This window comes from Ranitomeya variabilis, chromosome 4 (assembly GCF_051348905.1).
Source record: "Ranitomeya variabilis isolate aRanVar5 chromosome 4, aRanVar5.hap1, whole genome shotgun sequence".
NCBI classification, from domain to species: domain Eukaryota; kingdom Metazoa; phylum Chordata; class Amphibia; order Anura; family Dendrobatidae; genus Ranitomeya; species Ranitomeya variabilis.
Window position 1 is genome coordinate 449960960 of NC_135235.1, and position 288358 is coordinate 450249317.

General features: G+C 45.2%; 1 protein-coding gene across 5 annotated transcripts; it reads left to right on the top strand.

The window, feature by feature from the left end:
• Positions 1-29110: 29110 nt before the first annotated feature.
• ARHGAP40 (Rho GTPase activating protein 40) lies at positions 29111-211141 on the top strand. 5 transcript variants are annotated; one of them, XM_077251531.1, is made up of 16 exons: positions 76757-76965; positions 89133-89201; positions 170298-170467; positions 179135-179355; positions 181896-181977; positions 182173-182297; positions 186888-187053; positions 187230-187321; positions 195805-195882; positions 197271-197430; positions 199272-199354; positions 199936-200142; positions 201470-201604; positions 202212-202372; positions 205586-205641; positions 210523-211141. In XM_077251531.1, exons 1-16 carry the CDS (start codon positions 76958-76960, stop codon positions 210627-210629), a joined length of 1920 nt encoding a protein of 639 aa, XP_077107646.1. In that variant the 5' UTR covers positions 76757-76957; the 3' UTR covers positions 210630-211141. The 5 variants fall into 5 exon arrangements, with proteins under 5 accessions (XP_077107648.1, XP_077107646.1, XP_077107647.1 ...); XM_077251533.1 differs by lacking the exons at positions 76757-76965; positions 89133-89201 and adding an exon at positions 29111-29150; XM_077251532.1 differs by lacking the exon at positions 89133-89201 and having other exon boundaries at positions 76836-76965.
• The last annotated feature ends 77217 nt before the right edge of the window (positions 211142-288358 follow it).

A 288358-nucleotide genomic window follows, 5' to 3' on the forward strand; every position in this document is an offset into this window, starting at 1 on the left:
TTGAAGTATCCAATGAGTAGCTCTGCCATATATACCACTTTTCTGACTGCATGAATTCTTTTGTGAAACATTGTCTCCCTCTTGTGGACCACCGAATTTTAAATGTGGTGTATTATATGTATTTAAAAAAAAGGAAAAATGGTGTCTGTGCTGATCTTGACTATGCTTGTCTTGTCCATCTACACCTGTGTGAGTATTGTAATGCTTTGGACCAATCAGGTGCGCTGCCTGCAGTAGATAGAATCTGAGCACGGAACCTTCACGTGCAGTCACAATGAGCCTTTGGCCATTGTCTCCGGAACTCTCACGTGTCACAATGGGCTCTTGGCCTATAACAGGCAGTGAAAAATGGCCGCCGTCTTCAGTCTGCTGCTGGTGCAGCAGCAGACCACATGGCAGGGGGGGTCTGTGCCCAGCTTCAGGAGAGTTGGGAAGACAACTGCTCGCCTGTCTGTTTTTTGAATTTCCCACTCAGTTACTGCACACTTTAGAGCAAAAGGGGGATGGAGGGTGTGTTAAAATAGGTGGAGATATGCAGATTCAAAACGCGTTGTGCACAGCTTGAACACACACACATACACAGTAGAGCTGTCATTGAGAAGGCCTCCAGAGCTTCTAGAAAGGCCTTCCCCTTGGCAATTTTTGCTCTCTCTCCACAATGGGTGTCGGTTTTAGGCCTTGGTGCGGCAGAAGTGGCAAACCATTTCTGGTTATCTCTTCTCAGCCTTTCGCATCCGTCGTCGTCGCCGCCGCTCAAGATCAAGTGTAGTATCTGATACGTCCCCTATTTGGGGACCATTTGGGGGCTTTGCTTTCACCTATGTATGTCAAACATTGTATTGCATTCAATATGCAATCCATCAATCAATCAATCAATGTGTCTTTACTGGTTGCAACAGGTGTGTTAAGATGTAGGCCTGTATTAGGCCTTTGTTACAGTGTTGCAAATATACTGTGCCATCTACAAAATTAGGCCCCGGCTGTCAGTATTGTTTAAATTGAAGTATCCAATGAGTAGCTCTGCCATATACGTATGCCACTTTTCTGACCGCATGAATTCTTTTGTGAAACATTGTCTCCCTCTTGTGGACCACCAAATTTTAAATGTGGTGTATTATATGTATTTAAAAAAAAGGAAATATGGTGTCTGTGCTGATCTTGACTATGCTTGTCTTGTCCATCTACACCTGTGTGAGTATTGTAATGCTTTGGACCAATCAGGTGCGCTGCCTGCAGTAGATAGAATCTGAGCACGGAACCTTCACGTGCAGTCACAGTGAGCCTTTGGCCATTGCCTCCGGAACTCTCACGTGTCACAATGGGCTCTTGGCCTATAACAGGCAGTGAAAAATGGCCGCCGTCTTCAGTCTGCTGCTGGTGCAGCAGCAGACCACATGGCAGGGGGGGTCTGTGCCCAGCTTCAGGAGAGTTGAGAAGACAACTGCTTGCCTGTCTGTTTTTTGAATTTCCCACTCAGTTACTGCACACTTTAGAGCAAAAGGGGGATGGAGGGTGTGTTAAAATAGGTGGAGATATGCAGATTCAAAACGCGTTGTGCACAGCTTGAACACATACACATACACAGTAGAACTGTCATTGAGAAGGCCTCCAGAGCTTCTAGAAATGCCTTCCTCTTGGCAATTTTTGCTCTCTCCACAATGGGTGTCGGTTTTAGGCCTTGGTGCGGCAGAAGTGGCAAACCATTTCTGGTTATCTCTCCTCTGCCTTTCGCATCCGTCGTCGTCGCCGCCGCTCAAGATCAAGTGTAGTATCTGATACGTCTCCTATTTGGGGACCAGTTGGGGGCTTTGCTTTCACCTATGTATGTCAAACATTGTATTGCATTCAATATGCAATCAATCAATGTGTCTTTACTGGTTGCAACAGGTGTGTTAAGATGTAGGCCTGTATTAGGCCTTTGTTACAGTGTTGCAAATATACTGTGCCATCTACAAAATTAGGCCCCGGCTGTCAGTACTGTTTAAATTGAAGTATCCAATGAGTAGCTCTGCCATATATACCACTTTTCTGACTGCATGAATTCTTTTGTGAAACATTGTCTCCCTCTTGTGGACCACCGAATTTTAAATGTGGTGTATTATATGTATTTAAAAAAAAGGAAAAATGGTGTCTGTGCTGATCTTGACTATGCTTGTCTTGTCCATCTACACCTGTGTGAGTATTGTAATGCTTTGGACCAATCAGGTGCGCTGCCTGCAGTAGATAGAATCTGAGCACGGAACCTTCACGTGCAGTCACAATGAGCCTTTGGCCATTGTCTCCGGAACTCTCACGTGTCACAATGGGCTCTTGGCCTATAACAGGCAGTGAAAAATGGCCGCCGTCTTCAGTCTGCTGCTGGTGCAGCAGCAGACCACATGGCAGGGGGGGTCTGTGCCCAGCTTCAGGAGAGTTGGGAAGACAACTGCTCGCCTGTCTGTTTTTTGAATTTCCCACTCAGTTACTGCACACTTTAGAGCAAAAGGGGGATGGAGGGTGTGTTAAAATAGGTGGAGATATGCAGATTCAAAACGCGTTGTGCACAGCTTGAACACACACACATACACAGTAGAGCTGTCATTGAGAAGGCCTCCAGAGCTTCTAGAAAGGCCTTCCCCTTGGCAATTTTTGCTCTCTCTCCACAATGGGTGTCGGTTTTAGGCCTTGGTGCGGCAGAAGTGGCAAACCATTTCTGGTTATCTCTTCTCAGCCTTTCGCATCCGTCGTCGTCGCCGCCGCTCAAGATCAAGTGTAGTATCTGATACGTCCCCTATTTGGGGACCATTTGGGGGCTTTGCTTTCACCTATGTATGTCAAACATTGTATTGCATTCAATATGCAATCAATCAATGTGTCTTTACTGGTTGCAACAGGTGTGTTAAGATGTAGGCCTGTATTAGGCCTTTGTTACAGTGTTGCAAATATACTGTGCCATCTACAAAATTAGGCCCCGGCTGTCAGTACTGTTTAAATTGAAGTATCCAATGAGTAGCTCTGCCATATATACCACTTTTCTGACTGCATGAATTCTTTTGTGAAACATTGTCTCCCTCTTGTGGACCACCGAATTTTAAATGTGGTGTATTATATGTATTTAAAAAAAAGGAAAAATGGTGTCTGTGCTGATCTTGACTATGCTTGTCTTGTCCATCTACACCTGTGTGAGTATTGTAATGCTTTGGACCAATCAGGTGCGCTGCCTGCAGTAGATAGAATCTGAGCACGGAACCTTCACGTGCAGTCACAATGAGCCTTTGGCCATTGTCTCCGGAACTCTCACGTGTCACAATGGGCTCTTGGCCTATAACAGGCAGTGAAAAATGGCCGCCGTCTTCAGTCTGCTGCTGGTGCAGCAGCAGACCACATGGCAGGGGGGGTCTGTGCCCAGCTTCAGGAGAGTTGGGAAGACAACTGCTCGCCTGTCTGTTTTTTGAATTTCCCACTCAGTTACTGCACACTTTAGAGCAAAAGGGGGATGGAGGGTGTGTTAAAATAGGTGGAGATATGCAGATTCAAAACGCGTTGTGCACAGCTTGAACACACACACATACACAGTAGAGCTGTCATTGAGAAGGCCTCCAGAGCTTCTAGAAAGGCCTTCCCCTTGGCAATTTTTGCTCTCTCTCCACAATGGGTGTCGGTTTTAGGCCTTGGTGCGGCACAAGTGGCAAACCATTTCTGGTTATCTCTCCTCTGCCTTTCGCATCCGTCGTCGTCGCCGCCGCCGCTCAAGATCAAGTGTAGTATCTGATACGTCCCCTATTTGGGGACCAGTTGGGGGCTTTGCTTTCACCTATGTATGTCAAACATTGTATTGCATTCAATATGCAATCAATCAATGTGTCTTTACTGGTTGCAACAGGTGTGTTAAGATGTAGGCCTGTATTAGGCCTTTGTTACAGTGTTGCAAATATACTGTGCCATCTACAAAATTAGGCCCCGGCTGTCAGTACTGTTTAAATTGAAGTATCCAATGAGTAGCTCTGCCATATATACCACTTTTCTGACTGCATGAATTCTTTTGTGAAACATTGTCTCCCTCTTGTGGACCACCGAATTTTAAATGTGGTGTATTATATGTATTTAAAAAAAAGGAAAAATGGTGTCTGTGCTGATCTTGACTATGCTTGTCTTGTCCATCTACACCTGTGTGAGTATTGTAATGCTTTGGACCAATCAGGTGCGCTGCCTGCAGTAGATAGAATCTGAGCACGGAACCTTCACGTGCAGTCACAATGAGCCTTTGGCCATTGTCTCCGGAACTCTCACGTGTCACAATGGGCTCTTGGCCTATAACAGGCAGTGAAAAATGGCCGCCGTCTTCAGTCTGCTGCTGGTGCAGCAGCAGACCACATGGCAGGGGGGGTCTGTGCCCAGCTTCAGGAGAGTTGGGAAGACAACTGCTCGCCTGTCTGTTTTTTGAATTTCCCACTCAGTTACTGCACACTTTAGAGCAAAAGGGGGATGGAGGGTGTGTTAAAATAGGTGGAGATATGCAGATTCAAAACGCGTTGTGCACAGCTTGAACACACACACATACACAGTAGAGCTGCCATTGAGAAGGCCTCCAGAGCTTCTAGAAAGGCCTTCCCCTTGGCAATTTTTGCTCTCTCTCCACAATGGGTGTCGGTTTTAGGCCTTGGTGCGGCAGAAGTGGCAAACCATTTCTGGTTATCTCTCCTCTGCCTTTCGCATCCGTCGTCGTCGCCGCCGCTCAAGATCAAGTGTAGTATCTGATACGTCCTCTATTTGGGGACCAGTTGGGGGCTTTGCTTTCACCCAGGGCCGTTTCTTCAACAGGGCGGGCAGGGCGGCCACACGGGGCGCCGTGGGGCCGGGGGGTGCAGGAGAGGCCTCGGGCCCCGGTGGTCCCCTGCCCGCTGCTGCTGCTGTTTAAGGGCTGTCAGGGGCGCGGATGCCGCGCTCAGTGCTGAGCGCGGGCGCGCCCTGCCCGAACTCAGCTGCAAATCTGACAGCTGAGCGGTCAGATCATCGCCTCGCGTCGCCGCGCCCCCCCCCCGCACCGCACATAATGGTTGCGGCCACCTCGGCGCCGCCACTCACCCATACCTCCCAACCGTCCCGATTTCAGCGGGACAGTCCCGCTTTGGCACCGGGGTCCCGCTGTCCCGCTTCGGGCATTTAAAATCCCGAATTTGCGGCCGCCGGTGAAGCCCCGCCCACTTCCGGGACGTAGAGAGAGCCTGTTTTTTTTTTTTTTTATATAAAAGCTGCCTCCTGACCGCCCGCGCAACACCCCCCCCCCTCCCGCCCCCTGTGCGGCGCTGCCACGCTGAAGGAGAGAGCCTGCAGCAATCAAGAAGAAAGGTCAGCGATTCACTACCTCTGGCTGTGTGTGCACGGAGCTCCGGCTTCTGCTCTTAGCTGCTATCCCGGCAGAGAAGGAGAGACGGGGGAGGTGCCGGGATAGTGCAGAGCTGTGAGCAGGAGACTGAAGACTTCAGCAGAGAGCTGCACATGGACATCAGCCGCCCCTGCATCACAGAGGAGATTGTGTGTGTGTGATGTGTGTGATGGCTGCGTGTGTGTGTGTGTGATGGCTGGGTGTGTGTGTGTGATGGCTGTGTGTGTGTGATGGCTGCGTGTGTGTGTGTGTGATGGCTGCGTGTGTGTGATGGCTGCGTGTGTGTGTGTGATGGCTGTGTGTGTGTGATGGCTGCGTGTGTGTGTGTGTGATGGCTGCGTGTGTGTGTGTGTGATGGCTGCGTGTGTGTGTGTGATGGCTGCGTGTGTGTGTGATGGCTGCGTGTGTGTGTGTGATGGCTGCGTGTGTGTGTGTGATGGCTGCGTGTGTGTGTGATGGCTGCATGTGTGATGGCTGCGCGTGTGTGTGTGTGTGTGATGGCTGCGTGTGTGTGTGTGATGGCTGTGTGTGTGATGGCTGCGTGTGTGTGTGATGGCTGCGTGTGTGTGTGTGATGGCTGCGTGTGTGTGATGGCTGCGTGTGTGTGATGGCTGCGTGTGTGTGATGGCTGCGTGTGTGTGATGGCTGCGTGTGTGTGTGATGGCTGTGTGTGTGTGATGGCTGCGTGTGTGTGATGGCTGCGTGTGTGTGATGGCTGTGTGTGTGTGATGGCTGTGTGTGTGTGATGGCTGTGTGTGTGTGATGGCTGTGTGTGTGTGATGGCTGTGTGTGTGTGATGGCTGCGTGTGTGTGATGGCTGCGTGTGTGTGTGATGGCTGCGTGTGTGTGTGTGTGTGATGGCTGCGTGTGTGATGTCTGCGTGTGTGTGTGATGGCTGCATGTGTGTGATGGCTGCGTGTGTGTGTGTGATGGCTGCGTGTGTGTGTGTGATGGCTGCGTGTGTGTGTGTGTGATGGCTGCGTGTGTGTGTGTGTGATGGCTGCGTGTGTGTGTGATGGCTGCGTGTGTGATGCATTTGTGTCAAAGCTGCATGTGTTTGTGAGCTGCGTGCGTGTGAGCTGCGTGCCTGTGTGTGAGCTGCGTGCCTGTATGTCATTATACAGTATGGAGCATCATGTGTGGTCATTATACAATATGGAGCATCATGTGCGGTCATTATACAGTATGGAGCATCATGTGCGGTCATTATACAGTATGGAGCATTATGTGTGGCCATTATACAGTATGGAGCATCATGTGCGGTCATTATACAGTATGGAGCATCATGTGCGGTCATTATACAATATGGAGCATCATGTGCGGTCATTGTACAGTATGGAGCATCATGTGCGGTCATTATACAGTATGGAGCATCATGTGCGGTCATTATACAGTATGGAGCATCATGTGCGGCCATTATACAGTATGGAGCATCATGTGCGGTCATTATACAGTCTGGAGCATCATGTGCGGTCATTATACAGTCTGGAGCATCATGTGCGGTCATTATACAGTCTGGAGCATCATGTGCGGTCATTATACAGTCTGGAGCATCATGTGCGGTCATTATACAGTCTGGAGCATCATGTGCGGTCATTATACAGTCTGGAGCATCATGTGCGGTCATTATACAGTATGGAGCATCATTTGCGGTCATACAGTATGGAGCATCATGTGTGTTCATTATACAGTATGGAGCATCATGTGCGGCCATTATACAGTATGGAGCATCATGTGGGGTCATTATACAGTATGGAGCATCATGTGCGGTCATTATACAGTATGGAGCATCATGTGCGGTCATACAGTATGGAGCATCATGTGTGTTCATTATACAGTATGGAGCATCATGTGTGGCCTGTTGTGAATTTGGATTCTGGGCTCCCCCGGTGGCCGCTTGTGGAATTGGACTTGTCATCCTCTTTCCTGTTTCACCTGGTTCCATCAGTAGTGGGTGTCGCTATTTAAGCTCATTTCTCTGGTGGTTTCTTGCCGGTCAACAATGTTATCTGATGCCTCTCAGTGCTTGTTCCTGCTTCTAGACTACTACTAGATAAGTTGGACTTTTGTCCATGTTTTGTTTTGCCTATTTGTTCCAGTTCACAGCTGAAGTTTTGTTACTGTGTCTGGAAAGCTCTCGTTGATCAGGGATTGCTACTCTGGCGTTATGAGTTAATGCCAGAGTTTAAGGTAATCTCTGGATGGTGTTTTGTTAGTGTTTTTCTGCTGACCATGAAAGTATACTATCTGTCTTCTGCTATCTAGTAAGCGTACCTCAAATTTGCTAAGACTATTTTCCTGCTGCGTTTGTTGTTTCATCTGAACTCACCGTCATTATATGTGGGGGGCTACTGTCTTCTTTGGAATATTTCTCTAGAGGTGAGCCAGGTCTTATATTTCCCTCTGCTAGCTATTTAGGTCTTAGGCCAGAGCTGGGCATCTAGCGATAAATAGGAAATGCTACCTGGCTATTTCTAGTTGCGCGGCAGGCTTAGTTCATGGTCAGTATAGTTCCATCTTCCGAGAGCTTGTCCCTCTATAGGCTTGCTATGATCTCTGCCTGCAGAGATCATGACAGTGTAGAGGCCTTTCAGGAGCTTAAGCGCCGTTTTGCCTCTGCCCCTGTGTTGCGTCAGCCTGATGTGAATCTGCCTTTTCAGGTTGAGGTTGACGCTTCGGAGATCGGAGCTGGGGCAGTGTTGTCGCAGAAAGGTTCCGACTGCTCCGTCATTAGGCCTTGTGCCTTCTTTTCTCGCAAATTTTCGCCCGCAGAGCGGAATTATGATGTTGGGAATCGGGAGCTTTTGGCCATGAAGTGGGCGTTTGAGGAGTGGCGCCATTGGCTCGAGGGGGCTAGGCATCAGGTGGTGGTATTGACTGACCACAAAAATTTGATTTATCTTGAGACTGCCAGACGCCTGAATCCTAGACAGGCGCGCTGGTCTTTATTTTTTTCTCGCTTTAATTTTGTGGTGTCATACCTACCGGGTTCTAAGAATGTTAAGGCAGATGCCCTTTCTAGGAGTTTTGACCCGGACTCTCCTGGTAATTCTGAACCCACAGGTATCCTTAGGGAGGGAGTAATTTTGTCGGCCGTTTCTCCTGATCTGCGGCGGTCCTTGCAAGAGTTTCAGGCGGATAGACCGGATCGTTGTCCGCCTGATAGACTGTTTGTTCCGGATGATTGGACCAGCAGAGTCATCTCTGAGGTACATTCTTCTGCATTGGCAGGTCATCCCGGAATTTTTGGTACCAGGGATTTGGTGGCAAGATCCTTCTGGTGGCCTTCCCTGTCACGAGATGTGCGAGTCTTTGTGCAGTCATGTGACGTTTGTGCTCGGGCCAAGTCTTGTAGTTCTCGGGCTAGCGGACTGCTGTTGCCCTTGCCTATTCCTAAGAGGCCTTGGACACACATCTCGATGGATTTTATTTCAGATCTGCCTGTTTCCCAGAAGATGTCTGTCATCTGGGTGGTCTGTGACCGTTTCTCTAAAATGGTCCATTTGGTTCCTCTGCCCAAGTTGCCTTCTTCTTCTGAGTTGGTTCCTCTGTTTTTTCAGAATGTTGTCCGATTGCACGGTATTCCTGAGAATATTGTTTCTGACAGAGGTACCCAATTTGTGTCTAGATTTTGGCGGGCATTCTGTGCTAGGATGGGCATAGATTTGTCTTTTTCATCTGCTTTTCACCCTCAGACTAATGGCCAGACCGAGCGGACTAATCAGACCCTGGAGACATATCTGAGGTGTTTTGTCTCTGCTGACCAGGATGATTGGGTTGCTTTTTTGCCATTGGCAGAGTTCGCCCTCAATAATCGGGCCAGCTCTTCCACCTTAGTGTCCCCGTTTTTCTGTAATTCGGGGTTTCACCCTCGATTTTCCTCCGGTCAGGTGGAATCCTCGGATTGTCCTGGAGTGGATGCGGTGGTGGAGAGATTGCATCACATCTGGGGGCAGGTTATGGACAATTTGAAGTTGTCCCAGGAGAAGACTCAGCGTTTTGCCAACCGTCATCGTCGTGCTGGTTCTCGGCTTTGTGTTGGAGATTTAGTGTGGTTGTCTTCTCGTTTTGTCCCTATGAGGGTCTCTTCTCCTAAGTTTAAACCTCGGTTCATCGGCCCTTATAGAATATTGGAGATTCTTAATCCTGTTTCTTTCCGTTTGGACCTCCCTGCGTCCTTTTCCATTCATAACGTTTTTCATCGGTCGTTATTGCGCAGGTATGAGGTACCTGTGGTACCTTCAGTTGAGCCTCCTGCTCCGGTGTTGGTTGAGGGTGAGTTGGAGTACGTTGTGGAGAAAATTTTGGACTCTCGTGTTTCCAGACGGAGACTCCAGTATCTGGTCAACTGGAAGGGTTACGGCCAGGAGGATAATTCGTGGGTCAATGCATCTGATGTTCATGCTTCTGATCTTGTTCGTGCCTTCCATAGGGCTCATCCTGGTCGCCCTGGTGGATCTGGTGAGGGTTCGGTGCCCCCTCCTTGAGGGGGGGGTACTGTTGTGAATTTGGATTCTGGGCTCCCCCGGTGGCCGCTTGTGGAATTGGACTTGTCATCCTCTTTCCTGTTTCACCTGGTTCCATCAGTAGTGGGTGTCGCTATTTAAGCTCATTTCTCTGGTGGTTTCTTGCCGGTCAACAATGTTATCTGATGCCTCTCAGTGCTTGTTCCTGCTTCTAGACTACTACTAGATAAGTTGGACTTTTGTCCATGTTTTGTTTTGCCTATTTGTTCCAGTTCACAGCTGAAGTTTTGTTACTGTGTCTGGAAAGCTCTCGTTGATCAGGGATTGCTACTCTGGCGTTATGAGTTAATGCCAGAGTTTAAGGTAATCTCTGGATGGTGTTTTGTTAGTGTTTTTCTGCTGACCATGAAAGTATACTATCTGTCTTCTGCTATCTAGTAAGCGTACCTCAAATTTGCTAAGACTATTTTCCTGCTGCGTTTGTTGTTTCATCTGAACTCACCGTCATTATATGTGGGGGGCTACTGTCTTCTTTGGAATATTTCTCTAGAGGTGAGCCAGGTCTTATATTTCCCTCTGCTAGCTATTTAGGTCTTAGGCCAGAGCTGGGCATCTAGCGATAAATAGGAAATGCTACCTGGCTATTTCTAGTTGCGCGGCAGGCTTAGTTCATGGTCAGTATAGTTCCATCTTCCGAGAGCTTGTCCCTCTATAGGCTTGCTATGATCTCTGCCTGCAGAGATCATGACAGTGGCCATTATACAGTATGGAGCGTCATGTGTGTTCATTATACAGTATGGAGCATCATGTGTGGCCATTATACAGTATGGGGCACTGTGTGGCCATATTTTTTTGTTTATAATTATTGTATATGAAACAGTGTGATCGGCAGTGCTAAATGGGTGTGGTTGGGATGTGGATATGGGTGTGACTAATTATGAATGGGTGTGGTCAGAGGCGTGGCCTAAAATTTGCCGCGGCGCGCAAAGCGCGCCGCAAACTTTGTCCCTCTTTCCCATCTTCAAAAGTTGGGAGGTATGACTCACCTCCGCTCCGCGCTGGATGAACAGCGAGAATGAACAGCCAGGATGAGGCAGCTCGGCCACTCCCACACTGATAGCAGGGGCGCCGCGCTCTCGGCTGAGCACGGGCGCTCCCTGAGACAGTGATCAAAGAGCTAAGCACACACACTATCACTGTCAGACTAGGCTGCCTGGCTGTTGCCAATTTCAATGCTGGACAGGACAGGCTGCAGTCTAGTCTGACAGTGGTAGCAGTATAGCAAAAATGCCCACCCCCTGCCTATGGATTAGTCCTTCCCTTCCCAGCAGCCCCATTTAGCAGTCTGAGCGCGCTCAGACTCAGAGGGCAGAGGGCACTGACACACTGAACAGGTGAGGGGGTCTGAGGGATGGGATGGGTTGGGCTAGCCTTTTTTTTTGGATGGGGACCCCCACACCTGCCCCCCCCCCAACCACCCTTGGGGCATGCTGATTTGGCATGCCCCACAGCATGAAACCCGGGAGGGGGCCCAGCTGACTTACCTCATCTTTGGCAGTCTGGTGGCATCCTCACCCAGGCGAGAAGTGTTGGAAAGAGTTATGGCAGTAACTGTATACCTGGCAACCAATAATTTAGCTTTTCGAGGATCGTCAAATACATTGTTTACACCAAATAATGGACATTTCCTTGGGCTTATAGAGCTTCTTGGAAAATTTGAACCAGTAATGAGAGATCATTTAAAACGAATTACTTCCCAGGAAATCCATACACATTACTGTGGAAATTTAATTCAAAATGAAATTATCTGCTTGATGGCCTCTCAGGTGAAGAAATGTATTCTAGAAAAAGCCAAAAGATCTAAGTATTTTTCAATAATGTTGGACTGCACACAAGATGCAGGTCACACTGAACAGTTGTCATACACCTTAAGATTTGTTGATATAGATGATGATCACGTAGCAATAAAGGAACATTTTATTGGCTATCGTCCTGCTACTGATACATCTGGGGAAAGTCTCGCCAATCTCCTTTTAGAAGAGATTAGTAAATGTGACCTGGAATTAGAAAATGAACTGGCAGAAAAGCTGAATTATTCGGAAGCTATTAATGCTTTTGCAGCGGCTAAATCTAGAAGAGTCAGTTTCTCATAAATCTGCAACCTACAATTTTTAGGATCTGTTTCCAAAATAATTAATAGATATTATTTACCTACAACTTTGTTCTCACCGTTAATAATTAGCATACTTGTCCCTTTTCCCCAAGTTCTATATAAGTTAAAGGCAAATTATAATTTATTAAAAAAAGGGAAGATACAAGCCTGCTCTCTATTTATTACTCAAGCCCACAAAAATAATGTTTATTATTTTCGGTGCCGGGGGGGGGGGGGGGGGGGGAGAAATTTCCTACTCTCGCCCTGTGTCATTTTTGGGCTAGAAACTGCCCTGCTTTCACCTATGTATGTCAAACATTGTATTGCATTCAATATGCAATCAATCAATGTGTCTTTACTGGTTGCAACAGGTGTGTTAAGATGTAGGCCTGTATTAGGCCTGTCAGTATTGTTTAAATTGAAGTATCCAATGAGTAGCTCTGCCATATACGTATACCACTTTTCTGACCGCATGAATTCTTTTGTGAAACATTGTCTCCCTCTTGTGGACCACCAAATTTTAAATGTGGTGTATTATATGTATTTAAAAAAAAAGGAAATATGGTGTCTGTGCTGATCTTGACTATGCTTGTCTTGTCCATCTACACCTGTGTGAGTATTGTAATGCTTTGGACCAATCAGGTGCGCTGCCTGCAGTAGATAGAATCTGAGCACGGAACCTTCACGTGCAGTCACAGTGAGCCTTTGGCCATTGCCTCCGGAACTCTCACGTGTCACAATGGGCTCTTGGCCTATAACAGGCAGTGAAAAATGGCCGCCGTCTTCAGTCTGCTGCTGGTGCAGCAGCAGACCACATGGCAGGGGGGGTCTGTGCCCAGCTTCAGGAGAGTTGGGAAAACAACTGCTCGCCTGTCTGTTTTTTGAATTTCCCACTCCGTTACTGCACACTTTAGAGCAAAAGGGGGATGGAGGGTGTGTTAAAATAGGTGGAGATATGCAGATTCAAAACGCGTTGTTCACAGCTTGAACACACACACATACACAGTAGAACTGTCATTGAGAAGGCCTCCAGAGCTTCTAGAAATGCCTTCCCCTTGGCAATTTTTGCTCTCTCTCCACAATGGGTGTCGGTTTTAGGCCTTGGTGCGGCAGAAGTGGCAAACCATTTCTGGTTATCTCTCCTCTGCCTTTCGCATCCGTCGTCGTCGCCGCCGCTCAAGATCAAGTGTAGTATCTGATACGTCCCCTATTTGGGGACCATTTGGGGGCTTTGCTTTCACCTATGTATGTCAAACATTGTATTGCATTCAATATGCAATCCATCAATCAATCAATCAATGTGTCTTTACTGGTTGCAACAGGTGTGTTAAGATGTAGGCCTGTATTAGGCCTTTGTTACAGTGTTGCAAATATACTGTGCCATCTACAAAATTAGGCCCCGGCTGTCAGTATTGTTTAAATTGAAGTATCCAATGAGTAGCTCTGCCATATACGTATGCCACTTTTCTGACCGCATGAATTCTTTTGTGAAACATTGTCTCCCTCTTGTGGACCACCAAATTTTAAATGTGGTGTATTATATGTATTTAAAAAAAAGGAAATATGGTGTCTGTGCTGATCTTGACTATGCTTGTCTTGTCCATCTACACCTGTGTGAGTATTGTAATGCTTTGGACCAATCAGGTGCGCTGCCTGCAGTAGATAGAATCTGAGCACGGAACCTTCACGTGCAGTCACAGTGAGCCTTTGGCCATTGCCTCCGGAACTCTCACGTGTCACAATGGGCTCTTGGCCTATAACAGGCAGTGAAAAATGGCCGCCGTCTTCAGTCTGCTGCTGGTGCAGCAGCAGACCACATGGCAGGGGGGGTCTGTGCCCAGCTTCAGGAGAGTTGAGAAGACAACTGCTTGCCTGTCTGTTTTTTGAATTTCCCACTCAGTTACTGCACACTTTAGAGCAAAAGGGGGATGGAGGGTGTGTTAAAATAGGTGGAGATATGCAGATTCAAAACGCGTTGTGCACAGCTTGAACACATACACATACACAGTAGAACTGTCATTGAGAAGGCCTCCAGAGCTTCTAGAAATGCCTTCCTCTTGGCAATTTTTGCTCTCTCCACAATGGGTGTCGGTTTTAGGCCTTGGTGCGGCAGAAGTGGCAAACCATTTCTGGTTATCTCTCCTCTGCCTTTCGCATCCGTCGTCGTCGCCGCCGCTCAAGATCAAGTGTAGTATCTGATACGTCTCCTATTTGGGGACCAGTTGGGGGCTTTGCTTTCACCTATGTATGTCAAACATTGTATTGCATTCAATATGCAATCAATCAATGTGTCTTTACTGGTTGCAACAGGTGTGTTAAGATGTAGGCCTGTATTAGGCCTTTGTTACAGTGTTGCAAATATACTGTGCCATCTACAAAATTAGGCCCCGGCTGTCAGTACTGTTTAAATTGAAGTATCCAATGAGTAGCTCTGCCATATATACCACTTTTCTGACTGCATGAATTCTTTTGTGAAACATTGTCTCCCTCTTGTGGACCACCGAATTTTAAATGTGGTGTATTATATGTATTTAAAAAAAAGGAAAAATGGTGTCTGTGCTGATCTTGACTATGCTTGTCTTGTCCATCTACACCTGTGTGAGTATTGTAATGCTTTGGACCAATCAGGTGCGCTGCCTGCAGTAGATAGAATCTGAGCACGGAACCTTCACGTGCAGTCACAATGAGCCTTTGGCCATTGTCTCCGGAACTCTCACGTGTCACAATGGGCTCTTGGCCTATAACAGGCAGTGAAAAATGGCCGCCGTCTTCAGTCTGCTGCTGGTGCAGCAGCAGACCACATGGCAGGGGGGGTCTGTGCCCAGCTTCAGGAGAGTTGGGAAGACAACTGCTCGCCTGTCTGTTTTTTGAATTTCCCACTCAGTTACTGCACACTTTAGAGCAAAAGGGGGATGGAGGGTGTGTTAAAATAGGTGGAGATATGCAGATTCAAAACGCGTTGTGCACAGCTTGAACACACACACATACACAGTAGAGCTGTCATTGAGAAGGCCTCCAGAGCTTCTAGAAAGGCCTTCCCCTTGGCAATTTTTGCTCTCTCTCCACAATGGGTGTCGGTTTTAGGCCTTGGTGCGGCAGAAGTGGCAAACCATTTCTGGTTATCTCTTCTCAGCCTTTCGCATCCGTCGTCGTCGCCGCCGCTCAAGATCAAGTGTAGTATCTGATACGTCCCCTATTTGGGGACCATTTGGGGGCTTTGCTTTCACCTATGTATGTCAAACATTGTATTGCATTCAATATGCAATCAATCAATGTGTCTTTACTGGTTGCAACAGGTGTGTTAAGATGTAGGCCTGTATTAGGCCTTTGTTACAGTGTTGCAAATATACTGTGCCATCTACAAAATTAGGCCCCGGCTGTCAGTACTGTTTAAATTGAAGTATCCAATGAGTAGCTCTGCCATATATACCACTTTTCTGACTGCATGAATTCTTTTGTGAAACATTGTCTCCCTCTTGTGGACCACCGAATTTTAAATGTGGTGTATTATATGTATTTAAAAAAAAGGAAAAATGGTGTCTGTGCTGATCTTGACTATGCTTGTCTTGTCCATCTACACCTGTGTGAGTATTGTAATGCTTTGGACCAATCAGGTGCGCTGCCTGCAGTAGATAGAATCTGAGCACGGAACCTTCACGTGCAGTCACAATGAGCCTTTGGCCATTGTCTCCGGAACTCTCACGTGTCACAATGGGCTCTTGGCCTATAACAGGCAGTGAAAAATGGCCGCCGTCTTCAGTCTGCTGCTGGTGCAGCAGCAGACCACATGGCAGGGGGGGTCTGTGCCCAGCTTCAGGAGAGTTGGGAAGACAACTGCTCGCCTGTCTGTTTTTTGAATTTCCCACTCAGTTACTGCACACTTTAGAGCAAAAGGGGGATGGAGGGTGTGTTAAAATAGGTGGAGATATGCAGATTCAAAACGCGTTGTGCACAGCTTGAACACACACACATACACAGTAGAGCTGTCATTGAGAAGGCCTCCAGAGCTTCTAGAAAGGCCTTCCCCTTGGCAATTTTTGCTCTCTCTCCACAATGGGTGTCGGTTTTAGGCCTTGGTGCGGCACAAGTGGCAAACCATTTCTGGTTATCTCTCCTCTGCCTTTCGCATCCGTCGTCGTCGCCGCCGCCGCTCAAGATCAAGTGTAGTATCTGATACGTCCCCTATTTGGGGACCAGTTGGGGGCTTTGCTTTCACCTATGTATGTCAAACATTGTATTGCATTCAATATGCAATCAATCAATGTGTCTTTACTGGTTGCAACAGGTGTGTTAAGATGTAGGCCTGTATTAGGCCTTTGTTACAGTGTTGCAAATATACTGTGCCATCTACAAAATTAGGCCCCGGCTGTCAGTACTGTTTAAATTGAAGTATCCAATGAGTAGCTCTGCCATATATACCACTTTTCTGACTGCATGAATTCTTTTGTGAAACATTGTCTCCCTCTTGTGGACCACCGAATTTTAAATGTGGTGTATTATATGTATTTAAAAAAAAGGAAAAATGGTGTCTGTGCTGATCTTGACTATGCTTGTCTTGTCCATCTACACCTGTGTGAGTATTGTAATGCTTTGGACCAATCAGGTGCGCTGCCTGCAGTAGATAGAATCTGAGCACGGAACCTTCACGTGCAGTCACAATGAGCCTTTGGCCATTGTCTCCGGAACTCTCACGTGTCACAATGGGCTCTTGGCCTATAACAGGCAGTGAAAAATGGCCGCCGTCTTCAGTCTGCTGCTGGTGCAGCAGCAGACCACATGGCAGGGGGGGTCTGTGCCCAGCTTCAGGAGAGTTGGGAAGACAACTGCTCGCCTGTCTGTTTTTTGAATTTCCCACTCAGTTACTGCACACTTTAGAGCAAAAGGGGGATGGAGGGTGTGTTAAAATAGGTGGAGATATGCAGATTCAAAACGCGTTGTGCACAGCTTGAACACACACACATACACAGTAGAGCTGCCATTGAGAAGGCCTCCAGAGCTTCTAGAAAGGCCTTCCCCTTGGCAATTTTTGCTCTCTCTCCACAATGGGTGTCGGTTTTAGGCCTTGGTGCGGCAGAAGTGGCAAACCATTTCTGGTTATCTCTCCTCTGCCTTTCGCATCCGTCGTCGTCGCCGCCGCTCAAGATCAAGTGTAGTATCTGATACGTCCTCTATTTGGGGACCAGTTGGGGGCTTTGCTTTCACCTATGTATGTCAAACATTGTATTGCATTCAATATGCAATCAATCAATGTGTCTTTACTGGTTGCAACAGGTGTGTTAAGATGTAGGCCTGTATTAGGCCTTTGTTACAGTGTTGCAAATATACTGTGCCATCTACAAAATTAGGCCCCGGCTGTCAGTATTGTTTAAATTGAAGTATCCAATGAGTAGCTCTGCCATATACGTATACCACTTTTCTGACCGCATGAATTCTTTTGTGAAACATTGTCTCCCTCTTGTGGACCACCAAATTTTAAATGTGGTGTATTATATGTATTTAAAAAAAAAGGAAATATGGTGTCTGTGCTGATCTTGACTATGCTTGTCTTGTCCATCTACACCTGTGTGAGTATTGTAATGCTTTGGACCAATCAGGTGCGCTGCCTGCAGTAGATAGAATCTGAGCACGGAACCTTCACGTGCAGTCACAGTGAGCCTTTGGCCATTGCCTCCGGAACTCTCACGTGTCACAATGGGCTCTTGGCCTATAACAGGCAGTGAAAAATGGCCGCCGTCTTCAGTCTGCTGCTGGTGCAGCAGCAGACCACATGGCAGGGGGGGTCTGTGCCCAGCTTCAGGAGAGTTGGGAAAACAACTGCTCGCCTGTCTGTTTTTTGAATTTCCCACTCCGTTACTGCACACTTTAGAGCAAAAGGGGGATGGAGGGTGTGTTAAAATAGGTGGAGATATGCAGATTCAAAACGCGTTGTTCACAGCTTGAACACACACACATACACAGTAGAACTGTCATTGAGAAGGCCTCCAGAGCTTCTAGAAATGCCTTCCCCTTGGCAATTTTTGCTCTCTCTCCACAATGGGTGTCGGTTTTAGGCCTTGGTGCGGCAGAAGTGGCAAACCATTTCTGGTTATCTCTCCTCTGCCTTTCGCATCCGTCGTCGTCGCCGCCGCTCAAGATCAAGTGTAGTATCTGATACGTCCCCTATTTGGGGACCAGTTGGGGGCTTTGCTTTCACCTATGTATGTCAAACATTGTATTGCATTCAATATGCAATCAATCAATGTGTCTTTACTGGTTGCAACAGGTGTGTTAAGATGTAGGCCTGTATTAGGCCTTTGTTACAGTGTTGCAAATATACTGTGCCATCTACAAAATTAGGCCCCGGCTGTCAGTATTGTTTAAATTGAAGTATCCAATGAGTAGCTCTGCCATATATACCACTTTTCTGACTGCATGAATTCTTTTGTGAAACATTGTCTCCCTCTTGTGGACCACCGAATTTTAAATGTGGTGTATTATATGTATTTAAAAAAAAGGAAAAATGGTGTCTGTGCTGATCTTGACTATGCTTGTCTTGTCCATCTACACCTGTGTGAGTATTGTAATGCTTTGGACCAATCAGGTGCGCTGCCTGCAGTAGATAGAATCTGAGCACGGAACCTTCACGTGCAGTCACAGTGAGCCTTTGGCCATTGCCTCCGGAACTCTCACGTGTCACAATGGGCTCTTGGCCTATAACAGGCAGTGAAAAATGGCCGCCGTCTTCAGTCTGCTGCTGGTGCAGCAGCAGACCACATGGCAGGGGGGGTCTGTGCCCAGCTTCAGGAGAGTTGGGAAAACAACTGCTCGCCTGTCTGTTTTTTGAATTTCCCACTCCGTTACTGCACACTTTAGAGCAAAAGGGGGATGGAGGGTGTGTTAAAATAGGTGGAGATATGCAGATTCAAAACGCGTTGTTCACAGCTTGAACACACACACATACACAGTAGAACTGTCATTGAGAAGGCCTCCAGAGCTTCTAGAAATGCCTTCCCCTTGGCAATTTTTGCTCTCTCTCCACAATGGGTGTCGGTTTTAGGCCTTGGTGCGGCAGAAGTGGCAAACCATTTCTGGTTATCTCTCCTCTGCCTTTCGCATCCGTCGTCGTCGCCGCCGCTCAAGATCAAGTGTAGTATCTGATACGTCCCCTATTTGGGGACCAGTTGGGGGCTTTGCTTTCACCTATGTATGTCAAACATTGTATTGCATTCAATATGCAATCAATCAATGTGTCTTTACTGGTTGCAACAGGTGTGTTAAGATGTAGGCCTGTATTAGGCCTTTGTTACAGTGTTGCAAATATACTGTGCCATCTACAAAATTAGGCCCCGGCTGTCAGTATTGTTTAAATTGAAGTATCCAATGAGTAGCTCTGCCATATATACCACTTTTCTGACTGCATGAATTCTTTTGTGAAACATTGTCTCCCTCTTGTGGACCACCGAATTTTAAATGTGGTGTATTATATGTATTTAAAAAAAAGGAAAAATGGTGTCTGTGCTGATCTTGACTATGCTTGTCTTGTCCATCTACACCTGTGTGAGTATTGTAATGCTTTGGACCAATCAGGTGCGCTGCCTGCAGTAGATAGAATCTGAGCACGGAACCTTCACGTGCAGTCACAGTGAGCCTTTGGCCATTGCCTCCGGAACTCTCACGTGTCACAATGGGCTCTTGGCCTATAACAGGCAGTGAAAAATGGCCGCCGTCTTCAGTCTGCTGCTGGTGCAGCAGCAGACCACATGGCAGGGGGGGTCTGTGCCCAGCTTCAGGAGAGTTGGGAAAACAACTGCTCGCCTGTCTGTTTTTTGAATTTCCCACTCCGTTACTGCACACTTTAGAGCAAAAGGGGGATGGAGGGTGTGTTAAAATAGGTGGAGATATGCAGATTCAAAACGCGTTGTTCACAGCTTGAACACACACACATACACAGTAGAACTGTCATTGAGAAGGCCTCCAGAGCTTCTAGAAATGCCTTCCCCTTGGCAATTTTTGCTCTCTCTCCACAATGGGTGTCGGTTTTAGGCCTTGGTGCGGCAGAAGTGGCAAACCATTTCTGGTTATCTCTCCTCTGCCTTTTGCATCCGTCGTCGTCGCCGCCGCCGCCGCCGCTGCTCAAGATCAAGTGTAGTATCTGATACGTCCCCTATTTGGGGACCAGTTGGGGGCTTTGCTTTCACCTATGTATGTCAAACATTGTATTGCATTCAATATGCAATCAATCAATGTGTCTTTACTGGTTGCAACAGGTGTGTTAAGATGTAGGCCTGTATTAGGCCTTTGTTACAGTGTTGCAAATATACTGTGCCATCTACAAAATTAGGCCCCGGCTGTCAGTACTGTTTAAATTGAAGTATCCAATGAGTAGCTCTGCCATATATACCACTTTTCTGACTGCATGAATTCTTTTGTGAAACATTGTCTCCCTCTTGTGGACCACCGAATTTTAAATGTGGTGTATTATATGTATTTAAAAAAAAGGAAAAATGGTGTCTGTGCTGATCTTGACTATGCTTGTCTTGTCCATCTACACCTGTGTGAGTATTGTAATGCTTTGGACCAATCAGGTGCGCTGCCTGCAGTAGATAGAATCTGAGCACGGAACCTTCACGTGCAGTCACAATGAGCCTTTGGCCATTGTCTCCGGAACTCTCACGTGTCACAATGGGCTCTTGGCCTATAACAGGCAGTGAAAAATGGCCGCCGTCTTCAGTCTGCTGCTGGTGCAGCAGCAGACCACATGGCAGGGGGGGTCTGTGCCCAGCTTCAGGAGAGTTGGGAAGACAACTGCTCGCCTGTCTGTTTTTTGAATTTCCCACTCAGTTACTGCACACTTTAGAGCAAAAGGGGGATGGAGGGTGTGTTAAAATAGGTGGAGATATGCAGATTCAAAACGCGTTGTGCACAGCTTGAACACACACACATACACAGTAGAGCTGTCATTGAGAAGGCCTCCAGAGCTTCTAGAAAGGCCTTCCCCTTGGCAATTTTTGCTCTCTCTCCACAATGGGTGTCGGTTTTAGGCCTTGGTGCGGCACAAGTGGCAAACCATTTCTGGTTATCTCTCCTCTGCCTTTCGCATCCGTCGTCGTCGCCGCCGCCGCTCAAGATCAAGTGTAGTATCTGATACGTCCCCTATTTGGGGACCAGTTGGGGGCTTTGCTTTCACCTATGTATGTCAAACATTGTATTGCATTCAATATGCAATCAATCAATGTGTCTTTACTGGTTGCAACAGGTGTGTTAAGATGTAGGCCTGTATTAGGCCTTTGTTACAGTGTTGCAAATATACTGTGCCATCTACAAAATTAGGCCCCGGCTGTCAGTACTGTTTAAATTGAAGTATCCAATGAGTAGCTCTGCCATATATACCACTTTTCTGACCGCATGAATTCTTTTGTGAAACATTGTCTCCCTCTTGTGGACCACCAAATTTTAAATGTGGTGTATTATATGTATTTAAAAAAAAGGAAAAATGGTGTCTGTGCTGATCTTGACTATGCTTGTCTTGTCCATCTACACCTGTGTGAGTATTGTAATGCTTTGGACCAATCAGGTGCGCTGCCTGCAGTAGATAGAATCTGAGCACGGAACCTTCACGTGCAGTCACAATGAGCCTTTGGCCATTGTCTCCGGAACTCTCACGTGTCACAATGGGCTCTTGGCCTATAACAGGCAGTGAAAAATGGCTGCCGTCTTCAGTCTGCTGCTGGTGCAGCAGCAGACCACATGGCAGGGGGGGTCTGTGCCCAGCTTCAGGAGAGTTGGGAAGACAACTGCTCGCCTGTCTGTTTTTTGAATTTCCCACTCAGTTACTGCACACTTGAGAGCAAAAGGGGGATGGAGGGTGTGTTAAAATAGGTGGAGATATGCAGATTCAAAACGCGTTGTGCACAGCTTGAACACACACACATACACAGTAGAACTGTCATTGAGAAGGCCTCCAGAGCTTCTAGAAATGCCTTCCCCTTGGCAATTTTTGCTCTCTCTCCACAATGGGTGTCGGTTTTAGGCCTTGGTGTGGCAGAAGTGGCAAACCATTTCTGGTTATTTCTTCTCTGCCTTTCGCATCCGTCGTCGTCGCCGCTCAAGATCAAGTGTAGTATCTGATACGTCCCCTATTTGGGGACCATTTGAGGGCTTTGCTTTCACCTATGTATGTCAAACATTGTATTGCATTCAATATGCAATCAATCAATCAATGTGTCTTTACTGGTTGCAACAGGTGTGTTAAGATGTAGGCCTGTATTAGGCCTTTGTTACAGTGTTGCAAATATACTGTGCCATCTACAAAATTAGGCCCCGGCTGTCAGTACTGTTTAAATTGAAGTATCCAATGAGTAGCTCTGCCATATATACCACTTTTCTGACTGCATGAATTCTTTTGTGAAACATTGTCTCCCTCTTGTGGACCACCGAATTTTAAATGTGGTGTATTATATGTATTTAAAAAAAAGGAAAAATGGTGTCTGTGCTGATCTTGACTATGCTTGTCTTGTCCATCTACACCTGTGTGAGTATTGTAATGCTTTGGACCAATCAGGTGCGCTGCCTGCAGTAGATAGAATCTGAGCACGGAACCTTCACGTGCAGTCACAATGAGCCTTTGGCCATTGTCTCCGGAACTCTCACGTGTCACAATGGGCTCTTGGCCTATAACAGGCAGTGAAAAATGGCCGCCGTCTTCAGTCTGCTGCTGGTGCAGCAGCAGACCACATGGCAGGGGGGGTCTGTGCCCAGCTTCAGGAGAGTTGGGAAGACAACTGCTCGCCTGTCTGTTTTTTGAATTTCCCACTCAGTTACTGCACACTTTAGAGCAAAAGGGGGATGGAGGGTGTGTTAAAATAGGTGGAGATATGCAGATTCAAAACGCGTTGTGCACAGCTTGAACACACACACATACACAGTAGAGCTGTCATTGAGAAGGCCTCCAGAGCTTCTAGAAAGGCCTTCCCCTTGGCAATTTTTGCTCTCTCTCCACAATGGGTGTCGGTTTTAGGCCTTGGTGCGGCAGAAGTGGCAAACCATTTCTGGTTATCTCTTCTCAGCCTTTCGCATCCGTCGTCGTCGCCGCCGCTCAAGATCAAGTGTAGTATCTGATACGTCCCCTATTTGGGGACCAGTTGGGGGCTTTGCTTTCACCTATGTATGTCAAACATTGTATTGCATTCAATATGCAATCAATCAATGTGTCTTTACTGGTTGCAACAGGTGTGTTAAGATGTAGGCCTGTATTAGGCCTTTGTTACAGTGTTGCAAATATACTGTGCCATCTACAAAATTAGGCCCCGGCTGTCAGTATTGTTTAAATTGAAGTATCCAATGAGTAGCTCTGCCATATATACCACTTTTCTGACTGCATGAATTCTTTTGTGAAACATTGTCTCCCTCTTGTGGACCACCGAATTTTAAATGTGGTGTATTATATGTATTTAAAAAAAAGGAAAAATGGTGTCTGTGCTGATCTTGACTATGCTTGTCTTGTCCATCTACACCTGTGTGAGTATTGTAATGCTTTGGACCAATCAGGTGCGCTGCCTGCAGTAGATAGAATCTGAGCACGGAACCTTCACGTGCAGTCACAGTGAGCCTTTGGCCATTGCCTCCGGAACTCTCACGTGTCACAATGGGCTCTTGGCCTATAACAGGCAGTGAAAAATGGCCGCCGTCTTCAGTCTGCTGCTGGTGCAGCAGCAGACCACATGGCAGGGGGGGTCTGTGCCCAGCTTCAGGAGAGTTGGGAAAACAACTGCTCGCCTGTCTGTTTTTTGAATTTCCCACTCCGTTACTGCACACTTTAGAGCAAAAGGGGGATGGAGGGTGTGTTAAAATAGGTGGAGATATGCAGATTCAAAACGCGTTGTTCACAGCTTGAACACACACACATACACAGTAGAACTGTCATTGAGAAGGCCTCCAGAGCTTCTAGAAATGCCTTCCCCTTGGCAATTTTTGCTCTCTCTCCACAATGGGTGTCGGTTTTAGGCCTTGGTGCGGCAGAAGTGGCAAACCATTTCTGGTTATCTCTCCTCTGCCTTTTGCATCCGTCGTCGTCGCCGCCGCCGCCGCCGCTCAAGATCAAGTGTAGTATCTGATACGTCCCCTATTTGGGGACCAGTTGGGGGCTTTGCTTTCACCTATGTATGTCAAACATTGTATTGCATTCAATATGCAATCAATCAATGTGTCTTTACTGGTTGCAACAGGTGTGTTAAGATGTAGGCCTGTATTAGGCCTTTGTTACAGTGTTGCAAATATACTGTGCCATCTACAAAATTAGGCCCCGGCTGTCAGTACTGTTTACATTGAAGTATCCAATGAGTAGCTCTGCCATATATACCACTTTTCTGACCGCATGAATACTTTTGTGAAACATTGTCTCCCTCTTGTGGACCACCAAATTTTAAATGTGGTGTATTATATGTATTTAAAAAAAAGGAAAAATGGTGTCTGTGCTGATCTTGACTATGCTTGTCTTGTCCATCTACACCTGTGTGAGTATTGTAATGCTTTGGACCAATCAGGTGCGCTGCCTGCAGTAGATAGAATCTGAGCACGGAACCTTCACGTGCAGTCACAATGAGCCTTTGGCCATTGTCTCCGGAACTCTCACGTGTCACAATGGGCTCTTGGCCTATAACAGGCAGTGAAAAATGGCTGCCGTCTTCAGTCTGCTGCTGGTGCAGCAGCAGACCACATGGCAGGGGGGGTCTGTGCCCAGCTTCAGGAGAGTTGGGAAGACAACTGCTCGCCTGTCTGTTTTTTGAATTTCCCACTCAGTTACTGCACACTTGAGAGCAAAAGGGGGATGGAGGGTGTGTTAAAATAGGTGGAGATATGCAGATTCAAAACGCGTTGTGCACAGCTTGAACACACACACATACACAGTAGAACTGTCATTGAGAAGGCCTCCAGAGCTTCTAGAAATGCCTTCCCCTTGGCAATTTTTGCTCTCTCTCCACAATGGGTGTCGGTTTTAGGCCTTGGTGTGGCAGAAGTGGCAAACCATTTCTGGTTATTTCTTCTCTGCCTTTCGCATCCGTCGTCGTCGCCGCTCAAGATCAAGTGTAGTATCTGATACGTCCCCTATTTGGGGACCATTTGAGGGCTTTGCTTTCACCTATGTATGTCAAACATTGTATTGCATTCAATATGCAATCAATCAATCAATGTGTCTTTACTGGTTGCAACAGGTGTGTTAAGATGTAGGCCTGTATTAGGCCTTTGTTACAGTGTTGCAAATATACTGTGCCATCTACAAAATTAGGCCCCGGCTGTCAGTACTGTTTAAATTGAAGTATCCAATGAGTAGCTCTGCCATATATACCACTTTTCTGACCGCATGAATTCTTTTGTGAAACATTGTCTCCCTCTTGTGGACCACCGAATTGTAAATGTGGTGTATTATATGTATTTAAAAAAAATGGAAAAATGGTGTCTGTGCTGATCTTGACTATGCTTGTCTTGTCCATCTACACCTGTGTGAGTATTGTAATGCTTTGGACCAATCAGGTGCGCTGCCTGCAGTAGATAGAATCTGAGCACGGAACCTTCACGTGCAGTCACAATGAGCCTTTGGCCATTGTCTCCAGAACTCTCACGTGTCACAATGGGCTCTTGGCCTATAACAGGCAGTGAAAAATGGCCACCGTCTTCAGTCTGCTGCTGGTGCAGCAGCAGACCACATGGCAGGGGGGGTCTGTGCCCAGCTTCAGGAGAGTTGGGAAGACAACTGCTCGCCTGTCTGTTTTTTGAATTTCCCACTCAGTTACTGCACACTTTAGAGCAAAAGGGGGATGGAGGGTGTGTTAAAATAGGTGGAGATATGCAGATTCAAAACGCGTTGTGCACAGCTTGAACACACACACATACACAGTAGAACTGTCATTGACAAGGCCTCCAGAGCTTCTAGAAATGCCTTCCCCTTAGCAATTTTTGCTCTCTCTCCACAATGGGTGTCGGTTTAAGGCCTTGGTGTGGCAGAAGTGGCAAACCATTTCTGGTTATTTCTTCTCTGCCTTTCGCATCCGTCGTCGTCGCCGCTCAAGATCAAGTGTAGTATCTGATACGTCCCCTATTTGGGGACCATTTGAGGGCTTTGCTTTCACCTATGTATGTCAAACATTGTATTGCATTCAATATGCAATCAATCAATCAATGTGTCTTTACTGGTTGCAACAGGTGTGTTAAGATGTAGGCCTGTATTAGGCCTTTGTTACAGTGTTGCAAATATACTGTGCCATCTACAAAATTAGGCCCCGGCTGTCAGTACTGTTTAAATTGAAGTATCCAATGAGTAGCTCTGCCATATATACCACTTTTCTGACCGCATGAATTCTTTTGTGAAACATTGTCTCCCTCTTGTGGACCACCGAATTGTAAATGTGGTGTATTATATGTTTTTAAAAAACAGGAAAAATGGTCTCTGTGCTGATCTTGACTATGCTTGTCTTGTCCATCTACACTTGTGTGAGTATTGTAATGATTTGGACCAATCAGGTGCGCTGCCTGCAGTAGATAGAATCTGAGCACGGAACCTTCACGTGCAGTCACAATGAGCCTTTGGCCATTGTCTCCAGAACTCTCACGTGTCACAATGGGCTCTTGGCCTATAACAGGCAGTGAAAAATGGCCGCCGTCTTCAGTCTGCTGCTGGTGCAGCAGCAGACCACATGGCAGGGGGGGTCTGTGCCCAGCTTCAGGAGAGTTGGGAAGACATCTGCTCGCCTGTCTGTTTTTTGAATTTCCCACTCACTTACTGCACACTTTAGAGCAAAAGGGGGATGGAGGGTGTGTTAAAATAGGTGGAGATATGCAGATTCAAAACGCGTTGTGCACAGCTTGAACACACACACATACACAGTAGAACTGTCATTGAGAAGGCCTCCAGAGCTTCTAGAAATGCCTTCCCCTTAGCAATTGTTGCTCTCTCTCCACAATGGGTGTCGGTTTTAGGCCTTGGTGTGGCAGAAGTGGCAAACCATTTCTGGTTATTTCTTCTCTGCCTTTCGCATCCGTCGTCGTCGCCGCTCAAGATCAAGTGTAGTATCTGATACGTCCCCTATGTGGGGACCATTTGAGGGCTTTGCTTTCACCTATGTATGTCAAACATTGTATTGCATTCAATATGCAATCAATCAATCAATCAATGTGTCTTTACTGGTTGCAACAGGTGTGTTAAGATGTAGGCCTGTATTAGGCCTTTGTTACAGTGTTGCAAATATACTGTGCCATCTACAAAATTAGGCCCCGGCTGTCAGTACTGTTTAAATTGAAGTATCCAATGAGTAGCTCTGCCATATATACCACTTTTCTGACCGCATGAATTCTTTTGTGAAACATTGTCTCCCTCTTGTGGACCACCAAATTTTAAATGTGGTGTATTATATGTATTTAAAAAAAAGGAAAAATGGTGTCTGTGCTGATCTTGACTATGCTTGTCTTGTCCATCTACACCTGTGTGAGTATTGTAATGCTTTGGACCAATCAGGTGCGCTGCTTGCAGTAGATAGAATCTGAGCACGGAACCTTCACGTACAGTCACAATGAGCCTTTGGCCATTGTCTCCGGAACTCTCAGTGTCACAATGGGCTCTTGGCCTATAACAGGCAGTGAAAAATGGCCGCCGTCTTCAGTCTGCTGCTGGTGCAGCAGCAGACCACATGGCAGGGGGGGTCTGTGCCCAGCTTCAGGAGAGTTGGGAAGACAACTGCTCGCCTGTCTGTTTTTTGAATTTCCCACTCAGTTACTGCACACTTTAGAGCAAAAGGGGGATGGAGGGTGTGTTAAAATAGTTGGAGATATGCAGATTCAAAACGCGTTGTGCACAGCTTGAACACACACACATACACAGTAGAATTGTCATTGAGAAGGCCTCCAGAGTTTCTAGAAATGCCTTCCCCTTGGCAATTTTTGCTCTCTCTCCACAATGGGTGTCGGTTTTAGGCCTTGGTGCGGCAGAAGTGGCAAACCATTTCTGGTTATCTCTTCTCTGCCTTTTGCATCCGTCGTCGCCGCTCAAGATCAAGTGTAGTATCTGATACGTCCCCTATTTGGGGACCATTTGGGGGCTTTGCTTTCACCTATGTATGTCAAACATTGTATTGCATTCAATATGCAATCAATCGATCAATCAATGTGTCTTTACTGGGTGCAACAGGTGTGTTAAGATGTAGGCCTGTATTAGGCCTTTGTAACAGTGTTGCAAATATACTGTGCCATCTACAAAATTAGGCACCAGCTGTCAGTACTAAGTGTTTAAATTGAAGTATCCAATGAGTAGTTCTGCCATACTTACCACATTTCTGACCGCATGAATTCTTTTGTAAAACATTGTCTCCCTCTTGTGGACCACCAACTTTTAAATGTGGTGTATTATATGTATTTAAAAAAAAAAGGAAAAATTGTGTCTGTGATGATCTTGACTATCCTTGTCTTGTCCATCTACACCTGTGTGAGTATTGTAATGCTTTGGACCAATCAGGCGCGCTGCCTGCAGTAGATAGAATCTGAGCACGGAACCTTCACGTGCAGTCACAATGCCGCTCTGCCACCCCCTGGCTTTCAGTGAAGACTGCCGCCTGAAGCAAAGGGCTCAACTTGCCTCATGATAGCGGCACCCCTGAGTGCTGGTAAAGGCCCTGGGAGGCTGTCTATGCATAGCTAGAGTTATGGAAATAGCAGGATAGGCAGCGCTACCCTTTGTCCACAGCTCCCATAGAAATTAATACAAGTTAAGAAAACAGCAAAATATAGACCGTTCACCTATTTCTGGAGGCGACTTGACCTAGTGCAATGCAAAACTATTAGTCTCTGAGCCATCTAGTCTCTTTTTAAGGATTGGTTTTTTTTTTGCCTCTCAGATTACTAAACTATTTGTACGCATGTCAGATATTATTTCAGAAGAGGTTCACAAAATGTAGTTGGACTACTCAGAGGGACTTTAACCTAAAAATTAGATACAATGCTTTTTCCATGTGGGCCTCACTTGGTAATGAGTTAGAGGAGGTATGTAACTCTATGTTTGTAAAAATAGAAATACCATTGCGTGGGCGATGGATTATTTTATTTTCATAGTCACTTGAAGGACCAGATTTTTTTTTTCAGAAGACTGAACTGATCAGACCGGAACTGCAGCACAACGGAGAAATCCCAGCTTTTATTACACACAGTAAGTCATTGTACCCAGTTTTGTTCATTAGTTGGGGGCTCTATGTATAATAATGTGATTGTTGTCGACTTACACAAGAGATCTATTATTATAAAGAAAGGAAAGGGGAGATTTCTGGGACATATTGATCCATGCACCATACAAGGAGGTACCCAAAAACAGAGAATTACTTATTTAAATTGTTTTTACTTAGGATAACATCTCGAAAACATTAACCCCCTTCAAAGTTCTGTCCACTAGATGATATGCACTTGTCCCAATGGTTTTTTCACTGTTTGAAACATATTTTTTATATTCTTCTGAACTTATGCTGTTAAGTGCCTCCAGCTATTTTTTCTTAACCTCTTCTATGTCCTAAAAACGCTTTTCCTTTAGGTTTTTCTTCAGTCTTGGGGACTAGGATGGGTGAATAAGGGGGTTGAGAAACCATTGTCATGCCGTTTTCTGCCAAAAAATTGGTTGATTTTCAATGCTGTGTGGCAAGACGCATTGTCATAATGAAGTAGCTAGTCCCCTGATCGTCACAATTCAGGCCGTTTTTTTCTCACTGCCTCACGCAATCACTTCAGCACTTGTAGATAGTAATGTTGGTTCACTGTGGAGCTCTGAGGAACAAATTCAACGTAGACGACTCCTTTGATGTAAAAAAACCCAAACCATCATTGACTTCAAATTTGATTTACCTTACCATGCTTTCTTTGGTGTGGGCGATGAAGCCGTCTGCTACTGGCTGGACTGCTGTTTTGTTTCAAGATCATAGGCATACTACCAAGATTCATCCCCTGTGATGAAAAAAATCAGGGTCACCCCCGCCTTACTTGCCCGACCAAACCCCCTGCGATTTCGTTTTATTCCCAAGAATGAAGAAAAGCCTAAAGGGTAAGCGTTTTCAGAACATAGATTAAGAAAAAATAACTGCAGACTCCTAACAGCATTAGTTCAGAAGAATATAAAAAATGTTTCAAACAGTGGAAAAAACGTTGGGACAAGTGTGCATCATCTTCTGAACAGTGTTTTGAAGGGTATGAATCTTTTCAAGATGTTATCATGAATAAAAAGAAATGTAAATAAGTAATTCTTGTTTTTTTTAGGTAACCCCTCGTATATAATCTTACACAGAAGTATTACAGCTCCATACAACCTCTGAGTTGAAAGAGTCAAAATACAGCACCCACCTAAGTCTATGGGATCCTAATGTACATATGATGGCCTGCAGTAAGAGGCAACGCTAGATTTGGTGTATGCTCTGGCGATAAGCCTCCACCTTTTCCGGCACATGACAGCTGATCTGCATGGCTCCTCATCCCCATCCTGGTATGCTTGGCTCCTCATCCCCATCCTGGTATGCATGGCTCTTCATCCCTATCCTGGTATGCATGGTTCCTCATCCCTATCCAGGTATGCATGGCTCCTAAACCCTCTCCTGGTATGCATGGCTACTCATCCCTATCCTGGAATGCATGGCTCTTCATCCCTATCCTGGATGGAATGGCTCCTCATCCCCATCCTCTTCTGCATGGCTCCTCATTCCCATCCTCATCTGCACAGCCTCCTCATCGGCCTCCTCATCCCCATCCTGGTCTGCACGGCCCCCTCATCCCTATCCTGGTCGGCATGGCTCCTCATCACCATCCTGGTCTGCATGGTTCCCTCATCCCTATCAAGGTTGGCATGGCCCCCTCATCCCTATCCTGGTCGGCATGGCTCCTCATCCCCATCCTGGTATGAATCGACTCCTCATCCCCATCCTCGTCTGCACAGCCGCCTCATCCCCATCCTGGTCAGCATGGCACCCTCATCCCTATCCTGGTCGGCATGGCTCCTCATCCCCATCCTGGTCTGCATGGTTCCCTCATCCGTATCCTGGTCGGCATGGCTCCTCATCCCTATTCTGGTTAGCATGGCTCCTCATCCCCATCCTAGTCTGCATGGCTCCTCATCCCCATCCTTGTATGCATAGCTGGTCCCCATCCGTGTATGCATGGCTTTTAATCCCTAGCCTGGTATGCATGACCCCCATCAGAAAAGCATTAAAAAACCCATCCTACTTAAGGGATTGAATATTCATTACCCTCTATGCCTATGGGAGTTGAGAGAAGTGAATATTAATTTCTTTTAAGTAGAGGGCACCCTTAATCGCCTGGCTACTGCAGGATCTCGGTGGCTGCGGCTGACACTGTGCGCTATTACAGAGAAATGTGCATCGCAGTGAATATTCATTTCTCTTTAGCAGCGGGCACAGCTTTAGCCGCAGCAGCCGGCTCCTGTCTCCTGTGACCTGCTGCTCCGCAGCTACTGTTCCCCCTCCATCTTCTGGGACCCTCACTCGAGTATAAGCCGAGGAGGACTTTTTCAGCACAAAGATACTTGCTGAAAAACTCGGCTTAGGCTACTTTCACACTAGTGTCATACAATGCACGTCGCAATGCGACGTGCCAACGCATACTGTGAAAAAAAAACACAACGGGGGCAGCGGATGCAGTTTTACAACGCATCCGCTGCCCCATTGTGATGTCCGGGGAGGTGGAGGCGGAGTTCCGGCCGCGCATGCACTGTTGGAAATGGCGGACACGACGCACAAAAAAACGTTACATGTAACTTTTTTTGTGCCGACGGTCCGACGCAACACGACGCAACTGTCGCACGACGGATGCAACGTGTGGCAATCCGTTGCAATGCGTCGCTAATGCAAGTGTATGGAGGAAAAACGCATCCTGCAGGCAATTTTGCAGGATGCGTTTTTTCTCCAAAACTACGCATTGCGACGTGCGTCGTACGCCGCTAGTGTGAAAGCACCCTCATACTCGAGTAAATACGGTATTTGTTATCACTACGTTAATAATCTCCCGCTCTATCAATATATAGAAAGAATTAATCTCATTGGTAAATGGTGTAACGAGAAAAAAAAAATCAAAAAGGCAGCCCCAGATCACGAAAAATGGAGACGCTACGGGTCTCGGAAAATGGTGATTTTTTTTTTGTTACAAAGTTTGGATTTTTTTTTCACCACTTAAATAAAAAAGAACGTATACATGTGTGGTATCTACAAACTCGTAATGACCTGGAGAATCATAATTACCGGTCAGTTTTAGCATTTAGTGAACAAGGTAAAAAAACCCCCAAAAAACTATTTTTGAATTCCACTTTTTTGCAATTTCACCGCACTTTGATTTTTTTCCCCATTTTCCAGTACATGATATGCTAAAATGCCGTTCAAAAGTACATCTCATCCCTCAAAAAACAAGCCTTCATATGGCCATATTGACAGAAAAATAAAAAAGGTATGGCTCTGGGAAGGAGGGGAGCAAAAACGGAAATACACCTGTTCCCTATGCCTTGCAGCTATTACATCATCTGTTCTAGCGCGGCCAGTCAGGTGGGATTATCAAAGGGACAATAATAGATGACTTATTTTTAATTTTTTGACTTGTACTACACTTCCACTAAGCATATTTTATTTTCCCACCTTACTCGTCCTCACTCTTGTATTAAGTATAATTATTGTTATTATTACTATTATTTATTTATATAGCACCATTAATTCCATGGTGCTGTACATGAGAAGGGGTTACATCAAAATACAGATATCACTTACAGTAAGCAAACTAACAATTACAGACTGATACAGAGGGGCGAGGACCCTGCCCTTGCAGGCTTACATCCATACTTTCATCTACTTTCACTTTTTATTTTTTTGTGATTAATACTTAAGTTAATTTATTTTGTTTTATTTTTCTCCTTTTTATATTATGTCTTACTTGTCCATCCACTCTCCTGTTTTAAATTGCATACACGCCCTTTCTAAACACTGCCACGGCTACAGCGGACATAGTACTCTATTCATGTCATTGGTAGGTGGTGCACTTCCCTACTCAGAGTCTGCACTGACATCTGGGCCAGCGCACTAGGCACAACATGCGTTCCACAGCATGCGATCCAGCGCGGTCACCAGATGTCACTTTTACGTCCGGGCTAGACTACTAGCAGCGGAAAAGTGCCAGCACTCCGTCCAATAAATGATTCCATCCAATCATCTTGATGCCACAGGTATTTAAGACACTTCCTCAGACCATGTACGTTGCAGATTTCTTGCGGATCCTCAGCGTTTTTTCTGCGCAGAAACGCTGCAGATCCGCAAGTGATTTACAGTACAATGTAAATCAATGGCCAAAAAAAATGCTGTGCTAATGGTGTGGAAAAATCCGCACGGAAAACGCAGCAGATTCATAAAAGGACCATGTCAACTCTTTTCGCTGATCTGCTGCTTTTCTGCACCCATTCCATAATAGAAATCCGCAGGGGTAAAGAAGGAAGAAGGAAGAAGTCCGCACAAAATCCGCAAAAAAAATGCACAAAAACCGTTAAAAAAAAGCTAAGATTCTGACCTGCATTTTCTGCCAAGAAATGTAGGATCTGCACAGAAAATTCCACAGTCAAATCCGCAACGTGTGCATATACCCTTACACACACCCCCATGGAAAAAGCATTCTGCGAAACGGCACTGTTAGGGTGAGAGTGCGTGGCAGCTGGGACCCGCACACACAGCACTTTGTAGGTACTTTTCACATTCAATCCTTATATATTTAGTTCATTCCTCATTTGCACTGATTGGCATCGGATTTTGGGGCAACTTTTTGCATTATCTATAATATAATGCTAGGAGCACTCTGTCCGAAGCCTTTATAGACTGCTCAAGCACGACGCACCTGCGCAGTCTGGACCCCACAGAGTTACGCATCCGGCAGTAGCGTAGCTACCGAGGGGCAGAGGGGGCCATTGCCCCGGGCCCGGTGCTCAGAGGGGGGTCTACCCACAGCTACGCTACTGTAACTGTATCGGCATGTGCACAACACGCCGATTGTCAGTTACATTCTGCAGCAGAGCAGGAAGAATGGATCTCCCTGCTCTGCCGCCTGGTGCTATGGGCCCATGAGCAGGCGGGGGGGGGCCGTGTGCCCCCCGCCTGTCATCGCAGGGTCAGCTGTATCGGCTTCTAGCCGATGCAGTTGACCGCATTGATGAGGGAAGGAGCTCTACGCTCCCCCTGTCAGCGTCTGATGTCACCGACACCGTCCCTGACAGGGGGCGCGATGACGTCACTGCCCGATGCCGCGGTCCGAAGGTGAGCTGAAGCAGGGAGCAGCGCAGGAACCAGGAAGAAGAGAGGTGAGTATTTATTTATTGATTTTATTTATGGGTGCTGCCTAATACTATAGGGTCTGCCTGTGGGGGGGTGCTGCCTCATACTACAGGGTATGCCTATGGTGGGGTGCTGCCTTATACTACAGAGTCTGCCTGTGGGGGGTGATGCCTTATAATACAGGGTCTGCCTGTGGGAGGGTGCTGCCTTATACAACAGAGTCTGCCTGTGGGGGGTGCTGCCTTATACTACAGGGTCTGCCTGTGGGGGGGTGCTGCCTTATACTACAGGGACTGCCTGTGGGGGGTTCTGCCTTATACTACAGTGTCTGCCTGTGGGGGGTGCTGCATTATACTACAGTGTCTGCCTGTGGAGGGGTGCTTCCTTATACTACAGAGTCTGCCTGTGGGGGGTGCTGCCTTATACTACAGGGTCTGCCTGTGGGGGGTGCTGCCTTATACTGCAGAGTCTGCCTGGGGGGGTGCTGCCTTACACTACAGAGTCTGCGTATGGGGTGCTGCCTTATACTACAGGGTATGCCTATGGGGTGCGGCATTATACTATAGAGTTTGCCTATGGGGTGCTGCCTTATACTACAGGGTCTGCCTATGGGGTGCAGTCTTATACTACAGAGTCTGCCTATGGGGGTGCTGCATTATACTACAGAGTTTGCCTATGGGGTGCTGCCTTATACTATAGAGTCTGCCTGTGGGGGCTGCCTTATACTACAGAGTCTTCCTACGGGGGCTGCCTTATGCTATAGAGTTGACAGAATGGGGCATAGAATGGGTGCAGCACATGACAGAATGGGGGCACAGGGTGGGAGCAACACATGACAGAATGGGGGCGCAGGATGGGTGTAGCATAACAGGATGGGGACGCAGGATGAGAGCACCACATGACAGGATGGGGAGGCAGGATGAGAGCACCACATGACAGGATGGGGCGCAGAATTGGAGTAGCACATATCAGAATTGGGGTGCAGGATGGATGCACATGACAGGATGAGGGCACAGGAAGAGAGTAGCACAAGACAAGATGGAGGCGCACAAAACAGGATGAGGGTGCAGGATGGGGGCTGCACGTGACAAGATTAAGGTGCAGGATGGAAGCAGCACATACCAGGATGGAGACCATATACCAATATAAATGCTCGCCACCTGGGCATAGAACGGGTTCAATAGCTAGTATGTCATATATTGCCCTTTCCTTTTTGCAAATGCACTTGTCACTTTCTCATTGAGATTTGGCTGTATACATTTAATACTTTACTGATTCATAATAAATGTTAATATTATGCACTGTGCACTTTACATGTTGTTTATGAATTGGCATTGATAAAACAGTCCATTTTCACAATTGAAGGTCCTCCTTTTCCCTTGTTGATTTTGCTCCTGGATTATATTATGAACACCTATGTGCAAAAATACTCACCTTGTGTCCTTGTGCTCACATACTCTTTTTTATTCCAGAAGCTTGATTTATCATTAGTTCATTAAATATATATTTTTTATTAAAAACTAATAAAGATTTATGTTTAATCTTCTATATTTTGCATTTTAACATCATACCTCTATACATACAATTGAGGTTGTGTACATAGATAGTATACAGTTAGTATGGAAAGTATTCATACCACTTTACATTTTTCACTCTTTGTTTCATTGCAGCCATTTGGTAAATTCAAAAAAGTAAAAAAAAATTTCTCATTAATGCACCCCATCTTGACTGGAAAAAAGCAGAAATGTAGTAATTTTTGCAAATTTATTAAGAAAGAAAAACTGAAATATCACATGGTCATAAGTATTCAGACCCTTTGCTCAGTATTGAGTAGAAGCACCCTTTTGAGCTAGTACAGCCATGAGTCTTCTTGGGAATGATGCAACAAGTTTTTCACACCTGGATTTGGGGATCCTCTGCCATTCTTCCTTGCAGATCCTCTCCAGTTCCATCAGGTTGGTTGGTGAACGTTGGTGGACAGCCATTTTCAGGTCTCTCCAGAGATGCTCAATTGGGTTTTGGTCAAGGCTCTGGATGGGCAGTCAAGAATGGTCACAGAGTTGTTCTGAAGCCACTCCTTTGTTATTTTAGATGTGTGCTAAGGGTCATTGTCTTGTTGGAAGGTGAACCTTTGGCCAAGTCTGAGGTCCAGAGCACTCTGGAAGAGGTTTTCATCCAGGATATCTCTGTACTTGGCTGCATTCATGTTTCCTTCAATGACAACCAGTCATCCTGTCCCTGCAGCTGAAAAACACCCCCATAGTATGATGCTGCCACCACCATGTTTCACTGTTGGGATTGTATTGGGCAGGTGATGAGCAGGTCCTGGTTTTCTCCACACATACTGTTTAGAATTATCACCAAAAAGGTCTAGCTTAGTCTCATCAGACCAGGGAATCTTATATCTCATAGTCTGGGAGTCCTTCATGTGTTTTTTTTAATCAAACTCTATGTGGGCTTTCATATGTCTTACACTGAGGAGAGGCTTCTGTCGGGCCACTTTACCATAAAGGCTCAACTGGTGGAGGGCTGCAGTGATAGTTGAGTTTGTGGAACTTTCTCCCATCTCCCTAATGCATCTCTGGAGCTCAGCCACAGTGATCTTGTGGTTCTTCTTTACGTCTCTCAGCAAGGCTCTTCTCCCATGATTGCTCAGTTTGGCTGGACGGCCACGTCTAAGGGTACTTTCACACTAGCGTTGTTTGCTGTACGTCGCAATGCGTTGTTTAGGAGAAAAAATGCATCCTGCAAAGTCTAAGGGTACTTTCACACTAGCGTTGTTTGCTGTACGTCGCAATGCATCGTTTAGGAGAAAAAATGCATCCTGCAAAGTTGTCCGCAGGATGCGTTTTTCCCCCATCGATTTACATTAGCAACGCATTGCGGTGTATGGCCACACGTCGCAACCGTCGTGCGACGGTTGCGTCGTGTTTTGGCGGACCGTCGGCACAAAAAAAGTTACATGTAACTTTTTTTGCGTGTCATGTCCGCCATTTTCGACCGCGCACGCGTGGCTGAAACTCCGCCCCCTCCTCCCCGGACCTTACAATGGGGCAGCAGAAGCATCGTAAGACTGCTTCCGCTGCCCACGTCGGGCATCACTTTCACAACGCGCATCGGCACGTCGGGCCGACGCATAGCGACGGCCCCGTGCCGACGCTAGTGTGAAAGAAGCCTTAGAAGACTTCTGGTGGTCCCAAACTTCTTCCATTTAAGAATTATGGAGGCCACTGTGCTCTTAGAAATCTTAAGTACTGCAGAAATTCTGTTGTAACCTTGGCCAGATCTGTGCCTTGCCACATTCTGTCTCGGAGCTCCTTGGCCAGTTCCTTTAACCTCATGATTCTCATTTGGTCTGACATGCACTATGAGCTGTGAGGTCTTATATAGAAAGGTGTGTGCCTTTCCAAATCAAGTCCTATCAGTTTAATTAAACACAGCTGGACTCCAATGAAGGAATAGAACCATGTCAAAGAGGATCCCAAGGAAATGGACAGCATGTGACTTAAATATGGGTGTATGAACAAAGGGTATGAATACTTATGACCATGTGATATCACAGTTTTTCTTTTTAATAAAATAAATATGCAAACATTTCTACATTTCTGTTTCTTTAGTCAAGATGGGGTGGAGTGTACATTAATGTGAAAAAAATGAACTTTTTTGAATTTACCAAATGGCTGCATGAAAAATTTAAATGGGTATGAATACTTTCCGTACACACTGTACATAGATATAAAGATATCAGTAACATGTATAATTAGTCCAGTGCATGTGTAGCTTACTGTACATGTATTTAATTAATAAGTACATTTCTGAAAAAATGGTGTGGGACCCACTGACATTTTATTAACCAGCAAAGGGAAAGCGGACAGCTGGGGGTTAATGTTTATAGTCTGGGAAGTGGGTAATACACAGGCTATTAATATCAGCTCACAGCTGTATACTTAGCCTTTATTGGTTATTAAAATGGGAGACCTCCCCAAAAAATGATGTGAGGTCCCCCCTATAATTAATAAACAGCAAAGACTATTCAGACCCTTGTGGGCTTTTATTAATAGGCTAGGAAGGGGCCATGGATATTGCCCCTCTACAAGATTAAAAACCATCCGGTCTCAGCCACCCTAGAAAAGACGCATCCAGAAGATATGCCAATTCTTGTGCTTAGCCTCGCTCTTCCCACTTGCCCTGGTGCGGTGACAAGTGGGCTAATAGGGTTGTGGTTGACATCAAGCCAGGGGTTTAGTAATGGAGAGGTGTCTATAATATGCCCCATTACAAACCCATAGTCATATTGTAAATAAAAAACACCCTGAATAAAGTCCTTTAATTGAAATAAAGACAATGATGTCTTTTTTTAATTAAAAATAAAAAACAAAGTTTTAACACCTAATTCACTGAAGGCCATGTCCCCTGTGAAAAAAAGAAAATAATAAACAACCATGTGCCTCACCTATCCGACATGAAGATAATACTTGTCCACTGTAAAAGAGTAAAAATACATAAATAAACAACCATATTCCTCATCTCCAACGCAAAGATAATTCAATTGTTTCTTTGTTCCTTGACGAGACTAGCTCTGTTACATCTAGTTTCCAGGCTGAATGCTGGCATCGTGCAAGCGTTCAACTTGCAAGCCAGAGAGACACTGAGCTGCGAGTCATAAAGCAGCAGCAACTCATATTCTAGTGGGAAAGGTGAGCAAAGTTCATAGTCAATGAACTCCTTTCACCTCAGTGACGTCACTGCTTGCCTAAGCGATGACATCAATGAGGTGAACGGAGTTCATCGGCTATGAACTCCACTCACCTTTCTCCATACACCACGAGGCAGGTGGTCGGTGACTATCCAGATATCGGTGCAGCTACGAGACTTGGGTAAGCCCACCACAAAGTCCATCCTGACCATTTCCCAGGGCCTGTCTGCCACTACAGGGGGTAAAGTGTTGTGAATTCCGTCTGGGCTCCCTCTGGTGGCCTTTAGCGATACTGCGGGTCTGTAGCAGGGCTCAGCTGCCTCATTTCCTGCTATGACTGGTCCCTATTTAATTCCACTTGGACCTTCACTTGTTGCCTGCTGTCGGTGTATTCAGTCCTGATTCTGTGCTCTCCTGGATATTCCTTGTGACCTGTCTCCTGCCGGAGAAGCTAAGTTTGTTTGTTACTCCTGCTCATTATTTCCTTGAAAACGTTTCTCAGTATATAATGAGTTCAGTCCAGCTTGCTATTATGTGATTTTTCGCTTGCTGGTTAGTTCTGGGGTGCAGAGTCACTAATTTTTCTAGTGTGGTTAAGCCTTTGACGGATTTGACCAAGAAGGGTTCTGATGTGACTAATTGGTCTCCTGCGGCTGTGGAGGCCTTTCAGGAGCTGAAACGTCGTTTTTCTTCGGCTCCTGTCTTGCGCCAGCCCGATGTCTCTCTTCCTTTCCAGGTCGAGGTTGATGCTTCTGAGATTGGAGCAGGGGCTGTCTTGTCGCAGAAAAGCTCTGATGGCTCTGTGATGAGACCATGTGCTTTCTTTTCAAGAAAGTTTTCGCCTGCCGAGCGGAATTATGATGTTGGCAATCGAGAGTTGTTGGCAATGAAGTGGGCATTTGAGGAGTGGCGACATTGGCTTGAGGGAGCCAAGCATCGTGTGGTGGTCTTGACGGATCACAAGAATTTGACTTATCTCGAGTCTGCCAAACGGTTGAATCCGAGACAGGCTCGATGGTCGCTATTTTTCTCTCGTTTCAATTTCGTGGTTTCATATCTTCCAGGTTCGAAAAATGTGAAGGCTGATGCCCTTTCTAGGAGTTTTGTACCTGACTCCCCGGAAGTTTCTGAACCAACTGGTGTCCTCAAAGAGGGGGTGATTTTGTCTGCCATCTCTCCTGATCTGCGACGAGTGTTGCAGGAGTTTCAGGCCAATAGACCTGACCGTTGTCCACCGGAGAGACTGTTTGTCCCGGACAGATGGACCAGTAGAGTTATTTCCGAGGTTCATTCTTCGGTGTTGGCGGGTCATCCTGGGGTTTTTGGTACCAGGGATTTGGTGGCGAGGTCCTTTTGGTGGCCTTCCTTGTCACGGGATGTGCGTTCCTTTGTGCAGTCCTGTGGGATTTGTGCTCGGGCCAACCTTGCTGTTCTCGTGCCAGTGGATTGCTTTTGCCTTTGCCTGTCCCGAAGAGGCCTTGGACGCATATTTCCATGGATTTTATTTCAGATCTTCCTGTCTCTCAGAGAATGTCTGTCATCTGGGTGGTTTGTGATCGTTTTTCTAAGATGGTCCATTTGGTACCCTTGCCTAAGCTGCCTTCCTCCTCCGATTTGGTACCACTGTTTTTTCAGAATGTGGTTCGTTTACATGGTATTCCGGAGAACATTGTGTCTGACAGAGGATCCCAGTTTGTGTCCAGATTTTGGCTGTCCTTTTGTGCCAAAATGGGCATTGAATTGTCTTTTTCATCGGCCTTCCATCCTCAGACGAATGGCCAAACCGAACAAACTAATCAGACCTTGGAAACTTATTTGAGATGTTTTGTTTCGGCTGATCAGGATGATTGGGTGACTTTTTTGCCATTGGCTGAGTACGCCCTCAATAATCGGGCTAGTTCTGCTACTTTGGTTTCACCTTTCTTTTGCAATTCTGATTTTCATCCTCGTTTCTCCTCGGGTCAGGTTGAGCCCTCTGACTGTCCTGGGGTGGATTCTGTGGTGGATAGGTTGCAGCAGATTTGGAACCATGTGGTGGACAATTTGACGTTGTCACAAGAGAAGGCTCAACGCTTTACTAACCGCCGTCGCTGTGTAGGTCCCCGACTTCGTGTGGGGGATTTGGTATGGTTGTCTTCTCATTATGTTCCGATGAAGGTTTCCTCTCCTAAGTTCAAGCCTCGTTTCATCGGTCCTTATAAGATTTTGGAAATTCTCAACCCTGTGTCATTTTGTTTGGCCCTCCCAGCTTCGTTTGCCATTCACAATGTGTTCCATAGGTCATTGTTGCGGAGATATGTGGTGCCTGTGGTTCCTTCTGTTGATCCTCCTGCTCCTGTCTTGGTCGAGGGAGAATTGGAGTATGTGGTGGAGAAGATCTTGGATTCTCATGTTTCGAGATGGAAGCTTCAGTACTTGGTTAAGTGGAAGGGCTATGGTCAGGAGGATAATTCCTGGGTTGTCGCCTCTGATGTCCATGCGGCCGATTTGGTTTGTGCCTTTCATTCAGCTCGTCCTGATCAGCCGGGGGGCTCTGGTGAGGGTTCGGTGACCCCTCCTCAAGGGGGGGGGTACTGTTGTGAATTCCGTCTGGGCTCCCTCTGGTGGCCTTTAGCGATACTGTGGGTCTGTAGCAGGGCTCAGCTGCCTCATTTCCTGCTATGACTGGTCCCTATTTAATTCCACCTGGACCTTCACTTGTTGCCTGCTGTCGGTGTATTCAGTCCTGATTCTGTGCTCTCCTGGATATTCCTTGTGACCTGTCTCCTGCCGGAGAAGCTAAGTTTGTTTGTTACTCTTGCTCATTATTTCCTTGAAAACGTTTCTCAGTATATAATGAGTTCAGTCCAGCTTGCTATTATGTGATTTTTCGCTTGCTGGTTAGTTCTGGGGTGCAGAGTGCGCCCCTCACATCGTGAGTCGGTGTGAGGGTTCTTGTATTCTCTGCGTGGTTTATTTTTGATAGTTTTTGTACTGACCGCACAGACTCCTATCTATTTTCTGTCTATCTAGTGTTAGCGGGCCTCATTTGCTAAACCTGTTTCATTTCTACGTTTGTATTTTCCCCTTAACTCACCGTTATTATTTGTGGGGGGCTGTCTAAATACTTTGGGGTTATCTCTCTGAGGCAAGTGAGGTCTTTGCTTTCGCTCTAGGGGTAGTCAGTTTGTCAGACTGTGAAAGAGGCGTCTAGGTTTTTAGGAATGCTCCACGGCTACCTTTAGTGTGTGTGGATAGGATCAGGATTGCGGTCAGTATAGTTTCCACATCCCCAGAACTTGTCCTATATTCTGGTCATATGTGTCAGGTCAGTTTTGAGATCCTACCACCGGATCATAACAGTAAAGTAGCCCAGCAGGCTGTTGCCAAGGAGACTGATTCTTGACGCAGGAGACACACGCCAGAATATAGTCTCTGACATCACGGGCCATATGCGGCCACCAGTATGTCCTCAGCAGCAGCTCAGATTTCCTCTTGGTCCCAAAATGTTCACCCACCCTGGATGAGTGAGCCCAAGAGAGAATCTCCAGTCACAAATTAGGTGGAACAAAAGTCTTGACCGGAGGCACAGACTCTAGCGAAACCGGGGCCACAGTTCTCAGGCTCTCTGAAGGTACAATAAGCCGAGGCTTCTCCTCCTCTGACGACACTAAGGAGCGGGAGAGAGCGTCGGCATGAGTGTTCTTCTCCCCAGAGAGAAAATGGAGGGTGAAGTTGAACCGGAGAAGAACAGGGACCATCTGGCCTGGCAAGAGTTAAGCCGCTGGGCGGTTTGTAAATATACCAAATTTTGTGGTCGGTGAATACTTGGAAGGGATAGCGAGCCCCCTCTAGGAGGTGTCTCCACTCCGTAAAGGCCAACTTCATGGCTAGCAACTCCCTGTTCCAGATGGAATAATTCCTCTCTGCCAGTGTGAAGGTCTTGGAGAAGAAGCAAGGATGTTTCCGACCTTAAGCATCCTTCTGGAAGAGGACTGCTCCATCACCGACAGAAGAGGCATCCACCTCCATGATAAATGGTTCATCAACATCGGGGCTATGCAAAATGGGAGCACTAGCGAAGTGTGACTTGATAGAGAGGAAGGCCTTGGAGACTTCCTCCGTCCACAATTTGGGATTAGCTCCCTTCTTGGTGAGGGCAACCAAGGGACCTACCAAAGTTGAGAAGTGAGGAATGAACTGGCGATTATAGTTGATGAACCCCATAAAGCGCTGTACCGCTTTGAGAAAATAGGGTTCCTGCCAGTCCATCACAGCCTGTAGCTTGGCAGGATCCATGGCCAATCCCCGGGCAGAGATGATATAGCCCAGGAAAGTCAAGGACTCCTGCTCAAACACACACTTCTCCAACTTGGCATAGAGGGAGCTTCACCGTAAGAGGTTGAAGACTTTGCAAACATCTCTCCGGTGGGAGTCTATATCTGGAGAGTAGTTGAGAATATCATACAGAAAGACTACGACCAAGGTGGTGACCGTATCCCGGAAGATATTGTTCACAAAGTCTTGGAAAACGGCGGGGGCATTACAGAGCCCGAAGGGCATCACCAGGTATTCATAGTGCTCGTCCCTGGTGTTAAATGGCGTCTTCCATTCGTCCCCCTCACGGATGCGAATCAGCCCCTGCGGGTGACACTGACTTCCTAATGAATCCTCTTGCCAGATTCTCCTGGATGTACTGAGACATTGCCTCTGTCTCCGGGAGAGATGGGGGGTAGGGGTAGACTCGCCCCCGGGGAGGCTCAGCACCAGGCAAGAGGTCAATAGTACAGTCATAGGGGCGGTGAAGTGGAAGGGTCTCCGCAGCCCTCTTGGAGAACTCGTCCGCATAGGGCCAATAGTGCTTGGGGAGAGAGGAAAGATCTGCGGGTACATCAGTAGTAGCAACCTGAACGCACTCCCTCTGACATCTACCCTCACAAGATTCACTCCATCCCTAAATTCCCTCTATGGACCACTCTATGAGAGGAGTGGTACCGTAGCCAAGGTATCCCTAACAGGACCTCATCAATTCTCTCAGGAATGACAAGTAAAGAGATAATCTCCTGATGGGATGGCGACATAGAAAGTGTAAATGGGATGGTCTGGCGTATTATCTGTGAGGGCAGTGTCGACCCATTCACCACTTGTGCAGTCACTGGTTAGGTGAGCATCACCAAGGGTATTGCGTGCCGTTGGGCAAAGGCAGAAAACATGAAGTTGCCCTCCACCCCGGAATCCACGCAAAGCTCTACCATAAGAGTGGATGGGCCTATGGTAATTATCCTCTTGAAGGACAATTTGGAGGAAAACGTCGCCATGTCTAGTGTACCTCCTCCTGCAACCACTAGACGCTGACGTTTTCCCGACCGCTGGGGACATTTCCTGGCATAATGTCCCGACTCCTGGCAGACAGGACAGACCTTGAGTGAACAAGCGGTCCGGAACTTAGATCCCGCTCGTGACACCTCCATGGCTTCATGTGGCTCGGACGCCTGGATGGGAGATTCCAGAGGTTTGGTGAAGGTGGGAGCCAGCCGATACTTCTGCCTATACTGGGCTCGCTCCAACCTTCGCTAGTTAAAACGAAGGTCGATGCCGGTAAATATTGCTATTAGCTCCTCCAGTGTGGCGGGAATCTCCCTAGTGACCAAGGTGTCCTTCACATGGTCAGCTAGTCCCCTCCAGACTACAGGGATGAGGAATTTATCTGGCCACTCCAGCTAAGATGTCAAAGTCTGGAAGTGGATAGCGAAATGGCTGACCATGGATGAATCCTGTGTCAATGCCAGCAGTTGGAGCGCCGTATCGTGGCTGACACGAGGTCCCAAAAAGACCTGTTTCAGAGTGCTCAAGAACCACGGAGCACTCTGCACCACATGATCGTCGTGCTCCCACAGCGGCGTAGCCCACTCCAATGCCCTGTCCGACAGGAGGGATATAGTAAATCCCACCTTAGCCCGCTCCGTGTTAAAATGTGCAGCCAGGAGCTTAAGATGTATAGCACACTGGCTCATGAATGCCTGACACAGCTTACTGTCACCAGCAAACTTGTCTCGCAACAGGAGACAGGATAATGTCGGAGCAGGGGTGGCAGTGGACAAACTAGCTGCAGCCACGCTAACAGCCTGAACAGCAACTGCGGTAACATCCATGGCCGAGGTTGTGCGCTCGAGAGCTGCCAACCTTCTCTCCAGCTCCTGGATTTACCGCTGTAGTTGCTGTTCGTCCGCCATTACTAGCCAGACCCTGGTGCTAGTATAATGTTAGGGCTGGTGGAACGCACCAAATAATAAGGAAGACATAAGGTGCGTTCGCAGCCCGGGATCCACTGTGCAGAGATGACAGCTGCTGCTTGGTAATGGTGGACAGTATATGGCAGTATAATGTGAACACACAAAGGTTAGCTTCACTTGGTATGTAAGGAGGCGAACCCTGTTGCGTCACAGGGCCGCAATACCGCAGAGTGAACACTAGTATTAGGTCACAGAACTCTGCCCCAAGGACACGGGGTTAGAGTCCCTCTAGACCACTAGCGCTCGGTGCCGCAACTGCTGTGCCAGGGAAACGCTAAATATTTACCGCACTAAGTGCATACAACGCCGCTCTGGCAGATGCCACTAACCACCCTAACTAGGGCCTGGAAAGCGCACTAGTTGCGCACGGTACCGCACTGGCGGTCGCTGCTAATAGACGCAGTATTCTCGTGCCTAGTGCTGGATGGCACAGTCTGGTGCTAGATAGTTCAATCACCTAAGTACATGCAACAACCTTAGGGATGGGTAGGATTAAGGAGCTTTCACCAGATTCACAGATTCAATCACACATCCGAGTACACACACACACACATATATACTGTATATATATATATATATATATATATATATATATATATATATATATATATATATATACACACACGTTTAGTTTTATAGTAGTGCATGGCTGAGCGGCCATGTGATGTGAGCCTTTTATAGATGTACCCTTCTGGGACCTTCCTAGTGGTCCAATCGGAGCCGCTACAGGACCTGAGCATGTGACCTCCAATGAGAGTTAATGCTAGTTACAAAGGCTGCACCTGGGGCTGCAGCTGTAACCAGGTGCACAGTATCAGCTTGAGCCAGATGCTGGGACCGATGTCTCTGCTGAGCAGACTCCACTGTGGCTGGGGATTAATGGGAGACCGCAGAGGACATGGTTCGAGATTCCCCCTGTGCAGCGGTGGGAACTCGACACCTAACAGCAGAGCTATACTTGTCAAGGGACAAATGGATTATGATGAATAAATAGTTCTCAGTACATTCTGACATCACCCCTTGAATGAAGTTGCACACGAAATGCACATCAGGGGTGCTCCTTGGCTGCCACACAGGTTTATGTTTACCTTCACATATTGTCTACTATGGGAATTTAATTCATACAGTGGGGCAAAAAAGTATTTAGTCAGTCAGCAATAGTGCAAGTTCCACCACTTAAAAAGATGAGAGGCGTCTGTAATTTACATCATAGGTAGACCTCAACTATGGGAGACAAACTGAGAAAAAAAAATCCAGAAAATCACATTGTCTGTTTTTTTTATCATTTTATTTGCATATTCTGGTGGAAAATAAGTATTTGGTCAGAAACAAAATTTCATCTCAATACTTTGTAATATATCCTTTGTTGGCAATGACAGAGGTCAAACGTTTTCTGTAAGTCTTCACAAGGTTGCCACACACTGTTGTTGGTATGTTGGCCCATTCCTCCATGCAGATCTCCTCTAGAGCAGTGATGTTTTTGGCTTTTCACTTGGCAACACGGACTTTCAACTCCCTCCAAAGGTTTTCTATAGGGTTGAGATCTGGAGACTGGCTAGGCCACTCCAGGACCTTGAAATGCTTCTTACGAAGCCACTCCTTCGTTGCCCTGGCGGTGTGCTTTGGATCATTGTCATGTTGAAAGACCCAGCCACGTTTCATCTTCAATGCCCTTGCTGATGGAAGGAGGTTTGCACTCAAAATCTCACGATACATGGCCCCATTCATTCTTTCATGTACCCGGATCAGTCGTCCTGGCCCCTTTGCAGAGAAACAGCCCCAAAGCATGATGTTTCCACCACCATGCTTTACAGTAGGTATGGTGTTTGATGGATGCAACTCAGTATTCTTTTTCCTCCAAACACGACAAGTTGTGTTTCTACCAAACAGTTCCAGTTTGGTTTCATCAGACCATAGGACATTCTCCCAAAACTCCTCTGGATCATCCAAATGCTCTCTAGCAAACTTCAGACGGGCCCGGACATGTACTGGCTTAAGCAGTGGGACACGTCTGGCACTGCAGGATCTGAGTCCATGGTGGCGTAGTGTGTTACTTATGGTAGGCCTTGTTACATTGGTCCCAGCTCTCTGCAGTTCATTCACTAGGTCCCCCCGCGTGGTTCTGGGATTTTTGCTCACCGTTCTTGTGATCATTCTGACCTCACGGGGTGGGATTTTGCGTGGAGCCCCAGATCGAGGGAGATTATCAGTGGTCTTGAATGTCTTCCATTTTCTAATTATTGCTCCCACTGTTGATTTCTTCACTCCAAGCTGGTAGGCTATTGCAGATTCAGTCTTCCCAGCCTGGTGCAGGGCTACAATTTTGTTTCTGGTGTCCTTTGACAGCTCTTTGGTCTTCACCATAGTGGAGTTTGGAGTCAGACTGTTTGAGGGTGTGCACAGGTGTCTTTTTATACTGATAACAAGTTTAAACAGGTGCCATTACTACAGGTAATGAGTGGAGGAAAGAGGAGACTCTTAAAGAAGAAGTTACAGGTCTGTGAGAGCCAGAAATCTTGATTGTTTGTTTCTGACCAAATACTTATTTTCCACCAGAATATGCCAATAAAATGATAAAAAAACAGACAATGTGATTTTCCGGATTTTTTTTCCCCAGTTTGTCTCCCATAGTTGAGGTCTACCTATGATGTAATTTACAGACGCCTCTCATCTTTTTAAGTGGTGGAACTTGCACTATTGCTGACTGACTAAATACTTTTTTGCCCCACTGTATGTATTTCAGTCCAGGAATGTGTTATCACTCCTGGGTATTGCTGCAGCAGGGAGAGCTGTGCGACAGAGCAAGGGAGCTGAGAGCAGAGCGGCGGGGAACTCAACGGGTAGCAAACAGGACCTGAACCACGTGACAGGGTAGGAGGTGGTTGAGGGTGACGCCGGGGTGCAGAGGAGATGAGATGATATACACTAGAGAGTAGTTAAATGTGCCAAGATAAAACCAGGAGATAAAGAGGTAACTGAGGGGTGAGTCGGTGGGATAGTCAGAAAGGGAGCCAAAGGTCAGAAAGCCAAAAGAACAAACAAGCAGACTAAAGCCGGAGAGCAAAACAAGCAAATGCAAACCGAGCACATACTCAAAGGGTGAGACACACAGACTTAGGGCTCATACTCATTTGTGAGACACTCTGCTGAGTCTCGCATGGCAGGCAATACCCAGCACTCAGGAGCGGAGTGTGCGGCTGCATGTATTGCTATGCGGCCACACGCTCCGCTCCTGAGTGCCGGCAGCAGCGCCGGGTATTAACATGCGAGACTCATCCGAGTTTCTCGCAAGTGAGTATGAGTCCTAAACAAAAGTATAGCTGACAGGGAATCCTAGTCTGGAGTGTGTATAAATACCCCTCCCAGATCCAGAGAGAGGCCAGCAATATTAGCCCTGAGAGAGCAGGACATGAACCATGTCCTATACCATGACAGAATGCTCTGTCTCCATTTTTGGATCTCATCTTTATAGGACGTTCTATTTTGATTTGTCTGGCATTATGAAATTAGTTGGTATTTTTTATTAGCCTATATCTACTCTTAGCAGACATCTCCTTTTGGGATACCTATTCTTGCAAATTTGGATCCTTATTGCCTCACTGTGGTATATTGCTTGGTGCATTTAGATATTTTCTTGGTGCCACTCAAAAAATTTTGCTACGAAAAACTATGGATCTGGAGGCTTTTACTTCATTGCTGTGCAGTCCTAACAACAAAAATATATGGAGTCTAAATAGCCTCTATAGGTGCTTTGCCAAAGACAGCAATTCTAAAAATGTATACATGAAAAGATGGTAGGCTGATATCAATAAGGAATTTACAGCTGAACAATAGGATGGCGCTATAGCCAATACATATAGGTCTAATACCTCCATGGTCTTGCATGAGTCTTTTTTTAAAGTCATGACGAGGTGGTATCTGACACCTGTAAGAATGTCTCACATGAATCACGAACACTCTTCTCTTTGTTGGAGAGGATGTGGGTTCCCGGGTAGCATATATCATTTGTTTTGGGTTTGTCCAAAAATTAAGAAACTATGGCTACATGTAGCGGAACATATTGCCTCTTTTGTTGATAATTTCACAATTACTCCACAGAGCGCATTGTTACAGAATCTCTTGACTTAGAACAATTTGACGTTTCAGTGAGATTGGTTATCATACCTATTTTCTTAGTGGTTAAAAATGCAATAGCCTTTTACTGGAAAAAAAAACAATCCTCCCACGTTGGCGGACATTATCGATCAGGTACATTTACACCGCACCCTAGAATGAAGATTTGCTCTGAATAATAACAATGTCTCCAGGTATTCCAAAAAATGGAAAATTTGGAGCGACAAATTCTGCACTACTTAGTTTACTGGTGTCTTACGATTCAGCGGTGCAGTCTATGTCTCCTTCCACAAAACTATTGTTTTCTGTGTTTCAGGTTTGAAATATTTATAATATTATGGATCGCCCCCACGTTAAGGGCAATGGGGTACTCGGTACCAGGTCTACCTCTCTCTCGGTTCTGGGGATGTCACGGTGGCCCGACCCGGTCCGTAGCCCTTCTGAGGGGCGTCCAATTAAAGGTGTAAAGTTTGTCTGGTGTTCGTGACGCCACCTGTGGTATTCGGTCAGAGTGACCGACGCTACTGAGGGGTCCAGTTTGGTGATGTTATGGCAGCTAGATGGTATACCTTCCCACAGGTGAAGTGTACCCCCAGGGCTTCCCAGAAGTGTAGATGGTGATGGTGTAAGGCGCGGTGAATAACGAGGACCCAAGTTGCAGTCTCTTTACCTTTTACTGAAGGCTTCAGCATCCGCAGTCCGGAGCACTGACCACAGGGCAGGCAGAATCCGGCCGGTCCGAAGGCACATCCAGAGTTCCCTTATCCAGGTGGAAATCAGTAGCCTTCCTACTAGCGCCTGTGTGTTTTAGTACCTCCCTGCTGAGCACCGCAGGATAGTCCTTACAACTTTCGTGGATATTTCTGATGTTCTCTCTCTCTCTGTCCCTCAGATGGTATGGATAGGACAACCCGTATGACTGGGATAGCCTGGGGCTTGTTTGTAGGGACCCTAGAGACGCCCCGACCCCCACAATTTGCCACCGTGTCTTCTTAGGTATTAAGGTCGGGCAGCCAACTTGGAATTGACTGTCCTGCCGGTCTCTGAAGTAATGCGTAAAGTCAATTACTCCCTCGGTGTTCCGGCCACTGGCTACGCACCTCAGAAGGAGGCTGCCGATCTTGGGGCAGGACTCCTCCCGGTATTATCTCCTTGTGCTGTGACTTCGTTTCTCACTCTCCACAATACAATTCCTTTCTTGTCCTTTCTTAGGATGCTGCCGCACGTGGGGCAGGCGCAGCTCCGTGTCTTTCTGTCTTATGCTAGACCTCTGTCAGGATCCCACCCCTGACAGGGACCCTCTGTCTGCAGCTCAGATGTTCCTCCTTTCCCCCTGTCTGCCTGACAGGTCCTCTCTGGTTCAAACCCAGGCAGCTTCTGACTTTCTATCCAACCCACCAGTTTTACCCGTATGTGAGGAGTGCCCTAATAGATAGAAGCAAGGCTCCCCCTGGTGGACTGGAGTGTGAAGTGTAGTGTGTAGTGTTGAGCATTCCGATACTGCAAATATCGGGTATCGGCCGATATTCGCTGTATCGGAATTCCGATACCGAGTTCCGATATTTTTGTGATATCGGAAATCGGAATCGGAAGTTCCTATAAGTTCCCAGGCATGTGCGGTGCGTATGGTTCCCAGGGTCTGGAGGAGAGGAGACTCTCCTTCAGGCCCTGGGATCCATATTCATGTAAAAAATAAAGAATAAAAATAAAAAATATGGATATACTCACCCCTCCGACAGACCCTGGACATCAGCGGTGCAACCGGCCGCCTCCGTTCCTAAGAATGCAGTGAGTGTAGGACCTGCGATGACGTCGCGGCTTGTGATTGGTCACGTGAGCGGTCACATGAGCGGTCACGTGACCAATCACAAGCCGCAATGTCATCGAAGGTCCTTCACTCTGAATTCTTAGGAACGGAGGCAGACGCTTGTGGAGCGCCCCCACTGCCGCAGGGCCGAGGGGCACCTGGTACCGGGCCTCTGTGTCTCAGTTCTGGGGTTGTCACGGTGGCTAGGCCCGGTCCGTGACCCTGCTGAGGGGCGTCCAGTGAAAGTTGAGAATGTGATGATGTCGTGGTGCGGTGTAAGTCGCGGTGAATAACGAGGACACCAGGTTGCAGTCTCTTTACCTCTTTACTGAAGGCTTCAGGATCCTCAGTCCGGAACACGGTTAACCGGGCTACCTGAGTCCGGCCGGTCCGATGGCACCTCCAGAGTTCCCTTTGCAGGTGGAAATCTGTGCCTACCTTCTAGTGCTTGTGTGTTGTAGTCCTTCCCTGCTGTGCTTATGGGATAGTCCTCACAACTGTTGTGTCTGTTTCTGAAGTTCCCTCACAACTCGATTATGATGTTCTTCTACGTCCCCCAGATGATATGGCTAGGACGCACCCGTATGACGGGTAGGCTTGGAGTTCTTCCGGGACCCTAGAGTCGCCCCTCTCCCAATGTTGCCCCCTGTGTCTGCTTAGGTGATTTTGGGTGAGACAGCCTGCCTATAACTGACTGTCCTACCGTAGGTTTGAAGTAAGGCCTGGAGCTCAATACTTCCTCGGCGTTTCCAGCCACCGGCTGCGCGCCTCAGTAGGATGTTGCCTCGTCTTACAGTACGACTCCTACTGGTGTTTCTCCTTGTTGCATTGATCTCGTTTCTCACTCAGCACAATAAACCTCGCTTCTTGTCCTTTGTTGGGGTACCGCCGCAATGAAGTGCAGGCGCGGTCCCGTAACGTTCTTTCTGTTCGCTAGGCCTCTGTCAGGATCCCACCCCCGACAGGGACCCCCCTGAATCTTCCCCTGCAACACCCTCTGCCACAGGATGTTGCCTGGTTCCAACCCAGTCAGCTTCTGACTAACTTCCTATCTAACCCCCAGTTTTACCAGATTGTGAGGAGTGGCCTAATACATAGCACCCTTAGCTCCCCCTGGAGGCCAGACTGTGAAGTGTATTGGTGTCTGTGATACCTGGTCAGGTGAACTCCTTCAGTGCCATCAGACGTACCATAGCCCCCCTTAGCGGCGGAGCATCAGTACTGCAACGACCAGGACTCTGGGGCGCTGCACTTGCAGCGGTGACAGCCAGGGCTCGTCCGAGGGTGAGTATATCCATATTTTTTATTTGTATTCTTTATTTTTTACATGAATATGGATCCAAGGGCCTGAAGGAGAGTTTCCTCTCCTTCAGACCCTGGGAACCATCCACGATCACTTCCGATATTTGAGTCCCATTGACTTGTATTGGTACCAGGTATCGGTATCGGCGATATCCGATATTTTTTGGATATCGGCCGATCCAATCCGATACCGATACTTTCAAATATCGGAAGGTATCGCTCAACACTAGTAGTGTGTGACTTGTGATACCTGGCAAGATGAACTCCTTTAGTACCATCAGACGTAATATCACTCCCCCTGGTGGAAGAGCGACATTACTGCAATGACCAGGACTCTGGGGCGCTGCACTTACTTAATATATAAATATTGTTAAAGCTATATGTTTGAACAGTGCAATGTGAGTTCTCTAAATTTTAAATATCCTTCTGCTTCATATCCCACCTTTCCCTTCCCCTCCCCCCCTTATCCTCCCTTCTCCTTAATACAAAAATTTCAGTAAAAACATGTTAAAACGATATTTTCTTGGTAGGACTTTTTTTGTTCCACCCTGCACTGTATTTTATTTTTAGGTTTACATATTTACTTCCTTGTTGCATATGAATGTACAGATTACCATTACTATTTGGCTGCCGTCACACTAGCAGTATTTGGTCAGTATTTTACATCAGTATTTGCAAGCCAAAACCAGGAGTGGGTGATAAATGCAGAAGTGGTGCATATGTTTCTATTATACTTTTCCTCTAAGGGCTCCTTCTCACTTGCTAGAAATATGTCCGAGTCTCGCAGGTTAACACCCTGCTCTGGCGCCGGCACTCCAGAGCGGAGCGTGCAGCCGCACAGCCAGGGGTGGATTAAGGGTAGCCAGGGCCCCGGGCTGTTCAGACACTGTGGCCCCCCCCCGGTCATGTGAGGGGGTCATGTGACGGGGGTCATGTGACGGGGGTCATGTGATACCTGAACCAGATAATTCCAGAAAAATGGCCGGGCCCTACTCTACTGTAACCTATTAAATATTTGTTAAAATATCCAATACAATTTAGGTATATTTGGATTTATTTTTCAATTTTTAAAATGACCAATATCACATACAAGGAACAAATACCACCGCACCATGACCAGACCACAAACTACAACCACAGTGATCGAATAATATCACATACAAGGAACAAATACCACCGCACCATGTCAAGACCACATATTACCACCACTTGGTGACCAAATAGCACATACAAGGGACAAATACCGCAACACCATTTCCAGACCACATATTACCACCACATAGTGAATGAATACTACAATACTGATCAGTAATAAAAAACAACAACACAATACTATCACCATAAGTGCCAGTATTCACAGGAGATCGGTACTTAGTATGCAGTGTCTGTGTAGAGGTAATACAGAGATCACTGGTGGTATTATACACAGGAGCTCTGTATATAATGTACAGATAATACAGTGATCACTGGTGACATTGTACACAGGACCTCTGTATATAGTATACAGTGTATAGTGTCAGTGTATAGGTAACACTGACTCACCAGTGACGTCTCGAGGTAAAGTCCTTCATCTTTCATCCAGCACAGACCGCCATCATTTCTTCCAGCCAGGACTCGTTTCTGCAGTAAATAATACAGTTATCTCGAGCTCCGCTTGCAGAACACATTACTTAATTTTTCCCAACTTCTACATTACACCACATGAAGAAAAAAAGGCGACATAGTGTCACTCTGCACAGTAACAGGACCGCCCCCCCATTTAAAACAGTATACTAAAAAAATGAAATAAATACATCACTGCAGTAATAATATCCCTTAATTAGCCCCTTTGTCCAGCATTGCCCCCAGACAGTGTGTTCAACAATCTGCCCCAGCATGTCCAGCATTGCCCCCAGTGTGTCCAGCAATCTGCCCCAGTGTGTCCAGTGTTGTGTATCCGCTTTTTGGGCTCCCCTGGTGGTTGCTGGTGGTACTGGTGACTTGTTTGCACTTTGCTTCTTCTGTTCACCTGCTTCCATCAGTGTTTGGGAGTTTCCTATTTAGCCTTGCTCTCCAGTCATTTCCTTGCCGGTCATCATTGTAACCAGAGCCTTCGGTTGCATGTTCCTGCTACTAGTCTGCTGATCAGCTAAGTGGACTTTGTCCTTTTGTTTGGTACCTTTTGTCCAGTTTGCAGTTTTTGTAATTCTCTGTAGCTGGAAGCTCTTGCGGGCTGAAATTGCCACTCCTGTGTCATGAGTTGACACAGGAGTCTTAGGGTACCGTCACACATTGAAATTTCCATCGCTACGACGTTACGATTCGTGGCGTTCTAGCGATATCGTTACGATATCGCTGTGTCTGACACGCTATTGCGATCAGACACCCTGCTGAGAATCGTACGTCGTAGCAGATCGTTTGGAACTTTCTTTCGTCGCTTGATCACCCGCTGACATCGCTGGATCGTTGTGTGTGACAGCGATCCAGCGATGTCTTCGCTTGTAACCAGGGTAAACATCGGGTAACTAAGCGCAGGGCCGCGCTTAGTAACCCGATGTTTACCCTGGTTACAAGCGTAAACGTAAAAAAACAAACCGTACATACTCACCCGTCGGTGTCCTTCAGGTCCCTTGCCGTCTCCTTCCTGCTCTGACTGCCGGCCGGAAAGTGAGAGCAGAGCGCAGCGGTGCTGCACTCTGCTCTCACTGTACGGCTGCACTCAGAGCAGGAAGCAGACGGCAAGGGACCTGAAGGACACCGACGGGTGAGTATGTACTGTTTGTTTTTTTACGTTTACGCTGGTAACCAGGGTAAACATCGGGTTACTAAGCGCGGCCCTGCGCTTAGTTACCCGATGTTTACTCTGGTTACCTGGGGACTTCGGCATCGCTCCAGCGCCGTGATTGCAACGTGTGACCGCAGTCTACGACGCTGGAGCGATGATTATACGACGCTGCGACGTCGCGAATCGTGCCGTCGCAGCGATGAAAATTTCAATGTGTGACGGTACCCTTAAAGTAATTTCAGGATGGTTTTTGAAAGGGTTTTCAGTTGACTGTGAAGTCCTCTTTTGTATCCTTCTGCTATCTAGTAAGTGGACCTCTCTTTGCTAAATCTACTTTCATACTGTGTATGTCTTTTCCTCTTAATTCACCGTTATTACATGTGGGGGGCTGCTATCATCTTTTGGGGTATTTCCCTAGAGGTAAGCCAGGTCTGTTTCTTCCTCTACCAGGCGTAGTTAGTCCTCCGGCTGGCGCGTGGCATATAGGAAGCCGTAGGTATGCTCCCTGTTGTGAAATTGGATTTTGGGCTCCCCCGGTGGCCACTGGTGGAATTGAACTGGTGTGCATCATCCCCTCTGTTCACCTGTTTCCATCAGGATGTGGGAGTCGCTATTTAACCTTGCTCCTCTGTCACTTCCATGCCGGTCAACATTGTAATCAGAAGCCTTTCTGTGCATGTTCCTGCTGCTAGACAACTCCCAGCTAAGTTGGACTTTAGTCCTCGTTTGTTTTTGCATTTTGTTCCAGTTCACAGCTGTAGTTTCGTTTCTGTGTCTGGAAAGCTCTTGTGATCTGAAATTGCCACTCTGATGTTATGAGTTAATACTAGAGTCTTAAAGTAATTTCAGGATGGTATTTTGATAGGGTTTTCAGCTGACCATGAAAGTGCCCTTTCTGTCTTCCTGCTATCTAGTAAGCGGACCTCAATTTTGCTAAACCTATTTTCATACTACGTTTGTCATTTCATCTAAAATCACCGCCAATATATGTGGGGGCCTCTGTCTGCCTATCGGGGAAATTTCTCTAGAGGTGAGCCAGGACTATATTTTCCTCTGCCAGGATTAGTTAGTCCTCCGGCCGGCGCTGGGCGTCTAGGGATAAAAACGTAGGCAACGCTACCCGGCTACTGTTAGTTGTGCGGCAGGTTTAGTTCATGGTCAGTTTAGTTTCCATCCTTCCAAGAGCTAGTACTTATGTTTGCTGGGCTATGTTCTCTTGCCATTGAGAACCATAATAGTTTGACCGGCCCAAAAAGGGTTAAATTAATTGACAGAGAAAGGAGAGAAAAGAGAAGTCTGCTGAAGATTTTTTTTTTTTTGTCCCTTCCCTTCAGTTCTGAGTGTGCTTGTAATTGAATCTCTTGCAAGTCTGCCTATATTGCAGCCTTTCTCTCTCTCTCTCTCCTTCTAATCCTGGAATGGCTCTGTGTTCACCTGTTTAAAATGGATATTCAGAGTTTAGCTGCAGGTTTGAATAATCTCACCACGAAAGTTCAAAATTTACAAGATTTTGTTGTTCATGTTCCTATATCTGAACCTAGAATTCCTTTGCCTGAATTTTTCTCGGGGAACAGATCTTGCTTTCAAAATTTCAAAAATAATTGCAAGTTGTTTTTGTCCCTGAAATCTCGCTCTGCTGGAGATCCTGCTCAGCAGGTCAGGATTGTGATTTCCTTGCTCCGGGGCGACCCTCAGGATTGGGCTTTTGCATTGGCTCCAGGGGATCCTGCGTTGCTCAATGTGGATGCGTTTTTTCTGGCCTTGGGGTTGCTTTATGAGGAACCTCAGTTAGAGCTTCAGGCGGAAAAGGCCTTGATGTCCCTATCTCAGGGGCAAGACGAAGCTGAAATATACTGCCAGAAATTCCGTAAATGGGCTGTGCTTACTCAGTGGAATGAGTGCGCCCTGGCGGCGAATTTCAGAGAGGGTCTCTCTGATGCCATTAAGGATGTTATGGTGGGGTTCCCTGTGCCTGCGGGTCTGAATGAGTCCATGACAATGGCTATCCAGATCGATAGGCGTCTGCGGGAGCGCAAACCTGTGCACCATTTGGCGGTGTCTACTGAGAAGACGCCAGAGAATATGCAATGTGATAGAATTCTGTCCAGAAGTGAATGGCAGAATTTAAGACGAAAAAATGGGTTGTGCTTCTATTGCGGTGATTCAACTCATGTTATATCAGCATGCTCTAAGCGTACTAAGAAGCTTGATAAGTCTGTTTCAATTGGCACTTTACAGTCTAAGTTTATTCTATCTGTGACCCTGATTTGTTCTTTATCATCTATTACCGCGGATGCCTATGTCGACTCTGGCGCCGCTTTGAGTCTTATGGATTGGTCCTTTGCCAAACGCTGTGGGTATGATTTGGAGCCTCTTGAAACTCCTATACCCCTGAAGGGGATTGACTCCACCCCATTGGCTAGTAATAAACCACAATACTGGACACAAGTAACTATGCGGATTAATCCGGATCATCAGGAGATTATTCGCTTTCTTGTGCTGTATAACCTACATGATGTGTTGGTGCTTGGATTGCCATGGCTGCAATCTCATAACCCAGTCCTTGACTGGAAAGCTATGTCTGTGTTAAGCTGGGGATGTAAGGGGACGCATGGGGACGTACCTGTGGTTTCCATTTCATCATCTATTCCCTCTGAGATTCCTGAATTCTTGACTGAATATCGTGACGTTTTTGAAGAACCTAAGCTTGGTTCATTACCTCCGCACCGGGAGTGCGATTGTGCCATAGATTTGATTCCGGGTAGTAAATACCCTAAGGGTCGTTTATTTAATCTGTCTGTGCCTGAACATGCTGCTATGCGAGAATATATAAAGGAGTCCTTGGAAAAGGGACATATTCGTCCTTCGTCATCTCCCTTAGGAGCCGGTTTTTTCTTTGTGGCTAAGAAAGATGGCTCTTTGAGACCGTGTATTGATTATCGGCTTTTGAATAAAATCACGGTTAAATATCAATATCCGTTGCCACTGCTGACTGATTTGTTTGCTCGCATAAAGGGGGCCAAGTGGTTCTCTAAGATAGATCTCCGTGGGGCGTATAATTTGGTGCGAATTAAGCAGGGGGATGAGTGGAAGACCGCATTTAATACGCCCGAGGGCCACTTTGAGTATTTGGTGATGCCTTTTGGTCTTTCAAATGCCCCTTCAGTCTTTCAGTCCTTTATGCATGACATTTTCCGTGATTATTTGGATAAATTTATGATTGTGTATCTGGATGATATTTTGATTTTTTCGGATGACTGGGACTCTCATGTCCAGCAGGTCAGGAGGGTTTTTCAGGTTTTGCGGTCTAATTCCTTGTGTGTGAAGGGTTCTAAGTGCGTTTTTGGGGTTCAAAAGATTTCCTTTTTGGGATATATTTTTTCCCCCTCTTCCATCGAGATGGATCCTGTCAAGGTTCAGGCTATTTGTGATTGGACGCAACCCTCTTCTCTTAAGAGTCTTCAGAAATTTTTGGGCTTTGCTAACTTTTATCGTCGATTTATTGCTGGTTTTTCTGATGTTGTTAAACCATTGACTGATTTGACTAAGAAGGGTGCTGATGTTGCTGATTGGTCCCCTGCTGCTGTGGAGGCCTTTCGGGAGCTTAAGCGCCGCTTTTCTTCCGCCCCTGTGTTGCGTCAGCCTGATGTTGCTCTTCCTTTTCAGGTTGAGGTCGACGCTTCTGAAATCGGAGCTGGGGCAGTTTTGTCGCAGAGAAGTTCCGATTGTTCCGTGATGAGACCTTGTGCCTTTTTCTCGCGTAAATTTTCGCCCGCCGAGCGGAATTATGATGTTGGGAATCGGGAGCTTTTGGCCATGAAGTGGGCTTTTGAGGAGTGGCGTCATTGGCTTGAGGGGGCTAGACATCAGGTGGTGGTATTGACTGACCACAAAAATCTAATTTATCTTGAGTCCGCCAGACGCCTGAATCCTAGACAGGCGCGCTGGTCGTTGTTTTTCTCTCGGTTTAACTTTGTGGTGTCCTACCTGCCGGGTTCTAAGAATGTTAAGGCGGATGCCCTTTCTAGGAGTTTTGAGCCTGACTCCCCTGGTAACTCTGAACCTACAGGTATCCTTAAGGATGGAGTGATATTGTCTGCCGTTTCTCCAGACCTGCGGCGGGCCTTGCAGGAGTTTCAGGCGGATAGACCTGATCGTTGCCCACCTGGTAGACTGTTTGTTCCTGATGATTGGACCAGTAAAGTCATTTCTGAGGTTCATTCTTCTGCGTTGACAGGTCATCCTGGAATCTTTGGTACCAGGGATTTGGTGGCAAGGTCCTTCTGGTGGCCTTCCCTGTCTCGAGATGTGCGAGGCTTTGTGCAGTCTTGTGACGTTTGTGCTCGGGCCAAGCCTTGTTGTTCTCGGGCTAGTGGATTGTTGTTGCCCTTGCCTATCCCGAAGAGGCCCTGGACGCACATCTCGATGGATTTTATTTCGGATCTTCCTGTTTCTCAGAAGATGTCTGTCATCTGGGTGGTGTGTGACCGTTTCTCTAAGATGGTCCATTTGGTTCCCCTGCCTAAGTTGCCTTCTTCTTCTGAGTTGGTTCCTCTGTTTTTTCAAAATGTGGTCCGTTTGCATGGTATTCCGGAGAATATCGTTTCTGACAGAGGAACCCAATTCGTGTCTAGATTTTGGCGAGCATTCTGTGCTAGGATGGGCATAGATTTGTCTTTCTCGTCTGCTTTCCATCCTCAGACAAATGGCCAGACCGAGCGGACGAATCAGACCTTGGAGACATATTTGAGGTGTTTTGTGTCTGCAGATCAGGATGATTGGGTTGCTTTTTTGCCTTTAGCGGAGTTTGCCCTCAATAATCGGGCCAGCTCTGCCACCTTGGTGTCTCCTTTTTTCTGTAATTCGGGGTTTCATCCTCGATTTTCTTCTGGTCAGGTGGAATCTTCGGATTGTCCTGGAGTGGATGCTGTGGTGGAGAGGTTGCATCAGATTTGGGGGCAGGTAGTGGACAATTTGAAGTTGTCCCAGGAGAAGACTCAGCTTTTTGCCAACCGCCGGCGTCGGGTTGGTCCTCGGCTTTGTGTTGGGGACTTGGTGTGGTTGTCTTCTCGTTTTGTCCCTATGAGGGTTTCTTCTCCTAAGTTTAAGCCTCGGTTCATCGGCCCGTACAAGATATTGGAGATTCTTAACCCTGTGTCCTTCCGTTTGGACCTCCCTGCATCTTTTTCTATTCATAATGTTTTTCATCGGTCATTGTTGCGCAGGTATGAGGTACCGGTTGTGCCTTCCGTTGAGCCTCCTGCTCCGGTGTTGGTTGAGGGCGAGTTGGAGTACGTTGTGGAAAAAATCTTGGACTCCCGTGTTTCCAGACGGAAACTCCAGTATCTGGTCAAATGGAAGGGATACGGTCAGGAGGATAATTCTTGGGTGACTGCCTCTGATGTTCATGCCTCCGATCTGGTCCGTGCCTTTCATAGGGCTCATCCTGATCACCCTGGTGGTTCTGGTGAGGGTTCGGTGCCCCCTCCTTGAGGGGGGGGTACTGTTGTGAAATTGGATTTTGGGCTCCCCCGGTGGCCACTGGTGGAATTGAACTGGTGTGCATCATCCCCTCTGTTCACCTGTTTCCATCAGGATGTGGGAGTCGCTATTTAACCTTGCTCCTCTGTCACTTCCATGCCGGTCAACATTGTAATCAGAAGCCTTTCTGTGCATGTTCCTGCTGCTAGACAACTCCCAGCTAAGTTGGACTTTAGTCCTCGTTTGTTTTTGCATTTTGTTCTAGTTCACAGCTGTAGTTTCGTTTCTGTGTCTGGAAAGCTCTTGTGATCTGAAATTGCCACTCTGATGTTATGAGTTAATACTAGAGTCTTAAAGTAATTTCAGGATGGTATTTTGATAGGGTTTTCAGCTGACCATGAAAGTGCCCTTTCTGTCTTCCTGCTATCTAGTGTCATGATCTCTGCAGGCAGAGATCATAGCAAGCCTATAGAGGGACAAGCTCTCGGAAGATGGAACTATACTGACCATGAACTAAGCCTGCCGCGCAACTAGAAATAGCCAGGTAGCATTTCCTATTTATCGCTAGATGCCCAGCTCTGGCCTAAGACCTAAATAGCTAGCAGAGGGAAATATAAGACCTGGCTCACCTCTAGAGAAATATTCCAAAGAAGACAGTAGCCCCCCACATATAATGACGGTGAGTTCAGATGAAACAACAAACGCAGCAGGAAAATAGTCTTAGCAAATTTGAGGTCCGCTTACTAGATAGCAGAAGACAGATAGTATACTTTCATGGTCAGCAGAAAAACACTAACAAAACACCATCCAGAGATTACCTTAAACTCTGGCATTAACTCATAACGCCAGAGTAGCAATCCCTGATCAACGAGAGCTTTCCAGACACAGTAACAAAACTTCAGCTGTGAACTGGAACAAATAGGCAAAACAAAACATGGACAAAAGTCCAACTTATCTAGTAGTTGTCTAGAAGCAGGAACAAGCACTGAGAGGCATCAGATAACATTGTTGACCGGCAAGAAACCACCAGAGAAATGAGCTAAAATAGCGACACCCACTACTGATGGAACCAGGTGAAACAGGAAAGAGGATGACAAGTCCAATTCCACAAGCGGCCACCGGGGGAGCCCAGAATCCAAATTCACAACAGTACCCCCCCCTCAAGGAGGGGGCACCGAACCCTCACCAGATCCACCAGGGCGACCAGGATGAGCCCTATGGAAGGCACGAACAAGATCAGAAGCATGAACATCAGATGCATTGACCCAAGAATTATCCTCCTGGCCGTAACCCTTCCAGTTGACCAGATACTGGAGTTTCCGTCTGGAAACACGAGAGTCCAAAATTTTCTCCACAACGTACTCCAACTCACCCTCAACCAACACCGGAGCAGGAGGCTCAACTGAAGGTACAACAGGTACCTCATACCTGCGCAATAACGACCGATGAAAAACGTTATGAATGGAAAAGGACGCAGGGAGGTCCAAACGGAAAGAAACAGGATTAAGAATCTCCAATATTCTATAAGGGCCGATGAACCGAGGTTTAAACTTAGGAGAAGAGACCCTCATAGGGACAAAACGAGAAGACAACCACACTAAATCTCCAACACAAAGCCGAGAACCAACACGACGATGACGGTTGGCAAAACGCTGAGTCTTCTCCTGGGACAACTTCAAATTGTCCATAACCTGCCCCCAGATGTGATGCAATCTCTCCACCACCGCATCCACTCCAGGACAATCCGAGGATTCCACCTGACCGGAGGAAAATCGAGGGTGAAACCCCGAATTACAGAAAAACGGGGACACCAAGGTGGAAGAACTGGCCCGATTATTGAGGGCGAACTCTGCCAATGGCAAAAAAGCAACCCAATCATCCTGGTCAGCAGAGACAAAACACCTCAGATATGTCTCAAGGGTCTGATTAGTCCGCTCGGTCTGGCCATTAGTCTGAGGGTGAAAAGCAGATGAAAAAGACAAATCTATGCCCATCCTAGCACAGAATGCCCGCCAAAATCTAGACACAAATTGGGTACCTCTGTCAGAAACAATATTCTCAGGAATACCGTGCAATCGGACAACATTCTGAAAAAACAGAGGAACCAACTCAGAAGAAGAAGGCAACTTGGGCAGAGGAACCAAATGGACCATTTTAGAGAAACGGTCACAGACCACCCAGATGACAGACATCTTCTGGGAAACAGGCAGATCTGAAATAAAATCCATCGAGATGTGTGTCCAAGGCCTCTTAGGAATAGGCAAGGGCAACAGCAGTCCGCTAGCCCGAGAACTACAAGACTTGGCCCGAGCACAAACGTCACATGACTGCACAAAGACTCGCACATCTCGTGACAGGGAAGGCCACCAGAAGGATCTTGCCACCAAATCCCTGGTACCAAAAATTCCGGGATGACCTGCTAATGCAGAAGAATGTACCTCAGAGATGACTCTGCTGGTCCAATCATCCGGAACAAACAGTCTATCAGGCGGACAACGATCCGGTCTATCCGCCTGAAACTCTTGCAAGGACCGCCGCAGATCAGGAGAAACGGCCGACAAAATTACTCCCTCCCTAAGGATACCTGTGGGTTCAGAATTACCAGGAGAGTCCGGGTCAAAACTCCTAGAAAGGGCATCTGCCTTAACATTCTTAGAACCCGGTAGGTATGACACCACAAAATTAAAGCGAGAAAAAAATAAAGACCAGCGCGCCTGTCTAGGATTCAGGCGTCTGGCAGTCTCAAGATAAATCAAATTTTTGTGGTCAGTCAATACCACCACCTGATGCCTAGCCCCCTCGAGCCAATGGCGCCACTCCTCAAACGCCCACTTCATGGCCAAAAGCTCCCGATTCCCAACATCATAATTCCGCTCTGCGGGCGAAAATTTGCGAGAAAAGAAGGCACAAGGCCTAATGACGGAGCAGTCGGAACCTTTCTGCGACAACACTGCCCCAGCTCCGATCTCCGAAGCGTCAACCTCAACCTGAAAAGGCAGATTCACATCAGGCTGACGCAACACAGGGGCAGAGGCAAAACGGCGCTTAAGCTCCTGAAAGGCCTCTACAGCATGAGGGGACCAATTAGCAACATCAGCGCCTTGTCTGGTCAAATCAGTCAGTGGTTTAACGACATCCGAAAAACCAGCAATAAATCGGCGGTAAAAGTTGGCAAAGCCCAAAAATCTCTGAAGACCCTTAAGAGAGGAGGGCTGAGTCCAGTCACAAATAGCTTGCACCTTGACGGGATCCATCTCAATGGAAGAGGGAGAAAAAATATACCCCAAAAAGGAAATTTTCTGGACCCCAAAAACGCACTTAGACCCCTTCACACATAAAGAATTAGACCGCAGAACCTGAAAAACTCTCCTGACCTGCTGGACATGAGAGTCCCAGTCATCAGAAAAAATCAGAATATCATCCAGATATATTATCATAAATTTATCCAGAAAATCGCGGAAAATATCATGCATAAAAGACTGGAAAACTGAAGGGGCATTAGAAAGACCAAAAGGCATGACCAAATACTCAAAGTGGCCCTCGGGCGTATTAAATGCGGTCTTCCACTCATCCCCCTGCCTGATCCGCACCAAATTATACGCCCCACGAAGATCAATTTTAGAGAACCACTTAGCACCCTCTATACGAGCAAACAAATCAGTAAGCAATGGCAATGGGTATTGATACTTAACAGTGATCTTATTCAGAAGCCGATAATCAATACATGGTCTCAAAGAGCCGTCTTTTTTTGAGACAAAGAAAAACCCAGCTCCCAAGGGAGAAGAAGATGGACGAATATGTCCCTTTTCCAAAGACTCCTTTATATATTCCCGCATAGCAGCATGTTCCGGCACAGACAAATTAAACAAACGACCCTTTGGATATTTACAACCCGGTATCAAATCTATGGCACAATCGCACTCACGGTGCGGAGGTAACGACCCAAGCTTGGGTTCGTCAAAGACGTCTTGATAATCAGAGAGGAACTCAGGGACTTCAGAGGGAATGGACGACGAAATAGAAACCAAAGGTACGTCCCCATGAATACCCTTACATCCCCAGCTCAACACAGACATTGCTCTCCAGTCCAAGACTGGGTTGTGAGACTGCAACCATGGCAATCCCAGTACCAAATCGTCATGTAAATTATACAGCACCAGGAAACGAATAATCTCCTGGTGATCCGGATTGATACGCATGGTTACTTGTGTCCAGTATTGTGGTTTATTATTAGCCAATGGGGTGGAGTCAATCCCCTTCAGAGGAATAAGAGTCTCCAAAGGCTCTAAATCAAAACCACAACGATTGGCAAAGGACCAATCCATAAGACTCAGAGCGGCGCCAGAGTCAACATAGGCGTCCGTGGCAATGGATGACAAAGAACAAATCAGGGTTACAGACAAAATAAACTTAGACTGAATGGTGCCAATGGAAACAGACTTATCAAGCTTCTTTGTACGCCTAGAGCATGCTGATATAACATGAGTAGAATCCCCACAATAGAAACACAATCCATTCTTCCATCTAAAATTCTGTCGCTCGCTCCTGGACAGAATTCTATCACACTGCATACTTTCTGGCGTCTTTTCCATAGACACCGCCAGATGGTGCACCGGTTTGCGCTCCCGCAGACGCCTATCAATCTGAATAGCCATTGTCATGGACTCATTCAGACCTGCAGGCAAAGGGAACCCCACCATAACATCCTTAACGGCATCAGAGAGACCTTCTCTGAAAGTTGCCGCCAAGGCGCACTCATTCCACTGAGTAAGCACAGACCATTTACGGAATTTTTGGCAGAAAACTTCAGCTTCGTCTTGCCCCTGAGATAGTGCCATCAAAGTTTTTTCTGCCTGAAGTTCCAAATGAGGTTCCTCATAAAGCAAGCCCAAGGCCAGAAAAAACGCATCCACATCGCGTAACGCAGGATCCCCTGCTGGCAATGAGAAGGCCCAATCTTGAGGGTCACCCCTGAGCAAGGAAATCACAATCCTAACCTGCTGAGCAGGGTCTCCAGCTGAACGAGACTTCAGGGACAAATAAAGCTTACAATTATTTCGGAAATTCTGGAAGCTAGCTCTATTCCCTGTGAAGAACTCCGGCAAAGGAATTCTCGGCTCAGATACCGGAGCATGTACCACAAAATCTTGTAAATTTTGTACTTTCGTGATGAGATTATTCAAACCCGCAGTTACACTCTGGAGATCCATTATTGTCAGGTGCACACAGAGCATACAGAGATTAGGAGGAGAGAGAGAAAAAAGACTGCAGCAAGGCAGACTGGAGGAAAAAAAAAAAAAAAAATTCCAGCAGACTTCTTATAACTCTCCTTTCTCAACCTGGGTCTTTAACACTTTATTGGCCGGTCAAACTGTCATGATCTCTGCAGGCAGAGATCATAGCAAGCCTATAGACTAGGAAGGTTGACAAGTCCATTTCAATTGGCACTTTACAGTCCAAATTTATTTTGTCTGTAACCTTGATTTGTTCATTATCAGTTATTACCGTGGATGCCTATGTGGACTCTGGCGCCGCTCTGAGTCTTATGGACTGGTCCTTTGCCAGGCGCTGTGGGTTTGATTTAGAGCCTCTGGAAGTCCCTATACCTCTGAAGGGTATTGATTCTACACCTTTGGCTTGTAATAAACCACAGTTCTGGACGCAAGTGACTATGCGTATGACTCCAGACCATCAGGAGGTGATTCGCTTCCTTGTGTTGTACAATTTACATGATGTTTTGGTGCTTGGATTACCATGGTTACAGTCTCATAACCCAGTCCTTGACTGGAAGGCTATGTCTGTGTTAAGCTGGGGATGTCGGGGGGCTCATGGGGACACTCCTATGGTGTCCATTTCGTCATCTATTCCATCTGAGATTCCGGCATTTTTGTCTGATTATCGTGATATTTTTGAAGAGCCTAAGATTGGTTCACTCCCTCCTCACAGGGATTGTGATTGCGCCATAGATCTGATTCCTGGCAGTAAATTTCCAAAGGGTCGTTTGTTTAACCTATCTGTACCTGAACATGCTGCTATGCGCGAGTATATTAAGGAGTCCCTGGAAAAGGGACATATTCGTCCTTCTTCATCACCTTTAGGAGCCGTTTTTTTCTTTGTCTCTAAAAAGGATGGCTCTCTGAGGCCTTGTATTGATTATCGTCTCCTGAATAAAATTACAGTCAAATATCAGTATCCGTTGCCTTTGCTGACTGATTTGTTTGCTCGCATAAGGGGGGCTAAGTGGTTCTCTAAGATTGATCTTCGTGGGGCGTATAATTTGGTGCGAATTAAGCAGGGGGATGAGTGGAAGACCGCATTTAATATGCCTGAGGCCATTTTGAGTATTTGGTAATGCCTTTCGGCCTTTCTAATGCACCTTCTGTCTTTCAGTCCTTAATGCATGATATTTTCCGTGAATATTTGGATAAATTTATGATTGTGTACTTGGATGATATTTTGATTTTTTCTGATGACTGGGAGTCTCATGTTCAGCAGGTCAGGAGGGTTTTTCAGGTTTTGCGGGAGAATTCTTTGTGTGTAAAGGGGTCAAAGTGTGTTTTTGGGGTTCAAAAAATTTCATTTTTGGGGTATATTTTTTCCCCTTCTTCTATTGAGATGGACCCTATCAAGGTTCAGGCTATTTACGACTGGACGCAGCCTACTTCTCTGAAGAGTCTCCAGAAATTCTTGGGCTTTGCTAATTTTTATCGTCGATTTATAGCTGGTTTTTCTGGCGTTGCTAAACCTCTGACGGATTTGACTAAAAAGGGTGCTGATGTTGCCAATTGGTCCCCTGCTGCCGTGGAGGCCTTTCTGGAGCTTAAGCGCCGCTTTTTGTCTGCCCCTGTGTTGCGCCAGCCTGATGTTTCTCTTCCCTTTCAGGTTGAGGTCGATGCTTCCGAGATCGGAGCGGGGGCGGTTTTGTCGCAGAAAACTTCTGACTGCTCAGTGATGAGACCTTGTGCGTTCTTTTCGCGAAAATTTTCGGCCGCCGAGCGAAACTATGATGTTGGTAATCGGGAGCTTTTGGCCATGAAGTGGGCATTTGAGGAGTGGCGTCATTGGCTTGAGGGTGCCAGACATCAGGTGGTAGTTTTGACTGATCACAAGAAATTAATTTATTTGGAGTCTGCCAGGCGCCTGAATCCTAGACAGGCACGTTGGTCGTTGTTCTTTTCCCGGTTTAATTTTGTGGTCTCGTACTTACCGGGTTCTAGGAATGTGAAGGCAGATGCTCTTTCTAGGAGTTTTGAGCCTGACTCTCCTGGGAATTCTGAACCTGCTGGTGTCCTTAAGGATGGAGTGGTTTTGTCTGCTGTCTCTCCAGATTTGCGACGTGCTTTGCAAGAATTTCAGGTGGATAGACCTGATCGTTGTCCGTCTGGTAGACTGTTTGTTCCTGACGAGTGGACCACTAGAGTCATCTCGGAAGTTCATTCTTCTACTCTGGCAGGTCATCCAGGAATTTTTGGCACCAGAGATTTGGTGGCTAGATCCTTCTGGTGGCCTTCCCTGTCTCGAGATGTGCGTGTTTTTGTGCAGTCTTGCGATGTGTGTGCTCGGGCCAAGCCTTGTTGTTCTAGGGCTAGTGGGTTGTTGTTGCCCTTGCCTATTCCGAAGAGGCCTTGGACGCACATCTCTATGGACTTTATCTCGGATCTCCCTGTTTCTCAGAAGATGTCTGTCATCTGGGTGGTGTGTGACCGTTTTTCTAAAATGGTTCATTTGGTGCCATTGCCTAAGTTGCCTTCCTCATCTGAGTTGGTCCCTCTGTTTTTTCAAAATGTGGTTCGCTTGCATGGTATTCCGGAAAACATCGTTTCTGACAGGGGTACCCAGTTCGTGTCTAGATTTTGGCGGGCAGTCTGTGCCAGGTTGGGCATTGATTTGTCCTTTTCGTCTGCATTCCATCCTCAGACCAATGGCCAGACGGAGCGAACTAATCAAACTTTGGAGACTTATTTGAGGTGTTTTGTGTCTGCGGATCAGGATGATTGGGTTGCCTTTCTGACGTTGGCGGAGTTTGCTCTTAATAATCGGGCTAGTTCTGCCACTTTGGTTTCTCCTTTCTTTTGCAATTCAGGGTTTCATCCGCGTTTTTCATCTGGTCAGGTTGAATCTTCGGATTGTCCTGGAGTGGATGCGGTGGTGGATCGGTTGCATCGGATTTGGGGACAAGTGGTGGATAATTTGGAATTGTCCCAGGAGAGGACTCAGCAGTTTGCTAACCGTCGTCGTCGTGTTGGTCCCCACCTTCGCGTTGGGGACTTGGTGTGGTTGTCTTCCCGTTTTGTCCCTATGAGGGTTTCTTCTCCCAAATTTAAGCCTCGGTTCATCGGTCCTTATAGGATTTTAGAGATTCTTAACCCTGTTTCCTTTCGTTTGGACCTCCCGGCATCTTTCGCTATCCATAATGTGTTCCATCGGTCGTTGTTGCGGAGATATGAGGTACCGGTGGTTCCTTCTACTGAACCTCCTGCTCCTGTGCTGGTGGAGGGTGAATTGGAGTACGTCGTAGAGAAGATCTTGGACTCCCGTATTTCCAGACGGAGACTTCAATATCTGGTTAAATGGAAAGGCTATGGTCAGGAAGATAATTCTTGGGTAACTGCCTCTGATGTTCATGCCTCGGATTTGGTTCAAGCCTTTCATAGGGCTCATCCAGATCGCCCTGGCGGTTCTTGTGAGGGTTCGGTGCCCCCTCCTTAAGGGGAGGGTACTGTTGTGTATCCGCTTTTTGGGCTCCCCTGGTGGTTGCTGGTGGTACTGGTGACTTGTTTGCACTTTGCTTCTTCTGTTCACCTGCTTCCATCAGTGTTTGGGAGTTTCCTATTTAGCCTTGCTCTCCAGTCATTTCCTTGCCGGTCATCATTGTAACCAGAGCCTTCGGTTGCATGTTCCTGCTACTAGTCTGCTGATCAGCTAAGTGGACTTTGTCCTTTTGTTTGGTACCTTTTGTCCAGTTTGCAGTTTTTGTAATTCTCTGTAGCTGGAAGCTCTTGCGGGCTGAAATTGCCACTCCTGTGTCATGAGTTGACACAGGAGTCTTAAAGTAATTTCAGGATGGTTTTTGAAAGGGTTTTCAGTTGACCGTGAAGTCCTCTTTTGTATCCTTCTGCTATCTAGTAAGTGGACCTCTCTTTGCTAAATCTACTTTCATACTGTGTATGTCTTTTCCTCTTAATTCACCGTTATTACATGTGGGGGGCTGCTATCATCTTTTGGGGTATTTCCCTAGAGGTAAGCCAGGTCTGTTTCTTCCTCTACCAGGCGTAGTTAGTCCTCCGGCTGGCGCGTGGCATATAGGAAGCCGTAGGTATGCTCCCTGGCTACTGTTAGTTGTGTGGTAGATTTAGCTCACGGTCAACTCGAGTTTCCATCACCCGAGAGCTCGTTCGTTACTTATATGTTTCTTACATTCCCTTGCCATTGGGAACCATGACAATCCAGCATATTACCCCCAGTGTGTCCAGCATATTACCCCCAGTGTGTCCAGCATGTTACCCCCAGTGTGTCCAGCAATCTGCCCCAGTGTCTCCAGCATTGCCCCAGTGTGTCCAGTGTTATGATCCCAGTGGCTTAGGATCACAAATCTAACCAGCTAAGTAGAAAATAAAGTACAAGCTCGGGGGATGTGGTAACTGGACTGACCGCAAACCTGATCCTAACCGCACACACTAAAGGTAGCCGTGGAACGTTTCCTGAAATCCTAGACGTCTCTTCACGGCCTGAGAAACTGACTACCCCTAGAGATAAAGTAAGACCTCACTTGCCTGAGAGAAATAACCCCAAAGATATAGAACAGCCCCCCACAAATAATAACGGTGAGTTAAGAGGAAAAGACAAACGCAGAAATGAAACAGGTTAAGCAAATGAGGCCCGCTAACACTAGATAGCAGAAAATAGCAAGGGATCTGTGCGGTCAGTAAAAAACCCTATAAAAAATATCCACGCAGAGAATGCGAGAACCCCCACACCAACTAACGATGTGGGGGGAGCAACTCAGCACCCCAGAGCTACCAGCAAGCAGAAATATCACATGTTAGCAAGCTGGACAAAACTCATAATATTCTAGGAAACATATTGAACACAGATGAGCAAGAATAAGCAAACAGAACTTAGCTTCTCTTGGAGTGACTGATAACGGATGTAGAATCGGAGGAATCAGAATAGCACTGAATAACAACGACAGCCGGCAACCACTGAAGGGCCAGGTGAGCTAAATAGGAAACCAGCTAACGAGACATCTGATCAGCCTCAGACCTGCAGAATGACACAAAGAGCCACCAGAGGGAGCCCAAAGACAGCACTCACACAGTACCACTCGTGACCACAAGAGGGAGCCCAAAAACAGAGTTCACAACAGTCCAGCAATCATCTGCCCCAGTGTGTCCTCCAGAATTGCCCCCAGTGTGTCCAGGAATCTGCCCCAGTGTCTCCAGCATTGCCCCAGTGTCTCTAGCATTGCCCCAGTATGTCCAGCAATCTGCCCCAGTGTCTCCAGCATTGCCCCCAGTGTCCAGCAATCTTCCCCAGTGTCTCCAGCAATCATCTGCCCCAGTGTGTCCTCCAGCATTGCCCCAGTGTCTCCAGCATTGCCCCGTGTCTCCAGCATTGCCCCCAGTGTCTCCAGCATTGCCCCAGTGTGTCCAGCAATCATCTGCCCCAGTGTGTCCAGCAATCTGCCCCAGTGTCTCCAGCATTGCCCCTAGTGTCTCCAGCATATTGCCCCCGGCCCCCCGGATTGCCGTTCGCAAAAAAAATGAGTTCTCCTCACCTGACCAGCGCTCCAGGCGGCGAACTCCCTCCAGCAGCGTGGACTCGCCGGCGACTGACAATGACGTCAGACGCCGGCGACGTGTGCGCTGCGCCTGCGGCCGACTTCAGCTGCCAGCCTCGAATTGGCTGTCGGCTGTTGTTAACTATTGACGTGCGGGCGTGAGCCCGCACGTCAGTTGGAAACCGCCGCAGCACCCATAGGGGCCCGGTGAACAGATGAGACAGGGCCCGATGCGGGCCCCCTCTCTCTGCCCACCGGGTCCGGGCCCATAAATGATATGCCAGTCTGACAGGGGCACATGCAGTAATGCCCTGATGGCGGCGGCCGGCGGGCAATCTGTGCGGTAGCCCAGGGCCCCCCCACACCACTGGGCCCTGGGCTAACGCCCAGATTGACCCTCTTATAATCCGCCCCTGCGCACAGCAATACATGGAGCTGCCCGCTCCGCTCTGGAGTGCCGGCGTCAGAGCAGGGTTTTAACCTGCGAGACTCGGACGTATTTCTCGCAAGTGAGAAGGAGCCCTAATTGTTCCACTCCTGGTTTTGGCTTACAAATACTGATGTAAAATAGTGACCAAATACTGCTAGTGTGACGGCAGCCTTTAAGTGATTACAGTTAGCATTGTTCATAGGCCTTGTGTGGGCTTTGCCTAAGTCTGATACTCCCCTTCTTAATGTTTTATATGTGTTGTGATTATTTAATAAAGATTGTATTTTTATACATGGTTTATACTCCCATGTGTTTACAGTATTTTGTTGTTCTTTATCATACAGCTGGTAAGGAGGGTACATATTCATGCTCATTTTAGTAGCCAGCACCATGGCTCCCATTGATTAAGATTGATGTTTTGTTCACTAGACACTAGATATTAATAGTGCAATGGAGTCAGGGCCGGACTGGGACTAAAATTCAGCCCTGGCATTTGAAGTCACACAGGCCCACTTGTCGCATGGTGACTGTATAATATCTTTGTACACTTGTAGGCTACAAGAAGTGAGGGGAGTGTAACACGACTATATAACATATAATTACAGCTGTATCCAGCATTACAGCTCAGTCCCCATAGAATGTAATACAGCACAGCCCCCATAGACTATAATACAGCACAGCCCCCATAGACTATAATACAGCACAGCCCCCATAGAATGTAATACAGCACAGCCCCCATAGAATGTAATACAGCACAGCCTCCATAGAATGTAATACAGCACAGCCCCCATAGAATGTAATACAGCACAGCCCCCATAGAATGTAATGCAGCCAGCCCCATAGAATGTAATACAGCACAGTCCCCATAGAATGTAATGCAGCACAGCCCCCATAGAATGTAATGCAGCCAGCCCCATAGAATGTAATACAGCACAGCCCCCATAGAATGTAATGCAGCCAGCCCCATAGAATTAAATGCAGCACAGCCCCATAGAATGTAATACAGCACAGCCCCATAGAATATAATGCAGCACAGCCCCATAGAATATAATGCAGCACAGCCCCATACAATATAATGCAGCACAGCCACCAATGTAATGCAGCCAGCCCCATAGAATATAATGCAGCACAGGCCCATAGAATGGAATGCAGCCAGCCCCATAGAATATAATGCAGCACAGGCCCATGGAATGGAATGCAGCCAGCCCCATAGAATATAATGCAGCACAGGCCCATGGAATGGAATGCAGCCAGCCCCCATAGAATGTAATGCAGGCAGGCAGCCCCCATAGAATGTAATGCAGGCAGGCAGCCCCCATAGAAAGTAATGCAGGCAGGCAGCCCCCATAGAATGTAATGCAGGCAGGCAGCCCCCATAGAAAGTAATGCAGGCAGGCAGCCCCTATAGAATGTAATGCAGGCAGGCAGCCCCCATAGAATGTAATGCAGGCAGGCAGCCCCCATAGAATGTAATGCAGGCAGGCAGCCCCATAGAATGTAATGCAGGCAGGCAGCCCCCATAGAATGTAATGCAGGCAGGCAGCCCCCATAGAATGTAATGCAGGCAGGCAGCCCCCATAGAATGTAATGCAGGCAGGCAGCCCCCATAGAATGTAATGCAGGCAGGCAGCCCCCATAGAATGTAATGCAGGCAGGCAGCCCCCATAGAATGTAATGCAGGCAGGCAGCCCCCATAGAAAGTAATGCAGGCAGGCAGCCCCCATAGAAAGTAATGCAGGCAGGCAGCCCCCATAGAAAGTAATGCAGGCAGGCAGCCCCCATAGAAAGTAATGCAGGCAGGCAGCCCCCATAGAAAGTAATGCAGGCAGGCAGCCCCCATAGAAAGTAATGCAGGCAGGCAGCCCCCATAGAAAGTAATGCAGGCAGGCAGCCCCCATAGAATGTAATGCAGGCAGGCAGCCCCCATAGAATGTAATGCAGGCAGGCAGCCCCCATAGAATGTAATGCAGGCAGGCAGCCCCCATAGAATGTAATGCAGGCAGGCAGCCCCCATAGAATGTAAAGCAGGCAGGCAGCCCCCATAGAATGTAATGCAGGCAGGCAGCCCCCATAGAAAGTAATGCAGGCAGGCAGTCCCCATAGAAAGTAATGCAGGCAGGCAGCCCCCATAGAAAGTAATGCAGGCAGGCAGCCCCCATAGAAAGTAATGCAGGCAGGCAGCCCCCATAGAAAGTAATGCAGGCAGGCAGCCCCCATAGAAAGTAATGCAGGCAGGCAGCCCCCCCCCCAATAGCTCCACAATCCAGTCATCACTCATTGATAAAAAAACCAAACACTCTACTCACCTCTCTCCTCGTGTCCCGCGCTGCTCTGGCTCTGGTCTCAGCAGTCGCAGTCTGCCCGCCCGGTTACACTGCAGGTGCGCGATGATATGACGTTATCGCGCACCCGCAGTGTCAGCGGCAGGCAGAGCGGGGAATGATGGGAGAGGGGGCGTCAGCAGACGCTCTCTCCTCCATCATTGCATTCAACTGTACCGGTGTCTATGACGCCGGTATAGTTGAATGCGGGGCCGGGAGTGTGCCGCGACAGCGTGGGGAGTGTGCCGACAGCGGCACACTCGAGCGGCCCACTACTGCCACCGGCCCTTCTGGCATTTGCCAGAACTGCCCTATGGCCAGTCCGGCCCTGAATGGAGTAATATTTGTCAAATTCATTAAGAGCATCTTTCAGGTGCTGAGTGACACCACAACAAATGTACTTCAGACATGGACTGGAGTCCACTTCTATTGTAATTGATGCCACTTTTATTGAGTAAGCTATGATACATTTGTCGGTCACAATCGACCATGTCACTTCCGGCTAAGCTCTGTTGCGAGAGCTGGCCAAGGTTGGTTATAAACACCAAAAGCCACAAACTTTTTGTGCAAATATAAGTTGTGACATGTCAAACAGTTTTTTGCCAGAAAACTGCCTGATGAATATGGGTCCGTGTCATTCTCTTGTCTCTATTTTGAGGCTACATGATGATAATTGGATCATATCCTTACAGGATGGTTATAAGACTGGTACAAAGAAGACACTGCATTGATTGTACTTTCACTGCAAATCTTGTCTGTCTCATAATTCCTCATTCAAAAAGGGGAAGTCTTAAACCTAAAGCATGTTTTGTTCACGTGGGGGAGGGGCAGCTTTTTACAGATAACTAGTATTGCCTGTAGAATATACACACTGCACTCCAATAAAGGGCTAGAGGAAAACAAATCTAAAATAATTAGATCTCTATGGGACAATTTATTAAGACTGGAGTTGTGCATGTCAGTCTTAATGAAGGCAGAGCTGGAGCAAGACATCCCTATTTCTTTAAGAGGCATATAACACTTAATACGTTTGGCACCTCTTATACCTGGTATGAGCCTTCACCAGAAATGCTACTCTAGTTAGGGACTTTAGAACAAGGAGTACAAAATGAGTCTTCTGGTACTATAAAAGATAATATTTTATTATATAGTAATTACAAGCCAATAAAGTGCATACAGTGTACGAAAGATAAATAAACTCTAAAGTGCATAAGGATGGAACCTGTGGATAGCCACCCGTGCGAGCTGCCCCTATACAGTATATATTATTTACAGGGTGCAAGGCTGCCAAATAGTCAATTAATAGCCAAGCGCGTGGGTAAAGCATATCCCACAGTATTTAGGTAGACATAAAGCAGCAGCGCTTACCAGGGTGGGGCAGAGGGCACCGGGTAGGATCCAATGTGCAAAGCCCCCGACGAGCGTTTCGCCTCTTCCGGTGGTCTTGCTTTTTCAAGGGGAAGTGCTATTTACCGTGACCTTAAAATAGGATTGGCTGATGTGCACGTGATTAATCACATGTCAACACCCAGCCAATCGCAGCGGTGCCAGCGGCGCATGCTGGTCACCGAGCGCCGCGTCAGAGAGGACGTCACGAATGCCCGAGGAAAAGGGATTCCCCAGGCGCACGCGCGAGGCAATGAAGACGCCGTTCGGGCTGGGAGCAAGTTAAGCGAACACAGCTCATGCGCACGACCAGAGATACCATAGTCTAAGGCCAATTTTACACGTCCAATATGCATGGTCCAAGCATGGATTGCAACGTCTGTACCAGTCATGGATCTCCTGACCCAAACTCATAGGCACATAAGAGACTGTTGAATTCTGGTTGAGAGGCCCGTGGTTGGGCCATACTTACCATGATTGACGATTTCAACTACATGTCCCAGCATGAAAAACAAGCATTCTTAGGGCTCATACTCACTTGCGTGAAATACGGCCGAGTCTCGCATGGCAACACCCGACTCTGCCGCCGGCACTTGGGAGCGGAACGTGCGGCTCCATTAATTGCTATACGGCCGCACGCTCCGCTCTGGAGTGACGGTGGCAGAGCTGGGTTTTAACCTGTGAGAGTCGGACGTATTTCACGCAAGTGAGTATGAGCCTTTAGACTCTTTTCTTCCATGCTTTTCCTTCCTTAGAGAATATCCTTTTTCAAATTCCCTGTACCCATGTTCATATCTTTTTATCTGCAATGTGGAAGACAAAACACAGACAGCTATGAATAACATACTGACAGAAGAGTCCACTCTGGCATTTCAGTCCGCATTTCCATATCCTAGGGCTAATATGTCCTCATCATACATACTAAAGCCCTAAAAATGCTCCAAAGAGTTATATATTCCATTTAGCTCTGCTACTTTCATGTACATTTTCTCTATTTCCTATGTGCTGTGCACTAGTGGTAGGATCTTAGAGTAACATTCCGGGCATGTCACTACAAACTGAGGGCTCAGAGGAAACAGAAGCATGAAAAAGAGCAATTATTTATGGGAACAGTGCATTGTCCAAGGCCATGTGTATTGTCCATGGGAGCAGCTGCAGCTGAGCCGCCTTGATATCCCTCAGTAGTCATGTTCTTCTCCTTCCCCTCCTGTTAGTGGCAGCTGCTGTAATCAGTAGGAGGAACAGGAGGCAGCTTCAGGGGCTCACAGGACACAACTGCTGGACTTGTAGCTTTGTGACTACTCCGTGTCTTCTTATGCGCAGGTACTGTACACTCACCTGGATATTCCCATGTTGTTTTTTACCTTTTATTTGCATGTTTAATGTCCTCAGTTGTAAGCGTCCTTGGGACTCTGTTTTATTTTTCCTCTATCTGTATTCCACTTAGGCTGCCGTCACACTAGCAGTATTTGGTCAGTTTTTTACTTCAGTATTCGTATCGTAAGCCAAAACCAGGAGTGGGTGATAAATGCTGAAGTGGTGCATATGTTTCTATTATACTTTTCCTCTATTTGTCCCACTCCTGGTTTTGGCTTACAGATACTGAGGTAAAATACTGACCAAATACTGCTAGTGTGACAGCAGCCTTATAGGGCAGATTTTTAAGGCTTGCATTTTGGAAAGTCTTAAATTGATGAGTCCAAGAGGTGCCAAATTTATTAAAAGCCAAAAGCGCACACCTTGGACTTTTCTGAAGCGAGATCTTGAAATTGCGCTATAATTTTGTTGTAATTAATAAAAAATCTGATGGTTGCCCTGCTCTTTCCTGGCTAATGGTGCACATTTTTGTTAGCATATTTCAGAAGGCAGGACACATGAAGAGTGGCAAATATGGGGTGTGCAAATCTTGCTATTTATTTACTTCGCAAGCCTTATGATATCCCAAAACTATTAAAGTTAGCTGAAGGCAAATTCAATTTCTGGAAGAAAGGGGTTAATATAAAACATACAGTTCTCGGACAAGTCGTGCGAAAAAAATAACGTGATACTTGTGACTTGCTGTTGCATGACTATTTCAGGGTATTTTTTTCTGTTAAAAAACAGACATATTACTGACAAGTCGAATGGAACGTGCACTGGTGTCTGCGCTAAGTGAGTCGTGTACTACTTGCAACCAGATCTATGACATTTGAAAACATTTTGGTCACAATACAATAGGAAATCATTAGATGCGCTATCGCAGTGCAGCACTACGATCTCCGGGTCACACGACACATGTCACTGTGTAGCCCTTGCCTAAGAAACTAGTTCAAAAATCTTACCCAGGTGAAGATTTTGGGATTTTAGCTTGGTATAGTGTTCATTTGCCGCCACTGGCAGCTGGAAGGATGAGCCCCAGTGCGGATTTTGGCTTGGCATAGTATTCACTTCACTTCACTGCACTGGCAACTGGAAGGATGAGCCCAGAATATTGATGCCTATGCACTTGCCAATAGAACAGCAATTTATTTTGTTCAAATATTGTCTTGATCCCATAATGTATTTTTGGGAAAGAGTTTCCTGATTTCATACAGTATGACTCGTAGCACTACAGTATATGGCTCTCTCACAGAATGGTATTACAGCTTTTCCTGATGCCTGACTACACATATTTGTAACCAAACTCTGCCTCTGTTGTCCTCCTATTTCATTGTGGCAACTATTTAAAATAGAATTATAAATTTTAACCCCATATTGGTATATGGCAAATTCAGAAAGAAAAAATTTACGCAAGAACCAATGATAATAAAGTACAACATTTTATTAATAAAAAAAAAAAACACACAAAAGGACAGACGAGGCTATTAAAAAGTGGGAAACCAAAGAATTGGCACCATACACTCACCGCATGCTATATAGAGGTTGTACATGGAAGTTGATAAATTGTAACACTTCACAGAATAATGCATACAAAGGACAAAAAAAATCCAAGTGGAAAAGCTGTCCTACAAAGATGTGCCGGACTGTAAAGATAAGTAATCAAATAATACAAAGGTTACCTCTTGTGGGTGATGGTGCCTGCCCATCTGGGGGTCTGGTATATGGTGTAACTTTAGCTTGGCATATCAACATGGCAGAAGCTGTTTGTTTGGTATTTGTAACAGAATCACAGTTTTATTAGTAAATGAACAGCATTTAACTTGTAAGTCGGGAATCTTCTTCTCTAAGGCCACATGCGCACGTTCCGTATTTGGTCAGTAATTTACCTCAGTATCTGTAAGCCAAAACTACAAGTGGGTGATAAATTCAGAAGTGGTGATGTGTGTCTATTATACTTTCCTCCGATTGTTCCATGCCTGATTTTATCTTACAGATACTGAGGTAGAATACTGACCAAATACTGAATGTGTGAACATGGACTAAGGCTAGCTTCACACTAGCGTTTTGAGGGGCTGCGGACTTCCTCTGTGAAGCCCCACCCTCGGATGCTAGCTCCGCCTATTTCTGCATGCGGCCTGCGCACCTATCTTTAACATTAGGTATGCAGGTCATGTGGCTGTATGCGGATGCTTCCGCATGCTTCGTTTTGACGATGCGGAGAGAAAAAATAGCTACCAGCTGCGTCCTACGCTGGTCACCGCATCGTCAAAACGACGCATGCGGAAGCATCCGCATACAGCCGCACGACCTGCGTACCTAATGTTAAAGATAGGTACACAGGCCGCATGCAGAAGTAGGCGGAGCTAGCGGCGGAGGTGCGGCCGAGGGCGGGGCTTCACGGAGGAAGTCCGCTGCCGTCCGCAGCTCCTCAAAACGCTAATGTGAAACCGGCCTAAGACGTCAGTGATTTTTCACATGTGCAGAAGAAAAATAAATCCCAGATTCATCAGCGTTTTTTGATTGGAATATCATAAGAGTTTGGTCAGTGTCAGTTCTTACCATCAACGTTTAATCACTTCTTCTCCGATGGGGGGGAAAAACTGATGGAGGTTTCTGAAGCTTCTCATGTCAAACAGTCTGTGGAAGAAAACTTAAACGTTTAAAAAAAAAAAAAAAAAAAAGAAAAACTTGTGTAAAACTGTTTTGGTTTTTTTAAATTATTTCCGGGCAGCTCCATCCCTTTTTTTTTTTTAAAGGAGTTATAGCTTAATAGCTAGGATAACAGGCATCAAATTCATCATTATTTGCAGCACAAGAATGGTGTAAATTATGACGGATGGATGGAGTACACTTCTTGCGATGGCTCAAGGCTACAAAAAAGATGTGCCAAATTCATTGAGACGCATGGCTTTTAATACATCTGGAACACTTTACATAATACCAGCTTTAATGATTTGGAGGGATGGTGTAAAAAATGTGCTGATGGGGTCAGATAAATAAGGGCCTCAGGTTATTCAGCTTTGTGTTTTGTATGCCAGTCTTGACGAAGTGTGCACTTGCTTAAGATGCGTGCTCCCCTTGATGAATTTGGCGCATCTTCTAGTCGTGTGCAATTATGATGAATTTGTCGGCCACACTCAATTACTCCTCCTTGCTGGGAAGCTTTCTTGCTTTTCAAAAAGCCGATGTAGCTAGTCGGGGCTGGCATAAAAACTTAGTTTCCAAATTTTTGTACATCTATGATATCTACAAAATTTTGCGTAAGTCTAAAGAAATAGTTTGAATTAGGATGATGGTGTTTAGCCCAGTTGTCATAATCTGGAATGCAGATTGTGCTGTAACAATTTCTGAAAGTATCAGCGTTTAGACACAATTTCTGCAGAAAGGTAATTTTTTTTTTTTTCTATAGTAGCTTCACTGTTTCATTCTTCATAGTGGGTTTTAACATGGTACTGTTTCGCTTTGCTTACTTGAAGCTCATGGGCCTCAATGCAAAAGCCCCAGCGGGGTCCCCAATTATTGCAGGTTTTTAGTAGTAGTGGTCTTTTCTAATGTGACAAGGGGACTTTTTGGACCCCCTAGGCTCCAAGACCCATATGTGACTGAAATTCCTGCACCTATTATAGTTTGCCCCTACCTATTTTGTTTCTTTATAGTATATATTTGGGGAAGTGACTACCTGCCTAGTTGGACAAGCACTCCTCCCATCTGTTTAAGGCCTCATTCAGACCTCTGTTTTTCTATTCTTGGGTTTTCACAGATAAAACAAGTACCCAATACAGTCTATGGGGCTGTTCACAAGACTGTGTTTTTGTTATTTTTTTTGCAGATCTTCTCCTGAAAAAATGTTTGGGAGAGACGGTTGTTGAATACTGAATTTCATCTCCTGATCTTTTGCTTCTTGCAGGAGATAAGCTGCCGCCAGCGAAAATGCGCTAATGTTTAGCACATGATGGGGAGGGCAGGTATTAGAGATATTTGTTGGCCGGACATATGGTCAAAAGCTAAGGCGTATAGAGCATGTTTATACTTATAAGAAAATATGCTCCTGATTTATTTCATGAAGAATATGAGCATTTACTTAATATAAATGTCTGCAGTATTGGCAGCTCCTCTCTAAGATCTCCTTGACATGACAGTATTACGCCTGATATTTTATAAGCCAAAATCAGAAGAAGGTCTAAAACGCAAAGGGATGCAAATCTGATAATTAGATTTTTCCTTCTGTAGGTTCCACTTTTGTTTTTTGTTTTTCTAATAAATGTTTCAAAATACAGAAAAAAATACTGTCACTTTGAAGTTGCTTAAACCAAGCAATATTAATAATCTTAGGTCTACGTGTATTCCATGGCAGCCAATCTCCCCTTCTGAAGGAGGGAATAATCGTAATTCTTTCTACTCTGTAAAAGTTCATTTACACAGATGTGATAAATGATGGCCTCTGACTAATTTGTAATGGGTGCACTTTTCTGGACAGCGTCTTTCCTTTTTGCATAAAACGATGTGCTGCACAAAATGGAATTTCACCAGATCAACAAGTAGAAATGATCTGTAGCACTGAAAGATTATCGGGGAAATCCGCATTGTTAAAACAGCTTGTCACGATAATTTTTCAGTGTAAATGCAGCTTTAAGGGTACCTTATGTCACCAAAAAACGCTGATTACCTGCAGTTATAGGGTTAATCTGGAGGAAAATGGCGTTAAAAGCCTGTGAAGCTGGCTGGCTGCAAGTGCAGCTACATAGAGAAAATAAAGTTATAATCATAGTGAAATAACAGTGTAACTGCTCTTTGAGTCACCTGGGCGGTGCTGGGGAGAAATAACAGGGCCGCTTAGCATACTGGGAGAGCGGCTGTAATTGCGCCTAGGCAGTTTGCACACACACACACACTACAGGCAGGCTGTCACTCAAAGAAAGCTGCCACTGAAAGTGTCGGGCCGTGATGACAACTGACGTCACAGTATACTGAGTGGTACCATAATCACTCATCAGCACCTCCCTGGTAACTCGTAGAGCGCCATTTCACGGTGATTAAAACATCATTTTTGCGGCTTAGCTGCACTTCTTCACGTATACACAAAGTTTTAAAGCAGAATAGCCCAACCTTTGCATCTATATTTGGTCATGTCCGATTCCCTTTGTCATTCTCCAACCCATTAAATAGCACTTTGCTCTAAACATCCCTCTCCCGACATTACATCTTGGAAAACTAGTTGTTTACAGATTGACCTGGATTGCAACCCTATATTGGTACACCTTTGATGGAACAGCACTCTCTTGTGGGATCAACATATTGTGCTCTGCAGTATATGTCATATATGTTGTTCATTTTCTTATTTATGTCTTTTTTTTTTTTTTATTCTAATCACGATAATAATGTAATAATAGTATTTTGATATACAAAACATATTTACGATTAATACTAGATGGAGGCCCAATGCTATTGCATCGGGAGGGCAGTAATATCACGATGGGGGCAGGCTTCGCAGCGTTGAGAATCTCTCCCCCATGTGCTCACCCACCTATCCACTCTCTCTTTCCCCATGTGCTGACTTCTCCCATCTGTGCTCTCTTCTTTGACCTGTCTACCCCATGTTAAATCCCACCTGGTCTCTCTCTCTCCTTCCTGTGTTCTCCCCTCATGTGCTTTCCTGTTTGAGCTGTCTCCCCCCTGTGTTCTGTCTCTCTCCCCATCTGCTGTCTTCTCCTCTCATGTCATCTCTTCTTTGACCTGTGTACCCCATGTGCCCCTTGTCTGCTCTCTCTCTCTACCACTGTGCTGTACCACAGCTCCTGGGCAGGGGAGGAAGCAAAAGACAATACTGACATTGCAGCAGAAGATTGCAGAGGATACATTTTGTGAGGTAAAATATTGTTTAAAAACAGTCGGTGAAATATTTTACCTGACAAAAGAAATCCTCTGTGATCCCCTGCTGTAATGTCAGTATTGTCTTTTGCTTCCTCCCCTGCCCAGGAGATGTGGTATGCTCCGTACACAGTCAAAGACCATTTTTAAAATGAACTTTCGTTCGTGGGAAAACCCCTTTAATGTGATCGGCTTCCTCTGCCTGTAGACACATCGCGCATCTGCTGTGGGATCAGCTGAATGACTCTCAGTGCCTACGCGGAATTCGTGCAGGCACAGTAAATCAGACCGATATCATCTTTGTGCAGACAGATGGCGGCGATCACATTAAAACTGCCAATGCGCTCCTCCTGTATAAAGATGGCGGCGGTCAGTGAATCATTTGGCTGATCCCGGCGGCGGCGTGGTACGGCGCAAGAGGCTGTGTGTGTGTGTGTGTGTGTGTGTGTGTGTTGTGCATACAGCGTATACAGTGTGTGGTGTGACGGTGTTCCGCTGGTGGTACTGCGCAAGAGGCTGGTACCACCAGCAGTTTCCATATTTAGGCAGTAGCACCCATCACTTCGGTGTCCCAATATGGAGTTCAGTGAACTTCTGCCACTAGGAATTCTGGGATCCAGATACATCTGGACGTAACAGGATTTGAAAACATTACAAGGTATTTATTAAGAGATACATAGAGATATATTTATTTTATATTTTTTCTGACCGGTATGTAATCCTTTAATTCTGTGGGCTCTGGTGCTGGTGGATGGTTCATTGGTGATGTACAGCTACCTGTGGGCTATGCTGCTGGCACTGTTGCCCACAGATAAGATGACCGATATGCATAGAATGTGCTTTTCACTCATAGGATAGAGGCACCGGACAAACAGAATTACTAGTGCGCATGTCTCCGATGCGAGTCTTAGCTGCCACGGCATCACTTCTGGTGCATGCTAGTGATGTGTGCGCGTTACTGACGTCACTGGGGATTTCCACGTGACCCGCACCGCCATGATGGCGCCGGGGATGAAGCAACACTTGTTTGTTCGGCCACACGCGCCACCTCCAGTGAAATCTGTATGAGAGGGGTATATAAGAAGGACACTGGGGACACCTACATCATCTTGGCCCCCTGACAAAGCCGATGCGAAATGCACGTAGGGGCACGTGTTACAATCACAGCCATGAGTATGGGTAAGAACCAGCAATCACGTTGCTTGCTTTACCACTGTTAGGGTTTGAAAACTTGGATGTTCACTGACCTTAGAAAATTATAAAATAAATAATATATATTATATATTCTTCCCTATGTGGCAGAGGCGTAGCTAGGGTTTTGGTTCAGGGGGGTGAAGCTTCTCAGTCTGCCCCTAACCAGGTAACCTTGATTACAAGTGGGTGACACCCCCTAATAGTGGAGGAGAACCTCAGCAGACTCAGCAAAGAGTCTCCGTGTTTGCGTGGGTTTCCTCCGGGTAATCCCTTTTTCCTCCCACATTCCAAAGACATACTGATAGGGAATTTAGATTGAGAGCCCCAAAGCGGACAGTGATGATGTGTGCAACTACAGCGCCCCAGAGTCCAGGTCGTTGCAGTACTGACGCTCCGCCACTAAGGGGAGTGATGTTACGTCTGATGGCACTTAAGGAGTTCACCTGACCAGGTATCACAGTCACACATTACACTTCACACTCTGGCCTCCAGGGGGAGCAAAGGGTTCTATGTATTAGGCCACTCCTCACAATCTGGTAAAACTGGGGGTTGGATAGGAAGTCAGGGAGAAGCTTACTGGGCTTTGCCCAGGCAACATCCTGTGGCAGAGGGTGTTGCGGGGAAGATTCAGGGGGGTCTGTCAGGGGTGGGATCCTGGCAGTGGCCTAGCGAAAAGGACAGAACGTTACGGAGCCACGCCTGCACCCGTTGCGGTGGCATCCTAAGAAAGGACACGAAGTGAGGTTTCTTGTGGAGAAGTGAGAAACGAGATCACAGCACAAAGGAGAATAGAACCAGTAGGAGTCGTGCCTTAAGATCGTGGCAACATCCTACTGAGGCACGTAGCCGGTGGCCGGAACGCCGAGGAAGTATTGGGCTCCAAGCATTACTTCAAACAGCGGCAGGGCAGTTGACTTTAGGTTGGCTGTCTCACCTAAATCACCTAAGCAGACATAGGAGGCAATTGTGGGAGAGGGGCGACTCTAGGGTCCCGGAAGAACTCCAGGCCTACCCGTCATACGGGTGCGTCCTAGCCAAATCATCTGGGGGACGGAGAAGAACATCAGAATAGATACGAGAGTTGTGAGGAAGAACATCAGAAACAGACACAACAGTTGTGAGGACTATCCCGTGGTGCTCAGCAGGGAGGTACTACAACACACAGGCGCTAGAAGGTAGGCACTGATTTCCACCTGCAAAGGGAACTCTGGATGTGCCTTCGGACCGGCCGGTGTCAGCCAGCCCTGTTAGCAGTGCTCTGGATTGCGGATCCTGAAGCCTTCAGTAAAGAGGTAAAGAGACTGCAACCCTGTGTCCTCGTTATTCATCGCGACTTGCACCACGCATCATTATCACACCTTTCATTGGACGCCCCTTAGCAGGGTCACGGACCCGGTATAGCCACCGTGACAACCCCAGAACCGAGACAGAGAGGCCCGGTACCGAGTACCCCGCGGCCCTGCGTTTGGGGGCGCTCCACAACCTGTAAAGCGCTGCGGAATATGTTAGCGCTATATAAAAATAAAGATTATTATTAAGATTATTAGATGACTGCGCTGTTACTGAAAATAATCTCTATGTAAAGACCAACATGGATATTACCGCCATATGGACAGTGGTAGATACCAGCCCTACAGAACATATAAGAGATCACAGCACAGTTACAGATAGTGACTTACCTCTGACGTTCTTTATTATGCAATCGTTCATTTTTCCCATCTTTTCCATCTGGCCCAGACCGACATGACAACTTCTTCCAGCCAGGATTTGGCTGCAGAGAATACAACAGACACGTTTCACTTCTCATATTCCAGCCCCATCACCATCTATTCCCAACCTGCACAAACTCCTCATCCTGCTGATACCCCAATACTGAGCCGCTGCTGCCGTATGTGTCCTACAGCACCTGATACCCCAAAACTGAGCCGCTGCTGCCGTATGTGTCCCTATTACTACACCTGATGCCCCAATGCTGAGCCGGTGCTTCCGTATGTGTCCCTATTACTGTTCCTGATACCCCAATGCTGAGCCGCTGCTGCCGTATGTGTCCCTATTACTACACCTGATGCCCCAATGCTGAGCCGCTGCTTCCGGATGTGTCCCTATTACTGCACCTGATACCCCAATGCTGAGCCGCTGCTGCCGTATGTGTCGCTATTACTGCACCTGCTGTGTGGTTCACTGTGCCCTCTAAATTCTAAAGGACCCCTCTATAATATAGTAATACCGGGTGCAAATGCCCTAGAAAACAGTGCCCATATTTTGCCCCCCTAGAAAGTAATAATGTCCTGTGTGCCCCTTTGATAGTCCACAGTAACCTGAGTTCCCCTATAACAATAAGTGCCCACTTTACATTTAATAATCTCTCGAGACATCCCCCCTGTACAGCTCCCCTATACACAGTATGATGCTCTTATACACAGTATAATGCCCCCTCACTGTATAGTACCACCCACACAGTATACTGACCCCTTAGTAGCCTCCAAACTGTTTGATGGCTCCAACACTGTATGATGGCCCTTTCACTGTAATCCCCACACTGTATGATGGCCCTTTCACTGTAATCCCCACACTGTATGATGCCCCTCTAGATAGCCTCCATATAGTATAATGCACCAGATCATCCTCCATATAGTATAATGCACCAGATCATCCTCCATATAGTATAATGCACCAGATAGACCTCACTATAGTGTATAATGCACCAGATAGTCCTCAATATAGTATAATGCACTCCCCATAGGCCTATTCTATATTGTATAATGCACCCCCCATAGGCAGACTCTTTAATAATAATAATAATAATAATAATAATAATATTATTATTATTATTTCTTATTTATTTATATAGCACCATTAATTCCATGGTGCTGTACATATGAAAAGAGGTTACATACAGGGTTATAGATATCGTTAACAGTAAACAAATTTACAATGACAGACTGGTACAGAGGAGAGAGGACCCTGTTCTTGCAGACTTGCATTCTTCGGGATAATGGGGAAGAGACAGGAGGTCGGTGTGCTGCAGCACTGGTGGTTGGTGAGGCAGCAGCTCGGGTGGTTGGTGAGGCGGCAGCTCTTTCAGTGGCGACGCGGCAGCTCGGGTGGTTGGTCACGTGGCAGCAGCTTGGGTGGTTGGTGAGGCAGCAGCTCGGGTGGTTGGTGAGGCGGCAGATTGGTTACTGCAGGCTGTAGGCTTTCCTGAAGAGATGAGTTTTCAGGTTCCGTCTGAAGGATCCGAGGGTGGTGGATAAGGCTACTTTCACACTAGCGTCGTACTACGCACGTCGCAATGCGTCGTTATGTAGAAAAAACGCATCCTGCAAAGTTGCCCACAGGATGCGTTTTTTCTCCATAGACTTATACATAGCGACGGAGTGCCACACATCGCAACCGTCGTGCGACGGTTGCATCGTGTTTTGGCGGACCGTCGGCACAAAAAAAGTTACATGTAATGTTTTTTTTGTGTGCGTCATGTCCGCCATTTCCGACCGCGTGTGCGCGGCTGCAACTCCACCCCTTCCTCCCCGGACCTTACATTGGGGCAGCGGATGCTTTGAAAAACTGCATCTGCTGCCCCCGTTGTGCATAATTAACACACTGTCCGTCGGTACGTCGGCCGACGGTTTGCGACGGCCTGTACCGACGGACTAGTGTGAAAGTGGCCTAATCAGACCTGCTGAGGCTTGGAATTCCAGGGGGTGGGGGATATTCGGGAGAGATCTTGGAGGCGGTTGTGTGAGGAACGAATAAGTGTGGAGGAGAGTAGGTAGTCTTGGGAGGTTCGAAGATTACATGAGGGAAGATAGTGGGAGATTAGTTCAGAGATATAGGGAGGGGACAGGTTGTGGATGGCTTTGTAGATCAGTGTTAGTAGTTTGAACTGGATTCGTTGGGTAATTGGGAGCCAGTGGATGGATTTGCAGAGGGGAGAGAGGTGGATTAGCTGAGCAGCAAAGTTGAGGATAGACTGGAGTGGTGCAAGGGAGTTAGCGGGGAGACCACAGAGGAGGGTGTTGCAGTAATCGAGATGGGAGATGAAGAGGTATAGTATGACAGCACCCTCATAGGCAGACCCTGTAGTATAAGACAGCACCCCATAGGCAGACCCTGTAGTATAAGGTAGCACCCTGCAGGCAGACCCTGTAGTATAAAGCAGCACCCCTATAGGCAGACCCTGTAGTATAAGACAGACTCCCATAGGCAGACCCTGTAGTATTAGGCAAACCCCCCCATAGGCAGACCCTGTAGTATTAGACAGCCCCCAATAAAAAATAAATAAATACCTCTATTGTTCCTGCGCTGCTCTGAACGCCTGCTCATCTCCTGACAGGGCGTCGCGCAGTGACGTCATCAAGCCTGCTGTCAGCGTCGCCGACGTCAGATGCTGACAAGGGGGATGATGGGGGAAGGAGTGCAGCGCTCCTTCCCTCATCATTGCGGTCAGCTGTATCGGCTAAATGCCGGTACAGCTGACCTTGCAATGACAGGCGGGGGGCCCACTGCTGGCACCGGGCCCCGCCTGCTCAGGGGCCCCATAGCGGCAGAGCAGGGAGATTGATTCTCCCTGCTCTGCCGCAGAATATAACAATCGGCACGCTGCGCACGCCATTACAGTAGCTTGGCTCCGGGTGGGCCCCCTCTGAGCACTGGGTTCGGGGCGCCCGCACCCTCTGCCCCCCCCCCCGGTAGCTACGCTACTGCTATGTGGTAATAGTGAGCCTGTCCTTTCTTAACTGCTTTTTGTATAATTAGTTGCACTTTATGTACTGTATGCACCTGATTGAAGATTATAGTTCTGTGCCCCCCCCCCCCCTCTCATTTTTTTTTTTTTCCGTATTCATGCCTGTGGAGTGTCACCATATTTTTGGTGCACCTTTGACTGGATTTGAACAGCTTTTCTTATTGATAAAAATGTTTGGAGATATTTGTTCTGTAATGTTTTTCATTATCTACTTTGTCATTAAAAATTATACCTACAAGATACTACGTAATCTTTGGTGGTTGATATGCTCCACGTTTCCATGTTCTACCATTAAATAGCTTTGAAATATTTCTATGTATTACAGTCAAATCAGAGAAAACTGCCTGCAGACAGATGCTCCAGAACACTTGCCCTTCATCAGTGCTACTGCTGGGTGAGATGCCTTTCACTATACATGGAGTTAGTATTCTCAGAACAAAGATCCATCTTGTGTAGGCTGTCCAACAGGCAATGTTACATACAAGAGCTAGATCTTCTCATGGAAAACTAGCATTCCTGTAGGTATCTCTATTAGTTGACCATTACCCTGCACTAAACTGATGTGTACAAGTACCTAGAAATAGCTGTCTTCAGATGTTATCTCCGGTTTGGTTGAAATTACTAGTCTCTAATGTTTTGCAGTTTGTCAGTATCAGATTGATAGTTCACGTTAAATACAAAACACTTACTGATGTGGAAATGGAAAAAACACCTGGCAAGGAAGTTTTCTCTATTCACACATTTCCACTAAGTCTTTGTCCTTATGTTTTGATTATTGAGCTTATTGGCAACAGAATGAGGAAATCCACTGATACAAAAATAACATTGAGTTTGTAAGGCAAGTTCCTCATTCTTTACATGTAAAGCATTAGAAGGTGAGGGCATGTTTTTCTTCTTGCCAACATCTTTTTGTTCTAAATAAGGGCTCACGCACATTGGTGTGCTGCAGCTTGGAGTTGTTAAAGCTTTCCCCTAGATCAGGGATGTCAAACTGAAGGACAAAATTAAAACTTGGACAAAGTCGCTGACCAACCTTAATATTTATAAAAAAAATAAATACAAAAAAAGTGTCTACAATTGAGTTTTTTTTCCTTACCAAATATAATGAACATTTTCATATGGAAACAAATTTAAAGGGAGTTGTCCCATGAACAATCCTTCACATGAACGGTACGATGACCCTACTAAAATCCCCATCCCATCTCTTCCCCGACAAAGTATTATTCCCCAACTGTAACCCCACTTAGTGATCCATACAGTATAATGAGCCCCACATAAAAACCTCGTCTTTAATCGTTCCCCCACTGTTTCGGTCGCTGCAGTGCATCTTCTGATCCTCCACACTGCTCAACACACCGGGTGCGTTGTAATATCATTGCACTCGCTGTGCTGAGACGTCAAGCGTGGAGGAAGGGGGCCAAGGCCCGTGTCCCTGAGTGGAGAATATGGGTAGGGGAGATGCTGATGCATTTATAACTTTTTTTGCTCCCTTAGGGCCCCTTCACACTGTGCAATCAAAGTCTGAACGAGCGTTCGATTTGTGACGTTTATCCGTCCTCGTTCCGAGGTTGCAAAGTGTGACATGGCGTTACGATTTGCGACGCAGCCCAGCATCGTACGATGTGAAAGAAAGAGCAGAACTTTCTTTCGTCGTAAATGTCTCGCTGTGGCGGTCGAAATCGTAGTATGTGACGGCGGTCATACGAGCTCGTAATGCGACTACGTGGGTTGGGCTTCCGCATACCTGTCTCCTGATTGGGCGTGACGTTTTAGCACGCCCATGCTGGTAATACGTCACGCTCGGAGTCGTAGGACTATGGCGGTGTGAAGGGTAGCGTACGATTGCGACGCGTGACGTTCACATCGCAACTACGTCAGAAAAAGCGTTAACATCGTAGAGTGTGACCGCTGGCTACGAGCTCGTACTGCGATGTCGAATATGACGCAAATGCGTCGTAATCGTAGCAGAATCGACCAGTGTGAAGGGGCCCTTAAGGTGGTATACACCCTTTTACTTACTGTTTACACACGACTTTCTGGTGTTGACTCTGTCACCCATAGGGTCTTTTTGCTCAATACTGTTACATACTTCATCATTTAGTGGTTGTTACTTTATACTAATTGAGCATTAGACTGTGTGTGTGTTTTTGTCTCCAGTCAGACTCGTATAGGAACACCCATGCTTGGGTTGCACGTGAATTTTACCTTATATGCTGCTATTTTCTGCCCTCCCTTCCACTATATTACAGGTGGACCCTGTGCTTTACGCCTGCTAGAATCGTTATTTGGCTTTGTTTCCAATTTGATTACTATTTTCTTATGTTCTATATATGTGTTTTGTTTTTTTTTAATAAATTTGGTACGATTTTATTCTGGGACTTTTGTGCTTTTTTTTTCTTTTTGTGTTGTTATGCTCCATGAGAGCGTCCTGGACTACTGTAGCCCTCCTTATCACTTGGTATAGGGTATGATGGAATGAAACTATGGTTTCTGATCTGAGGATTGTTTATATTTCTAGTTTTGAGAACTTCAGTTTTTATTTTCTGTCATATAGGTCCCCCAAAGTCACTTCAAATGTGATGTAGTCACTAAATTTTTTTTTTTCTTTTTATTAATTTTGTTTGAAAAATGAGAAATTGCTGATCATCTTTTAATCCTTACAAAAAAAAGGGTTTAAAAAAATTATGCTGCTTTAAAGAGTGGACATGGTAAATGTTGCCAACCTTTTCTTTTTTTTTTTTTTTTTTATGTGTACTGTATATATAAACCAGTGAGCAATTTCCAAATGGAAGAAACTTGAGGTGACTTCTTCTCAAATAGAATGAACATATGCACAGCATGTTGTTTGACAATGCATTGCATTCTTTTTAGCATTTCATTTTTAAAGCACTTTTTCAGATGGGTTCCTGTGCAGACCTGCCTGAAAGGGACGTCGTGTGCACATGCCCTTAGGGCCAGAATATTTTCTCTCTACAGTAACCAACATGCAGACCTTATATTGGGCATAAGAACAGGAGTGGATGGTAGTACCTAAAGGCTAGATAGTCTTGACCCAACACATTAGAGTCACGCACACTTCAGCGTAGTGCAGTGATGTTTGCATTGGAAACCTCATGCCTTTTTATTGAAATCCTTGCATTAAAATGACTGTAAGATCTGCCTCGTTACTGTTGTGTTTAGCCTAGCTTGGATTAACACTAATACCACCTTAGGCCGGTTTCACACGTCCTGATATTTCCGGTACCGGAAAAAACGGTCCCCGAGATGTCCGTGTGTACGTTTGTCACATCCGTGTGCTATCTGTATGTACCATCCGGTTTTAACGGTAGCTGGAATATCAGGACGTGTGAAACCGGCCTTAGACATAGCTCCCAACCATCCTGGATTCCGTGGGACTTTCCCAATTTGAGGGCTCAGTCCCACCATGTCAGAGCTTTGTCTCTGCTTCTGATACTTACCCCTTTCTCCAACATCATCATCACTCCGTAGTTCCTCCTCCTCAGGGGGTTAGAGGCTTCACTCTGCTCATTGCATAAATTAAATTATATTGTTCACTTTTTCTCCATCCTGTGATTAGGTCTCCCCGGGACTCAAACGTGCATCTCTATGTTCACAATCTATTGCTCTACCTGTGAGCACAGCCCACAATGATGCAGATAGGAGAATTGGCTAATCTTTACTTCTTTTGCAGGCAGGGACCCTAGACGCAGGTTGTACATGATCATAGCGATACATTGTTATAGACAATTTATTTCTCTGGTCCCTGTATACTGAGATTATTTTGTGTTCCTATAAAAGTAGTAAAAAGAACCCTCGGCTCCTGCTCTGCTGAGAGCGTGAATCGAGTGTCATGCTACTGTGCTCCGATTTTCTCGCATGAGAGGATCGGAGCACAGCTGAGGAGGAGACTAAGTAATTTCTCCATTTCCTCCATCTGTCTCAGTGTATATAAGACTGTACTGGGATGACATCAGAGTGCAGTCCGATGTGTGTGTGTGTGTGTGATATATATATACACAGACACAGACACAGACACAGACACAGACACAGACACAGACACAGACACAGACACACACACACACCCTGCAGCATTTCCGGGTCCGTCGCCGCTTTTGACAAGTGTGACCAACTTTTTGCTATTGAAGCTGCTTATGCAGTATCAATAGTAAAAAGATATAATGTTAAAAATAATAATTAAAAAAAAAAAAAAATCGTTATATTCTCACCTTCCGGCGTCCCCGGCAGCTTTTCCCACTCCTTGCGATGCTTCGGTCCCAGCAGTGCTTTGCGGTAATGACCCCAGATGACGTAGCGGTCTCGCGAGACCGCTACATCATCACGGGTTATTGCCGCAAAGCATCACTGGGAACGGACCTGGCGGGAGCACCGCTAAAGGCCTGGGCTGGATCTGGGGGCTGCCGGAAGGTGAGTATATAACTATTTTTTATTTTAATTCTTTTTTTTTTTAACAGGGATATGGTGCCCACACTGCTATATACTGCGCGGGCCGTGCTATATACTGCGCGGGCCGTGCTATATACTGCGCGGGCCGTGCTATATACTGCGCGGGCCGTGCTATATACTGCGCGGGCCGTGCTATATACTGCGCGGGCCGTGCTATATACTGCGCGGGCCGTGCTATATACTGCGCGGGCCGTGCTATATACTGCGCGGGCCGTGCTATATACTGCGCGGGCCGTGCTATATACTGCGCGGGCCGTGCTATATACTGCGCGGGCCGTGCTATATACTGCGCGGGCCGTGCTATATACTGCGCGGGCCGTGCTATATACTGCGCGGGCCGTGCTATATACTGCGCGGGCCGTGCTATATACTGCGCGGGCCGTGCTATATACTGCGCGGGCCGTGCTATATACTGCGCGGGCCGTGCTATATACTGCGCGGGCCGTGCTATATACTGCGCGGGCCGTGCTATATACTGCGCGGGCCGTGCTATATACTGCGCGGGCCGTGCTATATACTGCGCGGGCCGTGCTATATACTGCGCGGGCCGTGCTATATACTGCGCGGGCCGTGCTATATACTGCGCGGGCCGTGCTATATACTGCGCGGGCCGTGCTATATACTGCGCGGGCCGTGCTATATACTGCGCGGGCCGTGCTATATACTGCGCGATATGCGTTAGAATTGGGCCACCATCTAGTAGACTTATTTGGGTGCGAGTGAGCAGAGTCTCGCTGCCAATCGCAGCATGCCGAATCAACATGAGAAACTAATCGCAGCTCTCAGCTGCCCCATAGTATAACATTGGGCCGAGTGCTATGTGATGTTTTATCGGGTAGCACTCGGCCATGTCGTATGGTAGTGTGACTCCGGCCTAAGGGTATGTTCACATTGGGCGTTTTTTTAATACTACACTGTGTTCCAAATTATTATGCAAAAAGAGTTTAGGAGTGATAAGGTTAGAATTTTTTTGTTTGCCATTTAAACTCATTGATGGTGATGTGTGTCAGGGCTCTTCATATCACTGAAAGCAATTGCAGATACCTGTGCAAATTAGTTTGGCAGGTGTGTCCAAATAAAGGCAAGACTGCTTAAGAAGGCTGTTCCACATTATTAAGCAGCCTACATTTTTTGTCAAAATGGGAAAGAAAAAGGATGTGTCGGCTGCTGAGAAGCAACAAATTGTGGAGTATTTAGGTCAAGGCATGACTACAATCAACATTGCCAAGACACTTCATCATGATCATCGCACAATCAAGAAGTATGTAGCTGATTCCCAGCACACACGTGTGCGTGCTGATAAGGAAAAATTGAGGACTCTTTCCAACAGGCAATTGCATAAGGTTAAAAGAGCAGCTGCAAAAATGCCCTGTCATAGCAGCAGACAAGTTTTTGAAGCTGCTGGTGCCTCCAACATCCCCAGAACAACAAGATGCAGGGTCCTTCAGAGGTTTGCAGCTGTGCGTAAGCCATCCTGTCGACCACCTCTATCCACTGCACACAAGCAGAAACTGCTCCAGTGGGCCAAACGATACATGAAGACTGACTTCCAAACTGTTTTGTTCACCGATGAGTGCCGTGCAACGCTCGATGGTCCAGATGGATGGAGTGGAGGATGGCTGGTTGATGGACAAGCCAATAAAACACGGCTAAGCCACCAACAAGGAGGAGGAGGAGTAATGTTTTGGGCTGGAATCATGGGGAGAGAGATTGTCGGCCCCTTTATGATCCCTGAAGGGGTAAAGATGAACTCCATAATCTATGTGGAGTTTCTAAAACAACACTTCCTGCCATGGTTCAAGAGGAAGCGTGCTTTACGCAGCAAGATCATTTTCATGCATGATAATGCACCGTCTCATGCTGCAAAAAACACATCTGCATCTCTGGCTGCTATGGGCATAAAAGAGGACAAACTTATGGGGTGGCCACCATCTTCCCCTGACCTCAACCCCATTGAGAACCTCTGGAGCATCATCAAAAGGAGTGTCTATGATGGCGGGAGGCAGTTCACATCTAAGTAACAGCTCTGGGAGGGGATTCTGTCCACATGCAAAACAATTGAAGCAGAAACCATCCAAAACTGACAAATTCAATGGACGAGAGAGTTCAGAAGCTTCTTTCGAACAAGGGGTCCTATGTGCAAATGTAACATCACGTAGAATAAAGTTTTCACTTGAAAACTGTTTGATTTCATTTTGTAATAAGCTGAAATGCTTATAACTTCACAATTGACCATTTTTTTGTTCAAAATAAAAAAAAAAGGTTGAAAACTCTGCTGTGCATAATAATTTGGAACATGCATTTTGAGTGTTTATTTTTTTTTTTTTAAAGATACTGTTTTCATAGGCAGTTTGTTCCAAAACATTGCAATTATACTAGAATAGTAGATGACTGGAAAATAACAATGACTGCAATTCAGATAGGTAATTTAGAGAAAATATGAGGAAATATTATTTGCATAATAATTTGGAACACAGTGTAATATTCAGCTGCTTTTTCCAGTACCAGCAAAGCCTATGAGATTTCAGAAATCTCATGCACACACTTTTTTATCATCATGATTTTGTGCTTTGCAGCGTTTTTCACCCATTGACTTGAATGGATGGTGAAAAAACGCTGCAAATACGCAGGATGACTTTTTTGCAGCGTATTTGCTGCATAAAGGCTCATGCCCACTTGCGATGAAATCGGATGACTGCAATTCGATAAAAAATCGGATTGAATTCAGATCAATGTTATTCTATGATTCTGTCTTCATCTGCGTGTTTTTTTTGTTTGTTTTTTCCAGATCAGATGACGATCGGACTAGAAAAAAAATCGCAGCGTGCTGCGATTGTAATCAGAAATTGGATCACATCCCATAATAGAAGTCAATGGGTGCGAGAAAAAAATCGCACTCGCACCATGCGAGTGCAGTCTGATTTTTTTGCACCGGTGTCCTTTGAAAAGCTGGCACTTCATATGCGACTACTGTACAATCACACTGACAGGTTAGAATATATAATATATATCTCTTTTAGATTTCATAGAGAGATAGAAGAATAGCTGGTAATTCATTTGTCGGCTTCTGTATAATCACTGCAGGAGCCGACAGGATAAAAGATGGTTTACATAAGGTAAATAGATGCAGAATAGGTAGATATATAATGTCAGTGACCAATCCAATTAGTAGTGTGTGTGTGTGTGTGTGTGCAAATTAGGGGACATGTATGTAATTAATAAAAGATTATTTTTTTGTGAAAAAAAATGGTGTGGGCTCCTGCGCAATTTTCAGAACCATCAGAGGGAAAGCCAGCACCTGGGGGCTGATATTATTAGCCTAGGAAGGGACCATGGTTATTGGGGCCCCCTCCCGCTAAAAACATCAGCTCCCAGCCGCCTCAGAAAAGGCGCGTCTCTAAGATTCTGGCACTTAGCCTTTCTCATCCCACTTGGCCTGGGTTGATGTCACATTTGTATTGTAAGGGGACATCAAGCTCACGGCTTAGTAATGGCGAAGTCTCAATAAGACACCTATCCATTACTAATCCTATATTTGTTACATGTTAAATAAAGACACAACCAGAATAAAGTCTTTTAATGAAATAAAACACAACACAGTTTTCCCATTTTATTGTTACTTCTAATCCATGTGAATCCCTCAATCTCCTGTAATAAAAATAACAAAACCAACAATATGCCATACCTGTCCGTAATCCATATCTGGGGTATATACAGTTTTCAACCAGAACAGTGCCAAGATGAAACCAGCGCAGCTTCATTGACTTGCGGTGCCGTCACTGTGCATGACAGCGCAGCAAACACCCCTTCTGATCTGCGGTGAAACCATCCCCGCAAGTCAGAGAGCCGCAGGTCCCACGCTGTCAAAAGACCATGTGAGCCAGCAGCTGTAATTGAAGATATAAAGTTTACCTCCAGTCACTGGTGTCAGCAGATAGGACTACTGCTCCCATCATCCGACACCTGATGCCGCTAATAACAGTGAGAGAAGGAGTGGCTGATGGGAGTATTCATCAGCAGCTCATGCATTGTAAATAAATAATAATAAATAAAAAGCTGCGTAGGTTCCCCCGTATTTTTGATAACCAGCCAGGCAAAACTCACAGCTGTCAGCATTAGCAAGGCTGGTTATCAAGAATAGAGGGGTCCCCATGCTGTTTTTTTTTAAATATGTAAATATATATGTTGATGTATGTGTGTGTATATATATATGTGTGTGTATATATATATATATGTGTGTATATATATATATATATATATATATATATATATATGTGTGTGTATATATATATGTGTGTGTGTGTGTGTATGTGTATATATATATATATATATATATATATATATATATATATATATATATATATATATATATATATATATATATATATATATATATTTTTTTTTTTTAGAAGTTGGCCAGGCATCAGCCAAAACTGCTCAGATTGGCGCGATCGACGATCAATCGATCGAACCAATCCCATGGCACAGCCACAGTGTTACCGCTCTGTTCCCTGCTGGTACCTGCCTGGATCGGTGCTGTAATAGCACCGATCCTAGGCCAGTGCCTAGAACAGGCCTATCAAGGCCTGCAGCTGCTGATTGGCATGATCGACGATTACATCGATCACCGGGCACAGCAGTGGTGTGACCACTCTGTGCCCTGCTGGTGACCTGCCAGTGCCCTGCCAAGGATTGGAGCTGTGAGCTCCGATCCTAGGCCGGTGCCTAGCAACACCAGCATCACCAGGGCCACCTCTGATTGGTTGAATCAATGTGATCATCGATCCCACCAATTACAGGTCACAGCAGCGGTGTGACCGCACTGCAGGAATCCTCACACTAGCTAAGGATTCCTGCAGAGCTGTCATATTGCCAGATCTCCTCCTGTGCTGGGCCTTGTGGTGCCACAGAAGCCTGTGACACGACAATTCCTGCAGATGAAAGAAGGCGGAAGAGAGACTACAAGTGTTGATCCCTGCCCGATCTCTCTTCATCCACCCCAATCCCCCCTTGCGCTGCCTCTGTGTGCACATTTAGCAGCTGCCGAGCGTTGATTGGTGACGCAGTTCACCGATCAACACTCATGCTCGCTTTTCTTTTTCACTCCCCTCTGTGCGCACATCCAGCAGCCGCCGAACTTTGCTAAGTGACGCAGTTCACTTATCAGAGCTCGTGCCTGCCGTTTTACACTTTTCTTTTCACAGGCATTTGTTTTCTTCCTATTTACTTTACTTTTAGCTTTTTCTTTTCAGACAAGTTAGCACCAATCACTATCCCCCCCACACACACATAGTTATAAATCAAGTACACACAAAGCACCATATTCGCAAAAAAAAGTCCCGCCTGTTTGTCCCAACAGCGCTATTCAGTGGAGGAGGCATATGCTTTCCTTGCCTCCGACACTGATAGCGAGGGAGAGGATCCCACATTTCGGATGCATTTTGAGGCCATCCACAAATTCCTGCATTATACCGATAATTCAGTGTCCCGCCCGAGATGACCCCAACTTTGGCCGAACTTTGAACAGTCAGTCATCGAACACTTCAACAAAAAGTTTGCTGAAGTGTACTTTCCGCAAAGGGACATCTGCGTGGATGAGTCCTTAGTTCATTTTAAGGGAAGGCTCCGATTCCATCAGTACCTGCTCAGCAAGAGAGCCAGGTACGGAATCAAACTCTATAAGCTGTTTTAGAGTACCTTAGGGTACACCCACAGCTTTAGAGCTTACGAAGGAAAGGACACCAGGATTGAACCCCCTGAGTGTCCCCCTGTCCTGGGAGTGAGTGGGAAAATTGTGTGGGATTTGGTGCACCCACTGCTGGATAAAGGTTATCACCTCTACACTGATAACTTTTATTCCAGCATTCCACTCTTCAAATCCCTCTCTGCGCGAGGTACCGCAGCTTGCGGTACTATCATCAAAAATCAGAGAGGCCTCCCGAAAACACTACTTGGGCAGATGCTTAGAAGGGGTGACAGCAGAGCCCAATGTAGTGACCACCTGTTGGTGGTCAAGTAGAAGGACAAAAGGGAAGTCCTTCTTTTGACCACCATACACGGTGATGTCAGCACTGTACGAGGTACCTCTACACAGGTCTGCAAACCGGGCTGTGTACTGGGGTACAACAAAAACATGGGGGGCGTTGATCTCTCCGATCAAATTCTCCAACTGTACAGTGCTTTGAGAAAGGCCAAGGTGTGGTACAAAAAGCTGTCCATGCACATCATACAAATGACAGTGCTCAACGCTTTCCTGCTGTCACAATGTGCATGCCACACCAATACGTTGTATCTTCATTTCCAGGAGGTAGTGGTTAAGCCCCTGATATTTGGCACTCTGGAAGGAGCGGGCTCCAGTATTTCCAGTACTGAAGGTGCTCGTATCGTACCAGGTCAGCATTTCCAGGGGGTGGTCCCTCCAACTGACAGAAAAGATAAGCCGCAAAAAAGGTGCCGAGTGTTTTACAAAAGGGGAATACGCAAGGACACCATTTATCAATGCGACACCTGGCTTGTGTATGAAAGATTGCTTCAAATTGTACCACACCTCCATGCACTAATAATTTACCGTATATACTCGAGTATAAGCCAAGACCCCTAATTTTGCCACAAAACACTGGGAAAACTTAATGACTCAAGTATAAGCCTAGGGTGGGAAATGCAGAAGCTACTGGTAAATTTCAAAAATAAAAATAGATGCCAATAAAAGTAAAATTAATTGAGACATCAGTAGGTTAAATGTTTTTGAATATCCATATTGAATCAGGAGCCCCATATAATGCTCCATAAAGTTCATGATGGGGCCCCATAAGATGCTACATAATAAAATATGCCCCATATAATGCTCCACAAAGGTTGATTGGCTCCATAAGATGCCTCATACAAAAATATGTCCCATATAATGCTGCACAAAGGTTGATTATGGCCCCATAAGATGCTCCATAGAAACATTTGCCCCATATAATGCTGCATAAAGGTTGATTATGGCCCCCAGATGCTCCATAGAAACATTTGTCCCATTTGCTGCTTTTGCGATAAAAAAAATGACATACTCACCTCTTGTCCTGAGCAGGCGGGGACACCGACACTTGCTATATTCACCTGTCCCTGTTCCACCACTGCGCGCCGCTCCGTCTTCCGCGTCCTCTGCAGTGACTGTTCTGGAAGAGGGCGAAACGCACTAAATACGTCATTGCACCCTCTGACCTGAACGTCACAGCCAGAGAACGCGGAAGACAGAGCGGCGCGCAGCGGTGGACCGGGGACATGTGAATATCAGAATGCTCACCCTCCCCCGTCATACTCGCCTTCTCCCGGCGCGGTCCCTGGCAGCTTCTCAATGACAGATGGTCTCCGGGTGCCTGCAGCTTCTTCCTATGTTCAGCGGTCACATCGTACCGCTCATTAAAGTAATGAATATGCGCTCCACCCCTATGGGAGTGGAGTCGCGTCCATATTTATTACTTTAATTAGCGGTACCACGTGTCCGCTTAACACAGGAAGAGCTGCGGGCGCCGGAGAAGCAGGGACATGCAGAGACGCGCCGAGAGCAGGTAAGTATGATTTGACAGCTGCCGCTCCCCCTCCCCCACCGACCCCCTGGGACAATGACTCGAGTATAAGCTGAGCCGGGCACTTTCAGCCTAAAAAATGGGCTGAAAATCTCAGCTTATACTCGAGTATATACGGTACTTAGATTTACAGAAAACATTAGATTAGATAGTTCTAAAAAGGGGACACATGTAGATAAGTTCCTTGGGGGTCTAGTTTCCAAAATGATGTCACTTGTGTGTTTGTTTTTTTTTGTGTGTGTTTTTTTTTTTTTTTACTGTTTAGGCACATCAGGGGCTCTGCAAATAGAACATGATGCCCACAGACCATTCCATCAAAATCTGAATTTCAAAATGTTACTACTTCTCTTCCGAGCCCCGACGTGCCCAAACAGTAGTTTTCTCCCACATATGGGGTACCAGCGTACTCAGGACAAATTGGACAACAACGTTTGGGGTCCAATTTCTCCTGTTACCCTTGGGAAAATTAAAACATTGGGGACTAAAAGATCATTTTTGTGGGCAAAAAATAGGATTTTTATTTTCACACCCGGGCATTATAAACTTTATAGAAACTTGATTCAAGCTCACGCAGTTGCTCTATGCTCATCCACCTGTGGCTCAGACACCGGCCTCGCATCAAAGAAATTAGAAAAAATTGGAGTCCGGCTCAACAGGGCTGGATTTTCCTTTTCTTTTTATTTTTCAAAAGAAAATATAGTGCATACAAAAAAAAAATTTACATGGTCGACATGACCCAGTCGACACGTTTTGACTTCACTAGGCAGTCTTACTCATGACTCCATGACCATGTAAATTTTTTTTTTGTATTTCCTATATTTTCTGTTGAAAAAGAAAAGGAAAATTCAGTCCTGTTGAGCCGGACTCCAATTTTTTTCTATTATAAACTTTAGTGAAACACTTGGGGGTTCAAAGTTCTCACCACACATCTAGATAAGTTCCTTAGGGAGTCTAGTTTCCAAAATGGAGTCACTACTGTTTAGGCACATCAGGGGCTCTGCAAATGGAACAGGACGCCTGCAGACCATTCCATCAAAGTCTGCATTTCAAAACGGCACTCCTTCCCTTCCGTGCCCTGCCGTGCGCCCAAACAGTGGTTCCTCCCCACATATGGGGTATTGTATCGGCGTACTCAGGACAAATTGGAAAACAACTATTGGGGTCTAATTTCTCCTGTTATCCTTGGTAAAATAAATTGGGGACTAAATGATCTTGTTTGTGGAAAGTAATTTTTTTTATTTTCACGCCTGGGCGTTTATAAACTTTAGTGATACATTTGGGGGTTCAAAGTGCTCACCGTCACCACACATCTAAGTTCCTTATGGGGTCTAGTTTCCAAAATGGGGTCATTAGTGGGGGGTTTCCACAGTTTAGGCACATCAGGGGCTCGCCAAACGCAACATGGCATCCGATCTCAATTCCCTTCCGAGCCCTGCTGTGCACCCAAACTGTGGTTTTTCCACACATATGGGGTATCGGCATACTCAGAAGAAATTGTACAACAACTTTATCTGTACATTTTCTCCTTTTACCCTTGTGAAAATAAAAAAATTATTGCTAAAAAAGTTGTGTTCATTTTTTCTTTCCACGTTGCTTCTGCTCCTGTGAAACACCTGAAGTGTTAATAAACTTCTTGAATGTGGTTTTGATCAGCTTGAGGGGTGCAGTTTTTAGAATGGTGTAACTTTTGGGTATTTTATGCCATATAGACCCCTCAAAGAGACTCCAAATGTGAGGTAATCCCTAAAAAAAAAAAAAAATTTTGTAAATTTTGTTGTAGAAATGAGAAATCGCTGGTCAACTTTTAACCCTTAACGTCCTAACGAAAAAGATTTTGGTTACAAAATTGTGCTGATGTAAAGTAGACATGTAGGAATTGTTATTTAATAACTGTTTTGTGTGACACATTTCTCTGTTTTAGGGGCATAAACATTCAAAGTTTGAAAATTGCTAAATTTTCGCCAAATTTCCATTTTTTACACAAATAAACGAAAGTTATATCAAATAAATTTTACCACTATTGTGAAGTACAATATGTCACGAGAAAACAGTCTCAGAATTGCCAAGATTAGTTGAAGCTTTCCAGAGTTATTACCTCATAAATGGACAGTGGTCAGAATTGTAAAAATTGGCCCGGTCATTAACGTGAAAACCACCCTCGGGAGTAAAGGGGTTAATCTTTTTATTTTTTTATTTTTCTCCAATCCTCTCAATGACAGCACCACAGGAAGTTGCCTCCCCATCCTAATTTGGGACCGGAAACAGAGGTTACATAGCCCCTCCCCACCTTCTATCCCCAGTGTTTTTCCTGTCCCAAAGATATGAAGATGTTACCTGTGGGATGCTGTGGCCAGTGGGCAGTTACCTTGAAGTTTTCATGTCGTTAAAGCCAGGCTGAGGAGGTCCATTGTGCTGCTTTACTCTTCATGCAGCTCCCGCTTCTTCGGGAGCGGGACCTCACCACTATTTTGCACCTCAGGGTAATGCTGGGGTACTCTTGTAGCTCCTCAGCTGGTCTTCCACCTTTCCTTATGTCTCAGGCTACTAGAGCCAAAAGTCTTTAAAAAGAGATCCTTTTGTCCATCACAGGCCAAAGCCATACAGTACTGAGGGAAAGGTAAATCTGGACTATCCTAAAGGATGAAGAGGAAACCGGTTTTTCGTACCGGTAATAGGATTTTACGGAGCCACGACAGCACCCCTACGAGAGAGGGGATCCGCCCACCTTCCGGACAGGAACCTACAGGATTTAAAGGGGCGGTCCCCCTCACCACTCCAGTTTGTGTTTCAGAGTATAAGGGACACCGACCATTGAGTTAGTACATAATCATATATACTTAAACATTACTAAATAACATCACCTCTAAAAGAGTGATAACTAATAGCACACCTTCCAATAGAGTGCAGGAAACCAGTAATTAACTACGGGGGGGAATGTGCGGGTGCTGTCGTGGCTTCGTAAAATCCTATTACCGGTACGTAAAAACCGGTTTTCCTATCGCCACGACAGCACCCCTACGAGAGATTTTCAAAGATCAATCACCTGGGAGGGACTACAGTACTAAGTACTGAACGGCCAAAAGTTAAATTGGCCTCTGATGACAGGTCAAGACGGTAATGTCTATAAAAGGTGGAAGGAGATGACCACGTTGCCGCCTTACATATTACGTCTATGGAGACGTCTGCTCTTTCCGCCCAGGATGAGGCCATGGCTCGAGTAGAGTGGGCTCTGATGCCATCTGGTGGTGTTTGGCCTTTGGCAATATAAGCAAGATATATGGCATCTCTTATCCATCTGGCGATAGACGCTTTCGTTACACTCGCCCTTTTTCTTGGATTCTGAAAGGAAACAAACAAACCTACTCTGCCTCCCTGGCTCTGTTTTGTGGAGGTATTCTAACAGCGTTCTTCTAACGTCTAGCATATGACATTTCTGCTCTTCAGCTGAAACCGGATTGACACAAAATGATGGTAAAACTATTTCCTGGCTTCTATGAAACTTGGAAGCTACTTTTGGTAGATATGCTGGATCTGGTTTTAACACGATCCTATCCTGAAAGACCATTAAATAAGTGGGATCTACCGATAAAGCCTGCAAATAACTCACTCTCCTAGCAGAAGTTAGGGCCACTAGGAGGGCGGTTTTTAAAGTTAAATATTTAATGGAGACCGAATCTATTGGCTCAAAGGGGGGTTCAGTTAAGGCATCTAAAACTAAACTTAAGTCCCATGGTGGCAGACTGGGCACATACACTGGATTAGAACGTTCAGTGGCCTTAATAAATCTGGACACCCATCTGTTCCCTGCCACATCACTGCTATATAATGCCCCCAAAGCTGAAATTTGGACTCTAAGGGTATTTACTACCAAGCCCAATTCTCGGCCTTTCTGTAAAAATTCCAGAATAGCCAGAATTGGAACCTTGCCTGAAAAGGGATGTTGGTAGAAGGCAAGGAACTTTTTCCAAGTCTTAGCATAGATCTTAGTAGTAACTTATTTCCGGCTGTTTAACAGAGTAGAAATGAGAGCCTCTGAAAACCCTCTTCTCCTTAATAACTCCCTCTCAAATTCCATGCCGTCAGATGCAGGGATTCCACATTGGGGTAACGGAATGGACCCTGAGAAACAAGCTCCGGACTGACTGGCAATACCCAGGGATCGGTCACAGACATTGTCCTGAGTAACGAGAACCATGCCCTCCTGGGCCAAAAGGGGGCAATCAAGATCACTCTCGCCCTCTCCTCCCTGATCTTTCTGAGGACTATAGGGATCAGACACATTGGGGGAAATGCATACCCTAGAGGGAAATCCCAGTGAATCTGAAGGGAGTCTATTACACAGGGTTTGTCTGCCACCTGAAGCGAAGCAAACTTCCTGGTCTGTCTGTTCTCTCTTGTTTCAAATAGGTCTATGACGGGCAACCCCCAAAGATCTACTATCTGTTTGAACACCCGTCGATTTAGAACCCATTCTCCTTGACTTAGAGAATGACGGCTGAGGTAATCTGCTTCTGTGTTGAGCTCTCCCCGAATGTGAACGGCCGATAGAGAGCGAAAATGAGCTTCGGCTATGTTGAGAATGTCTGTGGCGGTGTTCATTAGGGATCTTGATCTTGTACCCCCTTGATGGTTGAGATACGCCACTACTGTTGTGTTGTCTGACTGGACTCTTACATGTGAATCCTGCAGAGATGGTAGCAACCTGAGTAGGGCCTTTTTGACTGCCGTAAGCTCTTTCCAATTTGAGGACTCTTGAGCCTCTAAGAGAGACCATTGTCCCTGAGCCCAAACATCTCCTATGTGAGCACCCCATCCTATCGGGCTGGCATCGGTTGTGACCGTGTTGTCTGGTACTATATTCCAGCTTACTCCCTTCCCTAAATGTTCCATGTCTAGCCACCATCTCAGACTGTCTAGAGTGGCAGTGGATAGCCTGAGTCTTTTGCCTAATTGTCCTTGAAGACTCATCTCTGCAACCTGCAAGTGTGGAACTGAGCCCACTGGACGGCCGGTATGCACGATGTCAAGGATCCCAGAAGGGACATAGCGTCTCTCAAAGTCAGATCTGGCCTTTTTTGTTACAGTACTGACTTTGTGCACAATCTTCTGCTTTTTCTCTTCCGGAAGGAAACATAGTTGCTCTTCCGAATTTAGCAGAATACCTAGGAAGGTCTGAGTTGATGATGGTACCAATCTTGATTTTTCCAAGTTGACTAGCCAACCCAAGTCCTGTAAGGAAGATATTACATGATTTAGGCGATTCTTACACTGAGAAAACTAATTCCCCACTACTAGGAAGTCATCCAAGTAGGGTATAACTAACGTATCGTGTTCTCTGACATAGGCCATTACTTCCGAAATGACCTTAGTAAACACTCTCGGTGCCATAGATAGACCAAACGGCATTGCAGTAAACTGAAAATGTCTGACCTGGTCGTTTAAGCGCACCGCCATTCGGAGGAATTGTTGATGATCCTGATGAATGGGCAGATGATAATACGCATCCTTTAAATCCAGGACTGTCATATAACATCTGGGAAAAAGAAGTTTAGTCGCCGTTTTAATAGATTCCATCTTAAAAGCATGATATTGTAGATGCTTGTTCAATTTCCGTAAATTTATGATGGTTCGAAAGGATCCATCAGGTTTGGGAATTAAAAATAAAGGGGAATAGAACCCCTTCCCCTGTTGTTGTTTTGGAACCTCTAGTATAACTTTTTTCTGTCTTAACATCTGAACTTCCTTTTCAAGAGCCTTTTGTTGGTCTAAGGAATCAGGGGTAGTCAAGATATAGAAATTTAAAGGTTTTTCCCGAAACTCTAATTTTAACCCCGATTTAATTATGCCCAAAACCCAGTTACTCGATGATATTTTGGCCCACTGAGCATAGTAGTGTTTTAACCTGCCCCCTACAGGGAGGTCACTATTAACGGTAATTTCTTCTTCTTCTTGATGAAGATGATGGGGCATTAGAGTCCGAACCTTTCTTCTTCGGGTCTGTTGGTTCCCAGTCTCGGTTCTGATAAGGTCTTCGGTATTGGAAGCGTCTCCTGAAGGTATTCCTAAAGGTAGGATTAAACACTTTAGGAAAGCCCTTTTTTCTATCCTCAGCCTTAGCCAGAATGTCATCCAATACCGGGCCAAACAGGTACTCACCCCTACATGGAATCGTACACAGTTTTGCTCTCGCCTGGGCATCTCCCTTCCAGGTTTTAAGCCATAGGGCTCGTCAAGCAGCGTTTGAAAGACCTGCTGATCTGGCTGCTAATTTTAGCGAATCCACAGATGCATCCGCTAAATACGCCACCCCTTCCCGTATTTGCAATAGAGAGTTTAGTATTTTGTCTCTGGGCACTTTGGATTTCAGCTGTTCCTCCAGCTGGGTTACCCAAACCATGACAGATCTAGCTGTACAAGTACTGGAGATTGCCGGTTTGAAAGCACCAGCAGACGACTCCCACACCTTCTTCAAAAACATGTCCGCTTTTCTATCTGACGGATCTTTCAGAAGGCCTACATCCTCAAGTGGTAGGCCTCCGGCCTTAGATGAAGAGGCCACCGCTGCGTCCACTTTTGGGACCTTCATCCATACCGTCAGATCATCATCGTCAAAGGGATACCTTCTTTTTGCTGACGACGGTAGGAAACCTTTGTCCTGTTTATCCCATTCCCGATTTATAAGGGTCTTAACTGTATCCACGACCGGGAATGACTTGCGACTCTTCTGGCACAAGCCTGCAAACATTAAGTCTTGTGCAGATTTTGGTTCCCTGTTCTCAGTAACCCCCATGGTTGCTCGGACTCCTTTAACTAATATATCCATGTTATCAACCGAAAAACATGGCCTTCCTTCTTCCTCTGAGGAGGATGGTGATAAGGAGCGGGAACATTCACGTTCTTGCAGGGACGGACTAGATCCTGGAGATATGTCCCTGCTTAACCTCCCATGGCGGCTGGTTCTAAGGGAATAGTTTATTTCTTCCCTGATGACCTCTCTAAGGTCTGAAGAACGAAGGGGAGCTTCCTCTTCTAAGGTCTGACAGATGCACGCATGGCAAAGCCTTTTAGTATAACTGTCAGGCATTGGGGTCATGCATAACGCACATTGCTTGTGCTTAGATTTAGATGACTTTTTCCCCTAAAACAAAGCACAAAATAACAGACCATATCAGCACCAGGAGCATTGATAACACTCACCATGAGGCTGAATCTGTGAATACCGGTTTTGGAGGAGAACGATCCACTTGTGACGCTAGGGCGCTTACACGCTGCTGCCCCCGTACCAGGCTGCTGCTGCTTCTTGAGCGGCTACCGCTCTTGCTGCGCTGCTCCGGTCCCTCTCCTTGAAGGTGCTCGGCATCCCCTACTGAGGACATTGCTGCATGCTTTCCTCTACAGCCGCCGCTTTTTCAAAACGCTGCAGCGCTCCTCCTCCAGCTTACCCCGGAAGTGTAAGAACTACTTCCGGGTTCACCTGCGCCGGTGTGAGCGCTGAACACCGCGCCTGCACTGTGGACCAGGACGGCACTGCCCGACTCCTGGAACGTGCTCCGTGTGGCCAGACGAGGGGGGGTCTGCACGCAGGACACCCCCGACGCTGCTTCTGGGCCCCCGATTCTGTCGTTCGCAACGGATACCGCACAGAGGCATGACGGACCCGGGTAAGGTTCATTCCTGCAGGCTCCCGCCGTCCGGACAGGAACCCAAACTGGAGTGGTGAGGGGGACCGCCCCTTTAAATCCTGTAGGTTCCTGTCCGGAAGGTGGGCGGATCCCCTCTCTCGTAGGGGTGCTGTCGTGGCGATAGGAAAAGAATATTTTCCAGAACCAGCAACAAGAAAAGCAATGATGCCAGGTGTGTCGGAGGCGGAATCACAATTTTTTTTTCTCACAGTGGCAAATAATCTCGTCGGAGCAAAAATCAAATTTTCCATTTATCCTCCCGGAGCTTAGAAATAACATCTTTATCATCTCCAAGACTACAAGAGATCCTGATATCATGGCTTCAGGACCTTCAAGAGTTAGGAGTAATATCTCAGTTCCAGTGACAAAACAGGGCTGGGGCCACTATTCTTACCTATTCCAAATGAAAAAGCCAACAAAGGCTTACAGAAAAATCTTTAACCTAAAATGTCAGAACCACCATCCATGATATGTATAGAAAATTGAAGATGGAATCTATAAGATCCACGGTCAAACTGATGGGGAAGAATCGATCTTGAGGATGCGTACTATCACGTTCCAAGACATCCATCTTATCAGAGATTTACTGAGATTTGCAGTCATACAAGGGCAAAAGATCTGTCATTATCAATTCAATGTCCTTCCTTTTGGGATTTCTTCAGCTCCTGTTTGCCATCACTTCTGCCATAATTTTTGTATTTTTAAGAAAGCAAAACAATTGTATTGTCCCCTACTTAAAGGATTTCTTAATGGTCTCCTCTGTTCCACAACTCAAAGAACATCTGCAGAAAACTCTCCAGATTCTGGCATCTCTAGGATGGCTTGCGAATCAATAAAACTCAGGCGTGGATCCTTCCATCAAGATGATTTTCCTGGGATTTCTTTTAGATTCCTAAAGGCAGACCTCTTTTCTCCCAAAGAAAATGCAATTGCAGTTAAGATCAAGGATCTTTACTCTGAAGAAACGGAAGCGGGTCTCTATAAAGGTTGCAATGCCGGTCCTGGGGTCTATGACATGTCCATACCCTTTCTCACTCGGACAGATCTTCAGGTTCTCTCAACAGCCGAATCAGCCTGCTGTAACAAGTAAAGGTGTTCCTGAGCTGGTGGCTTTGTCAGGAGAATTTGGCAAAATGAACGCCAGGATTCAGCATCTTTTGACACCAGTGTGGACAGATGCTAGCAAGAGCGCTTTGGGAGCTGTAATCTCACAAGTGGCCTTCCAGGGAACCTGACCATACAAGATTGCCAGTCAGTACTCAAACTTGAGGGTTGAAAGCCATTGAAGAGGTCCTCAAGGCAGCATAATCTCTGCTTCAGGGGACTCACCAGTTTATTCAGACAACGTGACTACAATGGCACCCTCAAGGGAATACGGGATACCGAGATATGAACATTTTGGTGAGCATCTTCTCCTGGACAGAAAATCACCTCCTGACTTTGTCAGCTCTCCACTTAAGAGGTTCTGATTGCATAAACGCAGATTTTTTTTTAAACAGAAGTGATATACATCCCGGCAAATGGAGTCTGAATACAGATATTTTCCAGACGTTTGGGTTGTCCTGAGGCAGAGCTCTTTTTTAATTACCAAAATGCAAAAGTAAAACAATACTTTTTTTCCTGGATTCAAAAGACACTTCAGCAGCGGTAGATACATTCGCCCACCCTTGGAAGGTCCAGCTCGCTTATGTGTTTCCTCTAATCCCCTTGCTGACAAGATCACCACAGAAAATCAGAGCATGACTTCCTGCAACAGGGTCTGATCTATCATCCGAATTCCCCCCCCTGCCTGGCTTCTGAAACCTCAATCCTAAAAGCTGTAGGCCTCTCAGAAGGATTGATTCATACCCTCCAGAAACACAGTGAGCAGATTGCAAATTCCATCTAAGCCAACATTTTGAATACCTTCAGGTTATGTTATAGGCCTCTTCCTCTGGATCCTATTTATCTGGGTATTGCTAGTATATATGAATGGCTTGTTAAAGGGGTTAAAACCTAGTACTCTCAAAGTCCAGGTGTCAGCCTTAAGCTCCTATTTTGATAGAAAGCTGGCAGATCATCGATGGAGAAGGAGATTTATGACAACAGCCTCTTGAATATACCCAAGAACATCCAATAGAATACCATTTTGGGTTTTGAATATTGTACTTAATGGTATAACCATGGTTCCCTTTGAACTGATTCCTCAGTACACATAAGCTGTCATGGAAAGTTGCATTCGTAGTCGCCATAACGGCTAAAAGAATTGGTGAAATCCAAGCCCTATCTAAAGATCCTAGAGGATAGGTTGGTACTCCATCTAGACCCATAATCCTTGCCTAAATTGACAACAGACTTCCATATGTCTCAGCAGATAATACTCCCTTCCTTTTGTCAAAATTCATCAACAAGAGAAAAATCCCATGCTTTGGATGTCTGGATAACCATTTTGTTACCTGCAACAGACAGGCCAGGAGAAAAGATCAGGATCTTTTTGCACAATACTGTGGAGCCAACAAAGGCAAGAAGTTCTTAAAAATGTATTGGCAAATTTGGATTAAGAAAGCAATCTGTGAATCGTATAAGAGCCAGACTAAAAGCTCATTCCACTAGAGCCATGTCTGTCTCCTGGGCTGAGAGGTCTAGCTCCTCAATCAAGCAGATTTGCAGAGCCGCTACCTGATCCTCGGGCCACATGTTCTCAAAACCTTATAGGCTAGATTTGATGTCAAATAGGTATTTAGCCTTTAGGGGTCATTTCTGAATTCAGATCCTTGCTGACAATTCCTTGTATCCACCATTTTAATGCCTAAAGTGATTTATCACACCGCTTTTCTCAGTCCTGGGTTTCATTTACACGTGTGCCTATTTTTACATCTGTGTAAAAGGACCGTCCTTCTCTAATGTATCATCTATTTTTATGCTTTTTTTTTTTTTCATCCATTTTAAAAACTGAAGCAGGTGCATGGTCTGAACTTTTTTTTTTTTTTTCATTGACACTTGGCAATGGATCAATTAACAATTGATGGAAAACTGAGGTAAAAAGCATCTTCTTCTGTTTTTCTTCCTTGTTTAAAGGGCATCAATCACCCCAATACTGAAATCAAACCATTTATACATTCATATAGGGGACTTTAAATATGATACTACATGTGTAGTATCATAAATCCATAAATCTGCTGGAGACCAGGCCTGTTGTCCTCGACTGAGGTGCCAGCTCTCGAAATCAATTCTACTATGAATGAGCGAGGGCATCAGTGATTAGCTTTTTAACTCCTGTCCTACACTCATCCACAACCCACATGTTTAGTGTCAAGTCCAGCAAATCCAACTGTTGTAAAAACCTTCACCACCGGCGATGACGATAATGAATTTATCGCCACTGCTGCTCCTTCAAGATCACACTGAAATTGTATTTTTTTGTTCTCCACCCTGTCACCTCGCACTGACAAAGCAACAACAACATGGAAATAAATGGAGTATGATAAGGCTTAATGTCAAGTCCTGATTTATCCAGAACCGAGGTCACGTGCCCGCCAACCAACCACCCTGAAAATACAAACCAAAACCGTACTGCTCTGCAATGTCAACAAAAAAGACCAAAACTTAAGCGCTCACCACTACCTCTATCCAAACTGACTTGCCATTGTATGATTCCAGAAAAAATGCCGAAACCCTTAAATCCTCTCATAATTCCTTCCAAAGCCTGACAAAATGGACAGGAGACTTTATGCCCTCTATCGCCAATGCCAAAGCTGACAAAAAGTTCTACTCATCGGCATTATTCTGCACGCAAAGTTCAATTTTCAATAGCCTTCTGTAATCCACTCATCCTAGACACTTGAGCCAGGAGATCCACAACTTTCTGTATGGGCAATCTACACTCCATGACCATTGTATCAATCACAATTCCCAAAAAACTCAATTAAGTTATCGACCCCCCCTGTCTTCTCAGCCGCTAAAGAAAAGCCAAATTTCTTGACCAAACTTTCCATTGTGAGTAATAAGATGGATCAATTGGATGCCTGAGCCGAACCAATGAACAAGAAATTATCTAAGTAATGGATGCAAGAATTTAAACCCGACACTTCCTTAACCACCCATTCTAAAACGTGCTAAATGCTTCAAAGTAAGCACATCCCATAGGAACACAATGGTCAATGAAAAACCCTCCATCCCGAAAAACAACCCAATAAATGCATGCTATCTGGATGCCCCAGCAATAATCTGTAATCTGAATTCTGCCTCTGTCGGTCTTTCCCATCAAAGCCCCTTTGCCGCAAAACCATACCCATTCAATTGCCGCATCAAGCAAAGTGTATGTCACAGATTATAACTCTGGATCTATCCCATTGTTCACTGAAAAATCCTTAGGAAAAAACAAATAGTGGTTTAACCTAAATTTACTTGGCTCCTTTGGAGCCACACCAAGTGGCGAAACCGTTAGATTGAAGGGGAGCCACAACAAAAAACCCTGCCATCCTGCCCATTGCCACCTCCTTGCCCAATTTTTCAGAAAGAACATCGGGGAATTGAAGTGCTGATTTTAAATTCCAAGTAGTTAACCTGACCTTAGTGTCAACAAAAGGAATTAGAAAACCATTCCTAAATCATCCTTCAACAAATTAGCCGGCCCTTTATTGGGATGCTTTTTTTAGAATGTGCTCCATCTCGGCCAAGCGCATCGGCGTCGCACCTTTTTCCAGTTTTGTCTCCTATGTCTACTACCATTTAAAGCACTTCAGTGCACTGTGAGTGCCCCAACATGTTAAACATTCATGTTTAAATTTGAACTTTTTCCCAAATTTACACATCCGTTCATTGAAGGAGAAACACAGCCCTTTCTACATAGCCACCAAGTGTCCTGACTGTCCCAAACCCCCGGTGACACCTGGAAATAATTCACTACCCTGGCCCAACCTACAGTGTTAGGAGCCATCACCCTCAACCATAAGGCAATGTCTTTATAGTCCCAGCAAATACTGGATCGTATCGCCTTACGCTGACGAAACTGTTCGTCATATCTAAAACAACCTTGGCAGCCATATACCCTGTACACCTCCCCGATTGCATCCATGTAACAGAACAGACCCAAGCTTTCCTCGGGAGCCTTTTCACCTATCACGCTAGCCAAGATAGCGAACGCCTGTAACAAATTAGTAAAAGTTCTGTGAATTAACTGATGTCTCCTCTTTTCCTGGTCTTCCTTCTTTGACTAGTACTTTCTAGCCCTATCAAGATTAAAATGTTCCGGTAGTAAGAGAGAAAATTTCTGCATACTCTCCTATCCAAATTTTCTCACCTATGGTTTTAAATGAGTCCCTAACGGACCCTCCAAACATGCATATACCTCCCCGTTTTTGTGCATCAGCTAAACGTACAGAGTCTTCCTTATTTTTTTCCTTATCCTCCCCAGTTGATTGCTCTGAAACAGACAACTCATAACCCGCCGAATTGGATGTTGTAGCACCCACACCTACACCTGATATTTCTGAACCCTCTGCACCACCACTAAACCCACCAGACCTGATAACCGTACCTAAGCTCCCCAACCATGCAGCGGATGGAGATGCCCCTCCCTTTTGCCCCCAGACCACTATCTTAGCCAAATCCCTCAGTCTGTGCAACATTAGCCCCATGCCCCCACTATATCCCCCAGAAACAATATCCTTATTCCTAATTTCATTGGAAGTTAACACAGGAGTGAAAGGAAGTATTTGTGATGTTTCACCTAGCTGCCTGGGTGCTGTGTTCCTAGCAGCTGGAAATCCAGACTCCTGTAGCTGCTTAGGTCTCTTTCACACTTCAGTTGTTTGGCGTCAGTCTAAAACCGTCATTTTCCTCAAAAAACGGATACGTTTTTTTTTCGACGGATCCGTTTTTTTCCCCATAGACTTGCATTAGCGACGGATTGTGACGGATGGTCGTCCGTTCCATCCGTCATGCGACGGATCCGTCAAAATTTAGCGGACGTCATCTAGACATTGACGGTCATTGCAACGTTTTTTGTCTCCGTTGAAATGACGGAGCCGTCGCGTCCGTCATTCCATAGAATGGCCACCTATGGGCGACGGATCCGTCGCGACCGTTATTTTGACGGATCCGTCGCCCCAATCCATTTTTTCTATTTTTTTCAATTGCGCATGCTCCAAAAAGTATATACAACTCCCGAGTAACGGATCCGTTAAATAAACGGATCCGTTACATCCGTTTTTTCAACAATTGTGATGGATCCGTCGATCCGTCACTTTGTCGGAAGTGACTGACGCCAAACAACTGAAGTGTGAAAGAAGCCTTACCTCAACTAGAAATGAGCGAATTTGATTAGGTCAGGGCCTATTCAGCAAACAATAGCCTTACCGAATAACCTGCAGAGGGAACCCGGCTTCCTGGATCGCTTATGGCTGATGAGCTGTTTGGCTCCGCAGCTGCATGTGTCACAGCTGTGTGACAGTCATGATGCATGCATGGAGAGCCTGTCTGTTGTGACTGTCACACAGCCGCGACACATGCAGCTGCGGAGCCGAACAACTGATCAGCCGTCGCGATCCAGGAAGCCGGGTTCCCTATGCAGCTTATTCGATAAGCACTATAGCTTGCTGAATAAGCCCCCTGACCCGATCAAATTCGCTCATGTCTAACCTTGACCCTATCTTTCCATAAGCTGATCCTCAGCCCCACCAGGTCCCCATCATTTTGGGTAGGGTTTCATGAGCCGACATCCCTTTGGCCAGTGGATTTCTGATGACACTTTGGGGCCCTGCCAGGTCTCTGTGCTGGGGATATCTGTACTGGAGCTGCTAAAACTCTGTGGCCTGTCGGCAACAATGGCTGTTACCATGGCTCTGCATGCAGAGTCAGCCGACTGGTGCCCGTGTATCCCAGGACCTCCTAGTGCTGCCTCTGACATGTAACTGGAACCAGCCTGATACTGCTCGCATGTATGTAGTCCCCCTGCCTCAATGGGCAACATTGCCATGTTGAGGGTGGAGCCAGCCAACTGCTGCTCGTCAGACCCACCGTGCAGAGGAGGCGTCCGGTAAGGCTACGTTCACATTTGCGGTCCTCGCCGCAGCGTCGGGCGCCGCAGCGGCGCCGCATGCGTCATGCGCCCCTATATTTAACATGGGGGCGCATGGACATGCGGCGCACTTGCGTTTTGCGCCGCATGCGTCGCTGCGGCGCCCGCGTCGGTGCGCAGAGGACGCAGCAAGTTGCATTTTTGCTGCGTCCAAATTCAATGAAAAAAACGACGCATGCGGCGCAAAACGCAGCGTTGTGCATGCGTTTTGCTGCGTTTTTATTTGCGTTGTGCGTTGCGGCGCCGACGCTGCGGCGCACAACGCAAATGTGAACGTAGCCTAAGACGTCCGTCCTCTTACCTGGTCAGACTGCTGAAGCCGAGCGGGTCCTCTCCCGGACAGGACACCCTCGCTCCTGACACCTCATGCATTGCTGTGGGGGGGGGGGGGGAGGCTGTCTCCTTCTTTTATGCATGCCCCTCTGGACAGGAGGATTCCTCCCAGATCTACAGTGATGAGCCGCTGGCCAGTGACCCATGCCTCGCTCTGATACGGTGCCAGACCGGAGGGGAGACAATGAGACTCGGGCACGCAGGAGGCCGTGTCCTACACGGCCAGTGTCCTTCCTGAAGTGGCTAGGGAAGTACCAGCCCCAGCACCCTGCAGCAGGCTTTGAACCGAGGTCTGAAGCCAATCATCTGCTCTGTGCGTGCCTGCTGCGCTCCTGCTGCAATAAAAAGTCTCCATAATGCTAGTGCAGATAACAGCAGATTCTAAGGGTATGTGTCCACGTTCAGGATTGCATCAGGATTTGGTCAGGATTTTATGCAAGTAAAATCCTGACCAAAACTGCACCTGAGGTCACTGGCAGGTCACCTGCGGTGTACCTGCGTGTTTTGCTCATAGTAGCAACATGCAGCGTTTTGAAAAAACGCACAACGCATGCGTTTTCGCGGCAAAAACGCATGCGTTTTTAAACGCATAGTGGAGTCTGGATTTCATAAAATCCCATCCACTATGCTGTAACATCTGGACGCTGCGTTTTTGACGCAGCAGAAAAACGCAGCGTCAAAAACGCAGCGTTTCCTGAACGTGGAAACATACCCTTACACTTGCTAATTGGCACCTAGGCAATTGGCCATCCCTTATATACTCTCCCCTTCTACTTCTGACCCCTCCTCTCTCCTGATCTGCCCCATCCCCAATCCTTTTCTTTATTAACCCCAATCTTCATAACATGTTGGCCTTCCTTTAAAGGGGACCTGTCACCACGTTTTTGGAAGATGGGATAAAAATAGCATTAAATAGGGGCAGAGGTGGGCATTACATTAGTGTGTTTGTTATGCGTTTATTACCCACCTAAGTTGCCGAAATACCTTTGCAAAGTCTCCGTTTTCGCCTGTCAATCAGGCTGGTCTGGTCAAAAGGGCGTGTTGTCTTCCCCCAGATTTTGCGTAGTTTTCCGTTGGTGGCGTAGTGGTGTGCGCATGCCCAAGGTCCCGAATCCTCTGCCATGGGATTTAAAAGAGCGCGCTGTTCGTTTTCATTGGTGATCGGTGGGCGCGGCCATCTTCCTTTGGCCGCGCGTGCGCAGAAGCGGCGCTCTGCTGGCCGTGGCTTCAGGAAAATGGCCGCCGCGATATCCATCTGCGCACGCGCGGCATCCCGCGGCCATTTTCCTGAAGCCATGGCCAGCAGAGCGCCGCTTCTGCGCACGCGCAGCCAAAGGAAGATGGCCGCGCCCACCGATCACCAATGAAAACGAACAGCGCGCTCTTTTAAATCCCATGGCAGAGGATTCGGGACCTTGGGCATGCGCACACCACTACGCCACCAACGGAAAACTACGCAAAATCTGGGGGAAGACAACACGCCCTTTTGACCAGACCAGCCTGATTGACAGGCGAAAACGGAGACTTTGCAAAGGTATTTCGGCAACTTAGGTGGGTAATAAACGCATAACAAACACACTAATGTAACGCCCACCTCTGCCCCTATTTAACGCTATTTTTATCCCATCTTCCAAAAACGTGGTGACAGGTTCCCTTTAAAGCCAGGGGCTCAGTATGGCCTCTCTCGAGCATACTCTGATAACATGTTGTCCGAGCACGCACACTCATCACTAATATCGACTGGTTCAGCCTACAATTTGTGTATGGAGACACCGGCTGACTGATGATCGGGAAAGCTGTCGATTGGGCTTGTCTGATTTCAGACTGCCAATTACATTGCTCTCCTGAAGATCAGACGGCAGCCAAGGTATCAGCCTGTGGCTTTTCTCATAGAGCACACAAGGGTGCTCAGCTGAGCGACAGCTCCTGTGTATGGGGGAACCTGGTAAAAAGTGTTCATGTTTCCGACATTACCACAGCCATGGAGAATAAGCATTACGCACTTCACTATTAATTGAATTTTTGTGTAATATAAGGATATGCTGGGTGCTTCAGGGCCAATAGGAGCATGTATTCACATTCAGCACCCTTGTTGAATTTTAAAATTCCTCAGTAGGAGATTTAAATATTGTCTCCCATCCTAGACAACTTTAATCTTCTGCTTTGGCTACTTATGGACAACGTATTTTTCTATATCTTGGGAACCACACCTTTTTGTTAACATATGGTATAGTATATCAGGTTACATAAGGAATATAGTAATGCCAGTTCAGTGTAATGACTAATTATAGGCCTAGCCCTTGGGCACAGCTATATATAGGCATAGCTGGGTAGATCCGTCTGTTGTATGCCACAGCATACTGGCTATGTGGGTCGTGATGATGTATATTACAACATAATTAATCCCTTATACTCCCACTGATCGGTGACACGTATGAAGGCACTACAAGATTGCGACATGTTTTCTTGTACAAATATTTAGGTATCTTGATGACACATTTAATAGTTATTAGTGCCAGGCTATTCTTGAGTATACAGATGTAGGTTTGGAAGCTCATCCATGATTTCTACATGCTTGCTGACGAATACCAGGCCAGGTAGCAAAATGCCGATTGTGAATGACCAGTGCTTTTTCAGTTGAGCTTTCTTAAATTTTGTAGCATATACCTATTAGAAAACTTTTTAAAATTATTTATAAAGGTCATTCATACCTGATTTGGCCCATTATATGACAATGTCTTCTTTTATTGAGAATCTCGATTCTAAAAGCCAGTTATGACAATGCCTTCCCATTTAAAGAGTCAGGATGACATAAAAAAAAGCCTCTCTAAGTCCAGCTTGTTGTCACTGACATGACACGGGGCATGACTATATAGAACAGTGGTCCCCAACCTTTTTGACCTTGAGAGAGCGTCAAGGGCGATATTCAGCTTACCCTCCTCCCCTTTCCCCTATTGCAGGTATAGTGACAACCAAAGCTTTTCTGCAGAAATCGCACAAAGCCATATACCATGATCGAGGGGGTCCTACAGTGCCCTCATGCAGTATTCTCTCATCAAGCACTCACAACACACTACCGCATCAAGCTGGCAGTCGTGAGCCATGATTCATGGGACCGCAAGCCACATGTGGCTCCAAAGCTACTGGTTGGGGACCCCTGATATAGGGCATAGGCCAAGGGATGTCTGACAACCACCTAATGGTGATCAATTCATTTATTAACTTGACTATAATTCACATGAACATCTTCCATGAACTGACAACATTATGTATAAGAGCAAGAAGCCAGAAACTTTGACCTTAGGGCTAAGTAAGATCCCCCTCTTAAGTTGTCAGTTATTATCTTTTAACTTTATTAACATAGATCTGCTCAACAAAATGAAATATTTCGACAGTCCACCCCATTGAGTGCAATCCCACAGGCAGTTTTTCTACATGGGCCTGTATTTTCTCCTCACTGTATTATGCATACAATTACCAGTATAGATATATATATATATATATATATATATATATATATATATATATATATATATATATATATATATATATATATATATATATATATATATATATTTATATTTCCACTTTTCTTTGGGCTCAGTGGTCTTTCCAGTGTAATAAGGTATGGATATTAAGATCATGTAAGCCTTCGGGCCTGACCTTGCATAGTATACCTAGCCGCATTCTTCTGCCCCTTAGACAGTAATTGCATGCTTGCCTTTGACATTTGAAAGGAATCCATATACCATTGCTTTTGTTTAAGGCCTTAGTGTTTGTCAAGAATTCATAGATCCAGTACTCCCCAGAGTCTCTTGTGTGGTAATGTAGAGTTACAAGCTCAGCCGTGCTGGTTAAACAATGATTGTTTGTCTCTGAAGAGAAAATTTTCTTGACTACGGCCATGTGCACACGTTCAGGATTTTTCGCGTTTTTTTCGCTATAAAAACGTGATAAAAATGCGAAAAAAAACGCTTACATATGCCTCCTATTATTTACAGGGTATTCCGCATTTTTTGTGCAAATGTTGCATTTTTTTCCACGACAAAATCGCATCGCGGAAAAAAAAGCAACATGTTCATTAAAATTGCGGAATTGCGGGGATTCCGCACACCTAGGAGTGCATTGATCTGCTTACTTCCCTCACGGGGCTATGCACACCATGCGGGAAGTAAGCAGATTATGTGCGGTTGGTACCCAGGGTGGAGGAGAGGAGACTCTCCTCCACGGACTGGGCACCGTATAATTGGTAAAAAAAAAAAGAATTAAAATAAAAAATAGTGATATACTCACCCTCTGATGGCCCCCGAAGTGTTCCCGCCTCTCCGGTGCATGCTGCTGCTTCCGTTCCTATAGATGGTGTGGTTCAGGACTTGTGATGACGTCGCTGTCTTGTGATTGGTCGTGTGACCGCTCATGTGACTCACGCGACCAATCACAAGCCGCGACGTCATCGAAGGTCCTGAACCACACCGGCATCTATAGGAACGGACGCCGCTGAGGAGATTGGCTGTCTGCAGAGGGTGAGTATAACCATTTTTTTATTTTTTTTTTAATTATTTTTAAACATTCTATCTTTTACTATAGATGCTGCATTAGCAGCATCTATAGTATAAAAAGTTGGTCACACTTGTCAAACAGTATGTTTGACAAGTGTGACCAACTTATCAGTCAGTTTTCCAAGCGATGCTACAGATCGCTTGGAAAACTTTAGCATTCTGCAAGCTAATTACGCTTGCAGAATGCTAAAAAAAACACGGAAAAACCGGAAAAAAAACGCAAAAAAAAATGCGGATTTCTTGCAGAAAATTTCCGGTTTTCTAAAGGAAATTTCTGCAAGAAATCCGGACGTGTGCACATACCCTACCACCTACCTTAACAATAAATATCACTACATTGTACACACTGATTTTTAATGTCATTGATTTTTTATCATGTTACTGAGAAAATATAGTGGTGATCTATTTCTTAAACCCACAAATATGCGGCCCATTTTGACCTTCCAGATACAGCGATTATTTTTTTGTTTTTGTTTTTTTCTTCCCATTGTCTCATTTTAACACACGTATATATTTTTTTTTCTAGCCATATTCAAGCAAGACAGGTTGTAATTTCAATGACACAATTTTGTGTGAACACTAGAGAATGGCGGATCGATTCGTGGGACTCCAGTTCCTTAGCCAGTTCAGCAGTCTCTGGTTAACCTACTGGGATCACGGCGAGGCTTTTGATTAGTCAGGATGGCATGAAGTTGTCATTGTGGTGCACGCACTGGGGATACTGGAAGGTGAGAAATTGGCTAGCCTTCCGTCCTGCAGCCAGAGACTATTGACCTTGTCGATAGATCGGAGCCCTGCAAATCAATTCCACCCATCACTAGTGTACACTTCTTATTTTTTACTTTGTTTTTACAATTTTTTTTTTCTTTGTCTAGCTGTATACTTGCAGCACTTATAATGTTCTGTAATATTGTTTGGTATTGTGTTATGCCTATTATGTCATGTCAGAGACAGGCCCTAACATAGATAGGAAAAAAAATGGCAGAACTTGGGTGCAAGCTCCAGGTTGCCATTATAACCCATGACCATGTTGTGGGAGCCTAATAAGGTAACAGAGCCCCCTTCTTCAAACTGCTCAGATGCAGTGGTTGCAGACTCAAGAGTGTGCAGTATGCTTTGCCCAACTGCGGGCAAAGCCGAAAAGCAGAAGTGCATGAGAAACCATTTGACTGCAGGGGCACGATATCTCACAGCGATGTGCGTCATCCACGTCAAGGACTGCGTGCAGCAGCCGAGGAGAGGGGTGGAGTGAGTGAACCAAAGCCACACGCATCGGACCGGACGGCCCCTATTTAGCATACATCGCGGGAGAAATATAAAAGGTTTTTATGTGTGATACATGGGGAGTCAGGGGGTTACATAAGTATTTAGGGAATGCATAGTCGACACTGAATAAATTGATATTTTTAGCTGATAGTTACATAGTTATTAAGGTTGAAGGAAGACTTTACGTCCATCTAGTTCAACCCATAGCCTAACCTAACATGCCCTAACATGTTGATTCAGGGGAAGGCAAAAAAACCCCATATGGTAATATTTCCACCATGGGGAAAAAAATTACTTCCCGACTCCACATACGGCAATCAGACTAGTTCCCTGGATCAACGCCCTATCCAGGAATCTAGTGTATATACCCTGTAACATTATACTTTTCCAGAAAGATATCCAGTCCCCTCTTAAATTTAAGTAATGACTCACTCATTACAACCTCATACGGCAGAGAGTTCCATAGTCTCACTGCTCTTACAGTAAAGAATCCACTTCTGTTATTATGCTTAAACCTTCTTTCCTCCAGACGTAGAGGATTCCCCCTTGTCCCTGTCTCAGGTCTATGTTTAAAAAGATCATCAGAAAGGTCTTTGTACTGTCCCCTCATATATTTATACATTAACATAAGATCACCCCTTAGCCTTCGTTTTTCCAAACTAAATAGCCCCAAGGGTAATAACCTATCTTGGTATTGCAGACCCCCCAGTCCTCTAATAACCTTGGTCGCTCTTCTCTGCACCCGCTCTAGTTCAGCTATGTCTTTCTTATACACCGGAGACCAGAACTGTGCACAGTATTCTAAGTGTGGTCGCACTAGTGACTTGTATAGAGGTAAAATTATGTTCTCCTCATGAGCATCTATGCCTCTTTTAATGCATCCCATTATTTTATTTGCCTTTGTAGCAGCTGCCTGACACTGGCCACTGAATATGAGTTTGTCATCCACCCATACACCCAGGTCTTTTTCTTTGACTGTTTTGCCCAGAGTTTTAGAATTAAGCACATAGTTATACATATTATTACTTCTACCCAAGTGCATGACCTTACATTTATCCCCATTAAAGCTCATTTGCCATTTATCAGCCCAAACTTCTAGTTTACATAAATCATCCTGTAATATAAAATTGTCCTCCCCTGTATTGATTACCCTGCAGAGTTTAGTGTCATCTGCAAATATTGAAATTCTACTCTGAATGCCCCCTACAAGGTCATTAATAAATATGTTAAAAAGAAGAGGTCCCAATACTGATGCCTGTGGTACTCCACTGCTAACCGCGACCCAGTCCGAGTGTGCTCCATTAATAACCACCCTTTGTTTCCTATCCCTGAGCCAGCTCTCAATCCACTTACACATATTTTCCCCCATCCCCATTGTTCTCATTTTATGTAACAACCTTTTATGTGGCACCGTATCAAAAGCTTTTGAAAAGTCCATATACACTACATCCACTGGGCTCCCTTGGTCCAGTCCAGAACTTACCTCTTCATAGAAGCTGATCAAATTAGTCTGACATGAACGGTCCCTAGTAAACCCGTGCTGATACTGGGTCATGAGGTTATTCCTCTTCAGATACTCCAGTATAGTATCCCTTAGAAAACCCTCTAGGATTTTACCCACAGTAGAGGTTAAACTTACTGGCCTATAATTTCCGAGTTCAGTTTTTGTCCCCTTTTTGAATATTGGCACCACATTTGCTATACGCCAGTCCTGTGGTACAGACCCTGTTATTATGGAGTCTTTAAAGATTAAAAATAATGGTCTATCAATGACTGTACTTAGTTCCTGCAGTACTCGGGGGTGTATCCCATCCGGTCCCGGAGATTTGTCAATTTTTGTGATTTTTAGACGCTGCCGTACTTCCTGCTGGGTTAAGCAGGTGACATTTAATTGGGAATTTTTATCACTAGTCATATTGTTTGTCATGGGATTTTCTTTTGTAAATACTGATGAAAAAGTCATTTAGCATATTGGCTTTTTCCTCATCCACCATTTCACCCAGACTATTTTTAAGGGGGCCAACACTATCATTTTTCAGTTTCTTACTATTTATGTAGTTAAAGAATATTTTGGGATTACTTTTGCTCTCTCTGGCAATGAGTCTCTCTGTCTTAAACTTTGCTGCCTTGATTTGCTTTTTACAGAATTTATTTAATTTTTTGTATTTATTTAATGCCTCCTCACTACCTACTTCCTTTAATTCTCTAAATGCTTTCTTTTTGTCCCTTATTGCGCCCCTTACAGCTCTATTTAGCCATATTGGTTTCCTCCTATTTCTAGTATGTTTATTCCCATACGGTATATACTGTGCACAGGTCCTATCCAGGATGCTAATAAACGTCTCCCATTTTCTTTGTGTATTTTTATGTCTCAGGATATGGTCCCAGTTAATTGCACCAAGATCCTCTCTCATCGGTTGGAAATTTGCCCTCCTGAAGTTTAGTGTCCTTGTCACCCCTCTACTACACATCTTATTAAAGGATACATGAAAACGTATTATTTTGTGACCCCCAACCCTTATATTTGCTATGCGGTCTGGCCTGTTGGTTAATATTAGGTCTAGCAGTGCCCCCCTTCTTGTTGGGTCCTGAATCAGTTGTGAAAGGTAATTGTCTCTCATAGTTGCCAAAAACCGATTACCTTTGCTGGAACTGCAGGTTTCTGTTCCCCAATCTATTTCAGGGTAGTTGAAGTCCCCCATAATAATGACTTCTCCTTGAGTCGCAGCTTCATCTATTTGCTTTACGAGGATATTCTCCATTGCTTGCATTATTTTTGGAGATTTATAACAAACCCCTATCAGTAATTTATTATTTTTTCCCCCTCCCCTTATCTCCACCCACAGGGACTCTACATTTTCATTAGATTCACCTATATTATCACGCAGGATGGGTTTTAAGGATGATTTTACATATAGACACACCCCACCCCCTCGCTTATCTGTACGGTCCAGTAGCATAGCTACTGGGGGGGCAGAGGGGGCCATTGCCCCGGGCCCAGTCACCTGAAGGGGCCCACCGGGAGATCCACTGCCGAGTCTGAGGTGTCAGGGAGAGAGCAGCACAATGCCGGCTGCAGAGCCTCCCTCCGTGCAGAGTGCAATGTGGTCTCACCCAAGGAGTCTCTTCCTGGCTGGCAGCAGCAGCTGCAGTTACTTTCTGGCTGTGCAGTGTGTGCACGCTTGGTTTGGCTGGGGCACGCTGGGTCTTAGTGCCCTCCTCGCATCTATCTGGACACTTCCTGGTTCTCCTCACTGTCTGCCTGAAAACTTCATCAGTAAGTGGGGATGGAATTATTAGAGTAATTTAGGCATCTCATGGTCACTGTGGGGGTGAATGTGAGAGGATGGTGGTAGTGTGGGGGCTGAAGTGGGAGAGGAGGACAGGGCACTGTGGGGTAAATGTGAAACGATGGGGGTTATTGTGGGTGTGCAGGGGGACAGGGCACTGTGGGGGTGAATGAGAGGATGGTGGTATTGTGGGAGGGGGACAGGGCACTGTGGGGGTGAAAGAGAGGATGCGGTATTGTGGGAGGGGGACAGGGTACTGGGGGTGAATGGGGGAGTTTGAGGGTATTGTGAGGGCTGACGTGGGTGAGGGGGCACTGGGGGGCTGATTATTATTATACTGTTTAATGTTATGAGATAGTCACTCCATCATATGTGAGGGTATGTGTCCTCGAGGTGTATTGGCAGCGCTTTGGATGCAGCAGATACTCCGCTCCGCCCAAAGCGCTGTCCCCTGTTGTACGCACAGTGATTCTGCATATATTCATTGAACACAGGTGGAATCACCGCATCCTATTTATAGACTTTTATTTATCTTGTGGAGACGGAGCATCTCCACAAGATAAATAGACACGCTGCTGTCTAGAAAGACGCGCCACATGTCCGGTTATGCAGGTCTGCCACCTGCGTCTATGTACGCATAGTGGAGATGGGATTTCATAAAATCCCCTCCACTATGCTGTAACATCTGGAAGCTGCGGATGTACACAGCGTTCAATCCCCAGCAAAAACCCAAGCAATACACCCCTTGGAAACATACCCTAATAGTTGCTGTCTTGGGGGCTGGAGATGGGGTCGGGGGCTTATTATTATTGCGAGCTGGGTCTTTTATAAGTATTAGTTAAACAAGCCTAGCAAAGAAGGTTAATATTACTATAACAAGGATAAGTATTAACATAAGGGCGCAGACAGACACTGTACAACTCATGCGACGATCGCATTGCAATCCTCGGACTGGCCCTGACACCTCTCCTGACATAAGCGTGACAGCGTGATGGATTACTATGCAACTGTCAGCCCCAGGTCAGGAGAGCCGACGGTCAGTCCGAGGATTGCGATGCGATCCTCACATGAGAAATACGTCCGTCTGTCTGCCCCCTAACAAGTATAACAATACAGTGCCCACGGGCTGCATTCTATGTTATAAGAATACATTGCTTATAATTAAATTATTAAAGGGAACCTGTCACCCCCCCCAGGGCCTATTAAGGTAATAGAGCCAGCCACCTTTAGCAGCACTAAGACTACGTTCACATTTGCGTTGTGCGCCGCAGTGTCGGCGACGCAACGCACACAAAAACGCAGCAAAACGCACGCTAAAACGCTGCGTTTTGCGACGCATGCGTCCTTTTTGGCCGAAAGTTGGACGCAAAAAAAATGCAACTTGTTGCTTTCTCTGCGCCCAACGCTTGCGGCCATGCGTCGCAAAACGCAGCACAACGCATGTCCATGCGCCCCCATGTTAAATATAGGGGCGCATGACGCATGCGGCGACGCTGAGGCGCCGAACGCTAATGTGAACGTAGACTTAGGCTGCATTCTGTGAAGGCGGCTCTTATGTTTTTGATCCCTAATAACGCTGAAATATTCACTTTTATAAATTGCGTGCCATACCTGTATTGAGTCTGGGGGGTACGTCTTTTGTCCCCAGACACAACCACCTCCGAGCCATCCATCATGCCACCGTGCTCCAATGTCTGGGCTCTCATTTTTCGGGCATGGGCCGTGTGCGCTGCCCTGGAACTCACATCAGCTGATATACTGATATCGCGCCTGCGTGTAGCGGAGGACCAAGATCCCGCCCCGCGGTGTGTTATGATTCATTCACACTGCGGGGCTGGGAATCTGGCGCTGTGCGCAGGTGCGATCTACTTACATCACTTGATATGAGTTCCAGGGCAGCGAGCACTGCGCATGCCCGAGAAATAATTGCACAGCGCCGGTGATGGCACAAGACAGAAAGGAGGCAATGCTCAGTGGGATGATGAACGGCTGCGAGGCGGCTGAGTCAGGGGGAGAAAACGTACCTCCCGGACTCAATACAGGTATGGCGCACAATTTATAAAAGTGAATATTTCAGCATTATTAGGGATAAAAAACATAAGAGCCGCCTTCACAGAATGCAGCCGTAGTGCTGAAGAAGGGGGCTCTTTTACCGTAATAGGCCCTGGGGGGGGTGACAGGTTCCCTTTAAGTTATTAAAGGCTTGGGATAATTGTCTGCAGTCACTCTACAGACTGCCAAATCATGATGGGGTGCACCTGCCGTCATGAGACCCCAAGACCACTGGTGTGATCAGGCGGTCATGCGACAACATTTGCTATTTGCACGTTTTGACTTCTCTCAATATAAGAAAATCGTCACACGACCTCCTGCTCTCATCAGCGATGCTGGGGCCATTATTACTGTACATAGGGGGACTCCTAAATATTAAGTAGGCACTTACGAAGCATTGAAGCCTAACTACTGGGTGGCAGATAGTGCTGTAGCCGCTGTCAGTCTGTCCCAGGGCATCAGTTACAGCCGCCACTCTATACACAGAGCTCTGACTGAAAAATGTTGAAGTAATAGTATACACAGTCTGTCCGTCTGGGCCAGGTGGAAAAGATGGGAAAAGTGAACGTCCTCTGTAAGTCACCATCTATAACTGTACTGTGATCTCTCTATGTCATGTAGGACTGGTATCTACCACTATATGGTATTACCGTATGGCGGTAATATCAGTGCTGGTTATTGTATAGAGATTTATTTTCAATAACAGTGCGGTCATCTCCTGAGGTTCCCCTATACCCACCATAGTTACAATCATGGTTACCTGGTTAAGGGCCACAGGTGGACACAGACAGAAAAGGGCCTATGTGCAAGCACAATATATGGGCCCTTTGCAGCCCAAGAACTTCTAAAAATACAAAATTGCACCTAATTTAGAGGTAGAAATGGGCCCCCTTAACTCTTGGGCCCATGTGTTGCCGCATAGTTTGCGCTAATGATATGTCCGCCTGTTAGGGGCCCACTCACATGTTTCGCCCCCCCCCCTGAGCTGAACCCCTAGCTACGCCTCTGGTACGGTCATTTCTGAACAGGCTATAACCCTGCAAGTTAACAGCCCAGTCATGGCTCTCATCCAGCCATGTTTCAGATATCCCCACCATGTCATAATTATGTTCCAACAACATTAGTTCTAATTCGTCCATTTTGTTGGCGAGGCTTCTGGCATTAGTATACATGCACTTGATGATCCTCTCTGTACCTCTATTCTTTCTTAAATTACTAACTGTTCTAACCCCACCCCCCATGCCACCGCCACCCCCAACTTCCTTATTTGTGCCCAGGTCTCTATCTGCACTATCTTCCCCTCCTATAAAATGAATACCCTCCCCCCAATCCCTAGTTTAAACACTCCTCCAACCTTCTAGCCATTTTCTCCCCCAGCACAGCTGCACCTTCCCCATTGAGGTGCAGCCCGTCCCTAGCGTAGAGCCTGTAGCCAACTGAGAAGTCGGCCCAGTTCTGCAGGAACCCAAACCCCTCCTTCCTACACCAATTCTTGAGCCACTTATTAACCTCCCTAATCTCCCGTTGCCTCTCTGGCGTGGCACGTGGTACAGGCAGTATTTCGGAAAATACCACGTTGGAGGTCCTTGCTTTCAGCTTGCAGCCTAATTCCCAGAAATCATCTTTAAGGACCTTCCACCTACCTCTAACTTTGTCATTTGTGCCAATGTGCACAATGACCGCTGGGTCCTCCCCAACCCCTCCCAGCAATCTGTCCACCCGATCAGCGATGTGTCGGACTCGAGCGCCAGGTAGGCAGCACACCGTTCGACAATCCCTGTCTTTGTGACAGATTGCCCTATCTGTTCCCCTAATAATTGAGTCCCCCACTACCAGCACCTGTCTGGCCTGCCCTGCTCTCCTATTTCCCTCCTTACTGGAGCAGTCACTCCTCCGGCTTTCAGAGAATATGGCTGGCTGCAGCAGTGCTACCCCTGTACTGGCACCCCCCTCATCTGCCAACTTAGCAAACTTATTGGGGTGTGCCAGATCAGGACTAGTCTCCCTGGCACTCTTCCCTCTACCCGGCCTTCTAACTGTCACCCAGCTAACTGCCTCACTGTCCTGCAGCTCCATCCTACCATCCCCCTCCTCATCTATCCCATTGGGCGTCTGCTCTGTGAGCAGAAGACTCCTCTCCATATTGTCTATGGATCTCAGTGTTGTCAGCTGCACATTTAGATCCAGAATTTGGGCTTCCAAATGCTCAACGTGCTCACATCTCGCACAGCAGTATGCACCCTCGACTGGCTGATCAAGGACTGCATACATGTGGCAAGATGTGCACTGGATGGCATTAACAATAGTGGAGCACATTTCCTAATAGGGATTGCACCAGACAGAAACGTTAAATAAATACAAGTATTAATAAAAACAGACAGCAATTCCTCCCTTGGAAACTCCCTGATTCCAAAGTCACTGAATCACAAGTCACACTTACCGCCGTCCACACTTACGCTCAGGGCACACTCAGCTCGCTCACACTCGCTATGCTGAAGATTTATAGATTTTTTTTTTCTCTCTATTTCCCTTCAACAACAAGCCACCTTGCTGTTCAAATGCACTTCTAAAAAGGGCAGAAAAGTGGTGACGGGTTCCCTTTTAAGGGTTATAACTAGCTCCGATCCTGGTTGTTGCATATGGATCCAGACTACAAAAGTTTCTGATCTACCTTTTGTATAGGTGGTTCTTTGTGAGTCGTCTGCCAGGGCCGTGGGGTACTCTGCACCGGGTCCGGTGTTCACAGGGGGATTTCATGGTGGCAACCCGGTCCGTGGCCCAGGGCGCCCATGTAAAAGGGAAAGGTCTTTAAAGGGGATAAACTTTATGTTCATGATGCCACCTGTGGTATTCGGTCAGGGTGACAGACGCTGCTTTAAGGAGTACCCGGGGGTGATGTTATGGCAGCTAAATGGTATACCTTCCCACAGGTGAAGTATATCCCCAGGGCTTCCCAGTGTGAAGATGGTAGAATGGTGAGGGGTGCAGTAAGGAACGAGGACACAGGTTTGCAGTCTCTTTACCTCGTTTACTGAAGACTTCAGCAGCCACAGTCCAGGGCACCGGATCACAGGGCAGGTAGGGTCCGGCCGGTTTGGAGGCAAGTCCAGAGTCCCCTTATACAGGTGGAAAATAGAAGCCTTCCTTTGCGTTGTAGTGGTGTAGTCCCTTACTGCTAGAAGCTTCACATAAGGCCCTCACAGATGTTACCTCTTTCTCTCTGTCCCCCGGGTAGGATAGGACATAACCCGTATGACTGGTGACTTGAGCCTGTTTATAGGGTCTCTTAGATGACCTGGCTCTGTGGGGTGTCACCGTGCCTCGTGGGTGTGGGTGCGGACAGGTAACGTGCAATTAGCTGTCCTGCCAGCCTCTGATGTAAGGCGTGGAGGTCCTTACAACCTCGGTGTTTCGGCTACTGTGTTCTGCAACTCAGAAGGAGGCAGCCTGCTCGGGGCTGGTCCCCCGTCTGGTATCCTCTCCTGTGCTCTGCTTTCCTGCATGCTCACTGCAATCAATTCTGCTTTCTAAATGTCTCTTTCCTGGAGCTGTAGCTCTGTGGCATGCACAGCTCTGTAAACCCTCTGTCCTCCTCAGACTGCAGTCTGGAACTCATTAACTTTCCCTACAGATATATATCTGTATATATATATATATAGAGTGATGCTACGTTTGGAGGCAGGAAAGGATAACTGTAACCAGGTACCACAAAGATGCAACACATTCACACTCCAGGCCACCAGGGGGAGCTTTCGATCCTATTTACTAGGTGAATATATATATATATATATATATATATATATATATATATATATATATATATATATATATATATATATATATATATATATATATATATATATATATATATATATTCACCTAGTAAATAGGATCGAAAGCTCCCCCTGGTGGCCTGGAGTGTGAATGTGTTGCATCTTTGTGGTACCTGGTCACAGTTATCCTTTCCTGCCTCCAAACGTAGCATCACTCTCCCCAGGAGGAAAGCAATGCTACTGGGACGACCAGGACCCTGGGGCGCCACATATGCACTAAGCCTATCTGTTGGTGGCGTTCACTTACGAAGCATACCAGAATGTTTTCAGGCTGCATTCGTTTATGCAATTTATTTTATTTTGAAACAAAAGTAAAGAGTGGATGGTAAGAGAATATATAGTAAAAACTCTAGTTTTGGCTTAACAAATGCATCAAGATTGCACATCCTCATTTGGACACAGAACATCACCATGTTTTCTCAATAGTATAACAAAAAAACACCATTCAAACAGCCTCATTTAAAAAGTGCATCAAAAAGCCAAAAAGCATGTGTATTTTAAAACTAGCATCTGTATGCATTTTTTTAAAAATTCACCTAAACTGCACAATATATAGTAGGTTTGGTGGTTTAATACGGACTTACTGATATTTAGAAAACATAGCACGTAGTGGAAATTGGTATAAGACTAAGATTCTATTATCCCTATAAAACAAATGGCCCATTCTCCATTTGTACTGGACATGTGCACCACTACTCTTAATCATTGCTATTGGCGGACTTATTTGTAAGTCTTTTAAGAGCGATTGGCTCTTATTGGGGTGTTCATGGAGTCCTCTGTAAATATAGAGGTCCATCTGATCCTGAGAGAAAACTTACGGTAACTATTGTAGTCCACAAGAAGCCAAGGGAGTTTCATAGAAAAATCTGAAATGAAGATCAAATATTCTTTCGTTTTCCAACTACTATTGGAAAGGGAGGGAATGAACGAGCTTCACTTTAATTAAAGGATAAACTCACCAAGCAGCAAGTTACCTCTTTATTTGCTGATGAAGTAAGGAAGCCCTGCAAAGGTTTGCACCTCCATGAAAAATAGAGAAGCGTAATAAAGTCAGCTCACCACCAGCAAACGAAGATTCAATCTTGCATGGATCTACTCTAGAAATAATGGAGTCTAAAGCCCCATTCAGACTTCCATGTTTATCATATGTAAAAACATGGACAGTAGTTCATCTGCTTTTCAGTTTGTAACATTTGTTTCATCAGTGATTTTTACATTTAAATAAATTGCAAAGCTTCTCTCATCTTTAGCAATGTTAATCATGGCAATCTAAAACAATTTTGAAGCGCCAAATAAAGCTCCAGTGGTGAGGGCCACTTATTTTTCTCATCTTCTCATAATTTTTGAAGATTGTATTGCTGCACAGTTGAGCACCACCAGGGGTGTACATAGAAATGATGGGGCTATATAGCAGAAGTTCTAATTGGGCCCTCCAAAAAAAGAAAAAAAATATTGGTGGAGTCGCAGAAGAACCAATCTCACAACTTTGCAGCACTTCCAAAGTAATTTTGTTCTTATTGAAGCCCCTTTGTATTCACATGCACTAAAATACTTTATGGACACCATGAAAAAGGTATGATTCCAACAAAAGTGCCCCAAACACTGTATGATACCCCCCTGTGAAATTCCCCACAGTAACCTCCTCATGCACAGTATGATGCCCTCACAGTGACACAATACAATATTATGACCCCCACTCAGCCCTACACACAGTATGATGACCCCCCACACACCAACCCTCGGCACATTGTGATGACCTTCACACTAGCCCTCGGTGCTGTGTGATGATGACCCCCATGCTCGGTGCTGTGCGATGGTGACCCCCCCCCCCCCCCCCCCGCCCCACACCAGCCCTTGGCTGTCTTTCAGAGGAATCTATACATTTTTTAATGTATGTGCATACGCCTTCATTAAACACTTGTCACTTTGAACGCAAACAACTGATTAGATGAAATCATCCATTTGATACGACTTTAGTCTATTCTATGTATGGGGTCTTTAAGGTTTAATTACTGAAACATGATCAGAGGCTCCTGTTCTGTCTTTACTTCAACAAAGAATAAAAAGTGGTGCTTTATTGGAAATTCCATTATTACTTCTACATTTCTTCTATCCTACCATGAAAAATGGGACAACTTAGGGCTATTCCCTATTGGGCTCCACTTTATTGACACCTTTTATGTCAGGGGTGAGGTGGGACACTGAGTCAGCCGCAGGTAGATATGGCAATTGTCTTTTTATGTGGTACATATATGTAATGGTTTCACTGTATGTATGCTTAGGCAACCAAAGTGCAATATACCGGACTTGTGTGGCATTGCTCTCTACTACACTGCATTATATGCTCTTAGCTTGTTATATGCTGTGGCCTCCCTCTTTTTTTAGGTGCTTGTGCACTATGGCACTGGATATGTTTTCCATAAATAAAGCCTTATTTTAATTATATTCTGGATCTCTTCATTTTTTTGGCTGTCTGTTATGTCAGACCGAAGGTATTGAGTATATGGTAGGAAGTGCCAGTTGTATAATAGGGACAGTGGTTGTTTAACACACCCTGCATATGCCATTTCCACATGGATTCAGAACCTCCGCCCTCTGGCATGTAGGCATTGCAAGAGGATTGCCCGAAATGGAACGGCTGTTAAACCAGTATAGCAAGTTCCCTGTATAGCAGAGCAGGAGTCAATGAGTGAAGGTGCTGGAGAACACTTTCTTTATTCTTCAAGTTCCCATCTGCCATGGAGTTTTTTTCAACATTTGTACTGAAGAAATAGGATGGGATGAAAGTTTCAACCTCTTTTATAATGTTCTCTAATTTCCGGAATGGAATCTGTTTTGCTTTGTGCCTGCTGCCTCGTCTAGAACCTACAAACCTTGTGAATGGATTCTAAGATGTCACCATCTCACAGTGTAGACTCTCTCGAGCAAGCAGAAGATGCCTCATTGTTTCCTGTTACCCGGATACCAAGACCCCAAATTCTTCTCTCTAGACACTCGTTTCCTTGGTCAAACAGGTAACCAGTACAATCACATTGCAGGGGTTTCCATATAGTTCTATTCTACAGTAGCTAGATAGTAAGGTTATGATATGCATGGTGTCAACCAATTTACTGTATATCTTTTATTGTTAATTATAGGCAGTGCTTATTGGGATTAAATTATTTATGAGCAGAATATTCACAACAATCTGAAAGGTAGATATCTATTTTATGGCTGTTTAGAGTATCTCAATTGGCTGATTATGAGGAACAACAAATTGCATAAGAATACTCTAAAGAGTGTGATCACATGTTGTAGAAGAGATAGCAAATCTGCAATAAATATGCATGTTCCATAGAAATCGAGATGATTTGCTGATTTTAAAATCCACACGTCAGTTTTTATGCAGAACTCACTGTGGATTTTATCAAATTCTACAGGCAAATGTACACGCAACGCATGCAGACTTTGCTGGGAATATGCTGCAGAAAAATCCACAGCAAATCTTTTCTAAATACACCCTAAAAGAGTTTGAATTAGACATTACCGATATATTCACTATAATGTACATCTCCTGCTGCTTGCTTAACAAAAAGGGGACCTAAATGGCAGTGCTTCTCCTAGCTTTTATTTTTTTTTTTTAAGTCCGGTCATGATTATATCTAATATATCCCATTACCTGATTTAAAAAAAAAAAGCTAGCAGGGTATATATAGAAATGTGTATACTCCTGTGTGTGTATGCCTATAATAGAAATATATATGTTTGTGTGTATATAATTTAATTGGTTTGCCTTGAGATGGGCCTTTTGTAGGAGGAAAAGTGAGCCTGACCTATCTAAGGTTCCTACAGTGGGCCCAAGTGTTTGTAGAAGAATCCACAGTCCATGAGGAGGATTATAATCAAATTGTTGTATATACTTTTGGAGGCTAAATGTGGACTATGCTGAGGCTTGAGATGAAGCATATATCCTGATGGTTTTTGTAGTAACCAAAGGAGAAGATTGTCTTACTCTAAGTTCATGACATGATTTTATAGCATAGTGTAGGTAGGGCAGTATAAAGTTTTGGCTTGTGTATTAGGGGTTAAGTTGAGCCATAGAGTGCATGCTCTAGTGACCATGTGATGGACTTGTGTTGATGTCAGGGTAACCTGATCTTTTACTTATCAGGAGAATACAGGATGTAGGTTTCATTCTGTGTACACATAAAAGGTACAGTATGTGGTGTTGGCATATCATGTGGTTATGGTGACCACTACATGTGAGGGGCAAATCATGAGCCTGAAACCACTTGTGATAGAACAGGAACTGACACCAATTTGTGGTGGTCCCATACCTTACATAAGGAAAACTTATGATATCAAGTAGATACTGGATGGGGGTTTATTATGGCAAATAACTTGCTATGGAATTGTTAGTCGTGATGTTACAGCAGTTACCTTACAAAAACCCACTGGTTCAGTCAATTAAGTTATTCTAACATCACAGCAACTTTCATGTCAGATAACAACGTGAGGTCATCGTAGCTTGTCTGTCTGATAGCAACTTGTTGACCACAAGTATGCAATTTGCAGTCATGTGCCTTCTAGTCTCATCCAACTCCTCTCAATAGAAGATAATGAAGAGAAGCAAAGGAGAGTCTAGTAAGTACGGCGAATACAGTGGAATAGTCATAGTGACAGTGTGCATATTGCATGCAGTCACGATTCACCAGTCTTCTATCACAGTGACTGCAGACTATTTCTTACACTGGAAAACCCCTGTAAATTTCCCACAATTAACATGTTATGGTTGATATAATCCATTTTCTTCAACTTCGGTCTAATCAATATGGGCACTTTCAGAGGCAAGAACCAACATGGGAGTCCTGTACATCATCACTACAGGGGCTCCGTAGTTGACATCTGCTATTTTGAGAAGTGTGGTGCTAGCTGTAGAGTCTTAGATAATAGATAATTGTTTTTTATTTGAGCATTATTGGCACAGAAATGGTACTGAAATCCTAATCAATGGATAGTTGAAAGAAAAGAGAAGGGGATCATCAACTACCTGGGGAAGAAGAAAAAAATTGTTTCCTTACTTCTGTCATTCTATCATTTGTTGACCAAGGCTATATTCACACAGCCATGTGACATGTCTATGTGCTGCCCATATTTTTTAATCTTTCAGCACATGGACCCCATGGGTTTCAAGTATCTATTCGCACATCTGTGAAAATCACAGATCCGAGTGTGAGATCCGTGCGACTCTGAGCTTTTCCTATTCTGATCTAATTTTGAGCAACACATTAGGACATAGTCAATGGGTCTGTGTGGTCTCTGAGTGTGCCGTTTGCTTTTGATGTGGGAATGTAGCCTATGTCCATTACTCCATTATCGAGCATTTGGAGGAGCAGTTAACAGTCTACAGTGCAAAACACCCCAGAGGAACCCAGAAGGATGAAGAGAATGGCTGCATTTGCTTACGCTTTAGGATGTCATGTTAGACTTTGAGTGTGTGAAAATCAGATTGGAAGCGGTAGAAAAGAGAGTTGGCCGAGAGATGGCCACATAAAGGCCCCGTCACACATAGCGAGATCGCTAGCGAGATCGCTGCTGAGTCACAAGTTTTGTGACGCAACAGCGACCTCAGTAGCGATCTCGCTATGTGTGACACGTACCAGCGACCCGGCCCCTGCTGCGAGATCGCTGGTCGTGTCGGAATGGCCTGGGCCGTTTTTTGGTCGTTGAGGTCCCGCTGACATCGCTGAATCGGTGTGTGTGACACCGATCCAGCGATGTCTTCACTGGTAACCAAGGTAAACATCGGGTTACTAAGCGCAGGGCCGCGCTTAGTAACCCGATGTTTACCCTGGTTACCAGCGTAAATGTAAAAAAAACCAAACAGTACATACTCACCATCTGATGTCCGTCAGGTCCCTTGCCGTCTGCTTCCCACACTGACTGAGCGCCGCAAAGTGAAAGTACAGCACAGCGGTGACGTCACCGCTGCGCTCTGCTCTCACTGTATGGCGGCACTCAGTCAGAGCAGGAAGCCGCCGGCGGGGGACCTAACGGACATCAGATGGTGAGTATGTACTGTTTGTTTTTTTTTGGTAACCAGGGTAAACATCGGGTTACTAAGCGCGGCCCTGCGCTTAGTAACCCGATGTTTACCCTGGTTACCCGGGTGCTGCAGGGGGACTTCGGCATCGTTGAAGACAGTTTCAACGATGCCAAAGTCGTTCCCCTGATCGTTGGTCGCTGGAGAGAGTTGTCTGTGTGACAGCTCCCCAGCGACCACACAGCGACTTACCAACGATCACGGCCAGGTCGTATCGCTGGTCGTGATCGTTGGTAAATCGCTATGTGTGACGGGGCCTTAAGGCAAGAGTAGACCAAATGTCCCAGACAGTTTGCAGTGTAAGATGAGGCAAATAGTTTTTCAGGACATAAAATCCTGCAAGTTGTTGTCAGTTTGGAAAAAGTATCCATATCTTCAACACTGAGACCTATGATAAGAGCTTAGTTGTTGGGACTGAGGAGGGGGCAAAAAATATTTTGGATTGTATATGGCATGGTGGGGGAAACATGAACATGCAATGGAGGAAATCTGTGTGGCATACGTGATTATCTCCATAGATGTTTGGTACCTCTAGATAATGGCACCATTGAGGTAAATTAGTTTGAGATTTGTGCCAAAATTGCTGCCATTTGTGTTCAGAAACACAAAGGATGGGGGTGCTACCTCTTTCAGGACATTTTTAGTATTCCATTGTAATGTTTGGCAGCCATGTGTGTGCAGCGCCCCAGAGTCCTGGTCGTTGCAGTACTGACGCTCCGCCGCTAAGGGGAGTGATGGTACGTCTGATGGCACTTAAGGAGTTCACCTGACCAGGTGTCACAGTCACACTTTACACTTCACATTCTGGCCACCAGGGGGAGCAAAGGGTTCTATGCATTAGGCCACTCCTCACAATCTGGTAAAACTGGGGGCTGGATAGGAAGTTAATCAGAAGCTGACTGGGTTGGAACCAGGCAACATCCTGTGGCAGAGGGTGTTGCAGGGGAAGATTCAGGGTGGTCTCTGTCAGGGGTGGGATCCTGACAGTGGCCTAGCAAACAGAACAGAACGTTACGGAGCCGCGCCTGCACTCGAATGCGGCGGCATCCTAAGAAAGGAAAAGAAGCGAGGTTTACGGTGGAGAAGTGAGAAACAAGATCGCAGCAAAAAGGAGATAAAGCCAGTAGGAGTCGTGCCGTAAGATCGAGGCAACATCCTACTGAGGCGCGTAGCCGGTGGCCGGAACGCCGAGGAAGTATTAGGCTCCAAGCAATACTTCAAACAGCGGCAGGACAGTTAATTATAGGTTGGCTGTCTCACCTAAATCACCTAAGCAGACACAGGGGGCAATTGTGGGAGAGGGGCGACGCTAGGGTCCCGGAAGAACTCCAGGCCTACCCGTCATACGGGTGCGTCCTATCCATATCATCTGGGGGACGGAGAAGAACATCAGAATAGATACGAGTTGTGAGAAAGAAGAACATCAGAAACAGACACAACAGTTGTGAGGACTTGACAACGGGCATCCGTGACTCCTGTGAGCTCGAATGTAAAACCTTTTACCTTACCTTACGACACCCCCGGGATAACCACCTCCCCCTTTTCTTGCGGCCAAAGGACACCCCCTATTAAAACACACGACAAATAGGTTGGATTAATTGGCCACAGCAGCCGTTTATTAACATTTAACATACAAAAATGATATAACAATAAACCCTGGAAGTGGATGATCCTCGAAGCCCGAAACCTGTATTAAACATTTTTTGCCAACCGTCCCACCTATTTTGGCCTTATATCCGCCTTACCCCCAGCCGCTATGCACCAGCTCGGAGGCAAACTCCACCCGCCAGGCCAAAAACCGCACACGAGATTGTGGGTCCCCTAATAATCCCCTCCACGGGATTATCGATACCACTTTTCCGATTTCAAATCACCCCGGGGAGTCCAGGACCTATTGAGATCCCCCCCCCCATCAATCCGCCATTTTCCACCTCCACCAACTTCGAGGACCACCACCCCCTGCCACAAACATAAATGCACTAACCCCTTAGCCATTTATGTCCCTCCACACCCTCAAAGCTGTTTTGATGCCCTCCTGGATCGCCAAACACCACATGTCGGTACCCACTGCATTCAAATGTACCCCATCCAACCTCCAATAACCTCCAGTGCCGGATTCTAGATTTATGTGCCGCACCACTACCGCTCCGTTCCTTGCCATGAACCGCGAAACAGCTTTGTTTACCTTGATCCTCGCCTTGTTTACCCCTTCTGGTGATCTAGCACCCTGCCAAACCTTCCGCGGACGATGTCCGACCAGACCGCCAAAACCCTTGGAAACATTGCCCACAACCTCAACATGTCGAACTTAATGTCCTTGATAAGTTCCCTGCACGGCCTCTTCCCCAAGTCATTACCCCCCAGGTGAATAACTACAATTTGTGGGACCTGATCCCAAAGCACGAAACGATGAAACTCAGGCAAAAATTGACTCCAAGTCATCCCCCTTTTCCCGATCCATCTCAGCGACCCGACGTCCCGTGAAAACCCCAACTGCCGGCCATCTGGACGAACCGCTGCCCGCTCTGCCGCCCAGAACACAAATGAGTGTCCCATTATCCACACCAGCAATTTTCCGTGTTCTGTAAGAGAATAAACAATAACACCGATCAAGGTGAGAAAATTCTACTGAATGCATGCCCCCACGAAATTAGACCAGATCCGGGCGAACATAAGACCTGAATCTTTCTGATTCCCACCGCCCAATTCTTTTAACCACTTCCTCCCCCAATCCTCTCCTGGCTGCTTCTGTTGCAGCCCCTATCTGAAATGAATGGCCACTGTATTTTGCGGGCGAAATTCCCCCGGTAACCAAACATTTCCGAAACACAAACAAATTGGAAGCGCGACAAGAAAGAACCGTCTGCATGAACCAACAGTGGATCGGATAATACACCCCCCCTTCTCATCAATTTATCCACGCAGGTTACCGGGCACAATGAACAATTTGAAACTTGAAATAACACTAATTTGCAACCTTTCCTAAACACGTCCGTTTTTGATGACCTAATAAACACCACCACCTTGTCAAACGTAACATCCACGTCCTCTCTCCGTAAACCCCCTCCCTTATATCTTGAAGGGCTAACCAGCTCCCCCAAGCGAAATGCTCCAAAAAACGCCAACGAAAAGGCCGCTCAAAATAAAATTACCTCCCAATCTGAAAAACAAACAACCCGTAACTGCCTTCCAATTGTTAACAGCACCTCAAAGGAGACCGGTCGCCTGCCGTCGAACGACTTCCGCCCTTTTTTCAAGCCCTTTACCACTTGCATCACCATAAATGACTTTGTCTCATCCTGTAAACCTCTAGCCTTAAAACCGAACGCTAATCCAGCTAGAAACTTATTCACCTTAGACACCGACCAACCCGATTCCCACACATGACCTACTAGCAACAACAATCTACCCTCGTCGTCTATGCCGGACCCGTAAGACACCTTCCAATCTTCCCATGTCCTCCAGGCCTGCTCATACTGCAGCCAAGACCTGTCTGATAGCGATCTAGCAAATAGATCCCTCACGGCCCTAACGGCAGGTTCCACAGCTCCGCTGGACACTCCCGGCACGCTGAGTCGAAGTAAGGCATCGGCCCCTGAAATTGATCCCACTGTGAATGGAAAAGGACATCATCAGCATTAGTAGGCCCGGATGACTTATAATCTGCTACAATCCACAGATTAAGCTTTAGGCTCAAGAAGACCAGGTGCTGCAGTACCCTAACGACTTCTGAAGACGCCGCAGATAACGTATTGATGGTTTCTACGACATTCGCATGCTCACAAGAAAAACAGATCTTTTTATTCCTCACTGTCTCGCCCCATACTGACAACGCCACCACTCGAGGAAATAACTGTAGTAGCACCCGATTTTGTAACAAACCTCGTTCACGCCAATTGAGTGGCCACTCCGCCACCACCGTCTGACCGCGATACTGCAGATTGAAACCACGCTTTTCAATCACGGTAATGAAAAGACCTAGATCAACCGCATTTTCAACTGACTGAATCCAAATAGATTTGCCATTGTATTCCTCTAAGAAAAGAGCCCACACCTTCAAATCCTGTTTCAACTCCTTAGTCAATCTGATAAAATGCAGGGGGGACTTTACTCCCACCGTCGCCAATGACAAACGCCGGCAAAATGCGCGGCCCATTGGCATAATTCTGCAAGCAAAGTTCAGCTTGCCCAATAAAGATTGCAAATCGTGCAACGTTATCTTGCGTCGTGTACTCGCCTTTCCAACTTCCTCCCGAAAAGCAACCAACTTGTCATCAGGCAACCTACATTCCATTGCCACGGAATCAATCTCTATACCTAGGAAACTTAGTGACGTTACTGTCCCGACAGTTTTTTCAGCTGCCAATGGAACTCCGAAACCTTTTGCTACTCTTTCCATCGTGTGCAATAGAATCGAGCAAGCCGCAGACTGTGGCGGGCCTACAAACAAGAAATCGTCGAGGTAATGTAGACAAGAATTTAAACCAGATACATCCTTAACAACCCATTCCAAGAATGTACTAACCGTTTCAAAATAGGCGCATGATAGTGAACAGCCCATGGGAAGACAACGATCAATGAAAAACCTCCGTCCCAAAAACAACCTAACAGGTGCATACTCTCAGGGTGCACCGGTAACAGGCGAAATGCCGCCTCGATATCCGTTTTCGCCATCAAAGCTCCCCTACCACACAGCCGTATTAAATTCATTGCTACATCAAAAGACGTGTAAGAAACTGCACACAGTTGAGGATCAATGCCATCGTTCACTGACAGACCTTTTGGGAAGGATAAATGATGAATAAGCCTAAATTTATTAGGCTCTTTCTTTGGAACCACTCCCAACGGTGACACCCTCAAATTACTGATTGGAGCCGTTGGAAAAGGTCCGGCCATCCTACCCAGATCAATCTCTTTTTTTTTTAATTTTTCAGACACAACGCTAGGAAATTGCAAAGCCGATTTTAAATTCTTTCTTGACAAACAAACATCCTGCTCAATAAACGGAATTTTAAAACCATAACCAAAACCTTCCCTTAGAAGTGACGCTGCTGCTACATCGGGGTATCTATTTAGATACGCTTCCATCGCGTCCAGCCGCACCGGTGTCTCCCCTTTTTTCAACACCGTCTCCCCCTCTTGTTTTTCCCCCCCTGAAACACCTAGCCGCCCCGTGTGTGCCCCGACAACTTGAGCATTCGTGTTTGAACTTACACTTGCTCCCAAACCTACATGCCCCTTCATTAAAGGAGAAACACAGTCCCTTCTGCATTGCGACTGAGTGTCCTGACTGTCCTGAACTCCCGGCGCCCCCTTGAAATGGCTGAAATCCCTGATTAGCTCTAACCGGTGCCGTAAGTCTCATCCATAACGCTATATCCTTATGTTCCCAACGCATGCCCGGTCGTACCGCTTAACGCTGCCTGAACTGCTCATCGTACCTTAACCATCCTAAACCGCCATATACCCTGTAAGCCTCCCCAATTGCGTCCATATAACAAAAAAGTCCCGAACAATTCTCGGGCGCCATCTCGCCTATTACACTCGCCAATATAGCAAACGCCTGTAACCAATTAGCAAATGTACGAGGGATCAGACGGTACCTCCTCCTCTCCTCGTCATCTTTTTTGGAATCATCTTTCCTTAACCTATCCAGATTAAATCTTTCCAATGGCAATAAAGAAAAAATATCAACATAATCCCCCTTCCAGATCTTTTCTTTCACCTCTTCCTTCAAATGTGACCCCAGCGGCCCCTCAAAACAAACATATACCTCGGTCCTAGCGGAATCATCCAAACGCACCGTCTCTTCATTTTCTTTATCCTTGTTAGCCCCTTCACTACGGTCTCCCGCGGCGCCTGACCCTGTCCCCCTTTCTGCTTCACTGCTGCCCCCCCCCGATGCAGCTGAGACCGCTGTACCTTGGCCCCCACACTGCGACACTACCTCAGACCCTGTTAACCCCCTATCCCCGCTGGCCCTTCCGCGATTCCCAGCCACGCCGCCGCAGGTGACCCCCCACTTTGAGGGCCCCCGTACCATATTCTGGCTAGATCTCTCAGGCCATGTAATATCAATCCCATCCCCCCGCTAGCCCCCCCCCCCATAAATGACTCCCGTTCCCTACTGTCACTGGGAGCTACAAAGGGGTTAAAATTAGAAAAATGCTGGCTCTCACCTGGCTGCCTGGGCGCTGTGAACCCAGCAGCCGAAGGTCCTGAGTCCTGGTGCAGGCGTGCCGATCCCAGGCTGGTTCCATCCACTGGTGGCTCCGCAGCTCCCGGGTCAACCTGCCTCACCGGCTGCCCACCGCCAGAAGCAGGCGAACCTGCAAGAATCGCAGGGCCCCTCGGAGCTGCCGCCGTGATCTGTAGGGTGCCGCCATCTTGGGGAGGTCCCCACAGCGCGCCGCCATCTTGGAGAAGTCCCGGGTGCTGGTGCGCAGGCGCCGGGCCCCATAATCAGGCGCCATCTTGCCGGAGTCCTTCTCCACGAGGTGCCGCACTTCCTGTAGCGGTGCCATCTTGAAAGAAGTCCCGGGCGAGCAGCGACGCTGCAGCGCTGCTGACCAAGGCAGCCGATCGCTGCCCACTGGAGCCGCCCCCACTGCTCCCTGGGCTGAGGATCCTCGGCGCACCGCTCCATCTGGTGCGCTAGAAGACAGGCCGGTCTGCTGCCGGCCGCTTGAACGTCATCACACAGGGGCCCGCCCCCTGGCTCCTCGCGCTCCTCCACGCCGAGCGGGGCCAGCAGGGACGCCGACACCCGCCGCTCCTGGTCCCGGATCCCGTCGTCTCTGTGCCGCGGGGGGGGAGGAACCCGGCCCCTGTTGAAGGTCCCGCCTGACAGGTGGATTCCTCCCAGCCTGAGGGCGGGGAGCAGGGGGGACGCGTCCACCGGCTCTGGCTAGAGGGTCCCTGGAGGGGCTCCGTATGCGGCGCCGGACCCGGGGGGTAGCCTCAGGACTAAGGCGCGCCGGAGGCCGGGACATCCGCGGCCGGGGTCCTGCCGGAGGGGCGATGGAGGCTCCGGCTACCGACCCCTGAAGCAGGCTGTTAACCGAAGCCTGCAACCAATCAGTTCCTTGCATGGCTGCTTCCCTCCGGAGCTGCTGTAACAAGGCCTCAACATCCATCGCTTGGGCACTACGAAGCTTCTCTTCACTGGCTGGTGAGTACCCAAATGGTTGCCCCCTTCACGTGGCCACTGCCTTTTATAAGGTCCCTCCCCCTTGCCCTGTGTCCGCACCCTCCTCCTCTTCAAATTCAAAAAACTCCGTCCCTCCCCTCAGCCACTGTTAACCCTATGTCCCCCCAACCTTCCTATGAGCTCCCTAATGTCCCATGTCACCCTGTCATGGCGGCCTCCCCTGAGGGCCATAGGCCCAGTACGGCCTTTCTATCCCGTGGTGCTCAGCAGGGAGGTACTACAACACACAGGCGCTAGAAGGTAGGCACTGATTTCCACCTGCAAAGGAAACTCTGGATGTGCCTTCGGACCGGCCGGTCTCAGCCAGCCCTGTTAGCAGTACTCTGGATTGAGGATCCTGAAGCCTTCAGTAAAGAGGTAAAGAGACTGCAACACTGAGTCCTCGTTATTCATTGCGACTTGCACCACACACCATCATCACACCTTTCATTGGACGCCCCTTAGCAGGGTCACGGACCGGGTCTAGCCACCGTGACAACCCCAGGACAGAGAGGCCCGGTACCGAGTACCCCACGGCCCTGCATCTGGGGGCGCTCCAACTGGAAAGGGGAAAAGGTGATGGGGCAAGTTTAACTGTAGTGTCCATACGTTGTTCAGTGATAATCATGCTTAGATTTGTGTATGCTATAGGTAGGAGTATCCTTAGTAAGTAGACTTGAGCAAAAATATTTGCAGGATCCTAGTCCAGCAGCCTTGTTGGCAGTCTGTGGTTGCTGGACAAGACACCCCCTCCCCCCAAACTTGATACCAACTGCCATCATCCCCGGCATATCTTAATGATTACTAGGTCTGCCACTACATTATACATGTGTTGTGCTGCATTGGGCCTACTAATCAGATAAGGCTCTGTGGATATGGCAGGAAGTAGGTTTTCAGGGCTTTGGTCAGACAGCTACGGATTACCAACATGGCCACTGGACCCGGGTCCTGAGAACTTTTTTGCTCAACTCTATTCACAACTGTAGATGAGCTTTTTATTCTATAATGCATTATTCTCACAACTGGGTCAGTGAAGACTACCACAGAAAACCGCAATGCAATGCTGACTAGTTCCTCTTGATGCACAGAGAGCAGTTAGTCATATTTATAACATCATAGTTTACGTTATCCTGTGATGATCATCAACTCTGAAACTGAATGGCCTAATTATTTTTGATATAGAAACTGTCATGGAAAAATCCCAGAAAAGAACATGACAAAAGCCCATATTGTGTCTGTCCTCAACGATGCGCTTCCTGGAGCTTACTAGGCATGCACTGATCATATCTCTAAATCATACATGGTGCAAGTATTCACTATTGTAATGTAGTCTTGCTTATACACAACCTCTTTGTAAAAGAAATTATTGCAAAGCTCTGTCTGGCCATACATTTTCACTGTCTTTTGTAAGCGAAGTCTAGCATTACATAGCAGGTATTCATATTAGTATTGATGGCCATGTGAGTTCAGCAGGGAGGAAGCTGGTCATACAAAGAAATTCTCTGTTCTGGTTCCCTTCAATGTGACCCCCCCCCCCCTACTCTCCTCCATTCGACATCCTGAAAGGAGTCGTCTGTCTAAGGCCTAATTCACACATCTGTGTTTAAACATGTTACATAGAAAAATGGTATTGGTGTCATCAGTGTTTTGGATTAGTGTCATCAGTGGTTTATCCTTTATCCTTATGGATAAAGTAATAGATTAATTGCAAAGCTTCTCCTTTACTTTTCAATTTTAAAGGGAACCTGTCACCCCGTTTTTTCTGTATGAGATAAAAATACCGTTAAATAGGGCCTGAGCTGTGCGTTACAATAGTGTATTTTGTGTACCCTGATTCCCCACCTATGCTGCCAAAATACCTTACCAAAGTCGCTGTTTTCACCTGTCAATCAAGGTGGTCTGGTCAAATGGGCGTGGTGACATCGCTGTTTCTTCCCCCAGATCTTGCTTATCTTTCCGTTGGTGGTGTAGTGGTTTGCGCATGCCCAACTGCCGAATCCACTGCGCAGGTGAAGAAAAAGAGCGCAATCTGCGCTATTCCCCTGGTTATCGTGGGGGCGGCCATCTTCCTGAGGCCGCGCGTGCGCAGATGGAGTGCTCTGCTGCCCGGGGCTTCAGGAAAATGGCCGCGGGATGCCGCACGTGCGCAGATGGAGATCGCGGCGGCCATTTTTCTGAAGCCGAGTTCGCATCATGGTGTCTTACAGATTTATGTCAATTTGATTTTTGACCTCTGTAAATGATTTCAGACAAATCTTCAAAAGAATTGCTCTCCAATGTGGATATAATACTAAACCCTGTGTGTCTATTTTATAATTTGTGGTCCTATTGAAAGAAATAACTTGTGTATATGGAGCGCCCCCACCGTCGCAGGGCCGAGGGGTACCCGGTACCGGGCCTCTCTGTCTCGGTTCTGGGATTGTCATGGTGGCTAGACCCGGTCCGTGACCCTGCTAAAGGGCGTCCAATGAAAGTCGTGATGGTGCAGATCGCAATGAATAACGAGGACACAGGGTTGCAGTCTCTTTACCTCTTTACTGAAGGTTTCGAGATACTCAATCCAGAGCACTGTTAACAGGGCTGGCTGAGACCGGCCGGTCCAAAGGCACATCCGGAGTTCCCTTAGCAGGTGGGAATCAGTGTCTACCTTCTAGCGCCTGTGTGTTGTAGTTCTTCCCTGCTGAGCACCCCGGGATAGTCCTCACAACTGTTGTCTGTCTCTGATGTTCGTTCTCTCCGTCCCCCAGATGATATGGCTAGGACGCACCCGTATGATGGGGTAGGCCTGGAGTTCTTCCGGGACCCTAGAGTCGCCCCTCTCCCACAGCTACCTCCGTTGTCTGCTTAGGTGTTTAAGTGAGACAGCCAACCTATAATTGGCTGTCCTGCCATGGTTTGAAGTAATGCTTAGAGTCTCTTACTTTCTCGGCGTTCTGGCCACCGACTTTGCGCCTCAGAAGGATGTTGCCTCGATCTTACGGCACGACTCCTTCTGGTCCTATCACCTCTTTGCTGTATTCCCGTTTCTCACTCCTTCACAATACCCCTCGCTTCTTGTCCTTTCTTAGGAGACTGCCGCTGTAAGCACAGGCACGGCTCCATAACGTTCTTTCCTGTTCACTAGGGCTCTGCCAGGATCTCACACCTAACAGGTCCTCTCTCGAGCTCTTCCCAGCTCCTTTCTCCTGACTTCCTGTCCAACCCCCCAGTTTTACCCAAGTGTGAGGAGTGGTCTAATAGATAGAACCACCCCCCCTGGTGGCCGGAGTGTGAAGTGTATTGTGGGTGTGTGTTACCTGGTCAGGAGAACTCCTTTAGTGCAATCAGACATACTATCACTCCCCTTAGTGGCAGAGCAACAGCACTGCAACGACCAGGACTCTGGGGCGCTGCACTTATATGTGTAACTTACTGCTTGTGGGATACATGGGTTTATCTTATTTTTTTCCTTCTGTGCTACTGTTCATTAGTGGGGATTTCCCACGAACAATATACGTTTTAATTAATAGACCTTGAAATAATAATTTTGTTCCTCAATTGGATTTGTTAAAAATACATTCCTGTGCTGAGATAATCTATGAATGTTCCCCTGCCGTGTACTGTGTAATGGCTGCGTTTGAGCATGCAAAGCTGCTCCAGTTCATGGTTTGAATTAGCACAGCCCCTGGCCACTGGAGGAAGCCAAAATGAGTATCCAGATAAGACAACATGGAATCGCAAACCTTTTTTTTGTGAGGTAAAATCTGTTTTTAAATCGGCAGGGAAATGTTTAGCTTCACAGAAAGCAGCATCTTTGATCCTGTGCTGTAATGTCTGTATACTCTTTTGCTTCCTCCCCTGTCTATAACCTGTAGTATGAGTAGACCATGTTCCAGCACAGTCAAACACAGCCATTACACAGTACACAGCAGGGGCACATTTTATAAAGATTAGCATAGGAACATTTTTTTTTCAACACATCCATTTGTGGAACTTTATTATTATTCATAGAAATAATGTCTGTAAGGTGCTGCGGAATATGTTGGCGCTATATCAAGAGATTATTATTTATTAAAATGTATTTTGTTCTTAAGAAAACCCCTTTAAAAGTTTTCAGATTTTGCTTAATGCAGTACATATAGATCCCTGCAGTTATAGATCCTATACACTTTTTCCATTCAGTGGCTGTATATAATTGGCCTATTGCCAAAACGACTAATGCTTCATTTTAATTCCTTTATTGAATGAAGGATTATTTTTCTTCATATTTATGATAGAATTCCATAAGTATGACATTTATGACTATTTGGTTGAGATTAGAGCATGTTCTCCTGTGGTAGCACTTGTGGAAGGGAAATCCCGGTGGCATGATAGAATTTCCATCTTTTTAATGATAAGGAAGCATGAGCTTCCTTGTTTTTGTTTGTTGCTGTATGTAGTGATCAGAAGTGGTCAGAAACAGGAAGCTGATCCTTTCAGACTACTTATTGTACTGTGATTTTAAAGAGTTACTGTCCTTTTTTTTTTCTTCATACAATAGAGCAAGTGAATATAAGACACACAGTAATAATCTTATTTGATATATTCAGGGATGTAGCTAGAAGAGTCAAGGCCTCCCAGAAGTATTTTCTCATATCTATCGATGATTATTCAAGATATACAGTTGTTTATCTGCTTTTCAGAAAATATAAGTTTCCAGAGAAACTTAAAATATATCTTTCTGAAGTACATAACAAATTTGGTCAAATGACTAAAATTCTGTGTGCTGATAATAGAACTGTATGGAATCTTGTTTCAGACCATTGTCCCATACAACCCTGAACAAAATGGTGTAGCGGAATGAAAGAACTGGACACTTTGTAAAAGTAGTATTCTCTCTGTCGCAGATATGCCAACAGCATGTTTGGGCGAAGCAATCATGCATGACAGCTTGCAATCTTTAAAACAGACTACCAGGTAAAGCTGCTGAGAACTCCATTTGAGCAATGGAACAGTAAGAAGCCAGAACTACAACATATAAGAACATTCGGAAGTAAAATGTTAGTATGTTTTCCCAAAGAAAGACGTACCAAGTGTGAATCTCATGCAAAAGACGGTATCTTGGTGGGCTACAGTGAAGCCCAAAATCGATATAGAATCCTGCATCCATAAATGAACAAAGTCACAAGATGCAGATATGTGATGATTGAGAACTCTCTCTATTTTCAAAACATCATCCAGCTGAAGAAACAATCTCCATCACAATTTCAAAATACCAAGGAAAAGGATGTTGAAGTTTTTCGGTTGTGAAGAAGCAATAGAAAAATCAGGAGAATCTAAAATCAGGAGATCATTGAGATCAAACAAAGGTATACCAGCTAAGTGTCTTTCAGTCAGAGCCGCAGTCATAGGATGAAATGCAACAACTACCAGTCCATGAAAAACAGAAGTAGATTAACACTGCTAATGAAGAAATGAAGTCCTTTCTTCAAACTTACAAACGCACCAAACTACCAGAAGGCAAGAAAGCAATCTAATGTAAATTGGGTTTTAAGACCAAGTATGACTCTGAAGGCAAGGTGCACAGATTTAAAGCAAGATTAGTCACAAAAGGATATTCTCAGAAATATAGTGGAGTACGATGCCAAATTTTCTCCAGTTGCTAAGCAGACCACATTCAGACCTCTAATGGCTATAACTGCTGTACAAAAGAAGTTTGTCAGACATTTTAAATTGTGACGTTGAGGAGGGACTTGTACTTGACTCAACCTGAGGGTTATATCACAGAGCGTGAAGAAAATCTCCTTAGCAAACTACAAAAATCCCTCTATGGTCTTAAACAATCGGCAAGAGTGTGGAACACCAAAATGAACGGTCTTATTGGAAGAAGGATTTAGGAGGTCATCCAGATCTGTGATTATACACAATGTACAAACAGAGTGGATGTATATGCTCTTGTATGTGAACGATGTAATTATGGTTCATAAACAGGAAACTGAAATTGCAAGGATGACAAATTTTGAATCGTATGGTAAAAATAGGACTGTGATAGTCGTAATTCCTATAGAAGCATGTAAAGGCTGTTTGCAGGACCACCAATGAGGTAAAATGCAATAAATGAGGAATACGGTGGTTAAGTCAGTGCTGCCCAAGGTTCATAGGTACAATCACACACCATCATCACCATCTTCCACCATCATGGTTTGGACCTGATGAAGAGGTTTGAAAACCTTGAAACGCATTTACACAAACCACATTCATCACATTCATGCGTCCCCTTTGTGTGTGATAATACCTTTTGAACCTTAGGCAGGCAGAGCGGACTCTGAAGCACCGTATTCCTCATTTATTCAAATTCTGAATCAGCATTTTGAAACTAAAAATCTTGGAAATATTACATGTTATCTAGGAAACCAGGTCCAAAGAGAAGAAGATGGAAGCTTTCTTGTAAACCAAAGTGCAAAGATCAACTCCATTCTGAATCCAGTTTTGGAATGTCAGAAGAAAAAGGTACAATAACCCTAATGGCACTTCTGTAGATGGCAACTATGACCGTATATTGCAGCAACAATTGAAATTCCCTGCAGATATGTGGAGAAACGGCATTATAAAGAATGGAAAGCTTTTAAGAGAGCTCTTCGATATTTGAAAGAGACTCAATAAATAAATTTAATATCTGTAATAGCTCTAAAACTCAAAGGCTATGTGAATGCATGCAGATGTGCTGGTTACTTAAGTGATTGGAAATTTATATGCGGCTAATTGTTCAAGCTTGGAAAAAGTTCAATTTACTTGGTCTAGCAAAACACTGGTGTCTGTAACCTTGTCATCTACAGAAGAAGAGTATGTGTCTGCAGCCCATGCAAGTCAAGAGGTCACTTGGTTAAACCAATTGTTAGGCTATCTTGGTAAGCCATTAACTCAACAGATGTGGATTTATGCAGACAAAAAAAATTCATTAACCCCTTCATGACCTTGGGATTTTCCGTTTTTCAGTGTTCGTTTTTCACTCCCCTCCTTCCCAGAGCCATAACTTTTGTATTTTTCCGTCAATTTGGCCATGTGAGGGCTTATTTTTTGCGGGACGAGTTGTACTTTTGAACAACATCATTGGTTTTACCATGTCGTGTACTACACTTGTTTTTTGTTTGGCTTTTTTGCTAGGTACACTAAATGCTAAAACTGACCTGCGATTATGATTCTCCAGGTCAGTACGGGTTCATAGACACCTAACATGACTAGGTTATTTTTCACCTAAGTGGTGAAAACAAATTCCAAACTTTGCAAAAAAAAAAAGCGCCATTTTCCGATACTCGTAGCGTCTCCATTTTTTGTGATCTGGGGTCAGGTGAGGGCTTATTTTTTGCGTGCCGAGCTGGCGTTTTTAATTATATCATTTTGGTGCAGATACGTTCTTTTGATCGCCCATTATTGCATTTTAATGCAATGTCACGGCGACCAAAAAAAGTAATTCTGGCGTTTCAAATTTTTTTCTCGTTACGCCATTTAGCGATCAGGTTAATGCGTTTTTTTAATTGATAGATCGGGCGATTCTGAAAGCGGCGATACCAAATGTGTAGGTTTGATTTTTTTTTTTTATTGATTTATTTTGATTGGGGCGAAAGGAGGGTGATTTAAACTTTTAGATTTTTTTTATTTTTTTCACTTTTCTTAACTTTTTTTTAAAACTTTTTCCATGCTTCAATAGCCTCCATGGGAGGCTAGAAGCAGGCACAGCGCGATCGGCGCTGCTACATAACAGCGATCATCAGATCGCTGCTATGTAGCAGAAAATCAGGTGTGCTGTGAGCGCCGTCCACAGGGTGGCGCTCACAGCTGCCGGAGATCAGTAACCATAGAGGTCTCAAGGACCTCTATGGTTACCATTCTAAAGCATCGCCGACCTCCGATCATGTGACAGGGGTCGGCGATGAAGTCATTTCCGGCCGCCCGGCCGGATGCGGTAGTTAAATACCGCTGTCTGCGTTTGACAGCGGCATTTAACTAGTTAATAGTGGCGGGTGAATCGTGATTTCACCCGCCGCTATTGCGGGCACATGTCAGCTGTTCAAAACAGCTGACATGTCCCGGCTTTGATGCAGGCTCACCGCGGAGCCCTGCATCAAATCAGGGGAGCTGACCTCGGACGTACTATCCCGTCCGAGGTCAGTAAGGGGTTAAACTTGCATGCAGTGAGAACAATGCGAAAACCAAACACATTGATGTTAAACATCACCTGCGTAATTTGAGAGAACGTGGCATAATTGAGTCTGTTTATTGCGAGATTGACTAGATGATGTCTGATGTTACGACAAAGCCACTTCCATGAGCCAAGTCCTGAAGAATTCTGAACCACTATGGGACTAAGGGCTTGTTTCCACATGCGAGACATACGTCCGTGTCTCGCAGGTTAAAACCCTCTTCTGGCGCCGGCACTCCAGAGCGGAGCGTGCGGCCGCACAGCAACACATGGAGCTGCATGCTCCGCTCCCAAGTGCTGGTGCCAGAAGAGGGTTTTAACCTGCGAGACACAGACGTACCGTATGTCTCGCTTGTGGAAATGAGCCCTAACAGTATAAGTAGAGTGGGGCTTTTGGAATAATATTTATTATTTTATTCATTACATCGACTACTATTTACCACTGTTTAGTAGTGTATGAGTTTGTCTCCAGTAATACATGAAGAGGAAACAAAAACCCAAGAAGTTCCTGTTCGTGTGTGTGTGTGTGTGTGTGTGTCTGTGTGTGTGAAGATGGAGCACACTTTCACTTTTACTTTGCAAGCTGACAGACAAGATGCTAAGATCCTAAGCTATAAGAAATACTAGTTGTTTAAGCGGTGTTATCTTTGTTCCTAAATAAATATACATTCACTGTTAAAGGGCTAAACAGTACAGAGATTAATCTACTGCCATCAAAATCAAAGAGACCATGCAAAAACACTGCAAAAAGTGCAACCATGCATTTTTGATGAATAAAACTAACTTTATTAAGCATGTACTGTAGACAGTTGACACACATTCTGCACCAAAAAAAACCTGCAAGAAAACTCTTTACTGCCTGCAAAAAAAACGCTGTAAAAACGGCAACATATGAACATAGCCTAAGGAAGAAATAAAATGTGGACAGACGCTGATTCCATTTATGTAACTTACAGATCTCCTAGCTGCAGTGTTGATTAAATCAGTGTTTTATCTTCTGCAGCTCTGCTAGTTTTCTCAATGATGAGCTCTATCTATTCACGCACATGCAAATGATTGACAGCAGTATACAGTAGACAGGTCATTAAGGACTATGTAGCAGGAGATTATCATTGAGAGCATTTGAAGAACTGTATCAAATAAAACGGTGATTTTATTAAAACGACTAGTAGCCCAGGAAGTGATCCAGCATTGGGATCAGGTTCTCTGCCTCTATGCTGCTGACACATGCGTGGCACCCCAGGAGTTCGGGTACCACAGTGATGTTGCCTTCCTCTCAGGGAGGGTAGTGCCATGCCTGGAGACAAGTTGGACCCCTATGGCAGGTAAATCTTACACACAACATATTCTAACTCCAGGCCAGAAAGGGGAGCTCAAAACCCTGTTTTAGGGGAACTTCCCTGATTTCCATCCTGGTCTGGAGGAGGAGTGAGTTCAGTCTGGAGCAGAGAGTGAAGGAAGAGGAGTGATTAGGAGCTTGGGGAGACTGCGATTGGGCCTCCTGTGAGCCAGAGCGCAGAAACCAGGCATCGGGAGTCCGATATTGTGGATAACTGCACAGTCCATAGTAGAATCGGAGGGCATAGGACTGTATGTTCATTGCCCATACCATACCTGAGGTACAGCAGCAGATAGAGCCTGGAGTCACTGTGTCAGAGACCCCAAGAGAACAGCTCAAGCTGCTTGCTGTGCAGGTACTGTCCCAAGACAGGAGAGAGAAAAGGGCACCTTGCCAGCAAACTACTGGTAGCAAGGGACCAGAAAACCAGCGCATAGAGGAAGGCTCCCAACCTGAATTGCCAAGGGAGATTACTTGTTTTCAGGCTGCCTGGACGCTTTCTGTACCTGTTGCCGATACCCTGGACTGAGGCCTGTTACCATCAGTAAACCAGGTAAAGACTGCAACTCTGTCTCATCTGTTATTTACCGGCAACCCACCATCCTTGCCATACTCTTTGGGAGCCCTGGGGACCCCGCTTCACCTGTGCGAAGCGTCACATCTTGCTGCAACATCACCCCAGAGGACCTTTTTAACCCCTTCCCGACCTTTGACGCCACGTAGGCGTCATGAAAACCCGTGCCAATCCGACCCATGACGCCTATGTGGCGTCATGGAATGATCGCGTCCCTGCAGATCGGGTGAAAGGGTTAACTCTAATTTCACCCGATCTGCAGGGACAGGGGGAGTGGTACTTCAGCCCCCCGTGGCTACGATCGCTCTGATTGGCTGTTGAAAGTGAAACTGCCAATCAGAGCGATTTTGTAATATTTCACCTAAAAAACTGATGAAATATTACAATCCAGCCATGGCCGATGCTGCAATATCATCGGCCATGGCTGGAAAACCTAATTTGTCCCCCCCCACACCCACCGATCTCCTCCCCAGTCCTCCGTTATGTGGTCCGCCCCCCTAAGTCGTCCTGTCCGCTCCCCCGTCCTCCTGCCCGCTCCCCCTGTGCTCCGATGCCACCCCCCCCGTCCTCCGATCCACCCCCCATGCTCAGATCCCCCCCTCATACTTACCGAGCCTCCGGGCGTCCGTCCGTCTTCTCCATGGGCGCCGCCATCTTCCAAAATGGCGGGCGCATGCGCAGTGCACCGGCAGATTCGTTCCAGGTATATTTTGATCACTGCGATATAACCTATCACAGTGATCAAAATAAAAAAAATAGTAAATGACCCCCCCCCCTTTATCACCCCCATAGGTAGGGACAATAATAAAAAAAAAAAGAAAATATATTTTTTTCTTTTTCCACTAGGGTTAGGGTTAGAACTAGGGTTAGGGTTAGGGGTAGGGTTAGGGCATGTGCACACAGTGCGGATTTGGCCGCGGATCCGCAGCGGATTGGCCGCCGATCCGCAGCGGATTGGCCGCCGATCCGCAGCGGATTGGCCGCCGATCCGCAGCGGATTCGTAGCAGTTTTCCATCAGGTTTACAGTACCATGTACACCTATGGAAAACCAAATCCGCTGTGCCCATGGTGCGGAAAATACCGTGCGGAAACGCTGTGTTGTATTTTCCACAGCATGTCAATTTTGTGCGGATTCCACAGCGTTTTACACCTGTTCCTCAATAGGAATCCGCAGGTGAAATCTGCACAAAAAAACACTGGAAATCCGCTGTAAATCCGCAGGTAAAACGCAGTGCCTTTTACCTGCGGATTTTTCAAAAATGGTGCGGAAAAATCTCACACGAATCCGCAACGTGGGCACATAGCCTTAGGGTTAGGGTTGGAATTAGATTTAGGGTTGGAATTAGGGCTAGGGTTGGAAATAGGGTTAAGATTAGGCTTGTGGTTAGGGTTACGGATAGGGTTAGGGGTGTGTTGGGGTTACAGTTGTGGTTAGGGTTGGGATTAGGGTTAGGGTTGGGATTAGGGTTAGGATTAGGGTTAGGGTTGGGATTAGGGTTACGGGTGTGTTGGGGTTAGGGTTGGGATTAGGGGCGTGTTGGGGTTATGGTTGTGATTAGGTAAATGGCTACAGTTGGGATTAGGGTTAGGGGTGTGTTGGGGTTAGTGTTGAAGTTAGAATTGAGGGGTTTCCACTGTTTAGGCACATCAGGGGTCTCCAAACGCAACATGGCGCCACCATTGATTCCAGCCAATCTTGCGTTCAAAAAGTCAAATGGTGCTCCCTCCCTTCCAAGCCCCGACGTGCGCCCAAACAGTGGTTTACCCCCACATATGGGGTACAAGCATACTCAGGACAAACTGGGCAACAACTATTGGGGTCCAATTTCTCCTGTTACCCTTGCGAAAATAAAAAATGACTTGCTAAAACATAATTTTTGAGGAAAGAACAATTATTTTTTATTTTCACGGCTCTGCGTTGTAAACTTCTGTGAAGCACTTGGGGTTTGAAAGTGCTCCCCACACATCTAGATAAGTTCCTTAGGGGGTCTAGTTTCCAAAAAGGGGTCACTTGTGGGGTGTTTCTACTGTTTAGGCACATCAGGGGCTCTGCAAATGCAACGTGACGCCCGCAGACCATTCCATCAAAGTCTGCATTTCAAATGTCACTACTTCCCTTCCGAGCCCTGACGTGTGCCCAAACAGTGGTTTACCCCCACATATGGGGTATCAGCATACTCACAACAACCTGGGCAACAAATATTGGGGTCCAATTTCTCCTGTTACCCTTGTGAAAATAAAAAATTGCTTGCTAAAACATCTTTTTTGAGGAAAGAAAAATTATTTTTTATTTTTACGGCTCTGCGTTGTAAACTTCTGTGAAGCACTTGGGGGTTGAACGTGCTCACCACTAGTGTTGATCATTCCGATACCGCAAGTATCGGGTATCGGCCGATACTTGCGGGTATCGGAATTCCGATACCGAGATCCGAGACTTTTGTGGTATCGGGTATCGGTATCGAAGCAACATTAATGTGTAAAAGAAAGAATTTAAAATAAAAAATATTGCTATACTCACCTCTCCGACGCAGCCTGGACCTTACCGAGGGAACCAGCAGCGTTCTTTGCTTAAAATTCGCGCGTTTACTGCCTTCCGTGACGTCACGGCTTGTGATTGGTCGCGTGCCGCCCATGTGGCCGCGACGCGACCAATCACAGCAAGCCGTGACGTAATTTTCAGGTCCTGAATGCCTAATTCTAGGCATTCAGGATTTGAAAATTACGTTACGGCTTGTGATTGGTCGCGTCGCGGTCACATGGGCGGCACGCAACCAATCACAAGCCGTGACGTAATTTTAAAATGCGCGCGTTTCCTGCCTCCCGTGACGTCACGGCTTGTGATTGGTCGCGTCGCCCATGTGACCGCGACGCGACCAATCACAAGCCGTAACGTAATTTTCAAATCCTGAATGCCTAGAATTAGGCATTCAGGACCTGAAAATTACGTCACGGCTTGCTGTGATTGGTCGCGTCGCGGCCACATGGGCGGCACGTGACCAATCACAAGCCGTGACATCACGGAAGGCAGTAAACGCGCGCATTTTAAGCAAAGAACGCTGCCGGTTCCCTCGGTAAGGTCCAGGCTGCGTCGGAGAGGTGAGTATAGCAATATTTTTTATTTTAATTCTTTCTTTTACACATTAATATGGATCCCAGGGCCTGAAGGAGAGTTTCCTCTCCTTCAGACCCTGGGAACCATCAGGGATACCGTCCGATACTTGAGTCCCATTGACTTGTATTGGTATCGGATTAGATCCGATACTTTGCCGGTATCGGCCGATACTTTCCGATACCGATACTTTCAAGTATCGGACGGTATTGCTCAACACTACTCACCACACATCTAGATAAGTTCCTTGGGGGGTCTAGTTTCCAAAATGGGGTCACTTGTGGGGTGTTTCTACTGTTTAGGCACATCAGGGGCTCTGCAAACGTAACATGATGCCCGCAGACCATTCCATCAAAGTCTGCATTCCAAATCGTCACTACTTCCCTTCCGAGCCCCGGCATGTGCCCAAACAGTGGTTTACCCCCACATTTGGGGTATCGGCGTACTCAGGAGAAACTGGACAACAAATTTTGGGGTCCAATTTCTCCTGTTACCCTTGGGAGAATAAAAAATTGTGGGCTAAAAAATCATTTTTGAGAAAAGAAAAATTTATTTTTATTTTCATGGCTCTGCGTTATAAACTTCTGTGAAGCACTTGGGGGTTCAAAGTGCTCACCACACATCTAGATTAGTTCCATGGGAGGTCTAGTTTCCAAAATGGGGTCAACTGTGCGGGAGCTCCAATGTTTAGGCACATAGGGGCTCTCCAAACGCGGCATGGTGTCCGCTAACGATTGGAGCTAATTTTCCATTCAAAAAGTCAAATGGCGCGCCTTCCCTTCCGAGCCTTGTCGTGCACCCAAACAGTGGTTTACCCCCACATATGAGGTATCGGCGTACTCAGGAGAAATTGCACAACAAATTTTAGGATCCACTTTATCCTGTTGCCCATGTGAAAATGAACAAATTGAGGCTAAAAGAAATTTTGTGTGAAAAAAAAAAGTACTTTTTCATTTTTACGGATCAATTTGTGAAGCACCTGAGGGTTTAAAGTGCTCACTATGCTTCTAGATAAGTTCCTTGGGGGGTCTAGTTTCCAAAATGGGGTCACTTGTGGGGGAGCTCCAATGTTTAGGCACACGGGGGCTCTCCAAGCGCGACATGGTGTCCGCTAAAGATTGGAGCCAATTTTTCATTCAAAAAGTCAAATGGCGCTCCTTCCTTTCCGAGCCCTGCCGTGCGCCCAAACGGTGGTTTACCCACACATATGAGGTATCAGCGTACTCAGGACAAATTGCACAACAACGTTCGTGGTCCAGTTTCTCCTTTTACCCTTGGGAAAATAACAAAATTGTTGCTAAAATATAATTTTTGTGACTAAAAAGTTAAATGTTCATTTTTTCCTTCCATGTTGCTTCTGCTGCTGTGAAACACCTGAAGGGTTAATAAACTTCTTGAATGTGGTTTTGAGCACCTTGAGGGGTGCAGTTTTTAGAATGGTGTCACTTTTGGGTATTTTCTGCCATATAGAACCCTCAAACTGACTTCAAATGTGAGGTGGTCCCTAAAAAAAATGGTTTTGTAAATTTTGTTGTAAAAATGAGAAATCACTGGTCAAATTTTAACCCTTATAACTTCCTAGCAAAAAAAAAATGTATTTCTAAAATTGTGCTGATGTAAAGTAGACATGTGGGAAATGTTATTTATTAACTATTTTGTGTCACATAACTCTCTGGTTTAACAGAATAAAAATTCAAAATGTGAAAATTGAGAAATTTTCAAAATTTTCGCCAAATTTCAGTTTTTTTTCACAAATAAACTCAGAAATTATCGACCTAAATTTACCACTAACATGAAGCCCAATATGTCACGAAAAAACAATCTCAGAACCGCAAGGATCCGTTGAAGCGTTCCTGAGTTATTACCTCATAAAGGGACACTGGTCAGAATTGCAAAAAATGGCAGGTCATTAAGGTCAAAATAGGCTGGGTCATGAAGGGGTTAAGCAGCGTCGGTTCCTCTGACCGAGAACCACAGGTGGCGTCACGAATAAACTTTATTACCAAATTCCCTTAAAAGATTTTTTCCCTTTTATGTGAGCGCCCAGGGCCACGGACCTGGTCGCAGCCACCGTGACATCCCCTTTAAGAGCGACCGGACCCGGTACCAAGTATCCCCATTGCCCTGGTGGACGACTCACATTGGGCAGAAAGAAAAAACCTAGTGACAGATTCTTTTTAACATGCAAAATTGTGATGACAGATTAACTTTAAAATAAAGGCATGGCCATAATGGCTCTGTCATACAGATTAAATAGATACCATTAGTGAAGAAATCCGCATCCTGGTTGTTCTTTAATCAGCATTTGAAGTTTGAGTGTAATAAAATGTCAATTCAGAGGGGTGGGACTGTGGGTAGGGCCCTCAGCTCTGCCCCGGCCCCTCTGCCTTCCTCTGGGGTCTCTAACTGATTTCTGAAATCCTACTGACAGATTCCCTTTAATAACATACTGTACATCAGATGAGTAATTGAAAGGAATATGTCAATAGGATCAACTTTACGAAGCCGTCTATATGGGCATGTAGGTCATACGAAGCTGAACTAAATGATACATTGATATATGCGATCCGATGTCTGATTGCAGAGAAATTCATGTTTTTCTTATGTGTAGATGAGCTGTTCAGGACTATGGGCCGGGCACTGCACTGTATGAGAATCCACCTCCAGAGACTATTGTACATGAAAGGAAGCATTACCAGTGTGAGACCTCACACTGCAGAACTGAACTTTGTGTTCTTACAAACACGTTTTTTTCCTCTATCTCTGCTGTATTGCAACACTACTGCAACCCTGTCTGCCTGTGAGCTGGAAGCTGAGAGGAACCTGCCGAAGTGTCAGGTATAATCACACACAGCTCAGCCGTGAGATCAGGAGAGCAGAGAGCGGCCATTACATGTCACACTGGTAGAAGGGAAGTAAATGTTTTTTTCTTTTACATGTGACAGGTTCCACTTTAATATGGAGATTAGAAAAAAGAGAAATGAAAACCAACTCAACTCCAGTTTCATAATATCTTCCTCGGTGCACGGAACCCTCAGTTACCATATATCCTCACTGATGAGAAATTTCAGAAACTGTTCCAGTTCACATGGAATAACAAAAAAAAAAACAAAACATCAGCGAGCATATATGGTTACTGTGGGTTCCGTGCTCCAAGGAACAGAGAACAGGAGCTGCAGGCTGTTAGCAGCACGTCTTCTCACATTGCACTGATGCATTGCTGAGAAAGCCATTGGTCTGGGATGGCTGTCAGTCAGTGCCGGGATGTGCTTGCAGCTGCCACTGAAGTCGTGCCTGCATGACTGACTGAAAGCCGCAGGCTCACAGGAGAAATATTGTTCATTTTCTACTGTATTTCCAGTAGAGCTGCGAGTCACCTTCATAATGCTAATAACTTGCAGGTTAACACCTTGCCGACATCCGATGTGCAAGTCGGGGGGCAATTCGGTAGCAGGGGTCTGGAGCTGGCTCACGGGGGTGAACCCGACCCATACCTGGCAGTTAAAGACTAAAAACTAAAAGAGCCACCTTGTGCAGCACTAATGCTGCATTCTGTCAAGGTGGCTCTTATTTGGGGTCCCTTCTAATGCTGCAATATTCATTTTTTCAACTTGCCCGCCCTACCTGTAGTCTGTCCGGGGGGCATGTCTTTTTCCCCCGGACACAAACGCCTCCCAGCCATCACTCGGCCCCTCCGTGCTCCGTTCGTCGCCTTCACTAACGTCCTCTGCGCCTGCGCTGTAAGTTCCCATCATGTGATGTGAGTCAAAGGGCAGCGCAAACTGCCGAAAAAGGAACTTACAGTGCAGTCACCAGGGATGTTAATGAAGACCGAGGAGGCGGTGCACGGAGGGGCCGAGTGATGGCTGGGAGGCGTTTGGAAGTGACCCCAAATAAAAGAACCACCTTGACAGAATGCAGCATTAGTGCTGCACAAGGTGGCTCTTTTAGTTAAAAATGCCAGGGGGGGGTGACAGGTTCCCTTTAATGGCTGAGACAGTCAAAGCTCTCCTCTAAGGCTATGTTCAGCATTTGGTCAGTTTTTTACCTCAGTATTTGTAAGCCAAAACCAGGAGTGGATGAAAAATACAGGAAACAAATATATAAACAGACAAAAGGGGCGATTTGAACTTTTGAAAACATATATAAAATTTAAAAATAAATAAGGGATACTGGGGCCATCCTATACACATTACAGCTAAGGCTGATCTTACCAAAATATGCAAGTTTGACCTCCATTAACACATAGTAATCCACATTGCGAAGTCTAATGCAGGGCGTGTAGGGTACATTTTGAGTCTGAGTCATGCACTGCCCCCTCAGGCTCTATGCTAAGTATAATAAATAAATATATATATATATACGTTTTTCCTGGAGTGTTCCTTTAACCCCTTGAGGCCACATTTTTAAAATCTGACGTGTCACTTTGTAGTAATGGTTCTGCAATGTTTCTAGATATCAGTTATTCCAAGTCTGTTTTTTTTGTTTTTGTTTTTTCATGACGCATTGTACTTTTAGTGGTGAATTTAGGTCAATATCAATATGACTTTAAACGATTTTTATACAGTCATAAATAAATGCACAGTTTCATCTAGAAAACTCTCATTTTTTTAAATTTTTTTTTTACAGCAATAGTAATTAATCACCTTCAAGAAAATTTACAGTTTCCTATATTACAGAATTGCAATGTATCCGTAAAAATTGGTAGCTCTGTATGGCAACTGGATTGTACACACACAGATTTGAATGGGTGAGTCGCATTCAAATTATGGAAGAAACAAGTGCACACTGCAACTTTTCTCACACACAGATTGTCAGTGAAAAAAAAAATAACTCATCTGCACTGCCCCACTGAATAACATGGGTCCAAGTGCTCTCTGTCTGTGAAAATACTGTCAAGTGAACTATCCCTCAAACAGATTCCACACAAAATACAACATTGTAGTTATGGAAGGGTGGTGGACAATGACTGTTGCGTTCCTACCCCTGAAGATGACGATCACGTCACGTGTAATGTGAAGTAAGTTGTGCGTCTCTAGTATATATCGTGTCATGTGAATTGTGTAGTATTGTCATAAGTAGTGTACAGTGTAGGATGTGATGGTATATAGCATAGTGAATAATTTAGGTAATGACACTGACAGGATAGTTAATATTTTGGGACTAGCCCATAGGTGTGGGGGTTTGGTGTTAGGGCAAGAGACTGCTTCCTGTAGTTGGTTAGATGAGGTTTTGAGAGAGAATAGAGCAGTGCTGCCATTGGGGTGATCTACAGTTAACAGGAGACTTAAGAGCAGAGATAATTATATCCTAAAGGAGCCCTCAAACAGCACATAATTTAAAAATCCGCACCCCTTAAAAATATTTTAAATTTTTATAGGACTTTTACCTTACTACGTTTGTAAATCCTTGCAAGAGAGTTTTGGTCGAACCACTTTGTTTTAACAAAGGCTGTTAATGGGAGATCCTCTGATAATGTTACCTTAGTTTTCCACTACAGCCAGGATATAAAGCCTGACAGCACGAGGAGGAGTTCCTCCATTACTATATTCTCTAGTACTGTTTCCTCTACAATCACTATAAGGCCGGCGTCACACTCAGCGTATGAAAATACGGTCCGTTTTTTATGACCGTAATACGCAGAAATGTTCCCAAAATAGTGATCCGTATGTCATCCGTAGGCAGGATGTGGCAGCGTATTTTGCGCATGTCATCCTCTGTATGTAATCCGTATGGCATCCGTACTGCGAGGTTTTCTCGCAGGCTTGCAAAACTGACATCTAATGGATTTATGGGCTCAAATGTTCGTTAAAACATATATACAGTATGTGTGTGTGTGTGTATATATATATATATATATATATATGTATGTGTATATATATATATATATATATATATATATATATATATATATATATATATATATATATATATATATATATATATTTGAGACACACATATATATATATATTTATATTTAATTCAGCGCTAGATATCATAAAAGCCGGTAATTCAATTGCTTTTGCTATCTCCTTCCCAAACCCGACATGATATGAGACATGGTTTACATACAGTAAACCATCTCATATCCCTTTTTTTTTTGCATATTCCACACTACTAATGTTAGTAGTGTGTGTGTGTGCAAAATTTGGGCCCTCTAGCTATTAAATTAAAGGGTTAAATCGCGGAAAAAATTGGCGTGGGCTCCCGCGCAATTTTCTCCGCCAGAATGGTAAAGCCAGTGACTGAGGGCAGATATTAATAACCTAGAGAGGGTCCATGGTTATTGGCCCCCCCTGGCTAAAAACATCTGCCCCCAGCCACCCCAGAAAAGGCACATCTGGAAGATGCGCCTATTCTGGCACTTAGCCACTCTCTTCCCACTCCCGTGTAGCGGTGGGATATGGGGTAATGAAGGGTTAATGTCACCTTGCTATTGTAAGGTGACATTAAGCCAGATTAATAATGGAGAGGCGTCAATTATGACACCTATCCATTATTAATCCAATAGTACGAAATGGTTAATAAAACACACACATTACAAAGTACTTTAATGAAATAAAGACACAGGGTGTTTTAATATTTTATTAGACTCTTAATCCACCTGAAGACCCTCGTTCTGTAAAAAGGAAAAATAAAAAAACAATATCCCATACCTTCTGTCGTTCAGGTCACGTCCCACGCTGTAAATCCATCTGAAGGGGTTAAATCATTTTACACCCAGGAGCTCTGCTAATGCAGTGCTCGTGGCTGTAAAACCCGGGGAATTAATGGAAAGCAGGGGATGTCCTGTAGTTACCTTGAGTCGCGGTGATGCGCCCTCTGCTGGATGTCCTCATATGAACTAGAGCCTGGGAAAAAGCAGAGGGCGCATCACCGCGACTCAAGGTTAACTACAGGACATTCCTCTGCTTTCCATTCATTCCCTGGATTCTAGAGAGATATGTGCTGCCCAGTGTCAGAATGCTTGGTTTCAGTCGCAGGTCACGGGTATTACAACAGGATAATGACCCAAAACACACAGCTAATAACACCCACGAATGGCTAAGAGGAAAACATTGGACTATTCTGAAGTGACCTTTCCATTTGGAAAAGGCAATCTTCAAACACGAGACAACTGGAGCAGTTTGCTCTTGAGGAGTGGGCCAAAATACCCATCGAGAGGTGCAGAAGTCTCATTGACAGTTACAGGAATTGTTTGATTGCAGTGGTTGCCTCAAAAGGTTGTGCAACAAAATATTACATTAAGGGTACCATCATTTCTGTCCAAGCCTATTTCATGAGTTTTTTATTTTTCTTTAAATTCTGTGGAAGCATGGTTGAAAATCAATGTCTGACTTTCATTTGTTCATTTTCATAGATCTTTTATTTATTATTACTTTTGTCAGATTCAAGTTATTTTTGTGACCATTGTGGGTTTTTCTGTCTCTTCAGTCAGATCAACCATTGATTACTCAGTTTACTTTGTTTATATATGTTATGTGTTTTATAAAACTGCATTCAGGACGTTTAGCACCTTGGGTGTTTCACAAATTAATGCAAAGTGGAGGGGAAAAATGATGACTATTTTTTATTGATTTTCTTTTAAACTAAAATGCAGCTATAGCCTCAAATGTTTCAATTTCACAAGGATAAAAGGTGAAAATGGAGCTCATGATTTGTTGTGTAATTGATAACACATATGTGGTTAGAAACTACATCATGTTTGGGCACACAGCAGGGTACTTAAGGGAAGGAGCACTATTTTATTTTTTGAGTGCGTATGTGGCTAGAATAGATTGTGGATGCCTTGTCACATTTGCAGAGCCCCTGAGGTGCCAAAGAAACAGAACTCCCCCATCGCCACCTTCCCCCTCACCACCATCACAAGTAATAATAATAATCTTTATTTATATAGCGCCAACATATTCCGCAGCACTTTACAATTAAGCGGGGACATATACAGACAAATTCAATACAAGTTAAGACAATTTAAACAGTGACATTAGGAGTGAGGTCCCTGCTCGCGAGCTTACAATCTACAAGGAAATGGGGGGACACAATAGGTGAAAAGTGCTTGTTATTTCAGGTCTGGCAATTATAATACATAGGGATTTTCATACAAAGCTGCATGATCCGGTCATCAGCCCGTGTGTTTAAGTGCAATAGTCAAGTGTCAAGTGCAGTTATCATGTGCATGGCATGGAGGGTGTGGAGACAGATGAATAGTAGGGTGCAGATTTAGAATAATATTTGGAAGGAGGGAACAGGGCAAAGTTAGTTTACTGAGTAGTTGATGTGGTAGGCTTGTTTGAAGAGATGGGTTTTTAGAGCGCGCTTGAATAGGTCGGGGCTAGGTATCAGTCTGATCGTCTCGGGAAGTGCATTCCAGAGAGCTGGCGCAGCACGAGAGAAGTCTTGTAGATGGAGGTGCGAGGTTCGGATTACGGGGGATGTTAGCCTTAGGTCGTTTGTAGAACGGAGGGCACGTGTAGGGCGATAGAGATGAGAGAGGAGATATAAGGCGGTGCAGAACTGTGGAGGGCTTTGTGGGTGAGAGAGATGAGTTTATACTGGACCCTGTAGCGAATGGGTAGCCAGTGTAATGACTGGCACAAGATGGAGGCATCGGTGAAGCGGTTAGACAGAAATATGACCCTGGCTGCCGCATTCAAGATGGATTGGAGAGGAGAAAGTTTGGTAAGAGGGAGACCGATCAGAAGAGAGTTGCAGTAGTCCAGACGAGAATGAATAAGAGCGACAGTAAGAGTCTTAGCAGTTTCAAAGGTGAGAAAAGGTCGGATTCTGGAGATGTTTTTAAGATGCAGGTGACCAGAGCGAGTGAGTGATCGGATATAGGGAGTAAAGGAAAGTTCGGTGTCGAATATGACCCCAAGACAGCGGGCATGCTGCTTTGGAGTTATGGTTGAACCATCTAGGGTAATTTTGATGTTGGGTAGAGAGAGGATAGTAGAAGGGAGAAACACAAGAAGTTCTGTTTTGGAGAGATTTAGTTTCAGATAGAGGGAGGACATGATGTTAGAGACAGCAGACAGACAATCCTTGGTATTTTGAATTAGGGTAGGGGTGATGACAGGGGAAGAAGTGTATAATTGGGTGTCATCAGCATAGAGATGATACTGGAACACAAATCTGCTGATTGTTTGTCCAATAGGGGCCGTGTATAGAGAGAAGAGGAGGGGGCCTAGGACTGAGCCCTGCTGAACCCCGATAGTAAGGGGACGAGGAGAGGAAGAGGAGCCGGGGAAAGATACAGTGAAGGAGCGGTCAGAGAGGTAGGAGGAGAACCAGGAGAGGGCTGTGTCCTTGAGGCCTATGGAGCGGAGCATAGTGAGAAGGAGCTGGTGATCCACAGTGTCAAATGCGGCAGAGAGATCCAGGAGAATCAGCAGAGATCAATGACCTTTGGATTTAGCTGTTAGTAGGTCATTAGAGACTTTAGTGAGGGCAGTTTCAGTGGAGTGTAAAGAGCGGAAACCAGATTGTAAGGGGTCGAGAAGAGAGTTTTCCAAGAGATAGCGGATTAGACGGGAGTGGACCAAGCGTTCCAGGAGTTTAGAGATGAAGGAAAGGTTAGAGACAGGTCTGTAGTTAGCAGTGCAGTTCTGGTCCAGGGATGGCTTTAAAGGGGTTATGATGGCATGTTTAAATGAGGGGGGAAAGATACCTGAAGAAAGAGAGAAGTTAAATATTTTAGTCAGGTGAGTGGTGACCACTGGTGAGAGAGACTGCAAGAGAGGTGAAGGAATGGGGTCACTGTTGCAGGTTGTAGGCCGAGCAGAAGCGAGGAGCTTGGAAACTTCTTCTTCTGAGACAGGGTCAAAGATGTCTAGTGAGCTTGAGGTGCGGCAGGGAAGGGGATCCAGGCACTGAGGAGATTGGGCTGAGATATCCTGATGGATGTGGTTGATTTTTTCTAGGAAGTAAGTGGCCAGATCCTCACCACTGAGATTGGTGATGGGGGCCTGTACTTTAGGTTTCAGGAGGGAGTTTAAGGTTTCAAAAAGTCGTTTTGGGTTGTTGGATAGTGAGGTGATGAGGGTGGTGAAGTAGGAGTGTTTGGCCACATAAAGGGCAGAGTTATAGGTTTTGAGCATGAACTTATAGTGGATGAAGTCTTCTGCTAAGAGAGACTTTCTCCACTGCCGCTCTGCACACCTTGAACAACGCTGAAGAAAGCGTGTTTGCATAGTGTGCCAGGGCTGCCGTTGTCTCTGTCGGGTCTTTCTGCGTGTAGAAGGTGCTGCTTCATCTAGGGCATTCTTCAGTGTATTATTGAAGTGTGACAATGCTAAGTCTGGACAGGAGAGGGAGGAGATGGGGGCTAAAGATGTGTGAAGATTGTCCATAAGCTACTGGGTATTAATGGAACGTGTATTCCGATAAGTGTGGTAAGTGGGGGTGTCCCGAGTGAGGAGACAATTCTTGACAGAGAAGGAAAGAAGGTTGTGGTCCGAAAGTGGGAGTGGTGAGTTAGTAAAGTCGTGCAGCGATCCGGGACGGGAGAAAACCAGGTCCAGCGTATTCCCGTCCTCATGCGAAGGAGAATTAGTAAACTGTGAGAGGCCGAATGAACACCATGTTGGAAACTACATCCCATACAATGGATACAACGCCAAGATCATGAGCTAAACTAAGGCCCCAGATACACAAGAGTATATTAAACCTAAAACTATTTTTAATGAAAAGTGTATATAGTAAAATTCATGTAGTAAAATCAGAGTGCAAGTAAAAGCAGGATTGTATGACACAAAATCCTCTAATCAAACTCAACATTGTAAGTAAATAGTTTACAGCATGAAAAAAATCTAATATACCTATATTTCATCCTGGAAAATTACACATAGATACTAATATGTGGCACACGTTATACAGGTACTGCTAAACATGAATTAATACAAGCCCCATTAGGCTACTTTCACACTAGCGTCATTTGGAATACGTCGCAATGCGTCGTTTAGGAGAAAAAACGCATCCTGCAAAGTTGTCTGCAGGATGCGTTTTTTCCCCATAGACTTACATTAGCGGCGCATTGTGACGTATGGCCACACGTCGCATCCGTCGTGCGATGGATGCGTCGTGTTTTGGCGGACCGTCGACACAAAAAAGCATTACATGTAACGTTTTTTGTGCGACGTGTCCGCCATTTCCGACCGCGCATGTGTGGCCGGAGCTCCGCCCCCTCCTCCCCGGACATTACAATGGGGCAGAGGATGCGTTGAAAAACTGCATCCACTGCCCCCGTTGTGCTACTTAACACACTGTCCATCGGTACGTCGGGCCGACTGTTTGCGACGGCCCGTACTGACGGACTAGTGTGAAAGTAGCCTTAACTAGCACTTGTTCACACACCCAAAAAGGGGTCATGATGAAATGACATACCCCAAATCTCTGCACAATATGCTACATAAGACTTGACCACACGAAGGTGAACTGATACTTTACGTCTGTGGTTGTCAAAAAAGTCTGCTCAAACTGAATGAGCCAGCATGAAATAAGTGTAGGAAAATGAGTAATGAATAGAACATACTTTTACTTACATATGAGTGCAGATGAACCATTCACCATGCTGCCCCAACGCGCGTTTCATCCTTTTTCTTTGTCAGGGGCGTGTTGCGGCAGCACAGACATACAGTATCCATGCACCTTCTTGTGGTCAAGTCTTATATAGTCTTTTGCTCCATTTAGATCCCTGTCCCTAATAATATCAAGCCATGTAGTGGCATAATTTTTTGGGAAGTAAAGGTAACATTCCCTTTGTTACGTAGGCAGACCCTAGTATTACCGCATTTTATAAATGGCAAATGGTAGATATGGAGCTTTTTAACAATATTGCATAGGGGGACCAAGAGCTTCAGTTTTAGTTCCAAAACCATGTGATTTCCCCCCCACACCTTTTAAAGCACATATCTCAGAATAAGCATACATTATTAAATATGTATTTTGGACCTGATCAGGCTAATACACTGATTTAAAAAATGCATGTCAGATTGGCTATATTATTACTAAAATAAAAGGAAGCATTTTAATTTATGCATTTTAATATTCGAAATAGATATTTCACATAGGATTATTCCGTTATTCTGACATAGATTTTCAAAGTAAGTACACTAGACTCATTGGGTCAGACAGATTTATTTAATAATGTATGATGTACAATAACAAATTATATTGTGGTACCGTGTTAGCCAGAAAAATCGATGTGAATATTTTTCTGCCCAATGATGACAGAAGTATTCTAGGAGTGATGCCTTTATTGGCTAACCAGAAAATAATGTTAAAGGTATCACTCCTAGAATACTTCTGTCATCATTGGGCAGAAAAATATTCACATCGATTTTTCTGGCTAACACGGTACCACAATACAATTTATTGTACATCATACATTATTAAATAAATCTGTCTGACCCGATGAGTCTAGTGTACTTACTTTGAAAATCTATATCAGAATAACGGCATAATCCTATGTGAAATATCTATTTCTAATATTAAAATGCATAAATTAAAATGCTATCTTTTATTTTAGTAATAATATAGCCAATCTGACATGCATTTTTTAAATCAGTGTATTAGCCTGATCAGGTCCAAAATACATATTTAATAATGTATGCTTATTCTGAGATATGTGCTTTAAAAGGTGTGGGGGGGAAATCACATGGTTTTGGAACTAAAACTGAAGCTCTTGGTCCCCCTATGCAATATTGTTAAACAGCTCCATATCTACCATTTGCCATTATTGTACAAGCGGATACATGGAATATCACACTTTTTAATGTAGCGCTGCATATGAACTTACAAATATGTAAATTAAAAATCTTGCTTTGTGTTAATGGCTAAACATATTCTGCACTACAGAGTGAATACTAACCGCATACCTTGACGTTATGCCCATGATTTTATCACTCATACTTTTGTCCTTTCTCCACAGCCTGCAGGCTTGCCAGAACAACATGAACCAGCCCCAAACAAGCTCCCGCTGCCGGAAAACCTCTGACCCGCTTTCTATGAACGACTTCTGGTTAGAGGTGGAAAATATCAAGCAGATGCAGGGTTCTGATGGGGAGGAAAGCAGCTCGTCTGAACCCAGCACACCAGAAGGTAAGTGACCTTCAGACTCTGCTCAGAGAATATTAATGGATCTCAAACACAGAACATTTTAGGTATAGGATTATTAGCAACTTGATACAAAAGTAAAACACAAAACTTGTATTTCTCAGTCTTTTTCTTATTTTATGGGTGTAATGCTCTTCAGGTTGCAATGGTAGCATAGCTAATGCCCTTTGCATGTGGTATTGACCTAAAAATCATCCTGAAGACTCACAGGGTGTTCAATTTTAATGGCTGCTCTGCATTTCCCAGTGAGCAACGGTCCCTTTTGAAATGACATACAATTTAAAAAAAAAAAAAAAAAAAGCTCTAGAGAATACTTCAATAAGCAGCAAGCATAAAACAATAGGCCATTTTTGACCCAGTCACAGGTCCCCTTTTAAAGAAGCACTCCCATCAAAGTTTTTATTCTATTTAATACCACAACCATCATATTATATTGCACTGTGTACTTATAGTTGCTTATTTTGACCTTCTGCCCGGTAAATTCTCTACTCTATGTAGAAACAGTTAAGTCTTGTACCTGCATATATAATTCCCCTCTCCAAATCCTGACACCATTAAGCAATAGGCACCACTAACCTAACAACACCATGGAGACCAAATAGATCTCCAAACAAGTCATGTACAAAGTTGTTGGGAAGTACAAGTCAGGGTTGGGTTAAAAAAAAAAAAAAATCCCAATTTCTGATGATCCTCCGATGCACCATCAAATCCATTATCCTCAAATGGAAAGAGCATGGTACCACAACAAGCATGCCAAGAGAGGGATGGCCACCAAATCTCTGACTGGGCAAGGAGGTCATTAATCAGAGAGGCAGCACAGAGACCAAAGGTAACCGTAAAGGGGCTGCAGAGTTCCCAAGCAGAGACTAGAGTATCTGGCCATACGACCACAATAAACCCTACACTCCATTGAGGTGGCCTTTATGTAACAGTGGGTAGAAAAAAAGCCTTTACTTGCACACACAAATTGTAAGGCTCGTTTTGAATTTGCCAAAAGACGTGGGAACCTCCCCAAATGTATGGAGGAAGGCACTGTGGTCAAAAGAGACCAAAATTGAACTTTTTGGCCACCAAAGTAAACGCTATATCAGGCGCAAAACCAGCACCGCTAATTACCCGAAAAATACCATCCCCACAGTCAAACATGGTGGTGGCAGCATCATGCTGTGGGGATGTTTTAAGGCGAGAGGGAACATGGTTGGAGGCGAGGGGAAGCTAGATGGTGTGAAATACTGGGTAATTATTGAGCAAAACCTGTTTGTCAGTGATTTGAGATTGTGACGTAGATTTGCAAAAGGAGGCTCCACGTAGTACTAACCTTAGGGAGGTGAATTATTTTGCACACTGAAGATTTCAGTTATTTTGTCCCATTTGTTATTTGCTTCACAATAAATAGAAAACCAAATGTCCACATCTGTAGGTATGTTCTTCAATGTGAACATGCGTTTATGTGCTGCATGTGTACCAACTTAAGTCAAGCGCAATTTTTTTTTTCTTTGTATTATTGCATTCTGTACAAGCCGGAGTGTGGCCACCCTTTTCTGATCTGGAGATTGTATATAAAGCTCCCCCTGGCTGGTGTTCTACTGGTTGGGCCCAGTTCTTTTGTCTGCCCTTATTCACACTGAGGTCAACATTGACACATGGTAAGGTTTTAATATTAGACAGTGTAGGACTGTCCCTATCAGAGTTAGGGCTTGTTTCCACTTGCGAGAAACACGTCCGTGTCTCACATGTGAAAACCAATCTCTGGCGCCGGCACTTTGGAGCGGAGCATGCGGCTCCATGTGTTGCTATGCGGCCGCACGCTCCACTCTGGAGTGCCGGTGCCAGAGCTTGGTTTTCACATGCGAGACACGGACGTGTTTCTCGCAAGTGGAAACAAGCCCTTAGTGTCATGGTAGGATGTTTTTTATGCTATTTTTGATCAAAAACCGTATTACTAAAAACTGTGTATAGATGCACTTTTTGCTTTTTACTAATTTACAGCAGGGTTTTTGCTCATTTTTTCTCTTGTAGGTTTCATGTGTTTTATGACCAATGTGAACATGCGTTCACATGTGAATGTGAACATACCAACTTAAGTCGAGCTCAATTTTTGTGTTTTTTTGTTTTATGTTCTTTACATGACCTGATGCAAACCTTCAAAATAAAAAAAGTGAAATTCCAGGTTGTGAGGTTGCAAAACATGAAAAATGCCAAGGTGTGTGTATGTATGTATGTATGTATGTACGTATGTACGTATATAAACCACCTTCTGGAGTCTTCACATGTGCCTCAAGTTAAACTTTCCGATGAAACCACTTTGTGAGTAATGGTACATAGAGAGGCACAGAAACTGTCTCAAGTGCTCCACATACTTAGCTTAGTTATGGTGTCAGAATAAGCACATATGGGGCTCTACAGAGTCCTGGTTCCCTGGCCAGAAGGAAGTTCCTGCGGTTGGAAATGTATTCCTTGTCCTAAGGTTAGGGGAAAAAAAACATTAAAAACTCTCTGCTTTATATGTGCACCAAAATCACATCCAATAAGGGGGAAAACATATACAAGAAATGCGGCAAACACGCCATAATCAGAGAAGATTGTTGCATTGTGTAATGTGGACACCGGCAGGAAAAAGGCAACTGATAGAACACCGCATTTCCGCTACGTATGAACACGGCTTCAGCATTAGTTTTATTCCATTTTTTTAATGGGTTTAATAGAGAAAAATATCAATCAGGCTATTTTTTTTATGCCAATCACCGATCCCCATAAATAATCTGATCGCTGTGTTGTGCGGGTCGTTACAATTACAGGGACACCAAATATGTTGTTTGCTGATTTGTGATGTTCGTTATTTAAAAAAAAAAAAAAAACACATGAAAAATTAATTTTTTTCATTGTCAAGTGTTTTTCATTGTTTTTTTTTTTGTAATATTATAGGATGAAAAAGTCTTATTCTCAAATACATCGTTAATTATGTGAGGAGCATGACATGAATGTGCTTCCAAAATTGAGTTTGTATCTGTAGGTTTTCTATATGGGGTAATTGTTATTGATTCTGTGGAAATAATTGCATTTTATGGAATTAGTCTGATTTACCATGTATAAGGAATCTGTATCTGGATCACTATCATGGCAAGTATATACTATTATGCGAGTTACAGCTTGCCTAATGTCACTGCATTCCTAGGATAATTAGTAGGCTGCTGTCATCTGGCCTGATCAGCAGTGTAGGTTATCAATCGCTGGAATGATAGCAGCTGCCTCTCCCTGTTTTTGACAGGAGCCTTTAAATTTAGTGTTGATCACTTTATTTTCAGCTCTATGCCTTGAGGTCCGTTCTCCCATGTATACATTTCTGAGTGAGTCACAAATTCTTTCAGAGAAAGAATGTAAAAAATACGTGCAACTTGCCAACGATTGCAGTTGTGGCAAAAAGTTTTGAGGAAAAAAAAGTTTGTTTTTCACAAAGTTTTGTTGCTTTAGCTCTTTAGTCAGATATAACTATGGTAACTGAATAAAATTATCAGCATAGGTGTTTACACTTTTATTTGCAAATGCATCAAATTTATGCCATTTGAACTGCCATGCTAAATGTCAGCTTCTGTGCCTAATCCAGACTGTCTGCAAACCATTCTTGTCTAATCAGTGCTTGGACTTTTATCACAATTTTTCATGATGTCTCAAATAGTTTGAAGGGGGCTTATTAGAAATAGTAACTTGACCCCAGTCCTCTCCAGTGCAATCTCTGTACTTCTTGTAAAATGTCAGATGATGTGTTTCTTGTAGTGGCTTCTTTGCTGCCCTGGACATTGGACCAGCCTCACTGTGGCTGCGGACACCTGCCTCCTGTCATTTCTAAGCAATCTTTGCAGTTGTGTTGACCTAAATCCTTTTTAAACCATCCTGGCACGTACTGGACCTTCTAGGGTACATCTAAGCCTTCTTCAGCGCTACTGAACCTCTATTGTTGAAGTTCTTGATGGTCTAATGACAGTGTTATGTTAATGCAAATTGCCACTATAAAAAGTGAAGCAGCACTCTTTGAAGACCAGAAGTTTTGACAGTTTGAAAACTTTTACCCACGACTGTACTGTACATTGATTGACCATACTTATTTAGACCTGCAGAAACCCATTTACTCACAAGGTGTCGCTGTCCACAATGCTGTGCTATAGTGTCAATGTGGTTATTTTATTTTATTTTTTGCTATATCTATTTTATGACTTTGTACAGAAATTTTAATGTAGAATAATGTTATTGACACCTCTTTGTATTACAATATTTTAACAGGGGGCGCATAAAAGTATAGTGGACAAGGCAAGGTTTTGTAATTTAATTTATATGCTTGTTATACATACAGTAGAGATATCTTGGACTCGTATTGTCGGCAGTATAACTGGAAGGTCACTCATTGAATTCCACCTACATTGACCTGATTAGTGTTAGAATTAGGAGATACAATTTTCTGGGTGTACGTTTTTACTATTTCATGAAGAAAATATGACCCAAAGGTGGGAACAGTATTGGAGTAGCATGCCCCACTTAAGGCAAGGTCAGCTAGTAGACCTGCTGCTTATTAGGCTGGCCAGCCAGATATCATTGATTAGAAACCGCATAATATCTGATAGTAAAGGAAATATGTTGGGTCTGATAATAAAGGTCATCCTCCAGCTCATCAGACTTGACGTATACAGTTTTTATCTATCCTTTTTGCCATAATTATGTGCGTACTGTATGCCATCATCTATTCCTAGCACCGCGCCAATACTTTTGCACCTTGTAACTGCAGTTGTGACTAGCTGGCTCCCACCACGACTTGGGTGTGGACCAGTAGTAGCATTCTCAATGCAAATCTTTACAATCCTCAAATCTGAGCCTTCTAGACTTAAACTGATAAAATGACTTTCAGGCCACACAGGAGATGCTGTGTAAACTGACTAGTCAGAATGGCAGTGGCGCAAAAGTGGAGCAGAGCAGTGCTGGGAATAAAAGTGATCAGAAAGTATTTAATACATGTACTAGGCACATAACTATAGCAAACAGGGTAGATAATAGAAAAAACACATTGCTGGAGTGCTACTTTAACTCATTTATTCAATTAAGGCAAAGGGACCATAAATCAAAATGAGACCAACGTGTGGGCATTGTCTTTCTCCACCTTACAAATGTCATCCTTGGACATGAGTCCAGTACTCGCATTATTATCTTACTTTCTTGCAGGTGAAGGCACTGATCTTTCCCCTGGAGAAAGGAGGGTTCCGGGCAGGTTTACACTATTTATTAAGAAAGGTTATAGAGCCAGTTTGCACTAAGCCCCTTTTTATATGTATGGGGATGAGTAAAAGTGAGAAGGAATACTCATTTTTTTTGCATAATTTTGGCTTTGGAGGAGAATGTCTTTAATTGGAGGTAAAAGTGGGACAGTTATTCAGCAAGTGGCAGTGATCGGTGGTTCATAGCATGACACAGTCAGACAGCTGTATATATCAGACCAGGATCAGAACACTGTGCACGGACTGGCCGGCGGCTCTCCTGAGCATGACATGTATTTGAATGTATTATGTATTATTTTCATATATTTCTATGCAGCTGTACCCTGAGGTCGGGGGTGCCGCTAACCAGTCTCTGCACTGTATTCCTAGATCTGTCTGATTTTATATGGCCATCTGACTGAACCCTTAGAATGATATTGCCATGTGATGAACTGTCACCATATAACCTCCTGCTTCAAAGGGTCACCTGGGATTACACAGAACTACTCCCTAAAAAAACCCCACACCTCTTGTCCGCAGGCTACCAGGCATTGCAGCCCATCCTTATTCTTGGGGGCTTCTATTACAATACTAGTCTGAGCCCATGGCATGAATGATGCTCAGGTTTTTTCTAATTTAAGACTACCTCTTTTTTTAATACAGACATTTATTGATAAAAGTGAAGGGGTGAGCCAGGGCTGGTACTATGGGCTAGTTCTGGCTTCTCTTCACCCTGATACTGCTCTTCTAAACAGGAAAGTATTGTGTGTGTTGTGGGATTTGTTCTGTACTTGTCGTACGGAAGTCCTTGTTACCTCCCTGTCCTTGGGACCAGATACTGCAACACACATAACAGGAGACATTTGGACCAGATTAACAGGTTTTGCTTTACTGTGTAATTCGGAAACCTACAGCTGCAGCATACAGAAGGAGACCCAGTCCCCTCCTGTTGGTGTTCCTGTTGCCCACTATACTATCAGTTCTTGCCTCCTTTCTGTCCGACCTGCCCCTGCCTCAACAGAGTCTGCTGGTTCCAAGGGCCTCCTATCTGGCATTACAGCGACCCTGATGCTCACCATCTTTTCCTTTCCCTGTGACCCGACCGACCTCTTCTACTTGGGAGAGAAAGAGCCATGGAATCCGATGCCTCTTCTGAGCCCTAGGCCCTGAACCTCCCCGGAATCTGCTCAAAACGTCAGATGTGTCCACATGCTGCTTGAGAAACTTGGACAGGACACTTTGCCACCTATTCATCCGCTAACCTTGAACCTGTCACTCCTCACATTGTCGGAGACTTTCCTATTCTCTGACTTCAACTAGGACGTGCTTCCACTTTTTATCTTATCTATCTCCTCCCAATCTGTGGGCTATTCCCAAACTTTAGCTACAGTTAGGTCCATATACATTTGGACAGACAACATTTTTCTAATTTTGGTTATAGACATTACCACAATGAATTTTAATCAAAGCAATTCAGATGCAGTTGAAGTTCAGACTTTCAGCTTTCATTTGAGGGTATCCACATTAAAATTGGATGAAGGGTTTAGGAGTTTCAGCTCCTTAACATGTTCCACCCTGTTTTTATAGGGACCAAAAGTAATTGGACAGATTCAATAATTTTAAATAAAATATTCATTTTTAGTACTTGGTTGAAACCCCTTTGTTGGCAATGACTGCCTGAAGCCTTCAACTCACGGACATCACCAGATGCTGTGTTTCCTCCTTTTTGATGCTCTGCCAGGCCTTCACTGCGGTGGTTTTCAGTTGCTGTTTGTTTATGGGCCTTTCTGTCTGAAGTTTAGTCTATAACAAGTGAAATGCATGCTCAATTGGGTTGAGATCAGGTGACTGACTTGGCCATTCAAGAATATTCCACTTCTTTGCTTTAATAAACTCCTGGGTTGCTTTGGCTTTATGTTTTGGGTCATTGTCCATCTGTAGTATGAAACGACGACCAATCAGTTTGGCTGCATTTGGCTGGATCTGAGCACACAGTATGTCTCTGAATACCTCAGAATTCATTTGGCTGCTCTGTCCTGTGTCATATCAATAAATACTAGTGACCCAGTGCCACTGGCAGCCATGCATGCCCAAGCCATCACACTGCCTCTGCCGTGTTTTACCGATGATGTGGTATGCTTTGGATCATGAGCTGTACCACGCCTCTGCCATACTTTTCTCTTTCCATCATTCTGGTAGAGGTTGATCTTGGTTTCATTTGTCCAAAGAATGTTATTCCAGAACTGTGCTGGCTTTTTTAGGTGTTTTTTAGCAAAGTCCAGTCTAGCCTTTTTATTCTTGATGTTTGAGTGGCTTGCACCGTGCAGTGAACCCTCTGTATTTACTTTCATGCAGTCTTCTCTTTATGGTAGATTTGGATATTGATACGCCGACCTCCTGGAGAGTGTTGTTCACTTGGTTGGCTGTTGTGAAGGGGTTTCTCTTCATCATGGAGACTATTCTGCGATCATCCACCACTGTTGTCTTCCGTGGGCGCCCAGGTCTTTTTGCATTGATGAGTTCACCAGTGCTTTCTTTTTCTCTCTCAGGATGTACCAAACTGTAGATTTTGCCACTCCTAATATTATAGCAATTTCTCGGATGGGTTTTTTCTGTTTTCGCAGCTTAAGGATGGCTTGTTTCACCTGCATGGAGAACTCCTTTGACCACATGTTTACTTCACAGCAAAACCTTCCAAATGCAAGCAGCACACCTCATATCAACTCCAGGCCTTTTATCTGCTTAATTGAGAATGACATAACGAAGGGATTGCCCACACCTGTCCATGAAATAGCCTTGGAGTCAATTGACCAATTACTTTTGGTCCCTATAAAAACAGGGTGGAACATGTTAAGGAGCTGAAACTCCTAAACCCTTTATCCAATTTTAATGTGGATACCCTCAAATGAAAGCTGAAAGTCTGAACTTCAACTGCATCTGAATTGTTTTGTTTAAAATTCATTGTGGTAATGTCTATAACCAAAATTAGAAAAATGTTGTCTCTGTCCAAATATATATGGACCTAACTGTATATCTTACCCTGAATGCTGCAAAACAATATCCCTATGCCTTGTAATGGTTCCCCTATGGACAGCCCTCCTAATCCCTGAGGACCGCCTTCAAGTAGAACCTCCAGGAAACCAAGACACAAATCGTCTATAAGGATAAAATGCAGATTTATATAAAAAGGCTTATAACAATAAAATAATACTATGCATTTCAACTCCCTCTGGATATGGCGTGTTCTTTTCACCCCCTTACAATACCATCAAGGTGAAAATATACTTGCCACATGTAAGATAATAGATAGTCGTGTAAACCTAAAAATGTCAGTATTTAATGGGGACTATTAATGCACACAATAACCAGATTTTAACTATTTGTCACAAAAGTCCCCTTTCCTTATTTTTAGAAGGAGAAGCAGAAGCAGATTGGCTACAAGACACCGGCCTTTCACCTCTTATTGGAGACCAGATTCCTACAGAAGACAATGTCTTAATCTTATCGACCCTTACAAGAACACAGACTGCAGCTGTACAGCGTCGCATCGACAGCTATAACCGATCCTCTCGGAAACGGTCCAAACAACAAACACGAGATGTCAGGGATGTGTTCGACAGAGCCAGCAAAACTGTGAGTGTCCTCAACTGTAGTGAGAACCTGTGAGATCTATATCAAACATTACTCCACCACCTTCAAATTCAAATACACTTATGCCGAGTTTACATTTGTCGACAGTCTCCACTTTTCGTCTGTTGATTGACTACATGTACACTAATCTGCAGTTTAATGACCTATTTAGTCAAGCTGACCACCATTTTATGGGCACAGAGCAATTGCTAATGACTGTTCTGTGCACATAGAATATCATGTCCTTGGAAGCACACCTGCTGTCTACAGAATACCGACGAACAAGCATTTCTCTGGTGTTTGTGTGATGCCCCAGGGTCTTGGTCGTCACAGTGGCATTGCTTTTCTCATGAGGAGCGTGATGTCATGCTTGGAAGCGAAGGAAGATCTTTCACCAGGTAAACACAATGCACACAACATGTTTACACTACAGGCCAGAAGGGGGAGCTCTAAACCTGGTTTAGGGTGAACTCCTCTATAAAAACATTCTGGTCTGGAGGGAAGGAGAGTTTCTCAGTTAGTGTCGGACAGCAGACTGGAGCAGTCTGAGGCAGAGAGACGTGTATGGGGCCGAGCAGCCAGAGTTGCTGCAGCTCCAGGATTGAGAGATACCAAAAGAAGAACAGTGTTTAGTGCGCATTCAGAAGAATGAAGCACAGGAGAGAGACACCAGGGGAGCATAGCAGCATTTGGGCTACCTCTCTGGCCGAGCGCAGATTCCGGTAGCCGGAAGACCGAGGCTGTGTAGGACTCTGAGGCACAGCAGAAACCGTCAGGACAGCTGGATTATTTCAAGCAACCTGTCTGCCCTAATACCCAAGAGGCACAGTGGTATATAGAGCCCGGATCGTGATAGAGACCCTACACAAAGGCTCGAGCCACCTGTCATACGGGTTTGTGTCCTAACCTTCATGGAGGACAGAGAGAACTATAAGGACCTTGTCAGAAGCCATGGGCAGTAAGGGACTACAACATCACCACTCTAATAGGAAGGCTTCTAACTACACCTGGTAAAGGGGACTCTGAATTCGCTTCCAAGCCGGCCGGACCCTGCCTGTACCTGTGATCTGGTGCCCTGAACTTCGGTTGCCTGAAGCCTACAGTAAACCAGGTAAAGAGACTGCAAACCTGTGTCCTCCATTTATTTACCGACAACCTACCATCCTTGCTCACTACACTGGAAGCCCTGGGGACCAACTTTACCTGTGGGAAGTTATACCATCTAGCTGCCTTAACATCACCCCAGAGGATCCCTGTAAGCAGTCGTTCCCCACTGACCGAATACCAGAGGTGGCGTCACAAACACAAACTTTATTCACCAAACCCTTCAAAGACCTTCCCCTTTAATTGGGCGCCCAGGGCCACGCACCGGGTCACAGCCACCTAGTATCCCCACGGCCCTGGAGGGCGACTCATTTGCCTATCTGTATTGACTGCCTGATAGTTGTGAAATTGCATTCATAGAGACTAGTTCCCCAATGATCTGCCTGTTTAAATGCAGTATTAGTAAATAAAATCACCACAGCAGTAATCGCCCAGTGATCGTAAAGTTTTGAATGATCTACCCTTATCGTATTTGGGGGATATCACTAGGAAGTGCTACTGATCACCTAAGTTGCATCCAAATGTGGCCCCTTTGAAAAAAATAATGTAGTCAATCCCATAAAGGTGGCACAAAGTGACTGTTGGGCCACAGTCTAAGAAGTCTCCACGGGTCTCCTCGTAGACCATTATCTGCCACAGCCTGTCCTTCCAATATGCAACTTGTAGGGTAACTCGCAGTTCTCTGTGCCTCTTTGGGTTCTCAAGACAGCTACATTAGTACTTTTCACAGGACCCACCTCCCCGTGGCCATGGCATAATAGTTTTGTGAAAACATGGAGTTTGATCTCCAAGCCACTAGGTAACAAATTAATTTCTAGTCAAAGTCCTTTAGAAATGGGATGCCATTGTTTTATGGGACTACTCAATGTAAGCTGAAGCAGCAGTATAAAATAACTTATGCAATCAAAAATATCTTGTACAAGGATACGGGAGAATTCTTCAACTTTGGAATGATGTACGATACTTGTCTGTCTTTTCCCCATCAGTCCAATCTCTCTGCTAGGCCTGGAGGATAGCGATACAGCGCTGTGTTGAGCCCCACATAGTCTGCGGCTAATGTTGGATTTTTCTTCTTGCAGCTTGATAGTGATCAGTGCTAATGACAGGATCTGGTGCTGCTAATGTGGTAGAACAGGCACATATATCAATCAGGGGTAACCGCAGTAGGACAACACGTGGGGTCACACTTGGAAGGCAAGAACAAACCTAAAAAAGGAAATTCTTGATCTTGAGTAGGATTGATGTGGTACCTGTAATGGTGGCCATGCTTGTTATCATCTAATTGATAATAAATAATTGAAGGTCTTATATTTCCTGGTGTTCATGTATTGTATGATGGGTGCTTATTAACATTCTTAAATAATTGCATGTTGTTAATTAACAGTACTGAACACCTTTTTGTTTTTTGTGGTTCATTAATTTCTAATATCTTCATACAGAACATTGTTATGGAGGAGAATGGAACAGAAGAAAAGAATGGCTCAGACGATACAAATAGTTTCACAGAGAACACAACAAAATGTAAGCACGTTTTATTAATCCATATATCATATATGTATGGCCAGCTAGAGCAGTAGGATTATGGCAATGTATGGAGAATAGGCTGAGAAGGAAAGGGATGCTTACTGAATGGTGTAATAAGGGACTATTGAAGTTGAATTTTATTATTGCTCTAGTGGAGGTGCAGTAGATAATTAATTTTCTTTCACATTAAAGCTCCTTCCAGGTTAAAGCGTTCTGAGGCATCTAATGTCCACAACATGGATGTGGCTTATTCAGAACAAGCAGCATTTGGTCAAAATGAGAATAGCAAATCATCCTGGCAACCAGAGTCCTTACCTGTAAGTGTATCTAGTATCAGTATATGTCTATCACATTACTATAAGGAATTGTCATGTGATTGCATACAATCCACTCATTAAGGGTTAGATAGGTGACTGAAAATAAATTTCCATGTATTCCCCCTAACTGGCACTTGAAGGGAATTGCGTTGTCCGAAAGTGATCTATTGTTTAGGGAACATGTCATGTTCTCAAACGCTATTAACCTTCACATATGGGGTTAATCTGCAGGCTAATAGCGTTACATTGCTGTTCAACTGCCTTACTAAAAGTGCGGCTACCCGGAGAAAATTAATTTTATTCTTTCCAGTAGCTGGCTTTCAGTCATGAAGATGTGCAAGGAGTGGCTACAGTCATAGCTCACAGCATTGTGAGTGGTGGCTGTAAGCCCGCCCTGGCACTGTGACAACTCCCTCTGCGCGAGTGCGCTGCAGACCACTGTGTGTACAGCTCACTGTCTAAGACTGAAAGCCGTGTGCCTTGTTAATTACACTTGGGGACATGACTGGTTCGCTTTAAAATCCGGTTTTGTGTCACATGTATGTTTTTTTTCACATAACGTTCTTTATTACGAGAAAATATTGAAATTTTTCAATTTTCACAGTGGTCGCTGGAGCGGTTTTAGACTCATACTTATAATGCGGTTTACCACGCCTATAGACATCTAATAACATAATCTGACAAGATAGGGTCAGAGTCTGTTCATTGTGTCATTGTGGCTAATAAACTTCCTGTTTCAGGAAATCCACATGTATAAGGTCTAAAAATAAAAAGTCCCAGTGGCAAAAAAAAGCAAAGACTCCTAGTTTATATTTCAATATTTCAAGTCAAGATTGTGGCAAAAAAATTCTCCAAAATTTCTAAAAAAAAAATGTAACACACAAACTTAATTTAAACGATAGGTCATTTACTGATAACACATACCTCTTAGGCCTCATTCAGATGCCCGATTTGCGTAGGCGTGCTATCCTTGTTTTCACGAATAGCACTCTTACCCATGACATTCTATGGCACTATTCACATGTCCAAATTGCTTTTTCTTTTTTTTTTTTTTTAAATCACACCAAGAGGTCTGCAGGAAATATTAGAGACATGTCAGATTTTTGATCTGCGGATCGGATCAAACTTGGCAATGCAAGTCTGTGAAAAAATTGGACTCCACTCTGATCACATCCAAGTGCGGTCCGATTTTCACGGCCTCTCAGAATATAGAAGGTGGAGAATTTTTTTTATTTATTTCACCACATAAGAGAAAATCGGACAAAACTCTTACCATACTCTGACTAAACTCTGGTCTGTTTTTTTTTTTTTGTGCGTGAAAAAATCGGATTTGTGAATGTCTTAAGATGCTGTTTAGTAGGCACAATGTTGCCATCTTGTCAAGTGTTGGTAAAGAACCTGCACCTTTCCTATTTCACTGTAAGCAATAATCTATAGTTTAAAATTACAGGGAAACCTCCTCTTGTCTAAAATATTGGACAAGCTGGGACAATGAATGATGAGGAGTGGTCTCTTTAAAGGGCATTCATTCTGTTCAAACCACAGGCAGCATGTATCACAACCTATCTGTGCGAGGAATATTATTTGAGGAGCATTTCAGAGAAAATGTACTTTAAATATTTGGTCGGGGACAATGGCCCGAAGACCAGACGAGTCCAGTGCCACCCCCAGTTGGCTTTTTCCCAGCACTTCTGCTGGTGACTGTCAGGTCTTTCCCTAGATGGAGATCTACAAAGTATATTTTCTCTGAATTGCAAGAGCGTTTCAGAGAATAATATACCTGGCTGCAATTTGTGCTGCCCGCTGCTTGGGCTGCATGAATTGCCCAACAGCTTCCCTTTAAGATATTACCAATCCGGCAATAGGAACCGACCTCTGTTCCATTTCGTGGATGCAGATGACCAGACAGAGTTCAGTGTGAGGAAATAGTTTGCCCCCATAACACGACCACATTGTATTCTGATGGTGGCACTATACTTTATTTTTAGAGCTTGATATTCCACAATTCTCACTAATTTGAATGTATGACAAGGGTACATAAGACAGCTCACTAGAAAAAACCCCTATTTAAAATGTAAACTTTAATGCATATATAAAAAAATGAAATACAACATCTAGATATCCCCCAAATACAGAAAATGCCTCAAAAATGGGCAAAATATTTAGTGGTTGATACCTTTTATTGGCTAACTGAAAATAATATTTTCCTAGCTACTGGCTAACATGGTACCAAGATATTTATCTTTCCTGTATCAAAAATGGGCTACACACTGCTAGAAAAGCTCTAGTCTTTTTGATCTAGCTAGCACAATGCCAGTCAAACGAATACCCATCTCCACTCAAAAAATGGAATAGATGCAAAGGTGAGCCCATTTTTTTACCTCACAAGGAAAATGGCACCAAAAACAGTTACCCTTAAAAAAGGTGATCCAATTGTGCTTGCATATAGCAACAGTCTCACTCAGCCGATGTGCAGAAATAAGTGATCTGCCCCTACATACCAATATACCTGGATGCCTACCTAGGTGCGGAGGTTGGCACCCTTAAAAAAACCGAGAATGGCGCCCCTGCTTGTTCAACAGCTGTCCATATTCTCCTACTACACCATTTAAGACTCCAGTCAGAAACAGAGGGCCAGATGGCCTGTTTTGGCTATATAATAAAAATGGCTAAGGTTAGTTTCACACTAGCATTTTGCTGAGCTGTGGAGGGCTGCGGAGTTCCTCCATGAAGCCCCGCCCACGGCCGCACCTCCGCCGCTCAGCTCCGCCTACATGTGCATCCGCAAACATCCGCACAACCTGCATACCTAATGTTAAAGATAGGTACACAGGCCGCATGCGGACGTAGGCGGAGCTGAGCGGCAGAGGAGTGGCCATGGGCGGGGCTTCATGGAGGAACTCCGCAGCTCAGCAAAATGCTAGTATGAAACTAGCCTAAGATAATGTATGCACTGTTAAGAAAAATGCAACCAGCCAAGATCAAAATATGTAGATATGGAGAAAAAAGGGACAGTCAGGCATACTTAAACACTCATAACCAATACATATAATGATAACTGATACAAGGTCACAAAAATTGGTATTCCGGTGCTAGTGCTATTGTAGCACCATATGCATACAAACTACCAAACAGAAAACTACCCCTAAAAACATTAATCTTTATTAATAACCACCGGTAATACCAACAATCAAAAATAGATAAAAAAAACATCCCACCAGGGATTCTCAGCCCGGGAATTTGGGCAACGGCCCGTATCGGGAAGAATATACCAAAAGAAAATTGGAAAAAATGAAAGTGATCCAAAATACAAAAAATGAAAAAATAAAGTGCAATAAATAATATACCTTCCCTATCCCTAATAGGTCCTAAAGTTTGATGTCCTTCCTGTCAGCGGAGGTTGGCACCCTAATTTGCGATGTGGCGCCCCCGCTCCACGGCGGCTGTCCCTTCAATCCCTGGGCAATCCCTACGTCTATCACAATCGCACACAATTGATTGTAGATCAAATTAGATCTACATCTATTGCATAAGCACAGTCAGCCCTACTTTATGGCTCCAGGCCAGTCTATATCATCCTAATCTCCTGCTCCAAATGAAAACTAGTCTCTAACATTGATACTAATTAGACCTTTAATGCTTATGATGTATAGTAAGACTATGGAGCCGGAAGATAAAAGGCTATACTAAGTCTAAGCTGCCCTTCTGGGTATCACAAGAAAAAATCAATCAATTATGCACTCCAAATCCAAATAGTTATTTCACCAAAGAATAATTCTCATCTTTGTCAAAGAAAACAATATTCTCCTGTTTGCATTGTGCATATCAGATACCTCATATTATAAAGTGCTGAGTGTGCAAATAAGGTGCAAAATCATAGCTCATAGATTTGTTCACTTTAGCTTATAACTTCTCAGCCAGTCCCTTCAAATAGTGCTGCCGATACACCAGCTTTCACTGTCCCGACGCGTTTCTCCCCCATACATCCATTCCTGGGGGTTCATCAGGGGACTTGGAAATAACTCCAACTGTCCTTAATAGGCTGCCGAGCTATAGACAGGAACCATTCTCCTGTCTGCCAGAATCTGTGCTGCAATTACCCCATATCCACTTCCTTATATAGTGGGACATATAATCTCCACCCACCTGATTAACATCCCTTGGCGTCCTTAAGTGTGGGCTCCATATTGCACGTGCCACACTTAGCCAGGAAGTAACACCGCGCTCCTGATGATGCTGCATCCGCTCTATGGAACGCACATGCGCTCCACATCGTGTCAGATTAACATTCATTCGGCGTCCTTTAGTGTGGGCTACATACTGCACATGCCGCGATTATCCAGGAAGCCATACCTGTATCATATATGACTTATTGCTAAACAATTATCATGTCAAATTAACCAATATATGAGGTGGTGCCACTAACCCTCCATCCTCCCCCGTTTTTAGACCGACAGCCTTATCAAGTGGAGAACTATAAAAATTAAAAAAGTGACATGTCCGTTATCACTAATGGTGTCCAATTGTTTTTCATTGGTAATGGAGATTTTCTTACCATTATGGTCATATTTCTTATTCTATGTTCTGCAGTATTTTCAAATACAAAAGGGAAGGCTTGGTGTCACCCGGGTTTCTGACTTGTCTTCTCTTGACATGAAGCAAGTGCCAGCATTTGCTCTCATTGAGCTGACTGCACTTTGTGATGCTTTAGAACTGGATCTAAAGAGGAATAAAGCGTCCAAGCGTAGGCCTACAGGTCAGTATCTGTCTGGACTTCTGTCTTGCATGTATTAGTTCAATTATATTGTACATCTATTGTGATGACGCTTAGAAGCCTTGACCATTATCTTCATGAAATCATTCAGTACTAGTGTATAGAGAAATTTCGGTACCCCTTCAAAAGTTTACAGTGTGAACCCTTGTCTCTTTTAGAGAGTCGGTTATTTGGTGTATCGCTCACCTCTCTACTGGAACAAGATAGAAAGCTGTTAACCAACACACAGGTCCCACTCATCCTGCAGGCGGTAAGGACTGAGCTATGTAATTTCAGGATTTTTTAAATCAAAATTATGACGTTGCCTATATTTTGTCTTTATGAACTTTATGGTGGAAGTGGGCCCCTTACCTCTTCGGCCTTTGTATAACTTAACAGGTTGTACCTGTGGTATGTCCGCCCCTGAATTGGTGCCTCAGAGCTCCTCATTAGTGATGACCAAACTTGCATGGATAAGGTGTTATCCGAGCAGGCTTGGGTGCTATCAGAATGAGTCCCCGCGGCTGCATGTCTCACAGCTGTTAGGCAATCCCTGCATGTGTTGCAGCTGTTGAACAGCCTCGAGGTATGCAGTCGCGGGGACTCAAACATAATTTTTCTAGCATGCCGAAGACCTTATGTTAGCATACAAGCTTGCTCGAATAAGACCTGATCAGAGCACCGTTCACTCATCTCTAAAAGGTTGTCTTTATGAAATTCAACTTTGCTAAGTGAAAGGAGTGAAAGTCAGGTTTTTTTTGTTGTTAGGAAGTAGAAGGGTTAAACGTTGATCAGCAATCTAATTTTTTCAACAAAATTTACAAAACTATTTTTTTAGGGATCACATTTAAAGTAACTTTGGGGAGCCTATATGACAGAAAATACCAACAAGTGACACCATTCTAAAAACTGCACCACTCAAAACCACATTAAAGATGTTTATTAACCCTTCAGGTGCTTTACAGGAATTAATGGAATGTGGAAGGAAAAAATTAACATTTTGCTTTTTTCACATAAATTTTACTTTAGCCCCAAACCTTTTATTTTCTCAAGGGTAACAAGAGAAAATGTGCAGTGCAATTAGTTGTGCAATTTCTCCTGAGTATGCCAATACCCCACATGTGAAAGAAAACTGTTTGGGAGCATGGCAGGGCTCGAAAGGGAGGGATCACCTTGTGAATTTTTGAACGCACAATGTTCTGGAATCATTAGTGGACGCCATATCGCATTTGCAGAGCCCCTGATGTGCCTAAGCACTGGAAACCCACCAGAAGTGACCCATTTTGGAAACTAGAGTCCTCAAGGAATTTATCTAGACATAAGGTGAGCACCTTGAACTCACTGGTGCTTCACAGAATTTTACAACGTTGATCTGAGAAAATGAAAAAAACATATATTTTTTCCCACTAATGTTTTAAGCCCAAAATTTTCATTTTCAAAGGGATAACAAAAGAAAATTGACTCCAAAATTTGTTGTGCAATTTCTCCTGAGTACGCCGCTACTCTGTGGTTGGAAAATATTTTTGCAGGACGTCCCTCCTAACAGCACCACCAGGAGGTAGTTTCTTCTTATCCTTGATAAGGAGAGGAACACAGAAGAGGTTAAATAGTCCCCCTCCCCACCTCTAGTATTTTTCCTGTCCTTATAAAGAACAGATGCAGAAGAGGATTTCTCCATGGACTGAGCAACAGGGAGGCTATGAGGCTTGGAGGGTTCCATACTTTCCTCCTGGGTAGAGTTAGAGTATGTAGTGCTAATACCTACAGAGGCATTCCGGTCAAGTTCCATGCTCCTTTGGACAGCCGTATCCCTCTCTAGGGGGCTCTGAGCTCCTGTTGCCAGGTACGTAGCACATGCAAGTGGAGAGAACATATGGCGACATGTGCTCCTGTATGTACTTCTCGCCGGTTTTGCACCTCTGTTTGGGTTAGATTGGTGACCCTTAATATAGGGTTTTCTTTATCTCTCTGCGTTTCACCTAGCATTTCATTTTACACCGTGGATACCGTGGAGAAGAAGGTGTTTAATATATTCGCTTTTTCCTAGTTATCTACAACCATTCTTTCCTCACAATTTTTTAAGGGGCCTACACTTTCACTTATGATTCTTTTACTATTGATATACTTGTAGAACAGTTTGGGATTAGTTTTATTCTCCTTAGCAATGTGCTTCCCTGTTTCCTTTTGGCAGCTTTAATTTTTTAGATAAAGTATTTTTCTCCCTATAGTTTTTTTTTTTAGAGCTTCAACGGTGCCATCCTGCTTTAGTAGTTTAAATGCTTTCTTTTTACTCTTAATTGCCCCTCTTACTTCTTTGTTTAGCCACATTGTTTTTTTTTACCTATTTCTTGTCCTTTTATTCCCACATGGTATAAACCGCTTACATTGCCTATTTAGGATGTTCTTAAACATTGAGTCAATTGAGTCAATTCCATTCAAGGGTCCTACTGTGAGAAATTCTATTAGCCTGGGATGGCAAAGAGGCCACTCTAGACAGAAGGATTATATTATCAGGTGAAGCAAGAGTCTGTCTTGGTGGACCGTACCAACAAATCTCAAGAGGAAAACTCTGGATCATCTTGCCATGTGTAAATATCACTACAGACACAAGTCACAGTGGCTGGGGAGTTAACATAGAAAGATGTTACCTTCAGGGGATATGGCCCACATCAATACGTGACAGGTCTTCAATTTACAGGGAGCTCGGGGCAATGTGGGAGGCACTATGAAAATGTCAATCACACCTATAAGATCAGCATATTAGAATATTTTTGGACAATTCAACTACAGTTTCCTTCCTTCTTCATCAGTGAGGACCAAGACACCATCATCAGTGGCTATCAGAAAAAAATATTTTCTTGGGCAGAAGACAGTCAGGTCGATCAGAGCAGTGCACCTGAAGGGATAAAGAAATCAGGTGGCAGATTTCCAAATAGAGAGACAATAAAACCTTCAGAGTGGACCTTAAACGAGGAAGTCTTGCTTCAACTAACACAACGCTGGGGAATCCCGCAATAGACTTGTTTGATCCAGGAAGAAACCCAAGACAAGAGTTCTTTTCATTAAACCCAACAGACAAGCCAACTGAGGAAGATGCCTTGTCCCAGAACTGGGATATGAAACTGGTATACGCCTTTCCACCACTCACGTTACCAAGAGTATTGAGAAAATCCAGGAAAGCCCGGCTATGATGATTTTTATAGTTCCCTACTGGCCTAAAAGAAGCTGGTCTTCCTTGATGAAGCAAATGTCTTTAGGAGATCCAATACTCCTACCAACAAGACAAGACCTTCAACTTCAGTTTTTTTTCTAGTCTGTTATTTCTTTATTTCAGAACAATAGAAAGCTGGTAACTTTGGCGATATATCTCAAGATCTGGAAAAAGTTTTCTTCTCAAAGCAGAATCCCAGTTTCTATCACTCCAGGCCCAGATATTCCTGGGAAATTAGACTTTCTTCAGTCAGGGTTCGACAAAGGACTAAGACCCAGTACTTTAAAGGTGCAAATATCAGCACTGGGGCCATTCTTTGGAAGTTTAATAAACACGTTGTTGCATCTATCCTGGTGGGAACCTGAAAAATCACTAGAGGGTGATGGTGTGGATGGGCTATTTAACCTCTTCTGTGTTCCTGTCCCTATCAATGATAAGAAGGATTACCTCCTGGTAGTGGTAGTGCTGGACAACTGGAAAAGCCATTACCGGTAGGACTAATTGTTACTTTCAGGCACAGTGCAAAGCTCAGAAGTTAAGGAGTGCCATTTTATAGTGCTGATTTTACCATTATGGCTTGCGGGTGCCATGTCCTATTGGCAGAGCTCCTGAGGTGCCAGAACAGCATAAGAGACAATTTTACAAACTGCACCTTTCAATTAATTCATCTAAGGATGCAGTGATCATATTGACATCATGAGTGTGTCACAGAAGTTTTATACCATTGGGCAATGAAGAAAAGATGACATTTTTACCACCAAAATTTTGTTCAAGCAACAGATATTAAAATTTGACATTTGGAAATGGGTGTAAATGACACTATAATTTGTCGCACAGTGTCTGCTGTATGTAGAAATACCCCATATGTGGCTGTACAGTACTGCTTAGCCACACAACGAGTCTCTGGAGGGACGGAGAGCTATTTGCCTCCTAGAGTACAGATTTTCCTAGAATAGTTTGTAGACTCCAAATACAGAGCCCTAAGTGCTAGAAGAGCTGAATCCCCCTCAAGTTACCCCATTTCATAAATTTATACCCCCTTGGAAATTTTTCTTCAGGTGTAGTGACTATTTAAACTCCATGGGTGTTTTCCAGAAACAAGCAGGAGTGGATGTTGCTGAATGAAAATTGCTAACTGCTGTTGTAGTGACCTGTACGTTATAGTACCCATTTCGTGCTTCTAGAGACATGCACCTGTAAATTAGGTAGTCTCTCATCGCTACAGAAATGCCAAACATTTAGACATTAAGTGTCATTAAGGCACACTAGTACTCAGAAGAGGGGGGCATTTGGATTTGGGAATGTAGAATTTGCTGAATTTCTTTTGGGAGAAAGCCCCCTATATTTCCATTAACAGATGACTGAACTGAGTGGGAGCTTGCTTTTTTTTGTGGATTGTTTTGAAGCTTTTGTTGAGAACATTTTCTATAACATTTTGGATCACATTTTTCCGATGTTCTACGCTGAGCACTTATTTTGTTGTTTCCATCTACATCTCCAAATGAATTGATTCGATAAAATCCCTGAGGGATCCATTCACAATAATGAGGCAGCATAGTTACTCTGGACTCTGTCTGGCCTCTGTTCAGCTGTCTCCTTTTCAGAGGTGCACAAAACTGTGGTCGACCGCATTTATGCACACTTAAAAAGATGGACACCACCAGATCATAGGCCAGACTGCATCTACCGTGACTATCTCTGCCCGATTATAGGGAATCTTCCACCGCTGGTGCCATCTGAATCAAGTATTTCATATTGGCAGATATGCAACAGATACAGACGTATTTTTGTGCAGTAGGAGTTTACACTTTTCTGACAGTAGAGGACTATGTTGTTAATGTTATTTGCTTAGTTGAATGTAATGCATATACTTGTTGTACTTTGGTTTCACTTTCTCTCTGGTAAAAGGTCCTTTCAGACTTCCTGTTATGCTGTATTAAGAAGCTGATGCATGTACCTCATGTTCTGTATAAATAAGTTTAATTACCCCATATAATTTACTCTCACAAGTCAAGTTTCTTCTGTGACCAAACTATGCAACATTTCAGAATTACACGGAAACCCTGGTGTAAGCACTCAGTTTAGAGCAAAAAGTAGATGTGTATCGAGCCTTACTGCGATCTCTGGGAAGCAGAATGAAAAAATCAACAGCTGGTGAAGAATTAGTTTTTTTTTTTTTTTTTTTTTTACTTTTCCTGGCTTAGTATAAGTGATAAGACATCTTTATTCTTGGGTTCAGTGCAATTAAGGTGATACCAGATTTATAGTTTTTTTTATTTTTGGCTGCTGTCACACACTTAAAACGCATTTTATTGCAATAACAAATTTTTGCATTGTAATATTTTGGTAGCTAGAATTTTTTCATATTTTGGTCGACAGTCATGTGAGGGCTTGTTTTTTGCGGGACGAGTGATGGTTTTATTGGTACTTTTTTTGGTTACATAACATTTTTTGATCCCTTTTTATTCCAATTTTTGGGAGGTAGAATGAACCGAAAACAGCAATTGCAGGAATTTGATTTTTTTTGGGGGTAGTTTTTATGTTGTTCATTGTGTGGTAAAATTGGTTAGTACAATTACAGCGATACCTCATTTACATTTTTTTTTATGTTTTGGCACTTTTACATAATAAAAACTTTTTTATAGGAAAAAAGATTTATTTATACATCACTATATTCTGAGAGCTATTGAACTTTTTTCTTAATTTTTCTGCTGATGGAGATGTGTAGCAAATTTGTTTTTTGCGGGGCAAGATTTTTTTTTCCAACGATACTATTTTTATCTACATTTCTCTTTTTGTTCTTGTTTTATTCTACTTTTTGTTCAGTGGTATGATGAAAAAGCATAATTTTTTGCCCCATTTTAAATTTTTTGTATTGCTTTCACTGAAGGGCTAACTGGTGTGATTGTTTTATGCGACAAGGGCAGGCATATTAGGCATTTGCCTAGGGGCCCCACTCCCCCAATGGCATGCCGCTAATGGCGGCACACTAGATGGCTGACATGAGGGCATACATACGGCTTCAGAACTGCAGTCATGCTGCCGGAATAAGCTGCACGCATGCACTAGATTTGCATGAGTGGTGATGACGCTGCTCGTGCAAATTGTCATCACTCTCAGGGGTATGATAATATGGAAAAAAGGCTGACTAGCCTGATGAACTAATGCTCTATCGACTAGTCAAAGCTCTCATTAGCATAGCAAATTGGGGCAGTATAAATGCTTTTTTTAAACCTCATTTGTACCAATAAAAGTTATATAGGGCTGGTTAGGCAGGGAATTTACTCATAAATAGGTGAATTCTGCTGGGTTGGAGGGTATGGGGGACCGGACAGGTGCCCTTTAAAGTACCACGGTCTCTTCATGGTAACCTGCTTACAGAGGGAGGGCTATGTGGGGGCTCACACTGTATGGGGGATGTCGACATACTTAATTTTGCCCAATATTAAGTGAAACAATATTAATATAAAATAACTATAATTAATAAGTTAATATTGATCAGAATTAATTTCAGCCTTTTGGCTTGTCCCTCAGAACAGTCATGGTCTCTCATGTGGCTCCTCAGGAAAATTAATTGCTCACCTCTCCTGCCATGTGGTCCTGCTGCTGTGTGTGTAACCCTGCCCCAGCATTGATTACCAGCTTAGTATTTAACACCTTAGCAGAGTGTTTAATCCCCCAGAGTCAGAAAATCTCCGGGGTCTCTGACCCTGGAGAATATGATCAGGGCTGGATTTTCCGGTGTCCAATCACGTGATCGTCGATATTCAGTGAATAATGGCGATCACACACATAAAAGCGTGCCCACTGTTTCAATGATTTCTCTCTCTTCTGACATATGTCAGAGGAGAGAGAAATAATGCCCTTCGAGACCATCCCCTGGTCCCTCCGACCCAGCATAATCTTCCTGGAAAAAAAAAATAGCGGGCACATGCGTAGTGCTCTCGCCGAGGTCTGCTGGCCGGTACCCAGTGATAGACCCTATCACAGTGATCAAAATAAAAAATAGTAAATCAAATCCCCTTTGTTATCCCTATAGTTGGATAAAAATTCTAAAGTGTTTTTTTTCCATTCTTTTCAGTTGGGGTTAGGGTTGTATTAGGGTTGCGGTTAGAATTTTTTAATTCTTTTTCAAAAGTGAAAAAAAATGCCGATATGACTGCTAGTGTTGAGCGCATGAGCACGCTACTCGAGTTTGCATCGGGTGCTCTGGTATGCACGGAGTATCACAGATCCCCGCATGTGTTTTTTTGTTTGTTTTTTTTTTTTTTTCTTGGGTTGTCTAACAGCCGGAAAACATGCAGTGTAGGGACTCAAGCATGTCACTCAGGTACCCGCGGTATTCAGTGCGTGTCCAAGCACACAACGCAGACTGGCGTAGTGAGCACTTACACTCAACACTACTGACGACGTATTCAATATGACGACCTAATGATATCGAATTCTGTGTCGTGCCTGTGGGTTCAAAATGCTCATTATACCCCTGCATAAAATTCTTAAGGGTTGTCATTTCCAAAATTTGGTCACTTGTGGGGGGTTTGCACAGTTTAGGCACATCAGGGGCTCTCAAACATGACATGGTGTCCGCTAATTATTCCAGCAAATTTTACATTCAAATAGTCAAATGGTGCTCCTTCCCTTCCGAGCGTCCAAACAGTAGATTTCCACCACAGATGAGGTACCCAAATGTGATGTGGTCCCTTAAAAAAAAAAAAAAAAAGTTTTGGAAATTTTGTTGGAAAAATGAAAAATTGCTGCCGTCAACTTTTAACCCTTCTAACTTCCTAAAAAAAAAGTCAAAAATTGTGCTGCTGTAACTTACACATGGGGGCAAAGTTATTTATTAACTATTTTGTGTCACATGTCTCTCCGATTAAAGGGCATAAGAATTAAGTTTAAAAATTGTGAAATTTTTGCCAGATTTCCATTTTTTATCACAAATAAATGCAATTCGAAGAAATGTTACCACTATCATGAATACAATATGTCACAAAAAAATTATCTGAATCAGTGGAACATGTTGAAGCGTTCCAGAATTATAACCACATAAAGTGACATTGGTCAGAATTGTAAAATTTGGCCTGGTCTTTAAGGTCAAAATTGGCTTGGTCATTACGGGGTTAAACGGTTAGCTTTCTGCCTATACACAATCAGTAGTATGTGTGGGGGTATACAGTGCTCAGTATTCAGAGAGCTGATAGATGTGCAGCAAATAAAACTATAATTGTGTCAAAATGACGGCAAGTGTATTAGTAATTGACACTTTGCTGGTATCGGGGTCTTTGATACCTTTGTATCGTCGTGCTGCTTTCAGATTACATATCATAAACTTGGTGACAGATCCCCTTTAAAAAGAAAACAATGCATACAAAATAGAGTATATCATTACATTTGGACATCTGATCGATTGCTGTTGGAATAATGACTACGTTTTTCTCAAAGGCAATTTTGATACATGATTCTCCTTAACTTTAAAAGTGGAGATCAATATTGAGGTGTTTTTATCACATGGAATAGAACTATTAATATATTTTGTTTTGCAGATTCTAACTTGTCTAGAAAAGAATGGTCTGGAACTACAGGGCATTTTAAGAATCTGTGGGTCACAGGCACGAATGAAGGTAAAGAATCTTTCTAATGTTCTAGTACACCAGGTTGGCACTACATCTCAGTATGCTATGCTTATGCTCTTATAATGGTATGTGTCATACTTTAATTGTTAAATTTAATATTCCCTATTCCAGCAAAGTGCACATGGTGGTATGTCCACTGGACTCAGTTTTTCACCATCTGTCTTTTAAAGCATCCTATTTGTGTAGGTAAATACAATAACTGGCTATTTCTTAGAACAGAGCCAGAGGTTGTAGCCTAAATCCCTTGGCCATACCACCCTGAGTCAGTGTAAAAGTAGGAACTATTTTCATTTACCTTTGCAGCGGAGATTAAGATGTTCAATTAATCTAGATTTCTGATATTTTTTTTCCTGGCTGAAGACCAATGTAATTAACAGTCACATTAGCAAACCTGATCATGAAGCTGTGAGGTGGCCAAGGTGGTAGACATGGCGAGGGGTGGCTGTTTCTGCTCACCCTGTGAAGAAATTATAAATACACTGAATAACAAAGTCCAAGTTCTTCTTCTTTTTTTTTTTTTTTTTTTTACAAAACAGCTGTACTTCATACGTCCAGTTCAATCATGGGCATTGCACAGTAAACTTCAATAATTCTAGATCCTTTCGTCTGCGAGGTTCTTTATTCTCCTGCCGTACCCTCCAATACGGCAGCGTCCTGTCTAGCCTCACTAGATCGTGCCTGGGATTCCCACCCGTTTTGCCCTCTGAGGGTGAAATCAAGGATGGCGCTTTCCAACCTTTTCCATACTGTAGGTCTCGGACGTATTGGTATTTCCCACTGAACCTAGTTGCTATTCCTTCCTCGCTGCACTTTTCCCTTCACATCCATATAATTTCTGGCCTCAAGGCCTTGGACCACTGGACTTCTCTCACACTTGTTACCTCAACAACCTCACTTCACCTCATCCCATACTCTAACTGACTGAAACCAGGGAGTGTCTCATCTGTCACTACTCTGGCCCCTCCTAACTCTGACATCCCCTTACTTCTCATCCTAACTCTATCTTATATCCTACTCTACAGAGCCCCCCACTAAACCGTATATTACCCATTACTATTATTAAGCCTTACTCTAACAATGTATCTCCCGATCTCGATCCCTAGTCCATAAAGACACACAACTTACACAGTATACAATCATAGCACTCTTTAGCATATTACTACACAATAAAACAGTACCACATAACACACCATTTTGCACATAAAGCGTACCCGCTTTATTAGGAAGGAACATGAAGGGATGCAGGGCATAATTTAGCCCCCCAACACACCCCTTATAAAGCTTCAGTGTAGTAGCCAGTGAGTGGATCTGCTATGGACTTACATGATAATAATTTTGATCATTTCACCTTTTTTTTTATATTGGATTCACTTTAGTCCTTACAGCAGCGTCTAGAGAAAATTTTTTATGCTGGCCTCGTCTCCTGGGATGAAGTTAATCCACATGATGCTGCTGGGCTCCTGAAGCTCTTCCTCCGAGAGCTGCCTGCTCCATTGCTTACTGCTGAATACCTACCTGCCTTCACTGCTGTACAGAGTGAGTTATACCTTTTTGAGTCTCCTCATGTTCCCTGATAGATTCTTGTGAGCAGGACACTCCCTCCTCATATTTTCTTTGTCGAATGATGTGTTGCTCTGTAATGTCTGATATTGATCGTACGTGTAACCTCTGAATTATAAAGTGGGGTTGAACATGCTGGGATCTTTTCTTTTAGAGGTGCACTGTTCCAGAGGAGTGTGGCAGTCTTGTGTGTGGCCTTCCTTTTATAAGCCTGTTAAGGCATGCTTTTCAACCACATTGCTCCCAATATTTGATCTCCATTTCCTCTTATGTATCATGTTTGACCTGAGTGAGATGGGATGTTACTGAATGACTTTCTTTGTGAAATATCCAAGTGCTACATGTTGTTGTGTTTTTTATTTTTTTTTTAATTGGTAGTTACACAGACACTTTAAGTGCATCTTATTCGAATGCTCATAAACTAATCAGAATAGGACATACTCTGAGTTTCAAGATCTCATTCTTGGATCTATCATTTTAACAGATGTCTTACTAAAAACCAAGGGGCAGTGGCCCAGGGCGAAAAATTGATGTCAATGCATATATAATTACAATACTTAGAAAACAAATGTGGAGGATGTGCGTAGGTAGTCGCATGTTAAAAATAAAATGCATATAGCTTTCATTAGATGCCATTAATATACATATAAAAAAATTCCAACATACACAGACACATGGAGAAAATAGCACGTGAGCCAATGAAGATATTGCATATGAGAAAAATATACATATTTAATTATGAAGCATAGGAATATCCTCCAACAAAAGTAAGTAAAAACAACGTCAATGGAACTAATCGTAAAATACAAGGTAAATATAAATCGTAGGGGATAAAAAGTTACAGTACCCTGATAAGAAAGCCATTTCCATAAATGCCAAAGTTAGTGGTTTAACAGGAAGAGAAACAATGTCAGCGTCCAACTTAAGGTGAGCTGACTGCCTCTTTCATACATAAGTGGTATAACAGTGGCTCATCCACCATACACCCGACGCACGTTTCACAACTGCTTTATCTGGGGTGTACCACTACACCCACCCAGGATGAATCCATTGCGCAACATGCATTGGGTGTATGGAAAGTGAGCCACTGTTATACCACTAACTTTTGCCATTTGTGGAATCTGTTTTCTAATTGGGATGGATTTATATTTACTCTGTATTGTATGATTATTTTCTTTTTCATTATCATTACTTCCTTATGTCTGAGAAGATTCCTCTACCTTACATTTATATATGTTTTTTGTACGCAATTTCTTGATTGTCTTTTAATCATATCTAATAAAGGCTGTATGCATTTTTATTGAACATGTGACCACCTACAGCCTAAACATTTGTTTCTTTGGTTCAGTTATATCTGAATAGATCCATTTAAGTCAGTGTTTCTCAACTCCGGTCCTCAAGACCCACCAACAGGTCAAGTTTTCAGGATCTCTTAGTATTGCACAGGTGATAATTTCATCATCTGCTCCAGCATTAAGTCCATCACCTATGGAAATCCTGAAAACATGGCCTGTTGGTGGGTCTTGAGGACTGGAGTTACGAAACACTGATTTAAGTCAATGAGTCTGGGTGGTGTCCGATGGTGTTATATGGTTGTGATAATGCACCGTTATGTGAAGAAATTGCAACATACACAATATGTGGTGTGTAACGAAGATCAAACCTGTGATTATAATCATTGCATGGGAGAACTGGTTAATCTCGCATATTTGCCTCATATGGTCTTTGCTGGTTGTCATTGTTTTTTTGTTTTTTTTTTAAATAATTGCTTGTGTGTTATATAATGGAGAAACTGAACGGTTGTGTCTTTCATGTAGAAATCACTAACTTAAAGCAAAGACTCCAAGCTCTGAACCTACTTATCTTGGTGCTTCCAGAGGCAAACCGCAGCACCTTAAAGGTAGCATTCTTTTATACTTTGACACAATCTGTCCTTGATCTGTTCACCCGACAGCATTACAGTCTCCGTTCTTGAGTTGAAAGTTCTATAGATTTTGTATTTGGGTTCACAAAATACTTTCTTCTACCATGTTCAAAATAAAGTTGCATTAAAAGGAATATAATTTCCCCAACCATTAGGGGACCAGTCAGCTCTCTTGACATGTCTGTATTAGTAATTCCTCATGAAGTAGCCTTTCTGGAGCATCTTTTCTTAGGTCTTCCATTTGTGCCATTCCTCGGTTATTTCTCCAAGAAATATATAAACAAATGTTACAATTTGGGTCTCTGTACTTACTGACTGACATTGTCCAATTGGACAACCTCTTTTACATGGGGAATAGTAACACTCAATTGTCAATTCATTCAGGAAAAATAGCCGAGGAACAGAATAGTATAAAATTTTGAGCAAAGCTGCTCCAGAACTTTTTCTCCAGGCAGGATATTCTTGAAAGTGAATGAATGATCTTTTATTTGGTGTACAATGTATTTTTGTGCAGTTGCCTTTAGTAACCATACCATGTTTATTCCCCTAACTTGTAGGCATTGCTAGAGTTTCTCCGTAAAGTGGCTTCTCATGAAAAACGTAACCTTATGTCGCTGTGGAACATTGCCACCATCATGGCACCTAACCTTTTTCTCTATAGAGGGAGCAGTTGCAGGAGCCAAGAAGGTGGAGAGAAGCAGCATGCAGAGGGGGTGGCTGGCCTAGTCATGGCCATGGTACACTACCAAGACTTGTTATGGACAGTGAGTACCCTTTAGTGTGTATGAATGTATGCAATCATATTCATGTAAGAGGCTCTATATTACTGACTTTTCTCTTAAGAATGTTTATGAAGTCCCACGTAATATATAAAAGTATGTAAGACATTTCCATGCTTGGAGTAGCCCACAGACCTTGACATTGTTGACCTTTACATAATCATTTTATTTTAAGTCTAGCGGGATCACTGGATCCTACCACCTACACTGTCATACATGTGGCTATAATACAGTAGTGAGAAGTGTATAGAAAAAAATCTGTGTTCTATAACTATCGTGTTACATCTCGTTTGAGCCACAAATTCTGCTGAGAAATGGTCCAGGGTACTGGGTAAAAGGAGGATGGATGCTGCTTATTTCTATTAATATAAGTGATATCAGAGGTAGGGCGGGGACTATATGAGGTCTAGAAATTTGCAATTTCATGTGGTCCATGTTTTTTAGGGGACTCCCAAAGGTTGAGAACCCACAGAGAATGACAAAACCATTTAGTATTATTCAGCTGTGTTTAGTGTCATTGTTTGGGATCTGAACTTTATATGGGTACCACATGGCAGTATTCTATTTTGCAGTATTATCTTGGTGGCACTATGTGGGCTTTCTGTACTTTAAGTATGAGAAACGTGGGGGACGACGTCTTGCCCATAGTCTCACTTTCTCTAAAAATCATTTGCGGATGCTTTGAACCCAATTTCTATTCTGGTCTATTTTGGTTCAGTTCAAATATCTGAAGGTTGAAACAGATTTTGGATTTATGTCAGTCTTTAGTTTAGTTGAAAAACGATAAAGTATGCACCATGATTTACCAAAAATGATTACTCTAGAACATTGAAGATGCATTACTGCCAGAGAAAATGGGGGAAAAAAAAGCTTTATAATGTATATATGAAATAATCATCTGCAAAAATTTCTATGAAAAATACAGTAGAAAAGAAGGTACTTAGCGCATAAATTGGCCAATAGATGTGTGCCCAACTGCTATGTAAAGGCGTCCTTCGAAAGTGAGTCCCTGTCCTATTTTGTCACCTCTCCTGGGCAAAAAAGCCTACAATTTATGGGTCAGGAGGGGACCCATAAATTGCACTTTTTTTCCATTTCCATGGCAGTAATGCATCTTCAATGTTCTAGAGTAATCATTCTTGGTAAATCATGGTGCAACCGTTATCGTTTTTCTACATGTATTTTTTTTGGTTGGCGCCTGTTCACACTAGCCTGGATGTGCTGGTCTTTTTCTCTATTTGTATTTGTCTTTAGTTTAGTGTTTGGATATTTATGTACTATTCCATTGTGCTATTGTGTTTATATTTTTTAGGTACCCACCTTCTTGCTGTCTCAGGTCCGAAAGCTGAATGAGAACACCAGTAAGAGATCCAATGAACGGCGGCTCCTCAATTTCCTTCGGAAAATCAACATTGATAAGGAAAGGCCAGAGAAAAACCACACAGAGGTGGGTAGATATATTGGGGGCTCCACAAGGACACATGCTACATTTTTTCATACGTTTATTTGTCTTTTATGCATGCACTAAGTACCTACATGACCACCTTCATGGCTCCCACAACTATTATCATTTAGTTTTCCCAAATTTCTGACACTGAAGTTTGACACAGTCCTATTAATCTGAATGGGGTTTTCTGAAATTCTTATACAGTGCATAAACAACCCCAATGAAATGGATTTTATGTATTTTCAGTGCAAGACATTTCTGCAACAAATCTGTTGCGTGTGAATATACCCTTATGGTAAAGGACACAGGATTCCATTGTCATATCACATCATAACTAGACAGATTTGTTCAAGTCCAGTGCTAACTTTGTCAGTAGTAGTTAAGATAACCAATCATTCTGCTCCCAGAGATATGGCTAGAACCAGGTAAAACCTGAGTAGACTCTGTAATGCTTTTGTAGAAAGAAGACACCTTGAAGGAACACAAGCTGCAATATTTTCACAATTTTGTCTTTCACTATTGAGTACATGTTATAATTACATATTTAATTTTGAAATTCACAAATTCTAATAAAATAAAACCATTATTTTCTGTCTGTTATTGTCAGGCCTGTAAACAAGTAAAGATTCGAGCATCTCTGTTTGTGAAGGACTCCTTGGCTGTCCAACTGAATGAGGGCACACAAGCTGCAGATGTCCTAAAGAAATTCCAGGAACATGTGAATCAATGCAGCTGGCAAATGGTCAGCACCATGGGCCTAATCAAATGGTACGAACCTTATACGTCCCTAAGAAGAATTTGTGTAAAGATTCTAAAAATGTTTGTATGTGTGTGTATGTATTTATGTATGTGTGGCCAATATACTAGATGAAGGCGGTAATGTTGCGATGGGGGCAGGCTTTGCAGTGTTGAGAATCTCTCTCCCCATGTGCTCACCCTCTTATCCACTCTCTCTTTCCCCATGTGCTGACTTCTCCCGTCTGTGCTCTCTTCTTTGACCTGTCTATACCCCATGTGCTATCCCCATTGTCTGCTGTCTTTCTCCTTCTTGTGCTGTGTTCTCCCCTCAAAGACAATACTGACATTACAGCAGGAGATCGCAGAGGATACATTTTGTGAGGTAAAATATTGTTTAAAAACAGTCAGTGTAATATTTTACCTGACAAAAGAAATCCTCTGTGATCCCCTGCTGTAATGTCAGTATTGGCTTTTGCTTCCTCCCCTGACCAGGAGATGTGGTATGCTCTGTACACGGTCAGACACAGACAATTTTTAAATGAACTTTCGTTCGTGGGAAACCCCTTTAATGTGACCGGCTTCCTCTGCCTGTAGACACGTCACGCATCTGCCACCGGGATCAGCAGAATGATTCACTGTGTCTGCGCGGAATTTGCGCAGGCGCAGTAAATCAGACCGCTGCCATCTTTGTGCAGACAGATAGCTGCGGTCACATTAAAACTGGGCATGCGCTCCTCCTGTACAAAGAACGCAGTGGTCAGTGAATCATTCGGCTGATCCCGACGGCGTTTTCGTGGCGGTGTACCGTGCAAGAGGTTGCGTACGGTGTATACAGTGTGTGTGTGTATGGTGCGTACGGCATATACAGTGTGTGTGTGTGTGTGTGTGTGTGTGGTGCGACGGTGTTCCACTGGTGGCTCTTCTCAAAAGGCTGGTACCACCAGCAGTTTCCATATTGAGACACCCATCACTTCGGTGTCCCAATATGGAGGTCGGTGAAGTTCCGCCACTTGGAATTCTGGGATCCGACACCTTTTACTCTTCTGCCGCCTCTGTATCACAGTACAGAATGGCCTGTAGTATAAGTTAACTTTGAATCTGTCAATGCGCTTATGCTGAAGGCAAGGTTTGTAGCCTTCCTCTCCCTTCTGAACCCATCTAATCTAATTTATGATTAAATGTCAGTTCAATAGGTCATAAATTAAGCTCAGAACATGGTTCAGAAAAAGAGATAAGTTATAAACTCTACTGTAAAACTAGTTCACTAATGGATTGCACTGCCAACTCACTCTGCATTCTGCTATAATGTGTAATAGTGTAATATAGTTTATAGAAGTGAAAATGTCCAAAATTGGGGGGTTCTGCTGTTGTCATCTCAGGGGCTCTTCAAATGGGTCATGGCACCCGCAAACCATAACCATAAAATCTGCACTATAATATGGTAATATGGCGCTCCTTTCCTTCTGAGCTTTGAACTGTGACTAAAAAGTAGTTACCAGGTACATGTAGTGTATTGGCGCATTCAGGAGAAATTGCACAACATTTTAGTGGGAAAAATTAAATTATTCTTTTTTCACCATCCAATGGTATAAAATTCTGTGCGGCACATGTGGTGTCAACACTCTCACTGTACTCCTAGATGAATTCTTTGAGAAGGGGTGTAGATTGTAAAACTGGGTCACTTTTTTGAGGGTTCTGCTGTTCTGGCAGCTCAGGGTCTCTGTCAATTTAATATAGCACCCTCCAACCTTTCCAGCAAAATCTAAACTTCAATATGGTGCTTCGCCCCTTCTGAGCATTGCACTGTGCCTCAAAAGTAGTTTTCAAGCACATGTGAGGTATTGGTGTACTCAGAAGAAATTGCATAACAAATTGTGCAGTTCATTTTCACCTATTATTCTTTTATAAAATTAAAAACTTGGGGCCAAAGCAACATTCCAGTGGAAAAAAAAATGGTAATTTTACAATTACCGTACTCAGCCCAACGTAATTCTGTGAATCGCCGGAGGGTTAAAAATGCTTACTAAATTCCTAGAAGAATTCAACAAAAGCTGTAGTTTCCAAAATAGTCAATTGTGGGAGGTTTTGCTCTTTTGTCATGGAAAGGTCTCTTCAGATGTGACATGGTGTCTGCAATCTATCTCAGCCAAAATTGTGCTCCATAATTCAATTAGGGCTCATTTTCTTTTGAGCACTACCATATGCCCATTCGGCTTTCCACTACATAAGGGGTATCTGTGTACTCGAGAGAAATTGCACAACAAATTGTGTGGTCCATTTTCTTCTGTTATCTTTGTGAAAATGAAAAATTTGAGGCTAAAAGAACCTTTGTGGGAAAAATGTTTTTTTTTTAATTTTCATGGCTCAACTATATAAAGTTCTGTGAAGCACCTGTGGGTTTAAAGTGGTCACCACACCTCTATATGAGTTCCTTGAGGGGTGTAGTTTCCAAAACTTGGCCTCTTGTGGGGGGTTTCCTCTGTTTAGGCACATCAGGGATCAGCAAATGCCACATGGCATCTATCAATTCCAGCTATTTTTGCACTCCAAAAGTCGAATGCTGCTCCTTCCCTTCCATGCCCTGCTGTTCTCCAAAATAAGTAGTTTTCCAACAACAGCTTTTGCGCACAAAAAAATGTATGGTCTATTTTCTCCTTTTTACCTTTGTGAACATGCTAAATTTGGGGCTAAAGCAACATTTTTGGGAGGAAAAAGTAACTTCTTATTTTTTTCCACATTCCTTTAATACAATTTTTGAATGTAGTTTTGAGGAATTTGAGAGAGGTGCAGTTCTGAAAATGGTGTCACTTTTGCATAATTTCTGTCATATATGCCCCTCAAGGTCACTTCAAATGTGATGTGGTTCTTTAAAAAACTGTTTTTAAAATTTCTTTGTTGGAATAGTGAGAAACTGTTGATAAACTTTTAACCCTTTTAATTTCCATAACAACAAAAAAAAATATTTAGAACTGCTTTCCATATGCCCATCCTATGACTCCTACCCTAGTAGAAAAAGTAATTGAAGGAAAACTTATGACAAAACTCATCTCCTAGTTTCCCATGGGAGCAGTTTTTTGTCTGGTGGCCTAAGTTTGTATGCCAGATGTCTCCCCTAGTTGAACAGTAATTTTTGGTCTGGCTACATGAGTAATTGTTATATCAGTTGATCATCATGCTTGTGTTTTTCACTATTATTTGTACCCTACCTATTGCATTAACTGGCCTTCTCTTCTCATCTTTCAGTAATGGTTCCTTTGGATCTTCCAACCTGGAACTTTATGAAGTTGGTGGAAATATTTGTAAGTATTTTCCATCTCATCTATGATTTTGGCTAAAATTGTGCATGTAATTTTTCTGTTTTGGAGCCAAGCACATGAGTCGATAGAAAGCAGAAGAGTTGAGACTAAAAAAACTACATAAAAACTTCCACAAATTGCATGTGTACTTCCAGAATTAAAGGGGTTTACAAGGATATTTTTATTCCCATCAGCTTGGGTGAAAATTATAAACTCCACTGTTACTCCCCCTGCCCTGCAACACCTTACCCTTTTGCTCCGGCCTTTCAGAGACTCCAGCATTGATGTCAGAACATCAATGCATATGACCGCTGCAGCCAATGATTGGGCTCAGTGTTGATACCAATGTAAAGTGCACAAGCCCACCGATTGATTGTGTGTAACCACAGGGGAGTTTTGATCTGCTGGTATGCTAGATACAGTGATGTATGAAGCAATGCAAGATGGAATCCTGTGTATTATGGAGCAGCAGGAAGAGGATGAGTATAGAAGGAGTTAGGCTACGTTCACATTTGCATTGTTGTGCGCAGCGTCGGTGACGCAACGCACAACGCATGCATAACGCAGCGTTTTGTGACGCATGCGTTCCTTTTTTTTTACGCCAAAAAACTGCATAATGCAGCGTTGTCTGCGCCCTGACCGTTGCACCAAAAATGACGCATGCATCACAAAACGCTAGACAACGCATGTCCATGCGCCCCCCATGTTAAATATAGGGGCGCATGACGCATGCGTTGCCGCGGCTGCTCCCGACGCAATGCAAATGTGAACGTAGCCTTACAAAGGGAAAACCTGTCAAAGCTACTCAGTGTGTCTGATGCTGGACTTGCATGTACAGGTCCTTCTCAAAAAATTAGCATGTAGTGTTAAATTTCATTATTTACCATAATGTAATGATTACAATTAAACTTTCATATATTATAGATTCATTATCCACCAACTGAAATTTGTCAGGTCTTTTATTGTTTTAATACTGATGATTTTGGCCTACAACTCCTGATAACCCAAAAAACCTGTCTCAATAAATTAGCATATCAAGAAAAGGTTCTCTAAACGACCTATTACCCTAATCTTCTGAATCAACTAATTAACTCTAAACACATGCAAAAGATACCTGAGGCTTTTAAAAACTCCCTGCCTGGTTCATTACTCAAAACCCCCATCATGGGTAAGACTAGCGACCTGACAGATGTCAAGAAGGCCATCATTGACACCCTCAAGCAAGAGGGTAAGACCCAGAAAGAAATTTCTCAACAAATAGGCTGTTCCCAGAGTGCTGTATCAAGGCACCTCAATGGTAAGTCTGTTGGAAGGAAACAATGTGGCAGAAAACGCTGTACAACGAGAAGAGGTGACCGGACCCTGAGGAAGATTGTGGAGAAGGACCGATTCCAGACCTTGGGGAACCTGAGGAAGCAGTGGACTGAGTCTGGTGTGGAAACATCCAGAGCCACCGTGCACAGGCGTGTGCAGGAAATGGGCTACAGGTGCCGCATTCCCCAGGTAAAGCCACTTTTGAACCATAAACAGCGGCAGAAGCGCCTGACCTGGGCTACAGAGAAGCAGCACTGGACTGTTGCTAAGTGGTCCCAAGTACTTTTTTCTGATGAAAGCAAATTTTGCATGTCATTCGGAAATCAAGGTGCCAGAGTCTGGAGGAAGACTGGGGAGAAGGAAATGCCAAAATGCCTGAAGTCCAGTGTCAAGTACACAGTCAGTGATGGTGTGGGGTGCCATGTCAGCTGCTGGTGTTGCTCCACTGTGTTTCATCAAGGGCAGGGTCAATGCAGCTAGCTATCAGGAGATTTTGGAGCACTTCATGCTTCCTGGCACCTGCTCACAGTGCCAAAACCACTGGTAAATGGTTTACTGACCATGGTATTACTGTGCTCAATTGGCCTGCCAACTCTCCTGACCTGAACCCCATAGAGAATCTGTGGGATATTGTGAAGAGAAAGTTGAGAGACGCAAGACCCAACACTCTGGATGAGCTTAAGGCCGCTATTGAAGCATCCTGGGCCTCCATAACATCTCAGCAGTGTCACAGGCTGATTGCCTCCATGCCACGCCGCATTGAAGCAGTCATTTCTGCCAAAGGATACCCGACCAAGTATTGAGTGCATAAATGAACATTATTATTTGATGGTTTTTTTGTTTGTTATTAAAAAACACTTTTATTTGATTGGACGGTTGAAATATGCTAATTTATTGAGACAGGTTTTTTGGGTTATCAGGAGCTGTAGGCCAAAATCATCAGTATTAAAACAATAAAAGACCTGACAAATTTCAGTTGGTGGATAATGAATCTATAATATATGAAAGTTTAATTGTAATCATTACATTATGGTAAATAATGAAATTTAACACTATATGCTAATTTTTTGAGAAGGACCTGTATGTAGTAAGGGGCTCAGATTAACTCTTTTTCAAACAGCTACATATGTTCTCCATTGTAGATAAAACCTTCTATAAGAAATAATTTACTCGTCTAATAGGTTAAAGGGATTTTCCCACCAAAAAAAGTTTATTTTTAAAGTTGATTTTAATCAATAGATCTTGGAATAATAATAATTTCCACAATTGGATGTGTTGACAAAAATGTTCCTGTGCTGAGATAATCTTATAAATGTGCCCCTGCTGTGTACTGTGTTAGGCCGGTTTCACACGTCAGTGGCTCCGGTACGTGAGGTGTCAGTTTCCTCATGTACCGGAGACACTGACTCACGTAGACACATTAAAATCAATGTGTCTCTGCACATGTCAGCGTGTTTTCACGGACCGTGTGTCCGTGTGCAAAACACGGAGACATGTCAGTTTTCGTGGGAGCGCACGGATTACACGGACCCATTAAAGTCAATGGGTCCGTGTAAAACACGTACCGCACACGGATGCTGTCCGTGTGCAGTCCAGGAGACAGCGCTACAGTAAGCGCTGTCCCCCCAACGTGGTACTGAAGCCGCCATTCATATCTTCTCTCCAGCAGCATTCGCTGGAGAGAAGATATGAAAAATCCTTTTTTTTTTTCTGTTTTTCGTGTTTAAAATAAAGATCCCTGTCCCCTCCCACCTCCCACCCCCTGTGCGCCTGCCCGCTGTTACTAAAATACTCACCCGGCTCCCTCGCTGCATCCTCTCCGCCGGCTTCTCCTGTATGAGCGGTCACGTGGTGCCGCCCATTACAGTCATGAATATGCGGCTCCACCTCCCATAGGGGTGGAGCCGCATATTCATGACTGTAATGAGCGGCACCACGTGACCGCTCATACAGGAGAAGGTGCGGCGCGGAGAGGACGCTTCGAGGGAGCCGGGTGAGTAATTTATTAACAGCGGGCGGGCACACAGGGGGTGGGAGGTGGGAGGGGACAGGGATCTTTATTTTAAACACGAAAAGCCAAAAAAAAAAGGAATTTTCATATCTTCTCTCCAGCGAACGCGCTCTAGCGCGGTCTCCTGCACGCTCCGTGTGGTACCCAGTCGGCACACGGGCGGCACACGTGTGCCACACGGATGGCCTACGTGAGCTCACGGACACGGATAACTCCGGTACCGATTTTTCCGGTACCGGAATTATCTGGACGTGTGGGACAGGCCTAATGGCTGTGTCTGACCGTACAGGAACATGGTCTGACCATAACACAGCTCCTGGGCAGGGGAGGAAGCAAAAGAGTGTACAGATAGCACAACATGGGATCACAGCTATTTCGTTTTGTGAGGTAAAGCATTTCCCTGCCAGCTTTTAAAAATGTTTTTCTTCAAAGAAAGAATCATCTGTGATCCTCTGCTGTCCTGTCTGTACACTCTTTTTTGTTACCACATCTCCTGGCCAGGGGAGGAATGATCAGACCATGTACCTGTACAGTCAGACACGGCCATTACACAGCACACAGCAGGGACACATTTATAAGATTATCTCAGCACAGGAACATTTTTTATTTTTTTAAACTCATCCAATTTCAAGATCCATTGATTAAAATGAACTTTGTTCGTTAGATAACCCCTTTAACCTTTTTGAAGCAACCTTGCCCTCCTTTTGCAGATTAACAATTTAAAAGTCGCTGTATAATACACCGAGACATCTAATTAAATAGATGATATGAAACACTTTTCTGAATTGGGTAAATTTCAGGCTCTTGGTGATCAAGCGGAGTAAAAATATCCAGTGTGTTTTGTGGCCTTTTTTTGTACATTGGTGAATTAATTTATCACTTTTGTATTTTGCTTGTGGTAACTTTATCAGAAAAATTGGTGAATCAATTCTCCTATTGAATTTTATAAAGCAGGAACTCTCTAAAATGACCAAACAGGATCAATTGTCTAACATCTGAGCACCATGTACCACTTGCATGCTGTGAGATCCTCTTCTCTGGCAGATCCCTAGATTTGCACTCGACCTGGTAAGGCGAGAGTAAAATCTGCATCTCTGTTATACTGGGGGAAATCATCTGATTTTTTTGTAAGAATTTGTATTTGGGAAAAGCCTTATTTCATCTTGTTTCCCTTTGTGCTGGCTTTTTCAGAAGTGACGGGTCTGCTTTATGAATGCAGAAACATAAGATTACTTGAACAGTGACCGTCCCCATAAACATGACCATTTTCTTGGCCAGATGCAGTTTTTTTTTTTTTCAATATGAGGAAATGCATATCTGCAATGCCTCCTTGGTATTGCTTATTATTCTAAAACAAAATCTAAAAGTTGAATATCCAACCTGTTGTATTACTGTTTCCCATGATTTTGTGAATGACAGGAAGGTGACACCGGCACTATATTGCCTGCAGATTGTCCCAATATCTGCAGGATCTGCCAACTAAAATCTAATGTTTGTTGCCAGCTTTTACGTTTGGAGGTAATGGGAAGCTGTAACATATCTAATGTCTTTCTACTTAGGTGAACACTGCTTGGATCCTGATACCTATTTATTGGACTTGTACAATGCCAATCCAAATGGAGAATGGGTGATTAAACCAAGCCCCCCAACAACATCTACTTTATAGGGACCGGTTAGTGCTTTGGAAATGATAACTTGCATAGCCTAACCCTGGACAAATGGAGCACTCAACTTTAAAGACTTGGAGTCTAATCTAGCGGGGTTCTACATATATTCCCTCCAAGACTGTGTATATAAGATTCTCTGCCACATGATGTTGTGATCATAGGACCATGTAAGAATTTATTTCTTGACTATCAAAAGTAATGGATGCTTTTATCATTTCCACACTTCAAACATTTACGTGGAAGTATTCCTCGATAACTCTAAAATGTGAATGGTTAATTTGGATTAACGGAGTGATGTTACACTTCTTCTCCACTAGACGGCGCTTTCCTCCCTTTTGTATTTTGTATGCTGTTTTTTTTTTTAACCTTCTGTCTTCTCCTTGTGTATGTATCATGATGTACGTTCGTTCTATATGTTGATATCAAGCTAGTCTATTTTTTTTACATCAAGTTTTTGTTACATCTGTATTTAATATCCAGTGATTAAACGTGACAATAATGAACATTTATTAAAAAAAAAGAACAAAGAAACTGCCTTCTTTTTTTACGTGTGTTTTTTACAAGTATTTTTTCTTATTTTTCATATCCCTGGTTTGTATGAATACATCATTCTTGGTGAGAGGAGAGGTTCTTGTGGATTAGGACAGGCAGCTGTATGCGACTACAAAATGACTGTAATTATGAAATCAGTGCGAGCCTGAACTGCTGGGGAACAAAAGCCTTTAATGGGGTGTATTAGAGATGATGGGGGGGAGGTGTCACCGCATACAGGCATTAACCCCTTTCCTGGTTATCTGATTTCTGTTTTATCACATCTGTGTGCATTTAAAGTATATGATTTCTACCCTATATTGTTCTGTTCTTGCTTTTTTACTTTTTCATTATTGGATTTTTGGGAAATACTAGTAATTGTTTTACTCTGGTATCCTGTACTATAGATGTGAGATTGGAGCTATGGCAGCCAAGCCATCCTGTGTATCAGCAGACAAGATTTCCTCCATAACAATACCCTATTGCTGCCCATACTCGCACCGTTACAGATTATACAACGCTGCAGATCATTTTCCTCTTTACATGCAGCTCGTCGTCCGACTTCGTTGCTCACTTGCTGCCATCCATTTTGAATGACTGCTGATGTCGGACATTTTGTCCCCTGTAATGTCAGCAGCACTTGTCACTTGGCGTCATACTCCCTCCCTCCCGAACTCCATCGTGCATTATGACCAGAGGGTTTTTTGAAATGTTGCTGAAATTGTCTGTCGTGCTCAGTGCCTTGATTAGCGTCTCTGCTTCCAAGCCATTCAGCCATGGAAATGATGCCTCCGTTATCAGCAAAGTGCAGGCCTCACAGTTGCCAGGCAACCCAGATTGGTCCACGGCTGAACCTATCCGAAATAACTGCACCCTCCCCAAAAATAGCTTCGCCGTTCACAAGAAGCACAGATTTATCATAATAACTGGAGGTTTCGAGATCTGAGGTCTGGGGATATTCTTCCTTATTTGGAGGGGGTGGCATTTGTCTGAACGCAGAGTAAAGGGCTGGTTGTACATGGAAGGAGCCTGTGCACGTAGTAGTGTGCCTGAAAGGAATATTGTATGCTGAGCCCCGGTCTGCTTTATCTGTAGTTACATATTATAAATGTTGGCATCTTCGATGAACGCCCACACTATGATTACCACTTATGACTAGGGCTACACGGGGACTTGGGCTGCTCACCTACAATTGGCGCCACCAAAAAATGTGCGCATTCATAGTTACTTAAAGAGCCACAACATCCTGTCAGCGGTTTATTGAGGAGCTCACTGATTCTTAAAGCAATAGCCCAACTGTGTTCTTGGTAGCAAAAAAGGGGTAATAGTTACTAGGAATCAGGGATTGCAATTACACTCGAGCCCTGGAGCCTAGGGGGCCCTAAAAGTCCCCTTGGCCTATAGAAAAAGACTATTGCTATTAAAGATTTAAAATGTTTGGGAACCCCTTTCGCATCGGTGCCCATGAGTTTCAAGTTATACCACTGCTAGGAATGATATTGTGGCTATTTTGTTTGTGCCATTAATAATAGGAAGACCTGCTGTGCTGCAAAAATGGATGGCCTCAGAAGAATTCACTATAGGAATGTGGTTGAGTAGAGTCCTTCAAAATGGCTCATATGGATACTGTTTATAAGAGCCGGATCGGTATGAAAACTTCTTCATATTTGGCAGACAAGGATAAGTAGGTTTAACCTAGAATTTTGGTCATGGAATGGATTTCTTAATAGACGTTTTTTTTCTCCACTCACTTACCCTTAGGAGGGTTTTGGTATGGTGGGACTTTGGATGAAAATAGCTACTCTGACCTGTTGCAATTAAAGATGACCTGACAGCAGCTCAAAATGGCCAGTTTTTGCACTTAATTTCTACTTTTATTTTATTTTTAAAATCCTGCATAGTTCTAGATATATTTTCCTTTTTCTTTAGTACTTGTTATTCTGTTCTATACTTATGGGGCATGGCTCGATGGAGGTACCGTATATCTTTAGGTTTCGCTGCGTTCTTAATGTGCGCTATGGGCCCTTGGTGAAGACTAGCTCTGAAAAAAAAAAATCATATCTCTTGACCCTTGAGGCGGATTGAAAAAAACTCTGAATCAGCTGAAATAAATCTTACCTGACATACACTGAAGTTGAATGTGACCTGGGACCAAAAAATTTGGTGGATTGTTTTTTTGTTTTTGTTTTTTTTTTGTTTTGCAGCTGTTGCATCACAGTCATGAGGTTTTAGAACAACTGACTCTTTTAGAGCTATGTTTTCATAATACGTATTTTGTGAGATACTTGTGTTGCTGATTTTTCTGCACCTATTGGGTAAATTATTTTTTTTTTTTACACAGCGTAAAGAAACAACGTAGCGGGAATAAGATTTCTATAAATCCCATCCACTTTACTGAAACTTTGAGGTGCTGCAGCGAGAATATGCAGCATCAAAAGCTCATCATGTGAACTTAACCTATGTATGGTCTTCAAGTAAAAAGAAATGTATAAGAATAATAGTAAATCTATAGGCTTGAAAAGAGCAGGAACAAATGTCCTAGAGAAGGTTATATTGAGGCTCCGTTTGGATTAACACTCACAAGTTCCAGGCTGCATGAAATAATTATTTAATTAAGTGATATTTCTTTCATTTTCTAATCAGACATTGTGTATTAGTTTTACTCAGTAATAGTGTTGCGGAGGATACACAGTTTCCAAGTTGAGGGGTTTCAGTTCACCTGCTACTAGGTCCCCATCTCCGTTCTGTGCTCTTGTAGCTTGTAATAATGGCATCCTCCCCGCCTTTTCACCCTCTCACTCTGATTGTTCATAAGTATAGAAAATTGTTCCATTATCAGGAAAATTGCAGCTTTGAAATCTGTAAAGAAAGTGGAGCAGAGAGCGAGCGGGGGCTGGGGAGAGCGCGTAAACAGGCAGGGAGTAACGGCGGCTACTATTGTAGGATTGTTTGAGCAGCAAATTATAGGGAGATCTGATAATTATCTCGATGAATCTGGATCACTCTGAATATTCCTAAGCCACTTGTGCTCCCTACATACTGTATGTGGTTAGCGGCTCCAGATTGCAGCATTTCCTCTCATATTTCCTAAAAATTAGTATTTTCAGTCCATGCTCAAAACGGATAGCACATAGACCAATGTAAGAGTGTGTATAAGTTGGTTCAGAGGAGCGAGTTTTTTGGACTGAGTACTAGTGATGAGCGAACGTGCTCAGATAAGGAGTTATTGAAGCATGCTTGGGTGCCAGCCGAGTGTTTGTGGTGTGCTCGAATAATATGTTTGAGCCCCCGAGGCTGTTCGACAGGCGTAAAACATACAGGGATTGCCTGCCTGTTAGGCCAAGGAGAAGAGATCCAGATAAATAAATGTGTTCTTATCTGCACATCTGTACGTATTTTAGACCAAACTAGATGGTGCCAAGGTCTGATGCCAGATTTTTCATTATAGTTAGCCATTCTAATCCTAAATTATAATATATGAGACATTCTTTCATATGTGTGATAAAATAATTATGACGTTAGCAATTCTCATATGGTGCCCACATCCTTTTCTCACACTTGTCCCTGATTTCATTGCTCGTATATGTTCATTTTGCAGCCTGTCTCTGAACCACATTGCACTAAGCTCCCATCGCCCGCTCTCCCTGCTGTGGAGCTGATTCTCAGCAGTGTCTCTGTGCAGCAGGAGATAACGCCTCAACAATGCCCAGGACGCCGGTGATATGTGTAAATCCCCCAGTGCTGTCAGATAAGAGCATCCCTGCATCACACAGGACCGAGACTAGAGCCCAGTGAGGATCCTGTCGTCTGAATGTGTGTCTATTACAGCTTGTGACATGAAACGCACTGTACAACAATATATCTGCGCACAGCTCTGCATCAAATACATTTTTATTTTTTTTTTCAAAATACTTTGTATTCACGTAGACAGATTGTGTTATGATGGAAGAAGCATAATACGCATCTTTCCCTTTTATGAATTCTAAATCATTGGCTATGGGTACCCAGTTATTACAGTGATGAGATTAAAATATTACACGTACAGATGAATCAATATAATGTACAGCAACTCTATAGAAGGTGAAGTGATTGTGATCATGCCTGTGCCCTGAAACCTAAGGGGCCTACCGTATGTTCTAGTATAAGGAGACTAGCACTATAAATGCCTTTTTTTTTTTTTTTTTTTTTTGTTGACCCTTTTTCAGGTTTTGCATTTAGACCTATGAGCTTCAGTTTTTAGATGCTGGGTACCCTTTGAGTTTGGTTGCAAGAAAAATGTTGATTTTGTTTTTACTGAAACAGTTGTGTGCGTCTGTTTTGTTGTTTTTAGTGCCAGCTTTGCCATCAGCCTTTTTTTGGGGAATGTATTAAATGGCATAACTTAAAGGGAGCCTATCACCCCGTTTTTTAAAGATTAGATAAAAATAGTATGAAATAGGGGCAGAGCTGGGCTTTACATTAGTGCCTTTTTGGTGCCTTTACACCCCCGTTAGGCTGCCGAAATACCTTTGTGAAGTGGCCGTTTTGTCCTGTCACTCAAGTTGGTCAGGTCGGATGGGCGTGGTCACAGCGCTGTTTCTCCCCCAGAATCCTGCTCATCATTACGTTGGTGGCGTAGTGGTGTGCGCATGTCCAAAGAGAAGATCCACTGCCCAGGAGATTCAAAACAGCGCGGTCTTCGCTATTCGCCGTTTACCGGTGGGCGCGGCCATCTTTCCTGTGGCCGCGCGTGCGCAGATGGAGCGCTCTGCTGCCCGGGGCTTCAGGAAAATGGCCGCGGGATTCCGCGCGTGCGCAGATGGAGATCGTGGCGGCCATTTTCCTGAAGCCCCGGGCAGCAGAGCGCTCCATCTGCGCACGCGCGGCCACAGGAAAATGGCCGCGCCCACCGGTAAACGTCGAATAGCGAAGACAGCGCTGTTTTGAATCTCCTGGGCAGTGGATCTTCTCTTTGGACATGCGCACACCACTACACCACCCACGTAATGATGAGCCTGATCTGGGGGAGAAACAGCGCTGTGACCACGCCCATCCGACCTGACCAACTTGAGTGACAGCAGAAAACGGCCACTTCACAAAGGTATTTCGGCAGCCTAACGGGGGTGTAAAGGCACCAAAAAGGCACTAATGTAAAGCCCAGCTCTGCCCCTATTTCACACTATTTTTATCTAATCTTTAAAAAACGGGGTGATAGGTTCCCTTTAAAGATCGAATGCCCCAGTGCACTATCTCTTATAGGTCCCCCAAATACATAGTAACATAGTTATTAAGGTTGAAGGAAGACTTTAAGGGTATGTGCACACGCTGCGGATTTTGCTGCGGAACCGCAGCGTTTTCACAGCTGCGGGTCCGCAGCGGTTTCCCATGAGTTTACAGTACCATATAGACCTATGGGAAACGAATTCCGCAGTGCACATGCTGCGGAAAAAACAGCACAGGAAATGCAGCGGTTTATATTCCGCAGCATGTCAATTCTTTGTGCGGATTCCGCTGCGGGTTTACACCTGCTCCAATAGAAATCTGCAGGTGAAAACCTGCAGAGGAAACCGCAATAGAAACCGCGATAAATCCGCAGTAAAAACCGCAGCGGTTTTGCACTGCGGATTTATCAAATCCGCTGCGGAAAATTCTGCAATGGAATCCGTAGCGTGTGCACAAGCCCTTAGTCCATCTAGTTCAACCCATAGCCTAACCTAACATGCCCTAACATGTTGATCCAGAGGAAGGCAAAAAAAACCCATGTGGCAAAGAGTAAGCTCCATATTGGAGAAAAAAATTCCTTCCCGACTCCACATACGGCAATCAGACTAGTTCCCTGGATCAAGGAATCTAGTGTATATACCCTGTAACATTATGCTTTTCAAGAAAGGCATCCAGTCCCCTCTTAAATTTTAGTAATGAATCACTCATTACAACATCATACGGCAGAGAGTTCCATAGGCTCGCTGCTCTTACAGTAAAGAACCCGCGTCTGTTATTATGCTTAAACCTTCTTTCCTCCAGACGTAGAGGATGCCCCCTTGTCCCTGTCACCGGTCTATGATTAAAAAGATCATCAGAAAGGTCTTTGTACTGTCCCCTCATATATTTATACATTAACATAAGATCACCCCTTAGCCTTCGTTTTTCCAAACTAAATAGCCCCAAGTGTAATAACCTATCTTGGTATGGCAGACCCCCCAGTCCTCTAATAACCTTGGTCGCTCTTCTCTGCACCCGCTCCAGTTCAGCTATGTCTTTCTTATACACCGGAGACCAGAACTGTGCACAGTATTCTAAGTGTGGTCGAACTAGTGACTTGTATAGAGGTAAAATTATTTTCTCCTCATGAGCATCTATGCCTCTTTTAATGCATCCCATTATTTTATTTGCCTTTTGTAGCAGCTGCCTGACACTGGCCACTAAATGTGAGTTTGTTGTCCACCCATACACCCAGGTCTTTTTTATTGACTGTTTTGCCCAGAGTTTTAAAATTAAGCACACAATTATACATCTTATTTGCTCTACCCAAGTTTATGACCTTACATTTATCCCCATTAAAGCTCATTTGCCATTTAACTGTCACAGGTTTTTAATAGTAATAGTCTTCCAAGGGCACCAAAGCAACCTTTTGGGCCCCCTAACTTCCAGGGCCCAGGTGCGATTGCAACCCATGCTCCGATCATAATTTATGCTCCTGTATGTATGTTGTCTACTAGTGAGTGGCTTCCGAGCAGAAGCCAACTGAAGAATTGACCAGTTGGTTCTTTTAACTGCTTCACATCTTTAATAACCATGACACTGTTAAAAGATGAACAGTATGAGCAACATATGGGGCCCATCATATACTGTAAGGAGCATTATATGGGGGCCCCATTAGGTATGGCGTAATATATGGGGCTCATTATACTGTTTGGAGCATTATATGGGGCTCTTATACTGTACGGAGCAATATATGGGGCTCATTATTCTGTATGGAGCAATATATGGTGTGTGTCTATTGCATTGTATGGAGCAATATGTGGGGATCATTATTCTGTATGGAGCACTATGTGGTGCCCATAATACTGTATGGAGGACTATACTGTCCGATTTCTGAGCTATTGTATAAAATTTACAATAGATATCACTCACGTAATGTAAGAAGTTAGTGAAATATTTGGCATTGTACTATACCTATATTTCTGGGCAATATAGAAAAAGATTTCTCCAGCGAGGCAAGAGTAAAACTTCACATTTATTTATAATGCATTAAAAGGGCATATCAAAAGCACACTGAGAAATCGGAAGGGACTAACGACCAACATGTTTCGACTGTGACCTCTTGATTCCTCATTGTGCATTTGATATACCCTTTTAATGCGTTATAAATAAACTAGATGGTGGCCCAATTCTAATGCATCGGGTATTCTAGAATATGTATGTATGTATATAGCAGCCACATAGCATATAGCAGAGGCCACGTATCAGACAGCCACGTAGTATATAGCACAGCCATGTAGTATATAGGAGCCACGTAGTATATAACACAACCCACGCAGTATATAACACTGCGCACGTAGTATATAACACTGCCCACGTAGTATTGTATATAACACTGCCACGTAGTATATAATACTGCCACGTAGTATATAATACTGCAACGTAGTATATAATACTGCAACGTAGTATATAATACTGCAACGTAGTATATAACACTGCCCACGTAGTATAGAACACTGCCCACGTAGTATAGAACACTGCCCACGTAGTATATAACACTGCCCACGTAGTATATAACACTGCCCACATAGTATATAGCATCCACGCAGTATATACCACAGACCACGTAGTATATAAAATTGCTCACGTAGTATATAACACAGGCCACACAGTACATATATACTGTGAGGCTGCTATATACTACGTGGGCAGTACTAACAGCCCAAGTACTATATAGCACTGTGGGCACCATATCCCGGTTAAAAAAAAAAAAGAATGAAAATAAAAAATAGTTATATACTCACCCTCTGACGTCCAGCGAAGCTGTCCCTATGCGCGCGATGCGTCCGCCAGCTTCCGTTCCCAGCGATGCATTGCGAAATTACCCTGATGACTTAGCGGTCTCGCGAGACCACTACGTCATCATCTTGCAAAACCGCAATGCAAGGCCCGTAGCGTCGCGATAAGCAGGAAAGGCAACAGAAGGTGAGTATATCATGATTTTTTATTTTTTTTCTTATTTTTAACATTAGATCTTTTTACTATTGATGCTGCATAGGCAGCATCAATAGTAAAAAATTTGGTCACACAGGGTTAATAGCGGCGTTAACGGACTGCGTTATCCCGCGGCATAACGTGGTGTAATGCAGCCATTAACCCTGTGTGAGCGCTGACTGGAGGGGGCACTGACGGAGAGTAAGAAGGGGCGAATTCACGGCCGAACTGTGCCCGTCGCTGATTGGTCGTGGCCTTTCCGTGACAGCCAGACAGACAAACAGACGGAAGTACCCCTTACACGATTATATATATATATACTAGCTGTACTACCCGGCTTCGCCCGGGTTAATGACTGCTGTTAGCAAAATAGAATGTGTTAACAAAAATTTATTCTGCACACAAAAACCACAAAACAAATAGATAGAAATGTAATTATTAAAAGGCAAAAACTAAGCAAATAGAAGCATTTCACAACATATATTAGCTTTGTTATACTGAGAATGTCTTTGTTGCCTATATTAACCAATCAGAGCTCAGGTTAATTAACTGTAGCAAAATAGAAGCTGAGCTGTGATTGGTTGCTATTGGCAGCCTGATAAATCCCCAGCCAACAGGAAGCCCTCCCCCCTGGCAGTATATATTAGCTCACACATACACATAATAGACAGGTCATGTGACTGACAGCTGCCGTATTTCCTATATGGTACATTTGTTGCTCTTGTAGTTTGCTTATTAATCAGATTTTTATTTTTGAAGGACAATACCAGACTTGTGTGTGTTTTAGGGCGAGTTTTATGTGTCAAGTTGTGTGTGTTGAGTTGCGTGTGGCGACATGCATGTAGCGACTTTTGTGAGATGAGTTTTGTGTGGCGACATGCGTGTAGCAACATTTTGTGTGTTGAGTTGCATGTGACAGGTTAGTGTAGCAAGTTGTGTGCAGCAAGATTTGTGCATGGCGAGTTTTGCGCGTGGCGAGTTTTATGTGTGGTGCATTTTGAGTATGTGCAAGTTTTGTGTGAGGCAACTTTTGCATGTGGTGCAACTTTTGTACATGTGGCAATTTTTCTGTGTGTGCAAGTTTTGCATGAGGTGAGTTTTCCATGAGGTGAGTTTTGCACGTGTGGCGAGTTTTGCGTGAGCCTAGTTTTGCATATGGCGAGTTTTGCATGTAGCGAGTTTTGAGTGGTGACTTTTGTGTTTCGACTTTTATGTGGCGAGGTTGGTGTGTGTGTGTGGTGAAATGTGTGCTGAGGGTGGTATATGTGTTCAAGCACGTGGTAGTGTGTGGCGCATTTTGTGTTTGTGTTCATATCCCCGTGTGTGGTGAGTATCCCATGTCGGGGCCCCACCTTAGCAACTGTACGGTATATACTCTTTGTCGCCATCGCTCTCATTCTTTAAGTCCTCATTGTTCACATCTGGCAGCTGTCAATTTTCCTCCAACACTTTTCCCTTCACTTTTTCCCCATTATGTAGATAGGAGCAAAATTGTTTGGTGAATTGGAACGCGCGGGGTTAAAATTTCACCTCACAACATAGCCTATGACGCTCTCGGGGTCCAGACGTGTGACTGTGCAAAATTTTGTGGCTGTAGCTGCGACGGTACAGATGCCAATCCCGGACATACACACATACATACATACACACATTCAGCTTTATATATTAGATATACCTGTATGTAATCTCCTGTATATAGTATATACCTGTGTGTCATCTCACCTATATATAGTATATATCTGTGTGTCATCTCCTGTATATAGTATATACCTGTATGTCATCTCCTCCTATACATAGCATATACCTGTGTCATCTCCTCCTGTATATACTATATACCTGTAGGTAATCTGCTCCTGTATATAGTATATACCTGTGTGTCATCTCCTCCTGTATATAGTATATACCTGTATGTCATCTCCTCCTGTATGTAGTATGTACCTGTATGTCATCTCCTCCTCTATATAGTATATACCTGTGTGTCATCTCTCCTGTATATAGTATATATCTGTGTGTCATCTCCTCCTGTATATAGTATATACCTGTGTGTCATCTCCCCTGTAAATAGTATATACCTGTGTGTCATCTCCTGTATATAGTATATAGCTGTATGCCATCTCCTCCTGTATTAGCCCTCGTTCACACGTTATTTGGTCAGTATTTTTACCTCAGTATTTGTAAGCTAAAATGGCAGCCTGATAAATCCCCAGCCAACAGTAAGCCCACCCCCTGGCAGTATATATTAGCTCACACATACACATAATAGACTGGTCATGTGACTGACAGCTGCCGGATTCCTATATGGTACATTTGTTGCTCTTGTAGTTTGTCTGCTTATTAATCAGATTTTTATTTTTGAAGGATACCAGACTTGTGTGTGTTTTAGGGCGAGTTTCGTGTGTCAAGTTGTGTGTGTTGAGTTGCGTGTGGCGACATGCATGTAGGGACTTTTGTGAGATGAGTTTTGTGTGGCGACATGCGTGTAGCAACTTTTTGTGTGTCGAGTTGCATGTGACAGGTTAGTGTAGCAAGTTGTGTGCAGCAAGTTTTGCGCATGGCGAGTTTTGCGCGTGGCGAGTTTTATGTGTGGTGCCTTTTGAGTATGTGCAAGTTTTGTGTGAGGCAACTTTTGCATGTGTTGCAACTTTTGTGCATGTGGCAATTTTTCTGCGTGTGGCAATTTTTCTGCGTGTGCAAGTTTTGCGTGTGGCGAGTTTTGCACGTGTGGCGAGTTTTGCATGTGGAGAGTTTTGCGCGTGGCGAGTTTTGAGCGGCGACTTTTGTGTTTCTACTTTTATGTGGCGAGGTTGGTGTATGTGTGGTGAAATGTGCACTGAGGGTGGTATATGTGTTCGAGCACGTGGTAGTGTGTGGCGCATTTTGTGTGTGTGTTCATATCCCCGTGGTGGTGTGATTATCCCATGTTGGGGCCCCACCTTAGCAACTGTACAGTATATACTCTTTGGTGCCATCGCTGTCATTCTTTAAGTCCCCCTTGTTCACATCTGGCAGCTGTTAATTTGCCTCCAACACTTTTCCTTTCATTTTTTCCCCATTATGTAGATAGGGGCAAAATTGTTTGGTGACTTGGAAAGCGCGGGGTTAAAATTTCACCTCACAATATAGCTTTGACGCTCTCAGGGTCCAGACGTGTGACTGTGCAAAATTTTGTGCCTGTAGCTGCGACGCCTCCAACACTTTTCCTTTCACTTTTTCCCCATTATGTAGATAGGGGCAAAATTGTTTGGTGAATTGGAAAGCGCGGGGTTAAAATTTCACCTCACAACATAGCCTATGACGCTCTCGGGGTCCAGACGTGTGACTGTGCAAAATTTTGTGGCTGTAGCTGCTACGGTTCAGATGCCAATCCCGGACATACATACATACATACATACATACATACACACACACATTCAGCTTTATATATTAGATATATAGATGTGAAGTTTTACTTTTACCTTGCTGGAGAAATCTTTTTCTATTTTGCCTTCGTATACGCCCAGGACCAGGGTGGCCCCGTGCGAGGATTCTGCTTTCCTGAAGAGAGAAGTTTCCAAAATTAGTGATGGTTTGGGGAGCCATGTCATCTGCTGGGGTAGGTCCACTGTGTTTTATAAAGACCAAAGTCAGTGCAGGCGTCTACCAGGAAATTTTAGAGCACTCCTTGCTTCCCTCTGCCGACAAGCTTTTTGGAGATGGAAATTTTATTCTCCAACAGGACTTGGCACCTCTCTACACTGCCTAAAGTACAAATAAGCAGCTGTATATTTCCTTGCCATATCTGTGCATCATGAATTGTGGTATGTGTTAAAGGGGCCCATGAAATATCCAAAATGTCTTCATATGCTTAAAGAAGAATATCATTATCCCTCCACCAAACTATGCAGTTGGCATTATGTCCAGCATGTTATGTTCACTTGAAGTTTACAAATGCCAGTCCATCTGACTGCTAGAGAGCGTAGTGTGAGTCATCACAATATATGTTTCCACTTCTCAAGAGTCCGATGATAGCAACTTTACACCACTCTAGTAGAAGCTTGGCATTGTGCTTAGTGATATATGGCTTTGGCTGTACGCAACTGGTTGACCATAGAAATCCAGGCGGTTAAGCTCCCAGCGCACAGTTTTTGTGCTGATGTCAATGCCAGAGGTGGTTTTTTACTCTTCAGTTAGTGAGGCAGAAGAGTGTTTGTGAATTTTACGCGCTAAGTGCCTTTGTATATTTACATGGTCTGACACTTTGTGGCTGAACTGCTGGGGTTCTAAAACACTTTCACTTTTCAATAAAATCACTGACAATTGATGGTGGAACATTAATGAGGACAAAAATTCCACAAACTGATTTGTTTCACCAGCAACATTCACTCTCCACTTTCAGTGAGCTCATTAGAAAGAACCAATCTGTCGCATGTTAGTAATGGCAGACTACATGGCTAATGGCTTCATTTTAAAACACCAGTGACAATGGGACTGAATGAAAAACCTTAATGAAATTATTAAACAATGTGTCCAAACAATTCTATCCATATTGTGTAGATGGATCGATGCTTGTTTACAGATATGTTTCACAAAAGTATTGGAAGGGATAGAATCTAAAAAAAATCATTCAAACTTTTGCCACCCTTTGTGACATTCTTAAACTACACTCCATTGCCATAACTATTCATACTATTGACTACTAGGTTTAAAGGACCAAACAACAATGAGATCACATTCGTCCGTATGGGTCATCAGTCATTAAAACAGCCTCACTATTGGCCACCACAGATGACACATATATCAATGGATAACTGTGGACTACAAAACTTTGACCAGATGAAGACACCAAAATTCACTGCCCTTAGCTTTGACCATCAAATAACAGAACAATATCCCTATAAATCAATGCTACCACTTAGGACTTTCATTTTGATGATCTAGAAAAAGATTTTACTTATTTACCAGTGAAGCAATCTAACTTTTTTGCTAATCCTCTAGGCATGTGAAATAGAACAAAAAGAGAGAGAGGAACCTTTTCCATGGCCTATCATGAAAGGCCCAAAACTCCAATCCCAGATGGAAGGGGTTAAACTCATAATAGGGGTATGCACTTATCTGTTCGCTATGAGACAATTAGAACAATTTCCTCTAGACAAGAAACAAATTGGATCCTAAGCTGGAAGTTTGTTGCTGTTACAGGATTGGGCATCGTAAATTGGTGACTTTTTTTGCAAATGTAAATTTTGTATTAAATTATTTTTTTTGAATGAAGGCAACAATGTGATTGGTTGCTGAAAATAAGAGCATCTACCTCCTTCCCTGCAGGTACTTTTTGTAGAAATCCCACTGCACATGTCTCATCTGCTACGACTATCCTCCTGTTTCTTTCTGTTCTCCCTGAACTGATTTTTTTCCCCAGCCCTAGGGCTATGAAACATTCAGCATAAAAAACCAAATTCATTACCCTATTGATGTGTGTAACCCTTGCCATTCCAGAGATGTAGTTTATGAAAGCCAAGTGTGGGAAGAACAGGGTTAATTTGTCTCCCGTTGACAGAAGGGGGCATAATTAGAGTCATTATCTGCTTCTGATTTTAGCCTCTGTATGGTGTATAGGAGCTGGCACAAATGCAATTCTTGCCTTCTTCTAATTTATCATCCATTTCAGAGCCTAGTTCCTCTCCTCCCTCCACGCTTCCCACCCTCCTCTCATGTCTGTCTCTCTCCCACCCACCGCCAATCATCTTCTCACCGGGGAGCTTTGAAAATAGCAGCTTGCCTATTTAAAAATAAAATGAAAATTTAATGCCAACAAAATGCCACACACATTTTCAGATGGAGTGTGAAAAGAGGACGGGGGTTTGCCCAAAGCTATGTGTGTACAGTCTAGAATTCCCTCCTTGTAAACACAAATGACTTCTGTCACTTTCTGCTCTGTCACCTCAAGGCAATGGCAGGTAGAGGAAGTGACATAATGTAGAACGGTTATTTGTTCAGGAAAATAAATTACTTTTCTAAATCTGTATCTAGTGTCTATGCATCAGCCTGAACTTCCAAGTATGCCTAAAAAATCCAAAATATATTTATTCATGTACCATAGTCACAGGAATGCTCACCATAGTAATCACGAGGACCTGTCACCCGGTCAAAAGTGTCTAGTTTTTGCTATTATTTTATTCCCACTGCTTCCGAGTATTCAGTTTTTTGCAAATTCATATGGTTCCAGAAAAATAAGCTATGTGCACACTTTGCGAATTGTATGCATTTTTGCCACATTTTTTTGCGGCAAAAATGCATACACAACACAGCCCTTGAATTCAATGGGATTCCGCAATGCTGTGCAAATGCTGCGTATTTTTCCGTGGCGGAATAGCATCGCGAAAAAATACGCAGCATGCTCATTGTATGTGCGGAATCGCGGCGATTCCGCACACATAGGAATGCATTGATCCACTTACTTTCCACATGGGGCTATGCCCACCATGCGCAAAGTAAGCGGATCATGTGCGGATGGTACCCGGGTGTGGAGGAGAGGAGACTCTCCTTCAAGCCCTGGGTACCATATCCCTGTTTAAAAAAAAAAAAAAAAAAAAGGAATTAAACTAAAAAATACTTATATACAGGTAGTCCTCGACTTATGACTTTGATCCGTTCTTACGCGGCGTCGTAAACCGAATTTCGATGTAAGTCGAACCATACGTTCATACAGTACTGTACCATGATGACAGTACAGTACTGCAAACACTTAGCCTATCCAAACACCTATCCTAACACAGTACCCTACATAATTAGGGTGTTATGGCTTGCAGGAGACTCATTTTTCTCGTGTAACCGGGTACAGTGTACAGTACTGGACTCTATTTTCCGCTGCACATAGTTCGACTTACGATGCAAAACCACGTAAGTCGGAATGAGGCGTTGTATAAAGCGTCGTAACCACGAAACGATGCAACTTGAGACCGTTGTAACCCGAGGACTAACTGTACTCACCTTCTGGCGGCCCCCGGATCCAGCCCAGGCCTTAGAGATGCTCCTGGCAGCTCCCGTTCCCAGTGATGCCTTGCGACAATGACCTGTGATGATGTAGTGGTGTCGTGTGATGCTACGTCATCTGGGGTCATTGTCGCGAGGCATCACTGGGAACGGGAGCTGCGAGGAGCAGGAAGGCTGCGGGGCTGCCGGAAGGTGAGAATATCACTATTTTTTATTTTTTTTAAATTATTTTTAACATTATATCTTTTTACTATTGATGCTGCATAGGCAGCATCAATAGTAAAAAGTTGGTCTCACTTGTCAAACACTATATGTGACCAACCTGTCAATCAGTTTTCCAAGTGATGCTACAGATCGCTTGGAAAACGCTAGCATTATGCAAGCTAATTATGCTTGCAAAACGCTAGTGTTTAGCGGGAAAAAGCATGCCAATACCGCATGCGTTTTACCCGAGGCAGGGAGTTGCGGAATTGCCCCTGAAATTTCCGCGGCAATTCCTCAACGTATGCACATAGCCTTAATGCTACTTTTTATGGTCTTGACAAAGGGGGTGTGGCTCACAGGGTAATCATACAGAGCAGCCAAAAGACATGCCCCCAGAGAATTCCGTAAGCCATGCCCTTCGGCAAATGCCGTTAAAATTAGAACTAAATAAAAAAGTCCCATATTAGGACTTGCATAAAAAACAGACAAAAAAAACCCCAATACTGAGAGTAGTTATAATAAAATAGCATCAACGCCTGGAAATACTTTTGACCTCTTTAAATACATATAGTCCCTGATTCATAAAGCTTGGCATTGTACATACCAGTCTCAATGAAGGGTTGTGGCAGAGTAAAGTGTGCCTGGCTCATTACCTTCTTAGTGACTGAGCCAGAGGTGTAGCTGGGGTTTTGGTTCGGGGGGGCGCAAAACTTCTCAGTGGGCCCCTAACCAGGTAACCTTGATTACAACTGGATGACGCATCCAATAGTGGAGGAGAACCTCAGCAGATCACTGTGCTTCTGCTGAAATTAATTTCTATATAAAGACCAATATTAATATTACCGCCATATGGTCAGAGGTAAATACCAGTTCTACAGAACATATAAAAGATCACAGCACAGTTACACATAATGACTTAGCGCTGACGTTCTTTATGATGGAATTGTTCACTTTTCCTGTCTTTTCCATCTGGTCCAGACCGACATGACAACTTCTTCCAGCCACAACTCGGCTGCAGAGATTACAACAAAGATACATTTCACTTCTCAAATTTTCAGCACTGTCACCAATGGGACTATTTCCAACCTGCATAAACTCCTCATCCTGCTGATATCCCAATACTGAGCCGCAGTTGCCGTGTGTGTCCCTATTACGGCACCTGCTGTGCATTTCTCTGTGCCCTCTAAATTTTAAAGCAACTGTCTAGAATATAGTAATGCCCTGTGCAAGTGCCCTAGAAAACACTTCCCACATTTTGCCCATTAGAAAGTGATAATGCCCTCTGTGTGCCTCTTTGACAGTCACAGTAACCTGAGTTCCTCTATAACAAGTGCCCACTTTACATTTACTAATGTCCCAAGTCTCCCCCTGTACAGCTCCCTTATGCACAATATGATGCTCTTCTACACAGACTAATACCTCCTCACTGTATATACTGACCCCTTAGTAACCCCCAAACTGTTTGATAGCTCCAACACTGTAATCTCCTCACTGTATGATGGCCCCCTAGATAGCCTCCATATAGTATAATGCACCCCCACAGGAAGACTCTTTAGTATAATGCACCCCCATAGGCAGCCTTTATAGAATAATGCAGCCCCTTAGGCCTCTATAGTATAATGCAGCCCCTAATATAATGCACCTCCATAGGCAGCCTCTATGGAATAATGCAGCCCCTAATATAACACCCCCCCATAGGCAGCCTCTATAGAATAATGCAGCCTCTAATATAATGCACCACTATTGGCAGACTCTATAGTATAATGCAGCCCTTAATATAATGCACCCCCACAGGCAGCCTCTATAGAATAATGCAGCCCCTAATATAATGCACCCCCATGAACAGACTCTATAGTATAATGCAGCCCCTAATATAATGAACCCCTGTGGGCAGCCTCTATAGTATAATGCAGCCCCTAATATAATGCACTCCCATAGGCAGCTTCTATACTATAATGCAGCCCCTAATATTATACATCCCCGCAGGCAGCCTCTATAGTATAATACAGCCCCATAAAAAAAATAAATCCAATACTCCCATTTCCTCCTGGTTCCTCCGCTGCGCTGAGCACCCGTACATTTCTGAACAGAGGGCGCCAAGAAGTGACGTCATCGCAACCCCCTGTCAGAGTCGGCATCGGTGACGTCAGACGCTGAGAGGCGGATGATGGGAGAGGGAACATAATGCTCCTTCTCTCACTAATGCGGTCAGCTGTATCGGCATGCAGCCGATACAGTTGATCTTGCGATCACGGGTGGGGGCCCACTGCTGGCACTGGGCCCCCCTCCTGCTCAGAGGCCCATTGCGGCCAGGGGGCAGTGCAGGGCGATTGATTCTCCCTGCTGTGTCGCAGAATGTAACTGTATCGGCGTGCTGTGCACGCCGCTACAGTTGCAGTAGTATAACTCTGGGTGGGGCCCCTCAGAGCGCGGGGCCCGGGGCGGCCCCCTCTGCCCCCCCCCGGTAAGCTATGTTACTGCGCTGTGCTAAATTGTGACCTTAATGGCAAGGCCAAATTTTTTTAATGTGACCAGTTTCACTTCATGTGGTAATAATCAGTAATGCTTCAACATATTCCAGTGATTCTGAGTTTGTTTGTTCGTGACTAGTGTTGAGCATTCCGATACTGCAAGTATCGGGTATCGGCCGATACTTGCTGTATCGGAATTCCGATACCGAGATCCGATATTTTTGTGATATCGGGTATCGGTATCGAAACAACATTAATGTAAAAATGTGTAAAAGAGAGAATTAAAATAAAAAATATTGCTATACTCACCTCTCCGACGCAGCCTGCACCTTACCGAGGGAAGCGGCAGCGTTCTTTGTTTAAAATTCGCGCTTTTCTTTCCTTTACGTGAGTCCCGGCTTGTGATTGGTTGCGTGCCGCCCATGTGACCGGGACGCAACCAATCACAGCAAGCCGTGACGTAATTTCAGGTCCTTCAGGATTTTAAAATTACGTTCCGGCGTTGTGATTGGTTGCGTCGCAGTCACATGGGAGACGCAACCAATCACAGCAAGCCGTGACGTAATTTCAGGTCCTTAAGGATTTTAAAATTACGTCCTGGCTTTGTGATTGGTCCGCGTCCCGGCAACATGGCCGCCATTAACCAATCACAAGCCGTGACGTCACGGGAGGCTGGACACGCGCGCATTTTAAAATGGGCGCGTGTCCAGCCTCCCGTGACGTCCCGGCTTGTGATTGGTTGCGCCGCGGTCAACCAATCACAAGCCGGGAGGCTGGACACGCGCCCATTTTAAAATTTTAAAATGCGCGCGTGTCCAGCCTCCCGGCTTGTGATTGGTTGACCGCGGCGCAACCAATCACAAGCCGGGACGTCACGGGAGGCTGGACACGCGCCCATTTTAAAATTTTAAAATGCGCGCGTGTCCAGCCTCCCGGCTTGTGATTGGTTGACTGCGGCGCAACCAATCACAAGCCGGGACGTCACGGGAGGCTGGACACGCGCCCATTTTAAAATGGGCGCGTGTCCAGCCTCCCGTGACGTCCCGGCTTGTGATTGGTTAATGGCGGCCATGTTGCCGGGACGCGGACCAATCACAGCAAGCCGTGACGTAATTTCGTCACGGCTTGCTGTGATTGGTCCGCGTCCCGGCAACATGGCCGCCCTGACCAATCACAAGCCGGGACTTCACGTAACCAAGTAAAAGCGCGAATTTTAAACAAACAACGCTGCCGGTTCCCTCGCTGAGGTCCAGGCTGCGTCGGAGGGTGAGTATAGCGATATTTTTTATTTTAATTCTTTCTTTTACACATTTATATGGATCCCAGGGCCTGAAGGAGAGTTTCCTCTCCTTCAGACCCTGGGAACCATCAGGAATACCGTCCGATACTTGAGTCCCATTGACTTGTATTGGTATCGGGTATCGGTATCGGATTGGATCCGATACTTTGCCGGTATCGGCCGATACTTTCCGATACCGATACTTTCAAGTATCGGACGGTATCGCTCAACACTATTCGTGACTTTTTGTTAGTGATAAATTTAGATCCATATGCTAAGATTAAAAAATAAAGTAGAGTTTTGGGCACTTTTCATTAAAATCAATCTACACATGAGTGTTAATTGATATAAAAAATGTTGTATTTGCTGCAAATAAAAAGCAGGTAGACTGTTGAATAATTATAATAAAAATCATAACAAGTCTCAGGATCTATTTTAGCCAGTAAAAGTAAGGCTAGCTTCACATTTATACGTCTGCATACGAATGGACATATAAGTTAAAAGTGTATGTTTTTACACCTAAATACGTTTTTTTTAAAGTATCGATTTTTTTATTTCCTTTCTGGAATGGAAAAGAAATGATATAACGTCTTTCATATGTTTTTTTGGGGACCGAAAAACCATGGTCAACAACATTTTTGTACTTCCCAAAAAATGAATGATAACTTTCCCGCATGGTCTAAAAAATGTAAGAATTTATACCAAGCAAGTTGTCACACAAGTACAGGCTATCTGATCGCTGGGGTCCAAACCCTGGAACTTCCACAATTTAGGAGAACAATGGTCTACAGTCTCTGCTGGATGACCGGCTATATGGTCTCATCATGCAACTGCAGCGCCCCAGAGTCCTGGTCGTTGCAGTACTGATGCTCCACCGCTAAGGGGGGCTATGGTACGTCTGATGGCACTGAAGGAGTTCACCTGACCAGGTATCACAGACACCAATACACTTCACAGTCTGGCCTCCAGGGGGAGCTAAGGGTACTATGTATTAGGCCACTCCTCACAATCTGGTAAAACTGGGGGTTAGATAGGAAGTTAGAGAGAAGCTGACTGGGTTGGAACCAGGCAACATCCTGTGGCAGAGGGTGTTGCAGGGGAAGATTCAGGGGGGTCCCTGTCAGGGGTGGGATCCTGACAGAGGCCTAGTGGACAGAAAGAACGTTACGGGACCGCGCCTGCACGTCATTGCGGCGGTACCCCAAGAAAGGACCAGAAGCGAGGTTTATTGTGCTGAGTGAGAAACGATATCAACGCAACAAGGAGAAACACCAGTAGGAGTTGTGCTGTAAGACGAGGCAACATCCTACTGAGGCGCGCAGCCGGTGGCCGGAAACGCCGAGGAAGTATTGAGCTCCAGGCCTTACTTCAAACCTACGGCAGGACAGTCAGTTATAGGCAGGCTGTCTCACCCAAAATCACCTAAGCAGACACAGGGGGCAACATTTGGAGAGGGGCGACTCTAGGGTCCCGGAAGACCTCCGAGCCTACCCATCATACGGGTGCGTCCTAGCCATATCATCTGGGGGACGAAGAAGAACATCATAATCGAGTTGTGACGGAACTTCAGAAACAGACACAACAGTTGTGAGGACTATCCCGTAAGCACAGCAGGGAAGGACTGCAACACACAAGCGCTAGAAGGTAGGCACAGATTTCCACCTGCAAAGGGAACTCTGGAGGTGCCATCGGACTGGCTGGACTCAGGTAGCCCGGTTGACCGTATACCGGACTGAGGATCCTGAAGCCTTCAGTAAAGAGGTAAAGAAACTGCAACCTGGTGTCCTCGTTATTTACTGCGACCAGCACCACACCACAACAGCATCACTCTCCACCTTCATTGGATGCCCCTCAGCAGGGTCACGGGCCGGGTCTAGCCACTGTGACAACCCCAGAACCGAGACACAGAGGCCCGGTACCGGGTGCCCCTCGGCCCTGCGGCAGTGGGGGCGCTCCACAACCATGCAGCCTGCCATCTAGATGTAGCAGAACAGGACTTGTCATGGGACAAATGGATTATCATCTTCTCTGCGGAAAGGTGAGCAATATTGTTTTTTATTTTAACTCTTTAGCTGTAGACAATGGCGTCTGTGGAATGGGCGATGTTGAAAGTATGGTTTAGTTAAGATTTATCAAAGGAGTCTGTGTCATTCTTTCAATTAAAGGACTTTATTCTTGGTGTCTGTGTTTTCATACAATGTGACTATGCGGTTTGTAATGGGGTTGTATGGGGTTTGTAATGGGGCGTCTTATTGATGCCTCTCCATTACTAACCTCAGGGCTTGATGTAACCTGACAATACAAAGGTGACATCAACCCCCCAACTATCACCCCACTTGCCACCACTACAGTGCAAGTGGGAAGGGCGAGGCTAAGTGCCAGAATTGGCGCATCTTAAAGATGCGCCTTTTCTGGGGAGGCTGAGAGATGATGTTTGTAGCCTGGAAGGGGCCAGTATCTATGGCCCCTTTCTAGGCTATTAATATCAGCCTGCAGCTGTCAGCATAGCCTTTGCTGGTTATTAATTATAGAGGCACCTTGCATCATTTTCTTTTAGAGTCCCCAATTTTAATAGCCAGTAAAGGCTAAGTATACAGTTGTGAGCTGATATTAATAGCATGGGAAGCACCATGGGTATTACCCCCTTCCCAGGCTATAAACATAGGCCCCCAGCCGTCAGCATTCCCTCTGCTGGTTCCGAAAATTGTGTGGGAGCCAACGCCATTTTTTGATAATTAAATACATGTACAGTAAGCTGTACACAACACACACTGTACTAATTGTATATGTCACTGACATCTATATATCTATCTATTCTATGTGTAATGTATTTGCTGTATATAATTAATCTATTCTATGCTGTCGGCTTCTGCTGTGATTTTACAGTACATGGCTGCTGAATTGCTGGCTTTTCTTCCATCTATCTATTGTGAGGCAGTGAGAGGGATCATATATAATGGTCGATATATATATCCCCCAAGATGCGGACGAAATCCTATGAGACCCGCTGGAGTGCCTTGTATTCACAGCAGGATGCCTGTGAGTCACAAGGCAAAGTAAAAGTGAGTGTTCACCTGGTCAAGCTATATGGCCAAGGTATTGTTCAGGAAAACCCATTATGGGACTTTATTTTTGAAACAAACCACTGGAAGGTGGTGGGGTTGGTCTGTTTCCTCTTGCCGGATTTTCCTTGTGGCCTACGGCCACAGGTCGGTTGTTAAAAGACCTGCAGTATAGGGTTTGGGCGTGTCAGTTTGGAGTTCTGCAGAAGCTCAACCTGTGTGATTTAACACAGAGCCAGCAGAGCGAACTCCTGGCACCCCGCAGCGTGATACGGTGGTGCAGTCGCCTTTGGCAACCGGATGCATTTATAGACTGTCTTGTTTCCTGACTGCAACTGGAGGATACCTTGTGCTGTACACTTTATGAATATGGATATTAAACACGATTGCTGTGAGCTTTTCCTGTGGTCACTGTCTGTCACATTGAACCAACCCTGCTGCACTACAGTTGGTGGAGAATGTGGACAGTGTGAATTAAGGCATACCCCAATGCCAGCTGCATGTCTGTCATTAGGCCTGCCACACTGCAACCCAGGCCTGCTGACAAGATGGAGGAAATCCTGAGGCAGCTGGTCCTCATACAGCAACAACAGCAACAAACCAAACTTGTTGCTGCAGCAAATTGGAAGCCCTGCGTGAGGCACCATCAGTGCTGACCCTGGAATGTCGCGAGGCCCGAGACAAGGTCCAATTCTGCTTTGAGAAAACTGAGTCCAGAAGATGACGTGGAAGCTTTCCTCACTGTCTATGAGCGCACGGCAGAGTGGGAGAATCTGCCAAAGTCCCAGTGTGCCGAAGTGGTGGCTCCGTTCGAGGGGTGACACGCTAAAGGCCTACATTAACCTGAGTCAGGAGGATACCCAGGACTACGCCAAGCTAAAAGGTGAGATCCTTGCCCGACTGGGGGTTAATACCTACGTGAGAGCCCATCGGGCGTTTTCATGGACTTTGTGGAAGCCCAGCCTGCCCGGTTTCAGGTGTGAAAAGGTGGCTCCAACCTGAGACTTTTACTCCGGCCCAGATGGTGGAGAGGGTGGTGGTTGACTGACGGGTGAGAGCTCTGCCAGCAGCCATACAGCGTTGGGTGGAGCAATGGGACTTAGCCACTCTGGACCAGGTGGTGGGACAGATTGAGCAGTACACGGCCACTCAGGACTTTATACGGGACATGACTCCATTACGGCTGTCATATCAGGTCCCACCAACCCAGAAGCCTGGGAAAAATCAATGTCCCTGTACTGGGGCCAATCAGGACCGAGCCCGTACCGAGGGGGTATCCCTAAGGGAGAGTTACAGCAGACCTGTATCCCCTAAGTCAGCCCCAAGGTCCAATCGCGCTGCAGCTATCAAGTGTTGGCTGTGCCAGGGCCCTAGACATGTGGCTGCCAACTGCCCCTGACAGCTGAACCCACGGACTGTAGGTATACTCACCAAGTGTCCATATATGCCCAGCCAGTCTGCACCGCTACTACAGGCACTGCGGATACCGAACCCCAGCTGTGCAAGGTACTCGTTAATGGGTACCAGACGGATGCTCTCTTTGACTCTGGGGGCTTAGTAACTCTCATACATGGGTACCTTGTTGCTGGGGACAACCCCTAAGGATGGGAGCTGGGGGTGATATGCATAGATTGAGAACTCCTAGAGTATCCAACCGCGGAGGTTATGTTTTTCACCCCATGTGGAGAGATATGACATGTGGCATGAGTGGTAAAGACTCTTCCGTTGTGGAAACCAAAGACCCCAAATCGGGGATACCTGCCATAGGGGGTTGCCAACCTAGGGAGAGAGTGTAACCCTGATAGGATTCCCCTAGAGGTATTGGCAGGAAAGGTTGAGGAGACTCCACCAATCCTCCAGCTGAAAGTATCCCCTTGTAAGTTCGGGACAGCTAAGCTCCAGGATCCCACTCTAACCCAGGAAAGAGTAATCGAGGTAAATGGGGTGGCTCAGCAACCGGGTACAGAGGCGATGTTCCCATGTATGGCGATCAACCAGGAGTTATTATACAGGGTTGATAAAATCCGGGATGAAATGGTAGAATAACTGGTAGTGCTCCAATCCTACCATCGGGTGGTGCTCGATATGGCTCACACCCACATGCTGGGAGGGCTGTTGTGAACTCCGTTTTCAGGCTCCCTCTTGTGGTCACAGATGGTATTGTGTGACTTTGGTTTTTTGGCTCCCCCTGGTGGTTTGGTTTATTATCCTGCGGGTCTGGCTGGATCAGCTGCCTCGTTATTCACCAGGGAGGCTCCTATTTAGCTCTGCTTCACTTCCACTTGTTGCCGGCTGGCAATGTATTCAGTGCTATTCTGATTACTCCTGATTATCTCGTTTTCTGCCTCTTCAGGATAAGCTAAGTTCTGTTTGAATATTTTTTGCTCATCTGCCTGCAATATGATTTCTGTGTATGATGAGTCTAGTCCAGCTTGCTAATATGTGATTTCTTGTTACTGGTAGGCTCTGGGGTACGGAGTTGCTTCCCCGCACCGTAAGTTGGTGCGGGGGCTCGAGCAATCTCTGCGTGGATATTTTGAATAGGGTTTTTTTATTGACCGCACAGTTCCCTTCCTATTTTCTGCTATCTAGTATTAGCGGGCCTCATTTGCTAAATCTAATTTCATCTCTGTGTTTGTGCTTTCCCCTTAACTCACCGTTAATATTTGTGGGGGCTATTCTATATCTTTGGGGTCATTCCACTGAGGCAAGAGAGGACTTTCTTTCCCTCCAGGAATAGTCAGTTTCTCATGCCGTGACGAGACGTCTAGGATTTGCAGGTAACGTTCCACGGCTACCTATAGTTGTTTGCGGATAGGATCAGGTTGCGGTCAATCTAGTTACCACCTCCCCAGAGCTAGTCATCTGTTCAGTTACTTAGCTAGTCCGACCTGCGATCCTTGCCACTAGGATCATAACAGTACAGCCGGCCAGTAAAGTGTTAATTGCATGGCAGAAGCAGGAGAAAAGAAGCTTGGAGAAATTTTTTTTTTTTTTTGCTGCCGTGTGTCTAGCTGCTGTGTGTCTGGCTTCTCTCCTCCTCTTAATCTTGGTGTGGCTCTGAGTTCAGCTGCTGATATGGATATCCAGAGTTTAGCCTCCAGTGTAGATCATCTTGCTGCAAGGGTACAAAGTATTCAGGATTTTGTTGTGCACAGTCCTGTGTCAGAGCCTAGAATACCTATTCCGGAGTTGTTTTCTGGAGATAGATCTAGGTTCCTGAATTTTAAGAACAATTGCAAATTGTTTCTTTCTTTGAAACCTCGTTCCTCTGGGGATTCTGTTCAGCAAGTTAAGATTATTATTTCTTTCTTGCGTGGCGATCCTCAAGATTGGGCTTTCGCATTGGCTCCAGGGGATCCTGCATTGCTCAGTGTGGATGCGTTTTTTCTGGCCCTTGGATTGCTCTATGAGGAACCTAATCTTGAGAACCAGGCTGAAAAAGCGTTGTTGGCCCTCTCTCAGGGGCAAGATGATGCAGAGGTGTACTGCCAGAAATTTCGGAAATGGTCGGTGCTTACTCAATGGAATGAGTGTGCCCTGGCTGCAAATTTCAGAAGAGGTCTTTCTGAAGCCATTAAGAATGTCATGGTGGGGTTCCCTACGCCTGCAGGTCTGAATGAGTCAATGACTCTGGCCATTCAGATTGATCGGTGTTTGCGGGAGCGCAAACCTGCGCACCATTTGGCGGTGTCTTCTGAACAGACACCTGAGTCTATGCAATGTGATAGAATTCTGACCAGAAGTGAACGGCAAAATTATAGACGGCAAAATGGGTTGTGCTTTTACTGTGGTGACTCAGCTCATGTTATCTCAGCATGCTCTAAGCGCACAAAAAAGGTTGATAAATCTGTCACCATCGGTACTTTACATCCTAAGTTTATTTTGTCTGTTACCCTGATTTGTTCCCTGTCATCTTACCCGGTTATGGCTTTTGTGGATTCAGGTGCTGCCCTGAGTCTGATGGATTTGTCATTTGCCAGGCGCTGTGGTTTTGTTTTGGAGCCTTTAAAATTCCCTATTCCACTAAGGGGAATTGATGCTACACCATTGGCTACGAATAAACCTCAGTACTGGACACAAGTGACCATGTGCATGACTCCTGTTCATCAGGAGGTGATTCGCTTTCTTGTATTGCATAATTTGCATGATGTTGTCTTGTTGGGCCTGCCATGGTTGCAAACTCATAATCCAGTCCTGGATTGGAAAGCAATGTCTGTGTCAAGTTGGGGTTGTCAGGGAATTCATGGCGACGCTCCTGTGGTGTCAATTGCTTCATCCACTCCTTCTGAGGTCCCTGCGTTTTTGTCGGATTACCAGGATGTATTTGATGAGCCCAAACTCAGTTCTCTACCTCCTCATAGGGATTGTGATTGTGCTATAAATTTGATTCCTGGTAGTAAGTTTCCTAAGGGACGACTTTTCAATTTGTCAGTGCCGGAGCATGCTGCTATGCGGAGTTATATAAAGGAGTCTTTGGAGAAAGGACTTATTCGCCCCTCCTCCTCCCCTCTTGGTGCGGGGTTCTTTTTTGTGGCTAAGAAGGATGGTTCCCTAAGACCTTGTATTGATTATCGCCTTCTAAACAAAATCACGGTCAAATTTCAGTATCCTTTGCCATTGTTATCTGATCTGTTTGCTCACATTAGGGGGTCTAGTTGGTTCACCAAGATAGATCTTCGTGGTGCGTATAACCTTGTGCGTATTAAGCAGGGTGATGAATGGAAAACTGCATTTAATACGCCCGAAGGCCATTTTGAGTACTTGGTGATGCCTTTTGGACTTTCTAACGCTCCTTCTGTCTTTCAGTCCTTTATGCACGACATCTTCCGCGAATATCTGGATAAATTTATGATTGTGTATCTGGATGATATTCTGTTTTTTTTCGGATGATTGGGAGTCCCATGTTAAGCAGGTCAGGATGGTGTTTCAGGTCCTGCGTGCCAATGCTTTATTTGTGAAGGGCTCAAAATGTCTTTTTGGAGTCCAGAAGGTTTCTTTTTTGGGTTTCATTTTTTCTCCTTCTGCTATTGAGATGGACCCAGTCAAGGTTCAGGCTATTCATGACTGGACTCAGCCTACATCTGTTAAGAGTCTTCAGAAGTTCTTGGGTTTTGCTAATTTTTACCGTCGCTTCATCACTAATTTTTCTGGTGTTGTTAAGCCATTGACGGATTTGACCAAGAAGGGTTCTGATGTTACTAATTGGTCTCCTGCGGCTGTGGAGGCCTTTCGGGAGCTGAAGCGCCGGTTTTCTTCGGCTCCGGTCTTATGTCAGCCAGACGTCTCCCTTCCTTTCCAGGTCGAGGTTGATGCTTCTGAGATTGGAGCGGGGGCTGTTTTGTCGCAGAGAAGCTCTGATTAGTGTTGAGCGATACCGTCCGATACTTGAAAGTATCGGTATCGGAAAGTATCGGCCGATACCGGCAAAGTATCGGATCCAATCCGATACCGATACCCGATACCAATACAAGTCAATGGGACTCATGTATCGGACGGTATTCCTGATGGTTCCCAGGGTCTGAAGGAGAGGAAACTCTCCTTCAGGCCCTGGGAACCATATAAATGTGTAAAAGAAAGAATTAAAATAAAAAATATCGCTATACTCACCTCTCCGACGCAGCCGGGACTTCAGCGAGGGAACCGGCAGCGTTGTTTGTTTAAAATTCGCGCTATTACTTGGTTACGTGAATTCCCGGCTTGTGATTGGTCAGGTCGGCCATGTTGCCGGGACGCGGACCAATCACAGCAAGCCGTGACGAAATTACGTCACGGCTTGCTGTGATTGGTCCGCGTCCCGGCAATATGGCCGCCCTGACCAATCACAAGCCGTGACGTCACGGGAGGCTGGACACGCGCTCATTTTAAAATGGGCGCGTGTCCAGCCTCCCGTGACGTCACGGCTTGTGATTGGTTGCGCCGCGGTCAACCAATCACAAGCCGGGAGGCTGGACGCGCTCATTTTAAAATGGGCGCGTGTCCAGCCTCCCGTGACGTCACGGCTTGTGATTGGTTGCGCCGCGGTCAACCAATCACAAGCCGGGAGGCTGGACGCGCTCATTTTAAAATGGGCGCGTGTCCAGCCTCCCGTGACGTCACGGCTTGTGATTGGTTGCGCCGCGGTCAACCAATCACAAGCCGGGAGGCTGGACGCGCTCATTTTAAAATGGGCGCGTGTCCAGCCTCCCGTGACGTCACGGCTTGTGATTGGTCAGGGCGGCCATATTGCCGGGACGCGGACCAATCACAGCAAGCCGTGATGTAATTTCGTCACGGCTTGCTGTGATTGGTCCGCGTCCCGGCAACGTGGCCGACCTGACCAATCACAAGCCGGGAATTCACGTAACCAAGTAATAGCGCGAATTTTAAACAAACAACGCTGCCGGTTCCCTCGCTGAAGTCCCGGCTGCGTCGGAGAGGTGAGTATAGCGATATTTTTTATTTTAATTCTCTCTTTTACACATTTTAACATTAATGTTGTTGCGATACCCGATACCCGATACCACAAGAGTATCGGAATCCCGGTATCGGAATTCCGATACAGCAAGTATCGGCCGATACCCGATACTTGCAGCATCGGAATGCTCAACACTAGCTCTGATGGCTCTGTGATGAAGCCATGTGCTTTCTTTTCAAGAAAGTTTTTGCCTGCCGAGCGGAATTATGATGTTGGTAATCGGGAGTTGTTGGCTATGAAGTGGGCATTTGAGGAGTGGCGACATTGGCTCGAGGGAGCTGAGCATCGTGTGGTGGTCTTGACTGATCACAAGAATTTGATTTATCTCGAGTTTGGTGCCCTTGCCTAAGTTGCCTTCCTCCTCCGAGTTGGTTCCTCTGTTTTTTCAAAATGTGGTTCGTTTGCACGGGATCCCTGAAAATATTGTTTCCGACAGAGGATCCCAGTTTGTGTCTAGATTTTGGCGGACCTTTTGTTCTAAGATGGGCATTAATTTGTCTTTTTCGTCGGCCTTCCATCCTCAGACGAATGGCCAAACCGAGCGCACTAATCAGACTTTGGAAACCTATTTAAGATGTTTTGTTTCTGCTGATCAGGACGACTGGGTGACTTTTTTGCCATTGGCCGAGTTTGCCCTTAATAATCGGGCTAGTTCTGCTACTTTGGTTTCGCCTTTTTTTTGTAATTCAGGGTTTCATCCTCGTTTTTCCTCGGGTCAGGTGGAGCCTTTTGACTGTCCTGGAGTGGATGTTGTGGTGGATAGGTTGCATCAGATTTGGAATCATGTGGTGGACAATTTGAAGCTGTCACAAGAGAAGGCTCAGCGCTTTGCCAACCGCCGTCGCTGTGTGGGTCCCCGACTTCGCGTTGGGGACTTGGTGTGGTTGTCTTCTCGCTTTGTTCCTATGAAGGTCTCCTCTCCTAAGTTTAAGCCTCGATTTATCGGTCCTTATAAGATTTTGGAAGTCCTTAACCCTGTGTCATTTCGTTTGGACCTCCCGGCATCGTTTGCTATTCATAATGTGTTCCATCGGTCGTTGTTGCGGAGGTATGTGGTGCCTGTGGTTCCTTCGGTTGAGCCTCCTGCCCCTGTGCTGGTTGAGGGAGAATTGGAATACGTGGTGGAGAAGATCTTGGATTCTCGTATTTCTAGACGGAGGCTTCAGTATTTGGTTAAGTGGAAAGGCTATGGTCAGGAGGATAATTCCTGGGTTGTCGCCTCTGATGTTCATGCAGCCGATTTGGTTCGTGCCTTCCATGTGGCTCACCCTGATCGCCCTGGGGGTTTTGATGAGGGTTCGGTGACCCCTCCTCAAGGGGGGGGGTACTGTTGTGAACTCCGTTTTCAGGCTCCCTCTTGTGGTCACAGATGGTATTGTGTGACTTTGGTTTTTTGGCTCCCCCTGGTGGTTTGGTTTATTATCCTGCGGGTCTGGCTGGATCAGCTGCCTCGTTATTCACCAGGGAGGCTCCTATTTAGCTCTGCTTCACTTCCACTTGTTGCCGGCTGGCAATGTATTCAGTGCTATTCTGATTACTCCTGATTATCTCGTTTTCTGCCTCTTCAGGATAAGCTAAGTTCTGTTTGAATATTTTTTGCTCATCTGCCTGCAATATGATTTCTGTGTATGATGAGTCTAGTCCAGCTTGCTAATATGTGATTTCTTGTTGCTGGTAGGCTCTGGGGTACGGCGTTGCTTCCCCCGCACCGTTAGTTGGTGCGGGGGCTCGAGCAATCTCTGCGTGGATATTTTGAATAGGGTTTTTTTATTGACCGCACAGTTCCCTTCCTATTTTCCGCTATCTAGTATTAGCGGGCCTCATTTGCTAAATCTAATTTCATCTCTGTGTTTGTGCTTTCCCCTTAGCTCACCGTTAATATTTGTGGGGGCTATTCTATATCTTTGGGGTCATTCCACTGAGGCAAGAGAGGACTTTCTTTCCCTCCAGGAATAGTCAGTTTCTCAGGCCGTGACGAGACGTCTAGGATTTTCAGGTAACGTTCCACGGCTACCTATAGTTGTTTGCGGAAAGGATCAGGTTGCGGTCAATCTAGTTACCACCTCCCCAGAGCTAGTCGTCTGTTCAGTTACTTAGCTAGTCTGACCCACGATCCTTGTGACTAGGATCATAACAGAGGGCATTTGGGGGCCAAAAAAATGCAGGAGCACATACTGCAGCATTGTTTTGGGCCTGGTGTCTACGCTGAGGTCCAGAGGTACTGTGATACGTGTCCGGAGTGCCAACTAACCTCACCCACTGCGAACTACCGGAGTCCATTGGTGCCTCTCCCCATTATAGAGGTACCCTTTGAGCAGATTGCGATGGATTTCGTAGGCCCAATAGTAAAATCCGCCTGGGGCCACCAACACATATTAGCAGTCGTAGACTACGCCACCCGGTACCCGGCGGCCATTCCGCTTTGGCACACCTTGACTAAGCTTATCGCCCAGGAGTTGTTTGCCATGTTCTGTTGCTTTGGGCTACCGAAGGAGATCCTCACTGACCAGGGGATTCCTTTCATGTCCAAGGTGACGAAGGAACTGTGCAAGCTCCTTAAGATAGAACAGTTGCGCACGTTGGTGTACCACCTTCAGACCGATGGACTAGTCAAGCACTTCAACAAAACCCTCAAATCCATGTTGAAAAAGGTATTCTCCAAGGATGAAGGAATTGGGACACGTTGTTGTCCCACTTGATGTTCACCATTCGTGAGGTATCGCAGGCTTCCACGGAATTTTCATCCTTTGAGCTACTGTATGGCAGGCATCCTAGGGGTTTGCTGGACATAGCCAAAGAGATGTGGGAGCAGGAACCTATGCCACATAAGAGTGTCATTGAGCACATGGCCAATATGCAGGACCACATTGCAGCGGCCTATTGTGAAAGAGCATTTTGTGGATGCTCAGGCAGCGCATGGCCTCATATATAACAAAATGGCCACAGCCCGCTTCTTTAAAGCAGGACATCGGGTGTTGGTGCCCACCACTGAAAGCAAGTCTATGGCCAAGGGCCGTATGAAGTTCGGGAAAAAGTGGGTGAAGTAAACTACCAAGTTCACCAGCCCGGGAAAAGGAAACCCGAACAAGTGTATCACTTTAATTTGTTGAAAGCGTGGACCGAGAGTGTATGCTTACGGAAGTGACTCCCGACGTGTCATCTGGGGACCCTCCGATGTCGGTCCAGATGGAGGCCGAGGGAGAGGTAAAGATAGGAGACACCCTCTCAAAGAGCAGAGGTACGGAAATTGATACAGGAGAATAAGGATGTATTCTCGGGATTACCCTGTCGTACCTCTGTCATCCAGCATGACATTGTCACCGAGTCTCATGTAAGGGTACAAATGAAACCATACCGTGTGCCTGAGGCCCGGAGACAAGCCATTGCGAATGAGGTAAAACAAATGCTCCAACTGCGAATAATCGAGGAATCCTAGAGTGACTGGGCTAGCCCAATTTTGCTAATCCCGAAGCGGCAAGGATCATTACGATTCTGTAATGACTTCCGCAAATTAAATGAGGTTTCGAAGTTCGACCTGTACCCAATGCCCCGGATGGACGAGCTGATCAAGCAACTAGGTCAGGCCCAGTACCTTACCATGCTCGATCTGACCAAGGATTATTGGCAGGTGCCTCTTACGCAGTCGGCAAAGTAAAAGACTGCATTCATAACACCGGAGGGTTTGTACCACTATGTCGTCCTGCCCTTTGGAGCACATGGGGCCCCAGTCACATTCCAGAGGCTGATGGACATAGTGCTGGAACCCCATCGGAAATATGCATCATTGTACTTGGATGACATCATCATCTTTAGTACTGACTGGCATACCCACTTGTCCCAGGTGCAAGTGATAGTAGATTCGCTCAGAACAGTGGGCTTGATAGCGAATCCCAAGAAATCTGCAGTAGGACTCGAGGAAGCCCAGTTCTAGGGATACATGATAGGCCGTGGGGTTATCAAACCCCAAATAAATAAAATCGAGGCCATTCAGGACTGTCCCCGATCTGTTACCACCAAACAGGTGAGAGCGTTTCTCGGGATCGTTGGGTATTACCGGAGGTTTATACCTAACATTTCGGGGAGAACAACACCCCTTACCGTTCTCCTCAAGGGAAAGAAGTAAGTCATGGTTCAGTGGAACCCCCAGGTGGAGGAAGCATAGCAATCCATGAAAGGTGGCGCTGTGCAGATAGACCGTCCTCATTAGCCCCAACTTTCAGAAACACTTCATTGTACAGACAGATGCCTCTAATGTGGGCCTAGGAGCGGTCCTGTCATAGGAGGTGGACGGAGAGTAGCATCCGGTCACCTACCTAAGTAGGAAACTCACCCCGTGCGAGAAAAATTATAATGTAGTGGAGAAGGAGTGGCTTGCCATTAAGTGGGCCTTGGAGTTCGTACGCTATTATTTACTTGATTGACCATTTCGTTTGGTGACAGATCATACGCTCTTGGTATGGATGAGAAATGCCAAGGAGAAGAATATTCGGGTCACCGGATGGTTTCTATCCCTGCAGAATTTTAATTTCACCGTTGAACATCAGGGAGGGAAATGCGGATGCCCTGTCATGGGCCCCCTGTATGGTTACAAGTGTTCAACCCCACAAGTTTGAACAGAGGGGGGGATATGTTAGGCAGTGAGGGGGATTATAAGTGAGGGATGTTGAAGAATGAAAAGTGGAATCTGATTAGTTGCTAAGGGCAACTGAGTCAGTTTCACTTTACACCATGTTTGATGAATCTCCCCCTTCATAACCCTATTACACATACTCCCCACCTACTTTTGGACCACCCTGTATATCCCCCAGGATGCAGAAGGAATCCTATTAGATCTGCTGGAGTGCCTTGCATTCACAGCAGGACACATGTGAGTCACAAGGCAAAGTAAAAGTAAGCATGGAGCTGGTCAAGCTATTTGGCCAAGGCATTGTTCAGGAAAACCCATTATGGGCTTTTATTTTTGAAACAGACTACAGGAGGGTTGTGGAGTTGGTCCGTTTCCTCTGGCCGGGTTTTCCACGTGGCCTACGGCCACAGGTTGATTGTTGGGACTCTGCAGTATAGGGTTTGGGTGTGTCAGTTTGGAGTTTGCAACTTTCAGAGCAGTCGGCTCTGTAGAAGCTCAGCCTGTGCAAATTAACACAGAGCCAGCAGAGTGAACTCCTGGCACCCCGCTGCACTATACTATGTAATATATAAATAAATATATATATATGTATGTGTGTCACTGACATCAATATATCTATCTATTCTATGTGTATGTATCTATTCTATTCTAACCTGTCACTCTGTGATTTTACTGTATTCGGCAGAAGAATTGCCAGCTTTTCTTTCAAAGGAGATCATTGTGTAAAAATCGGACAGCATTCGCATGGTCGGAGTGCTGCACAATTTTTTTTTCTCACACCCATTGACTTATATTGCGGGATGCGATCTGATTTCTGATTACAATTGTAGCATGCTGTGATTTTTTGCAACTTTATGATAATGGTAAATTTTGGTCAATATGCTTTGTGTTTATTTATAAAAAAAATCAAAAATTTGAGAAAAATGTAAAAAAATTAGCAATTTTCAAACTCTGAATGATTATCCCTTTAATCCAGATAGTCATACCACAACAAAACATTAATAAATATTATTTCTCTCATGTCTGCTTTATATCAGCACCATTTGTAAAATCTTCTTTTATTTTGTTAGCATTATAGGAGGTTTAAAAATGTAGCAGTCATTTTTCATTTTTTCAAGGAAATTTACAAAATGTATTTTATTAGCGACCTATCCATGTTTGAAGTACTTTTAGGGGTCCCATATATTGGGAGACCCCCCAAAAGGTATACCATTTTATAAACAGTACCCCCTGACATATTGAAAACTGCAGTCAGGTAGTTTATTAACCCTTCAGGTGATTTTCAGGAATTAATGCAAAGTGGCATAAACAGAAATGAAAATGTGTATTTTTACCACCTAAATGCCACTAACTTCTGAACAGGTTACAACAGCTGTCAGACTCTAAAGCCGCTATTTGGCCGTGAATTGCCATCACAAACATCAGGACCACACAATCATGATCTGAGGGCACCAATTGGGATTAAGAGGAAGTCCCCACACTCTGTTAACCATTTATATGATGTAGTCACTATTGACAGCAGCATCTAAGGGGTTAAACAGATTTGGACGGTGCAAACACTAATCGTGGCTAATACAGCAAGATGTCAGCTATAGTGGACAACCAACAGCTGCTGGATTGTCACCTGTATGTGGAGGCTATTCTCTCATATCTCAGGTCAGTTAAAAGACGTATTGGCGGTCATTAAGGGGTTAAATCAGATTGCACTCGTCCGATTTCATCGCAAGTTGGAATGAGCCTAAATATGTATATACAGTGGGTATGGAAAGTATTCATACCACAATTTTTCACTCTTTGTTTCATTGCAGCCATTTGGTAAATTCAAAAAAGTTTATTTTTTTCACATTAATGTACACTTTGCACCCCATCTTGACTGAAAAAACAGAAATGTAAAAATTTTTGCAAATTTAATAAAAAAAGAAAAACTGAAATATCACATGGTCATAAGTATTCAGACCCTTTGCTCAGACGCTCATTTTTATGTCACATGCTGTCCATTTCCTTGTGATCCTTCTTGATATGGTTCTACTCCTTCATTGGAGTCCAGCTGTGTTTAATTAAACTGATAGGACTTGATTTAGAAAGGCACACACCTGTCTATATAAGACCTCACAGGTCATAGTGCATGTCAGACCAAATGAGAATCATGAGGTCAAAGTAACTGGGCAAGAAGCTCAGAGACAGAATTGTGCAAGGCACAGATCTGGGCAAGGTTACAACAGAATTTCTGCAGTACTCAAGGTTCCTAAGAGCACAGTGGCCTCCATAATCCTTAAATGGAAGAAGATTGGGACCACCAAAAGTCTTCCTAGACCTGGCCATCCAGCCAAACTGAGCAATTGTGGGAGAACAGTGAGAGAGGTAAAGAAGAACCCCAAGATCACTGTGGCTCAGCTCCAGAAATGCAGTAGGGAGATGAAAGAAAGTTCCACAAAGTCAACTATCACTGCGGCACTCCACCAGTCAGGCCTTTATGGCAGAGTGGCCTGACGGAAGCCTCTCCTCAGTGCAAGACATACGAAAACCCACATAGAGTTTGCTAAAAAACACATGAAGGACTCTGACTATGAGAAATAAGATTTTCTGGTCTGATGAGACGAAGATAGACCTTTTTAGTGATAATTCTAATTTCTGGAGAAAACCAGGCACTGCTCATCAGCTGCACAAAACAATCCCATCAGTGAAACATGGTGGTGGCGGCATCATGCTATGGGGTGTTTTTCAGCTGCAGGGGCAGGACAACTGGTTGTCATTGAAGGAAACATGAATGCAGCCAAGTACAGAGATATCCAGGATGAAAACCTCTTCCAGTGTGCTCTGGACCTCAGACTTGGCTGAAGGTTTTCCTTCCAACAAGACAATGACCCTAAGAACACAGCTAAAATAACAAAGGAGTGGCTTCAGAACAACTCTGTGACCATTCTTGACTGGCCCAGCCAGAGCTCTGACCTAAACCCAATTGAGCATCTCTGGAGAGACCTGAAAATGGCTGTCCACCATCGTTCACCATCCAACCTGATGGAGCTGGAGAGGATCTGAAAGGAAGAATGGCAGAGGATCCCCAAATCCATGAGTGAAAAACTTGTTGCATCATTCCCAAGAAGACTCATGGCTGTACTAGCTCAAAAGGGTGCTTCTACTCAATACTGAGCAAAGGGTCTGAATACTTATGACCATGTGATATTTCAGTTTTTCTTTCTTGATAAATTTGCAAAAATTACTACATTTCTGTTTTTTTCAGTCAAAATGGTGTGCAGAGTGTACAATTATGAGAAAAAAATATATATATTTTTAATTTACCAATGAAATGAAACAAAGAGTGAAAAAGTTAAATGGGTATGAATACTTGCTGTACCCACTGTACTGTGCACTCTTTTCTCATATCCTTCTCTCTGTAATTCTCTCACAATATAGGGAGTGATCTCAAATCCTATGTCCTCCAGATCTCTCTGAAAAAGCATAAAGAAATCAAATATTTTCCCAAACTTCTATTTGTTTTTACCGGTTTTATAATAATACTTTCATTTATATAGAGCCAACATATTCCGCAGCACTTTACAATTAAAGGCCAAAAGTGGCATAAAATAGTCTGATGTTTATGCAGCAGGAGAAAGTGATGAATATGGAAATAATTCTCGGTGGAGAATTTGTCTGGAGAGGGCGAGAATCATTACAGACACTTGCAATACACACTTAGCACAAACTGTCACATCTATGAGATCTCTCCAGAAATTCTATTAATATAATATGATAATGTCCCACAGCTCATGCATTTATCAAAGCTGATGGAACAATATTAACTTCTTATCTGTCTTGCTATATCCAAGCTTCAAACATTACGTGTCCAATAGATTTAAAGCACGTTTCCTCCTGAAATTACACTTGGTGCCGAAAGCACATTATTATAGTTGCCCATCATCTAGTCTCTTAACTGCAATCTGAGTTTTTCTGGTGCCAGGGCAACCACTATAGAAGGGCACCTATATGGGCTGTCACTTCAGATTTAGCAAAGAACTAGATCATGATCAGCAAAATCATCTTCTATATATCAGGCCATCAACAATTTATTTATTTTGTTATTTTTTATCTAAGCCATATCATAGTCTTATCCCGCATTTCATCCATGGGCCGTGCTACTATTGGGAGGCTGCGAGCAGCAGGACAGAGGTGAAATCATCAATCTGTTATCAACTCTGACACAGAAAACGAGGCAATTATGTTCTATTGTCCCAAGGGGAGTGCTGGCGGGGAGCAGATAAACTGCCGGCTTGGTAAGGGAGGCAAAGCGTAGAATAAGATGTAAAATAGATAATTAAATAGTATATATAGACTCCAGATACAGTATATGCAGAACAGGACATAACAGAAAAACTTACAGCCTGCAATAACCATTCTTCCGCCTCACCACCACCCGAGCTGCCTCCTCAACACCACCGGAGCTGCTCCACCTCCGACCTGTTGTCTCTTCCCCATTATCCCGTAGAATGTAAGTCTGCAAGGACGGGGTCTTCTCCCCTCTGTACCAGTCTGTCATTGTAAATTTGTTTGCTGTAAACAATATCTATAACTTTGTATGTAACCCGTTCGCATGCACAGCATCATGGAATTCATAGTGCTATATAAATAAATAATAATAATAACAGAATAAGACTCTGACATGTTACATGGAGATTTTAGAAAGCAGCCAAAAGTCAACTGCAATGTTACGAAGCTAGAGGGTCAGGCAGACGATTGTATTTGACCTAGTCAGATATAGCAAACCCAAAGAAATGAGCTGGAGCATAAGTTGGCATACATGCAATATATATATATATATATATATATATATATATATATATATATATATATATATATATATATATATATATATATATACAGGTCCTTCTCAAAAAATTTGCATATAGTGTTAAATTTCATTATTTACCATAATGTAATGATTACAATTAAACTTTCATATATTATAGATTCATTATCCACCAACTGAAATTTGTCAGGTCTTTTATTGTTTTAATACTGATGATTTTGACCTACAACTCCTGATAACCCAAAAAACCTGTCTCAATAAATTAGCATATCAAGAAAAGGTTCTCTAAACGACCTATTACCCTAATCTTCTGAATCAACTAATTAACTCTAAACACATGCAAAAGATACCTGAGGCTTTTAAAAACTCCCTGCCTGGTTCATTACTCAAAACCCCCATCATGGGTAAGACTAGCGACCTGACAGATGTCAAGAAGGCCATCATTGACACCCTCAAGCAAGAGGGTAAGACCCAGAAAGAAATTTCTCAACAAATAGGCTGTTCCCAGAGTGCTGTATCAAGGCACCTCAATGGTAAGTCTGTTGGAAGGAAACAATGTGGCAGAAAACGCTGTACAACGAGAAGAGGTGACCGGACCCTGAGGAAGATTGTGGAGAAGGACCGATTCCAGACCTTGGGGAACCTGAGGAAGCAGTGGACTGAGTCTGGTGTGGAAACATCCAGAGCCACCGTGCACAGGCGTGTGCAGGAAATGGGCTACAGGTGCCGCATTCCCCAGGTAAAGCCACTTTTGAACCATAAACAGCGGCAGAAGCGCCTGACCTGGGCTACAGAGAAGCAGCACTGGACTGTTGCTAAGTGGTCCCAAGTACTTTTTTCTGATGAAAGCAAATTTTGCATGTCATTCGGAAATCAAGGTGCCAGAGTCTGGAGGAAGACTGGGGAGAAGGAAATGCCAAAATGCCTGAAGTCCAGTGTCAAGTACCCAGTCAGTGATGGTGTGGGGTGCCATGTCAGCTGCTGGTGTTGGTCCACTGTGTTTCATCAAGGGCAGGGTCAATGCAGCTAGCTATCAGGAGATTTTGGAGCACTTCATGCTTCCTGGCACCTGCTCACAGTGCCAAAACCACTGGTAAATGGTTTACTGACCATGGTATTACTGTGCTCAATTGGCCTGCCAACTCTCCTGACCTGAACCCCATAGAGAATCTGTGGGATATTGTGAAGAGAAAGTTGAGAGACGCAAGACCCAACACTCTGGATGAGCTTAAGGCCGCTATTGAAGCATCCTGGGCCTCCATAACATCTCAGCAGTGTCACAGGCTGATTGCCTCCATGCCACGCCGCATTGAAGCAGTCATTTCTGCCAAAGGATTCCCGACCAAGTATTGAGTGCATAACTGAACATTATTATTTGATGGGTTTTTTGTTTGTTATTAAAAAACACTTTTATTTGATTGGACGGTTGAAATATGCTAATTTATTGAGACAGGTTTTTTGGGTTATCAGGAGTTGTATGCCAAAATCATCAGTATTAAAACAATAAAAGACCTGACAAATTTCAGTTGGTGGATAATGAATCTATAATATATGAAAGTTTAATTGTAATCATTACATTATGGTAAATAATGAAATTTAACACTATATGCTAATTTTTTGAGAAGGACCTGTATATATATATATATATATATATATATATATATATATATATATATATATATATATATATATACATTTATACATGTTCACACTGCAGTCATTTAACAGGCAAAACCCCAAATAGAAACAAAATTGCACATAGCCTGTTGTAAATTGTAAATAGTAATAGCACATATAAATAATTTAGGGTACTTACCAAACACTATTTTTGATCAAAAGAGTAAAAACTGTCCCACCGCGGCAACATATACTCCAATCAGGATGGTCCTATCCTCTAGTATTAAAACCTCACCCTGTGTTAGACGACCTGAATATAGATGATGGCAGAGCAGTACCGAGACCCCACTGTTCAGACACCAGCCTATGGGAAGCTATATAAATGAAATGTCTAGCTCAAAAAGGGGCTACAATCCTGCTTGTACAAAGTACAAGAAACTACAGCAAAACCAAGGAAATGAGCTGGAGCATAAGTTAGTATACATGCAACATATAGGAGCACGTTCACACTGTGGCCATTTAACAGACAAAACCTAAGATAGAAACAGGGTACATGCTCATTTCGTTTCTACACTGTAGACAGAGGTAACATGGTTGTTTCTCATGTTCGCGGCTGTAGCTGTTGCTCCACAGACAGATTGAATATGTGACCAAATGGAAGCTGATAAATATAACACAGGTCAACAAAAAAAAAAATTTTTTCTGGTGTCCAAAATATTTTAATGAATTTGGGGTATTTTTGGGGTGCTGATTCTGAATATGCTATCAGTTTTGCCAGATTGGCTCAAGTTTTTGACATTTTTGGTATCTTATTTATAGCACTTGTTGGTAAATGCGACGCATCATCTCATTAATTTCTTTGGATTAGTACTTGAACTGAGCAGTTCTCAATATAGTTTTGTGTTAATTAGTGTTCTAAAAGTTTGTTCATAGCTTGATTTTTGCACTAACTTTATGTTGTTGTCTGTTTTCCAGTGAAAAGCATGAACTCATCAAGAAGAAGTTGTCTTAACGATCCACACTCATTCTGTTACATTTGTGGTGAATACACACTGCCAAAACATAGAAGAAACATAACAGACTTCGTAAAAAAAGTGTATTTTGCCTATTTTGGGGTTATGCTTGGGGACCAAGACAAGTTTTGGGCACCACACATAGTGTGCAAAGCATGTATCGAATTATTACGAAAATGGAGCAAAGGACAAAGAAAAAGCTTCAAATTTGGTGTTCCAATGGTGTGGAGAGAGCCAAAAAATCATCATGATGACTGTTATTTCTGTGCAGTGCAAGTGCAAGGATTCAATAAGCATAAGAAACGAAAATGGGAGTAACATGGAATCTGCAAGAAGGCCTGTCCCTCATTGCGAAGATGTGCCTGTACCTGTATTTACCATAAATAACAGTCATCATGATGATTTTTTGGCTCTCTCCACACCATTGGAGCACCAAATTTGAAGCTTTTTCTTTGTCCTTTGCTCCATTTTCGTAATAATTCGATACATGCTTTGCACACTATGTGTGGTGCCCAAAACTTGTCTTGGTCCCCAAGCATAACCCCAAAATAGGCAAAATACACTTTTTTTTACAAAGTCTGTTATGTTTCTTCTATGTTTTGGCAGTGTGTATTCACCACAAATGTAACAGAATGAGTCTGGATCGTTAAGACAACTTCTTCTTGATGAGTTCATGCTTTTCACTGGAAAACAGACAACAACATAAAGTTAGTGCAAAAATCAAGCTATGAACAAACTTTTAGAACACTAATTAACGCAAAACTATATTGAGAACTGCTCAGTTCAAGTACTAATCCAAAGAAATTAATGAGATGATGCGTTGCATTTACCAACAAGTGCTATAAATAAGATACCAAAAATCTCAAAAACTTGAGCCAATCTGGCAAAACTGATGACATATTCAGAATCAGCACCCCAAAAATACCCTAATTTCGATGAAATATCTTTGGCACCAAAAATGCTGTTGACCAGTGTAATCGATATGTGCTTGAGGGTAGTTCCTAGCATAATTCATTGTTTATTAAAAAAAAGGGTATTAGATGGCCGTAATTGCAAGCGGTTGTCGGAAGTATATTTAGATGAACAGTAATGGCAGAAGGTTTTAATTTTCCATACTGTTTTCAGAAAAAATGTAACTGTGTGTTTGAACCTTCAGATGCTTTTTGTTCATGGTAATTCATATTTTACAAAAAAAAAGATCTTTAGAGTTCTCTGTTTGAAATCTTTTCAGGCATGGATTCAGAAGTGATATAAAGTAGAGATGATTATGATCTCCGAATTTGCAATATTCACTGATTTATTCATCGAATGTTCGCCGAACATAACCAAACTCCATTCAAGTCATTGGGAGGCAAAAACAAAAGCATGCACAACACCTTCTAATGGCTCCAAAAGCTGCCAAAACACATCAAATGATAGACATACACCAAAAGTGGCCTCAATTCACCCATAGTGCAAGTTGCAGCATGGCACTGCAGTAATCAGCCATGCATGAGGTATCGTGGTCTGGGCCAGCATTTACAGTTTTCAATTGAATGTCAAAGTAAGATGAGGTGAGTGAGGGATCGGTGTAGGTCTGCTGTGCTGGGAGGCCTTATACCACATTCAACAGCTCAACCTGCTTTCATGCTGAGCCATACTCAGGTGGCACAAATATCAGTTTCGTAGACTACGATTGTCAGAAAAATCTAAGGATAGTAGTAACACTGGTAATTGACTCCAATGTAGTGGAGGCCTGGCGGTCTAGAAGTCCTACTGCTACAGGCAACACACATGAAGGAGATTCAAACAGGAGTCTACACATTTTCAAAAATTAGTGTCATACACCAACAAAGTCTCATCAATTTTGCCACCGTAGAAATAGAACAATAGGGACCGACAGGTCTTCCACTACGCCCAATACAGCAGATGGACATCCAACCAGTAGTGTTCACATTTCTGAAAATTATTGGCAGACACTACCAAAGTGCCATAAATTTAACGAGAATAGAAATCGTATAATAGGGACTGACAGGTCTTAAACTAAGCCCAATCCAGCAGTTGGACAAACAACCAGGTGTGTTCAAATTTCTGAAAATTATTGGCAGACACCACCAAAGTGCCATAAATTTCACCACAGTAGAAATAGTACAATAGGGATGGACAAGTCTTCCACTACACCAAACCCAGCAGATGGACAACCAAACAGGGGTGTTTACATTTCCAAAAATTATTGGCACACACCATCAAAGTGGCATCAATTTCACCACAGTATAGATAGTATAATATGTGCCATCAGGTCTTCTACTACGCACAATCCAGTAGATGGACACCCAACCACAGCAGAAACAGTCAGGCAGGAGATTCCAAGTCTTCTGGCCACAACTACACCAGAAGGCACAGCAGCAGATTAGAGCCTTTAGTCACCACGAGAGAGGGACACCTGTAAGAAGGCTCGAGTTGCATGCCATGTGGGTAGAGTCCCACTTGAGGGACGGATTGAGAGAGGACCTTGTATGAAGCTTAAGGTAGCGAGGGACAGGAAATTTAGCGCAGAAAGGAAGGCTTCCAACCCCACCTGGCTAGGGGGATTCCGAACCGTTTCAAGGCTGTCCAGATTTCAAGATCACCTGTAACCTGTGCCTTGGACTACAATTTCACCAGTAAAAGGTAAAGAGACTGCAAATCCTGTGTCCTCCAATTATTTTCTGCACCTCACCATCTATCATCCCTCTTACCAACTGCACCGAGAGCCCTGGGGACTAATTTCCACCTGTGGGGAGCTATACCAACAACTGCAATACCAACAGCCCCAGTGGACCCCTTCTAGCAGCATCAGCCATTCCTGGCCGAGTACCACAGGTGGCGTCAAGAACATTTCCTTAATAGGTTTGTCCTTCAAATCTTGGGGATTCCAAGACATGTGAAGCAGCTCCTACCCCTACAGCCACCATAGTCACCCAGTGCCCAGTTAGCAAGATATAATGCCCTTGGCCATGCTTACTCATCCAAGTGTCTGAGGTGAAATGCACCCTGGTATACATAGATTTAGTCAAGAAACAGGTGATGTTGTCTGCGACATGCTGGTGTAGTGCAGGCACAGCTTTCTTAGAAAAGTTATGGAGATGGACATATGGTACTGGGGACTGCGATGGCCATCAGCTTTCGGAAATCGTCTGTACCTACCAGGCAGAAAGGCAGCATTTCCAATTCCAACAGATTGGAGATGGTGTAGTTCAGTCTTTTAGTTTTGTCATGCGTAGGAGGAAACAATCTTTTACATGACCACAACTATGATACTGTGGGCTGGCTGCATTGCTGAGAGAGGGCGGAGTATGGTGAATCGGACAAACTGCATGATGAAGGTGCAGGCGGAGAAGTTACAGTGGATTGAGAAAGTTGTGGTGTGCTCGTTCTCTGAGATCGGTCAAAAACAGCAGGAATGGAATGGAGCGTGTAAAGAATCCGAGGTTCTGCTGTCGAAGACCTGCTTCTCAATAGTTGGCACGGTAACAGCGGAGTAGGAAGAAGCAGCAGACATGGTTGCTGAGGCGGCTGATGGTTGTTGAGGTCCGCTGGTCCGTATATTAGCGCAGTGGGATTCCTAGAGTAATGCATGTTGATTGCGCATGTGAAGGTTCATACATGTAGTAGTCAAATTATTGCACTTTTTACATCTACTCAGTTATTTTTTTTCATAGTTGGCAGATTATGTGAGTTAGCTCATCTTTGGCAGTGTCAAAAAAGGGCCAAGCTAGGCAACCCTTGCCTCCCTTGTGAGCTGCAGACCAGCGGACGCTGCTGGTCACAGCCACATTTGTGGCTGAGGATACATTGCTCACTGTGGCTTCATCACTTTGTGTCTCTGACGTATGGTGCAATGTAACCTTCTCATCTTCCTCCTCAGATAACCTACTCAGCTGTGTGCCTCTATGTTCACGCCAACTATGATTTATGTCCTCCTTCTCATCATCATCCTCTGTGTTATCACATTCTTCGCTTTTGGAGTTGCTCTCCTCCTCTTCCTGCCCTGACAGCACAGTACAGTCTGCGTGAGACTCAGATATCTGAGTCTCAATAAGATCAGCTCCTCCTCCGAGGGTTAACATCTGATGACAAGGGGCAGAATTTTGGGCATCAGTGCAGATTTCCTCCTCTTGACTCTGTGAAGCTTTTTTGCTCACTTCTGATGACCATGGCATAGAATGTGTGAACAGCACTTCAGGCTCACTCATTGGTGGATCCGTACAGTCAGTTGTACAGTTGGTGAATTGGGACTCGGGGGGGGGGGGGGGAAGCAAGGGGAATTTGGATGCCACCTCTGTGGACTGTACTGAGTGTGATGTTCAGGTGGAGGAAGAAGAGGTGAGGCCACTTGAAGCTGTGCTTGCCATACACTCGAGCACATGCTCTTTCTGGGACTCATCAACAAGGCATACTGCTGTGCATCTGCCAAAGAAAGGTAGTGGAGTAGCCCGTCCAGTAACAGAAGTTGTCAGTTGTCTTTGCATAGGAAGTGACATTGTTGGATCACTAGTGCTTTCACAAACATTTCTACATACCACATGTACACCTCGAACACCAAGCCTAATCCACCTTCCATCACGGCCTCACTTTTTCCCTGTCATGTTGCTCAGATAGTGTAGTAGGAGCACAGTAGTAGCAACAAAAAATTAGGTTTTAATCTCTGCAACAGCTCTGCAAACAGCTGAATTTCAGCAGCAGTAAATTACAAGGTGAAATATGGTGTGCTGTATCGTGTTAGTCACAGAAGAAAGAATTGTTTGAGTGTGGATGAGGTCTGTATGACAAAGAAGATATGCTACAAACAATTTGAAAGTGAGGTGTCCCCTACTGTATGACATTAGAAACAGAAGAATTTTGGGGGGCTTGTGGATCAAGCCTCTATAACAGACTAGATGCTACAAACAATTTCAAAGTGAGATGTCTTCTACTGTATGATGTTAGTAACAGAAGAATTATTTGGGGGCCTGTGGATCAGGCCTCTATAACACAGTAGATGCTACAAACAGTTTGAAAGTGAGCTGTGTGTGTTTGCGGAGCTGTGTGTGTAGCTATATATGTGTGTGTAGCTGTATATGTGTGTGCGGAGCTGTGTGTGTGTAGCTGTATATGTGTGTATGTGTAGCTGTATATGTGTGTGTGCGGAGCTGTGTGTGTGTGGAGGTGTATATGTGTGTGTGCGGAGCTGTGTGTGTGTGGAGCTGTGTGTGTGTGCGGAGGTGTGTATGTGTGTGCTGAGCTGTGTGTGTGTGCAGAGCTGTGTGTGTAGCTGTATATGTGTGTGTGCGGAGCTGTGTGTGTGTGTGGAGCTGTGTGTGTGCGGAGGTGTGTGTGTGCACTGAGCTGTGTGTGTGCAGAGCTGTGTGTGTGTAGCTGTATATGTGTGTGTGCGGAGCTGTGTGTGTGGAGCTGTGTGTGTGTGCGGAGGTGTGTGCGCGCTGAGCTGTGTGTGTGCGGAGCTGTGTGAAGCTGTATATGTGTGTATGTGTGCGGAGCTGTGTGTGTGTAGCTGTATATGTGTGTATGTGTGCAGAGCTGTGTGTGTTTGCGGAGCTGTGTGTGTAGCTGTATATGTGTGTGTAGCTGTATATGTGTGTGTGCGGAGCTGTGTGTGTAGCTGTATATGTGTGTGTAGCTGTATATGTGTGTGTGTGCGAAGCGCTGTGTGTGTAGCTGTATATGTGTGTATGCGTGTGGAGCTGTGTGTGTGCGGAGGTGTGTGTGTAGCTGTATATGTGTGTGTGCGGAGCTGTGTGTGTAGCTGTATATATGTGTATGTGTGCAGAGCTAGGTGTATTTGCGGAGCTGTGTGTATGTAGCTGTATATGTGTGTGTGAGGAGCTGTGTGTGTGTGTAGCTGTATATGTGTGTGTGTGCGGAGCTGTGTGAGTGTAGCTGTATGTATGTGTGTGCGGAGCTGTGTGTGTAGCTGTATGTGTGTGTGTGTAGCTGTATATGTGTGTGTGTGTGGAGCTGTATGTGTGTGTAGCTGTATATGTGTGTATGTGTGCGGAGCTGTGTGTGTGTAGCTGTATATGTGTGTATGTGTGCAGAGCTGTGTGTGTTTGCGGAGCTGTGTATGTAGCTGTATTTGTGTGTGTAGCTGTACATGGGTGTGTGCGGAGCTGTGTGTGTAGCTGTATATGTGTGTGTGCGGAGCTGTGTGTGTGTCTAGCTGTATATGTGTGTGTGTGCAGAGCTGTGTGTGTGTCTAGCTGTATATGTGTGTGTGTGGAGCTGTGTGTGTGTAGCTGTATGTATGTGTGTGTCTGTGTGCGCAGCTGTATATGTGTGTGTGTGTGCGGAGCTGTATGTGTGTGTGCGGAGCTGCGTGTGTGTAGCTGTATATGCATGTGTGTCTGTGTGCGTAGCTGTATGTGTGTGTGTGCGGAGATGTATGTGTGTGTGTGAGGAGCTGTGTGTGTTTAGCTGTATATGTGTGTGTGTCTGGAGCTGTGTGTGCGGAGCTGTATGTGTGTGCGGAGATGTATGTGTGTGCGCGGAGCTGTATGTGTGTGTGCGCAGAGCTGTATGTATGTATGTGTGTGTGTGTGTGTGTGCGGAGCTGTATGTGTGTGGGGGCTGTGTATGTGTGTGTGCGGAGCTGTATGTGTGCGTGTGTGAGGAGCTGTATGTGCGGGGCTGTATGTGTGTGTGCGGAGCTGTGTGTGTGCAGGGCTATATGTGTGTGTGCGGAGCTGTATGTGTAGGGCTATATGTGTGTGTGTGCAGAGCTGTATGTGTGTGTGCGGGGCTGTATGTGTGTGTGCGGGAGCTGTATATGTGTGTGTGTGTGGAGCTGTGTGTATGTAGCTGTATATGTGTGTGGAGCTGTATGTGTGTGTGTGTCCGGAGCTGTGTGTGCGTAACTGTGTGTGTGCGCAGAGCTGTATGTATGTATGTGTGTGTGTGTGTGTGCGAAGCTGTATGTGTGTGTGCGGAGCTGTATGTGTGGGGCTGTATGTGTGTGTGCAGAGCTGTATGTGTGTGTGCGGGGCTGTATGTATGTGTGCCGCGAATGGCAAAAATCGCTGATGTGAAAGTAGCCTAATTCACTGCCGACAGTGTCTACATTAGGGCTCATACTCGCATGCGAGAAACTCGGATGAGTGTCGCACATCAATACCCGGCACTCAGGAGCAGAGCGTGTACTGCTATGCGGCCACAGGCTCCGATCTCAGACGTGCGACACTCATCCGAGTTTCTTGCATGTGAGTATGAGCGCTTAGTCATACCAAAGGGGGAGGCAGCACTAAAAGTGCCTAGGGCAGAACAAACTCTAAATATGGCCCTGTATGTGTGTGAGGTCTGCAGACAGCTTAATTTCAACCCAACAAAATGACAACGTGGGATACAGCAGGCTGTATCAAGTTTTGCAACAGAACAATTATAATTTTTTTTAATGTGCGTTAGGTTCGGGGCTGTGGAGTCGGAGTCGGAGTCGTGGAGTCGGAGTTGGAGTCGGAGTTAGTTTTGGTTGGAGTCGGAGTAGGTAGAAATGTACCGACTCCGACTAAAAAAATGTATTAATATTTCATAATTGAACTTTCATATGAATTTTATAAATGTTACTCAAATATATATGTTCTATCAAACTATGAACAACAGTGATAAGCAGTTCTGCTGGAGATAGAGACATTTCTTACTTCTTGTGTGTCACTGTTCTCCACTGCCCTTATCTAATCTTATACTTGGTTAACCTCATGGTGCCCCAACCCCCCTACTTACAATGTATGGAACTGAAAGTGAAAATGTGTTGCAAATTCTTAGTAGTAAAGCTCCTCCTCTAGACTAGATGTTTACTAGGTGTGCATCTTCCAAGCATCTCACAGCTGCTACTCAGAAGAGGAAGACTGTAAGAAGTATTATCCTTTCAACAAACTTTGCATCAGTTAACTGTGAGTACATGAGGAATAACAGTATTACTGACCACTATATCAGTTGTACAACCTGGCAATAATTTTGTACAATTGTTTTTAGGAAAAACAATTGTCATTTGGATTGTGAATGCAGAATTAAAAACCTGAGAATGTCAAAGAAGCGTCACATTAAATCAGCTGTATTTGAACATTTCACCATCACTCAAGATAGAAAACATTATGTCTGTCAGTGTATGACTACTAGGGTTGAGCGAAACGGATCGTTCATTTTCATAAGTCGCCGACTTTTGGCAAAGTCGGCGTCTCATGAAACCGAGCCGATCCCTGTGTGGGGTCTGCCATGCGGTACGCGACTTTCGCGCCAAAGTCGCGTTTCAATGACGCTAAAAGCACCATTTCTCAGCCAATGAAGGTGGATGCAGAGTGTGGGCAGCGTGATGACATAGATCTCAGTCCCCACCATCTTAGAGAAGGGCATTGCAGTGATTGGCTTGCTTTCTGCGGCGTCACAGGGGCTATAAAGGGGCATTCCCGCCGACCGCCATCTTACTGCTGCTGATCTGAGCGTAGGGAGAAGTTGCTGCAGCTTCTTCGGAAGCAGGGATAGTGATAGGCAGGGTACATAAAGCCACAAACCGCTTGTGCTGTAGCGATTTCTACTGTCCAATACCACCTTTTGTTTGTGCAGCGCCCCAGAGTCCTGGTCGTTGCAGTACTGTGGCTCCGCCACTATGGGGAGCTATGGTGCGTCCGATGGCACTGAAGGAGTTCATCTGATCAGGTATCACAGACACCAATACATTTCACAGCCGGGCCTCCGGGGGGAGCTAAGGGTGCTATTCATTAGGCCACTCCCCACCATAGTGGGTAAACTGGGGGTCAGGCAGGAAGTTAGATCAGAAAGCTGACTGGGTTGGAACCAGGCAACACCTTGTGGCAGAGGGTGTTGTAGGGGAAGATACAGTAGGGTCTCTGTCAGGGGTGGGATCCTGACAGAGGCTTGGCAACGAGAACGAACGTAACGGGACCGTGCCTGCTCCGGGTAGCGGCGGTGCCCAAGAAAGGATTAGAAGAGAGATAGATTGTGCTGAGTGAGAAACGGGATCACGCAAAGGAGAAATACCAGTAGGAGTCGTGCTGTAAGACCGAAGCAACATCCTACTGAGGCGCACTACCGGTGGCCGGAACGCCGAGGGAGTAGAACAACATTCAGCTTCAAGCAATACTCCAAACAGCGGCAGGACAGTCAGTCTCAGGCGGGCTGTCTAACTCAAATCACCTATGAAGTCTTGGGAGGCAATTGTGGGAGAGGGGTGTCTCTAGGGTCCCGGAAGAACTCCAGGCCTACCCGTCAAACGGGTGCCGTTCCTACCCGAACCTCAGGGAGGGACGGAGGATTAGCAGAACATCATCTAGTCGAGTTGTGAGGGAACATCAGAAACAGACACAACAGTTGTGGGGTACTTTCCGTAAGCACAGCAGGGAAGGACTACAACACATAGCGCTAGGGGGAAGGCACAGATTTCCTCCTGTGAAGAGAACTCTGGAAGTGTCATTGGACCGGCCGGACTTGCGCAGCCTGGTGAGCCGTATTCTGGATTGAGGACCCAGAGATCTTCAGTAAAGAGGTAAAGAGACTGCAACCTGGTGTCCTCATTATTTATCGCGACCTGCACCCCACAACTGCACCATTACAACACCACTTATTGCACCGGACGTCCCCCACTGACAGACAGGGCCACGGACTGGGTCTAGCCACCGTGACAACCCCAGGACTGAGATCCCAGAGGCCCGGCTCCGGGTACCCCTCGGCCCTGCGGCGGTGTGGGGGCGCTCCAACTTGGCGTCACGAACAGGATCTACTTAAGCCTGAAGAATCAGGTCATGTGTGCCTTGGAACTGTGATTTACTGTGCTTGGACTGTACTTTATTGCAAAGACTGTGTGCTGCGCCACTTGCCGCCCAAACCGACGCCATTGCAGCGCTGAGGAGAGGCGCAGGAGAAGAAGAGGGGCGTGGAGTGGGCGTAGACAAACTGGAGAGCGCGAAGGACAATGGCCGCCCAGTCTAAATATTTCTGCACGGTGAGGACGTGTCCGTCAGCGGCAGAGATCCGCCTCCTAATCCTCAATGGAGGGCGAAGACCGAGAAAACGACACCGCCCACGAAGGAGAGAGCGGGAAAGAGACCCGGAAGCGACCCACGTGGAGGACGCCATGGCCAGCAGCTCTGAACCCGGCAGTGGGGTTGAAGTGGAAATCTCCCCCGACTACCCGGATGAGCACAGCAGCCCGTCTTCCATGGACAACACCCGATTCCTGAGGGCCGAGATGGAGGACTTATTCAACCAACTTCTCCAACTGAATGTGGGGGTCCAGGCTCCGCGCTTAGTGGTACCGGCAGAGAGTTCCCAGACATCGGAGACCTCACCGGAGGAACCAGCGGGACCTGTCGCGGAAAGTGAACTCGCACCGGTTGGTGAGTCCGCCGATCCTGCCCCGCTAGCAGAGGGTGTGTTAGTGGGCCCCGTTGCAGTGCCCCCTTCCCCTGGGACTCATAAGCTCCAACGTCTGTTGCCCTGGGAGGAAGCTACGGGCATGGAACATCGTATGAAGGCCCCGATCACACCAATCACCCTGTCCTGCGAGGCCCGTGCGGAGCGCACGGTATACCGCTGGGTGAACCCAGGGTCTGACCTCATGGGATTCCCCGGGGTGCAGACACGAGAAGGGGAGATGGTGCAGGCCCTGAGCTGGGAGGCATATCAGGCCCAGCTGGAGCAGCGGTGGAAGGAGGAGCACCAGGCTGGGATGGAGGCGTACCATCAGAAAGACCTAGCAGTTAAGGACCGGGCCCGCAAGGACCCCACCGCTCACCAGGCCCCGCGCAGGCAGGGCATCGTCACCACCTTTAAGCTCCGAGGAGGTTGGGGCTTTATTAAAGAACCGGGGCTATACGCGGAGGTCTTTGTTAACCGCCGGGACGTGGAGTCGCACCTCAGAGAGGGTCACCCCGATCGAGACCTCTACCCGGGGGACAGCGTCACCTATACCAGGCATTTTGGGGAGAAGGGGTGGTTTGCTTTGAACGTCCACAAGGAGAAACCGTCCCCTGTAGCCAAAGTGCCGCCTTGTGGCCGACCCGTTACCACTACCCAGACCACCGTGGTCACCCCCACCGGTACACTAGTGAAGACCATGACCTGCAGTATTGCCACCACCACCACTGTAGTGGCCAAGGAGGCGCCTCCTCGAGTGACCGGTGTTCCTGCTGTGCCAGCACAGAGAGAAGTGGGGACACAGACCTTTATTACCGCACACGATCTGGTTGTGCAACAGACCCGAACCCATGGGGTGTACCTGGCAGCGGGAGTGGACCTGGAACCTGGGCTGCAGGGGTTCACCCGCCAGGTGGCGCCTCGTGGGGGATTCTGAAAAAGAGTAAGCATGAATGCTTTAAGAAAGTGTAAATAGTTCTTCTTTTAACTGTTTGTTTCCTGCTTGGCTGCTGAACCCGCTCAGGGTAAACTCTTAAAGGGATCCCTTTGTTGACCCGGGATCCCTATTGTTTTTGGTTGTTTTCTATTTTTCTACGTTATTTAAAAGAACTGCTGAAATCATGAACAGTGCATGATCCGAACTCCTTGTATATAGTTGCACCTTATTAAAGGCGCTCCCTACTGGTTTTACTTAAAGAAGGACTCTTTGCGAAGATACCGCACTGGAACCTTTGCTGAGTATAGACTGGTAGCTCGAGAAGATACGCTACCTCACAGAGACTTGGTCCCCTCTTAAAGGGGATGTTCATTTGTTGCGCTTAAACCGTGATATTGCTTTAAGACCGGAAGCAATAATGTCTTGACCAAAGGAAATGATGATAATGTTTATATGAGAAAAGTTATATGTGTTTAATTAGTTAAATGTGAAGAAATACTGATAATGTGCTTTGAGAAGTAAAAGGTGAAAGATAGAAGAAGGATGCAGTGGACCCGTAGGGATAGATGTGGTGTCCAGCATGCATGAAAGGAAGAAAGATAATGAGAAGGCTTAATGTTCGATAGACAATGTTTTGATAATGTTGATAGATAGTTAGGATAGAAGGTAAACCCTGAGTCCTCATAGGAGTCATGTAGAGATGGCTCAGTGCTCTTAAACTGAAAGTAATGTTATGTTCTATACTGTGTATAGTAGTTGAAAAGGCAGTAGGCCCTGGCTGAACGGGGCGGTCCTGTAACAGAAAGGAGAGGCAGTAGGTCTGGTGCCGATAGGACAGGCGGTCCTGCAGATTTAAAGAAGGAGAATGAAAAAGTTAAAATACCTTATAATGTGATTATAGGAAGGTCTTTAGTGGACTAAGAGTGTATGTCCTTAAAGGCAAGGTTAAATTATTGTTCAACAATTTTTGCACTTAGTAGAATACCCGGTTGGGTAAGGAAAGTTAATTATAGCATGTTGCTATGATATTTAACCATGTTTTGTAACGTTCAAGTGTCCTCACCTCCCATAAAGGGAAGCTTGTTCAAGTATACTTATTGTTATTGCACTCAACCAAACTGTATGTCTTTTTGCTAAACTTGTATTGTTGTTTTCTTCCCAGTCCCGGAGTACTGTGTTTAACCAGGGGGGAGTGCAGCGCCCCAGAGTCCTGGTCGTTGCAGTACTGTGGCTCCGCCACTATGGGGAGCTATGGTGCGTCCGATGGCACTGAAGGAGTTCATCTGATCAGGTATCACAGACACCAATACATTTCACAGCCGGGCCTCCGGGGGGAGCTAAGGGTGCTATTCATTAGGCCACTCCCCACCATAGTGGGTAAACTGGGGGTCAGGCAGGAAGTTAGATCAGAAAGCTGACTGGGTTGGAACCAGGCAACACCTTGTGGCAGAGGGTGTTGTAGGGGAAGATACAGTAGGGTCTCTGTCAGGGGTGGGATCCTGACAGAGGCTTGGCAACGAGAACGAACGTAATGGGACCGTGCCTGCTCCGGGTAGCGGCGGTGCCCAAGAAAGGATTAGAAGAGAGATAGATTGTGCTGAGTGAGAAACGGGATCACGCAAAGGAGAAATACCAGTAGGAGTCGTGCTGTAAGACCGAAGCAACATCCTACTGAGGCGCACTACCGGTGGCCGGAACGCCGAGGGAGTAGAACAACATTCAGCTTCAAGCAATACTCCAAACAGCGGCAGGACAGTCAGTCTCAGGCGGGCTGTCTAACTCAAATCACCTATGAAGTCTTGGGAGGAAATTGTGGGAGAGGGGTGTCTCTAGGGTCCCGGAAGAACTCCAGGCCTACCCGTCAAACGGGTGCCGTTCCTACCCGAACCTCAGGGAGGGACGGAGGATTAGCAGAACATCATCTAGTCGAGTTGTGAGGGAACATCAGAAACAGACACAACAGTTGTGGGGTACTTTCCGTAAGCACAGCAGGGAAGGACTACAACACATAGCGCTAGGGGGAAGGCACAGATTTCCTCCTGTGAAGAGAACTCTGGAAGTGTCATTGGACTGGCCGGACTTGCGCAGCCTGGTGAGCCGTATTCTGGATTGAGGACCCAGAGATCTTCAGTAAAGAGGTAAAGAGACTGCAACCTGGTGTCCTCATTATTTATCGCGACCTGCACCCCACAACTGCACCATTACAACACCACTTATTGCACCGGACGTCCCCCACTGACAGACAGGGCCACGGACTGGGTCTAGTCACCGTGACAACCCCAGGACTGAGATCCCAGAGGCCCGGCTCCGGGTACCCCTCGGCCCTGCGGCGGTGTGGGGGCGCTCCATTTGCAGGACAGTGGAAGCTACATTTTTGTTTTCCTCAGCGCTGTAGCTCATTGGGCTGCCCTAGAAGGCTCCCTGATAGCTGTGTTGCTTTGTGTGTAAACCAACTGCTTTTTTCAAAGCACAAATCCTGTTTTTCCTTCCTTTCTGCACAGCTATCTTGTGTGTTTGTCCACACTTTTGTGTGCAGCAGTCCTTTTACAGCTGCCTGTCATACTTTTCTGAGATAACTGCAGGGAGATAAATATTGGCAAGTCTGCCTCCGTGCCATTGCTGTGTGTGGCATCTCTCTCTCATTGTGTGCCACTGAAAACACTGTGTAATACTTGTCCTTTTTTTTTTTTTTTTCTAAATTCTCCCTTTTCCCCAAAAAAAATTAGTGGGAGATAAATATTGTCAAGTCTGCCTCCGTGCCATTGCTGTGTGTGGCATCTCTCTCTCATTGTGTGCCACTGAAAACACTGTGTAATACTTGGCCATTTTTTTTTGGGGGGGGTACATTCTCCCTTTTCAAAAAAAAAAAAATTATTGGGAGATAAATATTGGCAAGTCTGCCTCCGTGCCATTGCTGTGTGTGGCATCTCTCTCTCATTGTGTGCCACTGAAAACACTGTGTAATAGTTGGCCATTTTTTTGGGGGGGGTACATTCTCCCTTTTAAAAAAAAAATAAAAATATTGGGAGATAAATATTGTCAAGTCTGCCTCCGTGCCATTGCTGTGTGTGGCATCTCTCTCTCATTGTGTGCCACTGAAAACACTGTGTAATACTTGTCCTTTTTTTTTTTTTTTCTAAATTCTCCCTTTCCCCCAAAAAAAATTAGTGGGAGATAAATATTGTCAAGTCTGACTCCATGCCATTGCTGTGTGTGGCATCTCTCTCTCATTGTGTGGCACCGAAAACACTGTGTAATACTTGTCCTTTTTTTTTTTTTTTTTCTAAATTCTCCCTTTTCCCAAAAAAAAATTAGTGGGAGATAAATATTGTCAAGTCTGCCTCCATGCCATTGCTGTGTGTGGCATCTCTCTCTCATTGTGTGCCACTGAAAACACTGTGTAATAGTTGGCCATTTTTTTTGGGGGGGGGTACATTCTCCCTTTTCAAAAAAAAAAAAAAATATTGGGAGATAAATATTGTCAAGTCTGCCTCCGTGCCATTGCTGTGTGTGGCATCTCTCTCTCATTGTGTGCCACTGAAAACACTGTGTAATACTTGTCCTTTTTTTTTTTTTTCTAAATTCTCCCTTTTCCAAAAAAAAAATTAGTGGGAGATAAATATTGTCAAGTCTGACTCCGTGCCACTGCTGTGTGTGGCATCTCTCTCTCATTGTGTGCCACTGAAAACACTGTGTAATACTGGGCCTTTTTTTTTGGGGGGGGGGGGTAAATTCTCCCAGAAAAAAAAAAAAATAGTGGGAGATTAAGATTGGCATTTCTGCTTGAGTGCTGGGCCTGTGTGTGCCATCTGTCTCAAATTATTGGGCCACAGAAAACCTAGTGTGTAACATTGGGCCTGATTTTCCTTTCAGTGTCAGGCACCTATAAAGGTATATATAAATCCTACAGAAGTTTGAGTTCACCTTATAAGTTGTTTTACAGTAACAAATAGTGTTACTTTGGTTACGTTTTGTAAGCAATGAGGAAGTCTAGTGGAAGAGGTCGTGGCCGTGGGCAGTCATTGTCAGCTGGTAATGATGGTAGTGGTGGTGGAGCATCAGGTGGTCGTGGTAAAAGCAGTACAGCACCTAAGTCTCGAGTTGTTGAGCCAGGTTCCTTGTCTGGCTACACGAGGCCTCGCACGCTCTCTTTTCTGGGAGTAGGAAAACCACTTTTGAAGCCGGAGCAGCAGGAACAAGTATTGGCTTTCATTGCTGACTGCCTCTAGCTCTTTCGCCTCCTCCTCGGAAAGTGCCAAATGTCAGAGCAGTGCATCGTCAGTGGATGCTCCCGGTCAGGGACAAGTCGCTTCCTTGTCTTCTTCACCCAGAACAAGAGAGAAGGATGCGTCAGGAGACACAACGGGTTACTCCATGGAGCTCTTTACACATACCGTTCCTGGGTTAGACAGTGAAACAGTTAACAGGCCATGTCCATTAGAAGTTGAATTGGACATGGAGTGCACAGATGCACAGCCACAGCCAGATTACTATGCTGTTCCTTTGACTCAGACCAGAACATTGCCCTCGCAGTGTACTGAGGCAGAATCAAACCCAGCGGAGACTATGGTGCCCCGTCACGGACGCTATACCACCGGCTTACATGGTGACACAGACGAAATCGCACACGACATAGAAGAGGAGGTCATAGATGACCCAGTTGTGGACCCCGATTGGCAGCCATTGGGGGAACAGGGTGCAGGCGGCAGTAGTTCTGAAGCGGAGGAGGAGGAGCCACAGCAGGCATCAACATCACAACAGGTTCCATTTACCGGGCCCGTATCTGGCCAAAAATGCGTGGCAAAACCAAAACCAGTTGGAGGACAGCGTGGCCATCCGGTTAAAGAAGCTCAGTGTGCAATGCCTGAAAAGGTATCCGATAGTAGAAAGAGTGCAGTCTGGCATTTTTTTAAACAACATCCAAATGATCAGCGCAAAGTCATCTGTCAAAAATGTTCAACAACCTTAAGCAGAGGTCAAAATCTTAAAAGTCTAAATACAAGTTGCATGCATAGACATTTATCCACCATGCATTTGCAAGCCTGGACTAACTACCAAACGTCCCTAAAGGTTGCAGCACCCTCGGCCAATGAAGCTAGTCAGCAACGCTACATTCCTTCCCTCCCTGTAAGCCGACCATTTCCCACACCACCTGCAGTATCTGTGCAGCTTTCGTCGCCAGGCCAAAGCAGTCAGGGAATCACCAGGTTAGTAGTAGTAAATGAAAAAAACACAAGGCGCCCCCAATGTGTCACAATGTGTCACACTGTTGAGTAAAAACATACAACCCTTTGCAGGGAATGTACTCACCTATTTGAGTTGTGAACCTAGGTCACAACTCCCATGTGTGCTTGACCGCAGCAGCAGGTCTCCACAAAAATCCACAAGGATGTTGAGAGTAGTAGTCTTAGGTAAACTGAAGACCGCGCACACCTAAAAATTTACACCGTGTGCGCGGTCTTCAGTTTACCTCAGGTTAGTAGTAGGAAACACTGCATGTAGGGCACCGGCAAGAATACCATCTCCAACCCTCTCTCAGTCACCCATGTCCACCGGCACCACCGCTAGTTCCACGATCTCCAGCTCTCCAGTCCAGCTCACCCTACATGAGACTCTTGTTAGGAAAAGGAAGTACTCATCCTCGCATCCGCGTACACAGGGTTTGAACGCCCACATTGCTAGACTAATCTCATTAGAGATGATGCCCTACCGGTTAGTTGAAAGCGAAGCTTTCAAAGCGCTGATGGACTATGCTGTACCACGCTACGAGCTACCCAGTCGGCACTTCTTTTCTAGAAAAGCCATCCCAGCCCTCCAACAGCATGTTAAAGACCGCATCGTCCATGCACTCAGGCAGTCTGTGACTACAAAGGTGCACCTGACAACAGATGCATGGACCAGTAGGCATGGCCAGGGACGTTACGTGTCCATCACGGCACACTGGGTGAATGTGGTGGATGCAGGGTCCACAGGGGACAGCAATATTGGGACAGTTTTGCCTAGTCCACGGTCAAGGAAAGAGTTGGCTGTAGGCGTTCGCCCCCCCTCCTCCTCTTCCTCCTCCTCATGCAGAAGCGAGAGCTCGTCCACACACCCCAGTCGCACATCCACTCCATCCGCAGCTGCCACTGTTGCACACCAGGTGTGCCATTATGGGACAGCTAGTGGCAAGCGTCAGCAGGCTGTATTGGCAATGAAGTGTTTGGGCGACAACAGACATACCGCGGAAGTTCTGTCCGAGTTCTTGCAGAATGAAACTCAGTCATGGCTGGGCACTGTACATCTTGAGGCAGGCAAGGTTGTGAGTGATAACGGAAGGAATTTCATGGCTGCCATAGCCCTTTCCCAACTGAAACACATTCCTTGCCTGGCTCACACCTTAAACCTGGTGGTGCAGTGCTTCCTGAAAAGTTATCCGAGGTTACCCGACCTGTGCGCAGACTTTGCTCGCATATCCGCCGTTCGCCCGTACACTCCAGCCGTATGCAGAACTATCAGCGGTCTTTGAACCTTCCCCAGCATCGCCTAATCATCGACATTTCAACAAGGTGGAACTCCACACTGCACATGCTTCAGAGACTGTGCTAACAGAGGAGTGCTGTTATATTTTTGTGGGAGGATACACATACACGGGCAGGCAGTTGGATGGCAGACATGGAGTTGTCAGGTGTGCAGTGGTCGAAGCTACAAGACCTGTGTCAAGTCCTTCAGTGTTTTGAGGAATGCACACGGCTGGTTAGTGCAGACAACGCCATAATAAGCATGAGCATCCCCCTAATGCGTCTGCTGATGCAAAGTTTGACGCACATAAAGGAGCAGGCGTCTGCAGCCGAGGAAGAGGAAAGCCTTGATGACAGTCAGCCATTGTCTGGTCAGGGCCGTGTAGAGGACGAGGAGGATGATGGGGATGAGTACTTTTTTAATGAGGAAGCTTCTCCTGGGCCAACAGAAATTAGTGGCGTTGCAAGGCCGGGTTCTGTTTTTTTAAGGGAGACAAGTGACGTAGATTTGCCTGTAACTGCCCCTCAAACCAGCACAACCGCAGATTTGCCAACAGGAACTTTGACCCACATGGCGGATTATGCCTTACACATCCTCAAAAAGGACCCACGCATTACTAAAATGATGAGCGATGATGATTACTGGTTGGCCTGCATCCTTGACCCTCGCTATAAAGGCAAATTGCAAAATATTATGCCACATGAGAACCTCGAACAAATCTTAGCAACCAAACAAGCTACTCTTGTAGACCGTTTGATTCAGGCATTCCCAGCACACAGCGCCGGTGATGGTTCTCACACAAGCTGCAGGGGGCTACATGGCAGAGGTGTTAGGGGTGCACAGATCAGAAGTGGCGTTGGACAGAGGGGTTTTCTGACCAGGTTGTGGAGTGATTTCGCAATGACCGCAGACAGGACAGGTACTGCAGCATCTATTCAAAGTGACAGGAGACAACATTTGTCCAGTATGGTTACTAATAGTGTTGAGCATTCCGATACCGCAAGTATCGGGTATCGGCCGATACTTGCGGGTATCGGAATTCCGATACCGAGATCCGATACTTTTGTGGTATCGGGTATCGGTATCGAAACAACATTAATGTGTAAAATACAACATTAATGTGTAAAATAAAGAATTAAAATAAAAAATATTGCTATACTCACCTCTCCGACGCAGCCTGGACCTCACCGAGGGAACCGGCAGCGTTGTTTGCTTAAAATCCGCGCGTTTCCTGCCTCCCGCGACGTCACGGCTTCTGATTGGTCGCGTGCCGCCCATGTGGCCGCGACGCGACCAATCACAGCAAGCCGTGACATAATTTTGAGGTCCTGGAAGCTTAATTCTAGGCATTCAGGATTTTAAAATTACGTTCCGGCTTGTGATTGGTCGCGTCGCGGTCACATGGGCGACGCGACCAATCACAAGCCGTGACGTCACGGGAGGCAGGACACGCGCGCATTTTAAAATTACGTCACGGCTTGTGATTGGTTGCGTGCCGCCCATGTGGCCGCGACGCGACCAATCACAGCAAGCCGTGACGTAATATCAGGTCCTGAATGCCTATTTCTGCATTCAGGACCTGAAATTACGTCACGGCTTGCTGTGATTGGTCGCGTCGCGGCCACATGGGCGGCACGCAACCAATCACAAGCCGTGACGTAATTTTAAAATGCGCTCGTGTCCTGCCTCCCGTGACATCACGGCTTGTGATTGGTCGCGTCGCCCATGTGACCGCGACGCGACCAATCACAAGCCGGAACGTAATTTTAAAATCCTGAATGCCTAGAATTAAGCTTCCAGGACCTCAAAATTACGTCACGGCTTGCTGTGATTGGTCGCGTCGCGGCCACATGGGCGGCACGCGACCAATCAGAAGCCGTGACGTCGCGGGAGGCAGGAAACGCGCGGATTTTAAGCAAACAACGCTGCCGGTTCCCTCGGTGAGGTCCAGGCTGCGTCGGAGAGGTGAGTATAGCAATATTTTTTATTTTAATTCTTTATTTTACACATTAATATGGATCCCAGGGCCTGAAGGAGAGTTTCCTCTCCTTCAGACCCTGGGAACCATCAGGAATACCGTCCGATACTTGAGTCCCATTGACTTGTATTGGTATCGGGTATCGGTATCGGATTAGATCCGATACTTTGCCGGTATCGGCAGATACTTTCCGATACCGATACTTTCAAGTATCGGACGGTATCGCTCAACACTAGTTACTAACTATTTTTCTTCCCTTATCGATGTTCTCCCTCAACCGTCATTCCCATTTGATTACTGGGCATCAAAATTAGACACCTGGCCTGAATTGGCAGAATATGCATTGCAGGAGCTTGCTTGCCCAGCAGCTAGTGTGCTATCAGAAAGAGTATTCAGTGCTGCTGGTTCAATATTAACCGAAAAAAGGACTCGTCTGGCTACCCAAAATGTGGATGATCTCACCTTCATTAAAATGAACCACTCCTGGATTTCAAATTATTTTGCCCCACCTTTCCCGGCTGACACCTAGCTTTCCTATAAAAAGGTCTTGCTTGTGGACTGGTCTTACTGAGTGTTCCAATCTGTTAATTTGCAGCAGCTGTTTGTCCAGCATACGACATGTTTACACCTCCCCCAATGGGAAAAATCCCTCCACGGGGCCGTTGTCTCGCCACTTGGCGCAAGCACCCGTTACAGTGCTGATTGTCTGAAGAGGCGGGTGTGCCCGCTTTTGGTCGACGGCATTGCCACTGGGTCCCTCATAGTACAATGTAGTGTCTCTGGCGGTGGTGGTGCGCACCCAACGTCAGACACGCCGTTGTAACATGAGGGGCCCTGGGGCGGTACCGCCGGCCACAAGAGAGTTCCCCCCCCCCCAGCTCAAACTGTGCTGTACCACGTGCAAAATTATCTCGCACAGCTCCACCAATGTTTAGTCTATGCACTGACATCATTCAATGCCTGGCACTGACAAACAATACCAATTTGTTTGCATCTATGATGCTAGTTAAAGTAGTCTGGGTCAGTGTCCTATATTGACACCAGTAAATACTAATTTACTGCCAAGTTACTTTGTCATAAACTCTGCAGATGAGCCCACCCCTGTACCTAAGCATGCCACCCTTTTTTTACTTATAGTTGTTTTGCGAGACATTAACATCTATTTATTTTTTTGGAGTACTAACTGTGTCAGACACTCCTTGCAATACTCCTCCACTGACCACAATGCTGCCTGCCCGTGTATCCATGTAACCGATATAAAACTGCCATGAGCCTATTGTTTGTTATTTTAGGCCTTTGATAGCCTGTCTGCGGCCCCTACTTGCAATACTCCTCCACTGACCACAATGCTGCCTGGAGTGCCTGCCTGTGTATCCATGTAACCGATATAAAACTGCCATGAGCCTATTGTTTGTTATTTTAGGCCTTTGATAGCCTGTCTGCCGTCCCTACTTGCATTACTCCTCCACTGACCACAATGCTGCCTGCCTGTGTATCCATGTAACCGATATAAAACTGCCATGACTGCCTACTGTTTGTTATGTTAGGCCTTTGTGAGCCTGTCTGCGGCCCCTACTTGCAATACTCCTCCACTGACCACAATGCTGCCTGGAGTGCCTGCCTGTATATCCATGTAACCGATGTAAAACTGCCATGACTGCCTACTGTTTGTTATTTTAGGCCTTTGTGAGCCTGTCTGCGGCCCCTACTTGCAATACTCCTCCACTGACCACAATGCTGCCTGCCCGTGTATCCATGTAACCGATATAAAACTGCCATGAGCCTATTGTTTGTTATTTTAGGCCTTTGATAGCCTGTCTGCGGCCCCTACTTGCAATACTCCTCCACTGACCACAATGCTGCCTGGAGTGCCTGCCTGTGTATCCATGTAACCGATGTAAATCTGCCATGACTGCCTACTGTTTGTTATTTTAGGCCTTTGTGAGCCTGTCTGCGGCCCCTACTTGCAATACTCCTCCACTGACCACAATGCTGCCTGCCTGTGTATCCATGTAACCGATTTCAAACTGCCATGACTGCCTACTGTTTGTTATTTTAGGCCTTTGTGAGCCTGTCTGCGGTCCCTACTTGCAATACTCCTCCACTGACCACAATGCTGCCTGCCCGTGTATCCATGTAACCGATATAAAACTGCCATGAGCCTATTGTTTGTTATTTTAGGCCTTTGATAGCCTGTCTGCCGTCCCTACTTGCATTACTCCTCCACTGACCACAATGCTGCCTGCCTGTGTATCCATGTAACCGATATAAAACTGCCATGAGCCTACTGTTTGTTATTTTAGGCCTTTGTGAGCCTGTCTGCGGCCCCTACTTGCAATACTCCTCCACTGACCACACCAATGCTGCCCGTGTACCCCTGGAACCTATTTAAAAGTTTATAGAGCCTAGTTATATATTTTATTTACTATTAATAAGGCCATGATGGACTACGCTGTACCACGCTACAAGCTAACCAGTCGACACTTCTTTTGCGAGAAAAGCCATCCCAACCCTCCACCAGCATGTAGAAGACCGCATTGTCCATGCACTCTGGCAATCTGTGAGTACAAAGGTGCACCTGACAACAGACGCATGGACCTGTAGGCATGGCCACGGAAGATTACGTGTCCATTACGGCGCAATGGGTTAATGCGTTGGATGCATGGTCCACAGGGGACAGCCTACTAAGTCTGTCTGCAGTCCCTAATTTAAATTGTCCTCCACTGTCTAAATCGGAGCTTCCACCTTCTGGCTTTCGGCCTATAGTATCAGAAATTAAACTGCATTTGGCCTTCAACTTTGGTTACGGCCTACTAACGGTGTCTGCCCCTGCCTGGTGTTTTTCCTCAACTGAATAAAGCTGAGCTTCAACCTTCTGGCTCTCATTAAGTGCTGTGTTTTCAAAAACTGGTGGTTAGGGCCTACTAACGGTGTCTGCCCCTGCCTGGTGTTTTTCCTCAACTGAATAAAGCTGAGCTTCAACCTTCTGGCTCTCATTAAGTGCTGTTATTTTAAAAATTGGTGGTTAGGGCCTACTAACGGTGTCTGCCCCTCCCTGGTGTTTTTCCTCAACTGAATAAAGCTGAGCTTCAACCTTCTGGCTTTCGGCCTATAGTATCAGATATTAAACTGCATTTGGCCTTAAACTTTGGTTACGGCCTACTAACGGTGTCTGCCCCTCCCTGGTGTTTGTCCTCAACTGAATAAAGCTGAGCTTCAACCTTCTGGCTTTCGGCCTATAGTATCAGATATTAAACTGCATTTGGCCTTCAACTTTGGTTACGGCCTACTAACGGTGTCTGCCCCTCCCTGGTGTTTGTCCTCAACTGAATAAAGCTGAGCTTCAACCTTCTGGCTTTCGGCCTATAGTATCAGATATTAAACTGCATTTGGCCTTCAACTTTGGTTACGGCCTACTAACGGTGTCTGCCCCTGCCTGGTGTTTGTCCTCAACTGAATAAAGCTGAGCTTCAACCTTCTGGCTCTCATTAAGTGCTGTGTTTTTAAAAATTGGTGGTTAGGGCCTACTAACGGTGTCTGCCCCTCCCTGGTGTTTTTCCTCAACTGAATAAAGCTGAGCTTCAACCTTCTGGCTCTCATTAAGTGCTGTGTTTTCAAAAATTGGTGGTTAGGGCCTACTAACGGTGTCTGCCCCTGCCTGGTGTTTTTCCTCAACTGAATAAAGCTGAGCTTCAACCTTCTGGCTTTCGGCCTATAGTATCAGATATTAAACTGCATTTGGCCTTCAACTTTGGTTACGGCCTACTAACGGTGTCTGCCCCTGCCTGGTGTTTGTCCTCAACTGAATAAAGCTGAGCTTCATCCTTCTGGCTCTCATTAAGTGCTGTGTTTTTAAAAATTGGTGGTTAGGGCCTACTAATGGTGTCTGCCCCTCCCTGGTGTTTGCCCTCAACTGAATAAAGCTGAGCTTCAACCTTCTGGCTTTGGGCCTATAGTATCAGATATTAAACTGCATTTGGCCTACTAGTGTGGTTGGGCCCTTAAAACAGTGTCTGCTGCTCCTGGGTTTGCTACTCCACTGAACAAAGCAATGCCGCCTGTTTAGTCCTGTCCTGTTACCAATTTTGAACTGCATTTAGCCTACTTTATTCTTTGGCCCTATATCTGTTTCCTCCTCATCCTGCCCATTGCCCAGCCACTGCTAGATGAGTCTGCTGGTACATTGACCTAGACCACTACATTCCCCTTGCACTCTACACAGCCAGAATCTGACCCTGCTGAAAGTAAGGTTCCCCTTCCCGCATGTTATGCCACCTTACACAGGGACAAAGAGGAAGGTGCAGATGAAAGTGCAGGTTCCTTCATCAGGTGGGGGGGCATACTCGTTGGCGACGTCACTGGCACAGGGCCCCTCAGAGTACGCAAAAGTGTCGCTGCTGGTGGGAGGCGCCCCCGCCGTGCAAACACACCGCTGTACTTTGAGGGGCCCTGTGCCAGTGCCAATGCGAACAAGTGTGCCCCCCTGCTTGCTCAGGATCACAGCACTTGCAACGTTGAAATACTTTCCTCTCCCTGCTCCACCGCCGTGACGTAGTCCACGATTCCTGGGCCCACTAAAACCTTGAACCAGCCGTACCCCCCACAAATTTGCCAAATGACCCCCAAGTTCCATTGAACAACTATTATTATAAAGTTAATTAAGATTGACAAGCTTCAGAAACAAGAATGGATGTTTTTGGCATTAAAATGGGCACTGTAGGTGTTTTCCTGGCCTCCACTCACTGCCGACTATGCTTCCCCATTGACTTGCATTGGGTTTCGTGTTTCGGTCGATCCCCGACTTTTAGCGATAATCGGCCGACTGCACTCGACTCGACTCTGGACAAAGTCGCGTTTCACAAAACCCGACTCGATCTTAAAAAAATGAAAGTCGCTCAACCCTAATGACTAGTGTTGAGCGATACCGTCCGATACTTGAAAGTATCGGTATCGGATAGTATCGGCTGATACCCGAAAAGTATCGGATATCGCCGATACCCCATACCAATACAAGTCAATGGGACACCAAGTATCGGAAGGTATCCTGATGGTTCCCAGGGTCTGAAGGAGAGGAAACTCCCCTTCAGGCCCTGGGATCCATATTAATGTGTAAAATAAAGAATAAAAATAAAAAATATTGATATACTCACCCTCTGACGTGCCCTGGTTGTAACCGCCAGCCTCCGTTCATAAGAATGAGCGCTTGAAAGTCCTTAGATGACGTCGCGGCCTGTGATTGGTCGCATATTTTTTTTTTTTATTCTTTATTTTACACATTAATATCGATCCCGATACCGATTCCCGATATCACAAAAGTATCGGATCTCGGTATCGGAATTCCGATACAGCAAATATCGGCCGATACCCGATACTTGCGGTATCGGAATGCTCAACACTATGTATGACAAATGATCCAGATGAAAACAAATGCTGTGAAGCCAAGATAAGTGCATATTCAGGCAAAGATAAAAATGCTCCGATCAGAGCTTCTAATCTAAAGAGACATTTACAGCGCTTTTCATCCAGAAGTACTGAAAGCAGTGGATGAGAAAGACTGCATCCAAACCAATGAAAAAGGGCCCAGCTCTTCCAGCCAAACAAAGGAGCAGAGAACTTTGCAGCCACCAGTTGCAAGATATTTTGTCAGTGACAAAGTTACTGTGACAATGACAGTAGATACATTTAAAAAACAGATCATAGAGCTTGTTGTAAAGGATAGTGTGCCTATTTCACTATTTTCACGACCAGCTTTTATGTGTCTGAATGGGGAAATGGCCCCGCAAGCTTGGTGTTTCTCTGGAGAGAGAGAGAGAGTATTAGAAAATTAGTAATCGAAGAAGCTTTTAAACAAAAGGAAGAACTTAAAAAAACTCTCAAGGGACGCTTTCTGTTTCTTAAAATGGATGCCTGCACACGTCACAGAGTGAACTATTTTGCCATCAATGTCCGATTTGTTTGTGACAAAAATGAAATAGTTACCAAGACATTGGCAGTAAAAGAGATTCAAAGATCATCACACCAGTGAGTTTCTCCAGGTCTTGGTGGAAAAGGTTCTGCAAGACTATGAACTTAAAAAGAGCAAGTTCTTTCTGTCGTAACTGACAATGCTTCAAATATGATAAGTACTATTAAGCTAATGAATGAGAGTAATGATGGTGACCAGCAGCTAGAAGAACATTCTGGGTCCACAGACACAGAAATGTTTGAAATAGAGGAACACAGTATTGTAACTGAGGAGCAAACTGAAGTTGCTTCAGATGAACAGCAACATGATAGTTTAGATGATCTTGTTGAAACTGTGTCATTCTTTCATTCATCACATGCGGTGTGTTGTGCATACGCTACAGCTGGCTATAAGAGACAGTCTGCAAGAAGGACATGCTGCTGCACTGATTGGCAAGGTGAGAAAATTGGCTACTGTTGCCAGAACCCCTAAAGTTGACTCAATTTTGAAGAGACGTGCTGGAAAAGGGGCAATTATTGATCAAGCCACACGATGGGGCAGTTCTTACTTAATGATTCAGCGCTTGGTTGAACTGAAAACCTTTCTTGTAGACATGGCTAACCCTCAACTGACGCTAAATGAAAGTCAGTGGAATCAGGTGACTGAGCTGGAAAAATTGCTAGAGCACCCATTTACAGTGACTAAAAAATTACAAGCTGAGGACTTAACTCCAGGTATTTTCTTAAAGTAGTGGAAGAACCTGATGTTTCGCCTGTCCCAAAGAGGAAGGTTAATTGCAAGTGGCATTGCTACATCAATGAAACAGAGAGAGGAGCTACTATTACAAAATAACATTCTTTTGGCAGCTGTTTATGTAGACCCAATGCATTGGATTCTTCTAGATGATCAACAGCTAACTAAAGTAAAAGAAGCTCTGTTTGAAATAGCAGTAAGCATGACAGGGTTGCAGAACAGTCAGGAGGAACAAGAAGAATTTGGTCATCCTGCCACATCTTCACCCTTATCAACTGATAAAGAATTAAATTATGAAAAATATTTGGATCACAAGGACTGTGCAAAGCGTTCCCGCATAGAAGAAGAGTCATCCCCATCAACGAACACAGCCAGTACATTTCAGCAGAATTTTTCATGTGCACTAAAAGAAATTGAGAAATTTGACCGTTCATCAAAAATAACAGTGCAACAAGCAATTCCTCTGTATCCTGACATTGTCAGAGATGTTGCCCGAGTGGTTACTGCTTTGCCACCAACCCAAGTTAGTGTAGAGAGGTTGTTCTCTGCTCTCAAAATAATTAGATCAGATTTGAGGGCATCCATGAAGGAGGATCTGACAGAGGCAATACTTTTTCTGAGGACAAATTTATAGATTTCTTCTTATTAACTGCATAACAGTGTTTATTGCATATTTACTTACAAGAGTTTAGAAAAGTTATTTGCTATATTCTAATTGTATTCTAATAAATATAGTTTTTGCTCTAAGTGGTCTGATTACTTATATGATGGTGAGAAACTGAATAAGCACGATGTTAGTATTTTACAACAGTAAATTTATTGTTACGAATTGGCCATTTATGAAGGAGTCGGAGTCGGAGCCGGAGTCGGAGCCGGAGTCGGAGTCAGAACATGATAAAATCCAGGAGTCGGAGTCGTAACTGTGGCTTACCAACTCCACAGCCCTGGTTAGGTCTGCAGACAGTTTCATATCACAACCACGAAATGACAACGTGGAATACGGTGAGCTGTATCACATTTAGCAACAGAAAAAGATTATATATTTTTTTAATGTGCATGAGCTATGCACACTGTGGAATTTCACCACCACTAAATAACAAGGTGAGATATGGCATGGTGAATCACGCTAGCAACTGCCCCCCAAAAACATTTCTTCATTTCTTCATGTCACCACAACAATAAATGACAAGGTAGGATACAGCCGGCTGTTTCACATTTAGCTAGTGAAAAAATAAGATTTAGAATGCTACACTTGTGCATGGAGCATTCTAGAAGCAGTGCACAACACAATTGTATGACATGTGCACTGCTGTCTTTGTCTGTGGGCCTCAGTAACAGCAAAAAAAAAAAATGCTGGAAACTCAATTTCACAGCCACACAGGATACTACCTAGCTAAACTATCTGAGTAAGAAACAACCAATTGGCTGTCTAGCTAAAATCTAGCTTCTAACACTGACAGCATCTCAGGAGCAGCCTCCCTGCACTGTTACATTGTCAAAATGGCGCTAAAACAAGATGTCCGCTCTCTATATGGGGAGGGACATGGGATTTCAGCAGTCTATCACACAAGCCATTGTATCAGGACATTTTGGATGTTTCCTGCGCCCTGATTGGCTATCCCCAATGTGCACACATAAAGTTAGAGAAAAACAGTTTACAGTTTACAAGCATGCCGCACCTCTAAGCTCTGCACCCACTCCCCCATCAAACAAGTGCCAAACGCTCATAATACACCATCATTATCTTTGCAAAAGTGCTAAGAATACTTTTGTGTCAATGCAAATATTTTCCCACACTTATTATAAAATGCTACCGATTTTTCCCGATTTTATAACATTTTGCTCGAGTTTCCCATCACAAATCCGAATGTGTCATATTCTTGCCGAATTTATGTTTGGCGATCGTTTTACGAACAAATTTGCTCATCACTAATTTAAAGCCATGTGATCTGTCACAGTTTAACTTAATTCTGGTGGCATGTTGGTAAAGTGCTCACAGCCAGGGTCGGACTGGCCTGGCGGGGTATCTGGGAAATTACCGGTGGGCCCTTTTCTCTGGAGGCAGGAGAGGAGATGAAGAAGAAAGAAAGAATAATAATAAAAATCGGCAATTTTTAGGGGCACGGGCCTTTAAAAGTGCAGACAGAGAAAGTGCAGGGGCGCGGGCGCGTACATGCAGCGTTCATTACCTGAACCGCTGCGGCGGGTGTCCCAATAGTAGCTGGCAATTGTGCGCCTGTGGTCACCAGTGTATGATGTTAGTGTCATGCATTGCATGCGACGGGCGCACATCAGCCGCCGGTCTCTGCTAGGTCGGTAGCCATTTTACTATGTGCGCGCTGACCTGCAGAGAGGAGGAGGAGAACACCGCCCAGCGCTGGGAGCACAGGAAGGTAAGAGGAATCCTCTGCCTCTCTGTCTGTCTCTCTGCCTGTCTGTGTCTCTCTGTCTGTGTCTCTCTGTCTGTCTGTGTCTCTCTGCCTGTCTGTGTCTCTCTGTATGTCTGTCAGTCTCTCTGTCTCTCCATGAAGCCAGGATAAGGAGCCAGGATGGATAAATTGGGGAGCAGGAAAAAAGGACCAGGATGGATATAAGGGGGCAACAGGATGGATAATTTAGGGGGGGCAGAAAAAAAGGACCAGGATGGATATAAGGGGGGCGGCAGGATGAATATATGGGGAGAGGGCAGGAAATAAGGAATAGGACGGATATAATGGGGGCTGCAGAATGAGGACCAAGATGTATATAAGGGGGCGGCAAGATGGATATATGGGGGGCAGGAAATAAGGACCAAGATGGATATAAGGGGGCGGCAGGATAGATATATGGGGAGGCAGGAAAAAAAGACCAAGATGGATATAAGGGGGCAACAGGATTTATATATGGGGGGCAGGAAAAAAGACCAGGATGGATATAATGGTGGCGGCAGGACAAAGGACTAGGATGGATGCATGTGAGGGGCCAGGATAGATACATATGGGAAGGCCAGGATATATATGGGGAGCAGGACAAAGGACCAGGATGCATATATATGGGGGGGGGCAGAATGGATATATATGGGGGGCCAGGAGGGATATATGGGGGGGGGCAGGACAAGGATGAATATATATGGTGTACACAGGATGGATATATGGTAGAGCCAAGATGCATATATATGGGGGCAGGATGGATTTATGGGGGGGCAGGACAAGGGACCAAGATGCACATAAAGGGGGCCAGAATGCATATATATGGGGGCCAGGATGCATATATATGGGGAGCCAGGATGGATATATATTGGGGAGCCAGGATGGATATATATTGGGGAGCCAGGATGGGTATATATGGGGGGCCAGGATGCATAAATATGAGGGAGCCAGGATGCATATATATATATATATATATATATATATACATATATATATATATATATATATACACTCACTGGCCACTTTATTAGGTACACCTGTCCAACTTCTTGTTAACACTTAATTTCTAATCAGCCAATCACATGGCGGCAACTCAGTGCATTTAGGCATGTAGACATGGTCAAGACAATCTCCTGCAGTTCAAACCGAGCATCAGTATGGGGAAGAAAGGTGATTTGAGTGCCTTTGAACGTGGCATGGTTGTTGGTGCCAGAAGGGCTGGTCTGAGTATTTCAGAAACTGCTGATCTACTGGGATTTTCACGCACAACCATCTCTAGGGTTTACAGAGAATGGTCCGAAAAAGAAAAAAAATCCAGTGAGCGGCAGTTCTGTGGGCGGAAATGCCTTGTTGATGCCAGAGGTCAGAGGAGAATGGGCAGACTGGTTCGAGCTGATAGAAAGGCAACAGTGACTCAAATCGCCACCCGTTACAACCAAGGTAGGCCTAAGAGCATCTCTGAACGCACAGTGCGTCGAACTTTGAGGCAGATGGGCTACAGCAGCAGAAGACCACACCGGGTACCACTCCTTTCAGCTAAGAACAGGAAACTGAGGCTACACATTGTACAAGCTCATCGAAATTGGACAGTAGAAGATTGGAAAAACGTTGCTTGGTCTGATGAGTCTCGATTTCTGCTGCGACATTCGGATGGTAGGGTCAGAATTTGGCGTAAACAACATGAAAGCATGGATCCATCCTGCCTTGTATGGAGCATCTTTGGGATGTGCAGCCGACAAATCTGCGGCAACTGTGTGATGCCATCATGTCAATATGGACCAAAATCTCTGAGGAATGCTTCCAGCACCTTGTTGAATCTATGCCACGAAGAATTGAGGCAGTTCTGAAGGCAAAAGGGGTCCAACTGGAGCGCCCCCACACCGCCGCAGGGCCGAGGGGTACCCGGAGCCGGGCCTCTAGGTCTCAGTCCTGGGGTTGTCACGGTGGCTAGACCCGGTCCGTGGCCCTGTCTGTCAGTGGGGGACGTCCGGTGCAATAAGTGATGTTGTAGCGGTGCAGTTGTGGGGTGCAGGTCGCGGTAAATAACGAGGACACCAGGTTGCAGTCTCTTTACCTCTTTACTGAAGCTCTCTGGGTCCTCAGTCCGGAATACGGCTCACCAGGCTGCGCAAGTCCGGCCGGTCCAATGGCACCTCCAGAGCTCTCCTTGCAGGTGGAAATCGGTGCCTTCCTTCTAGCGCTATGTGTTGCAGTCCTTCCCTGCTGTGCTTACGGAAAGTACCCCACAACTGTTGTGTCTGTTTCTCGTGTTCCCTCACAACAACTTAATTCGCAATGATCTTCCTCGTCCCTCCAGATACTATGGTAGGAACGCACCCGTATGACGGGGAGGCTCGGAGATCTTCCGGGACTCTATCTGCGCCCCTCTCCTGTTGGTACCCCCCTTTGCCTTCCTGGGTGATGCGTGAGACAGTCCGCCTCAAGCTAACTGCCCTGCCGTAGGTCTGAGGTATGGCTTGAAACTCTTTACCTCCTCGGCGTTCCGGCCACCGGTAGTGCGCCTCAGTAAGGTGCTGCCTCTTTCAGCACAACCCTCACTGGTATCTCCTTTCGCTTGATTTCGTTTCTCACTCAGCACAATCTATCTCGCTTCTTAGTCCTTCCTTGGGCACCGCCGCTATGCTGAGCAGGCACAGTCCCTTTACGTTCTTTCCATGCCAAGCCTCTGCCAGGATCCCACCCCTGGCAGAGACCCTACAGTCTCTCCCTTCACAACACCCTCTGCCACCAGGTGTTGCTCCGTTCAATCCCGTCAGCGTTCTCCCTAACTTCCTGCCTGACCCCCAGTTTACCCACTATGGTGGGGAGTGGCCTAATGAATAGCACCCTTAGCTCCCCCCGGAGGCCCAGCTGTGAAATGTATTGGTGACTGTGATACCTGCTCAGAGAACTCCTTCCGTGCCATCGAACGCAGCATGGCCCCCCTTAGTGGCTGAACCATGCTACTGCAACGACCAGGACTCTGGGGCGCTGCACTCCCCCCTGGTTAAACACAGTACTCCGGGACTGGGAAGAAAAACAACAATACAGGTTAGCAAAAAGACATACAATTTTGTTGAGTGCAAATAACAATAAGTATACTTAAGTAGGCTTCCCTTTATGGGAGGTGAGGACACTTGTAACGTTACAAACATAATTAACCTTATAATTTACAGAGTATAAATAACTTCTGTTACCCAACCGGGTATTCTATTTAGTGCAATTTTTGAAATAATAACTTAACATTGCCTTTAAGAAACTCACACTCTTAGTCTATCAAAGGCCTTCCTATAATCACATTATAAGGCATTTCAACTTTACATTCTCCTTCTTGTGAACCTGCAGGACCGCCTGTCCCTACGGCACCAGACCTACTGCCTCTCCTTTCTTCTACAGGACCGCTCTGTTCAGCCAGGGCCTACTGCCTTTCGCTACTATACACAGTATAGACATAACATTCCTTTCGGTTGAAGAACTCTGAGCCAGCTCTACTCGGCCCCTTTAAGGACTCACTCTCTAACCCCTACGGGTTCACTCTCTGTCCTTAGCAATAAAGTAACTTTTCAATGGGGACACAGGGTTTACCTTCTATCCTCACCCTCATTATTTCTTCTCTTACTTTCAACTATGCAGACCTCTACTTCTACCCCTACGGGCTCTCTGCATCTTTCCTGTCTTCAAAACATTATTCAAATTTCACATTTTAACAAATTCAACACATATAACTCAGCATGTAAAACAGTTACATTTTCTTTTCAAGGCATCATTACCACATTACTGTTCGGTAACAGTATCGCTTTCAAGTACAATTCTTCACATCCCCTTTAAGAGGGGACCAGGTCTCTCTGAGGTAGCTCGTCTTCTCAGCCTACCAGTCTCATGCAAAGTTCCGGTCCGGTATCTTCACAAAGTGTCTTTAACTAGGACCAGTAGGAACGGTTTCTTCGCAAAGTGTCTTTTGACTAAAACCAGTAGGGAGCACCTTTAAGAAAGTGCAAACTATTTACAAGGGAAAGTTTGAATCATGCGCAGTTCATGATTTCTGCAGTTCTCTTTTTTTTTTAAAACTGTATAAACTTCAGGAAAACAACAGTGACCCCGGGTCAACAAAGGGGTCACCTTTAACCCTAGACGGGTTTAGCAGCAAACAGGAACAGTTAAAGGAATGAACAGTTAACTATTTACATTTTTCATTAGTAACATCACTTTTACCGTCGGGATGCAGCAGGGGGTCTTCTTTCTGGCCTCACCAATCCCACAGATCGTTCTGATGAGCCAGGGCGTCGCTCCGGTCCTAGCAGGGCCAGAATCCCTCGCTGGGAGATCCTGGCTGTCGGCAACTGTATGCGTTCCCCCGGGGCACGATGATGTCGATCCTCTGGTGGTTCCGCGGGACCGGGCTCTGCAGTTTTCTTCGCCGGGGTATCGTCTTCCGGTACCCCTGCAGCAGCCTGGAAAGCAACACACCGCTGCACGCCGCGGGCTATCCACCCTGTTTCACCCGCGGCCCTCCTCCACCGTGTGTAGGTGACAGCATCACCTGGCTCCAAGTTACAGTCGAATCTCCCGCTGCTCGGCTCCACCTCTGTCCTTTCCACGCGAACTTGTAGTGGCTCCCCGATCTCTTGGATTATCCCCTGTCCATGCTGGGAGTTAAAGGCCACCACCACACCCCAGTGTGACGGTGGGATCTCGGGGGGGCTTATCAGGTCCATCGGCTCGGCGGGCTGGGACCGGCTCCGCCAGGCTGCCGTCAGGCGCCGGTAATGTTCCGCATCCGGAATTATTTTTAAGCCCGGCGTCGGTGGTGCATCCTCGGACGCGGCCAGGTGAGCAGAAGCAGGGGACACTGGGGACAGGCGGATTTCTGTGGGTTGCCCCATCCGCGCCAGCACACGGGCGTCATGCTTCAGGCGGCGTGCCAGCTGCCGGGTCTCGGCTGCAGCCGCACACTCCGCGGACATCGGCGGGGGGGGTCGTCCCATCGGTGGCCTCGTTGAAGTCAAACCCCGCAGTGTGGGCGCCCCTGAGGTTACCTCAGGCTGTATATCTTCAGGCCGCGCCGGATCAGTTCCGCCTGGTGCTCTGGATGCCGCCATCTTTTTTCCTTCTTCTAGGTCGTTTTCCCGCGGTCTCTTTCGCGGGCGGCCCCGTCCCCATGGTCTCCACCCTCCGGCCAGAATCAAGAGGCGGACCTCGGCGGTTGACGGGCACGTCCTCAAGACACAAAAATACTTAGACTGGGCGGCCATTATTCTTCGCGCGCTCCAGCTCGTCTACGCCCACTCCACGCCCTTCTTCTCTTCCTGCGCTCTCCTCAGCGCTGCAATGGCGGCGGATTTTGGCGGCAACTGGCACAGCACACAGTCTTGCGATAAAGTTCAGTCCACACACAATAAATCACAGTCTCTAGGCACACATGACCTGATTCTTCAGGCTTAAGTAGATCCTGTTCGTGACGCCAAGTTGGAGCGCCCCCACACCGCCGCAGGGCCGAGGGGTACCCGGAGCCGGGCCTCTAGGTCTCAGTCCTGGGGTTGTCACGGTGGCTAGACCCGGTCCGTGGCCCTGTCTGTCAGTGGGGGACGTCCGGTGCAATAAGTGATGTTGTAGCGGTGCAGTTGTGGGGTGCAGGTCGCGGTAAATAACGAGGACACCAGGTTGCAGTCTCTTTACCTCTTTACTGAAGCTCTCTGGGTCCTCAGTCCGGAATACGGCTCACCAGGCTGCGCAAGTCCGGCCGGTCCAATGGCACCTCCAGAGCTCTCCTTGCAGGTGGAAATCGGTGCCTTCCTTCTAGCGCTATGTGTTGCAGTCCTTCCCTGCTGTGCTTACGGAAAGTACCCCACAACTGTTGTGTCTGTTTCTCGTGTTCCCTCACAACAACTTAATTCGCAATGATCTTCCTCGTCCCTCCAGATACTATGGTAGGAACGCACCCGTATGACGGGGAGGCTCGGAGATCTTCCGGGACTCTATCTGCGCCCCTCTCCTGTTGGTACCCCCCTTTGCCTTCCTGGGTGATGCGTGAGACAGTCCGCCTCAAGCTAACTGCCCTGCCGTAGGTCTGAGGTATGGCTTGAAACTCTTTACCTCCTCGGCGTTCCGGCCACCGGTAGTGCGCCTCAGTAAGGTGCTGCCTCTTTCAGCACAACCCTCACTGGTATCTCCTTTCGCTTGATTTCGTTTCTCACTCAGCACAATCTATCTCGCTTCTTAGTCCTTCCTTGGGCACCGCCGCTATGCTGAGCAGGCACGGTCCCTTTACGTTCTTTCCATGCCAAGCCTCTGCCAGGATCCCACCCCTGGCAGAGACCCTACAGTCTCTCCCTTCACAACACCCTCTGCCACCAGGTGTTGCTCCGTTCAATCCCGTCAGCGTTCTCCCTAACTTCCTGCCTGACCCCCAGTTTACCCACTATGGTGGGGAGTGGCCTAATGAATAGCACCCTTAGCTCCCCCCGGAGGCCCAGCTGTGAAATGTATTGGTGACTGTGATACCTGCTCAGAGAACTCCTTCCGTGCCATCGAACGCAGCATGGCCCCCCTTAGTGGCTGAACCATGCTACTGCAACGACCAGGACTCTGGGGCGCTGCACAACCCGTTACTAGCATGGTGTACCTAATAAAGTGGCCGGTGAGTGTATATATATATATATATATTAGGCAGGCAGGATGGTTATATATGGTGGAGCCAGGATAGTTATATATGGGGGGCCAGGGTGGCTATATGAGGGAGCCAGGATGCATATGTAAGTGGGATCAGGATGGATATATGGGGGAGCCAGGATGGATTAATCGGGGGGTGGCCCAGACAATGGACCAGGATGGATATATGGGGGGGACTGTTGTGAATTCTGCTCTTGGGCTCCCTCCAGTGGTTATAAGTGGTAGTGCTGCTGTCTCTGGATCGCAGCATTTATCAGGTGTGTTCACTTTTTGTAATTCTGACTGGGCTATTTAGCCTTGCTTCACCCTTTAGTCAGTGCCAGTTGTCCATTGTTCCTGGAGGATTCACATCCCTGCCTGGTCTCTTCTGCTTTGCTGTTCATTTCAACCAAGATAAGTTCTGGCCTTGATTTTTTGCTGTCCACATGCTGTGGTCCTTATTGTTCAGTTCTTTTCCATGTTTTTGTCTAGTCCAGCTTGGTCTGTAGAAGGATTTGTTTAGCCAAGCTGGTATCTCTGGAGATGCAGATATACCCTCCATATCTTTAGTTAGATGTGGAGATTTTGTATTTTCTGTGGTGGATATTTTCTAGTGTTTTAATACTGACCGCATAATACTCTGTCCTATCCTTTCTATTTAGCTAGTAGTGGCCTCCTTTGCTAAATTCTGATTTCAGTCTGTGTATGTCTTTTCCCTCTCCTCTCACAGTCAATATTTGTGGGGGGCTGTCTATCCTTTGGGGATTTTCTCTGAGGCAAGATAGTTTTCCTGTTTCCATCTCTAGGGGTAATTAGTCCTCCGGCTGTGTCGAGATGTCTAGGGAGTGAAAGGTACATTCCACGGCTACTTCTAGTTGCGGTGTTAAGTTCAGGGTCTGCGGTCAGTACAGGTACCACCTTCTCCAGAGTACATCGCATGCTGCTCTTAGGCCACCAGATCATAACAGGG

What these genes read in the sequence shown, in the direction of transcription:
- ARHGAP40 (XM_077251530.1), top strand. Translation starts at nt 133,798, where the DNA reads ATGGATTCTAAGATGTCACCATCTCACAGTGTAGACTCTCTCGAGCAA. An exon ending in TGAACCCAGCACACCAGAAG is followed by an intron (nt 170,468 to 179,134) that starts GTAAGTGACCTT and finishes CCTTATTTTTAG; the next exon opens with AAGGAGAAGCAGAAGCAGAT. An exon ending in CACAGAGAACACAACAAAAT is followed by an intron (nt 181,978 to 182,172) that starts GTAAGCACGTTT and finishes TTCACATTAAAG; the next exon opens with CTCCTTCCAGGTTAAAGCGT.